We start from the raw sequence: 288,358 nt of genomic DNA, 5'->3' as shown, positions 1-288,358 counted from the left end.
ACTCATTTTCTCTCCTTTCCCTTTATCCCCTTTCACTAATTTTTATATTCCCCAAATAAATGAGACCATAAAATGTTTGTCCTTTTTCGATCACAGGTCAATCTTTGGTTCACTTTTAGGCAAGACCAGGACTCAGTCTGTGACTACACGTCTTGGGTAAAATAATGCTAAAAAAATAGTTCTTTAAATGATTTTTTTCTTAATATCTAAGTATCCAATAGTTAGCTTGTTTACCAAATGATCCAACCCAGTTTTCATGATATTGGAAAGGGCAAACTTTCCACCTTCCAGTTCACTTTCTTATCTAGATATTCATGGGATAGCAAGCATTTTTTTTAAATGATGAAGCAAGATGGAGGGAAATGTCAACTCCCAGCCCCTGAATTCTAGAATCTTCTAATGATTATTTCTATCCAGTAAATAAACCTAGGAGTAAATGAAATGTGGTTTACTGCTTATGCTTCCTGGAATTTCTTATGGTTAACTCAGAGTTGGACGAAATTCTTCATACAACCACACTGAATTTTTTTCCTGTTGGTCTGCACCAGATTTGTAAAGATTGGTGACTAATGGGCTAAGACTTTGGGGAGTCCTGTGGCAAAGGTAAAAGCTCACTTCAAAGGAAGTTGAGAGGCTCAGCTGGCTTTTTTGAAGACGGATTCATTTTCATGGAAAATACTCTGAAAACATTCTGATGGGAACAGAGAGAGCAGAGAAGGCCGGTCTCCCCCTATCATTTGGCTACAAATGGAGTCATAGTGCCAGGGATGACTTTCCAAGAAAAAGAAAACACCAATTTATTTTATTTTATTATCAATTAATTAACATATAGTGTATTATTAGTCTCATTGGATTTGCTCCTTACATGAAGTGCCCTCCTTTGTCATATTTGTTAAGGGACAGTGTATGAGCGTGCCCACCGCAGCTGACTTCAGACCAGGGTGTCATGGCTGAGAACCCAATCGGGAGATTCCCACAGTAGGGGTTCTAGGAGGACAGGAGAAAGCCTCAGCATTCCACTATCCTCATGCCAAAGCCAGTACTTCCTGGACCTCCCCTGAACCCTCAGCTGGCATTCAGCTCAATTGCCTGCACCAGTGTGGAGCCGGGCCCTAGGCCGTTCTGTCAGCCACATCTCCTCTCTTCCCTCCTGCCAGCTCTTCCTCCTCCCGACCATCTCTTATCATTAGAGGCCATCAGCTCTCCTCTCCTTGGGGAGCCTGCTGCCCTGCTCTCCCTACTTTCTCCACCCTGGGTGATCTCACCCAGCCCCACAGCTTTAAATATCACCCAAAGGCTGTTAACTCCCACATTTTTATCTCCAGCCCAGACCTTTCTTCTGAGCTCCAGGCTTGCACATCCAACTGCCTACTCAGATATCTCACACTTAACTTGTCCAAAATTGAACTCGGGATCTTCCTCCTCCCATCTTCCTTATCTCAATAAATGGAACTACCATCTGTTCATTTACTGAAGTCACAAACCCAGGAGTCATCTTTGCAAACTTCCTCCTCTTTGCTCATCAGAGCTAACCCGTTACCAAATGCCACCGCTTCCACTTTGCTCGCACCCCACAGACCCATCCGTGGCTCTCTGACTCCATGTCCCTACCACTTCCTCACTGGAATGCTGCAATATATTCTCCTCTTGCCCCTTCCTCCTGTACTCCCCACAGTGGCCAAGGAGGTCTTCTAAACATAGTGTAAAACCATCACTGGCTTCTCCTTGCATTTAATGGAAAATAAAACATCCTTAAAAGGCCTAGCCTGATCAGATTTCAATTTAATTCTTTAACCTCATTTCTTCCCACGATCCTCTTGATGGTCTATGCTCTGGCCACACAAGCTGTTTTAGGTTCTTAACACAGAAACTCTTGCGTGTTCTTGTCTCAGATCCTTGTCATTCCAAGTATCAATCTGATTGTTTATTTCCTGTCTGTCTTTCCCCATAAGTGCCGGGACCAGTCCCCAGTGCTCATCTTACACCCAAGGTCTTGCCTATGGTCAGTACTCAGTATTTGCCCAAAAAAATAATAAGTTGGGACGCCTAGGTGGCTCAGTGGTTGAGCTTTTGCCTTTGGCTCAGGTCTTGATCCCGGGGTCCTGGGATCGAATCCCTCACGGGCTCCCCGCAAGGAGCCTGCTTCTTCCTCTGCCTGTGTCTCTGCTTCTCTCTCTCTGTCTTTCATGAATAAATAAAATAAATAAAATCTTTTAAAAAATAAAAAAGAAGTAGTAAATCAATGAATGAATGAAACCTCAGATTTTCAGGTAAACCTCTTTGGGTGATATATTTGGATGTGGATAAAGGGAACATTAGAATAGCCATTGACGTGAAGCTTCCAGAATATTGTGACAATGGGATAGAAATTCACAGTTGCCCTGAGGATGGCCCTCTCAGAGCAATGTCAAGTTGGAATAGAGAAGATGGAAAATAACCAGGGAAAGGATGAACTTCCCTGTGTGTGACTAAAATTCAAAACAAAACAAAAAATATAAATAAAAATAAAATTAAAAACAAATGACCAAGCAATACAGTGACCAAGTGGCATTGTTTCTATGCAGACAGGTGCTGAAAGAGGGGATCTAGTGTTGAGCCTAGACTGGCTGCTCCGCCATCGGAGTGGATCCTGCCACTTTGCTGCTGTGGGAACTGGGTCCACCTCCCAGCCTCTCTGCCATCGTGGGCAACACAGGGACGCTCGCAGAGTACTTGTGAGCTGATGGATGGACACACATTCCACCCCCAAATCTGCTCTATCTCTAATTTTCTTAATTTCTCAAAGCCCCAGTACTCTCCTTTGTGAAACAATGGGTTTCTACTTAACTTCTTTCAAGATCCTTTTGGTGTAAAGACTCCGTGTAACACTAAATAACTTTGGTGCTCTAAGGCCATCATCTGTACCCTCAGTGGATGGATGTGTGGAGGAAGGACACTGGCTGGGAGGGTCCCGGAGGGCGTGCCAGGGGGAACAGGCTGTATCCGGATGCCCCCTGTGACGGACTGTCTGGCTTTCCCCCACCCAGTCACCACATTCCAGAATCAGCTTTAAATTAATGTTTTCAAAGTAGTTATGGGCTTTTCTCCTTCTTTTCCAGAGTAATACATACTAGGAAATATGCTCCATTAGGATAGGCTATAGCTATCTCTCTTGTTCCCTTTTCTAAGTGTATTCATTCATTTTGTTTTGTTTTACTTTTTTAAAAGGTTTATTTATTTATTTGAGAGAGAGAGAGCATGAGCAGGGGAAGCAGCGGATGGTGAAGGAGAAGCAGACTCCTTGAGGAGCAAGGAGCCTAATGAGGGGCTTGATCTCAGAACCCTGGGATCATGATCTGAGCCAAAGGCAGATGCTTAATGGACTGAACCATCCAGACATTCCCGTTCATTCCTTTTAATGAACTTTATTTTCTGCAGTAGTTTCAGGTTCATAGCAAAATTGAGCAAAAGGTACAGATTTCTCCGGGTTCTCCCTTAGAGCATATGACCCTTGATCTCAGGTCAGGGTCTTGAGTTCAAGGCCTCCGTTGGGCATGCAGACTACTTTTTAAAATTAAATAAGTAAGGGGCACCTGGGTGGCTCAGTCAGTTGAGTAACTGACTCTTGGTTTCAGCTCAGGTCATGATCTTAAAGTTGTGAGATTGAGCCCGGTGTGGGACTCTGCACTCAGTGGGGAGTCTGAGCGCAGAGTGTCTGTTTGAGATTCTTCTCTCCCTCTGCCCCCTGCCCCACATACACTCTCTCTCAAAATAATAAATACATTTTTTGAAAAATTAAATATGTAAATAAATAAATAATAAAACTTAAACAAAAGGAAAAAGGTACACAGATTCTCCATATGCCCCCTGCACCCACACACACAGCCTCCCCCACCATCAACTGCTCCCACCAGACTGGGACACTTATTACAAGTGACAAACCTACACAGGCAAATCATTATCACCCCAGGTCCACAGTTTACATTAGGGTTCACTCCTGGTGGTGTAGATTTCATGGGTTTTGACAAATATGTAATGACCTGTATCCACCATGATATTATCACACGGACTAGTCTTCCTGCCCTCGAAGCCCTCTGTGCCCCTCCCCCAGGCCTGGCTGCCACCGATCTTCCACTGTCTTCATAGTTTGCCTTTTCTAAAATGTCACCTAGTTGGAATCATAGTGTAAGTAGCCTTTTCAGATTGGCGTCTTTCACTTCGTAATGTGCATTTCAGGTTCCTCCATGTCTTTTCATGGCTTCATTTATTTTTAGCACTAAATAATAGCCCATTGTCTGGATGGCCCACAGTTTATTTATCCATTCAAGACCAAGAAGGACATCTTGGTTGCTTCCAGTTTGGGAACACAAGAATAAAACTCCAATACACATCTGTGCGCACATTTTTGTGTGGACACATGTTCTCAACTCTTCTGGGTAAATATCAGGGAGCATGATTGTTACATCATACAGTAAGAGCATGTTTAATTTTGGAGGACATTGCCAAATGTCCTGAAAAGTAGCTGGGCCATTTTGCATCCCCACCAGCAATGAATGAGACATCTTGTCCACATCCTCGCCAGCGTTCGACATCATCAGTGGTCTGGATTTGGGCCATTCTAATATGGGTGTAGCAGAATCATTGTTTTAATTTGCATTTTTCTGATGATATAGGATATGGAACATCTTTTAATCTACTTATTTGCCATATGGATATCACCTTCAGTGAGATGTCTATGAAGGGCTTTGGCCTATTTAATTCAATTGTTCATTTCCTTATTGTTAAGTATTAACCTTTTTCACTTTTCCCCCTTTTTCTCCCCCCCCCCCCTTTTTTTGTGACTCCATCAGGGCTCAAACCTGGAACTCACATTCACTGTTATCCAAATGATGCTTGCATGTAATTTTTTAAATGCCCAAGTGCTTTATAAGAATTGTTATGAAAATAAGCATTTTTCTGAATCCACCTTTGTTTCCTATGCCTTAGTGATGTCACTTTCAATTGATTCTTCTAGCAATTACTTCCATATTTCTAAAAAGGAAACTTGTCTTGCTACTTTATAATTTGTCAGTTTCAGTTCTTTGCCATTAACTCCCCTCCTGGGAGGACAAGGACATGGTATTTTATCCCCATCCCAGTCCTCCACCTACATCCCATACCCATTTCCTCCTCAGTCCTCATTCTACAATGTAGTTAAAACGAAATTTTGGTTAAATATTGTGTTTATGCTATTTTGACTACGATTAAAAGCTAAACCATGTAGTATGCTATGGTGACTATCTTTCCTGATCATTTTATTTTCCATGGGATTAATAATAGTCTTGTTTGATTTTAAAAATTCATTCCCCTTTTTTTATGCACTTATAACGAATCATCTCCAAATTCTTCCTTAGTTGTGCAGAGTTCTCGATAGAGGCAATCACATTGGGTCCTCCATTAATTTCATCTTCATGAAGAAGCTTTTCCTGGAAACTCCTGACCTGCTTCCATCTGGATTGGCTGCTCTGTAAACTGTCATCTCTGGCTCTTCCTTTTCCATGTTCTGGAGGATTCTGTGAGCTTCCTCCAAGTTGGACTTTCTGTTTTAGTGATCCCCTGTCTTTCTCTTTGGGTTTATTTTCCTTTTTGGTGAAGAAAAATTGGGGAGTGCTTACATGTCTGAAAATATCTTTAGCCTACCTTCACACGTAACTGAGAATGTGTCTGGGTATAAAATTCTAGGATTAGATTATTTTCCCTCAGAATTTCAAAGACATTGTTCCATTGTGTTCTGACTTCCATTGAGAAGGGGATGCTACTCTGATTCCTGATTCTTTGTGTATTAACTTATTTTCCTCTCGTGGAGTCTTTTCCTTGTTTCCAGTCTTCTGAGATTTTGTGTGGCTGTACCGTGGTGTGAGTCCACCTCCCTTTGACGTTGTAGGCACTCAGTGGGATCTTCTTATTTGCCTTATGTTCTGGAAAACCAACTGGATGTTTCTTTCTTTTTAATTTTTTTCTAATAGTATCCTGGTCTTATTTCATGGGTTTGAAATCTTCCCTTATCACTCTGAGGATACTAATTACAGTTTTTCTTTTGAATTATTCTTCTCCTTTCATCTCTATTTCATCAAAATTCCTTTTCCTGTTTATTCGTTTTCTGTTTTCATGTTAGAGGTTTTCCTCAAATGTCTGGGGACTTCTGGATGTCCACTTATATGTAAGAAAAATGTGCTAAGAAACAGATAGGAATCTGTATGTATGTATGTATGTATGTATGTGTGGAGCTTGCAAATGGTGGGTCTCACTGCAGACACATAGCCAGGCCTTGTCATTAGAAGACACACCCCTCCCCCACCCATATCAGTGTCATTAAATCTTTTCTCAAGGGCTGGACAGATTCTCCAGAAAATACTTTCAGTTTTCTGCTTGGATGGAAGGTCTAAGCAGCTGCCACCAGACTAGGAGCTGATGAATGGAAGAGGTGATACATGGACCAGCATTCAGTGAGCAAAATTTTACTCAGTATCTCTGCTTTTAGTGTGGTACCTCCATCCTGAACCATGTCTGGTGTTCCTTAGTCCAGAAAATATGTTCTTGGACAGGAGAGATAATAGGGACATCTAACCACCTTTTAACAACAGCTTTATTAAAATATAATTCACATACCACCCATTTAAAGTGTACTATTCAAGGGCACTTGGGTGGCTGTTAGTTAAGCATCCAACTCTTGGTTTTGACTCAGGTCATGACCTCAGGGTCCTGAGATGGAGCCCCACATCGCATCAGACTCCCTGCTCAGCAAGGAGTCTGCTCCTTCCCTCCCTGAGTCTGTCCCCACCGCCCCCCACAAATTGTCTGTCTCTCTCAAATGAATAAATAAATAAATAAATAAATAAATCTTTAAAAAAAGAAACAAGAGAAAAAAAAGAAACAAGAGGAGATTATTTTAATCTGATTTTATCAAATAAACAGAAGTAGTATAAAATTACCGATATCATAAAGCAATTACAAACAGTTCACTTTAAAAAATATGTGTACAACAAGCTATAAATAATACATAGTGCAGGTCTGGTTTTCTTTTTAGGCAAATATGGCTGATGGCAATATCCGTGCCCTGATCCCCCCTGACTTTTCCATTTCCTGATCACCCACTGATCCTTTCCTGTGTCCCACAGTGCCTTCCACACCCTCCTCTACCAGGAAGTCTTCCTGGGTGTCAGGAAGCATTTTATACTAATTGCAGAGATCTCTCAGCTTCTCTGTCTACCACCTGCTCCCTGGAGTACACTCTTCAGCGCACCCTCTGCTTTCAGCCAAGCATATTCCCACTCTCCTCCTGAATGGTGCTATATACAATGGAGACAGAGAGATCTGCTCACCTCCTGGATCCAGTAAAAATGACTTTGGCATCTGCCCTCTTCCTGAGGACAGTGTTTTTTTAGTTAGAGCAGGTGATCTTGCAGATGACACAGACCATGTCCCTAGGGCGACATTCCATCTCAGATCATATGTCATACATCACCTGCTGAAGAACAAGACACAGGGACTAACAGGATCGATTACTGAAAACAGCTCCCCACAATCCAATAACCACTGATTCTGTTATGTCCTATGTCTCGTTCTTATGGATGTGACACATAACACATGACATGTCCCCATAACATATCTTATGTTTGTCGTTTGCTGAGCAAATCTCACAGCTGAGATTAGGTGGAATGTTACCTGTGTTCTGTCTGAATCATAACATGTCCTAAATTAGAATAATCCAGGATAAAACAACTTTGTGACCACTCTGTCCCAGCCAGCAAGCATTATTTCACCCTGGTGTCCATCACTGTGAGGATTCGCCACCTGGGGTCTCATCTACCTGGGGCTGTGGGCTCAGTGTCTTAGGAAACTTTCCTTAGGACACCAGGCTTACAGTCCCAGGGAGGATGTGGGAATTCCAAGTTCCAATCCAGACTCTTCTTCCAGCTTACTGTGTGGCCTCCCACGAGTCAATTTCCCATTCACGCTGTCATCTCTTCATTTCAACATGGAAGTCATGTCTGCTAGGTTCTCAAGGGCATCGTGAGAAAGGGGCAAGCGCTGGTCAAGAAGAAAATGATCCAAAAGTACCAAGATCTCCTCGGTAGCACTGACCTGCCTGGAGACACGAAAACAGGCAGTACCAGAAAACCCAGCGTGTACACAGCCAAAACCAAAGGCGTGTTGTTGTTACAAAGAGAAAGGAACAATGTCTGATTTTAACATTCACACATTCCAAACCACAGTCTTCCAAGCCTGTGTCCTGCAGCCAAGCCACTTGGTAGGAGCCAGGTCTAAAGGAAAGTTTCCAGAAAGCAGATTTTGGCAGAGGTTGCCTTTAAACCTGCAGAGAATACAGTTCAGTTTTGTTGTGTGTGTGTGTGTGTTTCTTAAGAACATTTTCATTCCTTTTTGTCACAGAATTTCATGGGCTGTGTTTATTTTTCCTTTTCAGGTTACAGTGTATGGATTTTTCAAAGTCCGGATGAGAGGAACAGACACATTTCTTTCCTTCCTTACAAAATTCTTCCAACTTGTAGGTGGAGCCAGAGTCAAAGATGATATTTTAGATAATTTTTTCTTATGTTATCATTAAATTGCTTCAGGGGAAAAAATGAGGTACTAAAATCTACTTTTCAACTGCTTTGAAAAGAGGTAAACACAGTGGAGTAAAAAGAATGATTATTAATTTTAATTTATAGTCCTTGGAAAAATGGCCAAAGTGGCCCAGAGTCCTGGCACCCAGAGAGGGCAGTGGGCCCTGGGTCTGTTTCAGATAGCTTTGTAAACTGAAAACAACCACTGCAAGTGCACTGGTTTTAGAGGAATGTCCAAGAAAATTGCCCTCCTTCTACTCATAACGTGTCATTACAGAAAAATAGAAGCCCATACATTCCAATCTGATTTTCATTTAACTCTGGAAGCCTGTAAATTTTGCCATGAGGTAAGTGGCTGATTCAGAGCTCCACAATCTTTTTGGTGCCATAGACACTATTTTAAAATGGATATTCCTTTGGGTTTCTCAATGTTATTCCAGCAGGGGCATGAAATAAATGGGGCTCTGTCTAATGAGAACGCTCAGTCCTGGTAAACAAGAACTGAGGTGCCTTGTGGCCAAAGTAGCAGCCTCGGATTTTGAAGGTTAGGAGTTCAAGTCTCAAAGGTTTGCACTTGAGTTAAAGTATGCAGGTATGGGGATGCCTGGATGGCTCAGTGGTTGAGCATCTGCCTTTGGCTCAGGTCGTGAACCCAGGGTTCTAGGATTGAGTCCTGCATCAGGATCCTTGTGAGGATCCCACTTCTCCCTCCGCCTGTGTCTCTGCCTCTGTGTGTGTGTGTGTGTGTGTGTGTGTGTGTGTGTATCTTTCATGAATAAATAAATAAAATCTTAAAAAACTAAAAAACGCAAGTATGGTTGGAGAAACAGTAACATTGCACAGTGAAATCTGGCCTACCCACACCTGAGTTCTGGTTACAATTAATTAAACAAATACTTCCTATGGAGTTCTTTACATTGTAGATCCTGAACAAAGGATCCACATTCCAGAAAGTGCAGAAAGCTTTATTTTCCACACTTCCTACCCTGTACAGTAGATAGACACTTGAATTCCACCACACAGACTAGAGTTCATACTGGACACAGTCAAAATTTTTTGATATGTTTGTAGCCCCAGGCCTTCCTTCCTCTCTTTAATTTCTTTTCTCCTGATTTTCCAGGAAGATAATAATTTACAGATTTAAAGACATACTCTTGGCACTGATGACCAATTGGAAATAGATGCATTGGGAAAAAATATAACCCTGTACTAGGGTGTCAGGGCCTATCATTTTATTGGTCCAACCTTCATAATATTTTGTTTTTCTATAGAATTTTATCTGTTTATAAAGCACTCTACATATATAATTTCCTTGTATCCTCATAGCCATGGGTTACTGTAAATATTGTGCCCGTTTTACAAACCCAAAAAATTGAGACCTACTCCAATCCTGACTCTTGACCTTTGCAGCACTAGGTGTCTTTATCACCACAGTGGAAGGGCCTCTACTAGTCAAAAATTGCTAGAGAATCACATTCATATTCCAGATTTTGTCGCTGGCCCTACCATATTGAGCTATGCTCGGTAATGCCACTGCCATCGCATAAAGAAATATATACCAAAGTTCTCTGCAGATGCTGAAAATTTTTCAAAAAATTTTTAAATATTTATTTGTTTATTTGAGAGAGAGAGCAGGGAGGGACAAAGGGAGAGGGAGAGTCTTACCCCAACTCCACGCTCACCCCAGAGCCTGACGTGGGGCTCCATCCCACAACCCTCAGATCACCACCTGAGCTGAAACCAAGAGTCGGATGTTTAACCAACTGCACCACCAAAGCACCTCCAGATGCTGAATGTTTAAACAGTAGCAACAGTTGAACTGATTTAATTAAATCATCTGCTATCTCATTCCCTCCTGTACATCCACAAATAAAGAGAAATAATTTCAGAATGCCTGAAATTAGATTTACCCCAGTACTGGGACCTGAAGTTGCCTCCACAGGATGTTCTGTTTTTTAAATTCAGACTCCAGTCACTTTCTTTCAGGTAGCTCTTACTGCCAATAAGGCTCTGGGAAAATAATCCCCAGGAAAGCAATCTGTAAGTATATATGGGATAAAGACAATAATGACACCTGTTCCTTACCTACCTGGCACAAGTGTTGGGAAACAACCAGATAAGGTCTATTATGTACTTTGAATGCCTAGAAAGAAGATAAGGTTTACATGCAAAGGTGTAATTATACTGAGACAGCACAACATTATCGTCTATGTTTTACATGCGAGATTGTTGCCTAAGACACTGAGGAGCAGAATGTGGCTCTCACATTTGATGTTCTAAGGACATGATGATGTTACAATAAATTTGCAGAAGAGCCAAAGTTGAGAAGGTAAGACATCCTCTTCTCTTAAAAATTCCTGTATGACTGACATTTATTTTAGGCTATCTTCCCCAGCTGATCTCACAATGGGGACAGCCCTCAAGCACACCTTCCATTTCTTCATCGGTCACATGATTCCACTCCTAGGTAGGGTCAGGATGCCGTGACGAGGGGTGACCCGGAGAGGAGAGAACACATGTCCATTTCTACCCGGGGAGTACCAAAATTTGGAAGCCCAAATGTTGGATTTCTATGGCTTCTGGAAAGTCTCTGCCCCATGAGGTCTGTCCCCCAGAAAGCATCCTGCCCCCCACCTAGCAGGACCACACCAGATGACCTTTGAATCTGTTTAAAAGAATAATGCCAACCATCTGTACAGCTTCCTATTGCTGCAACAACCAATGACCACATACTTGGTGGCTTAAAACAACAGAAATCTATTCTTTCACATTTCTGGAGACCAGGAGTCTGAAGTCGATTGCACAAAGTTGAAATGAAGGCATTGGCCGGCCAGCACTCCCTCCTGAGGCTTTGGAGAGAATGGGTTGCTTTCTTCTTCTTCCAGCTCCTGGAAGCTACAGGCATCCATTGGCTTATGGCAACATTCACTCTAATCTCTGCTTCCCTGGTTGCACTGCCTTCTCCTCTTCTGTCTGCTTTGCCTGTGTCTTGTGCGGATGCTCAGGATCACATCTAGGGGCCACTTGGGCCATCTCTCTATCTCAAGATCCTTACCTTGATCACATCAGTGAGGTCCCCTTTTGCCACACAAGGTAATCTATTCGCAGGTTCTAGGAATGAGGACATGGTTATCTTTTGGGGAGGGTGGGGGCGGGAAGGGCAGTCAGTTGATCATACCACCCCTGTCTGAATCCCTGGGTTTCCAAGCATGAGCTCAATTAACATCTCGATTGAGTTTCTCTTTACCTTCCTTCAAAATAGCAGAGTAACTACTCTCTTCTTTCTTTAGGAGAGAGAAAAATGGGCAAAATGATGGAAGAAAACTTTTGCTGAGCCCCTACCATGTGCTCACTAATTTACAGACACTCTTCATGATAAGAAAAGCTCTTGTCACCATTTTACAGATGAGACACAGAGGCTCATAGAGGCCAAGTAACTTTCCATGGCCTCCCAGCAAGTAAGTTGTAGAGACAGAGTGGGAACATGGATCTATCTGGTCTCAAAGCCCATGTCCTGTCTACCCACCAATGTTCCTCAAATTCCATTAATACTGACAACTTATAAAGGAAAGGCAATTCTCACGGAACCCCATTGGAAAAACAACAGACTTAAAAAGACTATAAGTCTTAGTCCATGAAAACATGAATTTACGCATTCTCAAATTCTCCCCAAATCCCAGGGACACATGTGTGAGAAGCTCTAGGAGAACCATGGCATCCCCCATCTTGAGAACTCCACTTGTGTTCGCTTCGGCAGCACATATACTAAAATCGGAACGATACAGAGAAGATTAGCATGGCCCCTGCGCAAGGAGAACTCCACTATAAGGATCCTAATATTAAGAAGACCCAGGACAGCTGCATTTCAACCATGTCACTTTGCTGCTTAGGAAAGTCTTTAACGAAACAAAGCATTTACTACTGATAAGATGTTAACCCTAGCAGTCTCTTGGTATTATGGGTGTTAATTATTTCCACCACAGAGACGCTTGTGGAATTTCAGTCACAAGGAAGTAAGTGGCTGTGGCATATCCTGAGCTTAACCTAAATGAAAGTTTACCTAGATGTCCCATGGAAGCTTTGTAGATTGGAAATGTCACCCTTGTTTTGGCACACGCTAACAGCTATGGTAACATTGAAGCCTACTGCTTATCACACTATTATTGATTACAATTCCTCGTGTGCCAGGCACTGCTCTAAGCACTTCACATGAATTAACAAGTTTAATACTCATGAAAATCTTGTGGGGCAGGTCATATTCTTCTTGTCCTTTTACAAATGGTAAAACTAAAACACAGAAAGGTTAGGTAATTTCTTTTTTCTTTTTTTTTTCTTTTTTTAGATTTTATTTATTTATTCATGAGAGACACACACACAGAGAGAGAAAGAGAGAGACAGGCAGAGACACAGGCAGAGGCAGAAGCAGGGTCCATGCAGGGAGCCCAACAAGGGACTCAATCCCCGGTCTTCAGGATCAGGCCCTGGACCAAAGGGGGTGCTAAACCGCTGAGCCACTGGGGCTCCCCAGGTTAGGTAATTTCTTAAAGTCATTCTGCAAGTAAATGGTACAGAAGAGGATGAAACACAAGTCATCTAATTATAGATGCAATCTTTTTCTTTTTTTAAAGATTTTATTTATTTTTGAGAGAGAGAGAAAAAGCATGAGCTAAGGAGGGGGTAGAGGGAGAGGGAGAAGCACACTCCTCGTGCAGCAGGGAGGCCGACGCAGAGCTGGATACCAAGACCCTGAGATCACCACCTGAATGGAAGGCGATGCTTAACCAACTGAGCTACCCAGGCACCCTAGATGCCATCTTTTAAAATAACTGAGAACTAAGATGCTCACTGTGCCTAATTTCCTGGGCCCTGGCCCGAGCCATGGAGTGTTACACGGAGCATAAGCAGAAGCACTGCCCCTGTCCCCATCCTCCCTCATCCATGGCAGTTTTACCTTTTCAGGCTCTTCCTTGAGATCTTCTGCTCACTGTTCACTGTCCATCCAGTCCCCCAAGGACACAGCCTAAGGTGAAAGGACATTATCTTTGCATTGGCCACTAGAAATTCCAATCCACCTTACCAAACACCTGTTCCGAACAGCTTCTAAGGTAAAGGGAAAAGGGGAACATCACCTTCTCCCACACTGTCTCCATTTTGTCCCTCAGGCTACTCTTCTGGGACCTTTTTCCTGGAGAAATATTGAGGTTAGAGAAGAGGCATCACGTGACTGGTCTGGATTTTCCCAGGAACGGATGGACCTCCAGTTCCAAGAGACCCCTGGAGTTCTTAAACATTTATTCACTTTTCATGACCCATTATGTGTTCTTACAACTGATCATTAAATCTTGTGTATGGCAGTGGGATCCAGTTCCAGGTGAAAGACTACCTACCTGCACGTAACCACACTGTCTAAGTTATGGTACTTTCTCACACTCCTAAAGATCTCATCTTCTCTTTCTAAAATTCAGTCCTAGGGAGGAGAGTCAAATCCCACTTCCAAATGTGCCAGAACTCATTCTACCCAAAGAAATGAACTTGGTTTGTTTTCTTCTTTGTGTTTCTGGGAGGGATAGGCTGGTTCCCCATCTGACTAAAGAGTCTGATCACGCGAGGTTGGAAATGCTTTCACTGGGAAGATATGACAGTCCTCAAAAGGTCCCATCAACAGCAGAAGCTGTACAAGTGTCTTGATACTTGAGAAGCAAAAGAGAAGCAACATACTGTGGAAAATTAGAATAATATAGACATTCTCCATAAAGTAACTTTCTAAGGTTCTCAAACTATACCTCATTTACTCCGAGGTGAGCATATCCATATCGGTTCCAAAACAAAGGAATATTTATCGTTTTTTTAATCACTGATTTCCAGTTACAGTCTTGAGACTGCAAACTTGGCCATGATCAAGCCCGTCTAAGAATTCTAACAGCAGCCACAGCCATGTTGACTCTGTCCCTAGACCTCATCTTTTGGTCTTTGGACTCAACCTCAACATTTGGACTCCTGCAAGCAGAAAGAGATATTCCCAAATGAGGAAGTCAACAAAAGATCCATGTTCACATTATCCACTCCTTTCCCATTCCTACATTTGTAGGGCCTTTCTCTGAGATCCTATCAACCTATTTAATCAGCTTCTCTAAACTGTAAGTTCTTCAGAGGAAATAAAAATCAGTCTTTCCAATGCTTTGTTATTTTTTATTTCTCTGGGTCAGTGCCTTTGGACAATCCACATGGCTGACCAACAGAGCCTTGAGTTTGATAGGAATTCTAAATTTGCCTCCTGGTTCCTTTGGAAAATGCTAATTCTTATTTTATTACTTAGTGTGGCTTTTGTTGAGAGGTCAGGTCTTCTTGAGGGGCAAATGATCAAGAAATCTGGTGGAAGCTTTCCCATCTTAGGAATCTAGGTGAAAGAAAACCGTGTATCATACAGCTCCAGGGGGGTGTTTCTCCTGTGATCATGGCTGGTCTCAGTTTGCCCTGTCTCTCCAAGATCCTAGCAGCCTTTTTGCAGAATACCTAAGTGTTATGCATGTTTGTCATTCTGGCTACCCAGCTTTTATTTTTTTTATTTTTTTAAAATATTTTTTAATTTTTTTTATTTATGATAGTTACAGAGAGAGAGAGAGAGAGGCAGAGACACAGGCAGAGGGAGAAGCAGGCTCCATGCACTGGGAGCCTGATGTGGGATTCGATCCCGGGTCTCCAGGATCGCGCCCTGGGCCAAAGGCAGGCGCCAAACTGCTGCGCCACCCAGGGATCCCTACCCAGCTTTTAAATGACCTTCCCATTTTGGGGAGCCCCAGAACAGAGAGAAGGCAGGACTCTTCTCCCTACTTTAGAAGCCAAAGAAGGGTGCCTGGGTAGCTCAGTTGGCTAAGCACCTTCAGCTCAGGTCATGATCTCAGTGTCCTGGGATTGAGTGCCATGTCAGGCTCCTTGCTCAGTGAGGAGTCCACTTTTTTCTCTTCTGTGCTTCCCCCTAACTTGTGCTCTCTCTCTCTCTAATTAATAAATTTTTTAAAAAAAAGAAGAAGCCAAAGAGGTAGAATTTGTTCCAGCAACTAGGAAACTATCATATCTTCTGGGCTCAACCAGTCAGAGGCCCCATCTAGGACATGATGTGGTGGATCTGAGTGCCTAGCAGCATGGCAGTCAGTGTCTGAGGCAGCATAGCCCGGCAGCACTGTGACAAGTGTCCAGCAGTGACAGCACCAGTGGCAGATCCTAAGCTGATCATCCTATGTGAAGATCTTGGCTATGCCTTGCCTCCTGTGATTTTATTCATTTCCAATCACCTGGTTCTCTAGCCCTCCCACCAATTCTGCAAGCTGTACAGTACTCTTCCAATAAATTCATCTTCCACCCAGGTCAACTAGAAGAGATTTTTCTAGATTGCAACCAAGAATTTTGACTGGTAGGCCAGCATTTCCTTCGTGGACATGTGATCCAGTAACAACTGAGGATGGCGGGCTGGATTGGGCCAATTCCTGCACTAGAGTTGACCCTCTCACTGTGTGTAAACTGCTTAATTTTCTCTCAAATCTGAAGGAGCTCGTATACTCCAAGGACAGACCCCAGAACCTTAACAGGCAAGTGGTAGGGGACCCCAAGAACACTGGGACAAATGACTGGTGTGGGAGGAGACATCCAGTGGTTTCTCTGCAGAGAGTTGGATATGTTCATTAAGAACAAGTGAAAAGAGGGGATCCCTGGGTGGCTCAGCGGCTTAGCGCCTGCCTTCGGCCCAGGGCATGATCCTGGAGTCCCGGGATTGAGTCCCATGTCCGGCTCCCTGCATGGAGCCTGCTTCTCCCTCTGCCTGTGTCTCTGCCTCTCCCTCTCTCTCTCTCTCTCTCTCTGTGTCTCTCATGAATAAATAAATAAAATCTTAAAAAAAAAAAAAAAGACAAGTGAAAAGAATCTTAGATATTGATTCTTCTTTAAAAAATAGTTTCTCACCCCAGATATAGAAATAATTCATGTTCATTTTGAAAGATATGGGGAAAATAAACATAGAAGAAACTGAATTGCCTGTCATTCTACCAGCCACCAATAGCTACAAGTGAAATTTTGGCGTGTTTCTTTGTAATATTTCTTCTATGGAAACTTCTCCATAGTTATACTCACCTTGTCCATTGCCTGCTTGAATTCTGAAAAGAGCAGAAACATTTCCATTACATGCTGATGCCTATCTCTTTCTATATCCCCAGGCACTAAGTATAAGACCGTAAACTCTAGCTTTTGGTGAAGGGAACATTTCTCAAAGTGTGTCCCATGGAATACTTACTCCTTCATTTGTCATCAGCTCCTGTAGATAGAATATAAAAGGAGTTTTCCTTAATCAGAAAAATTGGGGAAATACTGAGATACTGAAATACTGAGAAAAAGTGTTTCTTTGTGGCATGAATTTCCAGAGGTCTGAACACATCAGACTCTCAAAGACAGCAGCATTTTTTGAGCATATTGGGCCACAGAAATCCCCTTTGAAAATACTTTTCTCTGGACCAGTGTTCTAGGGAATGCTGACCCAGAAAACTTAGAACTTCGTATCGTTTTACCTTCTTCCCACTTCATTAGTGAAGACCCAGTTCAGAGTCAGTAGGGGAAAAGGAGATTATATTTCAAATATATATAAATGAAATTTGGAAACTAGGAATGGGACCTAGCAAGTAATTTCCTTTGCTGATTTATTTACCTGTAGAACACACCCAAAGGAGTGAGGTTTACAGATAAACATCAGATGTTTGTCTGTAAACCTCAAGATTCATGCCTGAGAGAACTAAGACCAGAGCAATGCTAAACTCTAAGGGAAATTTTACTATCTGGGGAAATTTCACTGCATAATGGCTTGAGCCACGTTTAGGTAAAAATCCAATGAACTTACTAGAAGGCTGCATTGCCAGACTAAGGAGATTAACTTCATGTTACTGGAATAAAGTGTGGTAGACACAAGAAGCTTTGGCCAGATGTCCTGTTCTTGCCCCATCACTTTCCCCAGCTATATACTGTCTGGCCAGACTCCACGTGGAATCTGCTAGGGAATCTGGGGCTTCGGCCTCAGAATAAGAATGAAAAACTGCTTCCTCCATTAAGCCAACAAGTCTGAATGCCCATTTGACAGATGCAGAAACTGAGCTTTAAGGAAATTTTTAAAAGCCTTGAAAGTGGGTGGTGGCACACTTTACCTGCCTCCTTGGGGTCTGCTCTGTGAACCTGCACCAAAACCCAGCTGCAAGACTCCCGCAACACTCCCGAGCTTGGTGTCTGTCATTTTTGTCATTTTCCTAAACTAAGTGTTTAGGAAAGTCTGGGAATTACCAGAGTTCGAAAGTACCTTCTTTCTGTGAAGGAGCCTACAGGATATTCTAAGGCAACTTCCTGATTCTCTGCCTGAGACGTTTGTCGAGCTTCTGTTCGGTGAGCTGTTTGGTCAGCAGACCCCCATCGCTGAGTAGGACAGCAAGAGTTCCGGGTGACCCTCCAGAGGAAAGCAGAATCTGAGAATGTCAGAGCTGGAAAGGACCTTAGTGATCATTCCCGCAGCCCAGCCCCCTCTATTTACAGCTCCAAAACCACGAAGCCTGAAACCCACCCAGAATCCTGAGACTGAATGTCCTTTCCCCTTCTTCTATGTGTGTGCAATTTTCCCATGGCATCCGGCCAGAGCATCTACATCAGGAACGTCTAGAGGATTTACGAGGCCACGCGATCCTCTGGCTTTCTATGCAGACCTAAACAGGAAACCCACACAAGGAAATGCTCTTTCTATTTGCAGGCCGAATTCCCAGGATGCTTTCACCAGAGTGCCCTGGCTGGAACAAAACAAGTCCCTGGCCTTAGATCTGGAGGCAGAGGTGCCCTCGCGACCCCCTCCTCCGGGCCTGCGCTAGCTGATTTCATGAGAACAAGACTTACTTCTCTCAGACCTTGACTTCAGGTTGCTCCATTGGTCTAGATACCAAATAGGGGTGAGTCCAGAGACACCCATCCCTCCAATCTCTGAGTTCAAGACTTGGCTTCTTCGCACCTGTGTGACATCAATTAACCTGGGGAAGGTAGGCGCCCGGCTCACCCCCTCCCATCTTCCTGCCCAATGCACTTGGCCTCCAGAAAATGCCTCAGGGCTGAAAAACTATGCACATTTCCCAGCCCAGGGTCCACCAGATGCTCCTGGGTCCCTCTGAGTCATCCTGGCCCCTGACGGTGGCCACTCCATCTGACCCAACTCTGCTCTCCTTTGCTGCAGCCCCAATCTGGTGTTCTATCAAACCTCCTCTCACCAGGTCATCAGTCCATCTGCCCTCATGTCCAGCCATTCCGGCCCAGGATGGCATTTGTCATTCTTTTCAACTCTCTGTGGAAGATCTGGAACTTCCGAGGCTGCTGCTCAGGGGTGGACAGGAAGGAAGTGTGGCTGGCTGGCAGAGAACAGCACATGGGTGACCCTGCTCCCCCTCCCCAGGCGTCCTCGGGCTGACACTAAAAATAGACTCCGTTCTCCTTGGTTGCCCCTTTATCCCCAGAGGAGAGGAGACACAGGCTTCTGGTGAGCCTGAGGGCGGACTGTCTTTCAGGAATTACCAGATGTTGGGGAAGGATAATGTGTCACTTCCTCTAACAAATAGTCTGGGCATCTGTGCATTTCCTTCTGAGCCAGCTCTTTAGGGGAATGTGATGCAGTGATGCTGAAGTACAGACCACTCTGGCCTCCACTCTCAGGGGTACTGGGGAAGGTGCTCTCCAAACCCTTTGGTTCCAATCTTCCATTAAGAAACTGTTTCTGGGGGGGGGGGGTGCCTAGGAGGCTCCCTCAGTGAAGCATCTACCTTCAGCTCAGCTGATGATCTCAGGGTCTTGGGATCAAGCCACACGTGGGGCTCTGTGCTCCATGTGGTGTCTGGTTGTTTGTCTCTGCCCCTTTCCCTATTTGCATACTCTCTCGTTCTCTCTGTCTCTCAAATAAACAAATCTTTACTGAAAAAAAAAATGCAAGGGCTCTGGAAACAAGATAAAGGCACTAAGGGAAAAAGACAAGTAGCCAAGAACCCTAGGAGTAGACTTGGAGTCATCAGATTGTCCATCTGTTCCCCCAAACCAGTGGTCTCAGTGGGACTGGCATGAGCCACCTCATGGGAGAGCTTGCCCCACCACCCCAGCGAGTCCGATTGAATCTGAAACTCTGGGGATGAAGCTCAGCACCTTCGTTTGAGCCTTTCAGATGGTTCTGATGGGACATTGAGTTTGAGAATCTCTGACCCTGGATAGATGCACATTAGGGATTTCTCAGAAGCCAAGAGAAAAAGAGATAGTTACCCAAGAAAATGCTTTAGCAACCCCGCAGAGGTGGGACTTACAGGGGAGGCTATCTTGGCAAGAGAAAGGTCCTAGAAATAGAAATGAAGTGACATCAAAGGAAACAAAGATGCGGCAATATCTTTCTTTGCTTATACTGCGCTAATTTGTAGCACTTCCAGAAGATGGTTTAATCACTAAGAGTATATTCATAGAACATTCTTCAGATTAAATAGTGTACAATGTGAACCCAATTATGTAAAATGTATGTGTGTATCAGTCGATATATGGGAAAGATATTGGAAAATTATGTATGAAAATGTTAACAGCGATCATTCCCCAGTGATGGATAGATACTTTTTCTTCCATCCCTTAAGTTTATCTATGTACCCCCCAACTTTTCCAAAATAAAAGGGCATTTTTATGACCATTTTTTTTTTGTCAACAAAGTAAGGAACTTGTTGGGTCAAAACAGCCCTTTAAACAAATTTGTATGGCCCTCTGCAGAGGCTAGCTCTCCAAGAATTTATGTCACATGCATAATTAGCACCACCTGTTACCCTTGTGCTAAAATGGGGCTTGAAGAGCCACACACGGAGGGGGGTACTGTGAAACTCATGGGCTCCAGTTCGGACCCACACAGCAGGGAGATACCTCCCTCCCCGCCCCTGCAGCACCTGCTGCCTTGGCTGTCCAGCACCCAGAAGCACAGTACTGGGGTGCTGGGTCTGGGTGCTGGGCCTAGGGTGCTGTGCTGGGTACTGGGCCTGGAGTGCTGGGTCTAGGGTGCTGGGTCTGGGGTGCTGGGTCATGGTGCTGGGTCCTGGGCCTGGGGTGCTGGGCCTGGGGTGCTGGGCCTGGGATGCTGGGTCTGGGATGCTGGGTACTGGGTCTAGGGTGCTGGGTCTGGGTGCTCGGCCTGGAGTGCTAGGTCTCAGGTGCTGGGCGTCCTTAACATCTGCAGGGCCACTGTCCCTCCCATAGGGCCTCTCAGTTTTTACATGGTTTTCACACCCCGATTTCCAGTCAGCCAGGGATAAGCTGGAGGCAAACACAAAGCAAAAACAAAAACACTGAAAGAGCCCTTAAAAGCCTAGAAAGGAAGAAAGGACAATGGAACGTGATGTAAGAGCCGCTGAACAGCCAGTGACTCAGCGCTTCTGCATCAACACCAGCTGCAGCCCACGGTGGCGGTGGCAGCGGCGGTGGCGGCTTACAGAGCAGCCACACACACACACCCACACACACACACACACACATTCACACACACACACACGCTGTGCAAACAGCCCACCGCTTGGAGCGAGCAAGAATGCCAGCCCTTGCAGAGCGCGGCAGACAGGACCCAAAGAGCTCTGCAGCTGCCACCCTGGCAGGATGTCGGAGGGTGTCTGTTGCCCGTTAATTCGGCCTTCTGTTAGCATCTTTTATCCAGACTCCATCCCTAAGCAGCTGGATGCATGTCCCTGGGGGCAGAGTCAGCAAACTGGAATCAGTACCTGCCGGCAAGCACGGCTTGTCTCCTGCCTTGGACCCATCCCAGGGTGAATTTGGTCAGTGTGGTCTGTCCCAGGGCTGCCTTCTGCCGGAGGCCGGGCTGGGAGGTGGGGGGGCCAGAGGGGGGGTGCGTCTTCATTCCCCACCCTTTGAGTCAGGCAGACTACATACAGATGGGAGTGGGAATGTGTCCCATGGAATTTTGACTCAGGCAGTGACTCCATCTGCAAACGTATCATCTTATTAAAAGTTGCATTTTTATACTCGGCCTTTACCACAATTGGGAGTCGGTTGAAGGAGCCCCTCCCACGGAGGCGGTTGGGCTGCCCTGCTCCTCCCAGATGGCTCCGCTGCCACAGGGCCCGCCCGAGGAACACTGCCCGGAGGCCCGCGGTCCCGGAGGCCGGCGCTCCCAGCCAGCCCAGACCCACGGTGCGCCAGCACCACTCTCCAGATTCCATCCAAAAGCAGCTTTATTTTTTGTCACCCATGCTCCCTCAAAATTTATTCCACAGGGAAAGCTCTCTCTTGCCATTCAGTTAAGAACCCCATGAACTCCAGAATTTTTCTGCTGCTCTGAGGTATGAGATCATTGTATGGATGGACGTTCAGATCACAAAACACAGTCTTGTTGCAGGAATTGGGTGTCTGGGCCAAATATCCAGCATATCGACATTGTAATATTCATTCTGAGGTGGGGCTTCACAGCATTTCCTGTGCCTGCACGGTGGGTAGGAGCAGGGGTCAGGGGATGGCTTGGACCTTATCAGGCTCTCTAGGGACATGGCAATAGTCGGATGACTCTTTCCTGGGTCTGCTTGTTTGTTTTTAGTTTCATTTAGGCACCTGATGCCATCCTCAGGTTTGGGTTGTCGGCTGCTCCCCCTGCACAGATTCTCCTCATCCTCCCACCTCTCAGGTTAAGTCTTCTTTTTTTTTTTTTTTTTTAAGATTTTATTTATTTATTTGACACAGAGAGAGAGAGAGAAAAAAAGAGAGAGAGAGGAAGAGAACAAGCAGGAGGAGCAGCAGAGGCAGAAGGAGAAGCAGACTCACTGCTGAGCAGGGAGCCCGATACAGGACTTGATCCCAGGACCCCAGGATCAGGACCTGAGCTGAAGGCAGATGCTCAACCACTGAGCCACCGAGGTGCCCCTCTCAGGCCAACTCTTGGATCAAATTTAGAATGTCGGCTAGCCTGCTCCCTTCATCCTGAGGCCCACATAAGTGGGTCCCTGCTCTCTGCGGGGTGTAGCTCTGGCTCAAACGAAGCCCTGCCCTCCCTTTTCTCCACCTCTTCCCACTCTCAAGGCTACTGCCAGAGCTTGTTTTTTTTTCCTCTCTCTCTCTTCCTCCTGATTTATTTATGTATTTATTTATTTATTTAGTATATTTTTTTCATTGGAGTTCAATTTGCCAACATATAGCATGACACCCTGTGCTCATCCCATCAAGTGCCCCCCTCAGTGTCCGTCTCCCAGTCACCCCATCCCCCTGCCCACCTCCCTTTCCACTACCCCTTGTTCGTTTCCCAGATTAGTTTTCTGAGCTATTCCCCAAACGCAGGTCTCAGAGAGGATGTTCTCTTGCAAGACTTGAGGGGAAGGAGGTAACAGCCCCGGCCCCACCTTGCTTAGGGAGGCCAGTGAAGACAGGACTTTCCTGATAAATCCCTCTCTCCTTTCTCTTGATCCTCCTACATCCTTTCATGGGTGACGGTTTCTAAGGGCCATGAAAATCAATTTCTGGACATTTCCTTCAAAAATCTGTGTGTGGAGGTGCCTAGGGGGCTCAGGCGGTGAAGTGTCTGCTTTCATCTCAGGTCATGATCTCAGGATCCTGGGATCCAGTCCCATATCAGCTCTTTACTCAGTGGGAGCCTGCTTCCCTCTCCATCTGTTTCTCCTCCTACTTGTGCTCTCTCTGTGTGTCAAATAAATAAATAAAATCTAAAAAAAAAGAAAATCTACATGTGGTCTGTGTGACAAATACACATGCCTCAAATGAATATACTATTCAGCCAGCCACCTGTGTGGGGCACATAAGAGTCACCATCTCTAAAATAGGAGTAAACTATCCACCCCCAGGAAGCCTCCAAGGATGCCAGTCTGAGTACATGGCCCTTACGTGAAAGCAGTGTTCACCTTCACCTACTAATGGTGTTATGAACCCTCTTTGCTTTCAGCTTCTTATAATGTTAAGATCAGAAACCTTTGTCATATCCCATAGAGGATAGAAAACCTCCCCATATTTTTTAATTTCCATTTTTTAATATAAGCTACAGTTTGTAATTCTTAATATTCAACAGCAAGTATCATGACACCATAAAAAAAAATACTATTGACCTCCTCATCTCCTAAATGTGTCAAGTTTTGGACAAGACTAGAGGAGAAGCTCTGGTGACAAGCATATCTGTCAGTGGTGTGCGGGAGTCTGTATCTGTTCCCAGCTCCCAAGTTTTGGAATCTCATTTTGGTAGCTTGAAATCGGCTGTGGTGAGAATATTTCCACCATGGAATTGAGCAAATGCTGCAAGTTAGAGCTTTACCCCCTTCCCCACCCAAAGCTGATTATTAAACACTCACCAACATACCACTACATGCGATTATAATGCAATAAATTTTACTGCTATATACAGTCTGTATCTGGAGGCTACACATGTCATGGCTGGAAGATAAGGCTCCGGGTAGAGCTGTGATAAAGAAGAGAGCAGAAGAAGGAAGGCTTCCCTTCACAGAGGAATAGCCCTGGGAGTGGCCCCAGAGATGTGCCCAAGGGCAGCACAATAGGATTCTCAGGGCCTGAGGAAGCACCTGCTTTCTGGGAAGAGTAATTTCCTACAGTTGGGGGAGCAGGGGGGGGGGGTGTCCTCGGAGTGAGAACACGGGCTGGGATGGCTGGAGTGGCCCCTGTAGGTGGGCGGTCTTGGATTTTGCTCATCTGGCTTGACATCTTACCCTGGGGGGGTGAGGATGGGCCAGACTTGGAGCACAAGGCCAGGGCTGGTGAGTGCTCCAGGCTCAGTATGTGGAAGGCCAGGTCCTGAGAGTCCCTGGAGGGGCCGCAGGTACAGAGGAAAGCCTGTCACTGAACAGCAACATGGCCTACGACAGTGACCCAGTGAATGAGCAGTTTGGCAGTGCTGGGGGTTCCTAAAGGAGCATTAACATGCTGGAGGGAGGGGGAGGGAGGGTGGATCAGAGCCCTTCAGGCCTACACCCGCAGGGCCCATCGGAGAATCCATCTGTTGCCCTGGTTCTACACAGTAGAAAATACACAGCAGATCTGCTCCCTTTTCTCTATTTCTGCAGATTTGGGTTTCTCCTTGGACGTACTATCTTTACAGAAACTAGGTCTGATTGGATTTTTTTATGTCATTTGATGTCATAACTTTCTAATACTGTTTGAGAGTCTCCATTACATGAGAAATTAAGCCAAACTCGCCTTTCTTCAAAATGTTTAAATCTCCACGTAGGTCCCCTTGGCCTGATTTTCTTTTGCCCTCTGGGGCACAGGATTGCTGACAATGACACGGTCTCCCTTGTGGCAGAGACGGGAAGACAGGAATGTCACAGGACCATGGATCTAATCCTGAGGAGGGTCACACATCAGGCGGGGGGGAGAAGTTGCCCAATGCTAGCCTCGTTTGCTTTTTCAGTCTCAGCTAAGGAGAGCAGAGACAGAGGGAAGGGGAGAGTCCCTTCTAATGGAAAGATAAGCGTTTGTACTTGAATGTTGGGTACACAGCCGCTCCAGCAGGGAGTAGTGATAAATTATACATTTTGACATCTGAATCTTAAAAAGAAGTGAAGCCCAAAGCTGTTCTGAGGACAGAATGGGCAGAACAGAGCAACACCTCCAACCCATCCGAGCATCGTTCGGCTTTAACGGGTAATCACTCCAGATCTGGAGGTAACAGGGCTTCCAGCAACCACTAGAATGTTCATAGCCTCAGTGCCTCCTCTGACTTCCCCTGGAGTCTCACTCAGAGGTCCCGGGCCCCAATCTGCTCTGCTGGGGCTGGCGAGGACCTGATGATTCTACTAGACAGCCTTACATCCCTCTGAGCTTAGTTAAAGTGGGTGGGCACGCCTGGGGGGCTCGGGTGGTTGCGTGTTTGCGGTCTCTTGATTTCAGCTCAACCCATGATCTCAGGGTCCTGGGATCGAGCCCCACGTCCAGCTCCCCACTCAACAGGGAGATTGCTTGAGATTCTCTCTCTCTCTCTCTCTCTCCCCCTCGGCCCCTCCTCCCACTCGCACACACACACTCTCTCTCAAATAAATAAACCTTAGAATATTAAAATAAAATGGGTGAAGACACCCCAGATTGTCATGTGTGTTGCTATACTGCCATCTAATGGTGAGGTGCATTAAGACACAAATGTCACCCAGTCCAGGGACCACGGACTACTCCCAAATGTTTTTCCATGGCAAATAGTTATAATGTATCTCTCCATCTCCCCAGACAAGTCACCAAATGGCCCCCAGAGGTCACAGAAAAGAAAGTAATGAAGTCTCTAGTTGCACCATCTGAGAAAAGGTAGTGTGAGCATCAGTGAGGACAGAAAGATTTCTAAAACATTCCCGAAGTGTGCAAGGTAAGAAAGGACTGCTCTTTTAAGAAAGGTGTTGTTGAAACTTTCCTCTATATGAGACTCTAGGAACAACAGGAGGATCTTCCCAGTACAGTATGTGTATAATGAATTATTATCTTATAGAACGGAGGATAAAAATTTCAACCATAGGCCCAAACAGAAACTCACTGCTCTAAAAATAAAGTCCTACTGCACAAATCAAGTTCCATTGCTATATAAGAAAACAATAACATATAACTGACCCTTTGCCCTCTGCTCCAGCTAGTCAAGATTTTAGATTATTCGTTTTCCTCCCAGTGCTAAATGTTGGAAGCCGAGCTTGTTTGGGGGAAATTTACTGAGCAATGAAAACAGAGACTGCCCCCACCTTCCCCGCACTCTCCTCTGTTTCCAAACACACAGGACACACATATCAGGGATTTTTCCACTTACTGAGCCATTCCATTAGTGTCACTGATAACTCAACTCTAAATCACATCAGAAGTTAGCTGGAACCCCAAGAACTCCAGGATGCTGCAGAACACCCAGGACTCCATGGGGCGGGGGGGGAGTTGGCATAGATTGTTGACAACCTGACACTCAATAAGCTTGAGTGGAACCAAGTGCCATGGGAACAGAAAGCATGATGGGTAGGTAGAATTAGGATCCCCTGAAACATGCTTCGAACACCAATTATGCTGTGCACTGTTGAGAAATACCGTTAGCAAACTTACAATGTAGAAATGCAAATTGCAAGTTGACTGCCAGGCAGGGAAGTGGGTCACCATTAGACCAGAGAAAATACCTTTGGTTTGAGATCCACATTGATGTGTCCCTTCCCAAACAGTGCCACTCCCCAGCTGTTGGAGCACAGAGCCCCAGAAAGGTGTGCTGCTCTGTGGGCCTAGGTTATAAGCATACCTAGAAGCACAGAACTGTGCAAAAGTACCCACATCTTCTCTCCTGCCTTTCTTTCACCCTAGCACACAGATAGGATAAAACTACCAGACCTATCTTCTAAATCACTGGTTTTCTTTTTCTTTTAGGATTTATTTATTTATTTGAGAGAGAGAGAACAGGTACAAGTGTACATGAGCAGGAGGGGCAGAGGGAGAGGGAGAGAATCTCAAGCAGACCCCTCGCTGAGCGAGGAGCTCAATGTGGGGCTGCATCTCACAGCCCTGAGATAATGACTTGAGCTGAAACCAAGAGTCAGTTGCTTAATCGACTGTACCACCCAGGCACTCCTAAATCTGTCATTTTCTAAATGTTGATCCCAACAAGCAGCAGCAGCAGCAGCAACTTTACCTAGGAACTTACTAGAAATGCAAATTCTGCGGCCTGACACTCTTCCTACTGAATACACAACTCTGGCAGGTGGGTAGAGAAGTCAATGTTTTAACAAATATTCCAGGTGATTCTGATGCAGATGTGAGCTTGAGAACCAGCGCATGAAGGATGCAGTTTGCTGGTTACCAGATGGCAGACGAGGTTGTGACCAAGTCTGGTGAGAACCTGAAGCTCTAGAATCAACACCTCGGCCCTGTGCTCCCAGCTCCCTCTGTGTCAAGCAACGTGTCATCCCGGCCCGGCCCGAGCACCCCAGCAGCTCTGGGCTGGTCTGTCCCCCTCCTGAGCCTGCTTTGTTCTTGCTGCGAACCGGTGCAAAGCTACCGGAGCCGCTCTAAGTAATCCACAGTGGAGTACAGCAGAGAGGTCCCTGGGGATGCCCTATCTCCTTATTTTGTTTCTTAATCTTCAGCATCAGTGGTTCACTTCCAGGTCCAGCAAGAATGGTTGGCAAGCACGGTTGTTAGGTGGGAGAACCGGCCCGGAACACGGAGATCTCGCTGTGCTCAGAGCAAACAGCTCGGACCCACTCACCGCTGGGGTGCGGAGACAGCAACAGGCCCAGCACCACCCGGGAAGAGGACCGAAAGGGACTGATTTGAGGGGTTTGTGTTTTTTTCCAATGAAGTTCCAGAAATGTCTAAATGATCTGTAAAACCCTGCATTCTCACCAACTAGAATGAACAACTGTTAACACTGTGCCAGATGAAAAGGCTGATCTGCGGGGCTGTAAAGTGACTGCAGGCAGTCTGGGAGAACACAGAGCAGCTGGAACAGGGCAAAGCAAGGAAGTTTTTCCAAAAAATCATTTTTAACAAAGGACGTCCTCATTCTTTTATCAGAAAACATCTCCGACTATGAGGTTTCCACACAGCTACTAATAATAACTTGTGAATTTGCCTAGCTGGAGGCTGGAGAGTTGGGGTTTATGAATACCAAAGGGCAGAGAAAGAGCTGAAGAGGAAGCCAGCTCTTTTCCTTGGGAATAAACACAACATGCTTTTGAACAACCCTCCCCTTCCCTCCAGAGAGAGCAGGAAAGAGATCAGGCTAGGCAGAGAAAAATCAGGCTATAGATCATGAAAGTGGAATGCTTTTCCATCCCCGTTTATGGAGTCAGAGCGGATGCAGGAAGCCCCAACAGGAGAGAACCACCACCAAGGACATTCCCCTCCCTGGCTGACCTTGAACTATGTTTGGCGCCACCCATCAAAGCCCGGAGGCAGTAAGAATATGGGCTGAAGTCACTAGTGCTGGCTCCCGGGGTGGGGAAGGGGTGGGGGGGTCAAGGCCAGAGGGCTGGTTACCAAAGAGGACAAAGCCCAGCAGGGCAGGGCCGGCCGGCAGAGGAGCAGGTAGGAGGGGCTGTCACCCTTGCTCTGACTCAGTTTCCCAGCAACATTTAGAACCCCCAAAATGAAATCATATGTAGCACTGAGGACCTGCCTTCTGTTCTTGGATAAATTCAATCCTCCTCAAAGGAAAAAATAAATGCGTAATAAAATATTCATCTTCCACTTAACCTCGCCTGAGAACCTCATCCTTGCTGAGAGAATCCCATTTCCCCTGCAGGTAGAACAAAGACGGTGCGAGGCAAGGGAGGCCTTCGGTCTGTGCAAGAAGGTGGGGGTGCCTAGACCACATACCCACTCAGTGCCTCCCTTTTGTGTCCCTTTTGGTAAAATGAATATATTCATTGGTGAATTTATTTTTTTAAAGATTTTATTTATTTATTCATGAGAGACACAGAGTGAGAGGCGGAGACATAGGCAGAGGGAGAAGCAGGCTCCCTACAGGAAGCCCAATGTGGGACTCGATCCCCAGACTCGGGATCACGCCCTGAGCCAAAGGCAGACGCTCAACCACTGAACCACCCAGCCATCCCTCATTGGCAAATTTAATAAAGTTAAGCATGCAGCTCAGCTGGGCAGCCTCAGCAAGCCTTCCTGCACCCAACATCCTCCCCCAGCAGGTGCACAGCTGTTTCTATCAGCCGGCACCCCACTTCTCAGAGAAACACTACATGCTGTCATGGTCACGGACTTTATGATGACCACCAGCTCCACCACTCACCACACACACGCTGGTTGTGCTCCTTCCCGGATCCCTCAGAACCTCCTTAGAGGCAGTGGAAACCTGTTCACTGCTGCCAGAGCACAGTGCCGAGGAAGCCTGCAGAAGTATTCAGGCCCATTAAAAACCAATAACAAGAAATGGGTTTTTCACCTGGTTTCCCATGGAAAAAAATAATCTGGGGGAGGGGAGAGGAGCGCTTAGAATACACGTGTGGGTGGATGTGCGAGAGTTGTTCTCATGCCGATTAGAAATTCTTTCAGCCAATAAACCTTCTTGGTACCTACTGCGTGCACAGCTCTGTGCTTTCCGATGACAAATGTGAGTGAGACACAAGTCCCTGACTTCCAGGAGCTCACAATCTAGAAGAGAAAAATCACACATAAAAACTAGAAAATCGGGCAACCCCGATGGCCCAGCGGTTTGGCGTCACCTTCAGGCCGGGGTATGATCCTGGAGACCTAGAGTCGAGTCCCATGTCAGGCTCCCTGCATGGGGCCTGCTTCTCCCTCTGCCTGTGTCTCTGCCTCTGTGTGTGTGTGTGTGTGTGTGTGTGTGTGTGTCTGTCATGAATAAATAAATAAAATCTTTAAAAAAATAAAAACTAGAAAATCATATGCTAAGTTGTATAATAAAGGCTCATTCATCTATTCAACAAAGATTTATTGTGTACGATGTGCCAGCCTTAAGTATGAACAAATAATTTTGAGAACACAGGGGCCAAATGTAACTACCATTCCTCTTTCGAACGGGAAAGATGCAACAGGAGAGCCGCCACACACGCTCTTTGAGGATAGGGTCCTTCTTTTTGCACAACCATCTCACCTGGTGTGTGCCCGCAAACATCCAATAAATACTGCTCTTCAAGGTTGGATTTCCTGTCCTCCTATTCACTAGACAATTTCCACCCGATCTTTCTTTGCCACTCATTCATCTATTCGATAAACACTTAGTGAGCACCTATGGCATGCTGTGAACAGGGGAGGGGAGCTCAGTGTGGGGAGCAAGCAATTCACTGAACACCGTGTGGCCGATTCTAGAACACGGAATCCCTGTGAAGGCTGCAGAGGGAAGTCCATCACCAGCCTGAGGCTGGATGGAAGGCTTTCTGGAGGGAAGTCTGAACTGAGTCTCAGAGGACGTGTGAAAATAAAATCAAGTTGCGTGTGTCTGAAGGACAGCTGGGGAAAGACCAGAGAGATGCAGCGTGCGCATGGAGACCACCACCCGATCCAGCATCTTAAGCCTGGTGATTCCAAAATCTTGACCTTGTCGCTGTTGTTTGGAGTCCAGTGAGCTTCCAGGAGCCAACCCCATTCTTGAGAGGATGGTGTAGCAGCTAGAATGCCAGCTTCTTAAGTCAGAGTGGCTGGTGGGCCATGTGGCTTTGGAATCCGGGCATATGCAGAGGGATGCTGAGTGAGCGTGAAATTGGAGCGAGTTGCAAAGCCAGTGATCTTGTCATCAACTTAGGGCAGCTGCAGGCTCTGTCTGGCTCCCACCTCTCTCCCCTCCTTGCAGAGCCAAGCTCTGAGCCCTCAGCATCCATAGCCCGCAGTCCACCCTAGTCTGGATGCCACCCCACCCTCCCTGCACCTACCTCCGCAGAGGCCACCAGTCCCCCTGGTTCCTGGCATCTCTGCAGCCTCTGACCGTAGACCTGCTCTCCAGCTTCTGTGTCCGTTCACCGCTCCTTCCTGCTTTCCCTCCTATGAATCTGGCAGCTACGGCCCACGTCTCTCTGCATCCTCCTTTTTCTCTGCCAATCCCACATCTAATTAATCGCTCCCCTCTCCCAGTTCTCTCTCCAGGTGAGATCACAGATTCAGATGCCATTGATGTGCTCTAAAAATTCCCGAATCCCCATCCATGGCTCAAATGGCCTCTTCTTTTTTCAATGTGGTAAAATACATTTTAACATAAATTTACCCTCAGAATCCTTTTGGGTCTTCTTTTAAGCGTACAGCTCAGTGGCACAAAGCACATTCACACTGTTGTGGAACCATCCCCACATCTATCTCCAGAACTCATTTGTCTCACAAACCTGAAACTCTGTAACTGTTGAACATTTCCCCATCGCTGCCCTCCCAGCCCCTGGCAACCGCTGTTCTCCTTTCTGTCTCTGTAAGTTGGCAGGCTCTAGACACCTCATATAAGTGGAATCACAGTGTTTGTCCTCTTGTGACTTGTTTATCTCACTCAGCATGATGTCAAGATTCACGTATGTTGTAACAGGTGTCAGATCTCCTTCCTGTATCTTTTCTTTAAAAATTTTATTTATTTATTCATGAGACCCACAGAGAGAGGCAGAGACATAGACAGAGGGAGAACCAGGCTCCCCACAAGGAGCCTGATGCAGGACTCCATCCCAGGACCCCAGGATCACGACGTGAGCACTGGCAGACGCTCAACCACTGAGCCACCCAGGCACCCCAGATTTCCTTCCTTTTTAAGGATGAATTGTATACATATACAAATAGACTTACTACGTTTGGTTGATCTGTTCATCTGCCAATGGATATTTGTGTTCCTTCAACTCCTTGGCTATTTGAATAATCCACTAACATGGGTGTACAAATATCTTTTTGAGACCCTGTTTTCAATTCCTTGAAATATATACCCACAAGTGGAACCACTGGATCGTATAATAATTCCATTTTTAATTTTTGGAGAAACTGCCATACTGTCCTCCACCATTTTACATTCCCAACAACAGCACACAAGGAACTCAACCTCTCCCCATCCTTGCCAAAACTTGTGGTTATCTGTTTTTTTGATATTAGCCATCCTCATGGGTGCAAGATTCCAATGGCTCATGTCAACGCTAGACTCACATAGCCAGCTGCCTAGTGGACATTTCCATCTGAATATCCCAAGGAAACTTGAACTTGACTTGTTCAAAATTAATCTTTTCCCCCCACACCTGACCCCCTCTGGAGTTCCCTGTGGGAGGAAACCACCACTGTCCCTCCAGATGCCAGAGCCACGTGCTAGACAGCACGCTTGTCAGTTCCAGCAATCCTAGCTCCTTGATACATCCTGAACCTTCCCTCTTCTCCCCCCTTGATCCTGAGGCTTTCACCTGAGTTCAGTTCAGGGTCACCTCACATGGGAATGCCCACACAAGTCTCTGCCTTCGTCCCGCTCCCTCTGACTTATTCTTTCCACTCCAGCCCGACTTATCTCTTTAAAATGCCAATTTGATCCCATCTTCCCTGTTTAAAATCTATGGGGCTCCCCAGTGTCTTTAGGATCAAGCCCAGACTGGTTAGAATGACGCCTGCAGGGTGGCCCTTTCAGATCTGGACAAACCTTATCTCTTACCACTCCCCAGCTCTGTCCTCTCGAGTGCATGTTGAATAGCCAGGAGTGGCCCGAATGTGCTACAACTGCAATTCCTTTCACCAGGAATCCTATCTGGAACATTCTCCCCTGCTCCAGCTTCCTCTTGCTCCTAATGCTGTTGAAGTGTTACTTGCTCAGCCGGGCTGAGCACTCTGTCACAGCCCTCACCGCACTGCCCCGACCCCCAGATGGAGAGCACTTTGAAGTCCTATGCTCTATTTATCTTTGGGTCCCTGTGACTAGCATAGAGCTTGGCACCTGCGAAACACCATCTGGGCAGCCAAAGCAGGCTTCTTGGAGGAGATGACAACTAACCTGAGCCCTAACAAATGGTGAAAAATTGGCCAGATGAAAACAGGTCAGGGAACATCTCAGCTTAGGTAGAGGCAACAAGCAAAAAAGGATGCAGGCGAATGGTTCAGACCAATGCATCAGAGAAATGCACGTCGTGCAAGGTGGCTGGAGAACATGTCACCCAGGTCGGGCATATTTGCTGATGGACTCACAGTGGAAACACTCTCAGGCCGTCCTGGCCAGGGCTCCAGGGTGTGGAGCTATTATATACAACCAGTTAAGGGACGCCTGGGTGGCTCAGTAGTTGAATGTCTGCCTTTGGCTCAGGTCATGATCCTGGGGGCCTGGGATCGAGTCCTGCTTCAGACCTTCCACAGGGAGCCTGCTTCTCCCTCTGCCTATGTCTCTGCCTCTCTCTGTGTGTCTCTCATGAATAAATTAAATCTTAAAAAAAAAAAAAAAGACCAGTTAGGGAGGACCCCAGAGCACCGACATTCAACATAAGGCGCTGCTAACAGATAAAAGCATTAATTATCCTTTCAGAAGTATGTAAACTTGAATAAGTGGTGGATTGGCCCTTCCCCAGGTGGATCTTCAGGATGCCCTGTGTTGAACTGAACCAACAAAAGATTAACATTATATTAACAAAAGCATTATATTAATATTATATATTTATATAATAATAATAATTTATATATATATATCAATAATAATAATGAAATGTCTTACGTGCCCTAAAGTATAATCAGATAGTATTAATGAAGTTATGAAACGAAATTTTGGTGCTTTGGGAAATCAGTCGGAGGCTGAGGGAGATACAGTCTGGAGATACCGAGGCCCCTGAAATTGGGAAGCACTAGTTCTTCCCAGTCTCTGAAGATGAAGGGGTTGGAAGAGGTAAGGATGGAAGCAGCAGGGGTGGGAACAAGGGAGGAAAAGGTGTCACCTGGTGAGCCCCAGCGGGGCTGGGGAATCTTGCTGCACCTGCCACACAGAGGAGCCCTCCATGCTGTGTTCCGTCAGCCCAAGGGCTCTGAAGGACGGTGCACAGGTGGCCGCAGACCTTTCCACGCGTCTATAGAAAGCAGTCCCCAGCATCGGGTCAGATGGTTCTGGATTCTGACCCGGGTTCCTCCTGGGGTGCAGGGGGGTGGGAGCACCTGGCTCAGGGGTTCCAGACCGACCGAGTTCAGACGCTCCCCACGGACAGAATCAAAGGCAGAGAGTGAGTGATGGTGACACAGGAAAGGAGTTTATTCCAGGGAGGCCCAGACCCTTCAGACAGTGAACTAGACTCAGAGGGTCTCCGAAGTGCTGAAAGTACATCCAGGGTTATACATGGAAAATGTGGGACAAAGGGCGGTGGGCCCGTGCAGGTGGGCGGTGGAAGTGGGGTCTACCGCCCATCTTGGGGTGCTCAGTGGGGACTCCCGAGCCTCGGTAAAGCCAGGGCAGCTGATAATAAAGAGGCGCTGGCCTCATGGGCTCCACGGAGGCAGCTCAGAAAGGCTGGGGAAAGAGGTCTTTTCTGGGAATTGAGAATGGGGGGGCGGCCAAAAGCCAAGGGTGGGGGGGGCGGGACAAAGCCAAGGCTGCAGGAAACAAAGTGGGGGCTGGGAGCTGGGAGCTGGGGGCTGGGGGGGGGGGGGGCGGGGTGGAAGCATGACCGACCAGCGTGCGTCTGCTGCCACCTCCCGGGGGACCTCAGAGCTGCAGGGCCCCCTCCCGGGACGAGCCGCACCGGGTCTGCGCTGTGCGCCCGACGTGGGCTGCGCAGACGAGCTCCCCGACCCTGCTGACGCTGGGCTCCGGGTGGGACAGGCCAGCGACCGAGCGGAGCGTCCCGGGGCCGCTCGCCACCCCCGCCCGGCGATCCGTCCAAGTCATCGATTCCAAGCCCCAAATACTCCCCAGGTCCAAATACTCCTCCGCGCTTCCACTTCCCCTTCTCTTGGTCCACATCTCCCTTTTGCCTTCCCTCCTCCCTAAATATTGTCTTTCTTTGCCTCCATCACGCACAGCAGGCGGCTGAAAATCACCCGGTACCTCGTGATTGCGCTTAGGCTGGAGACCAGGGCCGCTGCGGGGGGCGGCTCCGGTGCCCCTCCTCCTCACCTCCATCAGCTCCTCCTTGCCTTCCGGGTCCTGCCTGACTGTCGCTGCCATCAAGCATTCTCTCCCTTCCCTCCTCCGTCTGTGTAATTCTGTCCCCGTCCCCCCCCCCCCCCCCCCCCCCCCAGGGCAGCTTGAACATCACCTCTTTGGAGAAACCTTCCCGGACCTGCATGCAGAGACTACACCAGAACGTAGGGGTCCCTCTTGGCAAATATGACTTAATTACATACACGCCCTTCAGTGGACCTCTGTGTCCTCCCCCCAAGCCTGCAAATGCAACAAATGTATCACCAGGGCTTCCCATGGTGGCTGCCATTTAGTAAATGCTGAATAAATCTGTATGGCATGAATCTGAATGGACCTGTGGACCTCTTATGTGGGAGAAGGGAACAGTTTGGCTTGCCGAGTGAGCATAGAGGTATATTCCCCAGAGCAGGAGTAGAGCAGGGCCAGGATTCCCCTTGCCACTTGGTGGGATGCTTTAATTGTGGTGGTGCCTCCTGTAAGACTCAACATTGTTCCATCCTGAATGGAGAGTCCCCAGAATGGGTCACTGGTGGAGGGAGGGGGAGACTAATGATGCAGGGGGTGAGTATAGGGAAAAGTAGTGGAGAGAGACCATTAAAAACAGAAGGCCTCTGGATTCATTACCTCTAAAGCATCTCAGAGTGGATGATGTGTATACACTGTGGGGACAGAGTTCTGATCACCTACTTGACATCATACCCCAGGGCTCTGGCTGGTTGGATTCATTCATTCTGCAACCTTTAGGGAATTCCCCTCATGACCAAGAGATCATACCCACCCAGGGCCCTTGGAGGGCACCCTGGATCCTGCAGTCAGGGGCTGACCAACTTCCAGGGTCACTGGGCCCAAATGTGAAAGCTGCTGAAGTCAAAGCAATCTGATTATGGAGCAGGCTGGGTGGGGGAGTGTAGGAGAGTGAATGTCTATTCTGTGAGCTGAGATTCCTTGAACAAACGTCTCCTTTTGTTGGGTTAGCTAAAGTTGGTTTTGTTGCTTGCAACCAAGGAGCCATGACACCTTATCATCTGGTTTGTAACTCCCAGTTGGCCATCCATGGATGACAGAAGCCAACCTAGCAAAAAACAGATACACTCAGATTCTGAGTAGCTCAGAGAGCAGCTGGAAGGATGGGAAGGGATGCATGTGTAATAGACAGGAATAGAAAGGAAGGCCCAGGCCCCTGCAGGGGGAGGGGAGGGGAGGACTCTGCTGAGGCTCCCACTGCCACCCCAGGGATGCTGGAGTGGGTGTGGCTGTCACCTTGTCACAACGGAAAGACCCTTGCTTCTCCATTTCATTAACTCCAAATTCTGACTCGAGGGTGTGCTTCAGGTGGGCTGAGTCTAAAAAAGAAAAAGAAAGAGGGCACTTGGGTGGCTCAGTGGTTGAGTGTCTGCCTTTAGCTCACGGTCCTGGGATGGAGTCCCACATAGGGCTCCCCCCACAGGAAACCTGCTTCTCCTTCTGCCTGTGTCTCTGTGTCTCTCATGAATAAATAAATAAAATCATTCTTAAAAATTAAAAAGATAAAGAAAGGAAGAAAAAAGAAGAAAGGAATCCAGTATAACTCCCTTCTACCTCCATAAATGCTAATTCTTCGCTTTCCTTTTATTGTCTGAATTCTTCCATGCACATGCCTCAGAGAAGAAATCTTGGCTGCCCCTCTGCTCTAGAGGCTACAGTGCCCTCCCAGGCCCTCCTCCCAGCTGCCCAGGGCCAGCAGCTAACAGCCCACAGCGGCCCCAACACCTCCACTGGCTGGGGGAGCTGCTGGTGATGCCTGGGATGGGGAGCCCCAGACAGAGTGACTGGGACCCAGGTACAAACGCTGGCCCCTGGCCTCGGGCAGGTTATGTCCCAGAGTATCCTCCCTCTATCAGCCTTTACCCGAGACCATGCCTGTCACCTGAGTTAGAACTTCTCTGGAACCCCATCTTCACCTGAGTTAGGCCTTCCCTGAGACCCCAACTGCATTTGAGTTAGTCCTTCTCTGGGTCCCCATCTTTACCTGAGTTAGACCTTCCCTGAGACCCCAACTACACCTGACTTAGACATTACCTAAGATTGCATACTTCACCTAAGTTAGTCCTTACCTGAGATTTCATATTCACCTAAATTAGACCTGACCAGACCACACCCTTCACCTGACTTAGACTTTACCTAAGATCACATTCTTCACCTGAGTTAGACTACCTAAGATCATATCTTCACCCAAGTTAGACTTTACCTAAGATCACATTCTTTACCTAACTTAGGTTAGGTAAAATCTCATTCTTAACCTGAGTTAGACCTTCCCTGAGACCACCTCCTTGCTTGGTGCTCCCTTTCCCGTACCTATCTGGTTTTCCTTCATCGCTTACAGGTTTTTCCTGAGAATAGCCCCAAGGTAAATCATAAGCACCTGAGTTAGACCACTACCTGTCTTGGGCTCTGCTTCCCCAGCTGGCCTCGGACACCCCTTTGCCAGGGTCACCTGTCCCCTCCCTCCCTCGGAGCTCTGCAATCTAAGAGTCTCCCTTCTGCTCCTACCCAGGAGTCACAGGAACAAGCCAGGCAGGAGGGAGGAGCTGGGTCCCAGGGGGAGAGCGGTACTAACCCAGGGATCACAACCCAATAAGCCTGGTACAGGAAGGGCAAGGGCACATGCCCCATGAGAGGATCCCATGGGTGGAAGGGCAGGGCCAGCCTCCCTGAGGAAGCCAGATGGGGCATCCCAGGCAGAGGGGCCTGCACAAGGCTCTGTGGCCGGAGGGAATGAGGGGACAAGAACCACACCTGAGGGCACCAGCTGAGACTCACGGACACAGACCTGAGCAGGCTACTTGGCATTTGAAGGAATTGGTCTTCATCCTAGAACAAAAGGGAGCCCTGAAAAGTTTCCTGCTCCTGGAAGAGTGACAGCGTCTGCCTGCCTTCTGGAGGCTCTCTCTGGCTGCAATGTTAGGAATGCATTTGGAAAGGTTTGGAAAGGGCCCGTCAGGTAGGTGGGGAGGGGCTGTCCAGAGCCCAGAGGAAAGAAGGGACGGCTCTGTGGGCACATGAGTGGCTAGGGAGCCAGGCGGGCAGATTTGGGAGAACTTTCAGTGTGACATTGGCAAGGTTTGGTGAAGGACACTATGGGGAGGGGAGGGAAGAGAAGGAGGTGTCAAGGATGACATCTGCATTTCTAGATTTAATAACTGGGGGGAGCGGATAGGAAATGCAGGCAGGCAGGAGGGCAGGCTCCCCCACAGATCTCTGCATTCCTCGAGGGTGAAGAGAGCCAGTTCCAGAATACTGTCATCCACACACGATCACTCAGTATGTGTGGCTGGTCATCCAACATGGACGCGGAACTTACCACCCATTGTCTTGGGTGACAAATGGCTTCCCTTGCATTCAGATGAGTTCCTCTCTGGGATCCTTATGTTCTTTCCTACCAGTAGACCTCAGCTGGAACCTCCCCAGTTCATCAGAGGACTCAAAATAGAAGTAGGATTGAGGTCCCCATTCCTTCCTTCTTGAGGGTCCATGCCCTGACCTCATGGTAGCCACAGAAGCAGTTCTCCAGACACAGGGCTTTTCTCCTAATTCACGCAGGGTTCCTCATTATTCTGAAGTGATTTCTTTCTTTCCTTAATTTCTCATTGTGCTTTGCCTGAAATGATGTGTAAGAACTTGATTTTAACGTTGGGAGATTTTGCAAGGGACCAAGTGGGGTGGCCAAAGGTTTGCCAGGGGTTTGAGCAATAAATAGTGATGGTGACTTTGATGATCTCTTACCAAATTGTTTGAAAGCCTTATTGAGAGAAAAATCAAACTCCAGCTTCTCCTGATTAAAACAAAACAAAACAAACAAGCAAAAAAAAACAACTAGGGATCCCTGGGTGGCGCAGCGGTTTAGCGCCTGCCTTTGGCCCAGGGCGCGATCCTGGAGACCCGGGATCGAATCCCACGTCGGGCTCCCGTTGCATGGAGCCTGCTTCTCCCTCTGCCTGTGTCTCTGCGCCTCTCTCTCTCTCTCTGTGTGACTATCATAAATAAATAAAAATTAAAAAAAAAAACTATGACAAGCCCTATTCATATCAATAATTCCCAAGACCTGGAAATTTCTGTCTGCATTTGTGTTCATGAAATTTGTCTCAATTCTCAATTTATAACTTTAGAGCTCTCTACCTTTCCTCCATAGATATTTAGACAAAAATCTTTGGAGACCTACCTCCGGCATTTTGTACAAGTTCTTTCATGATGTTATAGTCTTTTAGAGCTGGACATGTAACAAGAAGCATTTGTATGAGGACAAATATTAATTATTCACAGCGCATATAGTAATTGTTTCCTTGTTGTTTTAATTGCTTTTCCACCAAAATTGGTCTTTTGAATGTACATAGTTATTCTTTTTTTTTTTTTAGTTATTCTTTTTTTAAAGATTTATTTTTTTAGAGAGAGAGAGCACAAATGGGAGAGGGAGAGAAAATCTTAAGCAGATGCCCCACTGAGGACAGAGCCTAATGTGGGGCTTAATCACATAAGCCTGAGATCATGCCTTAAGCAGAAACCAAGAGTTGGGGGCTTAATCAACTGTGCTACCCAGGTGCCCCATATTTATTCTTTAAAATAAGTGCACTCACCGCAAAATATTCAAAAGTTACAAAAACTTAGAACACTTGCTCTTCAGCATCCTTGGTGTGGGGGTGTTTACTAGGGAAAAAGCAAACAGCCTTAGAACATGTAACACTGTGTTCTATGTCATTATCACTTAAATCTTGGTATTTGCCCAGATATTTTTGTGAAAATGAGCCCTTGGATTTGGGAGTCTTTGAAAGGGCCAGTCAGCTGAGAAACATTAGGGGACAGCAAATGGAGAAAGAAGACTGGAGAGCCAAAGACCAAGGACATCTCAGCGTGCTAGTGATGAGCTGGGAACCTCCACTGGTCATCAAGGACAGGGCTGATAGTCAGACGCCTGATCCTCGGGGGCATCTGTGTTCCACCAGGTATCCAGCTCCTTGTCCCATGCATTGCAGAAGTAGATGAGACTTTTTCCTCGTGAAGACCTGTCTCTTCCCAACTGAAACTCCAATCATTCTTTAATTCAACAAGTATTGAGCACCAAATGTGCGCCAGAAAGTACACTAAGTGCAAACAAGCACCCTGAGCTCATGGAAGTTACATTCCAGCGGGGAAGACAGACAATAAACAGGTAAACAAACAAACAAAAACAAGATAATTACATATCTGAAGTGCACTGAGGAAATATTCAGGTGATGAGATATGTGAGGGGGAACAGGAGCACTTTAGAAAGAGCCTTCAGCAAAGTTGTCTCCAATTAGGTGTTATCTGAGCTCTCTACCTGATGGTGAAGATGAGGTCACAGACACAGAAGGTCTGGCCTCACAAAATTCCTGGAGGAGAGCATCCCATGCAGAACACACGCCAAAAAAAAAAAAAAAAAAAAAAAAAAAGGAGAAGAAATGCGTAAGGCCCAGGAGACAGGGAAGAGCTTCCTAGTAATGAACATCAGGCTGGAGCAGCTGAGGAACAGTGACTGAGGAGGAGGGCTGCGTGAGGTATGACTGGTAAATTTGGAGGACGCTGATCACATGGGACCCTATGTTGCTCAGGGTCTAGTCAGGAAAGAAATCACACCAATTTTTTAATTTTATTTTTTGTTAAGATGTTTTATTTACTCATGAGAGACACACAGAGAGAGGCAGAGACACTGGCAGAGGGAGAAGCAGGCTCCCCGTTGCAGGACTCAATCCCAGGTCCCCAGGATCACACTCTGAGCCAAAGGCAGATGCTCAACCACTGAGCCACCCAGGCTCCCCTCACACCAATTGTTTTAACAGGGAGCATTTGGTGTACAGAATCATTGATGAGGTAATTAAAGAGGCAAAACCGTACAGTAAGGTATCACGAAAGTAGCAAGCTGAGGAAGCAGCTAACACCCCTAGAGCTGAGGGACAAAGGGAGGAGGTTGGTATCATTAACATATGTGAGTCTGGAAGAGGACCCCACTGGACTGATACTCAGACTTCCAAGAAGGGGGCACAGCTGGGCTCATGTCGATGTCCCTAAGCTCAGAAGGGGGACCCCCTTCTGCCTAGACTCGAAACTCTGAGGGGGTAAGAGCCAACTGGTCCTGGTATTTCTGTAGGTCATGATGAGGCTGGTACTGGATGAATTGGAAACACTGCAAATGAGACCCAACTATTGCTATGGGAAGAAGCTATCACGGACAGAATTGAGTGATGTTCTCAGAACTCTTGTACCCTACTGGGCATTAAAACACACACATACACACACACACACCAAAACAAAACAAAAAGCAAAGTACTGCCCAGTTCAGAAATATAGTTCTTAAAAATCCCAAGCCTAGCAAAACAAAGTTAGAAAAGAAGGATGGGTTTGGAGCTAAGAGCCAAATAAACCAGCACAGACCATGTATGCCACAAAAATGGAAACTTCTGTTTTGTTTTAAAAGCAATGGGAAATCACTGGTTGGTTTTATGTAGGAACTTGATATAATCAGATTTCCCTTTTGAGAATATCACCCTGACTACTGTGTAAAAATGAGAGTAGAGAAGGGCAGAGGCTCCAGCAGTGACTCTCAGGAGACATGGTCGTGGGTTGAGTTGTGGATGAAGAGACATGGCCGGATTGAGATGTGAAATGGAAGATCTCACCTACAGCTTGGATGTCGAGTGGGCAGAGATGGCAGAAATGATTAATACACCTGGCTTTCCAGAAGAATTGGATACCAATGTCATTTACAGAAACAACAAGAAGGCTTGGAGAAATGAATGAAGACAGGGAAATCCAGGATACCATTTTGGATCACATCACATTTTCACATTTCCATCAGACAAGCACGTGGGGAGCTCAAGCAGGTAGTTTGATGTGAGTTGGATTTTGGAGCTAAGGGGAAATGGCTGGACACTACAATGGGTGTGGGGCAGGAGAGGTCCTGGGACTCAGATCTGGTGACAATATCTGATCCAGGCAGAGCACTGAGAGAAGCTCCTGCTTTGTGGAATATTTTTGTTATAAAATTTCATGTGTTATACAGGTTCTTTCAGTTGAAGGTAACAGAGGTTTGCTCAGATTAACTTAGATAATCAAGGATTAGTCTCATCATACCTGTGGAAATAAAGATGAGGACTTTAGCCCAGAGCTGACCTTATGGTAACCCAGGGACACACAGAGAGCCATATTATTTTAAAATAGTTTTAAGGAGGTTAGGAGGAGCTAAGATGATAGAGTAGCAGGAGGACTCCAGACTTCCCTTGAACACAGCTAGATAAATATCACATCATTCTAAATACCCAAGAAATCAATCTGAGGACTAATAGAACAAACTGCATGACTAGAGGGAGAGAAGACAACACACTGTGGAAGGTAGAAGGTGTGGACATGAGATTAGGGGAGAAACAGATCACAGATGCTGTGGAGGAGAGGGACCTCTAGTCATGGAGAGAGAGAGAGAGAGAGAGAGAGAGATGAGAAAGTGAGAGAGACAGGAGTGTAAAAGGATATGCAGACGGAAAATACTTCCCCAAAGCCATTGACTGGGGAAAATGAGAGGGGCTGATTATCATGAGTTTTTACAACCAGTAGGGCTCAAAGACTGGAGTCATGGAGGTCCACAGTGTAGTTGGTGTGGAGCCCAGTGGGCACTGTAGTGCTCCTGTGGAGAAGGAGGGTGGAAGCCCAGGAGAGGGTGACAAGACCTGAGAATCCCCTGGGATGCAATGGGAGAGACAGTTCTCCCTTCTTGAATTGCATCTGGGAGAGGCAGCATTGCCTCTCAGGGGACAGAAGAGCCAGTGGGCATCATTGCACTCCCTGCCCCTTGGCATAGGCACAGAGACAACTGCTGAGGGCGGGTAACCCAAATGCCAGCCTTTTGCTGCGCTTTACTCCAAACCCCACACTAATGTGCTCTGGTGTGCCTCCCCTTCTGAGACAAACCTGCATCAGTCCCAGCTTGGCAAGACCCTCCCCCAGAGGACCAGCAGGGGTCTCCACCATGCCAGGTCCCTAGAGTTTGGAGTTTTAAAATCTTCGCTGGCCTGGATGGGATAGAACACAGGTGCACTGCTCTGGCAGGCAGGCAAACAGCCCAGAAACAGACAGGATGAAGGTAGGGAACTGAGGGATGCCTGGGACACACAAGGGGAGATTGTTCCCTCCTCTGTGAGACTTCCCAGGCAGTGGCAGGCAAAAACTCCCTTTGGCTGGGATGAGGGAGAGGGCTGGTGCCACTTTCCTCCCCCTGTCATCATAAACTAGCTTCAGTAAGCAGCACAGTGCCAACAGTGGCAGCCTAAACCTCTTACACCAAATCCCAGCCCTCTGCACTCAGCAGGTACTGCTTTTTTCAGTGGGTAAGTGCACCTGAGAACCAGAGCAGCAGGCCCCTCCCCCAGAAAACAAGTACAACACTCCCCACACACACACATATACCTCCTCTACTGACCATTCAGTGTTGCAAAGCTTCAGCTCCAGTGGAAATAGCATCAGGTCTCTTAACAAGCAGACCAGAGCGCACCTAGTTAAAACTCACCACACTCTGGCAAAGGTCCAAACAGTGCCCACTGCAGGCAAGGAGAAACTCTGCAGAGGACTGACCTGAGGGAATGAGCAGCCAAAACACAGCAGCACAGTACACGCAACACACACCAGGCCCTAGATGGTTTATAACTTCCTCTTAATAAAGCCACTACTCTCAGGAGCCGGAAACATAACAGGCTTTCCAAACCCACAGAAGAAGACAGAGACTTAGACAAAATGACAAGAAGGAGAAATTCATCTAAAAAAAAAAGAAGAAGAAGAAAAGGTCATGGCCAGGGATCGAATTGAAACAGATAGAAGTAATATGCCTAAGCCAGAATTTAAAGCAACAATTATAAGGATACTAGCTGGGTTTGAGAAAAGCACAGTAGACACCAGGAAGTCCCTTATTCCAGAGATACACCACACGACCTAAAAACTGAAATAAAAAATGCTATAACCAAGATTCAAAACTGACTAGGTGTAATGACCACAAGGACAGAAGAAGCAGAGGAATGAGATGTAGAAGATAAAAGTATGGAAAATAATGAAGTTGAAAAGAACAGGAAAAGAAAAATATTGGATTATGAATGTTGATGTAGGGAACTTAGTGACATCATAAAGCATAATGACATTCATATCATTGGAGTCTCAGAAGAAGAGAAGGAAAGGGGTGCAGAAGGTTTATTTGAGGAAATTGTAACTGAAAACTTTCCTAATCTGGGGAAGGAAACAGATATCCAAATCCAGGAGGAAAAGAGAAGTCCCATCAAAATCAACGAAAGCAGGCCAATGCCAAAACATGTTATAGTTAAATTTGCAAAATATAAAGAAAATGTTCTGAAAGCAGGCAAGGGGGAAAAAGTCCCTAACTTACAAGGAAAGACATACATAGCAGGTTGGTAGCAGATCTTGCCACAGAAACTTGACAGGCCAGAAGAGAAGGACACGATATGTTCAAGATGCTGAATGGGAAAAATAGGCAGCCAAGAATATTCTATCCAGCAAGACTGTCTTTCAGAACAGGAGGAGAGATAAAGAGTCTCCCAGATGAAGAGAGTTTGTGACCATGAAACCAGAGCTGCAAGAAATATTGAAGGGGACCTTTTCAGTGGGAAAGAAATACCAAAAGCAACAAAGACTAGAAAGGAATAGAAAAACTCTGAAAACATGACAGTCCAAAACCCTTGGGATACAGCAAAAGCAGTCATAAGAAGAAAGTATATAGCAATACAGGCCTATCTCAAATATGCAACCTATCCTTATACCTAAAGGAGTTAGAGAAAGAACAAATGAGCCAGCAGAAGGAGGGAAATAATAAAGATTAGAGCTGACATAAATTATTTATAAACAAAACAAAACTCAAAATTGTTGATGAAACCAGGAGCTGGTTCTTTGAAAGAATTAAGAAAAGTGATAACCCCCCAGCCAGACTTACCAAAAAGAAACAACAAAGGATCCAAATAAATAAAATCATGAATGAGAGAGGCAGAGAGGCAGATCACAACCAACATGACAGAAATGAAAATAATTGTAAGAAAATATTATGAAAAACTATATGCCAACAAATTGCGCAACCTAGAAGAAATGATTAATTCTGAGAAACAAATAAAATTACCAAAACTGAAACAAAAAGAAATAGAAAATTGCACAGACTGATAACTAGCAAAGAAATCAAATCCTTAATGAAAAAGCTCCCAACAAACAAAAGTCCAAGACCAGATGTCTTCACAGGTGAATTCTACCAAACACTTAAGGAAGTGATACCTATTCTTCTCAAACTGCTCCAAAAAAATAGAAATGGAAGGAAAGCTTCCTGACTCATTCTACAAAGCCAGCATTACTTTGATTCCAAAACCAGAGAAAGATCCCACTAAAAAGGAATATTGCAGGCCAAAATCTCTGATGAACATGGATGCAAAAATTCTCAACAAGAGACTAGCAAATCAAACTCAACAATACATTTAAAAAGTCATTCACCAAGATCAAGTGGGATTTATTCCTAGGCTGCGGGGTGGTTCAATATTCACAAGTCAATCAACATGATATGCCACATTAATACAAGAAAGGATAAGAACCATATGATCCTCTCTATAGATGCAGAAAAGGCATTTGACAAAATACAGCATCCATTCTTGACAAAAACCCTGAACAAAGTAGTGATAGATGCAACATCATAGGGCCATATATGAAAGACCCACAGTTAATATCATCCTCAATGGGGAAAAATTAGAGCTTTTCCTCTACAATCAGGAAAAGACAGGAATGTCCACTCTCACCACTGTTACTTAACATAGTACTGGAAGTCTTAGTTACAGCAGTCAGACAACAAAAAAGAAGTGAAAGCATCCAAATTGGCAAGGAAGAAGTCAAACTTTCACTATTTGCAGATGACATGATACTCTATGTAGAAAATCTGAAAGACTCCACCAAAATATTGCTAGAATTGATGCATGAATGCAGTAAAGTTGCAGGATACAAAATCAATAAACAGAAACCTGTTGCATTTCTATACACCAATAATGAAGCAACAGAAAAAGAAATCAAGGAATTGACCTATTTACAATTGCACCAGAAACCAGAGGATACCTAGGAATGAGCCTAACCAAAGAGGTAAAAGATCTGTACTCTGAAAACTATAGAATACTTATGAAAGAAATTGAAGAGGACACAGAGAAATGGAAAAATATTCCATGTTCATGGATCGGAAGAACAAATATTGTTAAAATGTTTATATTCTCAAAGCAATCTACACATTTAATGCAATCCTTATGAAAAATACCACCATCATTTTTCACAGAACTAGAATAAATAATTCTAAAGTTTGTATGGAACCACAAAAGATCCCAAATAGCCAAAGCAATTCTGAAAAAGAAAAGTAAAGCTGGAGACATCACAATTCCAGACTTCAAGTACTATTACAAAGCTGTGATCATCAAGACAGTATGGTACTGGCACAAAAACAGACACATAAAAAAAAAAAAAACAGACACATAGATCAATGGAACAGAATAGAAAAGCCAAAAGTGGGGACGCCTGGGTGGCTCAATGGTTGAGCATCTGCCTTCAGCTCAGGACATGATCCTGGGGTCCTGGGATCTAGTCCCGCATCGGGCTCCTGAGAGAAGCCTGCTTCTCCCTCTGCCTGTGTCTCTGCCTCTCTCTGTGTGTCTCTCATGAATAAATAAAAAAATAATCTTAAAAAAAAAGAAAGAAAGAAAATGGAAAAGTGGGCCCATAACTATGTGTCCAAGTAGTCTTTGACAAAGCAGGAAAGAGCATCCAATGGGAAAAAAGACCGTCTCTTCAACAAATGGCATTGGGAAAACTGGACAGCAACATGTAAAATAATGAAACTGGACCACTTTCTTACACCATACACAAAAATAAACTCAAAATGAATGAAAACTTAAATGTGAAACAGGAAACCGTCAAAATCCTTTGAGGAGAACATGGGTAGCAACCTCTGACATAGGCCATAGTGACTTCTTACTAGATATGTCTCCAGAGGCAAGGAAAACAAAAGCAAAAATAAATTATTGGGACTACATCAAAATAAAAATCTTCTGCACAGCGAAGGAAACAATCAACAAAACGAAAAGACCACCTTTGGAATGGGAGAAGATATTTGCAAATGACATATCTAATAAAGTGTTAATATCCAAAATCCATAAAGAACTTATCAAACTCTACACCCCCAAAACAAATAATCCAGTTAAGAAATGGACAGTAGATTGAATAGACATTTTTCCCATGAAGACATACAGATGTCCAGCGGACACATGAAAGGATGCTCAACATCATTCATCACCAGGGAAATAAATACAAATCAAAACCACAATGAGATACTACCTCACACCTGTCAGAATGGCTAAAATCAACAACATAGGAAACAACAGATGCTGGCAAGGATGTGGAGAAAGGGAAGCCCTCTTACTTAGTTGGTGGGAATGCAAACTGTTGCAGCCACTCTGGAAAACAGTATGGAGGTTTCTCAAAAAGCTAAAAATAGAACTACCCTACAATCCAGCAATTGCACACTAGGTATTTACCCAAGGATACAAAAATACAGATTCGAAGGGACACATGCCTACTGATGTTTATAGCAGCATTATTAACAATAGCCAAATTACAGAAAGAGCACAGATGTCCACTGACTGATGAATGGATAAAGGAGTTGTCGTGTGTCGTGTGTCGATAACACAATGGAATGTTATCCATAAAAAAGAATGAAATCCTGCCATTTGCAATGATGTGGATGGAGCTAGAGTGTATTATACTAAGCGAAATAAGTCAGTCAGAGGAAGACAAATACCCTATGATTTCCCTCTTATGTGGAATTTAAGAAACGAAACAGATGGGGGCGCCTACGTGGCGCAGTTCGTTAAAGTGTTGGACTCAGTTTCAGTTTAGGTTGTGATCTCAGAGTCCTGATGAGATTGAGCCCCACATTGGACTCTGCCCTCAGTGTGGAGTCTGCTTGAGAGTCTCTCTCTCTCTCGCTCTGCCCCTCCTGCTCATACTCTCTTTCTCAAATAAATAAATAAAGAAAGAAATAAATCCTTAAAAAAAAAAAAAAAAAGAAACAAAACAGATGAACATGGTGGGGGTAAGTGAGAGGCAAACCATAAAATAGACTCTTAATAATAGGGAACAAACTGAGGGCTACTGGGTAGGAGGTGGGTGGGGGGATGGGCTAAATGGGTGATAGGTATTAAGGAGGGCATTGTTATGATGAACATTAGCTGTTATATGTAAGTGATGAATCACTAAATTCTACTCCTGAAACTAATATTACACTATATGTGAATTAATTGGAATTTAAATAAAAACTTGAAACACGGGCAGCACCGGTGGTACAGTAATTTAGCGCCGCCTGCAGCCCAGGGCGTGATCCTGGAGACCCGGGATCAAGTCCCATGTCAGGCTCCCTGCATGGAGCCTGCTTCTCCCTCTGCCTGTGTCTCTGCCTCTCTCTCTCTCTCTCTCTGTGTCGCTCATAAATAAATAAATAAAATCTTAAAAAAAAATTGACACACAAAACAACAAAAATATAGTTTTGAGGAAATTTCAGTGGGTTTATGTTCCATGCAACCCAATGACCCTAACTAAACCATGATTGTCTCCTACAACACAGAACACAGGGCTAGCACATAAGTCACCACGAAAAGACAAAACTGTGAGCTCTAGGCATGTCTGGTGTACTTGAGAGTCTGGTGTACTTGAGACAATTGTAGATTGAGTAGGGAACTGAACTGACTACATATATTTGAGTCCATCACTCACAAATACTATCTTGCAACCACACTTTTGACATGTGGTCTTGGAGTTTATACTCCCAAGTAGTAACTGAAGTGCCTAGCAGATAGTAATTGTTCCGAATGTAGTTTTATTTTTATTTTTTAAAGATGTATTTATTTATTTTAGAGAGAGAGAGCACACAAGTGGCAGTGGAGGGGCAGAGGGAGAGGGAGAAGCAGAGTCCCCACTGAGCAAGTACATATTTTTAGAAAGAATGAGAATATTTTATGTTGTTGATTAGAACATATCCAGATGCTTTATTTTATTTTAATTTCTTTTTTATGAGGGGGGCAGAGGGAGAGAACCCCAAGCAGGCTCTACACCAGCCCAGAGTCAGTTGTCAGGCCCAGTCTCACAACCCCAATATCATGACCTGAGCCGAAATCCAGAGTCTGACGCTTAATTGATTGACCCACCCAGGCAAGCCTTCACCATACTTTTTTTTTTTTTTAATTTATTTATTCGTCACACGGAGAGAGAGAGAGAGAGAGAGAGAGAGAGGCAGAGACACAGGCAGAGGGAGAAGCAGGCTCCACGCACCGGGAGCCCGACGTGGGATTCGATCCCGGGTCTCCAGGATCGCGCCCCGGGCCAAAGGCAGGCGCCAAACCGCTGCGCCACCCAGGGATCCCTGCCTTCACCATACTTTAATCAAAGGCCACTTGACTGACCAAAAGTCTAATGCACAAAGAAAGGCCAAAGGAATGTTTGTGGGCAAAGCTATTTTTACACGTTATTTTATAGAGTAGTTTTGAATCCATTCCAGTACAGGTCAAATGGGTAATTAAAGTCCAAACTTCTATGCCGTGAAATATCACCATGATAACTTTTGCTCAGAATTTTTTTTTACATGAGGATTAACAAATGTCCCAAATAACCATTACGAAGTCTCAATAAAATAGCTGTAGAATGTCTAGTGCCAAGAATATCAATTGGTTCTCTGTATCTGGATGACTTTCTAGACTCTATTTCCTTGGTCTGTGTATCTTATGTACCATATATAATATACCACACTGTCTGCATGAGTATAGCTTTGCAGTAAACACTAAAGCCCAGTAGTGTAAGTTATCCAAATTATTTCTTCTTTTTCAACTTTCAATTATTCTAGAGCTTTGGATTTCCTCACAGATTTTGGTATCAGCTTGTCTGTTGGAATTTTTATCAGGATTCCACTGAATATCTAGAGTCATGTGGGGAGAAGTGACATCTCAACAACATTGAATCTTCCAACTCAGAACCAAATTCTCCCTCTCCATTTATTTAGGTCTCCTTTAACTTCTCCCAGCACAACTTTTTGACCTTGGCCACAGAAACTTCTTGCAAGACATGTCTATAAAGGCAAGAGAAACAAAAGCAATAAAGAACTATTGGGACTTCATCAAGATAAAAGGTTCTGCACAGCAAAAGAAACAGTCAACAAAACTAAAAAGCAACCTACAGAATGGGAGAAGATATTTGCAAATGATGTATCAGATTAAAGGCTAGTATCCAAGATCTATAAAGAACATACCAAACTCAAAACACCCAAAAAACAAACAATCCAGTCAAGAAATGAGCAGAAGACATGAATAGATATTCCTCCAAAGAAGACGTACACATGACCTACAGGCACATGAAAAAAATGCTCCACATCACTTGCCATCAGGGAAATACAAATCAAAACCACAATAAGATACCACTTTATACCAGTGAGAATGGCTAAAATTAATGAGACAGGAAACAAATATTGGAGAGGATGCAGAGAAAGGGGAACCCTCTTGCATTGTTGGTGGGAATGCAAGCTGGTACAGCCACTTTGGAAAATAGTGTGGAGGTTCCTCAAGAAGTTAATAATAGAGCTACCCTATGACCCAGCAATTGCACTACTGGGTATGTACTCCAAAGATACAGATGGGACAAAGATACAACAATTGGGAACACCTGCACCCCAATCAGTGTTCATAACAGCAATGTCCACAATAGCCAAACTGTGGAAGGAGCTGAGATGTCCTTCAACAGATGAATAGATAAAGAAGATGTGATATGTATATATATATACACACACACACACACACACAATGGAATATTACTCAGACATCAGAAAGGATGAATACCTACCATTTAAATTGACGTGGACAGAACTGGAGGGTATTATGCTGAGTGAAATAAGTCAGTCAGAGAAAGATGATTATCATATGGTTTCAGTCATATGTGGAATATAAGAAATAGTGAAAGGGACCATAAAGGCAGGGAGGAAACTGCGTGGAAAAAAATTAGAGAGAAAGACAAACCATGAGAGACTCTTTAAATCTGGGAAACAAACAAAGAGTTACAGAAGGGGAGGTGAGTGGGAGGATGAAGTAACTGGGTGACTGGCACTAAGGAGGGCACATGATGAGATGAGCCCTGGGTGTTATATGTTGGCAAATTGAATTTAAATAAAAAAAAGAAACTTCTCCTAGCAATGTTTTGTTATGGAGGTCATCCCATATTTTGTTACATTTATGCTGGTGAAGCAACTTTTGGGGGGTGTCATAAAGCCCCAATTTGTTCTGTGCCAATTTCTGTGTGTAAAATAGCCACACCATGATCAGTTTAGATCTATCAATGTGATGTCTCTAAGTGGTTCAGAAGAGATGAGAGAATATGCTCATTTCCTACATATGCTGGATACACCCCTAAATATTTCACAGGCTTTGATGCTATTTTAAATTCCTGACATTTAAGTGTGATCCTGTTGAGTGATGGGATTTTATAGTGTCCCTTTACAGAGTATTACAGTCTGTTTTCTTGAGCACTTAATTGCAGATGGGGTTGATCTTTGTTAATTTGTTTGTTTTAGGTCTTTGCTATTGGGCTAACTCAGTCCTCCTACAAGGCAGTGACCCTTCTGGAGTCTTTACTCAAGACCCCAGGTATTCAACGGGGTGCTCCACTCTGGAGGGCAGGGACTCAGTTTCCCAGGCCTGCCTGACCTTTGGGAATTGTCAGCCTATAGAATCCCCATCCATTGTTCTTTCTCGGGCCTAGGGTGTTTCACCCTATATATGCCCAGACTGGTCTCCACACAGTCTCAAGGAGCACTTTCTTTACATAGCTTATTTCTCTTCAATCTTTTGCCCAGAAAACTGCAAATCACCTTAGTGCCACCCTCCCTACCTCAATCTTTATCTCTTCAATTCAGCAAGGTTTCTTATGTTCTGCTTGGGTTCCCATTCCCTGCCCAGCAGTATAAAAATTGCCTTAGGCAGCAAGCTGGGGTGATTTAGGGCTCACCTAATTTGTTTCCCTTGCCTCAGGGACCACGTGCCACACAGTCTAGTGTCCCAGTATCTGAGCAGTCATTTCATATATTTTGACCAGTCTTCTAGTTGTTTATGCCAAAAGGGCAAGTTCCACTTCAATGACTCCTTTGAGGCCAGAACAGAAGTTTTTGGTTTGCTTTCTAGTCTGAGTCAACACATATTTAATCTAAAACATCTGTGTTCAAAGGGTTGTTTTGTGTGCTAAGGGCCCTGACAGTAAAAAAAAACCTCTCCAGAGTTATGGGAGAACCAGAGTACATCCTCTGAGTGAGGGGAGAGATGGGGGAAGGCTTTCAGGAGAAGACGCTGGAGTGATAAAATATCCCAAACTTTCCAAGTCCAACTCAAAATTCCTGATCTACCACCCAAAACCTGCTCATCCAAGTCTTCCTTATCTTAACGAATGGCAGCTCCATCCTTAGGGCTGCTCATACCAAAAGCCTTGACCCCATTCTTGTTACCTTTTTTCTTTTGTATCCCACATCCAACCCTTTGGCAAATCACATCAGACTCACCTTCACACTATACCCAGAGTCCAGCCAGCCTCACCACCCCTGCCACTACTGCCCTGGTCCATGCCACTTCCATCCCTATCTCACCACCCAACAGCAAGTGTGATTCTTGCAACTTGTAATCCCTCTGTTCAACCTGCCAGTGGTTCCTTATCTCACGGGGAGCAAAGCTTTGCAACATTTTTTACAAGGTCTCCTTGTCTCTCACCCTGACTTTTGCTGTTCTCCCCCTTACTCGTTCTGCTCAGGCCACGCTGGCTTCCTTCCAGTCCCTCCCACATATGAGGCATGCCCCTGATTCAGGGGCTTTGGCCTTGCTCTTCACTTTTCCCTGAATGATTTACCCAGACACTCACTCAGTTTGCTCCTTCACTTCCTTGTCTTTGTCAAATATCCCTTCTCAGTGAGGCCCTCCCTGAACACTCTATTGAAAACTGGAATGACTCCCACATCCATTGGGGCACTCCCCATACTGCTTCCCTGCTTTGTTTCTGTCCATGGCACCCCACCCCTTCTAGTTTGTTTTATGCATTGTTCAATGTCTGCCCCTTCCCACCATCATCACCACAACTAGGAGGTAAATCCTAAGTGTCAGGAAGTTCTATCTGTGCTGTTCACTGATGCCCAGTACCTGAAATAGTACCTGGCCATGATAAGCATCAGTAAATCTTCCACAAATAGGTGAATGTTGAAGCACAGGTAGAGGTCATTAGTGGGCATCAGCCATTTGGGGAGGAGGAAATGGCATGGACAAGCACCCTAGGGGACAATTGTGTGATGTGATTAGGAAACAAATTGGGGGGATGTAGCTGGAGTAAAGGGCGTGTGGGAATGGGGCCAAGCATCAGGGCAGCTTGCCATACTGATGTGTTTGAACTTCAGCCTGACGCAGGGAGGTTCTAAGCTGGGATTGAGTCCCACATCAGGCTCCCTATGGAGAGTCTGCTTCTTCCTCTGCCTCTCTCTGTGTGTCTTTCATGAATAAATAAATAAACCCTTAAAAAAAGAAGACAGTGGCTTAGAGGCAGTGAAGTCTAGACACAAGGAGACAAGGTTCTAAATCAGGTGATGAATGATGAGGACCTGGATTAAATCAGTGGCAGAGCTGGGAGTTTTCAGGGAAGATAGAGGTGGAGTAGGAGACCCCTAGGCTGGCCTCGTCCTATGAATACAATGAAATACTATCAATTCATCCCAAATACCCCCAAAATTGGTCTGAACACTGACAGAACAAATTCCACAACTAAAGGTAGAGAAAAGGCCACATCGAAGAAGGTAGGAAGTATGGACACATAGTTTGGGAGAGAATTGGATCATGGCTGCTGTAGTGGGGAAGGAGCCATGGTCTTGGAGAAGAGCAAGAGACAAACTAGAATGTAGGGGAGCTCACATGGAAAACAAACAACCATAGCAATTGGTTTGGAAAGTGGAGGGGCTGAATTTCATGAGTTCTTGTTACCAGTGGGGCTTAAAGCCTAGAGTTTTAAAGGTCAGCATGCTTGGATCTGGGAGAGCTCAGAGAACATTGTGGACACTCTTGGGGAGAAGGCAGGCATATAGACATACAATATAGAAACAGCAATCTGAAGAGAACCTGGGACAACAATGGGGTGATTAGTTGCTCATCTCAGAGTATGTCCCAGAGAAGCAGCATTCATAGAGAGACCTCCTCTGGAACAAAGGAGCTGTCCAGAGCCATTTCCCTTCCCTGCATCTCAGCATAAGCCTAAGGCCAGCTGTGGGAAGCAGTGTAGCGCCAACACTCATTACTTACCAAGCCCTGTTCCCCCAACACTCTGGTGGAGCCACCATTCCCAGTCATGTTTGCCTGAGTCCCAATGTGGCAGGCTCCCTCCCCCAGAAGAGTGGCCCAGATCCCTAATGACACTACATCTTCTTACCCAGGAGTTTTGCAAGGCCTCAGTTCTGGTGGCAGTGGTGGCAGGTCTCATTTCACAAGCAGAACAGAGCACACCTAGTGCGACCAGGACACAACAGCAGAGTGCACATAGCACACACAGAAGGCACTCCCAAAATGCCAGGACCTAGAGAGCAGGGGAAACTACATGGAAGGGCACTACACAACCTCTTCTTCATAAGGCCATTACCCTCAGGAACACAAAATGTAGCTGACTTTCCTAACACAGAGAAATAGACAAATTTAGACAAAATGAGAAGACAGAAGAATTTCCTAAATGAAAGAATAGGACAAGGTCATGGCCAGAGATCTAATCAAAACAGATATAAGTAATATGCTGATGGAGAAATTTTTAAAAGAATTTATTTATGTATTTATTTATTTATGAGAAAGAATGTGGTGGGGGGTGCAGGGGAAGAGGGAAAGAATCCCAAGCAGATTCCCCATTAAGTGAAGATCCCAGCGTGGGGCTCAATCTCATAACCCTGAGATCATGACCTAAGCTGAAACCAAGACTCGGGTGCTTAACTGACTGAGCCACCCAGGTACCCCCACATAATGGAGAATTTAAAGCAATGATCCTAAGGAAATTCACTGGATTTGAGAAAAGAGTGGAAGACCTGAGCGAGACTCTCAACATGGAAATAAAGAACAACATAGCAGAGATAAAGGACACAATAAGCAAAATGAGAAATATACTTGATGCAATGAACAGCAGGCTGGAAGAAGCAGAGGAATGAATTAATGATCTAGAAGACAGAGTAATGGAAGGTAATCAGCTGAATTAAAAAGAAAAAAAAGAATTATGCAAAATGAGAATAGACTTAGAGAACTCAGTGACTCCATCAAATATGATAACATTTGTTATAGGAGTCCCAGAAGAATAAGAAAGAGTAAAGGGAGCAGAAAAATTATTTGAAGAAATAATAGCTGAAAACTCCACTAATTTGGGGAAGGAAACAGACATATAGATCTAGGAGGCACAGAGAGCCTAAAAAATAATAAATAAAAGCAGATCCACTTATTTATTTATTTATTTATTTATTTATTTATTTATTTATTTAAGAGAGATAATGGGAGTGTGTATGAGTGGGGAAATGGGCAGAAGGCAGAGGGGAAAGGAGAGGGACAAGCAGACTCCCAGCTGAGTGTGGAGCCCAAGATGAGGTTCAATCAGGCAGCTGAAACCAAGACTGAGCCACTTAACTGGCTGAGCCACCCAGGAGCCCCAATACCAAGACATGTTGTAATTAAAGTGATAAAATATAGTGGTAAAGAAAAAATACTAAAAGCAGCAAGACAAAAGAAGACGGTTACCTACAAAGCAAACGCCATTAGGCTATTAGTGGGTTTTCAAGAGAAACATTCCAAGCCAGAAGGGACTGGTATGATATATTCAAAATGCTGTATGGGAAAACCTACAGCCAATAACACTCTATCCAACAAGGTTCTCATTCAGAATAAAAGGAGAGATTGTTTCCCAGGCAAATAAAAACTAAAGATATTCATGACCACTAAACCAGTCCTACAAGAAATATTAAAGAGGACTCTTTTAGTGGAAAGGAAAGACCAAGAATGATCGTCTGAAGGTAGGAAACACAGTGGTAAAAATGAATATTTTTACTGTAAGTCAGTAAAAAAAAAATATCAGTCAAGGAGCTCACAAAATAAAAGGATATAAAATATGACACCATATACCTAAAACGTGGGGAGGAGAGGAGTAAAGAGTGGGTTCAAACTTAAACCATCAACTTAATATAGATGCTATTTGCAGAAGAGGTTATATACGCACCTACTGATAACCATATATCAAAACAACTAATAAATATGCAAGTAATAAAGAGAAATAAATCCAAATATATTACTAAAGAAAACCAGCAAACCATGAAAGAGAGGAAGAAATGATCAGAATCTTTAGAAACAAACAAAAAAAGTAATAAGATGGTAATAAATACATATCTATCAATAATTACTTTGAGGTGATGAATCACTAAATTCTACTAGTGAAATCAATATTGCACTATATGTTAACTAACTAGAATTTAAATAAAAATTTGAAAAAAAAAAAGTATTATTTTGAGGGACACCTGACTGGCTCAGTCAGGATTAAACATTCCAATCAAAAGACAGGGTGTCAGAACAGATTAAAAAACAAGACCCTTCTATATGCTGCCTACAAGGGACTCATTTCAGACCTAAAGACTCCTGCAGATTGAAAGTGAGGGAATGGAGAAACATTTTATCATGCAAATGAATGTTGAAAAAAGCTGGAAGTGTGGCTGGGTGGCTCAGTTAGTTAAATGTCTGACTCTTGGTTTTGGCTCAAGTCATGATCTCAGTGATGTGAGATCGAGCCCTGTGTCAGGCTCTGCTCTGGGTGCGGAGCCTACTTAAGATTCTTCCCCCTTCCTCTATCTGCTCCTCTTGTCCTCCCCCCACTCAAGTGTGTACTCATTCTCTCTCTCTCTCAAATAAATAAATACATACAATCTTAAAATGAAAAGAAAGCAGGAGTAGCAATATTTGTATTAGAAAACTAGACTTTAAAACAAAGACTAGGGATCCCTGGGTGGCGCAGCGGTTTAGTGCCTGCCTTTGGCCTGGGGCGTGATCCTGGAAACCCGGGATCGAATCCCACATCGGGCTCCCAGTGCATGGAGCCTGCTTCTCCCTCTGCCTGTGCCTCTGCCTCTCTCTCTCTCTCTCTCTCTTTCTGTGTGACTATATAAATAAATAAAAATTAAAAAAAAAAAGAAAATTAAAAAAATAAAACAAAGACTATAACAAGAGACAAAGAAGGACACTATATAACCATAGAGGGGACAATTAAATAAGAAGATAGAACAATTGTAAATATTTATGCACCCAACATGGGAACACCCAAATACATAAAACAGTTAATAACAAAAATAAAGGAACTCAATGATAATAATACTGTAATAGTAGGGGACTTTAACAGTCATCAATGGACAGACCTCTAAACAGAAAATCAACAAGGAAACATTGGCTTTGAATGACACAGTGGAACAGATGAACTTAATGTATTCAGAACTTTCCATCCTAAAACAGCAGAATACTCATTTTTTACAAGTGCACATGGGACATTCTCCAGGATAGATCACACATGAGTCCATTGAACAAGCCTCGATAAATTCAAGAAGATGAAAATCATACCATGCTCCTTTTCTGACCACATGATGAAATTATGGGGTCAACCACCAGAAAAAATGATGAAATTATGGGGTCAACCACCAGAAAAAATCTGGAAAGAACATATATACATAGAGTTTAAATAACATGTTACTAAACAATGAACGGGTCAACCAGGAAATAAAGGCAAAATAAACAAGCATATGAGAACAAATGCAGGGCACCTGGGTGGCTCAGTGGTTGAGTGTCTGCCTTAGGCTCAGGTCATGGTCATGGGGTCTCAGGACTGAGTCCCACATTGGGCTCCCTTGTTTCTGCCTTTGTCTATGCCTTTCTCTCTGTGTCTCTCATGAATAAATAAAATTTAAAAAGAAAAGAAACACAAATGAAAACACAAAAGTCCAAAACCTTTGGGATGCAGCCAAAGCTGTTCTAAGAGGGGAATTTATAGCAATACAGGCCTATGTCCAGAAGTAAATCAGCAGCAGAGGTACTGAAAGAAAGAGATAGATTTCAATGATATTTAAGAAGTGAGGCCTGGGGCGCCTGGGTGGCTCAGTTGGTTAAGTGTCTGCCTTTGGCTCAGGCCATGATCCCAGGGTCTTGGGTTTGAGCCCCAAGTTGGATTTGCTACTCAGTGGGGAGCCTGCTTCTCCCTCTCCCTCTGCCTGCTGCTTCACCTGCTTGTTCTCTCTCTCTCTCTCTCTCTCTCTCTCATTCTCTGTCAAATAAATAAAATCTTTTTTAAAAAGTGAGGCCTTAAGGGCTTGGTAAATAAACTGATGTGAAATGGGGCAGAGGTGGAGTTTAGGAGGACCACCAGATTTCCAACTTGGGTCACCTGAGGGATGTTGGTGTCATCTGCCCATATAGATGTAAAGCAATCACACAGCATCATCGACTGTCCTCCTGCTACTGGGTCACCAGGACCTGTGACACCAAGCTGGTGGCAGGAATTCTGACCTAGCACCATTAGTCACAGTCTCCCTTTCATTATGAAAGACTAAGCCCACGATATAAATATTGCTTTAATTTGTTAGTCAGGGTTTTGTGGTTTCTTGCCTCACCCCAACTGCCCTCTGAAGTAACTGGAGAAGGAAATTATACCTGGGTTTCCCTAAGGAGAAGTTTAGATTTGTCTAAGGTGGCAAAGGTACACAGGAGGGAGTCATTATACCAAAATCTGCTGTGACAACAAATATTTATGCAAAGCACAGTACCAACACTAAACTAAGCTCATATGCCCTTGAGGTACTATTTTATTTCTTTGCCTTCTGGTGAAGATCTTTCCATTAATCAAGTGGTGGGGAGAGTGGTAAAGCAGAGCTTTTGTAACCAGCCTGGTCAACCTTGAAGTCAATGGTCACAGTGGTCAACTCACCTTCACCAAGCCTGAGCTGTCTGAATATCCCTCCCAGGCTGGGACTGGCTGTCCTTCCTAGACTGCAGGACAAAGAGCACAGGACCAGCACCCAAGAAAAGAGTGCGAAGCATCTTTCATCTAGCAAAGAGACCAGGCCAATAGGTTTGAAGAAAAGGGACTCTAAGTAGAGTTTGTAGGGAGGCAATGAGTTGACAGGAGAGTAGAAAGGAAACATCCTGGAAAGATACCCTGAGGGTCTGGAAAAGAGAAGCAGAACTTACCAGTGAGTATGGAGAGAGCTGTTTAAAACAACTCACTTGAACACAGCAGCTTATACAGCTATGACCCTACATTTTATGGAATGAAAGTGGTGGAGAGTGGCAATGTGGAGGTTAGGATATAAAGACATGAAGGTAGTGTATTTGTATTCATGTATTTAAAAATATTTTATTAAGTATCTCCATGCACATAAAACAATAGGTGGCAACACAGGACTGCCATATTAATGGGATAAGTAGATTAGAGGCTGGTGCCTTTTAGCACATGTGTAACTTCTAATGAAAAGTTGTGCCTAATTAGAAGAATGTATGTAATTTCTTTTCTAATGATACTGTCAAAGATGGCAATCTTGAGTTAAGTATATATTCTGTAAGAGTTTTATCCCACGGTGTTGAGGTAGTTAACTTTTCTTGAACATTAACTGACCCTAAGATAAGTTTCAATAAGTGAATCAAGCCAAGAGGTGCACCTTCATGATGTTTTTAAATGATAAATGAAATAAAAACATTTGCACTCTGGGGCACTTAGGTGGTGCATTTGGTTGGCGGCCAACCCTTGGTTTTGGTGCAGGTCATGATCTCAGGGTCTTGAGATGGAGCCCTTCATCAGCCTCCATGTTCAGCATAGGGTCTGCTGGAGATTCTCTCTCCCTGTCCTTCTGCCCCTCCCACTCCTACTCTCACTCTCCCTCAAATACATAAATCTTTTAAAAATTTTAAAAAAACATTTGTGCTCAAAAGATCTTCATGGATCCTTTGCTTTTACAGCAACTTATACTGTTTATAGGTTTGGAGGAGCATTAGCTTCCTTGCACTATTGAGAATTGGCCTGAATTAGTGGACAGACATGAAGACAAGAGCTTGTCCAGCATGGCCAAGCAGTTCTTGTATAGCCTTCATACTCCAGATGGAAATAAATTGTACTCTGGGAAAAAAAAATAAAAATAAATAAATTGTACTCTGGGGCTTTTATATATATGGAAACATGGGTGTTATTTCATGTTACTGCACTCACCAACCTGTCTTTGCTTTTACATGTATGACAAATAGCATTAAAGAAAGTAGCAAGCAAAAAATTCTATCAATAGCTAGAGAGAGAGACTGATTGATCTTTTACAAAACAGTAATCATACCACCTACTTTCACACAGCAAAATGCATCTGGGTCACTGAGAAATTTCAGGGTGGTAATGTTGTTCTCTCTAAATATATTAGTGTTTCAGATAAAACCACTGTTCCCTTTTTGCTGATGTGTTTACAATTTCTTTGAGCAGAAAAGAGGAAGTATTACAATATGATCATGTTTCCTTAAATAATGACACGGCAAAATGTGTTGACTATGCTAGGAAAAGTAAACAATTATGAATTCTTCACGAAATTTCTCCAACTAGCATTCTGATGGAAGAAAGAGCAACTTTTTCCAAACCAGACTTCCGGATGCAGCTTGCTTTGTTTCAAAGAGCACATTTGTGAAATATATAATCTGATATACTTACAAGGATTGGCTTGAGGTGAAACTATTTATTTCATGAGGACAGGAACCTACCAAAAATATCTAACCCTAGCTGTGAAAACTAATACAGTTGTCATAGAGTTAACAAGTTAGAAACACCTGAAGGCACCTACTGTGTGCTAAGCAATGCTCCCAAGGACACAGCAGTGCTCTCAGGAGCTTATATTCCAGATAGATAGCAGAAAAGAGCTGAGTTTGGAAAAGCTAAAAGTGCTATGTAAATACAGGGGATTGTCACTTTAGTTTCAGGGGACTGAAACAAATCTTGAAAAAAAAATCTTTTATACAAAAGAAAATGGATTTGGTGGTGGCTGGGTGGCTCAGTTGGTGAAGTATCTGCCTTCTGGTCATGATCTCGGGGTCTTGAGATCAAGCTTCCCACTGAGCGGGGAGCCTGCTTCTCCCTCTGTCCTCTGCTCCCCCTGCTTGTACTCTCTCATGCTCTTGCTCTCTCTCTCTCAAATAAATAAATAAAATCTTAAAAAAAAAAATAGAACGAAAATGGGTTTGAATTAAAATGAAACCATTTCTGTTCTTTGTAGATGTTTGGCAAACTAAGTGACAGGAGGAGCAATGCTGAACAGATTGACAATTTTAGAGTATATTTATTTTTTAAAAGATTTTATTTATTTATTCATGAGAGACACAGAGAGAGAGGCAGAGACACAGGCAGAGGGAGAAGCAGGCTCCATGCAGGGAGCCCAACGTGGGACTCCATCCTGGCTCTCCAAAATCACACCCTGGGCCAAAGGCAGCACTAAACCGCTGAGCCCCCCGGGCTGCCCAATTTTGGAGTTTAGAGTATTTCAAACACAAAGGTAAAAAAGGGGTTCTGCTCCTAATTAAATTACATATGCGCATTTTGTCACATCATATTGCTGGTTTTGACATTCTCGGTTATTATCCTTCTAACTCTTTAATAAGCAAGAAACCCACATCACAAGAGAGATGGTGAGGCCCACAGAGGTCATCTGATCCAGGTTCCGTGTTCTGACAGATGATCTCACCGGTGACCCTTGCAGAGGGATTTGCTTGGAACTTAAGTCTCTAAATACACTTGGTTTTTCCATGCAGAAGCCCCATTCCAAAGTCTTGCCATCAGATAAGACTGCCAGAATTTTGTGTTACCTTGATCTATGTTCTTCATCTTACATTATGTGAATTTTTCTGACCGTCCTATGATTGCTGAACTGGTCGGGCAACCTCAGTGTGACGATTGCCAGTCTGGAGATTGGTCTTAGGCCACCAGGAGGGTGTGTGTGTGGAGGGGGGGTGTCTTCTTTTGCAATCTGGGCTGAATGTAAGCAAAGCTGAGCCTTAGATCATCTTGGAGCCTTTCCCCTGGAACAGCAGACAGACATGGTGTGTATCTGCCTTTGGGTTCAAGCTGATGGGCAATGTGGTTGGGAGTGTGCACCAGTCTCGGGGGATTTTATTCTTCCTGTTGTAACAGTTGCTAGCTCTATTGGCTCTCAGGGAAATTCAGGACAAACTCCTTTTGTGACTTCAGGGTTAGCCTGACTGGCAGGAGGGTCTGTCCAGCTGAGCACAAATTGAAGGTATTTGTTTATTCATGGGCTAGGATCCCTGTGTCCAGGAACAGTTGTTCTAATGGTGGCAAAACAGGGGACATCAGAATTTATGATAATGTTGAATGGCTATCCTCTTGCAGATACTTATGGTCTTAGCAAAGTCTGATGTGCCACACTTTGCCTGACTTTCTTTGCTACTGAGGATATACTGCAGTTTTCTTAAAATAAACAATCAGCTTCTAGATTCAAATTTACAACTTTCATGACCTTCCAGAATTCATGAATGAATGGAACAATAGTTAGCAATGTCACATTAACCTGTTAAAATCTACTGGAATCTGCCAGTGTTCTCATGGTCCTCTCCAAAGGAGGCCTCACATTGGTGAGCAGGATAAGGAAACATTTAGTACAGTAGAACAAAGCCAGTACTGAACCAGGATTCTAGGAATGTGACAAAACCTGGTTATTTGGAACTGCAGAGAATTGAGTGGTATGTGCCCCTTCTAGTATGGCCCAGGCCAGGCCAGATCCTTTTCTTAGGTTTTCTTCAGCATGGCTAAAAAAGGTAATACTTTTCCAAAAGAAATTACATAATAATGTTGGGGGATGGGGAGGAGAAAGGAGAACAGATGAATCACACATAGAGAATGAAAAAAACTGACATCTTTCATTCAATCATTCATTTCAAAAATATTCAGTGAGCATCTAGTAGATAGAGGAGACACAAACAGTAGATAAAACTTTAGAGAAAGCTTGAGTGCCCACCACCAGCCCTCTAAAGCTTGTAGTTTTAAATACCCTTTGCTGATTAAAAAGACAAAAACTGTGTTCAAAATATGGGGAGATGCATGAAAAAATATTTTTTTACAATCACCTGTGCAAAGTATAGGGGACACGAGAGAACATTCGATAAATATTACCAGTGGTCCCACTTTCCCCACACAAAGGACCCGCCTCATGGAAGCTGGTTTTGCAGATCACTTGGATTCCTCCAGCTAAGGACTGGCACTTCTCCGAGGCCGGCTGGAGACTTGCCTCTTGATTTTACTTTCTGGTCCAGGAGCCTGGATTAGTTTTCTAGGGCTATTGTAACAATGACCACAAGCTGAAACTTGCTCTCATGCTGCTGTGGAGGTTAGAAGTCCAAAATCACGGTGTCAACAGGGTCATGCTTCTTCCAAAGCTTTCAAGGAAGATCTTCCCTTGTCTCTTCTGGCTTCTGGTGGCCACCGGTATTCCTTGCTGACGGCTGCATCAGTCCAATCACTGCCTCCACAGGTACACTTTCCCGCTGTGTCTGTGTCTCTTCTCTTCTCAAAGGACATCAGTCACATCCATTCTACTCCAGTATGACAACAGACCTAGTCATATCTGCAATGACCCTATTTCCAAATGAGGTCACATTCTGAGGTACTGGGGTTAAGGCTTCACCATAGCTTTATTTCTTTTATTATTATTTACGTGTAGTTGACATACAATGTTATATTGGTTTTTGCACAACAAAAACCAATGTGACTCAACAATTCTATACATTACTCAGTGCTCACACAATAAATACAGGCACCTTCAGTCATTGTCTGACATTATTGCAATGTTATTATCTTCCCTGTGCTGTGCTTTTCACCTCCCTGACTTACTTATTTTATAATTGGAAGTTTGTAGCTTTTAATCCCCTTTACCCATTTCGCCCAGCAACCCCCAACCCCTGTCCCCTGGTGGCCACCAGTTTGTTCTCTGTATTTATGGGTCTGTTTCTCTTTTTTGTTTATTTGCTCATTTGTTTTGTTTTTTAGATTCCACATATAAGTGAAAGCATATGGTTTGTCTTTCTCTGATAGACTTATTTCACTTAGCATCATACCCTTTAGGTCCATCCATGTTGTTGCAAGTGGCAAGATCTCATTCTTTCTTATGGCTGAGTAATATTTGTGCATGTGTGTGTATGTACCACATCTTTATCCATTCATTTATCAATGGACACTTGAGTTGCTTCCAAATCTTGGCTATTATAAATATAGATAATGCTTCAATAAACATAGAGGCGCATTTATCTTTTCAAATTAAAGTTTTCATTTTCTTTGGGTAAATACTCAGTAGTGGAATTGTTGGATCATATATGGTATTTCTATTCTTAATTTTTTTAAAGATTTTATTTATTTATTCATGAGAGACACACAGAGAGAGGCAGAGACATAGGCAGAGGGAGAAGCAGGCTCCCTGCAGAGAGCCCGATGCAGGACTTGATTCCAGGATCCCGGGATCATGACCTGAGCCAAAGGCAGACACTGAGCCACCCAGGTGCCCCTTCTATCCTTAATTTTTAAAGAATCCTCCATACTTTTATCCACAGGGGCTGCACCGATATACATTTTCACCTGCACTGCATGGGAGTTCCTTTTTATCCACATCCTCATCAATATTTGTCAGTTTTGTCTTTTTGATACTTGCCATTCTGACAGCTATGAGATGGTATCTCATCATGGTTTTGATTTGCATTTCCCTGAAGATGAGTGATGCTGAGCACTTTTTCATGTATCTGTTGGCCATCTTGATGTCTTCTTTGGAAAAATGTCTCCTCGTGTATTCTGCACATTTTAAAATCAGATTATTTGTTTTCTTTGTGTGGAGTTATATCAGTTCTTTATTTGTTTTAAATATTAACCCCTTAAAATAAATATTAACCCCTTATCAGATAAGTCATTTGCAAATATCCGCTCTCTCCTATTCAATATATTGCCTATTTGTCTTCTTGATGGTTTCCTTTTTTGTGCAAAAACACTTTACTTTGGTGTAGCCTTCACAGTTTGTTTTTGCTTTTGTCTCTCTTGCCCAAGGACATATATCCTAAATATGTTGCTAAGGCTGATGTCTAAGAGATTATGTCCATTCTGTTTCAGGAGTCTTGTGGTCTCAGGTCTTACAGTTAGGTGTTCAATCAATCTTGAGTTTGTTGTTGTGTGTAGGGTAAGAAAGCAGTCCAGTTTCATTCTTCGGCATGTGGCTGTCCACATTTACAAGGACTATTTATTGAAGAGACTGTCTTTTCCCCTTTTTATATTCCTGCCTCGTTTATCATTCATTAATTGACCATATACGCATGGGTTTATGTCTGGGCTCTCTACCCTGTTCCGTTGATCTGTGTCAACATATTTTTGGGGGAGGACACAATTCAACCTAAAACACAGGCCAAGCATCCAGGCAAAGATTTCCCAAACAAGTGACTGGGCCTGGAGTGATTGACATCATGGCTAAATGAGCACATACCCTGAGAATTTCTTAGAACCTCCATAGGAGGCTGACTACATGACATTTTAATTGTGTGATAAGCACAATATTCCTGCAATATGAATAACACCATTCTGTCCTAGGATAATGATTAATGTCAAACTCTTGGTTTCTTAATATATATATGTTGATTAGTAGTAAACAAGTGAATGTGGATTTGAAGAAACTAGAGGCACCTGATTAACTTTCTTAAATGTATAGTGATCATAGGGATAACTAATACTTGTTAGGTGCCAAGTACAGTTGACCTTGAACAATGTGTGGATTAGGAGCACAGTTGAGAATCCACACATAACTTTTTCTCTCCCAAACTACAAATAGATTACTATTGACTGGAAGTCTTACCAATGACACAAATCATCAATCAACACATATTTTGTATATGTATTTTATACTGTAGTCTAACAATAAATCTAGAGAAAAGCAAATGTTATTAAGAAAATCATAAGAAAGGGGAACCTGGGTGGCTCAGTCAATTAAGCATTGGACTCTTGGTTTCAGCTCATGTTGTGATCTCAGGATCTTGGGATCGAACCCTGACTTGGGTTCTGTGCTGAGTGTGGAGCCTACTTGAGATTCTCTCTCTCCCTCCCTCTGCCACTCTCCCTGTGCATGTGCTCTCTCTCTCTCTCAAATAAATCTTAAAGAAAGTCATAAGAAAGAGAAAATACATTTATAGTAATGCACTATATTTATTTTTAAAATCTGCACGTAAGTGGATGCATGTAGTTGAAATCCACGTTCAAAGGTGAACTGTACCATTCCTAAGTGTTTAATACAACTTAAGACATTTAATTTTCACAATGACATAATAAGATAAAACTACTATCTTTTTGCATTTTTCAAATGAGGACACTGAGGCATGGAACATTAAGTAATGCCCAAAGACACTCAGTTAGGAAGTTACAGAGCTGTGTGGGACAATAAAATGTTGATGGCTTCTGTAAATCCCTGTAATTTTTACCTGCATCTGTACTAGAAGCATTATTTTAAAAGGATTGTGTACAATCACAATGGTAGCACATCTGAATCTCTTTGGTAATTACTTTTAAATCATTCAAGAGTCCATCTTAGTTACACATTCAAACATTGTCCTTGATTGTAAGCAAACACCAATTTTGTCTTTCTCCTAGATGATCACAAATAATAAAATTAAGCAAAAGCAGGAGGCGACTAGATAAAAGTGGTCAGCAAAGAGCCTTTCACATTGCGTTACATCAACAGCACATTGGTTCCTTTGGCTTCCAGTAACTGAAACCTGGTCTGTGACTTTAGTACAAAAACTTTTTTTTTTTTTAATGGAGAACATGGACACTTAAAACTAAAATACAAATGCTATCTCTTCTTGTGGCATGAGATGAAGAAACATTCATGTGATAATTTTTTAAAGATTTTACTTATTTATTCACAAAAGACACACAGAGAGAGGCAGAGACACAGGCAGAGGTAGAAGCAGGCTCCCTATAGGGAGCCTGATGAGGGACTTGATCCCAGGACCCTGGGATCACAACGTGAGCCAAAGGCAGATGCTCAACTGCTGAGCCACCAGGTGCCACTCAGGTGATAAATTTTAAAGCTGAATTGCTTCCATTCCCTATACATTTCTCTCATAAGATGTACCATCTATAAACTTATATTAAGGGACACCTGGGTGGTTCAGTCGGTTGGGCATCCAACTCCTGATTTGGGCTCAGGTCATGATCTCAGGGTCATGAGATCAAGCCCCAAGATGGGCTCTGCCCCCAGCGCAGAGTCAGCTTGGGATTCTCTCCCTCTCCTCCTGCCCCTTTCCCTCTGCTCTCTCTCTGTCTGAAAAGAAAAAAAAAAAAAAAGAGAAACACACACATACACAATTGTTACTATATACTGATGGTTATGTTATATAGGAGAGCAGTAATTAGTCTTTGCCATTACTTTGCAATGTGGAAAAGGTATTAGCAGTCATGCTGACCACACACCCAGTAAGAAGGCAGGCAGAGGAGGTGGGAAGGATCAGTCACTCTGGGGACATGTAAGAATAAGGACATTCAGCTCAGTTAGAAAGGAGAGAGCTCTGTAGGAGACATGTGTCTCATGCAACACGACGGTATTGAGCCATAGTTCAAGTTCATGTGCTTCTTCTAGCATTAAATTATAAAAAACACCACGATATGCTATTTCTATTTTCATTCTTACCAGCGGGGTCCTTCTACTTTGTTCCTAGCTTTATTTTATGTATGTATGTATGTATGTATGTATGTATGTATGTTCTGGAGTTGCTGTTCCTTCTTGAAAACTTTTGCATATGGTTGTTTCCCTGAATATTATGCTACCATTCTTGGAAGTATCCTCAAAGCCAGTCAAAATGAAGGGAGAGAACTAGCATTTATTGGGCCCCTACTATATGTTTGGCACTATCCTGGGGGTTTTACATAGGCTGTGTACTTTAGGTCTGAATGACCACTCTATGTAGGGGCACTATTATCACCCCAGTGTCCACATGAGGGAGTAGATGCTGAGAGAAGCATGCAAGGGACTGCAGAGTCCCGGGGAGCATGGCAGGTGTAAGTAAACCCTCAGCCTCCTGCTTTTCTTCCCTTCTGTGAGCCTGTTGCTGGGTTACACTCACTAGAAAACCTCTCTGTCAGTGCTAAACTATGCAACAATAACAACAAAATAACAAAACAGACAACTATGCATTGTACTCCTGGCATGTATCATGTGTCATCATTAATTTTATCCCTGTAATAGGAGTTCTACTTAGTTGGTATTATTTCCCAATTTTATTGCTAAGGAGCCAGGGCCAGAAGGTAAATCAATGTACTGCATTCTTCATTGAGAAAGTTTCTCTGGGGAAGCACCCGGGTGGCTCAATGGTTGAGTATCTGCCTTTGGCTCAGGTCGTGATCCCAGGGTCCTAGGATTGAGTCCCGCATTAGGCTCCCCACAGGGAGTTTGCTTCTCCCTCTGCCTATGTCTCTGCCTCTCTCTGTGTGTCTCTCATGAATAAATAAATAAAATTTATTTTAAAAAAGAGAAATTTTCTCTGGGAAGAAAGTCAATGTGCTTAGTGAATGATTTCACATTCTGGTACCAGCATCTTAATTCCTCGAAGACCTATCTAGACTGTTTGAAGACCTCACTTGGAGTAGCGCTGGCTTAAAAGGTCGGGTAAATCACTCAGGGTCTCACAGAGAATGAGTGATATGATTGACCAGGATTCCAACCCAGGTCAGACTGTGCTCTCTCCTCATGCTCCCAGCACCACTCAGTCTTCCCAGTATTCACAGAATGAGGTGATGGCTTCAGCAAACAACCCTGTAAAAATGCGCTGCCTCTGCAGTAGTTTCTCTCTCCCATTCCCTGCCATGATTTGACTGTAAATAGGTTACAGTAGGAAGAACAAGGGCTTTTATAAGTGATCTATTAGAATTATAGAAGGGTATGGGGCCCCTGGGTGGCATAGTCGGTTGAGCTTCTGACTCTTGGTTTTGCCTCAGGTCATGATTTCAGGGTCCTGGGATCCAGCCCCACATTGGGCTTCATGCTCAGTGTGGAGTCTGTTTGAGATTCTTTCTCCCCGCCTCTGCCCCTACTCCCACCTCTGCTCTCTTTCTCTCTCAAGTAAATAAACAGATCTTGAAAAAAAAAAAAAAGGAAGACCGCAATATTGGTCTGTAGTAATGCATAGAAGTGAGAACCAGGTATCCCCTAAGAAAATAAGGGAAATCAAATTGTCCTTTGAATAACAAACAAATGAAATTCACACATATCATGGATAGACTTGACCAGCAGTGGGAGAGAATTAAGAGACCAGATGAATACATGTGGGTCAAGAACTGTGAAAACACCCATATATCACTCACAGAGCCCTGGAAGCAATCTTGAGGGGCCAGCTTGGTGATTTCACCAGCAAAACCCCAATGCATCATACTGGGCCATGTCTGGACTGACCTTGCACTCAGATTGGCAGCAGTGAACCTTTTCTCCCTGGGAAAGGAAGTCAGGGACCAGGAGCTGGCAGTGTTTATTCAGCACAGACTGTCCTCTGTTGTGAAGCAATTGTGAGTCATTGGACTTCTTGGGCCTGGATGAAATCTCTCTCAAAACAATTCCCTCCCCCAAAAATGGAAAAAAAAAAAAAAACAATTCCCCCCTTCAAATTTTGATTTCATGTTCATCAAGCAATCTTTTGATTATTCCACTTCCCAGATACCTCACCATCAGAAAAGGGGGTGCTATAGAGAGAAGTTATGGGGATCCTAGTGAAAGCAAGGAAATCTCCACTACTGTAAGTTAACACATTAGAGTTTGAGTTTATATAAACTTCTTATGACTGTGATTCCTACAAGTCAGTCTCCCTGAGACAGACAAGCTCCAGGAGTCCTGGCATGGCCCAGTTCTGGACCTCCACAGCCAAGACTGCAGCCAGGTTCATGGTGCTGTCACTCCAGGAAGGTGTGAGGGGCTCCCAGCCAGATGCCCTTGCTCTCAATGCCATTCCTTCCAACTTTCAAGGACAAGCACAACAGTTAGCTAGAACAATGCCAGGAAACTAGGAAAAGCCCAAGATTAGCAAACTTTTCAGAAGGCTAAAAGGGAATCAGATGGCACAGGCATAGAGCGTTTACTAGGAACCAGGTAATTCAGAAAGGTAGCAAAAGGAAAGAAAAAGCTTTGGAGGAGAATGAAAGTAAAAGCATGTTGTAGGAAATAGATGGAAAATGTTGCGGTGTCCACAGGAGACTGTCACGCAGCGGTATGGTACGTAGGCCTAGGAAACGTCGGGAAGCACTCAGGTGGTCAGGTGCTCAGTGGTGGGGTGGGGGCGAGGGGGTAGGGAGATGGGGTCAGGAGAGCCACAGGGCTTGAAAGCAGGGGACTGAGGATGATGCCTGGACTGGTAGGTGGGAAGGGTTTGCCATTTCCACTGCTCACTTGTAGGGGAAAGAAAATGAGCTAAAACAAAAACGAACAATTGAAAACATCTGTATTTATGGAACTATGGCTTAGCTTTAGATTTCCCTCATCTTGTGATCACCTCAAGCTTCTCAGAGCACTAAGAACTCAAAACAGGAATAGTGGAAGACTTCCCTACTTGAGATAAGTCTTCATTCCAAAACAGTGGAGCGTCGCCATACAACCTGCACCCACAGAGTGCCTCAGTGTGGACTGTGAGCTGCCCTAAAAGAGCCCAGCAGAGGCTGTGCTTCAAGCAAGAGGCTGATGGCAGGTGCATCCTCCCTGGCCCACCCAACCAATGTGGCTGTGTCCACGTGAGCTGCAAATTAAAAGCACATCTCTCCCCGCATCTAATTCTCATTGACGGTAAAGGGAGAGTTTCCCCATGTTTGTTTTTATGGACAGATATCTCTATCTTTTTTTCTTTCTTGCTCTCCAAATCCAAGAAAGAAAAGAAAACGTATTCATTCATTTCTTAAAAAAAAAAAAAAAGAAAAAAAAAAGTGAATGCCTACTAGATGGTAGGTTCTTTGAGGAGTGTTGTGGAAAAAGTGACAGAGCCCTTGCCTCTGTGCTAACAAAGCTCTCAGTGTGGTCAGGAAGATGATTAATAAAAAGTAATCAGAAAGTGTCAGAGATGCTATAATGCATCCCTGAACGCTCTTTGTCCTGTGTCAAGACACCCAGCTTGTCAACCAGTGCAAATAGCAACATCGGTTTGTCCTGAGTATCCCTTCTGTTAACTTGCTGCCAGCACACCAATAGTAGGAGCAATTATGGAGATTTTTTTTCTTTTTTTTTTAAAGATGTATTTATTTATTCATTCAGAGAGAGCGAGAGAGAGGCAGAGACACAGGGAGAGGGAGAAGCAGGCCCCATGCAGGAAGCCCGATGCGGGACTCGATCCCGGGTCTCCAGGATACACCCCAGGCTGCAGGCGGCACTAAACCGCTGAGCCACCAGGGCTGCCCGAGATTTTTTTTTCATTCTAGTTCATTAAGCCAAAAATGCTTTGTTTCTCTTTCATATCTCAACTGTGTTTTGTTGCTTGTCTAATTACCCTTGTTGATGTTTGAAAGTGGGCAGGAGAATAGATTTTATTTATTTTGTTTGCGTAACCCCGTGGGTTGTCTTGTTTAGGCTTGCTGAAATTAAACATGACTTCAAGCAAAAATCCCATTGAGACAGGCTGGACTAGGTAATTTCAAAGGGTCCTCTCGCTCTGGTGACCTATGATTAATATGTGAAATTATATATTGAATGGGTTAACATTAAAAATCAATGACTAGCAGCCTAGAAGAAAAATCTAAATAGAGTGACGGACCATAGCCTGATATTCATGAAGAACAATTCATCTGAAACATCAGAGAAACATGTTCCGTATCGTCACACATTGTTCTTTAAATAAGTCATCTGATGTCAGGCAAAGTGTCAGCTACAGCAAATAGTTGGTAGAAGCTCAAAGTTAACTGCATGTTTTTACACATAATCCTCATAACAGACAAAGACATGGAGCCTTGGACAGCTTAAGGTCTTTCTTCACGGTTACAGGTAGCAAAGGTAGCATTGGTCATCGGGATGGACATCTGCTCCCTGCGAAGTTGATGCTTTTGTGTGTGTGTGTGTGTGTGTTTAAGATTTTATGTATTTATTCATGAGAGACACAGAGAGAGAAGCAGAGGCATAGGCAGAGGGAGAAGCAGGCTCCTTGCAGGGAGCCTGTTGCAGGACTTGATCCCAGGACCCTGGGATCATGACCTAAGCTGAAGGCAGAATCTCAACCACTGAGCCATCCAGGTGCCCCAGTGCTTTTGTGTTTTAACACACTACTCCCCAAAGTGTTTCACATTTCAAGAATATTCTCAGGAGAATGCTCCTTTCAACTACGTGCTAGAGACCCTGCCCCCATTGTGTTTGAATTGATGCTGGTCTAGAGCAGGATGTGCCCAGGCTGTGCTGGCCTGTGGGCCTGATAGTCTGGGGGGATGCAAAGGCTGACATTAAGTTGGGAGCCACAGTTTCAGATCTCCTCTTCTCCAGGAGGCTGACAATACACAGGTTTGAAGTGTGCCAGCAAAAATAGGCAAAGGAAAGAAATGACTAAATATCATCAACAAAGTCACTGGGTTCTTAAGGACCCACCTACAACTGTCATCGAATGATTTATGGAGATTTATTGTACAGAACAAATAGTTTGCAAATCAGCTGGAATCATACCCAAGTCCACCAGTTCGTTTTCACACATCACTTTGTCCTTTCATGGTTCTGCCCCATGAGTCCCCCCAAGTCTTTTTTTTTTTTTAAGATTTTAATTATTTATTCATGAGAGACACACAGAGAGGCAGAGACACAGGCAGAGGGAGAAGCAGGCTCCACACAGGGAGCCGGACATTGGACTCAATCCCAGGTCTCCAGGATCATGCCCTGGGCTGAAGGCGGCGCTAAACCACTGAGCCACCCGGGCTGCCCCCACCCAAGTCTTATAGTATCAGTGGGAGTATATTTTATTCTTTGAAATCTTCATGATCTTTATTTTTTAATTATTTTTTTAGATTTTATTTATTTATTCTAGAGATCGAGCTAAAGTGGGAGGAGGGACAGAGGAGGGGAGAGAGAGAATCTCAAACAGACCCTCCATGGAGTTCTGAGTCTGATGTGGGGCTTGATCTCATGACGGAGATTATGACCTGAGCAGAAATGAAGAGTTGGACTCTCAACTGACTGGGCCACCCAGGCACCCCCTTCATGATCTGCATTTTTATTTTTATTTTGGGGGTGGGGGAGAAATCTTCATGATCTTTAAACCAAGACACTCTTGATCTTCTTTTCTAATCTTTGAACTCTAACTCAAAGAGACAGGGATTCTTCCACTATGGCTCTGCTGTGTCACTCCTCACCCTCTTCTTATAAGGAAGTTAAAGCTTCCACTCTACCCTGCTGAGGAGATAGCTCCCCAGCCTTATTTACTAAAGATTTATCAAGTGTCTTTTTCAAAAGCTGGAATGCAACATATATTTGTCTGAGATGGGATTAAAAGATCGCATGAGTGGCTGTAGCAATAGCCCAGAGAATATAAAAACCTCCCAACTATACAAAAACATAAACGCTGTGGGAACAATGTATAGCAAAAAGGAGCTTTGTTACTCATACTTTAATCAAAGCATTGGATTATATTTAATACCTGAAATTTGCCCAGTATATTACACTTTCATGTCCACAATCTGTGGCAAAGGTAACGAATGATAGTTATCCAACTTTAAAATTAGGCCCTTTAAGGGGCTCCTGGGTGGCTCAGTCAGTTGGGCGTCCAACTCTTGATCTCAACTCAGGTCTTGATCTCAGAGTCATGAGTTCAAGCCCTGCATTGGGCTCCATGCTGGGTGTGGAGCCTACTTAAAAAATGAATAAATAAAACTAGATTCTTTAAATAAGAGAATGTAGAATTATACAAACAAAAGAAATCTGGAATTATAGACCTGCCTTTCAAAAACACACCAAACATGAAAGTGGCAGGCCTTCCTTAAAAGTGCCTCTTGTCAGGGATCCCTGGGTGGCGCAGCGGTTTGGCGCCTGCCTTTGGCCCAGGGCGCGATCCTGGAGACCCGGGATCGAATCCCACATCGGGCTCCCTGCATGGAGCCTGCTTCTCCCTCTGCCTATGTCTCTGCCTCTCTCTCTCTCTCTGTGTGACTATCATGAATAAATAAATAAAATCTTTAAAAAAAAAAAAAAAAAGTGCCTCTTGTCCAACTGATGGAAAATGGGTCTGTGACCCGACCAAATCTATTGAATACATGACTTGACCAAAACCAGGATGTGAAGGTAAAATATACCTATGACTAACTAGGACACTGAGTATTCATTAAACTATCAACAAGATATTTAAGAGTCATAACTTTTCTTTTATTTGAAATGAGGGTTTAGGTGGCTCAGTTGGTTAAGCATCCAACTATTGATTTCGGCTAGGTTGTGATCTCAGGGTCTTGGGATTAAGCTCTGTGTTGGACTCTGGCCTCAGTAAGCAGTCTGCTTGGGATTCTTTCTCTCCCTCTGTCCCTTCTCCTGTTTGTCCACACATGTGCACCCTCTCATAAATAAATAAATAAATAAATAAATAAATAAATAAATAAATAAAAATTTTAAATGAGATTTTATTAAAAATATTTATTTTTTTTAAAGATTTTATTTATTTATTCATGAGAAATACAGAGAGAAAGCCAGAGACTATAGGCAGAGGGAGACATGTGAGACTTGATCCCAGGACCTTGGGATCATGACCTGAGCTGAAGGCAGATGCTCAACCACTGAGTCACCCAGATGCCCCTAAAAAATATTTCAAACGAAAGGTAATTTTTCTTTTCATTATGTTGTCCTCATTGCACTGCTGAAGGACACAGATACTGGTCTTAACAAGCTTTGTATCCACAGTGCCTTGAGTAACCACCAGCCTACTACAAACTTTCAATAAGTATTTGATGGACAGACGAATGAATGAATGACAGGGAACTGAAACAAAACTATACTGAACAATACTACTTGAGAGTTCTGATTTAGAATCTTAAGGATGTAATTTTGATTTTATTTAAGTTCTGTATCGTTTTCTCTACCAACCAGGAATTCTGTGGCCTGCTAATAAATAATTCACTTCTAAACCCTACAGGTCTTCTATATTTAAACTTATTTTCAGAAGAATGCTCTAGGGTATGCTGAACTTTATCCTGGACATTCCATTGCCAGCTCTCCACTTAGGGCATCCTAGTGAACATCTTGTTTTGATTTTCACAGACATTTCATGGTAAAAAATGGATACTACGTCACCTACGCCCTTTTCTAATCAAATCCAACAAATCTTCTTGAAGTTTATTAAAAAACCGTACAGAATACCCAAGAAGGAGCAAAGATCAGAAAAGGCAAATGAGGAAAAAATCTACAGTTTATAATCTAAACCATGTAGAACTATTTTTTTTTAAGATTTAATTTATTTATTCATGAGAGACATAGAGCAAGGGAGAGACACAATCAGAGGGAGAAGTAGGCTCCCTGCAGGGAGCCTGATGTGGGACTTGATCCCAGGATCCCGGGTTCAGGACCTGAGCCAAAGGCAGACGCTCAACCACTGAGTCACCCAGGTGCCCCGAGCTATTGTTTTGACTAGCAATTTAAAACACTTTGAAAATTAAAGCACTATGTAAACGTCACAGTTCCTATAGGACCTGCAAGCTCGATGGGGTGAAAATAAGTTCATGAGAAAAAGTAAGGCTGAGAAGCCAATAAAGTAGGCACAAAGCAACTGTTAAAATGGGTGACCTATCCCCTCAATGGAATATCAGACTTGGCTGTGCTTGGTCCGTCACTTCTCAACTCTGTAGAGCCCACTAGCTGGGTTTCTTTAGAGGCAGGAGTTGGGACAAGTGAGACATTTGTGACTTATGAGCAATACTTGCAACACCACTGGTTAAAAGAAGCCTGTAGCTGTTACATGCCCTCTGGAATCTGGTATAACAATCCTATAAGGCAATCGTGAATCTCGAAAAACCAAAGGTTGAAAAAAAAGCTCACATGATAGTGAGCGTGTGGTAGAATTTCAAGATCCATTATTAATGGTGTTTTCTGGGGATTAAGGAACAGAGAATTCAGAAGCTTGATAGTTTCAGGGAAAATATATACAGATTTTGGGGGCACCAGGGTGGCTCAGTTGGTGAAGACTCTGCCTTTGGCTCAGGTAGGTCATGATCCCGGGGATCCTGGGATCCAGCCAGTATCTGGAAGCATAGTGGGGAACAAGAAAGATAGGACTCTTCACTCACTAAGCTAATTGTCAATTGGGAAAGTCAAAGGTGAGGCAACATTCGTTCTAACCAATAATCTCTACAATAATAATGAAAATGTAACTGTTAAGGACAGAGGATTGCCTCTTATGGAGACAGAAAAGCTCCCTTTGTTGTTGTTGGAGTAGGAAAGTCCCCCACCCCCACCGATTTCTTTGTAAAACAAACAAGATCTAAATCGAGCACTTCAATGAGATTCTAAGATCTCTGAAATCACATGGTTGCCTGTTGCTCCCAGGATGTGCTGAGGTCTTGAAATACTACCTCTTAAAACATTCCAAATGGAAATATGAGGGAGGGTCCACACTAGACATTACCATTTTGTAGGCTTTTTTTTTTTTCCCCACCCCCAAACCTATTGACTATATAGATAGAAAGGGAATGAAGTTCTGAGCTGGGCACATGCTTCTCTTCAATCTCTGTAAGAGCCCTACAGGGGAAGGAAGTAACATTCTCCTTTCTTCCCAGATGAGAGAACAGGTTCAAAGATGAAAGTAATTCAGTTAAAGTCAGGTTGCCATAAAGCAGAGAAAAAGATTAAAACCCAAGTTCAAGTTCTGACTCCAAATTACTAGATTGTTGTCAGGACAGAGTGCTTCCTCCAGGAAGGGAAAGCTTTGAAGCCAGGGTTACCAAGGTCCATTCTGGGGAACACCCATGAGGCCAGATGATCTAAGAATATAAATGGAGTTCACTGTCATGTAACTTTGGGGAAATGTCAAGCCTATTAAAGGTTGTGAAGTATATATAAGAGAAATGTTTGATTTTATTCAATCAGCTTTTCCCAAACTCATTTGATTACCAGACTCAGATTTTCCCCCCATTTAATAATTATTAACGTCTCTTGAAGCTAACAAATCAATTTGCCATCTGCTTAAATGACTGAAAAAGACAAAAAAGGGTTGAAGGGAGCTTTAAAGTGAAGATTCAGTTTTCAAAAGGAATTTAAATAAGCAACTAGCAGTTATGAGGGTAACATTAAAAAGTGTGACATACAGTCTGCTCTCAGGATGATGGGAGTTGTGGGGGGAGGGAGGGAGTCGGAGGCAAACAGGGAAACAGACATAAAATCATGCAGTTAGCATACTTTTCAGTGCAAGTTCTTAGTAATGAATGTGGGCTAAAGCTGAAGGGAAGATTTGGGAGAGAAAAGAGGCTTGAGCTGTACCCGGAGGGATGCTGAGATTTAGATTAGGGGAGAGGCTGGGAGACACTGAAAGGCGGGAATATGTTTGGAGGATAGCTGATGTGAGATCATCAAGTGCAACGGTCAAGGAAGAATTCTCGGGACGTTTTTGGTGCAAAAGGTGTTTTTATTATAGCATGGGGACAGGAGTCATGGGCAGAAAGAACTGCATTCTGATCACACGGGGTTTTCTTTCCTGTGGAGGTGAAGGTGACGTTAGGGATCCAGGAGATGGAGTCTATAGGTTCCTGGAAGTCTGTTATTAAAATTTTGTTTTTCTTGTAAATTATTAAGATGGTTACATAGTATAGTGGAGTTTCAGATCCTCTATGACTATGATCTTTACCAGCAGACCATTGTTTTCCCTTAGCCTTGTGCTGGTTCTTAGGCAGTTACTACTGCCTGAGGAATATCTTATATATACATATATATATAATGGGGGTTGTGGGGCGTCAGCTTACGTTTTGCCCTCAGTTTGCCTTTTGCTCTCTCATCTGAGTAAAGAAAAGGATCCTTAGGGGATCCCTGGGTGGCTCAGTGGTTTAGCGCCGCCTTCAGTCCAAGGTGTGATCCTGGAGTCCAGGGATCGAGTCCCACATCAGGCTCCCTGCATGGAGCCTGCTTCTCCCTCTGCCTGTGTCTGTGCCTCTCTGTCTCTGTGTTTCTCATAAATAAATAATTAAAATCTTAAAGAAAGAAAAGGATCCTTAGAATTATGAGGAAAATAAAATAGGACAGGTAGGATGGGTCCTACCTGTATGGTATGACCCAACCATTCTGTATGGTTATAGGTAACCATACAGAAACCATTCTGCTGGTGATGATGGAAGGAAAAGATTACAATCTAATCTAGGGGGCACCTGGGTGGCTGGGTCTGCGAAACATCTGCCTTCGGCTCAAGTCACCATCTCCGGGTTCTCGGATGGAGCCCCACCTCAGGCTCCCTGCCCAGCGCAGAGTCTGCTTCTCCTTCCCCCTCTCCTGCTCCCCCTGCTTGTGCTCTCTCTCTCTAATAGATTTTTTAAAATAAAATAAAATCTGATTTAGAAAGTCAATTAATCTGTATAAGTATGAGGAAATAGTCTTCTGAATTTTACAACTGGTGAGCCCTTAGAGAAAAGTTAATAGAGGTCTGTCTGACGAATCAATCCTCTAAATCCAGTAACTCTACAGGTTTGCTCTACAGGTAACTGAAGCCCAGAGAGATCACTTGATTTTCCTGAGGTCTCAGAGTTGAGAACTCATGTCTACAACTACCTAGAAGTTCAGTACTCATGGATGGAGCACAAAGTGGTGCCAGAGAAGGACGTATAGGATGGGGCGCAAGGCCACCACATAAATCAGCACATTTGCCAGACCAGTGATGTGTTTGAAAAGGTCTATTTAAAATAATGAAGACAGGGGCAGCCCGGGCGCCTCAGCGGTTTAGGGCCTGCCTTTGGTGCAGGGGGTGACCCTAGAGACCCGGGATCGAGACCTGTATCGGGCTCCCTGCGTGGAGCCTGCTTCTCCCTCTCCCTCTGCCTCTCTCTCTGTGCTTCTCATGAATACATACATAAAAAGTCTTTAAAAAATAAAATAATTAAGACAGGGAGCATCCGGGTGGCTGAGTCCAGCACCCGCTCCCTGCATGGAGCCTGCTTCTCCCTCTGCCTGGGTCTCTGCCTCTTTCTGCATCTCTCGCGAATAAGTAAATAAAACCTTTTTAAAAGTAAGACAACCAAAAACCCCTTTTAATTCTGGCCTTCCAGATTAGCCCAGCACCTCTGCAAATCTGTTGCTGCGTGTAGACGCTGCTGTCAACAAAGAAACACACATTACAATAAGAGAGAAGGACAAACTTTCCTGGTAAGAGAAGCGGTGTTTACAACCAGGGACAGGATCGGCATCGATTTGTTTGAAACGCGTTTGGGGCTGGGACTAGCCCCAAAGACATTAGCAGCAAATTAAAGACATTCCACAGTGAATCCCCTGGCGACCAAAACGCTGAGACAGATTTGGGGTAAAACTAGGAAAAAGATAAGAGAAGGCGGCGTGACACCTGCGGCCACGAAAGCGAGCGCGGGCACTCATACGCGTTTCCCGTCCGCCCACGTCGGGCACCACGAGTCGGAGCACCGGGAAGACAAGCCCCCAGCGCAGACGCGCCAGCCACGGGGGCAGAGACCACCCCCCACGCCGCCAGCGAGATGGGCCACACGCTAACGTGGCGGCCGCTCTCCCGCCACAGGAGCCCCCGCCCCGCCCACACGGGCGGGACCGCGGGCAGAGACTACCACTCCCAGCTCCGCGCGCGTACGCGCACCCGGCCGCCGCAGCGGGATGGCGCGCAAGGCATCGCGGGACTTGTAGTTTCACCCCCCCCCACGCCTTCCAGCCGCTCTTTGGAGGCGGGGAAGACAGTTCTATGTAAATGACCAGCCCGGGCCCGGCAGGCTTCTCTTCCCTTCCTTTCCCTACCCCCACCTCCTCCTCCTGCGAGAGTTTGAAAATTCCCGCGGAGCCGGCGCCGAGGCCGGAACACTCGCGAGAACTCAGCTCTCCGCGCCGCGAACTCCTTTCCGCCCGCTGCCCTCCCCTCCGCGCCCCGCCCCGCCCCGCCCCACCCCTCCCGGGGTTATAAGGCTCGGTCGGTGCGCCCGGGGTAATGCTTAGAGCAGGGCCGGAGCCGGCGGGCCGCGGGAAGCAGAGTCGCGGGGAGGAGGACCCGGAACCGCGGCGCGGGCGGCGGCGGCGGGGTCTCCGATCTGCGGGCGGGCCTGCAGCCGGCGGAGGCGCCCCCGGGGCTGTGCGTCTGCGGCGGCCGGCGAGGTCGCGGGCGGAGGCTGGAGGGGCGGCGGCGGCGGCGTGCGCGCCCTGCCTTTGGCGGCCGTGTCTCCTGGGAGATGCTGTGACGGACCCGCGCGGGAGGAGCTCGCGCGCGGCCTCGCGGCGCCTGCACTCGGCGGCCGGGCTATCGGGCCGCCCGCCCTGCGCAGGTAGGGGAAGGGCGGGGGGCCGGGCCGGCGCGCGAGGGCGGGTCCGCGCGGCCTGGGCCTCAGGGCCGCGGGCCTCCCCGCGCGGGGCCGGGGCCGGGGCCGGGGGGGGGGCGGGGCGCGGGGGCGGGGAGCCGGGCTGGCGGGGCAGGGCGGACGGCGGGCGCGGTTGGCGGGGGGCGGGGGGCGGGGGGGGCGGCGCGCCCAGGGGGCCCCCGGGGCAGCGGGTTACATAACCACCGAGCGGCGGCACATGGCGGCGGAGCGGCGTTGCGGGGTCCACCTTCCGCGCCGGGCCCGCGGCGTGCCCTGGGCGGTGGAGACCTTGGCCGGCCTGGCCCCGGGCGAGCCCTCCGGGCCTCGGGGCGGCTTGCTGGTCGCCGTGTGCTCCGCATGCTCCTGGGCCTGGCTCGGGTAGGTGGGCGCCGCGGGAGGGGCCGAGCTGGGGCTCGGGCTGGGGCGGTGCGCCGAGCGGCCGGCCGGCCTTGGAGCGGCTGCGGTTCGCCGTCCCGCTCCCCCAGCCCTCCCCGCCCCAAACTCGAGGACGATTACTCTGGTTACTAGTTGACCCCGGGCTGGGGGTGGGGGTGGGGGTGTGCGTGGTTTGTTCGCAGCGCCCCCGAAGCCCATGCGGGGTCCCCACTCGCGGTTACGCCCTTTCACATCGGCCGTTTGAGAAGTGTTTGGAAGAACCTGGGCCCTTGAGGAGGAAACCTAGGCCTCTTGGAAACTCCAAACTTCGCTTTATTCTCGAAATATCCTAAAGAGCCGGTAGTTCTGACCGACGGGGTCAGAGGCCAGGGGATGACCAGCCCGCGCGTCCAGCTAATGCTGGAGGGATGCTCCAGGGAAGGCTGTGTACGTTCTCGCCAAACTGTAATTATTGATCGTGTTTTTCAGTAACCTGCTGCCAAGGTGTCACCAGTTCTCAAAACAACTCAGATGATTTGAAAGAAAATTTTTAGAACACTGTTCTATAGCAGTCTGGAAATAGACACATCTTCTTGATTTAAGAGGAAACAGAACATTGTTTCTTTCTCTCCTGACCGTGAGAATTTTCAGCGCCTCCTAATCTTTCTTCAGGACGAAGCCTGACTTTGCTAGGCTAGGTCAGCAGTCTCCGCAATGCCTGTTCTGCTGTCCAGGCTCTACTACCCACAGATTGATGCTTCACCTGTTCCAGAATCCTCCCCATGCCTCGTCCCATTTTCTTGAAGATGTACTTTCGTGTTCCTTTGCATGTGACCTTCAGCCTGGAGCGCTATCCCTGCTTTATTCAAGTTCTGAAATTTCAAATTCTCAGCTTCAATGCCATGTTTTCTAGTCATTCTTTCATTTTCCTTTATCCCCCATCGTGTATACCACATTTGTACCATGTATTGTCAGATATTCCAAGGGTTGATTATGTATCTCCTTCTAGAAAGTAAACTCTGAGGTCAGGAAGTGGGTCATCTTTGTGCCCTTGCGTTCCTGCACAGCACAGCGATGTTTTAAAAGTACTTGGAGATTAATAAAAGTTTGAATTAGGTTTGAAAGAGCAGCTACTGAAAGGCTGGAAGTTTTTGAGTCCACTGGCAGCTTACAGATACATTATAATTCTGTCTTTTGAGAGTCCCAGAAGAAGTAAAAATGCATACAAAATGTTCTGTAGAAATGTTTATTCAATATATGTTACAATATAATTATTGAACCTCTAGGTGAGGTTTTATTTGCCTGTGGTGGCATTCAGCTGCTTTCAAGGATATGTGTATTTCCCACAACTGATCTGTGGCATTCTGTGTTATGAAATTTTTCCTAGTAATTTCGTGAATTTTGTTTCACTTCTTAGTACTGAGACAATATATATTTATTTTATTTATTTAATATTTTATTTATTCATGAGAGACACAGAGAGGCAGAGACAACAGGCAGAGAGAGAAGCAGGCCCCATGCAGGGAGCCCAATGTGGGACTTCATACCGGGTCTCCAGGATCATGCCCTGGGCAGAAGGTAGATGCTCAATTGCTGAGCCACCCAGGAGTCCCAAGACAATATATATTTAAAAATAAATTGGACCCCATACTGACCAATGTTGATATATTTCTTTCTTCTTCTTCTGTTTTTTTTTTTTTTTTTTTTTTTTTTAGATTATTTATGTATTTTACAGAGGGGGCACAAGCAGGGAGTAGTGGCAGAGAGAGAGGGAGAAGCGGACTTCCCATTGAGCAGGGAATCTTGATTCCCGGCTCAATCCATTCCAGGACCCTGGCTGAGCTGAAGGCAGACTGAGCCACCCCGAAAAATCGACTTTATTTTTTAGAGTCATTTTAGGTTCAGAGCAGAGCTGAGTGGTAGGTACAGAGAGCTCTAGTATATACATTTTCCTTGCTCCCACTCATGTATAGCCTCCCCCCGCCCCGCCCCATTATCAACATCCCCCACTAGAGTAGAACATTTGTTACAATAGTTGAACCCACATGGGCACATTGTTATCACCGAAATCCATAGTTTGCATTAGGGTTCACTCTTGGTGTATATTCCATGGGTTTGGACAGATGTATAGTGATATGTATCTACTATTACAGTATCATTCAGAGTATTTCCAGTGTCCGAGAAATCCTCTGTCCTGCCTAGTCATCCCTCCACCACTGCTAACCCCTGGCAACTATTGATCTTTTTACTGTCTGTGTAGTTTTGCCTTTTCCAGAATGTCACATAGTTGGAATCATGCAGTATGTAGCCTATTCAGATTGGCTTTTTTCATTTAATAATAATTTTCTAATTCCTCCATGTTCTTTGATGGCTTGATAGTTCATTTCTTCTATAAAGCTTTTTTTTTTTTTTTTTTTTTTTAATTTTAAGTACTCTCTATGCCCAGTGTCGTGTCAAGACCCAGAGATCAAGAGTTACCTGCTCAACCTACTGAGTCAGCCAGGTGCCCCTTGCTCATTTCTTTTTAGCAGTACATTGTCTAGATGTTCTACCTTTTATTTAGCTGTTCACCTACAGAAGGACATGTCAATTGTTTACAAGTTTCAACAGTTAGGAGGAAAAGCTCTGACGACATCTGTGTGCAGTTTTTTTGTGTGTGGATGCAAGTTTCCAACTCCTTTGAGTAAATAACTAAGAAGTAGGATTGTTGGATCATATGGTGAGAATATGTTTGGTTCTGAAAGAAACTGCCAAACTATCTTCCACAGTGGCTGTACCATTTTGGATTCCCACCAGTGAAGGCGAGTTCCTGTTGCTCCACATCCTCACCAGCATTTGGTGGTGTCAGTGTTCCGGATTTTGGCCATTCTAAAAGGTGTGCAGTGGTGTCTCATTGCTTTGATATGAATTTCTGTGTTGATATATGAAATGGAGCTTCTTATGTGCTTATTTGTTATCTGTGTATCTTGTTTAGTGAGTGTTTGCTAAGGTCTTTGGCCATTTTTTAATTGGGTTGTTTTCTTGCTGGATTTTAAGAATATTGAGTTTTTAAAAATTGATCTTATTTGTTTAACGTGTTTATTTCTGTTCCCTGCTAGTATCTTTGCTGTCCGAATTTACTATGTTTTAGATCTATTAGTTGCAAGGCATTGTGATTCTCTGGAATTCACAGGGACAAGATACGATTTTTGCCTTAAGGAATTCATATTATAGGGGGGAATTACAGGCAAACACAAGGAACAAGTTTCAAAAATAATATTTATGATTGCTAACCTAAAGGTGGAAAGGAGTGAGCTCAGAGATAAGATTAAATGGGAAAGAATGGGTCTACCCAGATTGCCCTGGGAAGTTAGTCTTTGATGGATGGGATTTTGGCAGATAGAGATGGAAGGGGGATAAGCATAAAAGAATGAACGTCCTAGGCAGTAGCAAACTGATGATGGTTTTGGAGGATAGTACTGTAAAGCTAGTCTGGAGATGCCAGATTTGTGGAGGACCTTCTTCATTGCCCATGGCTGAGGATGTTGGTTTTTATGAGCAGTAGGGAATCATTGAAGGGTTTTCAGAAGGGAGTGACATAATCTATCTTTATCAAGCTTTATCTGCTTTATCAAGAAGATGAACAAATTTTTTATTTCATTGGCAGCCAGCACAGTGTCCTGCTCTGCTTACCTAGACTTTGAGAAGGAATTGAAACTTTCAGAGGTTGCTGTTGCTGACATGTCATAAAGGCTGGAACTCTACTTAATATTGTACAATACTGAGCATAGCTGCTTAATGTATATCTGTGAACATACATGTCTATATGAGATGTTGTAATAGTATCATTTTTAAAAGTTCTTTTTGATGTGCTTAAAATGTTAAAATTCATACTGTAAATTTGTGATTTGAAAGGTCTTGAAGCCAATTTTTGCCCTATTGATTCAAAGGCTAATGTGGGAATTTGAAAAAGTTTCTCTTTCATTCTCTGAACACTTTTTTGAATTCTTTTGTGCCAGGCACCATGATAAGCTAAGAAAGAGTTGGAGAGCTAGGTATTCACATTTTCTTAGAAGCTTAGATGTGACGCGAAGACAAAGTATAGAAGTTCAACATTACGTGTACTAGTTAGTGGCAGAACCTGGACTTAAAGCCATTTTAACTCAAAGTTCGTGTCTTTTCTAGTACTCTGGATGGAACCTGCGGTTATTGTTTGACTTCTTGTTTCTCAGATACTAAGAGCTTTGAGAAATTATTTTTCCTCTTGAAACAGGCATCAGTGTTATGGAAGTTAGAGAAACACTGCTCTAATTCTGGTGGAACTAAAGGGTAAATTCCTTTAGTTATGTAGAAACTGAGTCTAAACTTGCAGGACCAAGAAGTGAATTATAATTGTTATCCTAATCCTAAGAAACAATTGAATAAAGAGGGAAGTGGGGGAGATGAAGATAGAGGAGCACTTAGGAGGAATCTATGGTTTCAGCATTTCATTTTTGTACATCCAGTATTTTAGCATACAATAAGCATTTAGTATTGGTTGAATGAATTAAAAAATAGACTCAGTTGAAAAACTGATTATCCACTGAATGTGGGAAGTTAAACAGGACCACTAAGGAAATTAGCAGCCTCAAAGATTCAATGTTTTAGAGTCTTTAATTTCTAAATTTCTAAGGATAGCACTAAATGTTATAATATTAACCTTTTGTGGAAATACCTGGCCACAGGACAGATCTTGGTACCTGGTGACAGGACAGTGTACTTGTGGTTGCTATATTGGGTGTACTTGGATGCATGGTATTGAAGTGGCTGCAAACCATCTTGTTACCGGCCTGAGGTGGAAGGCATCAGCTAGAGCAGAAGTGGCATCTCCAAAGTGGAGCTTTGGAGATGTATGGCTGTACCCTGGATGTACCTGTACAGAAGTCTATCTGTGTTATAGACTTGTGACTGGGCCTAGCAGAGAGAAGATCATGGATCAACTTAGGACAAGTACTTTTACAGAAAAGTTGAGCTGCAAATGTGCTTGAGAACCAGATAGTGAGCTCCCACGCCAGCCAAGCAAGCATATATCACATCTGCTGACTATTGAGTGTTGCAAAGCTTCAGCTCCAGTGGAAATAGCATCGGGTCTCTTAACAAGCAGACCAGAGCACACCTAGTTAAAACTCGCCACACTCTGGCCAAGGTCCAAACAGTGCCCACTGCAGGCAAGGAGAAACTCTGCAGAGGACTGACTTAAGGGAACGAGCAGCCAAAACACCAGCAGCACAGTACCTACAGGACACACCAGGACACTTCCTGAAGTGTCAGGCCCTAGATGGTATATGACTTCTTCTTAATAAAGTCCTTACTCTCAGGAGCAGGAAACAGGAGCTTTCTTAACACACTGAAGACAGAGGCTTAGACAGAATGCCAAGATGGAGGAATTCGTCCACCAAAAAAGAAGAAAAGGTCGTGGCCAGGGAGCTATTGAAGCAGATAGAAGTAATATGCCTGAGCCAGAATTTAAAGCAACATTCATAAGGATACTAGTTGGGCTTGAGAGAGGCATAGAAGACACCAGGAAGTCCCTCACTATAGAAATAAAAGACCTAAAAACTACTCAGGCTGAAATGAGATGCTATAACTGAGATTCAAACCTGATTGGATATGATGACAAAGATGGAAGAAACAGAGGAACGAATAAGTGACATAGAAGATAAAATTATGAAAAAGAAGCTGAAAAGAACAGAGAAAGAAAAACATTGGATCATGAAGATAGACATAGGGAACTCAGTGACTCCATAAAGCATGATAACATTCATATCATAGGAGTCTCAGAAGAAGAGGAGAGGGCAGAGGGGGGCAGAAGGTTTATTGAGAAAATTATATCTGAAAACTTTCCTAATTCGGAGAAGGAAACAGACCTCCAAATCCAGGAGGAAAAGAGAAGTCGTATCAAAATCAATGAAATTGCTTTCGCAGTTTGGCACACCAATGCCAAAACACGTTGTAGTTAAATTTGCAAAATATAAAGAAGAAGTCCTGAAAGCAGCAAGGGAAAAAAGTCCCTAATTTAATAAGGCAAGATCTACAAGATTGACAGTAGATCTAATCAGAGAAACTTGGCAGGCCAGAAGAGGGGCACGATATGTTCAAGGTGCTGAATGGGAAAAATAGGCAGCCAAGAATACTCTATCCAACAAGACTGTCTTTCAGATCAGGAGGAGAGATAGTTTCCCAGATGAAAAACTAAAGTTTGTGACCACGAAACCAGCCCTACAAGAAATATTGAAGGGAATTCTTTGAGCAGCAAAGACTAGAAAGGAACAGAAAATCTCCAGTTACAGATTAAGAAGTAATACAATGGCACTAAATTTACATCTGTCAATACTTATTCTGAATGTAAATGGGCTAAATCCTCCAATCAAAGGACATAGGGTGTCAGAATGGAGTAAAAAAAAAAACATCTATATGCTGCCTATAAGAGACTCATCTTAGACCTAAAGACACCTGCAGATTGAAAGCAAGTATGGAGAACCATTTATCATTGCTAATGGACATCAAAAGAAAGCCAAAGTAGCCATCCTTATATCAGTCTTTTAAACTAAAGACTGTAACAAGAGGTGAAGAAGAGCACCATATCATAATAAAGGGGTCTATCCAGCAAGAAGAACTAACAATTATAAATCTTTATGCCCCCAACTTGGGAGCACCCAGATATTTAAGACAAGTCTTAACAAACATAAAGGAACTCAGTGATAAAAATGCAATAATGGTAGGGGTCTTTAATGCCCCACTTACAGCAATCTAAGCAGAAAATCAAGGAGAAATAGTGGCTGTGAATGACACACTGGACTAGATGGACCTAACTGATCTATTAAGAACATTTCATCCTAAAGGAGCAGAATATGCTTTCTTTTCAAGCGCACATGGGGCATTCCCCAGAATAAATCACATGCTAGGTTACAAACCAGACCTCAACAAGTACAAAAAGATTGAGATCAGCGGTGCCTGGCTGGCTCAGTCGGTTAAGCATCCGACTTTTGATCTCAGCTTAGGTCTTGATCTCAGGGTTGTGAGATCAAGCCCTGCGCTGGGCATGGAGCCTGCTTAAGATTCTCTCTCTCTCTCTCTCTCTCTCCTGCCCCTACATCCCAACTCCTGCACTCTTTCCCTCTCTCTCTCTCTTTCTTTTTTTAAAAAAGATGATTGAGATCATACCATGGGTATTGTCCATCACAACGCTGTCTTTTTTTTTTTTTTTTTTTTTTTTTTTAAGTAGGCTCCACACCCAACATGGGGTTTAAACTCACGACCCTGAGATCAAGAGTCACACCAACTGAGCCAGCCAGGTGCTCTTCCAGTCACAGCGCTAAGAAACTTGAAGACAATCACAAGAAAAACACTGGAGAGACCACAAATCCGTGGAGGTTAAAGAACATCTTACTAAAGAATGAATGGGTCAACCAGAAATTTAAAGAAGAAATTAAAAAAAAAATACATGGATACAATGTACTTGGAAGCTCTTAACCCCTGAAAGCATAAAAGGGTGTTTTAGCCTATAGTCTACACGGCTCTGGGCTCTGTTTCTGATGGGTTAATGCAATAGATACTCATTTGTTGAATTTATTTTGATGTAAAGTAACAGAAGAGTAATAAAAATTACCCACTGGTAAATTCAGGATTAAATTGTTACAAAAATTCTACTTCCTTTTATTTTATTTTAGGAGGTTCTACCCCCAACATGGGGCTAGAACCCCAGGATGAAGAGTTGCATGTTCTACTGGCTGAGACAGCCAGGCGCTCATACTTCCTTTTATTTTAGATTAGTGGTGGATTTATATAAATTTTACCTTTAAGGTTTTCCTCACATTAGGCTGTTCTTTTACAATTTAAAATTTTTGGAATTTATATTTGGAATTTAGTGATTATGTCAAATGACTCTGTGCACGCTCTGAGATCATGATTCTTGTCCCTTGAGTTTTCTTTTTGAGATGATTGTGTACCCCCTGCTCTGAAAGTTTTAATTTTCATATCAATTTTTACCTTCAACATTCTTTTTTGGGGTTAGCCACTGAAGCAGTTTTTTTTCCTCAAAAAGCAGTGTTATATGCTGTGCTTCTCAGAATGGTGGGACCAGTGATACAGAGATGAGACAGGGTGCCTGAAACCATAGGACAGACATGGCATCAATTTTACCTGAAGATTTAAAAGTCTGGTTAATGCCCAGAACATAAAAGTTGCTTCATAGATTATAGCCTCCTCTCCCTCACCACTCTTTGGGGTAGGGGGTTGCCTTCAGATCTTTTATCCATGTATAATTTCCCATTTCTGTATCATACTGAGGAGGAGCTTTTACGGTTTTTTGTGTTTTGTTTTGTTTTCCTGCCCAGCAGGGATGGCTAAATTATCTCAGGATATTATTAAAAATTTATTTTCCATCCGGTATAATTTTCACAGCAATTTGAAATGTCATTTTTGTTGTAAGTGGAATAGTTCAGTCTCTGGTCTCTTGGCTTTCATTCATTTATTATTCTATGTTGATTTTTTTTTTTTTTAAGCTCCAAGAACCAGCTTTTGATTTCACCAATTTTTTTTTTTTTAACTACGATTTTTCTGTTTTATTAGCTTCAGCTTTTATTCCTTCCTTCTGATGCTTCTGGGTTTGATTTGTTCCTTTTCTAGTTTCTTAAGTTGGAAGCTTAGGTTACTGATAGGAGATCTTATAGACATTTAGTGTTATGAATTTCCCTATAAGCATTGCTTTAGGCTGCATCACAAATTTTATTTTTTTTTTATTTTTTTTTTTTTTGCATCACAAATTTTAGTATGTCATATTTTCATTTTCATTCAGTTCAAAATACCCTTCTTCCTGAAGGAATTTCTTTAACATTCCCTTAGTCCATATCTGCTGGTGACCATCTTTTTAACACTCATATGTTTGAAATGTCTTTGTTTTGCCTTCATTTTTAAGGGATATTTTCACTGGGTCTAGAATTCTAGGTTGACAGCCTTTTTTTTTTTTTTTTTCCTTTCCAAACTTAAAATACATTGTTCACCAGTTTGACTTGCATCGTTTTCCATGAGAAGTCTCTTGGTCGTTCTTGTTCCTCTTGGCAGTGTGATACTTTTATGATTTTCTCTTTGTCCCTTGACTATATGTATTTTGATGACATTTCTTCAGTTTCTTGTGCTTGAGATTTATTGACCCCCTAAATGCTTTAGTTTCATCAAATTTGGCCATTAGTTTTTAAATATTTCTGTCCTCGGGGATCCCTGGGTGGCTCAGTGGTTTAGCGCCTGCCTTTGGCCCAGGGCGCGATCCTGGAGTCCCAGGATCAAGTCCCACGTCAGGCTTCCAGCATGGAGCCTGCTTCTCCCTCCTCCTGTGTCTCTGCCTCTCTCTCTCTCTGTGTGTGTGTCTATCATAAACAAATAAATAAATAAATCTTTAAAAAAATTAATATTTCTGTCCTTTTTTTGGAGATTGCGGTTTTATATTGGGGCACTTGATATGGTGCCATAGCTCATTGATGATCTCTTCTTTTCCTTTTTGCCCCAGTCTTTTTTCTCTTTGTGCTTCATTTTAGACTGTTTCTACCGTGGATGTTTAAGCCCAGTGGCGCTTTCTGTGTCTATGAATCCCATTTAGTATTTAGTATTTCTCCTTTCTAGATGTTTGATGTGGTCTTTTTTTTTTTTTTTGGTCTTAACATGCTTATGCTTTTTTCCCCTATTATCTTGGACATAGGGATTATACCTAAACTAATTCACTTAATGTTCTCATCTACTGATTCTAACTTCTGTCATTTCTAGGTCTGTTTCTATTGGTTGGGTTTTTTTTTTTTTATTATTATGGGGCATATATATTTTGCTTATTTTGCATGCCTGACAATTTTTGATTGGATGCCAATGCACTGTGAATTTCACTTTCATATTCTTGAGCCTCCTTCTGGGGTGCAGCTAAGTCATTTGGAAACAGTTTTATTCTTTAGAAGCTTTTTCGGATGAACCAGAATGGCCTTTAGACAGAGTTAATTTTTCCCCCCACTGCTGAAGCAGTCAATACCTTTCTGAGTACTCAACTGAGTGCCTCATGTATTATGAGGGTTGTTTTTCTTTTTTTCCCCATTCTGGAGCTACTCCTGGCCTCGTGTGAGCTTTGGGGATTGTTTCTCCTGTGACTCATTCCTTGGCCTCTGGTAGTTTCCTTCCACCCTTACACGGATCATAGGAAGGTTGAGGGGACCCCACTGTGGATACCTGGAGCTCTTTTTGTATTTTAGACCTCTGTCTGATCTCTATTGTACCTGACGCCTTCTATCTATCATCCTTTAAAACGCCCTTTAAGGGAGAGTTTATTTGTGGTAAACTCTGTTTCTGTTTTTTCTAAAAATGTATTTCACATTTAAGGATAATTTCAGTGATACGTAATTATGTGTTGACAGCTATTTTTGCGTAGAATTTTGAGATATTCCAGACTTCTGGCTTCTGCTGTTGTCAAATGTCAATGTCTGCTGCATTTTTACTTATTCTACCTAGGGATTAACTGGTCTTTCTGATTTCTGAGAATTTGCGTGTCTACAGATCTGGGAAATATCTTAGACTATTGCTCCTTCTTTACTATTTAGTATTATTCTTTGAGAGATTCTGAGTAAACATGTAAGATCTTCTCCCTTTCTTACCTATACATTTTTTTTTTAAGATTTTATTTTTAAGTAATCTCTAAACCCATCATGAGGCTTGAACTCACAACCCTGAGATTAAGAGTCTGATGCTCCACTGACTGAGTCAGCCAGGCGCCCCTCTTCTTTTGCTATAACTTTCAAATACTTAAATTTCTTTGTCTCTCTGTCCTACATTCTGAAAAAGTTTTGAGGCTCTCTAGTAAGCTATATTACTTTTTTTTTTAGTTTGTTTTTGTTGACTTTAGGTACAAGAGAACTGTTTGTTGAGTGGAGACAAAAGAATATTTGTAAGTTATAAAGAATCACAATGCAGTGAATACCTACCTGTTTTTTCACCATCAAGTTTTGTATGCCTCTCCGTTCCAGCCCCTTTCCCTCCTCTCCAAGTAACTACTATTACGATTTTCATGTTTGTTTCCTTGTTTCATTCAAGTTTTGCTATAAATGTTTGTATTCTTAGATATTATTTTGCTTAGTTTTCATAGCCTTTTAAACTTTATGTAAATGTAATCATTCTGCAGAGGTTTTTTGCTCCTTATATTGTTTATTATTATATTCTGACATTTGTCCATATTGTTGCATGTGCTGTAATTCTTATTATTCATTGAGGGTTTTTTCTTGTTGAGTTCTAAATTTTACTTAATTTTTCATTATGCAAGTTCTGCTATTTTTTCAAATCTACTTGACCATTTTAAGGTTTCTTCCTCATTAACAATTTAGATCTTTATTATTTTTTACCGTATAAAACATATTTTCTGTTCTCTGGTCATTTTCAATATCTGAAAACTTTGATAAATTGATTCTGCTGTCTGTTGATCATAGTATCCTTGCTATAATAGTTTGTTATTTTGACTGTGAGTCATTTTCTTTGGCATTTCATCTTTGAGAACCCTTTGAGGTTCCAGAGAATATTTAGTGGTGTCTGTGGGTTGTGTGGAGCATTACGAACCTGAGAATAATTTATAAAAAATTCTTCCCTGAGTGTTTTCAGATAACATAACTTGAATTCTGGCCACCAGTTTGTATGAAGGGAAATTTTCTGACTAGGCATGGTTGAAATGGGCAGCATTATTGCTCCTATCCTGCACAGTGTGTGCTTCTCTCACTGATTTTTATGCTGATGGTATAGCCTTATGGAGTTCAATGGGGTGGGGAGGAGACTCTTAGCTTGCCTTGGCTCTCTTAGTCCTTAGCTTTATCTCCTGCCTCTCTGCATCTCAGGAGTCTCAAAACAAAATCAGAGTCCCCACACTAGATTTAATAACCAACCCTTGAGGCCCAAGCCAGCTAGAGCCTCCCAAAATTCCTATGGTCTTCACATTTGGCTTTACCAACTCATTCAAAAAGAATTTTAACCATCATTTTTGGTTGTTTACAATAGATGGGTCATTCCAGGAATCTAATCTTATGTATATTGGAAGTAAAAGATAAATTTCTATTTTTCTTCTTCTGTCTAGTTAAAGACATGTCCCAGACTCAATTCATGAGGTTACTGTGTATTTGGACATTTTTATGGACTTTCTCCCCTTTTACTGTAGGAGTAATTTTTCCAGAATGGCTGTTTTTCCTGTTTATGTGTGAAGTGTTCTTTGAGAGTAGGTCAGGCAGTAAGATTAATTACATTATACCAGTTTTCAAATAATCTAGGGAATCACGTATATCCTTAGAACATCTGGCTTAATAAATCCTCACTCTCCTAAGGCAGTTGGGAAATACTTTCTTAGGAGGGAGTACCTCAGACCCAGAAGCACATAAAATGTGTTTTATGATCAGTTTTTAGATTTAGCTTACTTACTTTTGTGTGGTGGCTTTTTTTTTTTCTGGCTAGAGATAATCAAGTATATTATAGTATAAATATATCGTAATAATGTTATCTTTTAAAAATACTTACAGTGAAAGTATGCGAGGCTTAACAGCAAAAGTGACTAGTGGTCTTCTGCCCTTGCCAGAAGTGAGTCTTCAGGCCCTCGAAGATGAAGTAACAGTGGAATCTGTGCTTCATGGAAAGATTGCTGCAGGTATAATAATGTTGCTGAAAATTTACTGATTTGATTGATTTGTAAGATAATAGCATGTATTGTGATTTAATGTGGGAGGAAAAGAAAGCAATACTTGGTTATGGTGGTCTTATATAAATATAAAACCTCTATAGCTGCATAAGTAAGAACACTTGTATACTCTAGAATACATTTTCAGTGAATTTTGGCATAGTTATAGTTCATTTTTCTTAATTAAAAATACTGTAGACTTTGTATCTTTTAGTATTGGATATTTATATTTAGAAAGTAAAAATAATACACAGCTGGTTTTTTTTTTTCTTTTTTTCTTTTAAGAATGCGTGCTTGTATGCACCAGCCTGGGGTGGGGGAGGGAGGGAGGAACAGAGAGAGGGCGGGAAAGAATCTCAGGCAGGCTCCACACCCAGTGCAGAGCCTGATGCAGGGCTCCATCTCACGACCCTGAGGTCATACTGAGCCGAAATCAAGAGTCGGACACTCAACCAACTGAGCCACCCAGGTGCTCCTGTTATTTCTTTATAATCAGTAAGTTCTTTGGTGTTGAGTTTGGAGTAGAATCTAGTCATTATGAATAGAAGAATCTGATTGTAGGGCCCTAGGTAGTAACAAAATACTCAGAACGTCTTGTTTCTTAATTCTACTTATCTGAACAAGATCTTAATGTATAGTTTGATTATGTAATGCAGCAGTAAACTATACCAGAGTATCCATTAAATTATGGATTTTAGTTTAGTGAGAGGTCTTGTAAAAGACTTTTCTGAAAACGAATTTCACACCATCTATCCTAGAAGGTAGACAGCAAAACATGTCATTTAGCTAGTTACAGTACTGCCCTGTTGAATGTTAAAAGTAGTAACAGTGCTTACTATATGCAAGGCACTGTAACAACTTTTCATTGAGGTATTCGACTCCGAATTCTAAGTAGGCCCTTACTGTTTTGTGCAGCTAAGAATCAAATATCCCAGTTATACAGATAGCAAATGGTGAAAGTGGTCTTTGTGCTTTTGAGGTCTCCATTGTGCCATGCTATTTCCTTAAACTATGTAGCCTCCCTTAGCTGTAACATAGTATGACTAGCTGTGTATTGGATGTACTGGAGACATTACAAATTGAAAAGTTAACCATCTTAGCTGCTCAAGGGAAAATTTGAGTCTGTTCTTGATTATTTCCCTCCCCATATCTATATTCTGTCAATAAGCAGATCCTTGTAGTCTTCTAAGATGAATCTCTAGTCAATCCACTTCTGTTTATTCATGGTCACTGAGGAAGGTATTCTCTTCCTGCTTGGACCCTGTGCTCCCCCTCATTGTCCATTTCCTGGTTAGCAGCTGGAATAAGTTAAAAATATAAATCAGATTGCTTAAAAATCTCCAGTTATTTACATTGTGTACTTAAAAATCCAGATATGACTAGTAAGGGGTGAAGAAGGGCTTCTGGTATTTATTTTTGTATTAGTTTTCTAAATTAGAGTTTGAATTTTTCAGGAATAGGATCATGTGTTCCATTTCATGAGCCCCAGAGCACCTGGTTTAATTGTTGAGGTATGACACAGTGAAAGTGTGAATTTTGGAGTTAGACTAGTGATGCGCTTATGGCTCTGGTATTTGTAGCCATACATGCTTTTTTGTTTTTTAAGATTATATTTATTTATTAGAAAGAGCATGATCAGGATAGGTGGCAGAGAGGGAGAAGCCTGACTCCAGGCTCGATTCCAGGACCCTGAGATCATGACCTGAGCTGAAGGCAGACACTTAACGGACTTAGCCACCCAGGTGCCCTTGTAGCCATACATCACTAAACAAGTTATTTAACTGTATGAAAGTTTAGCTAAAATTATCTTTGTATTAAAGTGTGACAAGGAATAAATGAGATCTGTTTTTTATAGTGTATATGAAGGTACCATGTAGCATGGTACCTTTACTGAGTGGTTACTTTATTATTGAGGTAATAGTTCTTTAATGTATTTTACTAGTTTGGACCACTCTTTTCTATAAATGCTTAGATTTCACTTTGGAGATAATACATAAAATTATATATAATGAGCTATGTATTAAGTATGTAAAAGATCTAACTTCTATTTATTTGTGTGGTGTACATACGGTATTAAAATAAGGACAATTTTTTGCCTTCTTTTTTTTTTTTTCCTTTCCTTTAGGGAGAAGAGGACTTGCTTGCCTGGCTTGTGGTCAACATCTTGAGGTAGTACACTCTCTAACAGGAGAGCGGTTGTCTGCATATAGATTCAGTGGAGTGAATCAACAGCCTCCTATAATCCTAGCTATGAAGGAATTCTCTTGGCAGAAGAGAGTTGGATTGTTAATTGGATTGGAAGAAGCAGAGGGGAGTGTTCTCTGTCTTTACGACCTTGGTGTATCCAGAGTGGTTAAAGCAGTTGTTCTTCCTGGGAGGGTAGGTATTGTCTAAGATATGTGAACATGCTACTTTTCATACCTGAACCCCTGCTAATCACACAGGTGTGTTCACTTTATAAATGTATAGCTCGGTGACTTTTCACAGTTTACTTTTATGGCATTGTGTTATTTTTCATTAAAAGTTCAAAATAAGAAGTTAAAGATAGCATGTTATCAAAATAATGTTTAAAATAGAACTTTCTTATTCTTCGTTAGAAAATTGCAAAGTAAAGGTAGGTGTTAATAATGTCAAGTGTTCTAATACTCTTTTAGATGAAAAGTATCGTGAGTCTTATCTTCAGGTGTGCTTTTTGAGGACACTGAAAGTTTGTATTAAAATATTATTATACTCATTAGTATGGCATTTTTTGTTTTTTCTTTTTTGAGACTGTAGCCTTGAGACAACACGGAAAATATGTCTTCAGTGTTTTTTAAGATTTGAATAATATTTAAATAGATTCATTTATAATCACCATTTATTAATTCTAATATATGTATGCTTTCCATATAGCAAACATCTTAACCAGTAGTAAGTATAGAAGGACTTTTAATTCAGGTTGTTTCTCCAGCAGGTTTATTCCTGCTCTTCCATTCATGTTAAGAAAAAATTATGTACTTAACAAATACATACACACACATAAATACAAAATGATGTAAGAATAGAATTCTCTCTGTACATAGTGTGGGGAAAAAAGTAACAAGTATACTATGAACAATATACAATATAGACTAAGCAATATACAAATAATATATATAGCATACAAACAAGGACATATGCATGCATATAAATGTATTTTGTGGTCATAGACTAATTTTTAAAGTTAAAGGGAGGTAAATGTCAAAATACTATATTTTTGCAGTTTGAGGAAGCTGACTCAGAGATATGTAGGGGTCAAAGTGGTTTATAGCCTGGTATCTTAATTGTACTTGCCAGTGCAGATTTTAAAGGCAGAATTAATTTAGTGGTTTATTGAGTGCTTACTATAGATCAAGCTATGTGCTAAATTTTGGAGATAAGTAGATAAATAGGACTTGGTCCATGCTATTGAAAAAGCTGGTAATCTAGGGAGCGAAGACAGGTAATAAGTTTACAGCGTATATATAGTATTTTGATTAACTCAGCAATGAAACATGGAAACACCTGGATAATTTCTACTCAGGAGGTTGGACAGCTTAGGAAGAGAGACCAGCATATAAGAAGTCACAGTATATGGAACATTAGGAAACTGGGCTTATTTGGAATGGCTTTGGAGAGGGAAAGGCAGAGGTGGGGTCTGGAAATACTGAGGATTGAGATAGTAAATGGCCCTGTTTGCAGTTAGTGGCCTCCTGCCTGAAGTCTGGTAAAGTCATTTTAAGTTTAAAGCAGAACTCTAGTGTAAAAATTTTGTTGGATTGGAGTAGTTTGGGCAGATAATGGTGGTGAGCTGAACCAGGAAAATGACCCTAGAAACGGAGAGGATGGGACAGATTCAGAATATATTCAGGAGGTGACATGGACAGGACCTGTTGATCATTTGGTTAAGAGTAATTGAGAAGGAACAAGAGTTTAGATAAGTTGATTGCTCAGTTGCATGGATGATTGGTATCACATGGAAGAGGGATTATAGAAGGGAAGGATTGGGAGACTAGTGATAGATACCTTCCATAGAAGTTTAGTTAACTAGTTGTTTTTTTGGCTTAGGCACAGTATTCCCTCTTAAATTTGCTTTTTACTGCCTATTTTAAAATTAACCAAGGTATCATTATCAATTAATTCATAGAGTATTTGTATGAGGGCTGCAAACTGAGATAGATTTCTGAACCCCTGTCTTAGGGAATTGGAGAGACTGTGCTCTAGTATTTATAGACATTATTGCATTATTTAGAAAAGGTAGGCAGTCCATGAAATTACAGCTTTCAGAATTAGAAACACTGTAGAATATCTTGTGTACCAATGAAGTATAGACAGAGCCAGACTTTTGTCTGTGGTAATAAATTAAGCCTGAAACAAACTTTACTCATATTAACACATAAGCCATTGATAATAAATTTCCTCTTTACTTTTTTTTTTTTTTTTGTTTGTTTGTTTTTTCCTCTTTACTTTTTTTTTTTTTTTTTTTCCTCTTTACTTTTTAGGACACTCATCAGTATTTTTTTTTTTTTTTTTTAATTTTTATTTTATTTATTTATGATAAGCACACAGTGAGAGAGAGAGAGAGGCAGAGACACAGGCAGAGGGAGAAGCAGGCTCCATGCACCGGGAGCCCGATGTGGGACTCGATCCCGGGTCTCCAGGATCGCGCCCCGGGCCAAAGACAGGCGCTAAACCGCTGCGCCACCCAGGGATCCCTCATCAGTATTATAGTAGAAGTCACTACTTACTATCATATATCATACCTAATTCTTGTGAATTAGGGGAAATAGAAGGAAAGCTGAGTATAAAATACAGATTATTATAATATATGATTATATTATTTTAAATGTACAGACATTTAAAATTTGACTTATGAGAGAAAGGGATAAAAACATAACTCCATAATTAGCTACAGTACCAATTTTTTTTTTTTTTTTTTTTTTTAATTTAAGTTCTTGGTAAATGTCTGTGATCCAGGCATGGCCAAAGCCTGAAGTCCATTATAAAGAAGGTTAGACCTCTTCAGTCTTTAAGGCATAAACAGGACTTTTATTTTTAAAGAGTAAACAGTAAATTTTTCTTGAATGATTTATTTTTACTCTTCTTTAGGAGAAGAGGCTATCTGATCATGGAATAGCTGGTTGAGAGCTTTGAAGAGAAAAATCTAGGTTTGAGTTTTACACTTAATGTCTGTGTGACTTGAATAACCCCAGCTAAAATTGCTAAGCTTCAGGGTGGTTTCATCTTTGCATAGATAGAATTATATATGATCCAATATCCAGGGTTATCATGAACATCACAGGAACCAATTAGCACAAGGCCTGGCATATAGTAAGCTTTCAGTAAACATCAGTTATTCCAACTGCATGATTTGTTATGTATTGAAATAATGGTGTCATTTCTATTTTATCTGAAGATTTCATTATGTTATTCAGATTTACAGGTATCAGATGCAAATTTATATTAGAAAATGTTTTAAATCCATGATAACTAATAACCTTTAACCTTCAAATTTGTTGTGTTTTTTAATTGTATTTTCTCACTTTGTATAAGAAGAACAAATGCTATATTCTGCTTTCTAGGTGACAGCAATTGAACCTATAGTTAGTCATGGAGGAGCCAGTGCAAGCACACAGCATTTGCACCCAAGCCTGCGGTGGCTTTTTGGTGTGGCAGCAGTGGTGACCGATATTGGACAGATCCTTCTTATTGACCTGTGTTTGGATGACATGTCATGCAGTCAGAATGAATTAGAGGCATCAGGTAATTGTTTAAAACCCAAAACTGAGCACCTGAATATTCTGGTATAATGGATTTGTTTGATTTTTAAATACTGAAAATTTTTTATATAGAAGCTGTATGTCTTTGTTTCTTTTATTGTTGGGACCTATTATTGTTTTGGGCATTGTGGATACTTTTCGCATGAGTTATTCTATTTTATTGACGAGGTGTTCATATATTTAAAGTAAGTCTTGAAAGAGAGATTTTGATTTCTTTTTTTAGATACACTTGAAAAATAGTTGTTATTAAGTATATGCTAGAAGGGCTGAAGGTATTAGAAAACCTTTATCTTTATTGGTCAGTATAAAATTATCCAGTTGTGTGGCATCTAACGTAGTGTTTTTGGCATGCTGATTATGTGGTTACAGTAAGACAAGTTAGAAATAAAGTAATGTAATAGGAAATAACACAGTAATCAAAGGTTTTATTTCACAAAATAACATCCCAAGGTCCTGAGATCAAGTCCTACATCAGGCTCCCTGCTCAATGAGGAGCCTGCTGCTTCTTCCTCTGCCTGTGTCTCTGCCTCTTTCTGTGTGTCTCTCCTGAATAAATACATAAAATCTTTTTTAAAAGTATGCATTATGAAGTTTCAGGAAAGGACCATTTGATCTTGAGGACCTTCTTGATATTTGAAGCAGTCCTGTAATATTAGGGTAGAATATGTTTCTCAATGGATCAGCTAAGAAACAGATGATCATTATTTTATCCCAATTTATAATGAGCATAACTAATAAAAATTGTTAGTGCGTAGAACTGCTTAAAACTGCAAGTAGTAAAAATTGAATTTAACCAGAAATTTAAGAACCAAATTAGATTTCTGAACAAAATTTTAAATCTGTAAAATATGCCTTGAGAAAATTTGATTTGGCAAAAGTTAAGGCCACATGGACACTTAAGGAAAAGAAAAATCCAGTGATAAAAACTGTCTTAAAATTTGTTATGTACAAAGATCTGACTGATTAACCTTGGGTAAAATTTAAATGAAAAGACTTGACTAGCAGAAATAACAACTAAAAATGAACTTAGTGGATATTAGATATGCTTAAACTACTCTTCATAGAAAATTGGTAGAGGAATTAAATAGTTTTGATGCAATTTTATAGAAGATCTTTTTAGTACTACTGACTTGCTTAAGAAATTAGTTTATCTGAGAGACTGCCCCACATTTTGGAATTTTTAGGGTGGTTTTATGTGGTATCGTTTACATTTTGTATTTTCTGCAAATGCAAGTTAGCTTTGATTAGATTCAGATGTGACATTTGGCAAGGGCACTTCCGGAAGTGGTGGACATGGTGTATTGTATCACATCAGGAGGCACATGGTGTCTTGTTTCATCTTTAGTGATCAGTGGATTCAGATGATGACACCATGATCCTTCCTTGTTAACATTTCCCATCAACGTCTGTACCAGTGATTCTCAACCAGGGGATCTTTCTTAATGTCTTGGAGACCCTTTTGGTTGTTGCTCCTGGAAGGTGATGGTGCTACTGGCATCTAGTAGACAGAGGCCAGGGATGCAGTTGATTATCTTGTGATGCAGAGGGCCATTCCCCTCAGCAAAGATTTATCTGACCCAAAGTGTCAGTAGAGCCAAGGTTGAACCAACCCTATTTAAATTAAATGTTTCATCTATCGAGATCGTTACCTAAATCTCTTAATTCATTAGGGGACACAAAAATGATGATTTTAAAATTCTGTTACTCTAAAGAAGAATTTTCTCAGTAACTAAGGCTATTTGCTTACCCTGAAATAATAGGCTGTACAGACAGGGCAGGATAAATGCTTACTATTTCTTCAAGTACTCATTTTCAGAGTAAGGAGGTAGTACCCAGTTACTTAAAATGGTTTAGTAAGGTCTTTTGTAGGTGAAGAGGACAGGAATTCAGGAGGCTTTGCATATTTAATTAATGTCTTTCATTCATTTACTTTACTTATTGTTTATTGACGTTCAAGAGAAAAAAAATTTTTAAACTAATGAGAGCTCCTTCATGTAGTCTGACAGATGCTCCTTAGGCTTCCTAGGTTTCTGGCACAAGATATACTAGGCTTATCCTGCGTATTTTCTGCCCCAGACCTGGAACTGGCCATTTCTCCAAGGGGAACATTTAGGTTCTTAGTTCTAAATTTGAATAAGGAAACCCATCAGCTTTGTTTGTGATTAAGGAAATTGCTTGATCCTTTTTTAAAAATGTGATTCAGATAATATTTGTGATGTGCTTGAGGGTTTCAAAAATTACATAATTAAATGTATTTTGAAAATTAGATTATTTAACTGGATATTGGTGGCTATTTTATAGTTCATCATGCTTTGTTAGCATTAATCTGATTTTAATTGACCACAGCTTGAATAGTGGGTGACACATTTGCTCTTGTGGTTGTTAGCATCTGTTAATCTTGTTTTTCTAGACCTTGAAGTTGTGTCTGGCATCCCGGCTGAAGTGCCACACATCAGGGAGACGGTGATGCGTGAGGGACGCCACCTGTGTTTCCAGTTGGTGAGCCCATCGGGTACCCCTGTGTCAGCTCTCCGCTATATCAGCAGGACGAACCAGCTCGCCGTGGGCTTCTCTGATGGTTATCTAGCTCTTTGGAATATGAAAAGCATGAAAAGAGAGTAAGTACAACTTTTTTCTCTTACTTGATTATTGGTAGTTTCTTTCTAAATATAACATACTCAGTTATTACTATTTTGAAATTATCACGAGAAAAGAGAAAAAGGTATGATAGATTAATGATTGAATGAGTCAATATGAAGAAATTGTTCATTGCATGAAATCATAACTTTATGCAAGAAAGGAATGACTTAGCATGTGAATTTAGGTTGACTCAGTATATATTTAAAAGGCATTTCAGTTACTAGTAAAACATGACTCTAAACTATATTTGTGCAGTATGGATTCTTTCAGGAATACTTTTCCTTATAACCATGAGTGTAAAGTAGTGGCCAATAGGATTAGTTCTCAGCTGCCAGAAAAGCTTTTTTTTTTTTTTTTAATTTTTATTTATTTATGATAGTCACACAGAGAGAGAGAGAGAGAGGCAGAGACATAGGCAGAGGGAGAAGCAGGCTCCATGCACCGGGAGCCCGACGTGGGATTCGATCCCGGGTCTCCAGGATCGCGCCCTGGGCCAAAGGCAGGCGCCAAACAGCTGCGCCACCCAAGGATCCCGCTTTTTTTTTTTTTTTTTTTTTTTAATCAAAGTTGAAAGTCACCGTGTTTTACAATTTTTATGCTGTCTAAACTTTCCCCAGTGTTACTGATAACTTTTTTTTTTTTTTCTCTCTTCATGATTTTACTTAATTTTACAGAGAGGGCCAGGGGGAGAAGGGGTGGGGGGCAGAGCTGCCAAGCAGACTCTATGCTGATGAGCGTGGTGCTTGATGGGATCAATCCCATGACCCTGAGGTCACAACCTGAGACAGAACCAAGGGTCAGACACTTAAACAGGTACACCCCCCAGGTGCCCCTGACACCTCTTAAATGAATATTTATGGTGTTAAAACTGCTGAGGGGGGCACCTGGCTGGCTTAGTCGGAAGAGTGTGACTCTTGATCTTGGGATCATGAGTTCGATCCCCACATGGGATGTGGAGATGACTTAAAAATACATTCTTTTTTAAACTTTATTTTATTTAAGTCATGAAGTTGGCAGTGCTATTACCTACTAGCTCCCTAGGGTAAGCCCACCTCAACTGTCTTTGCTTGAGAATCTTTCACCAGCTTTTGTCTTTGAATTGCTCCTACATGAATGCCTGGAGAACTTGGCTTCTACAGTCTTTCCCCAGCTCTGTCATTCTTGGCTAATTATGCTTTTTAAGTGGTTTATGGGAAATCTTCAGATTCTCACTTGTTGGGGTATCGTGATGGGGAAACTGACTACATGCAAGCAGCTGAGATTGAGGGTTGTGTCCATGTTCATCTCTTCTTGAGTACCTCTCACTGGAGCAATACACACTGGTGCACGCTCCCCTGACAGGAAGGTCTAGTTCCTATCTGCGTGCATGTGCGTGTTCATGGTTTTGGCCCTTCCGTGCTGTCTGTGTCCGTTGTCTTGCTGTCCTCTACCCTGTGTGTTCTGGAAGATAAGATGATCCTGTGAACGGTAGTTGCCCTAACCCAGATCCTCACATGAGAACCCTTTATTGGCTCTGCATGCAATTATAATTTAAAAGTAGGAACCGTTGTACTTTCTGTGCCTGTTACAGGTACTACACACAGCTGGAAGGTGGGAGAGTCCCCGTGTATGCAGTCACTTTTCAAGAACCTGAGAATGATCCTCGTAATTGCTGTTACCTATGGGCGGTTCAGTCAACACAAGATAGGTAAGCATGACACGTGTGGTTTTTAAAAATACTTGTCAAAGATGAGGCAGCAGTTAATTTCTTTTGGCAAGCTTTATGTATAGTGTCTCTTTTTGGATAATTCAGTGAATTAGTAAGTGGTAGTTGAAATGATTTTGAAAGTTAAAGGATTGTTTCTATGTGGTTGAGTAAATTCTGAGATATCAGTAAGAAATTGTGCTTGTTTGATGTGTTTGAATGCTATTTCCAATAGTAAGCCAGTACAGGTGGGTGGGCAGCCTTATTGCCTTAAGACAGTTTTTGTGGCCTTCTGTATTCTTTCACAAGAACATTCTTACACTTTTAAAAATCTCATTTCTCGTTTTCTCTTTGTTGAGTATGCCTCTCTCATTTTTATTTACCCTTACTCTGCTCCCTGGTCCTCCTGTTTGCCTTTTTTAGTATATTCCTTCATTAACTTGGTTAATTTTTCTCTGTCATAAGATCTAATTTTGTCCCAGTTAAAGCTAATGAGAAATCTTTCCTTTCAACTGATCAAACTAGTTAAGTTTGTTCAGTTAGAATAGTACGTTGATGTTCTGTTTTTCTTTCGTTTTGTTCTTTCTTGAATGATTAGGGAAACAGTTGATCTTGTGATATAAATGCTGTGGTGGTGGTGGTGGTGGTAATGCATGGTTCCTAGTACTTTCTCTCCCCAAGTCCATTCTGCCTTGGGCTCTAGGGACCTGAATCGTGATCAGTTTGGATTTTTGTGTTAGATGTCCCCACTTGGTTTGGTCTTGCCTTCCTCTGTAGTAAGTCAGGAAAAGAAGAATTGATTTGCCACTTTGAACTTTGTCAATCCTGGAAAAATATCAAAATGAAAATATGGAGACTGCTCTTGGGCTACCCCTCATTGAGTGAAACCCATTTCTGTTCATCTGAGTGTAGTGTGGGCAACAGTTGGAGGGATGTGCCCTGTGAGGGCTCTCAATGGTGGGGAATGCAAGGGGACTTTTATCTAAACAATTGTATTCTGTTTATTTTTCCTCCTAGAACTGTCTTCTTAGTATAAGTTCTATTAATTTTTTATTCTTTATGTGGGTTTTTGTATTTTATAACCTCTGAATTTCTCACACTAAACTCTGGAGTGTTTTTCTCTTATTTTGGAACTTGGTGAATAAGTCTGCATTCTTTTTTTTTTTTTTTTTTTTTTTTACCATACCACTCTTGATTCTTTTAGTTATTATCTGTAAGTGGTGCCTACTCTGTTCTTACAATCATAAAGGTATCTGAATATTCTGTTTCTGACTTTCTTTTGTAAATTCTTGTGAACTGTATGCACTTCTCTTTGTCCTTTTTGAAATAGTTTTCAGAGCTGTCTACAGCACATTCTTGAACAGTGTGGGAGAGGGACTCTGACCCCCTTGTGCCATTAGAAATCCACATACAACTTTTGACCTCCCCCACCACACCCCCAAAATTTAGCTACTCATAGCCTACTGTTGACCAGAAGCCAAATGAATAAATATCAACAGCACATATTTTGTGTGTTAAATGTGTTATATACTATATTCTTAAAATAATGCCTAAGGTTTTGCTTAATTTTTTTTTTTTAAAGATTTTATTTATTTATTCATGAGAGACACAGAGAGAGAGAGAAAGAGAGAGGCAGAGACATAGGCAGAGGGAGGAGCAGGCTCCACGCAGGGAGCCTGATGTGGGACTTGATCCTGGGACCCCAGGATCATGCCCTGGGCCAAAGGCAGGCACTAAATCACTGAGCCACCCAGGCGTCCCGGTTTTGCTTAATTTTTTGAGTATATCTATGCTGTGCGATTCATCTGCAGGTTTTTTCAAATTGTCACAAATCTCCCCAAAATTTCCAGTTGTATTTATTGAAAAAAAAAAAAAAAACTGCATACAGATAGCCCCAACAGTTCAAGGGTCAACTGTATTTGCATTTGAAGCACAAATGAATCCCAGTCTAAACTATGGGCAGAATATACTGTTTCTGTTTCTCTTACAGTGATGCCCTGTGTTTACTTATCTTTATTATCCACAACACACCAAATAAATAACCCAAGGGAACAATTCTGTAGTGACTTTTAAACCACTTCCTAGTATTCTGTATATCCTTTTAATAGGACAGGGTTAATTTAATTGATAAGTTGGATTATTTATTCCTACATGATTTACTTTGCATTTGTTGGTATTATTGATGTGAAATATTTTTGAGAGGGGTATTTTTGTGCACTTCTAGTCTTTGATTTGGGCCCTTAAATTAGTAGATCATGGACCTCTTTGAGAATTTTTTTTTTTTTTTTTTTTCTCTTTGAGAATTTGATGAAGGCTGTGATATATATTGGTGTATGTATGTAATGTGATTTTTTTTTTTTTTAAGATTTTATTTATTCATGAGAGACACAGGCAGAGGGAGAAGTGGGCTCCCTGTGCCTGATGTGGGACTCGATCCTAGGACCCTGGGATCATGCCCTGAGCTGAAGGCAGATGCTCAACCACTGAGCCACCCAGGTGTCCCATGTAATATGATTTAAAGCAGAGTTCCTGACATGTGGTCTGTGGGTAGACATAGAGCAGTCTGTAAGCTCCTGGATATTACATATAAGATTATTTACATTTGCTTATGTATATATGTGAACAATACAAAATAAAAATACATATGTACACATATACAAATAATATGTATACACATGTATAAATAATAGTCATAGACATATGCAAATAGTACTTACACACATAACTAATGCTTATACACATGTTGGTATGTATAAGTAGATGGCATTAGTATTATAAGTGGATGAAAATAATATGAAGTATAAGTCTCAATTAGAAAGACAGGTGATATGGTCCTTCCTTTTCTCCATCAGAATGATTATATAAACAGAATAAAAAAGGAAAACCAAAAGAATCACTTGTAAAGTGATCATACCATCACGGAATTACATGAGTATCGATTTTAAATTGTTGCCATGGTGCTCATCAATTAGAATAAAAGCCATGTTAATTTTGTAATCTGGAAAGGGGAATGAAAAAACTGTTGTTCCCTTTATTTTTTTTTATTTTTTATTTTTTTTTCTGTTGTTCCCTTTAATGTTGGTTGTATACAGTTTATCTTTAGTATTTGGTCTTTTAGAGATTATTTGTTTTTGTTTCATGTCCATATGTTTATTCATTCCACAAAATCATTAAGTGATTATATGTGCTAGTGACTGTTGTAGAAAATGTAGTGATGCATAACACCAATAAGTTTCTGTACTTCTAGATGTTATATTTCGGTGACTACATTTCATAAATATACTAGTGCATATATTTCATATAATTTCGAGTATTGATGTTAAATACAGAAAAATAAAACTGGGAGAGGAGATCTAGAATATGGTGTAGGGAACTGTTCTTTTAGATAGTATAGTTGGGGAGATTTGAAAGAAGTTGGGGCATGTCGGTAGGAGAGCCATGGAGGTAATCTGGGGAAAAGAATGCAAAGGCCTTAGAAAAATGTCTCAAGGCACACAGCAAGAAGAGTAGTAAAGGGTAGAATGTATATATAGGTCACAGATGAGGTCAGAAGAGTAGAACTAATTTATATAGGGAGGATAAAGTAAGTGTTTGAATTTGGTCTGGCTAGATCAGACCAATTAAATCAATTTCTGGTGATTGGGTTTAAGCATAAGTATTTTTTCAAAGCTCCTCTGGTGATTCTAATAATAAGCAAACAAGATAGAGAACCACCAGCCCAGAGTGAGAACAGAGAAGGGAGCTAGAAACCTTTCTGCACTTGAAGATAATTGATGGTGGAGAAGCCTCAGAGGGTAGAACAGCCAGCAGAGGACTAAGGGTAGTGTAGTGTAAGGAACATGAAGATTGTGTGACATCCTGGAGGCCAAGTAGAATATGTGTTTTAAGAAGGATCAGCCAAAAAGAATAAGAATTCAAATTCAGACAATATGGAAATCAGTGGTCTTAATACTTACTGCATACTGTACTTGAGCAGTGAAGAGTTGATTTGGTATCTTTGCCTTCTATTCATATTCTGGAGCCCTCATTCTGTGGTTCAGGGCAGCAACTTACTTCTTCATTTGAGGTAGAAGCCTAGCAAGGTGGAGGAAGAGACCAGGAAGAAGAAGCAAAGGACAGGCAGTCCTCTAAAGAGGGTTTTCTGTAGTTGCCATGGGATAATTCTGTTTATATCCTGTTGGCCAGAACGTGGGCCTGCTGCATCCATCTTAAAGGAAGCTGGGAAATGTTTCAGATAGCCATGTGCCTAACTAGAGCACACCTGTTAAAGATGGGGAGAAGGAATGTTGGGTAAACGCTTATGATCTCTGCCACAGAAGGGGTCACCTGAAATGTGCAAATAACATCAGCTTAAGTTAATTGGAATCTGTTACAGATAAAAATTAGTTATTGTTTCAGAGGAGTGCATTTTGTGAAAACGACCAAATAAAGGTAAGTTCTTCACATTGACCTTCAATTTGTCATGTGCGCTCAATATTGTCTACTGGACAGAAAGAGATACTCAATGTGTTAAAAGGATCTTTAGTGTTTCTTCTCAGCTCGTTTCTGTTTCTTTCAGTGAAGGGGATGTTTTGAGTTTACATCTACTTCAGCTGGCCTTTGGTGATAGAAAGTGTTTGGCATCAGGGCAAGTCTTGTATGAGGTAAATGTACTGGGAATACGGGTTCATTATGACCATTTTTATCATTGTTTGCCTATTTTAGTCTTGAAGATAATAACATATTGAAAAGTTATTCTTCTATTCAAGTTAATGCTGTATTCACAGTGTAATGAAGAAAAGTGTTAGATTAGGGATCAGAAGACTAGCTGTTTTACCAAGGTAGCCCTCTTAACTCACCCACCTACCATTTTCATCTGAAATGAAGGGATTGAGCAAGACTCATCTTGTGACCTAATTGATACTCAGGAAAAAGAGGTCCACTTTGTTGCTCTAATATATCAAGCAGTAAGCCATGGGGTGACTTTATAAACAGTTGTGGGGCACTTGGCTGGCTCAGTCGGTGGAGCATGCAACTCTTGATCTCAGGGTTGTGAGTTGGAGCCCCACGCTGGGTGTAGAGATTACTTAAAATCTTTTTTTGTTGTGTTTTTGAAAGAGAGAGTGCAAGTGAGGTAGGGAGCAGAGGGAGAGAGAGAATCTTTAGCAGGGTCCACATTTAGCATGGAGCCCAATGCAGGGCTCAATCTCACAATCCCAAGATCATGACCTGAGCTGAAATCAAGAGTCAGATGCTCAACTGACTAAGCCACCCAGGCACCCCATTTAAAAATAAAAATCTAAAAAAAAAAAAATCTAAAAAAAAATAAAAATAAAAATCTTTATAAAAGTAAATACAATTTCTTAAATTAAAAAAAATGGTCTTTCCACTTCTAAAAAAGGATAAGTACATTAGCCTTTCAGGTGACTGTTTTTCTAGCTGAATTCTTCAAGAAAAAGTGGCATGCTGCTAATAGCCATGTTGCCCCTACATTACTTTGTATAGAATAGGGTTTCTTAACCTAGTGTTTGAGGTTATGTGGATGGGCTTTAAAGAATCCATGAATTATATGTAACATTTTTATGATTATGCATTTTTCTGGGAAAAGTTTCATAGCTTTTGTTAGATTGTTTTTCCCCCTAAAGATGTATCTATTTGAGAGAGAGCACATGCATGTGCATGGTGGGTAGGAGGGGTAGGTAGAGGGAGAGAGAGAGAATCCTAAGCAGACTCTAAACTGAGCGTGGAACCCAAAGAGGGTCTCGATTCCACAACCATGAAACCACGACCTGAACCAAAACCAAGACTCATGCACTCAACTGACTATGCCACGCGGGTGCCTCAGCTTTTGTTAGATTCTTAAAGAGATTGATGAGCAAAAAAAATTTACGAGCTGCTATTCTAGAGCAAGAATTTCACTGAGAACACAGGAAGAGGTTTGCTGGCCTGAGTATATTTGTACATAATTGTGATGGTTAGTCCAGTTTACACTCTAGCTGAAAATACATGAAGGTTTTCGTGTTTGATAACTGCCTTAGAAGGTTTGTTGGTTACTATTTTTAAGAGACTGAGTTTAGCCTTTTGTTTGTGTTTAAGCCATATAAAATTTCAGAGCCTTTTTCTGTGATTTGTTCTCTTTATTCTTTAAGTTTGTGTTTTCTTTGTATTGTATGAAAAATTTTTAAATTCAGAGAACATTTAATTTTTTAATGTCTTCTGGCTTAGAATTCTATTAAGATAGAGATTTGTGTACATTTTATGTTTCAGGGATTAGAGTACTGTGAAGAGAGATACACACTGGACCTCACAGGTGGCATGTTTCCTTTGAGGGGACAGACTAGTAATACCAAACTTTTGGGGTGCCAGAGTATAGAGAAATATCGATATCATGGCGACAGAGAGGAAGGTATGAATGAAGGTTGGTTAAAAGCAGTCTTATATGTCTTGTGGAATGCTTGATTTTAATATTTATCTTGATTTAAGATTTATGACAGATATTGCTTTTTAGCAATATTTCATACTCCTGGCAGTTAAAAAAAATTGGAATACTGATTATAGAATTGCTTTAGGGGTCTGTATGAGATACTTGGTATTTCTTACTTTCCAGTTTGCTGTGCAGAACCCAAGTAGAGTAGATCAAAGGACCCTTAAATGAGGGACCATTGTATTTTTTGGGGGGGGAGGACCATTGTATTTTAATCCAGCTCTCTAAACATACAAGAATGGTCTCTAGTTTTGACTAGTATGAATAGTCAAAATAATGGTTCCTTGTGTATTTTTTGACACAAATGGCAAACATGACTTGGTTGTCTTTAGTTTTTCTCTTTCGTTTAGTATCCTCCCTTTTTCCTGCTAAACAACCCTTGCACAGTAAAAATGCCATAGATTTTGGAATCTAATGTAGCTTCAGATGTCAGCTCTGTCACTAGTTGTAACCCTTGACAAATTATTTAACATTTCTGAGCCTCCCTTTACCCACCTATGAGTGGAATAATACAGTTGTACTTTTTGCAAAGGGTGGCTGTGAGAAAGAAATATGGTCCTGGGGTAGGTTCATTCAGCTCTGGGCATGTTCCCTAGAGTAGAGTCCTGTTTGTGTGTGTTTAAATTGGGATTCACTCTCATGGGTAGCTCCTCCATCCTGGGTACATCCTCTGTGCCTCTCCTACGTCTGTGTTTGTGGTCCAGTCTTCACATCCAGCTAAAAGTGCCCAGAATACCACTCTTCAGACTCTACCTCTTATTCCCTACTCCTCTCTGCTTTTATGTTTTCCATTAGTTGTGTCTCAGATGTTTGCTTTTTTCTCTCTTGTTGATGCCTCTTACTTGTTGATGCCTCCTACTTGTTCTTGTCTTTCTGTTCCCCACAACCACTGTCCAGGTGCTTGTCTCTATCCCCTCACTCCCCTTCCCATAGAGTTGGAGCAGCCCTTCTCCACTAGAAAGCTGGGTGCCTCACAGCTTCCATTTTCGGTATTGACAATCTCTGGTACTGGCTGTGTGCCCTTGTTAGGAGAAGGATAATTGTCTGCTTTTCCCTCTAGTACCTCAAAGTTGCCAAAATGTTAAACGAAAACAAACCAGGAATAACTTTGCTGGTTAGTACTTTTTAATGAAATCTTCTTGAAATGGAGAAACAGTAAAGATATAAGATATATCTTTACAAGATCTAAAGATACAACTTACAGAATGAGTGATAGAAATGTGCTTTGACATATCAAGTATGATTAAAACTTCATAATTTATGAGAAAATGTTGCTAAAATTTTATTTGAGATCATTTTACTTTGTGATTACTCAATGTATAAAAATTATATTCTTTCTTTTAGCTCTGTCTCCTGACACTAGTGTTTCAGTCTTTACCTGGCAGGTGAATATATATGGACAAGGAAAGCCCTCTATGTATTTAGGGCTTTTTGACATAAATCGTTGGTATCATGCACAAATGCCAGATTCATTAAGGTATGATTTCTCCCTCTCTTTTTTTGTATTTGTATGTGTGGCAGCTCAGTGATTTGATAATTTTGTAAAATTTTCTTTTAGATCAGGAGAGTATCTGCATAATTGCTCTTATTTTGCATTGTGGTCACTGGAGTCTGTTGTGAATAAGACTTACCCACATTACATCTTGGATGTACTAGTAAATGAGAGAAGCTTAAGTCGAGGAATCCCTCCTTCATATCCACCTCCTGAGCAGTTTTTTAACGCAAATATTTACAATTTTGGTATGTATTTCCTTAACATTACCTTTTGAGAAAAATAATACACACAAGGATGTCTGTGTGTAATATATATATATATGTATAGTGTGTGTGTGTGCGTACATAAATGGGCAATACATAGTGTGTAGTATACGTGGGTGTGTGTATGCGTGTATGTGTGTGTATATATATGTACGTATGTATGTATGTATATAGTTACCTGGTCATATCTCATTACCGTTAGTTAATACATGGGTATGCTTAGGAAATTAATTTGATATGTACATGAGAATTTTAATACTTGGATGTTTTATGAAAAAATTACCACTATTGATTTGCTAGAAAAGATAACTATTATTTATGTTGAAGTTTGGTATCTTATCAGGATAGAAATATCTGGAAAAATTATTTTAAAATTTATTGTATGTAATAATTTTGATATCTTGCCTAGCAGTCTCTTGTTAGGATAAATGTTGTTTTATTAATGCCATCTAAAATATAATATGTAAACAGATTTTTTTTTTTTTACATCTTTGTTTTAGATGCGACTTGTTTGTTAAACTCAGGAATTGTTCATGTAACTTGTAATGGCTTTCAAAAGGAGGTAGGTAACAACTATGTAGATAGAGTGTATCTTACTGAACTAAAGTCAGATTACAGATTTAAACTTTATTTAGTGTTAATTATATAAACTGTTGTTTCAGCTTAAATGGTAGCTTCTGCTAGGTTTGTGATATGAGCAACTAGTAGCATCAGTTACTGATGGCAACCTCCCAGAAGAAGTATTGGGGTTGTGTGGATGTTAGCTACTTGAACCTTAAGGAAAAGAGCAAAGTAGGTCAGTGCCTTAACAATATATATCCCTTTTTATTCTTACTCTTAATTCTCCTCTTTCATCTCAGGAAGTTTATGAATAAGTGGAGTAACTCAAAGAAGGTGCCTAGCACAGTGCCTGCCATGGAGTGGGTAATTTCGACTATAGATCGAAAAAGACTTTTCCAGGAAAACACAAAGTGGCAGATTTCGAGGTTGATAATCTGCTAGATGTGCATGAATGCCATATCTATACTTCATATTAACTCTTTTACATTAGATCAGGAGGAATAAACTGCAGGGCTGTGTGTGGGGTGCGGGGGGTGTTCGTTCATTAAGATCTGTTGTCACTGAGTGTCAGCTTTAGAAGTGATAGGCTTACCCATCATAAAAACAAAGCCACCCAAAGTACCCTTATCAGTGATTTATTCATAACTAGCATGTATTGGTTTAGCTCAACCCATAAACCTTTTTCCTTGCAAGAAGTGAGAGTCTTTTACAATTTCCAATCAGTATCAAAATATTAAGTATAAAGTAGAGTGATGAGTTTATTAACTTCTTAAATTTGATTATTTCAGATTGTGTGTTGATTGGTATTTATTCATCAATTTTCACAGACATTGAGGTTTTTGAAGAAGTCAGGAGCATCTCTGAGTGAATTCATACCTGATGGCTATAATCGGTGTCTTATGGCTGGCCTTCTGTCACCAAGACTTAATGATACTCACCCATCCAGTTTAAGTCAGGTGAGATGATGTCGAATGCTCTTGTTCCTTCTGAGTCACATTATTAGCTTTCTATCATAATTAAAATCTGCTAGATAATTTCTGCAAAAGTAGATTAAGTAGTGTAATGCTCACTCTGTGTGATCAGTAGCTGTGGTCTTATGTTTGGCTTAAAATACGTAATCCCAGGACTCGGTAGGCCATAACTTGGCACCAGATTCACTTAGCTGTACAGAAGGCCATAGGACAGGAGGCCCATCATGGCAGCCTCAGGCACGTCATGAATAGAAGTTGTTATAAGAGGCCGGGAGCCATTTTCCAGCTCCTGTGAGAACTGCACAGGTGCAAGGGAACAAGACCACATGAGTGAAAATCGTCTTGGATTTACTAGTAAATCTCATGGTATAGAACAAAAGTATGTGATCACTGGGAGCTTGTTCTTGGTTTTTATCATTGGAGTATTGAGTCAGAAATTCAGGAGTAGAGCCCAGCACTCAGTGTTTTAAGAAGCCTTTGATGTGGGGGCACCATGGCGCAGTTAGTTAAGCGTCCAACTCTTGATTTTGGCTCAGGTCATGATCTCAGGGTCCTGGGATCAAGCCCTGCCTGGGCTCCTTGCTCAGTGGGGAATCTACTTCTCTCCCTCTGTCCCTCCCCCTGCTCGCTGGCACTGTCTTGGTCTCTCTCAAATAAATAAATATCTTTTTAAAAAGAAATGCCTGGGTGGTTCAATGATTGAGCGTCTGCCTTTGGTTCCGGGTGAGACCCTCAGGTGCCAGGATTGAGTCCCACATTGGGCTCCCGATAAGGAGCCTGTTTCTCCTCCTTTAAGATTTTATTTATTTACCCATGAGAGACAGAGAGAGGCAGAGATAATAGGCAGAGGGAGAAGCAGGGTCCCCAAGGCGAGCCCAAATGGGACTCGATCCCAGGACTGCAGGACCATGCCCTGGGTCAAAGGCAGACGCTCAATTGCTGAGCCACCCAGGCGCCCTCTTGATGTGATTCTGATGCAGTGTTTTGAGAATCACTGCTTTATTTGAATCCAGTATCTTCTGAAAGCCTGTGAGAAGGTTCCAAGTTTCTGTAAAATGAGGGTATGTGAGTGGCTATTTTGTAGACTGTCTACCTGTTGCCTGCTTCCAGCCCTATGTCTGACCACCCTTGCCCCCAATTTCTCTGTGTGTGGTCTCTCCAATAACTTAGGCTGACTGCTTGGAGAGCTACCCCAACTCTGTTCTCACACCACTCCCCTCTGTGAGGACCTGAGGACACAGTTTCCATCACATCGCTGGGTCCATCACCTTTCCTTATTACTACTGTTCACAGATTTGGGTGACCTGTCTTGCCCCATGGTGTCTTCCTCTTTTCTTTGCCCTCGATTGATACCTTCCTCTGCTCTTTTAACAATCATTCATTGGGATCTGGTGATGATACAGAGGCAGAAAGTAAATGGCTGTGTTCCATCGTTATCCATAGATAGCAAGATCTTTTTTCAGAAAGGCTACAGCAGTTGGAGGTTTCTTTATTTCATCATGAGTTGTATGGTCTTTTTAACCCATCTACCAGGTGAGAGTTACAGAAGAATTGCTAGTATGTTGTGCAGAAGAGATATATTTGTTCTTTCTGTCTAATGGCCCAAGAATACGTTGAGGGTTGTTGTTGATAAAACAGCACAATCCAACTATGAGGCTGCTGATTTCCAGCCATACACATTCAGGCTAGTAGGTGTCCATTTCCCTGCCCTCAAGAAGACAAGTAGAAAAAGCACGAGACTCAAGATAGCTTTATGCAGCTCTGACTTGGGTTCATTAAAAGACCTTAGGTAACTCTGGCACTGGTGGCCCTACTGTCCTTCTGTCAGGGACTGGACTGCCTTTCCCTGCCCGGTGCTCCAGCTGGGTGATGGCAGAGGACTTACTGTTCATGGTCTTCAGGGACTTGAGCACTTGAAGTGCTCCATTTAACTTTCTCGTTTTAGGGAACTTACTGATACAGATTTTTTTTTTCTAATTACATATTGGCAAGTTTAGTTAAAGCAATAATATCTTAAAAATTTGAAATGAGAAAAAAATTACTTATAGTTCAGCCATGTGAATAAAACAGCATTTCATGTTTTCTGTGATTAAATCTGGTGTTCCAGTGCATTTTGGGTTTTTTTCCAATTATGTATAAATAATACATGAATAATTTGAATTTAGAAAATTGGCTAAAGTGTGTGGAGGCATGAAACTGTTGATATTTTGTTGACCATTCTTCATTGTATCTTTTTTTTTTTTAACTTCATTCCTAGAACAGACCAAATTAACTATATTTTTTAGAGATGCACATGTAGAGGTAAAGCAAAAAAGAAAAGCAAGAAAATGATGGCTTCAGAAGGCAGGGGAGAGATTGTGGTTGTCACGGTGGACGGGAGGGTTGGGTGGCAGCAGACACAGGGCTTCCACATTACTGCCAAATACTCTGAATCTAAACCTGAGTGGTAGTCTTGTCAGTGTCCACTTTGTAATCATTTGTTAGTTTAAATATATAGTGCATGGGTTTTATGTCTACTTTTCTTTCATGCATCTCTTTATCCCTTCTTCATGTACACAAAAAGGAAGATATAAGTGCAATTTATATTTTTATTGGCTGGTCAGTATTCTGTTAATTTCATATTTTAGGTCTTATCCTTTTTTTACTGGGTTGGCTATGGAAATCTATGATACATATTTATCATCTTTGTTGTCAGTCTTCTAGATATCCCCCTACTGTTTTCCTTGTGATTTGTTTTATGGTATCTTTTGCTACATACAAGTTGATATTTTTGTAGTCAAATATATATATATCCCTCCCTGTAGGGAGCCTGCTCCTCCCTCTGCCTATGTCTCTGCCTGTTTCTCATGAATAAATAAATAAAATCTTAAAAAAAAAAGTAAGATTTAAATGTTTCTTTAACATTTAAGGCTTCAGTTTATCTTTGTGTGTCGCATCAAAGGTTGATTGTTCTTTCTCCCAGATGATGAAGAGTCCAGCTGTGCTATACATACACTTATAGCTTAGAATGCAGAATATCCTTTTATCCTTCTACTGACTGACATACCACATTTATTTAATTTCCTGTGTCTGTCTGTACCGCGTTGTTTCTGGGTTTTTATTTCATCCCTTTAATCTCATCTAATTCTATGCCATTTTAAGATACTGCTTTAATATTTGCTAATATGGCCCCTTTTTTTCCATAGTTTTCAATTTATAGGCATTTATTCTTTTGTATTAATTATAAGATGATTTTATCCAGCACTCCCATTGGAACTCTTTTTTTTTTTTAAGATTTTATTTATTCATGAGAGACACAGAGAGAGAGAGAGAAAGAGGCAGAGAGACACACAGGCAGAGGGAGAAGTAGGCTCCATGCAGGGAGTCTGACATGGGACTCAATCCCGGGACTCAGGATCACGCCCTGGGCTGAAGGCGGCACTAAACCACTGAGCCACCTGGGCTGCCCGAAACTCTCTTTGGAAAAGTGTTATATTCACATTGATTTTGGAGAGTATTGATATTTTTATCATCATTTTGTCCAAGTGTAAATGTTATATGTTCCCATTTATTCAGGGTTGGTTTTCTATCAGCAAGAGTTTATAGTTCTAACAAATCTCATTCTGATTTTTATCCCTAAATGTTCCATAGTTTTGCTCTTTTTAGTAGAACATTTTTCATGTATTCATTTCTGGATGGTTATTGCCAGTACAAAAAAATGCAATTGATTTTTGTATATTCACTTAATATATATTTAACCACATTAGAATTTCTTAGATTTTCAAGATGTGCAGTCATCAGCAAATACAGGCTTCTATTTTCTTTTTCCATTTTTTGTCATCTTCTCACAGCATTTGGTAGAACCTCTTCAAACTGTGTAAAGATAATGGTACCAGCAGACATTCTTATTTTGTCCCTGATGTCAATGTAAATTGCTTTACCGGAGTCCAATTTGGGGTCATGCCTTTCTTCATTTTAGGGGAACCTTTATCATATTGTAGCCCCTCTATTCCTGTTTGACTCCTCTTTTTTCATTTAAAAAAGTTTGAATAAAAATAAAATAAAGTTTGCTACTTGAATGAATGGAATTCAGATTTCTTGGATATTCAGTGTGATTTGTAATGATTTTAAGTAACAGACTAAGACACAGCTATATCTTATAGTCACTTGCTTAAAATGTGTAATTCCATAGTTTTTAATAAATCTCTGGGGGATGCCTGGGTGGCTCAGCAGTTAAGCGTCTGCCTTCAGCTTGGAGCATGAGCCTGGAGTCCCGGGATTGAGTCCCACGTTGGGCTCCCTACATGGAGCCTGCTTCTCCCTCTGCCTGTGTTTCTGCCTCTCTCTTTGTCTCTCTCATAAATAAATAAAGAAAATCTTTAAAAATAATAATAATAATCCATGGAATTGTACACCTATCCCTACATTCAGTTTTAGAACACTTATTGCCCCCACAAAACCCCCATATTCTTTCCTCCCTCCTCCTCACCCCTGGCTTTTGATAACCATTCATCTGTTTTCTGTCTTCATAGTCTTCCTTGTTATTTATACGAATTCATCTGTGTTGTAGCATGTGTCAGCCCTTTGTCTTGTTTAACGTCTGTGTCCTGTAATGTCTGTAAGGAATGTACGTACTGCAGTTCATTTATTCGTTCTTTAGTTGATGGGCATTTGACTTGTTTCCAGTTTGGGACTATGATGAATAATGTTGCTTCATGAACAGTTTTGGTGTGGGCACGTGTTTTCATTTCTCTTGAGTGTGGAGTTGCTGGGTCATGAGGTGATGCAGTATTAAAGGCAGTTTACCAAAGTGGCTTTACCATCTTGCATCCTTACCATCGGTGTATGGAGATTCCAGGTATTCTGTATTACCACCAATAATTGTTACTGTCTGGCTTTTTGTTTATAGCCACCTAGTGAGTCATGATTTTATAAGCCTTTAAATGTAGGTGTTCTTTTTTTTTTTTTTTTTAAGATTTATTTATTTTAGAGAGCATGCATGCAGGGGGGCAGGAGGCAGGGGAAGAAGGGAGAGAGAAAATCTCTAGCAGTCTCCCCAGCTGAGCATGGAGCCCAAAGTGCGGCTCAATCCCAAGATCCAGAGATCATGACCTGAGATGAAACCAAGTATCAGATGCTTAACCAACTGAGCCACCCAGGTGCCCCTAAACGTTTGTATTCTTACAGAACTTGCTATCTTTGAGTCTGTAATCAGATATCCTTTATCTTCATTTCTTACTATTTTTCCCCCCTTTTTTTAATGTATGATTCAGGAAGAACAGTTAGAAGCTATATTGTCAGCAGCGATCCACACAAGTTGCCTGGGACTCTTGACTGGATGTATCAAAAAGTGGACAAAAGAAGGTAAGATGCTAGTTTGTTTTTTTTAAAAGACTTTATTTATTATTCATGAAAGACACGCAGAGAGAGGCAGAGACACAAGCAGAGAGAGAAGCAGGGTTCATGCAGGGAGCATGTAGGACTCCATCCGGGAACCGCGGGATCACACCCTGGGCCAAAGGCAGGCACTTAACCACTGAGCACCCCCAGGCGTCCCAAGATGATAATTTTTAACAAAAAAGTACTTTTGTATTTAAAATTTTCTAAATTATTAATTCCTTTGGAGAGTTTAGTTAAACTTTGAGATAATTATAGTCATCTTGCTATTTTAAGACGTTATGTAGAGGGATCCTATATACCCTTTTATCACCCTCCCCCTGCAGATCTGGTAAGCCTCTGGTACAATGTCTCAGGACCCCCACATTGTCCCCCACACCTGCCTCCCCCCACCGCTAAGCCCCAGGAGCTACCAGTCTGTTCTATACTTCTGTAATTTTGTCATTTCCAAAATGTTCAAAAATGAATTTATATAGTAGATATATAACTTTTGGGCTTGACTCTTGAGCAAAATTCTCTGGAATTCATCCCCATTGTTGTGTATCCTCTTTAAAAACACTCTACACACATTTTTGCTGAGTCATTTGAGAATAAGTTGAGGACATCACGTTCCTTGACTTGTATTTCAGTTTTTTTCCCAAGAACAAGAGCATTCATTACAAAACCACTTTGTACTTTAAAAAAAACAGGAAAACCTTGATACATGCTATTATCTGATTTCCAGATCTGATTGGAATCTTACTAATCATGCCAGTAAGGTCCTCAGTAGCATTTATAGGGATAGGGAGTCCAGAATGTAACCCACAATATGCTTTACATTTAGTGTTTATGTTCTTTTAATCTCTCTTACTCTGATGCAATTCCTAGGCTTTTTATCTTTCAAGAAATTGGCATGTTTAAAGAATATAAGCCTATAATTTTCCAGCCTTTCAATGTGTTTGTTAATTTTTCCTCATAATTAGATGGAGATTTTACATTTTTCACAGCCGCACTACATGAAGTGATGTTCTCCTTGCTGTATCTCTTGGGCTTGGTACCAGTTTGTGTCTCTTGTCAGTGTTGATGATGGCATTGCTCAGTGTGGTCTCTGTCAGGTTTCCCCACTGGAGTTACTAATTTTTTTGTTTGTAATTATTCTCCCTCCCTCCCCATTGATATTTACAAATAAGAGCAACCAAATTCTGCTGCTAATCTGCGTTTTGTTCTTGAATGGACATGGAATAAAGTGGTTTTTACAAAAGAGGAATTTGACAGACTATGTAAGTATTACATTAAAAAATTAACCTTGGTTTATGTTTTAAGTACATGACGATAATAACTTACTCACTTTGGAACTTGTAAACCATTTTTTTTTTAAGGATTTTATTTATTTGAGAAAGAGAGAGTTAGCACAAGCAAGAGGAGCAGCAGAGGCAGAGGGAGAAGCAGCCTCCCCACCAGGCAGGGAGCCCCACACAGGACTCAATCCCAGGACCCTGGGATCATGACCCAAGCAGAAGGCAGACATCTACCCAAGCTCCTGAAAACCATTTCTTTTAAAGATTTTATTTTTAAGTAATTTCTATACCCAGTGTTGGGCTCAAACTTATAATCTCAAGATCAGGAGTCCCAAGCTCTACCACTGAGCCAATCAGGCACCCTGACAAATTTATTTTTTTGAGCAAGATTTTGCAACAGATTGTTAAACTGGCAACATGTTAGTATGTCTGCAATACTGAGTTTCAGAGTTAAACCTTATCTTTGATCTTAGTAGATGAATTTATGAAGGATGCTGAAGATAGAGTTAGGAGAATGTGCCAGGTAACCTCAGAAGCTCCTCTGCTTACTCACTTTCTACTTAAAATATTTATGACTATAAAACAACTGAATAGGAGGGCAAAAAAAACCTCCATCTTCTAACAGATGTCATCAGTCATTTGAAGTAATCTTTCTTCTTGACAGTCTTACTCGTCTGTCATACACTTTGAGTTTTGAGGTGTCCTATAAATATCAAAAACCCATTTTGTGCAAAAATGATGTTCAGGGTATATGATTGCCCTGTACATAAAAGTAAGATTTAAGTTCATTTAGAAGTATTTGTTTTTGCTATTTCTATCATGTGTCAATGATGAATGAGTAAGTGTACTGTATAAATAAGTTACCCATAGTAGAGAATCTGCTGCCGTGTTACTAGGAAGACATGGGGTTCTATGGTATTTTAGGCCATATTTATGAAACTTTTAAACATGAAATAATTTTAAGTATTTCAGTAATCGGTTAAAGTGAGGAACAAACACCTGGTATTTCAGAGTCAGGGTTAAAAAAATGTATTTTTTTTTAGAGGAAAATGTCTTTAGGACTGGTTATGTAATTCATGTAAAAAAATTCAGATCCATTCATAAATTATATGCCTTTGTTATACTTTGAGCATAATGTGTGGTACTTCAGGTTTGAACCTGGTAACTCAGCCATTACTGCTGCCTTGAGCTTCATTACTGGTTAATGGAGTTTTTTTGTTTTTAATTATTAATTCATTCATGAGAGACATCGAGAGAGGCAGAGATATAGGCAGAGGGAGAAGCAGGTTCCTCAAGGGGAGCCTGATGTGAGACTTGAACCCAGGAACCCGGGATCATGCCCCGAGCTGAAGGCAGACGCTCAACCGCTGAGCCACCCAGGTGTCCCAAATGGAGTTGTTTTTTTTTTTTTGATCTAAATATAATTAAAATACAAAGTGTAGCATATTAAATGTATTGGAAGAAAAAAATAAATGTATTGGAAGTAAAGGAAATCATTTGATTTGAAGAAGGAAGCTTTGCACAGTGGCAGTATCGTAGCCAATGAGGTTTATCCGAGGCGTGATTATTGCTAATTGATTTGAGGAAGGATTTCTAATTAACATCTGTTTTCTGGTTTCCAATTACCCATTAAATATTAATGTAATTAAATCTTACCTAAAAGATGTAGCCAGTAGCAACTAAAATACCCATTTTTTTTCCCAAAAAATGAATTTGTAAACTCATTGTTGAGTTTAAAATGAAAGGATAATCAAGTCTACAATGACTTGTAACAAGCATGCGATTTTATTTTAATAAGTCTTTGAGTCTTAATCACTTTTGAAGACTGGAGGTGGAAAAAGTGCTTATAAAATCATCACAAAAACATCATGGGACATAAAAGATCTGATATGAAAGATTTCTTCGAGGGAGAAGCATTTAATGATTAGAACTAATTTCTAGTCAATCTCCCGTTGACTCTCCATCCCCTTCTTCTGATCCCATTGTTCATTCTGTGTCTTAAAAAACTAGGAATTTGTATTTGTCTCTTCTGGGTTTCTTGAGATCATTTGCCATTTCAACCTTGTTTTTGTAAATCTAATGTGTAGTCTAATTCTGTAATTAATAGGAGTTTGAGAAATCTTGTTTGTGATTTTAAGTAACTCAGATGTATTGTGTCAGAACCAATCTTGTATTTTATCCCACAAGGTACACCACTATTTGATGGTTCGTGTCGATTCATAGACCCACAGACCATACAGTCTCTCCAACAGTGCCACCTGCTTCTCAGCAACCTTAATTCCGTCTTAAACTGTTTTACCACAGAGGCCCAAGAGATCACCGAGAGAGGTGTGCTGTTTATCTTACATGAATGAGTTAATTTAGATTTTACTCCAAGAAAGAATAGATGTCTTAGATGCATCATTGTGCAAAGTGCAAAGAGGCCTTTTTAATTTATTTTTACTTACTTATTTTTAAATGGAAACCACAGAACATTATTAGATGTGCCATGAGCCCATGCTTATACAAGTTGGGAAATTTGACGGTTAAACTTCCTGTTAAGGTAGCGTGTATGAACTTCCAGTAGAGTTTTGAATTCTTATATATAAATTTTATTCACAGAAATCCTTGTAAATGTTTGTCTCTGTTTTGCCATTTAACCAAGATTGCTAATTTTACTTAAAAGCCTGGTTTGAACAACCTACATTGTTATTACTGTACTAGTTTACATTAATGTCTACATTTGACTTCTGAAACTAGGTAAATGGAAATGTAGCTAAGGTGGAAGCAGGTTCACCTTAATTGCCTAGTCATTAAGTTACTTAGTTCAGCATTTTGGAGGTTATTTTTTCAAGCTAAGTGTGTTTAAAAACCCATGTATGCTATTAAAGGTCACCAGATAATTCGTTTTTGAGAACTGTCCAGTGTCTTGATTTGTCGTTTGTGGCTGATAAATTGAACATTACACAACTGGTGTTCCACTCTTCACAGGTCTCATGGACTTACACAAAAAGTGCCTGGTTACCCGGCTCATCTGCCAGTACACGCAAGTGGTGCTTTGGTTCTGTCATTCTGGGCTTTTACCAGAGGGCTTAGGTAAAACATTTATTGAATCTGTAGATGCTAATGGAAACGTTCTTTAGTCTCTATCATTTGGTTGTTGTACTTTTCAGATTTCCTTTCTTCTGCCACCTCTCTTACATTTTCTTCTAGTCTTAGTTTGTATCTCAAGTGCCTTGCCCCATGCTTGATAAACAGGCTTTCCATACATGTTTATTGTGCCAAATGACATGAAAGAATATTTGACAAAACGTAGCTTCTAAAAAAGGGCTCAGTGATATCATCAGCTATAATTTAGATCCATTCAACTGTGGGTTTTATACTCTGATCTTTTTCTCCTTAAGTGTTCTCTTAATATGCTTATTGATCAAGATGATTTGCCATCAAGCAATATAATTTCATCTGTTCTCTTTTCATCTAATAATTCATGCCAATACCAAGAATCAGAGAATTTGACTTTTGCTGTGTTTGTTTAGAACACATTTTTTTTTTTTTTTTTTATGATTTTACTTATTAGCATGAGCAGGGAAGGGGTGGGGACGGCCAGAGGCAGAGGGAGAAGGAGAAGCAGTCTCTCCCCTGAGCAGGGAGCCAGATGTGAGGCTCAATTCTAGGACCCTGAGATCATGAATGGGCCAAAGACAGATGCTTCACCCACTTAGCCCCCCAGGCACCCCTGTTGAGACTTCTCAAGCCTCTAACTTCTTACATTTCCAGGGCACATGTTAGATTCTATTTAGAAGTGCTTCTGTCCCTGTTGATCTTATTCTTTCATTATTTTCTTTGGTTTTTACTTAAATAGTAAATACTGCTTGCTTTTAGATTATCATTTGAAATTAAGGGAATGATTAAGGATTAGGGGAGTGGAATCATTTCTGCAATAGATTCTCCAGAATTTTAAGCCAGCATCCTTGTTTTTTTATGGACCGTCATGAGAGACTTTTTTCATTTATGTATCTGTTAATAAAGGGCCGTATATTACTTAAATTTGGGAAGCCTGCAGACTAAACATCGTGCAATTATAGTAAAATATTAATGTGGGTAACTTTAGATATTGTTGGGATATTTTAGAAATATTACTGACTTTTTTCCCAACTCTTAAAAAAAATCTAGATGATGCTGTGCAGTTGTCCAGGTTGTACTACAACTACCCTGTAATTCAGAACTACTACACCAGTCGTCGACAGAAGTGTGAGCGTCTAGCAAGGTACCTTCCAGAACTTTCTAAAACCTATAGAAGTTGCTTTTGTAAGAAGTGATTGCTTTATCAGAACAGAATTCATCATGCTACAGAAAGAAAAAATGTGTGGAATTCTTAAGTGACAGAATTTGTTACCAGCATTATTTTAATTGTAATGTTTGCCTCTTTGCTTTGACCTAATGGTTATACCTTTATTTGATAACTTGAGTATGGCTACTCAGTATTTCCTAATTAAAGTAGTTACCACAATTGATTAGAGGAGATTCTATCACTTAAGCAAGTATTTTTCCGAGGATTCTTACTCTGAAAAGAACTAATAGCTCCAGTACATCAAAAACCATGAAGCATACCACCAGTTAGGCATTTTACATTCTTTATGTTAACAGTTGCATTTCAGTGCTTCAGCCACTGTTTTCTTTGACTTATTTTGTTTCTCTTTTTTAAAGTATATGAGTATCAGCCTCATTGGTTCCTTTGGAATAAAGAAGCAGAAGTAATAGAAGAAAGAGCAGGGTTCTGTCTCTGGAATTAGATAGCCTTCTTCCTCAAGTGGGAGTGATACTTGTAGAATAGCCTGCAATGTTGAGAGCAGTGGTTCACGAATGCGGAAACCAGGAGTGTTGTCAGAATCACCCAGAAATCAGTACTTAAAAGGCTGTGCTAGGTATAATTTGGTGTGTGGCAAGTTTGGTGCTTTAGAAGAAATAATCTTGGAGACAGAGCACCGATTTGAGAAATTTATGAGACATTATTTTTACAGATTTTCTTTATTTGAAAGGGAAAATGTATGCAAGTTGGGGGGAGGGCAGAGGGAAGAAGAGAGACTCTCAAGCAAACCCCCAGCTGAACATGGAGCCTGACAGGGGGCTTGATCTCACAACCCTGAGATCATGACCTGAGCCAAAATCAAGAGTTGGACCCTTAACTGACTGAGCCATCTAGGCAGGTGCCCCTATTAGGCATATTTTAAAATTCTAGATCTGTTAGTTCCTGAGTGTGTGTCTCTGAATGAGTTTGCTATGCTTTCTAATCCTGCTTGTCACATAAGTTGCACAGTCAGTATAAAGAAAGATTAAGTAGTGGATGCAGTGCTTGACTTGCCCAGGAAGCATAGGAAGTAGGAACTGCTGCCACCCTGGTTGTTATTAGATGAGGAGGCAGGGACAGTATCTGCCGACCACCTTGTGGGCACTCAGTGATAAATTTTTTGAAGGAATCACTAGGCTCAGAAGATTCTCAAGTAGTAAAATGGAAATCATAGCCCTTTGACTTTGAACTGCAGCATGTTTATGCTCAACCAGCTGCCATGCTCTTGTGCAGTTTGCTGTGGATGGTAAAACTTAGCATAGTCTTGGGCATCTGGCAGCAGGATCATGCTGTCCCCGGGACCTGACCTTTGCTCATGGGTTTATTGATGACCAAGCCTGAGGCTTTAGCAGGGTTCATCTGATTCTTAGTGACTGGACTTCATGTGATACTAAATGGGTTCCTGTTCTCAATTCTCTTCTTTTGATTGTGGGGATCGCTGAGGGTTTACTGCTTATCGTTCTGATAGTAGGAATTGACACAAATATTGAATAATCCTAAATGTTGCCCTTTTTGCAGAGGGAAGTGGAACCCGGATTGCTTGATGATTGACGAAATGGTCTCTCAGTTAGGAGATGGTGTAGAGAGGTTGTGGAAGCGGGATGAAGGCGGCACGGGAAAGTACCCTCCCTCTAGTCTGCATGTACGTTCTCCACAACACGGGCCCACGTGAGGACCACAGGGCTGCCCAGGGGCCGCGGGGGATGTGCTTAGCTACATTTTTCACACCTGGCACTAGGCCTGGGAAAAACAGTGTTAGTGAATTAATATATAAAACACACTGAATTTTTTATCCCTTGTATAGGCACTGCTTGACATATATCTACTGGACGACGTTACTGAAACAAGCAAACATGCTGTTGTATCCTTTAAAACACTGTCAAATGATTCATGTATTACCCAAATCAAAATTTGAGAATAGTAGGAACCTTGCACATCTAGTCTAATCTTAGTTTCACATTTGCAATTTTTTTAAAGGAATATTAACCCAGGGTCTGTTGGTTGGGTTTAGATGGTCTATGGCAGACCTGAAACTGTGCACCAAAGTTACCAACAGTGGCTCTGAAACATTGCTGGCCAAATGATCTTTCTTAATGAGGTTAACTTACGTGTTCCCTGCAAATACACGATAAGTTAGCTTAATGTTCCCTTTCTCATTGAGTCTGAGCCCAGTGGTCTTTGCGGTATTTTTGTACTGATGTCTGTTTCTTAATGTAAAAATGTGTCATATCTGTCATTCATAATTTATAAGACAATACATTATGTGTTTGCTTAAGCTGCTGGGTTCTGTGTACCTGGAGTTTTGTCTGTAGCTCTCTCTTTAGTTTGCTAGTAAGTTACTGACTTGAGGAATGAAGAAAGTGGACTTTAGTTCATGTCCTTTGCGGTGGTACTTACTGTTGAGAATGAGTGAAGTGGTTGTAGGATTGGCTGGTTTAATAACACTGCTATACTTGGATATCTGTTGTTGAATCCTAAAAGTGGTCTCTTCCAGCCTCTTGCTGCTGTAGTCTGTTCCTGCCTCATTTAAATAGATACATAGGATGTTTTCTTCTTGTTATTGTCCTTAATTCTCTTTTTGAAAGACCATTTATTTGTTGCTTGATATTATGTATTCCTTTCCAAACAAAACAGATTCTTGCATTGAATCATTTCCCACTGCCTTTGCCATTCCTTGGGGCCAGGTGAAACTTATTCAAGGGTTTTGGCTGATAGATCATAATGACTATGGGGTAAGTCTGCTCACTTAGAGTAAACTTTCATAAAACATTAGCATTTCAGAAGGAGTACATAGCTGTGGATTAAATGTGACATTCCAGATATGATACAGTCTGCTTCTGCAATAATTTACAGTGGACTCAGCTCAGCCAGTACCTTTACCAAGCATGATTATAGGCAGCGAGTATACAGAGATGGAACAGTTCAGAATCCCAGGTCCTATATTGCCTAAAGAAGGAAATAAATAATAAAAAATTACTAATAGTGCAAATACAGTGATTGCTCTGTTAGAGACACAATTGCTGTAGAACACAGGACTTGGCATTGATATATGAAGTTGAAGGCAGAAGGATTTTTACATAATAGCTTAATGAGGCCTCAAAAGAACAGGGCTTTTGATAAGGCTTTTATTTAAAATAAAACATATTGTGGGTTAAAGTAAAGTAGATCCTTACAGGTTATATTTAATGTGTTGCTTGTGACTTTAGGATTGCCTGTCTTTTTAAAGGATAGCTACTTTGTCTAAATGCAGCACGTTATATCTGCATTTATCACTTTTTGTGTCATTTTTGCAGAGCGGCTTGGATCTTCTGTTTCACCCAGCTACCGTGAAACCTGTGTCATGGCAACATTCAAAAATTATTCAAGCCTTCATGAGTCAGGGTGAGCACAGACAAGCACTCAGATATATTCAGACAATGAAGCCTACAGTGTCCAGTGGTGATGATGTTACCCTTCATCTCACCGTTTTGCTTTCTAATAAGTAAGTACATAAGTAAGTACATATTTTGAAAATACTGTCAAATTCTTGATCACATATGTTTAACAAAGTGGAATTGATGAAATGGTAGCAATATATAATATCTTGCTTTGGTTGCATTGTATAATATTCTTAGGATTCTTTATCTTTCAGCATTAACAAAAATACAGAAAACCTTTTATCCTAGAATAGGATGAAGAAAGAGTACCCTTGAGTAAAAGGGGAAACCAAACTGAGATTTGGAATTATATCTGTTGCTAATTGGCAGTGTTGGATAGTCCCATGTGGGTGGTTCAGGGTTAAGTGTGCTGAAGAGAAGCAAGAGATATAGAAGAAGGATGAAGTGCTATTGAGTTGTAAAATCAGATTTTGTATCTTAAATTGAACTGGATTTGAGCACATCCTATCTTTGCATTGCTTCTTTTCTTCCCTTTGCCATATTTTAATGTTCTCTAATCAGTATGATATGTTTGCCATTTATATTATAGCAGTATATATTATATGTTACTACAGTTATTTTATTTGTCATATATGACAAATTAAATGGCATGATTGGAAATACAGCAATCTGGGGTGCCTGGGTGGTTCAGTCAGTGAAGCATCTGCCTTTAGCTCAGGTCATGATATCGGGTCCTGGGATCGAGTCCACTTTGGGGCTCCCTGTGCAGTGGGGAGTCTCCTTCTCCCTCTGCCCTTTCCCCTACTTATGCGCACTCGCTGTCTCTCGCTCTGTCTCTCTGTCATATAAATAGTCTTTTTTTTTTTTTAATGTAAATACAGCATTCTGATTATTGAGTTTTCTTGTTAACCAGATTAGTTGGGGAAATTACTTGGAGTTAATACTTCTTAGTAAGATTGGAACTGTTTATACAACTCAGTTTTTTGTTTGTTTGTTTTTTGTTGTTTTTTTTTTTTTTTTTTGGTAAGTTCTGCTAGTCATTTTTATATTTTTAGAAATTGGTTACTTTACTCATCTGAGATTGTCGTTTATGAACCAAACACACCAGTCAGTTTCAGCACTCTGGAAATAAGTTTTCTTTATTCTCTTGGGTTAAACAGAATGTATTTCTGAGAGGAGAGGGTTGAACCTCTAAAAATTTCAGATAGAAGAGTTCTGTAACGTAATAATGAGTTGGCTAGATAGGTAGAAACAGCCAGTGTCCTCAAAAGTAATGAAGTAGGAAGTACTTGTTGAAATGAAATAACTTGGATTAGCCATATGTCTTTGGCTAGCTGAATAAATCTGGAATGAACAGAAGAGCAAAAAGAAATTTAAAGAAGCTAGCCGGTGATAAAGGTTTAACAAATGGGGTTAGAGTCCCAGTACTGGGTAGTCAGGCAGCATGTAAGTTATTTTCAGTTGCATATAAGCTGCTTGCTCTACTGACTTGAAAGAGGTGGTACTTGATCACTAATGTTTACCTCAAAAAAACATGTTGGAACCTCAGGAAAACATATTTGAAAGGTTGCTTGGTTTTCCTCTGTGATCCTGTTGTCCTTTGATTCATTCACAACGTTTCTCTGATTTGCTAGATCCTCATTCCCTTTTAGCCACAGCAAACATTGCATGTTAATGTTTATGATAATGGGAACATGTGTAATTTCTAAACCTTATTTCTAAGTAAAGGCTCAGTTATCTAGTCTTAAGAAAAATAGCACCATAAAGTGTCCCGTAGAGGAGTTGCAGAAGTAAAACCATAGAACCACCTAAATAGCATTTGTTGAGATTGCATGGGTTCTGATTCCGTACAGGCATATCTCAAGAGATGCTACAGGTGCTGCTCCAGACTGCTGCAGTGAAGCAAGTCAAGGAATTTGTCTTGTTGCCTCGAGTGTATGAAAGTTATGCGTTGGTAGTGTGTTTATGTTTACGTAGGAGTGTGTGTCAATCTGTCTTTTCTGGTGTATTACCAAGAACAACCGCCGTGCGTTCCTTAATGAAATGACTTTCTAGCCTTTTATCAGTTGAAATAATTTTATTTTTTCCCACAATCGTGGTTTTTTTTTTAACTATAGGAAGCAGGAGAGTAGTAGGAATTTGGGGGCTTTCTTATTTTTAAAATTTATGTCAGTGTTGGCAGTGGAGTAGCCTTCATCTTCTCAGCGATTCTGAAGAATTTACCCTTCACGATGACAAGCTGTTAGGGAGCTTTCTCTTCCCCAAAAGTCCGTAGTAGTGATCACAGCACATCAGTGATAGAAGCAGCTCCAGGCTTGTTTTGGGCAGCATTTACCTTTTAGCACCCCCCCCCCCCCGCACCCCCACACACATAGACTTTTAAAGTCCAAACAGCACACTCTATGTCTTTCTGCAGTATACATTTTTCATCTATTTAATTTGGGCTTTATTTCATAATAGCACAAAAAGAGCTTCCTTATTCTTGACTGTCACATGGTAGTTCCTTGTGATGTACAGTATTTATTTAACCCGCTACCTTGAGTGAACATTTTAGGTGTTTTCCAGCCTTTGCCAGTTTAACCACTGCCTTAGGAAACCACACATTTTGCACAGGTGCAGATTTAGTTTGTAAGATGCAAAATCCTAGAAGTGGAATTACTGGGTGAAAGGATATTTGCATTTGTCATTTTGGGTAGCTAATGGCATGCTGCCCTTGTGAGGGTCAGGCAACTTTAACCCTATCACCCCTTGGCTGTGCCCTTCAGTTGATACTTATTCATCTGACGGGTGAAAGTAGTAATAGTAATAGGTTTCGTTTCACCATAATTATAAGAGAACACGCCCTTTCATAAAGATGCTATTTCCTGCTTGTGATTTGCCCATTGTATTTTTGTGTGTGTTGTTGGGATTATTCTTCCTAACTTGTTAGAGCTCTTTATGTATTAGGTATATTAATCCTGAGATTTTTCTTTTTCCTCTTGTTTGTCATTTGTCTTTTTTACTTTGTTTTATGATGGATTTTGTTATGCTGAAAATTATGAAGTCAGAGTTACCAGTATTTTCATTTGGCTTTTGTGTTTTTTTTTTTTCACTTCAGTGTCATTATTTTCTAGTTCTCTCATGGTATCTACTACCACTTTTACGGTTTTTGTCTTACCATTTAGGTATTGATTGATCTGAAATTGATTTTGGTACAAGCATTTCTAAAAGAAGATTTCAGTGTATACAAAAATAGAATAGTATAGTATGGTAAAGGTGGTATACACCTGTCCTAAATCAGATTCAACAAATAGCAAGATTGTGTCATATCTACTTCATCTATGCTGGGTTTTAAAAAACTGATGGTGATAGGTTCATTTATCCTTCTTACATATTTTTTTATCTACAAACTGTTATGCTCATTTTAATACTCTCATATTTTTATATAGGAAAAAAATTACCCACCCTGCCTAAGATACTCAGGTTTATAACAACCATACTCTCCTGCTTGTCCTGGTGCACGGAGAAGTACAAGGCAAAAAAAGAGAGAAGTACAAGGCAGTTTTAGATTTTTAGGCAATACCAGTAAATGTGTTACTTATCTGGATTATTGACCTTTTCTAAGTCCTGCAGAATATGTAAAAACATTCTAGTCCCAAAATAATAGAATTAACAGCTGGCCCTGGCCTGTCAGCAGAGGGAGCCCTTTTCTTCCCTGAGGAGCTTTGTATCCACAAGAAATCTGGGAAGATGCTGCCAGAATTTCCTTCCATGCGCTTTCATGCTGAATATTAATTGGTATGACTATGTTTACATATTCTGTGTTTCTTTTACGTGTTATTTATTAAGAAGTCTTTGTGTTGGTATTTGTGACTTTCATAACTATAGCTAAAGCTTTTTTATGAAGATATCCATTGAAATAAAAATTACCTGTTGACTTTGAATTAGGTAAATGATTTTTTTTTTTTTTTAAGATTTTACTTATTTATTCATGAGAGAGGCAGAGACATAGGCAGAGGGAGAAGCAGGTTCCATGCTGGGAACCTGATGCAGGACTCGATCCTGGGACTCCAGGATCACGCCCTGGGCCGAAGGCAGGCGCTAAACCCCTGAGCCTCCCAGGCATCCCTAAATTTTTTTTTTTTTAAAGACAACTCCTGCCCTGATACTCCTGTGTACTTCTTGTTTTTATTCTAGCACCCACTTCAGCCCTGAAAGTTATCTAGTGTCTCCAAAAGTTCTGACAATTTTAGTTTATCTCTTTCAAGACCTTTTGTTACCTAACTAAATAAGTACGTAAACATCTACAGGCTTTGTTTATTGTTTAATTTTTTTTAATACTTAACAGTGTCATGAGAAGCACTGCTTTGTTTGATGTCTTGCTGCCCACGTAGTTTGTAAAACTACTGAATTTAACCCATGTTCTCTGATCAGATCTTGGTTACAGATCAGTCACAATATTCTTTTACTGAGCTATGCCTGTCACCGTCCCATAAACACACTGTTGCGTCTGTAAGTCTTTGCCAGCTTCCTGTCCCTCTGCTCTCAGGCTGGGTTCTGTTTCCATAAGAGCCGGCTTTTCTCTGTCGCACCACACTCTTTGTCTTCCATCCAGACCATATTAGGTTGTGTCTTCTAATTCCTGGGTACTTACTTTGCTTTCCTGTTTCACACTTAAAGGATAAAGAACAGCATCACATGAAGTCTTCTCGTTGAGATCAGCAAACTTCACCACACAATGATTAGCGTTTACTATCAGCTCAGAGAATACTTTGCGTTACAAAAATGAGGTGTCGCTGAGATTCTGTAGGTGGATCACCTGTTTTGAACACTTCAAACAGCTTTTCTAACACTAACCTGTGCTAAACGCTGGTTTCAGGTACATGGTTGAGGCCTGGACTTTCTTGCGACAGCACTCCACCAGTGTGAATGTAGAGGCGCTCCTGACACACACGTATAAAGTCTGCCAGGAAACGGGCCTAATGGAGGACTTGCTGAAGCTGCCTTTCACAGACCTCGAGCAGGTAATGACTCCTCGGTATCACCTCATCAGAAATGCAGAAGTTGGTAGCTTACAAGTGCTTTTATTTCTTCCTAGGACTGCTTGGTGAGATTTTTGCAGTCCAGCACCAATGTTCGGAATCACGAATTCCTTCTGGTTCACTATCTGCAGCGTGCCAATTATGTCTCTGCTCTGAGGCTGAACCAAACTCTGAAGACAAATTTTTCGGTATAGTGAAACTTGTTTTGTTGTGGGGGACAAGAGGAAAGGAAAAGTGGTTAACTTTGTTGTGTTAGAGTTTGTCGTTCGGTGACCACTGGCTTCTCTATATCCTTGAGCTTGGAGAATCCTCCTCTTACCTTCTCTAGCACGTGGGAAAGAGGGCATTATTATTTACCTAATCCTCTTACACATGCCATTTCTACTTTAGATAACTGCCCACAGTCTTGCCAGACTAATCACTCAGGGGGGATGAGAGGAAGAGGTGGAGGAGCAGTGAAGGTTACATAGTATGAAAAGCATGGCCTTCGAGGGTCAGACGGATTCTTTTTTGCACTCTGTGCTTGGAACACATTCTCTGAGCCTTGATTCCTCATCTGTAAAGTGACAGTCTCTGTTTGTGGGGATGTGCAGAGGTGTGTCTGAGCTGACCTGTTGCCTGACATATGTAAATGATTGATAAATGATAACCTCTGTTTTTATGTGGTGAAGACTCGAGGCTTGGGGGTGGAGTGGTGGGGAGGGCCTTACGGATGGGTGAGGACTGATAGTGCACTCAGATGCGTGTAAGAGGTTCTTGGTTTGAAAGAATGGATACAGAGAGGAGGAAAACATTCTTAGGTTTTCAGAACTATGTTTTAGATGGTAAATACATAAACATGGCGCTTTTGAAGATTAAATTTTTACTGATTATGTCGTTCAATAGAATGATCGTGATCCTCGTTTGCGGGAAAGATCGGAGGTTCGAAATGCTATAGTCGAGCAATATGGGAAAGTCCTTCCTAAAATCCAGCGAAGATTAGCCATTGAACAAGCTAAGCCTTACCATCTGTCCACATCACCAGTTCTTCGAGAAGGTAAGATCTAATAGAAGACTCTCATGAAGTACTAGGTGAGAAAGGACATTGAGTGGTTACCTTCTGAAACCATTGTTACCTTGTATTTAGCTCATTTTTGCTTTCATTCCAGTGGTGCTTTTATATTGGCCACTCTACTCCTTCTCCTTCCAGATACAAAGTTTTCTTGAAAGTTCTTATAGTTGATTTTCAGCATAGTATAGAATAAAAACCCTCATTTTATTTCGCTTGGACACTTCCATCCAATTTTTAGAGAATATGGACAATAATTTCAACACTCCTAAAAACCCAGGTTGTTAATTTTTGCATAGAAATGTTGCTGAACTAAGTATAACCTGTAACTGTTGCTGATCTTGTGAGTCCTGCGTCCCAAGTCACTCTTTCATACTCCTAGTAAAATCCTGGTGTTAGAGAAGAAATTGAACCCTGCAGTCTTTGTTTTACAGTTTCTAGACCCCAACCATTATCCACTATTACAAAGCAAGCTGCAACAGGGACTGTGTTAACAAGATCTGCTTTCATCAGTAATGTGTTATCTAAAATTGGAGAGATTTGGGCATGCACTGGACCTAAAGGTGGCAGCTCAGCCTACAAGAGGTATGTTTTCCTCACTCCTGTTATGGTCTTGCCGCTTGTTCATCTTTCCTTGATATCAGAAGCAGTCATCAGCCGTCCAGCCTTAGAGTTTATTAGTCTTTGTAAAAAAGGAAAAACTCCTATGTTGCCTGTTTTTATTGTAAGAACATTTTGTTTTTAATTTAAAAGCAATTGTGTTTATTATTTGTAAATAAGCAGAAATATACAAAGTAAAAAGTGAAAGCCCTCCTCCTACCTGATCCCACCTTCTTAAAGCATATTTTAATACTCTCTGTAGTATATACTCAGAAGTTCCATTTTTATTTTCTTTGCAGTCCTAGAAGAGAACCATCTCCTCTCCCCCATCCACAAGTGCCTGAGGCATTTGTTGGAACACCAATTTTAAAAGCATCACAAAAAATTTCTAGGTAAGACTTATTAGTTAAATCATTTTAAAGTCACAATGCTAGAAATCACAATGCTAGAAAATGATTACACTGTCATTTTTAATTATTTTTAAAATTTTATAGTATTTTAAATTTTTGTGAAAGAAAATTTTTTTGAATGAGTTTCTACTGCTTTTGATTTTTTAAAAAATAATTTGTAAAGTAGTACAGTAATTTTAGGAAATTTCACACCAGCTCCTAGCCTACTTAGAATTTTGGCTTAGAGAAAAGAAGGAAACTTTTTTTCATTAAAAATCATGAGCAAAAAGTAAATTGTTAACTTAAGTTCTTTAATATCACTTCCTTGTTGATTGATCCCTGAATGAAGGTTATTTTTATAATTCATAACTAATCTTGGTCAATTCATTTAAACTCTCCTGTACAACAGGGTCCACTGACATGTGTTCCATGGCTTCAGATGCAGTAATACTTGGACACCTTAAACTGTGATAATAGAAACATAGTCAAGTCAAAGTTTTGCATCCAGTATGCAATTGTGATTATGTTTTGTTTTAAGAATATTGGATAGTTGCAAAAGATGTTGGTGTCCTCAGTAGCCGAGAAAACAATGTCTTAGTGTTTGATTCTTTGTCTTTAACATCAGGCTCCTGATTGTTGTAAATTTGATTGTTGACATTTTATCAGGAACAAAATCACATTATTATTTTGGGAATAAAATGATCTGAATTTATAATAGAATGGACTAAGGTACTCAGAATAGATTAATAATTTACAAATGGTTGGCACCAAAGTTGCTTAGAGTGAGCGTATTTTTTTCAAAGCTTAAAACGGGGTTTTCTCTTTGGGGGAGGGGAGTGGTTAGATTTAATTAGGTTGAGATTGTTTTCCTTTAATTACCAGGAAGATTATTTCAAATGAAAGTCATTATTACTGTCATTCTGTTTTCCTAGTTAATAGTTCCATTTTTTTTCCCCCCGACAAGTCCCTTTTTCTCAGTCCCTTTGTGCTTTGATAGATCGGGAATTCAGGAAGGGAGTAATAATAAAAGTTTTCAGAAGCATGACTAATGGCCTAAGGACCTAAAGAAAAGTATTTTGAGAATCCTCCAAAGCTATGGTGAGCTCAGATTGAAGAAAGTCAATTGAGGTGTGAATATTTATTTTTATAGAAATCATTCCATTCCCTAATTCCGCTTTGCATTAGTGGGTAATAAGTAAACTTAATGGATTGTGACTAGAATCTTTAGCAGAGGTGATATCAGTGGGCACTGCACATAGTAAGGCTACATGCTGTTTTGTGCAATTTATGTTTTGTGTACATGTATGATCTGAAATGGATTACTAATGTGTGTCATGCTCAAAGATTTGTGGAAATCCTAAAACCTAATGCATGCATGCAATGATAATTGTTTTAGTGTAATTTAAATATATTAAGTCTCATTAGTAGAAGGATTTTGTTTTAACTCAGTAGGTACCTTTGCTGGACGGGCCCTGCTTTTGAAAAGCAATCGTTATAAATGAACACTTTGGAGATAAATATTAGCACAGTGCAAGGCACTTAACAAAATACCTACATGGGCTAATTCAGTATAAAAGTGAGCAGATGGTTTATAAATACAAATGAGATAGAGAAGGAAAAGAATTAGAACCAACAATAGAGAGAAATGTCTAATGGCCCGATTGGGTTTTTTTTTTTTAAGATTTTATTTATTCATGAGAGAGACAGAGAGAGAGGCAGAGACACAGGCAGAGGGAGAAGCAGGCTCCATGCAGGGAACCTGACATGGGACTCGATCCCGGGTCTCCAGGATCACGCCCTGGGCTGAAGGCCCTAAAGCGCTAAGCCACCAGGGCTGCCCCCAATTGGATATTTTTGATTTGGTGGAAGTCTCAAAGCTGTGCCTAGTATAGAATAACAAGCAGTTAAGGATTAAGGAAATGGTTTCTGTAAATATTTCCCACTGGGAACAGGTTGGGTCTTAAAGCACACATCTGTGATCTGCGTTCATCTGCTATCCCAGGTGTGAAATCTTATTTGAATGTAGAGGACAAAAGGACAAGAAAGGCACAGCAGTGGGGACCAGAACATGCTGTACCTTTCTGGCTATTCTCACCTGGGCCAGAGAGTCATTTTGAGGAAGTAAAAATATATTGTTTTTATTATAGAGAATATAACCATAAAATAGACTATTTATTAGGAAATTGGGAAAGGAGTGACCTATGCAAATGATCCATCAAAAATTATAACCTGAAAATTTCACCTTTGAATTTAAATTCCTTATCTGTTAAGTTTTTAAACTATTGGGACTATGCATGCTTAATATAATTTATCAATGAGATTAGTTTCATCATTTGTATAAACTACATCTAGGACATTACAGAAAACCATTCAGAATGTGTAGGCTCCATTTTGTCATTGACCTCATTAGTTTCAAAAACTTCTGTGTGTTGGAGTTCAGTCTTCTATTTCAATAGAAACCATAAAGGTAAAGCAAACCACATTCATTATGTACTTCACATGTAGATAAAAGGAATTTTTACATGTTCGTAAAAATGAGCTATAGCAAATGACTTTATCAGTGAATATTGGTAGAAGGGAAGGTGGAGGACTACAGCATTTGTTGTTGCCTAGAATTCCTAATTTTCATTAATATCCTTGACTGAATTTACAATTTCATGTGGTTACCATATTTACCAGCGGATATAGAAGTCAAATTACATGGCATAATGAGTTTTTTGGTTTTTTTTTTTTTACCATGCCTCAGTAAATTAGTTACCCAGATCTCTCTTTGTCCTGTGATTACAGACCACTGGATTTGGTCGTTCATCCTGTGCACCAGCCTTGTCAGCGTTTGGGATTTATTCAGCAAACGCCCAAAAGATCTCCTTTATACCTAGCATCCAGTTCATTGTTCAAAGGATCACCTCACAGTCCCTCCAGTACGCTAGAATTACGTGTACTTGAAACTCCTTTTGTAGTGAAGGTGAGTATTTCATACCTTGCATTCATAGTGAAGCTAGGGGATTGAAAAGTCAAGCAGCAAGGCAAAATAAGCTAGCTCTAACTAATGTCTCTGGGGAGTTGACAGCTTTAGGCCTTCTTTGGAGGTGTTACCTTTCCAAAATATTGATTGTATTTTTACATCTTCTTAAGTAGGACTTTATTACTAAGTTTACCTGTAGTGCTAACCTGAGGTTGTACTCAAGGTTAACAATTATCTTGTGTTCTGAGAGTAACCCAGATCTCTGGTTATTACTGGTTGAAACCTTAAATTAAAACCTCTGAAAAAAGCATTCACGTTCTTGAGTTGCTCCACCACCATCACACACGCACCACCACCACCACCAATTTCTTCTCCCATGCTGCTGTTTCTTCCTTCTTATGTCAGATGCTTTTAGTTCTCAGATTTCTTTTTATTTATTCTCTCCTTTGATGAAACTGCACTGTTACTCCTTCTTCCTAGCAGTCTATCTGTCTTAAATTCCTTTTCCTTCACCATCTCTGATAAACTATTAAATGGGAAACCACAAAACTAGACTTGTGGTGGCAGGGAGTGGGCACCTTTTCCCCATCCTGTTGTCAGAATGGTTTCAATCTGTTGTGTGCTGGCAACTTATCCAGTGTTCTGGATGGAGTTCTGGAAGCACTCCACCTTCATTTCTTTCCATTGTTTCTGGATAGTCAGTGTGGAGACTGAAGCCAGGGGATTCTTACTTTTCAAAGTGATTAAAAGATAGTTCAACAAATGTCAGTCCTAAAATAATTACTAAAAGAAGGTTGAGGAGCTTATTAAAATACCTGATATTTACTCTCCAGGGCTGTGATTCCTGTTTTCATCCTTTTAAAAAAATCACATTTTATATTCTCTAAATCAAGGAGTAATTTTGTGCCTGCCACCAGAAACAATCTAGAAAAAACATGAGTATAATATTGAAATATATCTAGTGGGTTACAGCCATCTGCTTTAGGGGAGAAGTGAAGTGAAGGAATGGTTGCTGCTGAACAGTGTCTATGCTGATTATTTTTATTAATTGATAAATCCTCAGGATTCTCATAAGTAATCAGTTATTGTTGGATTCCTGTGATGAGATGATATTTTTTATGACATTCTTAAAGTCAGGCTCATCATTTTGTATTAACTTGCTCTAATTAAGCTCAATTCTTTTCTATACGCACTGTCCTATCTCTTCACCTGACTTAAGTTTTATAGGCATCCACTCAATAATTTCTCTCTGTACTCTCTTTTTCCTCTTTTTTAAGTTGAACTTAAACTGAGAATAAGCAAGACCTTTATTTATTTATTTTTTTTAAGCAAGACCTTTAGAATGGACATAGTTTTAGGTTTTGTAACCTTAGGTATAGAAATGTCTGAGTAGAATTTTGTATTTTCTTTCCAGTAATTGGTAATGAAACTTTATGTTGGTATGTTTATTGGAGATGAGTATACAGGTAGCCTTGTGACTCAGTTTACTCCATCTATCCTCACGTAAGCGGTGTTTACAAACACTGGTGGTGGCCTTCATTATTTGTTGCAGAGAGCTAAGACTTTGGCCATGTCGGTTACTTCCTCTGGATTTGCCGAGTTCACTCCTCAGTCCATCTTAAGGTCTGGTCTCCGAACACCGCCTTTACCATCTCCCTCTCTGTCACCTGGAAGGTCTGTCACCCCTCCATTACGGCTTAAGGAAACTAGAATTTCATTCATGGAAGAAGACATGGCCTCCAAACAGACTGCTGGAGTAAGTTTGATAATAGTTGAAACAAATGAAGACTGTATTAGTTTTTACAAGTAAAAGGTAAGATAAATAAATCTTTTTTTGAGAGGAGGATGAGCAGGAAGAGGGGCAGAAGGAGAAGAACCAGACTCCCCACTGAGCAGGGAGCCTGACATGGAGCTTGATCCCAGGACTCTGAGATCATGACCTTAGCCGAAGGCTGATGCTTCACTGACTGAACCACCCAGGAGCCCCAGATAAATCAATTCAAATAAGATGACTATAGATTTTTTTATATAATTTCATTGATAGGCATGAAATGGGGGGGTGGGAACGCACAACACAAAAATAAAAATCGGAAAATATTATTAGTTCAGAAAGAATCTCATGGCATTGACTGGCTGAGCCAAACCCATCATTTACAAGTGAACCTTTAAAAGAGGACCCAGAAGCACCAAGTAAATTGCCTATAATCAAATGGCTATTTGGTCAAGACCTTGTAATTCCTTAGTCCATGTTCTTTACCTTATGTTGTAGCGGCTTTCTTACTAAAGTTCCTTATTGGGTGTCTATTGAGATGGTATTTCATCAAAGCTCTATTGTGGGTTATTAGGAATCCATGTGGTGGGAGTGGGTCATCTTGCCTATTCTGTTTTTAGTCTTTTGGAAATCCTGTTCTATTCCCAATCAAGGACACAGTAACAACCATTAACTTTCAACCATGTATCTGGAGAGAATGGATTTAGAATAAGTGAGTTTTGAGTGACTGTCTAGAGAAATACCAAACATAGGACAGGTGGGAATGATCAGATGGAGAGCTTAGACTTAGCTGATTTCTCCTGGTGAATTTTTTTCAAAACCTTTTACTTGACTAGGGTGCGGATGACAGCAAAACGAGACTCTCTGTTACTACACCTCTCCAGAAATGTGGAGTTCCAGCAAAAAGTGAATGGCTGAAGAGCAAAGCCAAGACAACAGACTTTTCCCTGAATAGTCCTGAAAAGGACCATCAGGAAGCAGAAGTGAGGTCACAGGACACTCCTTCTCAGATTTTGGAGAAACTGGATATGAGCAGAGAAAGTAGCGGAGCTTCAACCAAGTCAGACCAGACCACCTTGGAGTATCAGGATGCACCATCACCAGGAGACCTGGAAGGTATTTTCGTGGCCTCCAAGCCAGTGAGCTCTTCTGTGGAGCTAATCATTAACGTAGCTGAACCAACAAAGAAGGACAGTGATAAAGATGTGCTTGAGTCAGAAGGGGCTTCTCCAGACCTGGAGAAACAGGCAGGTAAGAACTCCTTTCCTGGACTTCATTCATAAGATGTGTTCTAGAATTCTTTCCACTGAAAAAAAGCATCAGGATCCAAGAATGACGTGATTACAGTGTCCTAGGTTCTAGACACAATGCACATGCCTAAGGCCCTCTTAGAGCTCTGAGAAGTAATAATACTAACTCTCTATAGCCTAGGTTGTTCCTACAGTTTCTAACTTGTCCAGAAGCCTCAGCTTTCTCGAAAGCTGCTCAGAAACCAGGTCCAGCAGTACCATCCCTAGCTCCAAAATAATCACCGGGCAATCAGAACAAGTATCTAGAGGCCCACAAACTTAAAGAGTCTTTATGTTTCCTTCTGTCTGTGGAACAGGTGGGCTCCCGCATGTGTGTGGTCCATGTTGAGGATCAGACAGTGCATACAGCAGACATGGCACCTGCCCGCCTGTCATTTAGAGCCTGGTGGACTATATATAAATGAACAAGCACTTGGAGTGTAGTTAGGAAAGTGCTTCTACAGGAGGCATGGAAGAGGCCAAGGAAACACCAGAGAGAGGGGAGAGATGTGGCTTAGAATTGGATCAGAATTTAGTCTGTTTTTTTCTGTCTTGTGCCCCCACACAGTTTTAACAAACATACGTAAAGGTCATTCCTAACTTTAAATCTGTAAAGGTAAATACTTTGATAAAAATCTGTGTCATACTAGTTTCTTTGGGGCTATGATGTCTCTAATGTAATAAACACAAGCATTATTAATTGGTCTAAGAGCTTAGGACTGTCCTCGTGAATGGCATCTGTCTCCAAGTATACATCAGTCTGGACATGCTCTGTTCCGCTAAAATATTTAAATCATGAAACAGATGAGGATGTTTATGACAGTATCTTCATTAGTTATTCCTAAAAAGATTAGGCAGTCTCAAATAGAATATTAATGTTTTAACGTTTCGTGGGGGGGGGGATTATATAGCACAGACTATTGGGTGAAAAAGGCCAGATTTGAATCACAGCTATTACTAGGCCTGGGATAAGCAGTAACTTTATGCTTCTGTTTCCTCATCTGTAAAATGGGAGTAATAATTCTACCACTTTGATTATTAAGGACTGAGCCAATCCATGTATGACGCAGGTTAAGCCACAAGTGAAAGAAGTGGTAGGTTAGGGGGTTCTTAGACTGGGTTCAGACTATTAGAAGAATCTGTTGGCATTCTGAGGCCAAGGGAGAAAACCTAAAAGTACAAAAAAGCAGATCCAGCAAGCTTGTTAATAAGTAATCACCCGAGAAAGATCCTGAGTGCTTGCTAAACATTAGGCATAAGTTATCGTAAATATTCTTCATGCATGATTTGTAGGCACCGTAGACGATGCAGAGACAAAGAACCTCTTGGTTGCAGAGGAGGTACTTTCAGACTTAAATCACTTACACCGCATTCCAGGAGTGGAAGCTTCCCTCTGTGTACCACCAGCTCATGAACGGTAAGTTAGTAGGGAAAGCTCCAACTGTTAATAACAGTGTGATGAAGTGGTGAACTGATAGCTTCACAGTCTGTGCATAGAGTAGCTTTTATTTCGACCTTGGGCATTCCCACTTTGGTAATGGTTCCTGTTATGCAGGACGTTCATTTGTACAAGTGTGTGTTATGTAGTAGTTGTCGTTAAAGTCTTAGAATGATATTAGACATTTCCTGAATATACAAAGTCATGGTGAATGGAGGCAGCTCTCCTTTTATATTCTTTGGTGATTGTGTTTTTGTTGAAGATCAGAAGTTTCACTTACAGCCATGCATTCCTCCATGCCCTGGTTTCCATGGTTTCAGGTTGGTGGGATGGGTTTCCTGCAGAACCAAGATACGGAGGACAAGGGACATGGCTCAGAGGCATTTTGTTCCCTACATTTGGTAAATATAAGACTCCAGCAGTTTTTTGGTTTTAATGACTGCTTGAACTGTTACGTTCCTGGTTAGTTTTATTTAATGTTTATGCATGCAGGAATTACTCTAGATCACATAGGTCAGTGCTGCTCAGTGTGGTCTAACAACCTAATGCCAGGTCCCAAACAGTTTATGGCCTGCAACAAGACAAGCAGCTTGTATTGGAATATAAACCAGCACACAACTTCCTTTCCTGAAAAGTCAGCTGAACTAATCAATGAAGTGATTGATTAGCCATCTGGCAAAACCTCCCCCTGTCATTGTAAGGCTGGACACCTTGCATGTCATGACTTAGAGCAGCTCTGTTCTTAGAGGATAGAGAAAAGTTGCAGCTTTGCTTATCACGAAGTAGTAAGAGTGATTTACTAAGATTGATTTACATAAAACATGGTCATTTAAGATACCGTAAAGAGTTCATTGCTTTGTAAGAACTAAGGGAGTTCACGCACCACCCATGAATATCAGTATCGTAATAGTCACCCCTCGTACGTTGAACTCGATCGTGTCCTTCACTTAGGAGATGAGAGAAACCCTAATTAGCTGGAATTTTTGCCAGGCCTCTATAGAAAACATGGGAAGAAACAATATAAAAGGATTATCTGGATTGTTTTATTATTTAATTCTAATGTTTCTTGAATTTTAATGAAAATACTATTTATTGCAATGAGTTTGACAGAGAATTTCAACAATTACAAAGCAGGAGGAATCACCTGACAAACTTTGTGGTCACCAGTTATCTGGGCGAATAGTCACCATCGTGACAAGCCTATGTCCTTTTTAAATATAAATTTATTAGTTGTTGGTTCTTAGTTATCCTAACGTTGTGACACAGAGATAAGTCTTAATAATACACTATAAGGGTGCTTGGGGCGGCTCAGTCAGTTAAAGGTCTGCTTTCAGCTCAGGTCATGATCTCAGGGTCTTGGGATCCAGCCCTGCATTGGGCTCCTTGCTCAGGTAGAGGGAATCTGCTCCCTCTACCTGTCCCCACACCCCTGCTCATGCTCTCTCTGAGATAAAATCTTAAAAAAAATAAATAAATAAATAAATAAATAAATAAATAAATAAATAAATAAATAAATAAATAAAACATATAAAATAAATGTATACAGGGCAGCCCCGGTGGCTCAGCGATTTAGCGCCACCTTCAGCCTAGGGCCTGATCCTGGAGACCTGAGGTCAAATCCCACTTCGGGCTCCCTGCATGAGGCCTGCTTCTCCCTCTGCCTGTGTCTCTCTCTGTGTGTCTCTCATGAATAAATAAGTAAAGTCTTTAAAAAAAAAAAAAAAAGAATGTACTTACAGCTAGTTAAAAACTGGCATAAGTGTAATTTATGTCGACCAGCATTTTAAAATAATTTTATGGGCAGCCCGGGTGGCTCATCGGTTTAGCGCCGCCTTTGGCTCGCGGTGTGATCCTGGGGACCCGGGATAGACTCCCACATCAGGCTCCCTGCATGGAGCCTGCTTCTCCCACTGCCTGTGTCTCTGGCCCTCTCTCTGCATCTCTGTGAATAAATAAATCTTAAAAAAAAAAAAAAGATTAAAATAATTTTATTTGTAGTGTAAGGCCATGCCACTGTTGCCAACAAAGTAAAATATTAGAAAATGGGAATACCAAATGTACCATTACTTGGTATATTGACTTATAAATTTTATAGTGTTATTCAAAATGAACATGGGTGATATTAAGTTCTCTGAACCTCACGTTTCATTACCAAAATAACACATAGCAGAAAGAGCAGGGTTAGAGGAGGGAGGAGCAGCTGAGACCTTCTTACACGCTAACGCATATATTTCTGTTTCTAAAGGAAAATCCTTACCCTGAAATCCCAGGTGCCAGTCTTAGACGAAGGACTAATATCTGTTGAGACCTGCACCTCTGCATTTAGAGCAGGTAACAATCAATGTGTATGTTACTTTGACTTTAGAATTATTCCATTTTAGGAATGCTTCTCAGTCAGTTGAGCCCGCCTGACTCTTGATTTCCACTCAGGTCATGATCTCAGGGTTGTTAAGCTCCCACCCTGTGTTGGGCTTCACCCTGGGCATGGAGCTTACTTTAAAACAAACAAGCAAACAAAACCCCTTTTAGTTTCTTAAACACTAAAGGGTTTTTTATTTTAATGACGTTAGATTCCCCTCCCTTCCTCCACCCCAAAATGTGTTGGGTTTCCTTCAAATGACATAAAATTATGAGTGCTAATGACAGAAAACTTTGGCAAAGAGGAAGGTAAAAAAGGGTTTTGTTTTAATGAGCTGTTGCCCTCTCGTTTTTTTAAGTGGTAGAGTATATTTGTGGCCATTTGGATGCTTTCTGCCAAAGGAGAGAGATCTTGTCCCTTTCACAGCAAGATAAAGTCCAGAGGCAGGTTCCTCTTGTCATTCCATCCTGCTCAGCAGGAAGAGCTGGTTGTCACTCATCCCCCTAGAAACACGATTTCCAGGCCAACAAAACAGGAAGCGGACATCTGGGCTCCTCAGAGCAGTTGTCCTGAAACGGAATTTTCACATTAAGGGCAGGAATTACACCTGAGTTGAAAAAAAAAAGCAAGCAACAAACCCCAATGTTGTCATTTTTAAACATTAAATTTATCTTAGTGTTTGTAGAAAAGCAAATACATATTGTTTAAACTGTTAATACCAAACCCTCACAGGCCTTTCCCCTTTGAGAAGTGAGAGACTATTGGGCATTAAGGACAGTTGAAGGAAATATTCTCAAGTACAATACACCTTTGCCTTTCTGTTGCTTCCCAGATAGTGTGTATGTCTTTTTGTTTTTGTTGTAGCTGTGGCCCATGGGCCCGATGACAGTGGAGACTCTGGGCTTGCTGTCTCTGCAAGTCCTGTTATCTCAGAACATAAGCCTGACCAGGAAGGAATCTTGAACTTACAAGAAGATCACAAAGTAGGACCCGATGTCCTGAAACCAAGTGTCGACTTTCCAGAAGCACAGCCTCCCGTTCCTGATGATTCTCCTGATCCTCAAGAAATTCATGTAAAAAATTAATTTTTTATTTAGTGGTTAGCTTTGGTTTAGTGGGGTTCAAGCCATAGTTTAAACCTAATGCATTCATTTATTTGACTACTGTGTAAAAACCTCTTTATAATAGTGTATATTAGAGAAAGCATGTAAATATCTTGTGGAATATAAAAGAACAAATCCTTTAAGTGAGAAATTGTTTTTCATGAAAACCAAAAAGCCTATGTTAAAGAAGTCAGAATTTTAACAATTTAATGTTTGCTGAGTATCTGGTTCAAATGGAAGTTCTTTTAGCCATGAGAAAACAGATACTGAGACAAATATGACAGCAAAAATATTCGGAGCATTTGAAAATAATTGAATACCGTTAGACAGGATTTTCCCCCCATGCATACTTGTAGGAGAGTGATCATCACCTGGCTGGTGTTTAACTTTCGTAACATGAGAAAGGATTTCTTTTCTTTTCTTTTTTCTTTTCTTTTTTCTCTTCCTTTCTTTTTTCTTTTTTTTTTTTTTTTTGTACTTAATATGACTTGATGGTTTCTAAAAATTCCATGTTTCTTTTAATATCAATAGGCAACTTTATATGATAAATGAATGTAAGATAAAAAACACGTCTTCTAATATTTATAGAAATGTGATTGTGTGGTATTTGGGAAGTTTCTTAACTCATAAAAGTGTCACGGTTGTCCATATTCATTTTCATGAGTATTCTCACTGTAAAATGGATGGATAAAGTCCCCATTCCTTCAGCTGGGAAGCTAATAAAAATTGTGGGCATGGCATGAGTGAGAATCCTCATTTCTGGGTATTTCCCGTCTTCATCTCACTGGATGTTTGGGGAGTGGGAATGTCGTTGTCTAGGTGGGTGGTAATGTTCTACCTTCTTGGTCAGGAGATCTCTGTTACTTTCTGCCTCCTCCTTTTTCTCCCCCTCCCTTACCAAAAGGTAAATGCAAGGACCATTCCTTCTTCCACCAAACCCTTGCAGGAGAGGTACTGAACTTGAAAGCCTTAGGAATTTCATGGTTTATGCAGCCCCAGCAAAGGGAAGAGGATTGAGTCTAGCCCAAGGGAGCTTATGTAGGTGAATTCTTCTTCAACCTTATGGGGATCATGCTGTTTAGAAAAAAAAGTGTGGTTAGTTAGGTAATTTGGGGATTACCATTAAATAAAACACAATTTGGGGGTTGTTTCTTTTTCTCCAGTTAATATTTTTTCTCGGGTGAGAACAGAATAAGTCCTTAAATTAGCATCATAATAATTTTCAAAGTTTTGTAAAGACTGTCTTTTTTAGCTTGGGAAATGTGGAGTTTCTATTTTAATTCCATTCAGAATCTCAGAATCTTTTTCTGCCTAGTTATTTTGACTGAGTAATAATGTCTGATTGCTTAAATGGATATTTTAGAAAGTAAACCCATAAGTATATGCCATATCAAATGTAGTTTATGTTTAACAATTCATATACCAAGGGTGAGGTGATTGTTAAAAAAAAACGTTATGCTTTAGGTTAAAGTAAATGTACACATTAAAATTCTTTAACCAGTCTCTTATCTTTAATTCGTTTTAGGTGACTGAACATGAAGAGCTCAGAGTTCAAGATTCAGGACACGAGGCTAGGAGTCTTTCATTTAGTGAGTTGTACCCCGCAGGGACTCTTAAGCTCCAATATAATTTTGATACCATTGAGCAACAGTTTTGTGACTTACCTGATAATAAAGACTCTGCTGAGTGTGACGTTGCCGAAGTAGAAGGGGAACTTTTTGGGGCTCAGAGCAACTTTACCTTGATACTGGAAGGTGAAGAAGGAGAATTGGAAGCAGGGGATTCTGCAGCATCTAATGTGTTAGCTCCGGCAGCAAACGCAGCAGCCGAGGAAAAACCTGTATGCAGCGAGGAAAATAGTGGCCCTGGATGCGTGGCAGAGCTGCCACCGGTCAGAACTAGCGATCGGGAGTCCCAAAAGGTAGAGACCTTACCATATGTGCCTGAACCAATTAAAGTAGCAATTGCAGAAAACTTATTAGATGTAATTAAAGACACAAGAAGTAAAGAAATTACTTCAGATTCAGTGGAACAGCAGTCCATTCACGAAAACATACCTTTAATAAGCCAAAGGGTTGTCAGCAAGGTAGTCAAATCTACGTTGAAGACTGTTAAGGAAACAAGTACAGTGACTATAAACATGAGCCAGCTTGATGACACGATTTCCTCCAGAACTCGCAGGAGAGGACGTGTCCAGAACCTGGGTGTCAGATCAGCAGGACAGGAAGATTCCACAGCTGTCACAGCTCCTGACACACCAGGACTTTCAGATATTAGGAGGACTCGGAAAAGGAAAGAAATTTCTGAGGCTTCTGAAGGTGCCTGTTCTGAAGCACCTTCTGTCAAAGTTGTATCTCAGAACCAGCAAATACCTCAAAATTTTGTGACTCCTAGGAGAGGAAGGAAAAGAAGAGAAGACCAAGACACGTTAGAAAGTGATCCTCCTCTGGAACAGGGCTTAGCAGTTACTCCAGATAGCAAACTAAGGAGGGTAAAATCCTCTCAGCTGCTGGAAACAGCAGCTGAAAAAATGAAGCTTTCATCTGTTACAAAAAAGACTCCTAAAGGAATTAAAAAATCTGTAGAATATCAGGAAACTGTTGAAATGGTAGATTTAGATCTGAAAGTTAGTAAAGTAGCTCGTCGCATCAGCGGAAGTACCAGAAAATTGAGAAGTGCCACTCTAGAAGCTTCTAAGAAGACACCACATAAACCAGATAGAGAAACTAACCTTTCATCTGTTACCAAAAAAAAGACTTCTAAAGGAATTAAAAAATCCATAGACTATCTGGAAGGTGTTGAAATGGTAGATCTAGATCTGAAAGTTAGTAAAGTAGACCGTCCCAGCGGAAGTACCAGAAAATTGAGGAGTGCTAATCTAGAAGCTTCTGTAAGTAAAGAACTTAAGCCAGATGAAAAGTCCATGGACCAGCCCCTGCCTGTTGAGCCTGACAGAGGTTCTACAAAGAGGGAAAGTAGCATGCTAGATGTCCCAGAAGAGTCCAGGTTCGATGCATCCCAGCCATGTCTTCAGGCAGAGTTTGGTAGACCTAGGAAACGTGGTAGGCCAAGAAAACTTAATCCACCTGAAGATGCCGGATCTAAGGCTGTTAAGGAAGTGAGAAGTCCCAAGAGGAGGTCAGGAACTCTCAGCAGCCAGAGGAGGTCGACCCGAAACACCCCAGCTAAAAGAAAGACTGATGTTGCAAAAGCAGCTTTAGAAAAATCCGCATTAGTGCCAACTGCAGACTTTGCTGTGGGCTCTAGGAAGAAGCTTACAGAAAAGGTGGAAGATCCCAGCCACACGGGCACGTTTCATGGCATAGATGAAGAGACGGCCACCATGGAAAGGGATAACCCGGAAGAAAAGGCCCTTGCCGCAGCTGCTCCGCCTAAATCTTCCCGCCGCACGAGGACTCGGTCCAGCAAGGCTGTCTCATTTCCTGACCTTTCTGAACCAAAAAATGAGTTTGTGTTCTCGACTCCTGTGTCAAAGGTTCCAAGGAAAGAGAAAGGTACTTCTTTTATATTCTAAGCACAATTTGCATCTCGTTCAGTCTTCAGCTTAAAATTCTGTTGTTCAAAGCGTAATTTGATTCCTTTTAAGACCGGAATTATTTCTCCTAAAAATGATTAGGAATTACAGGGAATTCCTCCCTCACCCACCCGCCCCCCAAAAGAAAATACTCGCTTAGAATTAAATAGTAAAATTTAAAGATTTTATATTTCACAGTGTACCTTTAGATTCAGGAGTTTTTTGGATCGCTCTCTTTAAGCCCTAAGTCACTTGACACTAATCTTCTGGAATAATACCATTTCTCTTCATTCTGCCCTGACATAGGTGACTCAGTTTCTCCTCAAATAGAATCAGCATTTTTAATCTAAGTGCTGCTGTGTTTGGCTCATGTCACAGCGGATATCTGCAACCTCAGATTGTTTTGAAGAGAAGGAGTAATAGAATTTTCTTGATTAGGATACAGAAATTATTTAAATGCCTCCTCCCTGCTGCCAGTAAATTGGCACGGCTGCATGTCTGGCCTCCCTCATTGATACTGATGAGCTCGCGTTTGTATCCTTGGGTTGTTATAGTGCATACCTCCCCACAGAGCTGACATGACTCCCCCAAGGGTGAAGTTATCTTAGTCTTTATCTGTGCTATTAGGATTTGTGGAAGGGGGGGGTCTTTCAGGGAATCAAGCAGTAAGAGAGTCTAAAGGTGATGATGAAGGAAATGTTGACACTGGTGTAGCTGAACAGAACCTATTAGGGTTGGTCGTTCTTTGTAGATGTGCTAAAAATGACTAGGTAAACAAAATGTAGTTGTTTGCTTAAGGTTGAACATTTGAATTTCAGCAAGCAGCTCAGGGACTTTATAAGAAAAGTTAGGTGACTTTGTTGTATTGACTTAAGCCTTTCAAAACTATTGCATGTACCTTTTTTTTTTTTTTTCTTTGTTCATGAGAGACACAGAGGGAAAAGCACTATAGGACTGTGTAGGACTCGATCCTGGAATTGCAGGACCACGCCCTGAGCCAAAGGCAGACACTCAACCACTGAGCCACCCAGGCATCCCTAAAAAAATTTTTTTAAATCTTTTATTTGAGAGAGAAGGAGCAGGAGCAGAGGGAGAGGGAGAAGCAGACTCCCTGCTGAGCAGGCAGCCTGACTTGGGGCTCGATCCCAGGACCCTGAGATCATGACCGGAGCCAAAGGCAGATGCTTCAGCCACTGAGCCCCCAGGAGACCCTATTATGTGTACTTTTAAATGCATCAGTGAACATCCTGTAGAGTTATTTGCCTGTGACTTGAGGGCCATAAGAAAAGCTGCAAGAAAATCTGCAAACTGAAAATGTTCTGTATTCAGCATTCACTCTGCAAACACCTTTTTAAGTGTGTTACTTATGCAGTCATTCGTTTCAGTTACATAGCCCAGGAAAGGAGGGGTCATCAAATTGATCATTTGTTTTACAAAAATAATTAGTAGTTGCAGGAGGTCCATCTCCCCCTCCCCACCCCTCCATCCTGGTTTTTTAAAAAATAGATCTGTGATGTGGTATTTGGTGGTGCTGTATGATTCAGCTTTTCACAATGTGAGGAAAGGGAGGTCATGCCCATATTTGGAGCAGAACGCAGTGATGGAAATGCGGAAATGCATGCGATTTTAGCTCACTTGACTAAGCTGTTAGATCAGATATATTTTAAATCAAATGCAGCACAGGTAGCAGAAGGTCATTGACACAGTTCTTTTATATTCTCCTCGTGACTTAGAAAGTATAGCAAACACAGAAATTGTGTGTTATTTCGGAGTAGATAGCAAACGTTTTAGTAATTCTGATCTTTGTCATCTTGACATACTTGTGACCTCTGTGCCCGTGAACTACTGCTCGTTTCTGTAATAAAACACATGCTTGCCATAGAAAATTTGAAATTCAGTGTATATCTAGTCAGCTGAAGGACCCATAAGCAGTACTCACAGATTTGTTCCATTTGCATGTGTAGTTTTTTTAAAAATCCAACAAACCAGTTTGTGAATCAGTAGATACCTATTCTGCTGTGTCTCCCCCCTCCATGAGCATTTTCAGATACTCTTAAATCCTCTTCAAAAACCAGGTGTTTATGATTTTGTTTGGTTACTTACCCACAGATAGGGTTCTTGGGTGGCAGTGCATCTGGCTGATGGGCCACAGCTGCTCATACGTTCTTCTGTTAGCTATTTGGATTGTTTGCAGATTTTCTAGTATTAAAAACAGGTATCTTCTCCCATCAGAAGGGATGAGGATGAGAAATTGGGGACTGAGATCTCTCATTTCTGCCACTTAGTAGCTGGGCAGCAAGTCATTTAACTTTTCTGAATCTGGTGTTCTCATTTTTAGGATGAAGGGGACAAGGCCTGTCCTGCAGCATTCTCATAACAAAGTGGTCACCACCATACCCAGCCTTCTCTGTTCTTTCACCCACTGGTTACAGCTTCCACACTCTTCCTGTGCCTCTGGCCCATGTGCCCATTTAAGTTGTATTCTTAAAGTTCTTTTGGCAGGGGGTGGAGGGCTTGGGGGGCTTGGCAGGGTTGTCAGAAGTACAGAGAAAGGGGCACAGAGATACCGTATGACCAGAAGGCAGCCAAACATCCATCTTAGAGTTTAGTTAGAGGTGTTTTCCTGGTCAAGAGAATGTCACACTTGACATATCCCTGGATCTCATCTAATTTCCGTCACTATAGCAGCAGGTATTTAAGAAGGCTATGCTGTGCCTGAGGCTAAACTGGGGTGGATGTTAAGTCAGCAGTGAGGTGTGGGTACTCTTCTATAGTGAGGGGAGGTAGCAGTTCCTGAGCACTCATGCCACCCAGCACGAGTGGGTGAGCCCACCTGCTGGCTGCTGAGTCCGGCTCTTCACAAATTCATCCCTGTTTTTTTTTATTTTTAATTTTTTAGATTTTTATTTATTTACCTATGAGAGACAGAGAGAGGCAGAGACACAGGCAGAGGGAGAAGCAGGCTCCATTGCAGGGAGCCTGACGTGGGACTTGATTCCGGGCTGAAGGTGGCGCTAAACCGCTGAACCATCCGGGCTGCCCACATCCCCCGTTTTGAAGCTAGTGCTTTGGAACTCTGGAAGCCTAGCCATCAAAAATTACCCTCAGGTGACGTAGAGAGGAGGATGGGGAATTAACCTGCCAAGAAGTATCCTAAAGTCTTACCTGTCTCAGTGAAGCCAGTGGAAGAAACAGTGGAGGCCGAGCATGTTTGCACTGATAGTGGGTGTTTTTATTTCCTTATTTATTTTTTTTGATATGTAGGGGAAACTGTAGGTGAACATGGGCTGGTCTTTGAAAAGCCAGAGCAGCTGTTGCTCTAGGTCACCTAGAAAGAGGAAAAACAATGTTTTAATTTCCCAGAGAGAACCTAGATACATTTCTTTATGACACTAAAAGGGGAAGATTTCCACCAGCACCCCCAACTATTTCTGTGTCTGCCCCTTATCAACTGGCAGCAGAGATGAGTTTTAGATCTGACCTCACCTCGAGTGTTTCTTAAGAATCCTATGCTTTAAAAGCAGAATTTGATGTCTCACAGAAGTTTTGACTGTCCTGGTGGGTGAAATAACAGCTCAACTAGACTGAGAATTTATTTCATGACTGTAAATTCTTAAAATAGTAACCTCATAACAAATGCAGACATCTATAAAACGCTTACTGTGTGTCACCCAATGCTGTTCAGATCCTCTGATCTTCATGGTAACTCTATAGGTACTGTTATTAATCCCACTTTATAGAAACTGAGGCACAGAGGGGTTTAAATAATTTGCCCAATCCAAAAGCTGGGATTTAACCTGTGGTGGACGGTTTCAGCTGCCACTGTCATAAGTACATTGCTACTTGCTGTTAGTATGGAGACCCCATGGCGAAAACAAACTCTGAGATAAAACCTGTGTATGTTTTGAATCAGTTCTTTTTTTTTTTTTTTAATTTTTTATTTATTTATGATAGTCACACAGAGAGAGAGAGAGAGGCAGAGACACAGGCAGAGGGAGAAGCAGGCTCCATGCACCGGGAGCCCGACGTGGGATTCGATCCCGGGTCTCCAGGATCACGCCCTGGGCCAAAGGCAGGCGCCAAACCGCTGCGCCACCCAGGGATCCCTGAATCAGTTCTTAATTAAGCCATTTTTATTTATCTATGGGATATTCTCCTGTCAGCCTGTTCTTCTATGCTAATTACTTTTTCTGCTTGCTTTTTTCCCTTTATGACGTGAACTTTTCTGTTGTTCTTTGACCCGAATAACTAGCTCAGAATGAGCTGGAAGGAAAAAACTTGAGTCTTCTTTGAAAATAATTTTGTAAATAAAAACCTTGCTTCTGGAACAGGAGGGATTATGAAGCAAACTAGCTCAGCTTCTATATATAAGATTGATGCTTTCCTTCCCGAGAGTGTTTGAAGAGCAGTAAAGATTAAAACTAGTGAGATGATAAAATTCTGAGTTCCCTTTTTGTATTTTATTTATATAATGTAGCACTGTTTAGTCTGGAGCATTAAATGTTCCTGGACATTGGGTTTGCCATGTGGTTACTCTCACCCTGGCATGGCTGCCACAGGATGCCAGTGTCTCCCCATGTCTTCCTGACATGTGTCATTTGTTCCAAACTTTTCAAAAAAAAAAAGATACTGAGGTGTATATAGATGAACATGGATACAGTGTGTGCTATTTTATTTTTCTCCCTGCCTTTCTTTAGGGAAAAAAATAGAGACTCCAGCCCAGCTGCAAGAATTAGTTTCAGATTTATCTTCTCGGTTTGTCTTCTCACCTCCTGCTTTAAGGACCAGGCGGAAAACCACATCTAACACATCCAGAGCTGGAGATGAACTGGTAAGAAATGGATTTTATCTGCATGCTTATTTAAACATGTTCTTTGTTTTGGCAGTGTTTCCTAAGTAAATCTATTTTTGAAGTGCAGACATTTATACCAAAAGCCCCTGATCCCCTTGTCTGTGCTTCTAGGGACCCTCCCCTTTGGACATATCTGCGATATGTCACTGATGGTGTGTTCCTGGAAGTTGCAGTTTCGATTACCCAAAGGGGAAAGGCTTTTAACCTTTAGTGTCTCATCAGAATGGTCTAAAACAGATCTATGGAAAACAGAGGTTCCTGACTCTCCAGGATGTCACATACAGACTGTATCACCTGATTGCACACAACCTTAAAATAAAAACAGTTCAGGGATTGAGAAGAAGACCCTGGTTTTTAACAAGATTCATTCATAAGATTTCTTAAAGTGTCTGCTGTGCGCTGGTTACTCTGCAGGGGCAAAGAGATGACTTGGTCAGATACTTTGCCTTTCAGGAGCTCAATTTAATTGAAAAACTGGAAACACCTAATTACTTCACAGTATGAAAAGAATCAGTTATGCACAAATAACCCTATAGACAGAAGATAAAGCAAACAGGCATCCCTGGAAGAGAAGACAGTGGGTTGCAGAGGCCAGAGGCCCGCAGTGGGTGGGGGTAGGGTGGAGGTTGCTTACACACCGGTAAACAGCCATGTGCACATTCAAGGAAGTACAAAATAAATTGTAGGGAGGAAAACTAGTCTCTGGTGGTCTTGATGAAAGATGAAGAGAACCTGGATTTGGACAGAAGCAAGGACAAATTACACGTGAAAAATACATGCCTTGGAGATGAACTGGGTGTGTGGAGACAGGGATAGAGAGCACCCCTAAAATGACTGGAGTCTCTGCTAAAGATGAAAGGGACCTGTTAGGTCTGAGTTCAGTAGCCCTGTTTGGCTGTATTCCTTGACTTGGGATAGAACTAATTCTACTTAGGTTTCAAGTATTCCCTTATAATTTATCTTTTAAATTTTTTAACCCATAGGAAGATGATGCTCCATCAGTAGAAAGTGTGGGAAGACCAAAAGTGAAAGCAACCAGGACTGCAAAGACGAGACAGGCAAGCAAGTACGCCCTTTTTTATGCCGTAATCTTTGTCCATTTTGTTTCATAGATTGGATTTGAGAAGAGTCTTAGAGAAATTAAGCTCTTTAGAAAAAGGTGATTCTTAGGGGCATTTATGCACAGTGGTTCCTGGAGATGGCTGGATCTCACCACAGAAGGCAGGTCTCTCCACACAGCAGTGAAAGCCCATCCATCCTTTTTAAGGAAGGGCCGTGGGGGTACTTCTGTGCGCAGTGGGTTAGGGGGAGGGCAGTGAGATGTTTCACCCTCTGCTTAATAAAGGTAGATAACTATTAATAAAAATAAATATAAACTTAAAATCTTATATTTATTCATGGGGAAATTTCTCTAGGTATATTCTTAGCCGTGGTTGAATTTCATAAAAAGTACAAAGTAAATCCATTTGAGCTTACTTTAAAAACTGAATGAGACTTTGGTCTGTAATTAACAACACTGTTTCTATGGCATTTGGCTTTATTTATATGTAGGAAACTTTAATATCATGAAAGTAGACACACTCACTGATCACTAGTGTGTGAGTTGCTGTTTCTCACACACGTCACAGGCCTGCTGGCTCTCTTGGCACCAATGTCATGTGAAGACTTTATTCAGCTTCCAGTTAGCTTATATGACAGAAAACAATGATAAAACCAAAGCACCAGGAGAGGCTGCTGCTCCTAAATGGCCTTTTTCTTAATTTAATTGCGAAGTGGATTCTAGTTTATATCATAATATGTTTATTCTTACTCGAATTGTTTTTGTTTTGTTTTGTTTTGTTTTTTTGTTTTCAGAATCAAAGAAGAAGATAACTGGTCACCTCCTCCTGTGAAAATCCGGCTGATTTCTCCCTTGCCAAGCCCGATTGACGAAGTCCAGAGCAAGCCTAAAAGAGCAACAGCAGCACCAGGAAGAGCTCCAGGAAGGGGCAAGAAGAAGCTGTCCTCCTTTCCAAAGCAAGTTTTACGCAGAAAAATGCTCTAATTTTTTTCAACTTTTTAATGAACACCAATTTGTAAAATCATCAGAATTGTGTGGATTATTAAAAATCGTTAATTTGGAAGAAAATAATTTGTATAAATTACTGTAAATTTTTGTAAACAAAAGGTCTTCAATAAGTAAAATAACTCCATAAGGAGTGTGATTCTTTTAGTCTGGGCAGTTTTTCTATTTTATATTAAGACTTCATACATTTATATAATATGTAAATATGGCTTACTACTGGAATGTTAAATAAAGTGTATACTTCACAGTAGTTTGTGTCTGTTAGCTTTTTGAGAAGGGATTTCTGTTTTAATAATGATTTTATAATGCAAGTAGGCATTGGTCCCATTTTCTTTCGCTATAGTTAAAGGTATTCAGCCTTAAAATGAGGATGACTGAAGAACTGTTGATGTTTTTTTTTTAATTGCTATTTTATAATTTATGCACTTTGCTCCTATGATTGAGATTTCTAATCATAAAATGTATATATATATATATTTTTGCCTGTTACTATGTTGAAATCAAATTATGGGCATGTAATTCTGCCGCTTTTTTTAGTTTTAACAGATTTTGTATATTCTACCTCAAATGAGTAATTTTCCAAGTAATGCATTGGTTAAATACAATGTTGGCATTTCTTATTCAGCAAGCTTAAAGGCTCTTTACCTTTAAAGTCTCTGAGTTCCTCAGAGACTAATCATCCAGGTTAGATTGACCGGTTCACTGCTCACTAGCCATTTCTTTAGGAAGATCTAAGAAGGTAGGGAAATGTCAAACAAATCTGCGTCATGGCTACTAGGTGCACCTTGTGCGTGCCTCGTAACCATAGAATGAGAAATCTGAACAAATTTTATAATATTCTTGCTGTAAAAGAGCTTCCTGTTAAACCTCAGAAATCCTTAATATTCAGGTTTGAAAACTGACACATTTTCATAAGACCTCAGGCACAGACTACTGAGGATGGGGGAAGCGTATGAGGCAGGGAAGGAAAAGAAAAATAAGACATTGTTGTGTGGAGATGGTGCAGTTAAGTGATGCTTGATGACAGCCTGTAAAACTCATCAATAAGTAAGTGTTGTAAAATAATTTATAACCAGTAATGGATAGTGTGTAATGAATGGACCATTAATAATTGATTGTCTCAAAACAAACTGCTTGTGTTGGCTAAGCTTGTAATGTTTTCGAGTGAAGCAGAAGCACTGTGCTTTCCACCTTATTTTTCTACCAAATAAACACCACAAGTGATGGGAAATGCCGACGACGCCCCTGCCAGGTATCGACACTGTGAGAGTAGCGGTACGGGTGCGGCCGTTCAGTCAGGTCAGTGATGGTGAAAGCTCCACCACCTTGTTGGAACTTTGACCAGGACTTGCATTTTCTTCATTTTCCAATGATAGTTACCAAACGTGTATTCAAGCTGCTTGTCACTGATGGAATTATTGAACTTATTTAAATGAACTTGTTAAACGAGTAACTTAAAGATCTCTGCATAATTAGTAAACACGTAACCTCATTCCTTTGCACAAGTAGCTCAATAAAAACATTGATGAGAGAAGCGTACTGTCAAGTTAATAATTTCTTAAACCAGTGCGGGTTGATGAATGGAGATACGTACTATTTTTAAGAAGTGTACTTGCACTCCCAACTACTCATTCAACTGTGTTGCTACAACACCATAGGATAAAATAGAGATTACGCTTGTTCTGGAACCTTGTAGTAATCTCTGATTATCCGTGCATTAGTTAAAATTTTAAGATAGTTCTGAACAATTGACCCAGTCAGCAAACTTCCGACTGCTATGCATCAAACACTGTGCTGCAGATAGGTTACAAAGCAGCTATCAGTCTTATCATGTAAGTAAGTGGTGGCAGCACGTACCACAGTGGTAAGGCAAGTAGTCTGGGCCCCCAGAGATGGATCAGTTCTAGTCAATTCTACCTAGCTAGGTCGTGAAGACTCTGCAGAGGGAGGCATTTCAGATGACCCAAGGGGCAAGTAAGGTTTGGACAAAAATATGCTAGATAGAACAATGTCCAAGGGCATACTGGTCAGTGACCAGTGTTGAGTGGCATACGATGAACGTAATGGGGACCACGTATCAGGTCTGGTTTCCCACTTGGAGATTGTTCAACCTGATGCTTTTTCTCCATCGGTTTTTAAGATTATGTTGCATGTTTTCAGTTGGTGTCAGTGATTTCCTGTGCCCTGGCATTTATCTGCATGGCAGGAAATGCTTCAGCAGCCCAGCAGGTATAGTACTGGATAGCTTTATGCGCATAACCAGACAACCTCAAGTGTCGCAGCTCATCAGGGCTTAGGCTCCTGAACAAACCAGGAGCCCAAGAACTGTGAGGAGTTTAATGTTTCAACCAAGAAAAAGGAAATAAAACAATTTTGTAATCAAACATGTCAATACGCTGAAAGTACTTGTTCCAGGGGTATTTTTCACTGGCCTTTACTACTGTGGCAGCAACTATAAGTTTTACAGTATGGGGGGAGCAAGTAGGCACTCAGTTAATTACATGGCTTTTAGGTCCCCTCATCAAAAAGATTGCATTTGATTGTATTCCACCCACACCGTTGGCTTGCCTGTAGCTAGGAGGAGAGCAGACCTGAGGGTGAACAGTTAGGGATCACCCCTGGACAACTGGAGCACCTCCAGGTGGCCTGGACTCTTAATCTCTGACTTCCTAGCTTTATCCTCATTGTGAGGTCGGAGCACCAACTTGGTGAGACTCTGATAAGAGGAAGCACTTTCTCAGGAGCCTTTGAAGCACAATCTGAGGTCAGATGAACTTGGGTTTCTCACTCACCCACTGTGTGACCCTGAAGAAGGTGCTAAACTCTCTGAGCCTTGGTTTCCTTACGTGCAAAGTGGAGATGTTGAACTCCGCAGGCTTACCGGTTCTAAAACCTAGGTGAAATAACGTGCAAATCAACACACTGCCTTGATGAATAAGGAGTCTTGATGGTAGCCACTATAATTTTTCCTTGAGAGAGAGAGAGACCATATGTGGGGGGAGAAGGGGCTGGTGGCAAAGAGAATCACACAGACTACAGTGAGTGCAGAGCTTGATCTCACAACAGCAAGATCACGACCTGAGCCAAAACCAAGAGTCGGGTGCCCAACCGAGCCACCCAGGTGCCCCTGCTATAATTTTTTGTGAATGGTTTTATTGAGATAGTTCACATACTATATAGTTCCCTCGCTTAAAGTATACCATCCAATACTTTTTAGTAGATTCACAGATTCGTGCCATTTTCACCAATTTCAGAACTAAAATTTTCATCACCTCAAGAATCTGCCAGTTAGCTTGACCATCCTTATCCCTTTAGTTCTAAGCAACTGGTACTCTAACCTTAGTCTGTACATATTTGCCTGTTCTGTACAGGTCGGGTGAATGGGGTTCGTCTTGTGACTTAGCATAATGGTTTCAAGGTCTGTCCATGTTGTAACATGGATCAAAATTTCATTTCTTTGTGGACTGGATCATACCCCATTGTGTGGACATGCACATTTTGTTTAATCCATTCTTCAGTGGATGTTTGAGTTGTGTTGGCTTTCTCCACAGCCTTATTTTGGTTTCTGCAGGAAATAATGCTGCTATAAACATTCACGTGTAAGTTTTTGTGTGGATGCATGTTTTTATTTCTTTTGGTTTTATACCCAGGCATGGAATTGCTGAGTCACGGAGTAGTAATTTCAGGAACTGACAGATTTTCCAAAGCCAGCTGTACCAGGGGTATACCCCACCAACCCGTGTATGAGGATTCCACTTTCTTCAGTCCAACCCAGTTACCAGTCTGTATTATAGCCATTCTGGGTGTGAAGTGATGTCCTGTGGTTTTGAATTGCAGTTCCCTGATGATGAAGAATGTCAAATATCTTCATATTATTGTCCATTAGTGTATCCTCTTTGAATGTCTATCTAGATCTCTTACTCATTTTTAAGTGGGTTATCTTTTTACATTGAGCTCTTCTGGATAGATTCAATTCCTTATTAGATAACATGCAAATTTTCTCATTCTGTGGGTATTTTCTTGATGGTGTCTTTTAAAGCATAAAGTTTTTAATTTTGATGAAGTCTTTTAAATTTTAACTCGTGCTTTGGTGTCCTTAGACTCTTTTGCCCAATCCAAGGTCACAAATATTTACTTCTATGTTTTCTTTTGTACTAATAGCTCTTACGTTTAGGTCTTTGGTCCATTTTGTGTTAATTTTTGTGTATAAAATGAAGTAAGCCTCCAAGTTCAATTTTTTTGCATGTAGCTGTCGAGTTTTCCCAGGACCACTTCTTTCCCCATTTTCATAGCCTTGTTGAAAATCAGTTGGCCGCAGAGGCCTAGGATGATTTCTAGACTTTCAATTTCATTATATTAATCTGTATGTCTGTTGTGCCAGTATTACACTACTGCCTTAGTCACTGTTTGGTTAGTACTAAGTTGAGAAATTGGGAATTGTGAATCCTGCTTTGTTCTTTTTCAAGACTGTTTTGGCTGTTCTGGGTGTCTTCCAGTTCCATTTAATTTTACAATTAACTTATCAATTTCTACACAGAATCAGGTGGGGTTCTGATAGAGATTTCACTGAATCTGTACATCAATTTGGAGAGTGTTATCATCTTAGCAATGCTAAGTCTGATCTATGAGCATAGGGTGTTTTCCCAATTTTTAAATCATCTTTAGTTTCATTCAACAATGTCTTGTAGTATTCGGAAGGTATGTTTTGTACTTCTTTTATTAACTATTCCTAAGTGTTTTGTTCCTTTTGATACTATTAAACATGGAACTTTTCCATTTCATTTTCAGATTGTTCCTTTCAAGTGTATGTAATTGATTTTCGTGTGTGGTTCTTATGTTTTACAAGCTTACTGAACTCCTTTATTAGTTCTAATAGTTTTTTTAGAGAATTCCTTAGGATTTTCTATAAATCCTGTCCTCTGCAAAGAGATAATTTTATTTCTTCCTTTCCTATGCAGATACCTTTAATTTCTTTTTTCCTGCCTATTTGCCCTAGATCCTCCAATACAATATTGAATAGAAGTGTTAAAGTAGAAATCCTTGTCTTCTACTTGATCTTAGCATATAACATTCAGTCTTGACCATTAATTATTTGGATACCGATGGTGGGTCTTTCATAGATGCTCTTTATCTGAAGAATTCCATTTCTTAATTCCTTGAGTGTTTTTTATCATGAAAGGGTGTTAGATTTTGCTAAATGCATTTTCTACATCTATTGAGATGGTACGTGATTTTTGGTTTTCATTCTATTGATCTATTTCATGAAGTCATTACCTTAAAGTTGCCAGAGATTTGCTTTAATCAAGTATAGTAAGGTGACAGACATAGAAACAACTGCCTTAAAATTCTCAAGAAAATGGAGCATGCCACACAGAGGAAGTATCAAGGTCAGGCAAATGACAGAAGGAGCATATCCCACAGCCTTATTTTGGTTTCTGCAGGAAGGAATGGGCAGGCATAATGGGGAAATTTGAGCAAGTTTAGGATTATATAGTTTGAGTAATTTCAATGGACTCTGGGCTAGAGTCCATAGAGAGGTGGTCTCTAGGCAGGTACCTGGCCCTGGGGTGATTTAGGGCATGGGAAATACTGGCTTGATGTGTGAGAGTTTGGTAAAGGAGGTGTTTGGGATATGGACTTTGGATTGGTTGGTTTACATGAAAGGCAAGTTGCTTACTATCTCTAGGAATCTATTAGCCCTGGAGGGGCAGTCTTTTTAGGCCCCAGGATGTCAATGCATTATCAAATATAGAAAATAAAAAACATGATTAATACAATAATTTTCAGATGTTAAATCAACCTTACAACCTTGGATAAATCACATTTGGCCATGACATATAATTCTTTTTACATGTTGCTGGATTTGGTTTGCTAATAATTTATTGAGGATTCTTGCATTGATACTCATGAGGGAAATTGATCTGTATTTCCATTTTCTTGTAATGTCTTTGCCTGGATTTGGTATAGAGGTAACATTGCCTTCATAAAAGTAGGTTTGGGAAGTATTCCCTCTTCTATTTTTTGGAAGAGTTTATGAAGAATTGATATTCTAAAGTTTTGGTAGGAATTCAAACCAGCATTCAAACCATCTAGGCTTTTTTTCTTTTTCTTTCTACTTCAATCTCTTGTTATAGGTGTATTCAGATTGTCTGTTTCTGGAGTCAGTTTCAGGAGTTCTGTGTTTAAGAATTTGCCCATTTAAATTATCTAACTTGTTGGTACCCAGTGGTTCATAGTATCCATTATAATCCTTTATTTCTTTAATCATGGTTTCCTTCAGTTCCTTATGTTTATAATGCTTCCTATAAGGACACTGCTGAGAAGTCTGGCATCTGGTCACTCACTGGTCACTGTCATTTTCCCAGTGAATAGGGAAATTCCTTTCCTGTTTCTTTGCAGCCTCCTCATTTTTCAACAGAAACTAGACACTTTAGGTAATACAGTATAGCAAATCTGGAAACTGATTCGCCCACCCCTGTGTAGTTTATTATTGTTACTTGGTTATTTGTTTAGTGACTGGTTGGATTATTGCAGTGAAGTCCATCCCCCCACCTCTGGAGGGCACAGCTTTGGGTATGCCCCGTCACCCTGAGTAACACTGGTTTGGATAGGGCTCATTCCTCTTTTGACCACGCCAAGCTGTTCAACTCTGCTGATTGATGACTGACTGCTCTGTTTTCAACAATGTCCTAGAGGCATAAATTACTCTTAACTAATGTGATCATATTCCGGTTCCTTTAAAAGGAACCGTCTCAGTGATTGATATTTTTTTTTCTCCAGGTGGGTTTGTCCCTGCTGTGTTATTTCCCAGCACCTGCTCCCCCTCCTCTGCCCCACAACCTCTGCAAACTAGAGAGACTGTAATTTAATCTAACAACAACCCTCCTCCCAGTTGCCTTTCATCACAATTTCTGTTCTTGAGTGTGCCCTTAGGATCAAGCTTCTCTGAAAGAGCAAATGATATCAGTTTCCTGGAGAAGACATTAGTTGCTATCCCCCCCAGACAGGTTGTCTAAACCTGATCTCTGGATTTGGGAGTGGAGACAATGGCAAGCTGCTCCCTGTTTTAGAAGCCCAGCACTTGAATGTGAAACAGCAGTTGGAGATCCTCCCAGCTTACCTGTCCTGGCGTGGACTCCCCAGCTCGGAGGTGGGGGCAAGGACAGCCAGCACCCTAGTATTCTCAGCATGATGTGTCCAAAGTAGAGCCTCCATTGCATGCATGGGCATTGGTTAGAAGAAGGAATGCTACCTCTCACCAAGTCTCTCCCAGGACTTAGCCTTGGCAACAAGTAGATGAGAGTGGGATGTGAAATCTGATATCCTGCCCCTGCCAAGAAAAAAAAAACCCTCCAGCTGGAATATCTGGGGATATTCCTTGTGGCATTGGCTCCAGGAGTCTGGGGTAGAGTCTCCACCTAGCTGAGCTGTCAGGGGAGACAAAGGGAATGGTCTTGCTTCAAATACCAGATGCAACTTTCTTAATAATTGTGGTATGTTTCCTTGAATAGATATTTTGTCATCGGTTGTCTGCCCTGAGGACCATTTCCAGTGTCTTGAAATGGCTGCTTTTCCATATCTTTTTTTCATGAATAATTGTCACCAGTTTCACTGGGGATAAAAAGGGGAAGCTCTTGGTTGCTATAGTTATTATTATTAGCATAGCTGCGTGTTAGGCTATTTTCAGAAAATTATTATCACTAGAGACAAGCCTTTCAGAAATTCTGAGGAAGTTTAAGAGCTGCTGCTTATCATAATAGCTGCTAAGAATAACAGAGAATAAAATGAATAAATGGTGAGTGCCTGGCTCAATTTCTTATGTATAAAGACTTGCAAAAACAATTCGAATGACAAAACTACAATGACTGACTGTGAATTTATAATTTGACTATAGAGAGAGAAGAATTCTGGGAGCAAATGTGTGATTTCCATGCATTCCAGGACTACCACCACCATACAAGACCCTAAGAATCCAGAACACAGGAAGACATTTACTTTTGACCTGGCATATTGGTCTCACGATGGATTTCAGAAGGATAAAGATGGCGTGTTTATTTCAGCTGATCCTAGCAGTCAATTTGCAAGCCAGGTAAATTGCTTTAAAGCACAACTTCAAAGGAAGGTGGTTGGGTTTTTTTGTTTTTTAATGAAATGTAACAGTAGAACAGTGTAATTTTTTTAATGCAAGCATGCTATGATATATAGTTCCATTTGAGAGTTTGATTTTAAATTTATTCCTTTTTCATGTTAAACATGAGGTCCAAAAGGACAGCTATTGTGTAAATAATTTTTAGAAACTCAAATCAATTGATTTCCCAATGTATTGACATAGTTTGAAAAAGAAGCGTCAGTTTAGTCAATTATATTTTGCCTGTTTGAAATAAGCAAAATTTGTGATGTGCTCAGCATTTGAGAAGTCTTGTTTTATTAAGTATTTATCATGTGCCATGTATTATTCCATCTTAAAGTTGCCCACAAATTGGTACAGAGTGACAGGCAAATAAGTTCATTCAGAAATGTTACATGTTCTGGGATAAGAATATGGGATACAATGGGGTACAAATGGAGAGGAGGTCATTTCAATCTGGACAAAGCTCACTGAGTTTCTTGGATCTGGGTGTGTGTATAGTTTTGATCAAATTTGAAAAAATTTCAACTATCATTTTTTTCAAACATCTTCCCTCACCACCAATCAATTGTGGGGAAATAATAATGTTTTATAGTGGATAGCTTTTGCATGTATTTTGTTAGATTTATTCTTAAAGTATTTCATTTTTTGGGGGGGTGGGCAAACAGATAACAAACTCCACACACTGAGTACAGAGCCCAATGTGAGGCTCTTTCCCACAACCCTGAGATCATGACTCAAGCCAAAATCAAGAGTCAGAGACTCAACTGACCGAGCCACCCAGGTGCCCTGATAGCCAAAATTATTTTGAAAGACCCTGAAACCTGAAGAACTTAAAACCCACTAGAGAGCTTCAGTAGTCAAGACAGAGTGGTATTGGCTAAAAGACAGAAATATAGATCAATGGAATAGAATAAAGTATTCAGAAATAGATCCTCATATATTGTCATTCTTTTTGTGATGGTGCTGTAATGGGTTGAATAGTGTTTCCCCAAAATCTGTATCTACTCAATACCTTAGAATGTAACCTTAAGTGGAAATAAGATATTGGCAGAAGTGATTAGGTAAGAATTAGGCCATACTAGATTAGAGTGGGCTCAAAATCTAATTTTGGGGGGCAGCCCGGGTGGCTCAGCAGTTTAGCACCTGCCTTCAACCCAGGGCCTGATCCTGGAGACCCAGGATCAAGTCCCACATTGGGATCCCTGCATGGAGCCTGCTTCTCCCTCTGCCTCTCCCTGTGTCTCTCATGAATAAATAAATAAAATCTTTTTTAAAAAATCTAATTTTTGTAAGATGAGGGAAATCTGGACATACACACAGAGAGAATGCCATGTGATTATGAAGGTAGAGATTGGAATTATATGGTAATGAGCCAAGGAATGCCAAGGAATGCTGGGAGTCACCAGAAGCTGGGAATAGTTAAGGAAGGATTCTTCCCTAGATCCTTCAGACAGCATGGCCTTGCCAGCACCTTGATTTCGGACTTTCAGGCTTCGGAATCAAGAAAATAATTTTCTTTTGTTTTTAGTCACCCATTTTGTGGCAATTTGCTATGGCAACCCTAGCAAACTAATAGAGGTGACATTGTTCTTCAAAATTAAAGCCTTTCAACAAATGATATTAGACATCCATGTGGAAAAGTATGACCTTTCATCTTTTCCTCATACCATATAAAAATGGACTCAGAATGAAACATAGACCTAATAGAGCTAAAATTATAAAACCTCTAAAAGAAAGGAGAAAATTTCTGTGGTATCAGATTTGAAAGATATCTTAGGTAGGACACAAACCTTAAAAAAATATTTATGTTTTAAGTTCAATTGTAATAAAAGAAAATAATAAATTAGACTGGTGAAAAAACAAACTTTTGCTCTTTACAGCATCCCAACAATAGCATGAAAAGGCTAGCCACAAAGAAAGAAAATATTTATAAAACAGATAAATTACCAAAATATTTAATGAATTCTTACAACTTAATATTAAAAAAGAAAAACAAGTCAGGGGCACCTGGGTGGCTCAGTGGTTGAGTGTCTGTCTTAGGCTCAGGGTGTGATCCTGGGGTCCTAGATGGAGTCCCACATTGGGCTCCCCCCACAGGGAGCCTGCTTCTCCCTCTGTGTTTCTGCCTCTATCTCTCTATGTCTCTCACTAATAAATACTTTAAAAAAAAAAAAAAAGAAAAGTGAATTTTTTTAAGGGAAAAGATTTGATCAGAGACTTCATTAAAGTATATGTGAGGGATCCCTGGGTGGCGCAGCGGTTTGGCGCCTGCCTTTGGCCCAGGGCGCGATCCTGGAGACCCGGGATCGAATCCCACGTCAGGCTCCCGGTGCATGGAGCTTGCTTCTCCCTCTGCCTGTGTCTCTGCCTCTCTCTCTCTCTCTCTGTGTGACTGTCATAAATAAATAAAAAAAATATTAAAAATAAAAAAAACACACATAAAGTATATGTGAAAAAACAATGAAAAAGTATCAGACTTTTTCAGTTAGGGAAATGCAAGTTAACACCAAAATGAAATACTACTACACGTCAATAAGAATGACAAAAATTAAAAATTGACAATATGAAGTATTACTATACACGTGGACCAATTGGAACTCTAATATAGTACTTAGGACATTGTAAAAATGTTGAGTTATCTTGGAAAATAAGCATGTTCTTCAAAAGTTATGCATACACTTAACCATATAATCCAGCAATTCTGAGAGAAACAAACATATGCCCTAACAAACAACCATCTGCAAGTGTCTTTCGCAACTTTATATATAATAGTCCCAAACTAGAAACTCACACTGAGAAAGAGGGGCAGAGGCACATTGGGGAAACAAGCCTCGGGTACAGAAACCCTCAGATAAGAAGGATATCACAGGTACAGAAGTTCTCCCCAATGATTGAAAGGATGGAGTTCCACAGTGGGCATCCCTAGCCCTGGAGACCTGAATGGCAAGAATGAGCCCCCATAACACCTGGCTTTGAAAATCAGCAGGCCTTAACTCTGGGAGAGCCTGAGGGTTATAAGAAACTGAGGCTCCCCTCTTAAAGATCCAGCACACCATAGAACACAATTTGAGACCCTGCACAGAAGCAGTAGTTTGAAAAGCACTATATGTGAAGGTTTATTGACTAGTTTTAGATGATGTGTTAGAGGGTCAGGGATCTGTAGGAATGTTATCCAACAGCCATCCCTAGACCACCTGGTTCTGCCAACCACGGGAGATTGTGCTACTGGGCCCTGCAGGACATCCTATACATAAAGCCACTATTTTCAAGACCAGGTGACATAACTGACTACGTAATAAACAAAAAGGAACACAAAGGGTAAGACAAATGGGGACATACATATATATGTTTCAAATGAAAGAATGAGATAAAACCTCAGGAAAAAACTGAAATACACCTGATAAAGAGCTCAACGTATTGTTCCTCAGATGCTCACCAAACTCAGGAGAATGGATGAACACAGGGAGAATGTCAAAAAAGAGAAAATATCTTTTAAAACCAATTATAGCTGAAGAGAAGAATACAATAGCAAATGAAAAAGATACTGGGAGGGATCAACAGCAGATCAGAGGATGCAGAAGATCCTTTCCACCACCCAGTTGAACAGCAATTATGAAAAAGAAAAAGAATTTTAAATATGAGCATAGGTTGTGAGACCTCTGGGACAACATTCAGCATACTAACATTTGCATTATTGGGATCCCAGAAAAAGAAGAGAGGGAGGAAGGGGCAAAAAAGTTATTTGAAGAAATAATAGCTAAAAACTTCCCTAACCCCTGGGAAGAAAACAGACATCCAGGTCTAGGAAGCATAGAGAGTCCCAAACAAGATGAACCCAAGGAGGCTCATACCAAGGCATTTAATAATTAAAATATAAAAAATTAATGATAATCTAAAGAAGAGCAAGAAGAAAGCAAAATGTTTTATACAAAGGAAACCCCAAAATGCTATCAGTTTATTTTTCAGCAGAAACTGCAAGCCAGAAGTGAGTGGCATGATGATGCCAGAAAGGAAAAACCCTACAACCAAGAATTTTATACCTGGCAAGATTATTATTTAGAACTGGAGAGAGAGTTTTCCAGACAAAAATTAAAAATGAAAAAGTTGATCAGCACTTAACCAGCCTTATAAGAAATGTTAAAAGGATTCTTTAAGTGGAAAAGAAAACACCATAAATAGAAGACATTAATAAAGGGAAAATTTTCACTGGCAAAGGCAAATATATAATAAATGTAGTAGATCAATTACTTATAATAAAACCAGTATAAAAGTTAAAAAATAAAAATAGGGCACCTGGTGGCTCAGTTGGTTAAGCACCTGCTTTCAGCTCAGGTCACAATTCCAGGGTCTTGGGATCAAGTCCTGTGTTGAGCTCCCTGCTCTGTGGAGGGGTCTGCTGCTACCTCTCCCTCTACCCCTCCCCCTGATTGTACTCTCTCTCTCTCTCTCTCTCAGATAAATAAATAAATAATCAATCTTTAAAAAGGTAAAAAAAAAAGTAGTAAAGTAATTTATATTTTAAGAAATGAGTTAAGGGAAACACAAAACTTAAAAAATGTGAAATATGGGGATGCCTGGGTGGCTCAGTGGTTGAGCGTCTACCTTTGGCTCAGGGCGTAAGTCCCCAAGTCCCATGATCAAATCCCACAACGGGCTTCCTGCATGGAGCCTACTTCTCCCTCTGCCTATGTCTCTGCCATTCTCTCTCTCTCTCTCTCTCTCTCTCTCTCTGTCTCTCTCTCTGTGTCTTTCATGAATAAATAAATAAAACTTTTTAAAAATATGAAATAGGATGTCATGTACATAAAACATGGAGAGGGAGTAAAATTGAGAGCTTTCAGAATGTGCTTAAACATAAGCAATCATCTCTTTAATATAGACTGCTATATACATCAAATATTACATGTCATTCTCATGTAACCACAAACCCAAATCCTATGATAGATACACAAAAAATAAAGAGAAAGGAATCCAAGCACAATGCTAAAGGAAGTTATCAAATCACAAGAAAAGAAGAACAAGAAAGGAACAGAGAATTAGAAAACAATGTCTGAATAACAAGAAGTACATACCAATCAATAATTAGTTTAAATGTAAATGGACTAAATACTCCAATCAAAAGACACATGGTGTAACTAGATGGGTGAAAAAAACAAGACCCATGTATATGCTGCCTACAAGGGACTCCACTGTAGATCCAAAGACACCTATAGATGGAAAGCACAAAGATGGAAAAAATATTCTAAGTGAATGGAAGTGGGGGGGAAATAAAGCTAGAGTAACAGTAGTTCTATCAAACAAAATAGACTTTATTTTTTCTTAAGATTTATTTATTTGAGAGAGAGAGAGAACATGCAAGCAGGGAAGGAGCAGAGGGAGAGAGAAAATCCTCAAGCAGACTCCCCACTGAGCACAGAGCCCTACTTGGTGTTCCATCCCAGCACTCTGAGATTATGACCTGAGCTGAAATCAAGAGTCAGATGCTCAACTGACTGAGCCACCCAGGCACCCCAGACAAAATAAACTTTAAAACAAATACTGTAAGAAGAGACAAAGAAGGCACTATATAATGATAAAGCAAACAGTCCAACAAGAGGATATAACAATTGTAAATCTCTATGCACCCAATATAGGAGCATCTAACTATATAAAGCCAATATTAAGAGACATAAAGGGAGAAACTGAAAGTAATGCAATTATAGAAGGGGACGTTAACACCCCAATTATGTCAGTAGACAGATCATTCAGACAGAAAATCAACAAGGAAAGTGTGGCTTTGAATGACACATAACAAGAGGGACTTAACAGCTATATTCAGAACATTTCATCCTAAAGAAGCAGAATACGCATTCTTCTCAAGCATACATGGGACCTTCTCCAGGATAGATTTCATGTTAGCCCACAAAACAAACCTCAAGAAACTTAAGAAATTTGAAATCATATCAAGCATCTTTTCTGACCACAATGGTATGAAACCAGAAATCAATTACAAGAATAAAACTGGAAAAAACATAAACAGGTGGATGCTAAACAACATGTTACTAAACAGCCAATGGACTAACATCAGAGAGGAAATAAAAAAATACATGGAGACAAATGAAAATGGAAACACAAAGGCTCAAAATCTTTGGGATGCGGCAAAAGCAGTTCTAAGAGGGAATATTATAGTGACACAGGCCTAAGTCAAGGAACAAGAAAAATATTAAATAAACAACCTAACCTTACTTCTAAAGGAACTAGAAAAAGAACAAAAGCCAAATTTAGTAGAAGGAAGGAAATAATAAAGATCAGAGGCAAAATAAATGAAATAAAGACTTAAAAAATAAGTCTGCAACTAAGAGCTGGTTCTTTGAAAAGATAGACAAATTAATAGATCTTTAGCCAGACTCATCAGGAGGGAGAGAGCTCAAATATGTAAAATCAGAAAGACGGAAGTTACAACAGACATCAGAGAAATACAAAGAATTACAGGAGACTAGTACGAGAAATTGCAAGCCAACAAATTGGACAACCTATAAGAAATGAATATATCTGTAGAAACACAACCTTCCAGACTGAATCAGAAAGAAAAAATCGGAACAGACTGACCACTGGTAACAAAAGTGAATTGGTAATTAAAGAACTCCCAACAAGGAAAAGTACACAACCAAATGGCTTCCCAGGTGAATTCTACCAAATATTTAAAGAAGTGTTAATATCCATTCTTCTCAAATTATAAATACACAAAGATCAAAAGCACAGAGTATAGAGCCGGAAATAAACCCACGCTTAAATGGTCAGTTCATCTATGACAAAGGAGGCAAGACTATACAATAGGGGAAAACACAATCTCTTCAGTAAATGGCACTGAGAAACTGATAATTACATGAAAAAGAATGAAAGTGAACCATTTTCTTACACTATACAGAAAAATTAAGTTGAAATGGGTTACAGACCTAAAAGTGATAACTGAATCTATAGAAATCCTAAAAGAAAACATAGGCAGTAAACTCTGAGATAATGGTCTTAGCAATATTTTTATGGATTTGTGGCCTCAGACAAGGGAAACCAAGGCAAAAACAATTAGAACTACATCAAACTAAAAAGCTTTTGCATAGCAAAGGAAATAATCAAGAACATAGAAAGGCAACCTGCCTAGATCAGTGGAACAGAATAGGGAGCCCAGAAATAAACCTATGTGTATATGGTCAATAATCTATGACAAAGGAGCCACAAATAGGCAATGGGGAAAGGATCATGTTTTCAGTAAATGGTGTTGGGGAAACTGATCAACCACATGAAATGTGACAAATGAAACTGGACCCCAACCTCAACCACTCACAAAAATTAACGTGAAATGTATTAAAAACCTGAACATAATGGCTGAAACCATAGAAGTTCTAGAAACAAACAAAGGTGGTAAGCTTCCACATATCGGTCTCAATAATGATGTTTTGGATTTGACACCAAAACCAAAAGTAAATAAGTAGGACTATATAAAAACAAAAAACTTCTGCACATAAAGGAAATCATCAACAAAATGAAATGGAAACATATGAAATAGAGAATGTTTGCACATCATGTATCTCGTAAGGGGTTAATATCTAAAATAGATGAAGAACTCATACAAGTCAATAGCAAACAAACAAACAAAAGCAAAAAATCAAAAACCAAACCCAAGTGCAGCCTGGATGGCTCAGCGGTTTAGCCCTACCTTCAGCCCAAGGCGTGATCCTGGGGTCCTGGGATTGAGTCCCACATCAGACTCCCTGCTTGGAGCCTACTTCTCCCTCTGCCTTTGTCTCTGCCTCTCTCTCTCTCTCTGTCATGAATAAATAAATAAAATCTTAAAAAAAAAACCCAAAGCACACACACACACAAAAATCCAATGAGCCAATGGGCAGAGGAACTGAATAGGCAGTTTTTCCAAAGATATGCAAATAGCCAACAGGTATATGTAAAGGCACTCAACATCAGTCATCACCAGTGAAATGCAAACCAAAACCACAATGAGACATCCCCTCACACAAGTTAGAATGACTTTTATCAAAAAGACTAATTCTGGTGATCATTTCACAATATACAAATATCAAATCATTATGTTTTTCACCTGAACCTAATATAATATTATATGCCAATTACATTTCAATTTTTAAAAAAGATTTATCTATTTTAGAGAGACAGCTTGAGCATGCATGCATGAGTGGGGGGAGGGGCAGAGGGAGAGAATCTCAAGCAGACTCCCCACTGAGCATGGAGGTCCATGACCCGTGAGCTCATGACCTGAGCTGAAACCAAGAGCCAAAACTTTAACCAACTGAGCCATCCAGATGCCCCACATCCCAATTATTTAAAAGATAGTTTTAACACACAGCAAGAGGGAATTTTTCTGGGATTAGTATGGTCCCAATGTTTTCAGAAACTACTGGTCAAACTACATTTTTGGCCTAAAGCTCCCCTAACCCTTGTAAGTGTAATAATTTTTATTCCTTTCTTATGAGAAATGAACTGTATGAGAATATTGTTTACTGTCTGAAATCATACTATGTTAGTATGTGCATCTTTCCCAGGAGTAAAAATTATATAAATTATACAAATGTATCTATTACCAGGGCCGCTGGGTGACTTGATCAGTTAAGTGTCTGCCTTCAGCTCAGGTCATGATCTCAGGGTCCTGAGATTGAGCCCCATGACCCTGCTTCTCATTCTCCCTCTGCTGCTCCTCCTGCTTGTGCTCTCTCTCTCTTTCAAATAAGTAAATAAAATCTTTTTTAAAATGTTCACATTGCAACGGAGGGATCGTGTAAAGCTTACTTACTATTTTATTGGTATTAGGGATCAGAGAAGAATGTACTCAGATAAGAGAATATTGCTGGCTGTGGCCATGGCCCAGATTCTAAAACAGCCAGATGTGGATCCCTTCTTTCAAGCAGTTGTGGGCACAGGCATCTGTGTCTCCTACTTAAAAAGGCAGAGGTGGAGGTGAACATGTATGTGTGCCTGTTGTAGAAATGCTCCAGAACCATTGGGTCTTGTGGCTGGAAAAAAAACAAAACAAAACAGTTTACCAGCAGAGGACTACAACTACTGTGGGCATTTTGTGATGTTATTGCTTGGAGTCAAGAACAATGAGAAAGTAGAAGACGCTTTGACTGGTCTCTATCCCCTGGCACCTTGGAATTTTTGTCTAATTGCTGAATTTTAAGACCTAGCCAGGCTAGGTTTGAGCAAGGCTGCAAGGTATCCAGATTTGCTATTGGATACCAGCTACTTAAAGATCCATGCTGATCGTGGTGATTTGGTTTTCCAAATTGCCAAATCCCTTTTTGGTCTCCAACTTTATTCCATTGGTTTTAAGACAGCATCAGAGTTTTATATCAAATAGGTTGTATTGTATTAATTAAGCAATTCATCAAAACCAGAATATTTATTTGTGAAAACCCTGTGCTGAAGGTGGTGCCTGTGATCTTCTTTCCAGAAAGATATTTTCCACGATCTCGGTAGGGGAATTCTGGACAGCGCTTGGCAAGGTTATAATGCCACCCTCTTAGCCTATGGCCAGACTGGCTCTGGAAAAAGCTATTCCATGGTTGGGTTTGGTGCAAACAAGGGTATCATTCCAAATGTGTGTGAAGAGCTCTTTCAAGCAATTGAGAAGCAGGAGGGAAATCAAGAATACCAGGTATGTGATATCCTAAAATCCCTTCTTTAAGGAATTTCTTGTTTGGAAATTTCCAGCTCCAAATTATCAGCATCTCTCTTTCAGGATAATGTTAATTTTCCACACCAAAATCTCGGGATTGCAAAATCAAGTTGTAGCTAACTAGAATGTGAATATTTTTGTTCTATGGAGGCAAACCCAAGGAAATATTTTTAAAAGGTACTCTGAGTACCCTAGAAGCAGATGACTTAAAAGTTAATACAAGGGATTGTTGTTGAGGCTGATCCAACAAGACCCTCATTGATCCCCCCTCTTCTACCAAGGCTAAGGATGTGTCCTCATTTTTCTTTCTTTCTTTCTTTCTTTCTTTCTTTCTTTCTTTCTTTCTTTCTTTCTTTCTTTCTTTTTCTTTCTTTCTTTCCTTTTCTTTCTTTAAAAATTTTTTCAATAATAAATTTATTTTTTATTGGTGTTCAATTTGCCAACATACAGAATAACACCCAGTGCTCATCCTGTCAAGTGCCCCCCTCAGTGCTCATCACCCATTCACCCTCACCCCCGCCCTCCTCCCCTTCCACCACCCCTAGTTCGTTTCCCAGAGTTAGGAATCTCTCATCTTTCTTTCTTTCTTTCTTTCTTTCTTTCTTTCTTTCTTTCTTTCTTTCTTTCTTTCTTTCTTTTTCTTTCTTTTCTTTCTTTCTTTCTTTTTTTTCTTTCTTTTCTTTCTTTCTCTCTCTCTTTCTCTTTCTTTCTTCTCTCTCTCTCTCTCTCTCTCTCTCTCTCTCTCTCGTAGGCTCCATGCCCATGGAGCCCAGTGCAGGGCTCAAATCTGAGATCAAGACCTGAGCTGAGATCAAGAGTTGGATGCTTAACCTACTGAGTCACCCAGGTGCCCCATGACATCCTGTTTTTTCATGAATAGCATTCTATCTCTCTCTGAAGCTATGAACAGAGGACTTAAAAGAACATTTTCTTCTACCCCATACATTGTCTGCTTTTTTGGAGTTCCTTTTTTCTACTGTTTGTTTAATTTCTCATATTGGTGGCTTTCTTGTCTGCTAATCCTAGGCCATTTGTTTAAAACATGTAACACTCAAGCTTATTGGAAGCTCTTGGGACATGAGATGTGACTGGCAAAACCCACCACAGGGCGATGAATTGCATAAGCCCACCTTCTCATGGGTGGGGGTGGCAAATATCAGTATCTTAGGACCTTTCCCTATGCTACATCCATTCAGATTCCTCCAGTCTATGCTTATGGGATATCAGCTTGTCCAGAAATATTCCAAAAACACAGTAGGGTAAAGACCAGTCTTTTTTTTTTTCTACATATGTTCATATTAGGGGTGAGCGATAAAGACTAATCTTTTTCTGTTGCCAATTGAGACCAAAATACACAGAGTTGCGTATGTTTTTAATTTACTTTAGGAACTTCCATCATATCATTAAAATTATGTGAGAATCATTTATTGCATGTGAAATAGAGCATCACCATATTTAACATTAACTTCTCCCTCTGTTGGAAATTTATGTTGCTCCTATATTACTTTTCTCCCCAGAGATGAGGTTCCAGAGAATATTTACTTTATGTTCTTTTCTACACAGGTTACATTCAGTATGCTGGAAATTTACAATGAACAGGTAACCGATTCTTTTTTTTTTTTTTAATTTTATGTATTTATTCATGAGAGACACAGAGAGAGTAGAGACACAGGCAGAGGGAGAAGCAGGCAGGCTCCCTATGGGGAGCCTGATGTGGAACTCGTTCCCAGGACCCCTGGGATCATGACCTGAGCCAAAGGCAGATGCTCAACCGCTGAGCCACCCAGGTGCCCCCCTGTAACAGTGATTCTAACCCTCTGACACATACATCTAAGGGACTCTGCAGCTTATTAACCACCAGGGCTACCCCCGACCCACCTATAGATAGAGTCAAAACTCTGTAGCCTGGCATTGACTACAGCCCTAATCTGTCTCTCCGGCTCCCTTCCTTGTTTCTTTATTTTTATTTATTTTATTTTATTTTATTTTATTTTATTTATTTATTTATTTTCCTTGTCCCTTTATCTCCATACTATCCTTCAGCCCCAGAAACTCCTTCCTTTCCAGAACATGTCATTCTTTCCCACATCTACCCTTCTCTGCCCTTGCAAGGGCAGCTCCAGGGTCAGCTACCCTATCCATCTTGAGGCAGTTGACCTTGGTCTGCCAGTAGAGTAGAGGAGGTGGCCAACTTTATTTTTAAAGGGCCAGATGGTTTCTTTCTTTTTTAAAGATTTTATTTTATTTATTCATTCATGAGAGATACAGAGAGAGAGGCAGAGACATAGGCAGAGAGAGAAGCAGGCTCTCCGTGGGGAGCCTGATGTGGGACTTGATCCTACAACCCCGGGATCACAACCTGAGCAGAAGACAGATGCTTAACCACTGAGCCACCCAGGCATCCCATGGCCAGATGGTTTCTGCTGCAACTATTCACTTCTGCCCTCATGGCACAAATGATGCATGAGTGATGGATGTGGTGGTGCACCAGTGAAACTCTACTAGGACACTGAAACTTCAATTTCACATCATTTTTGACATGGGACCAGGGGGTTAGGGACAGTGTAGGTATCTAAGGAATTGGTGCCTGTTAGAAATAAGGCCTTCAGGACCTTGGAGGGCTGGCTGGCTATTGTCAAGGTTGCTTTTGGTCTCTAATGAAACATCACCAGTAAGGTGGCCATGGTTCCCTGGGGATTGCCACACTCTGCATGCCTCAGGGTTTATCAGTGGGTTTCAAGTTGTCAGGAAATTTAATTTCAGCTGCATTTCTCTTCCCTTATTCTTCTTATCCATTTTCCCATGTCACAAAATATTCTTCTTTTTGATTTTTTGCAGTCATTTAAAAATGTGGAGAATGTTCTTATGTCAAGGATCATACAAAAACAGGGGGCTGCCTGAACTGAGCACTCATGCCACAATTTGCCTGTCCTTGTGAACACATTTCTATAGGAAATACCCTCTCAATACTCAACACACTTGTAGGTTTAGAATAGGTGCTCCCGAATATTCACTGAGTGTATGAATTAACAAAGGTATCTAAAACCGTGAATTTCTTATAAGAGACATATCCTGAAAGTTTTTGTGTAAACCCAAACACTATCCAAACCCTTGCACTTAATCATTCCTCTTTTTTAAAAAAGATTTTATTTATTTATTTATTCATGAGAGACACACAGAGAGAGGCAGAGATATAGGCAGAGGGAGAAGCAGGCTCCCTACAGGGAGCCCGATGCAGGACTGGATCCCAGGACCCAAGCATCACAACCTGAGCCAAAGGCAGACGCTCAACCAGTGAGCCACCCAGGCATTCTGTGCTTAATCATTCTTAAATAAATATTATTAAAGGAATAAATCTGTCAGTGTTTTTCTCTTTATATCAAGGAAATAAAATATCCATTTTGAAAAAAATATCCATTTTGTTTCTTACGTTCTTTCATGTGTCATTTATTACCATTGTAGGTTGATAGTAAATTCAAATTTTTTAAGTTTTTATTTAAATTCCAATTAGTTACCATATAGTGTTATATTAGCTTCAGGTGTATAATATAGTGATTTAACCCTTCCCTACATCACCCAGTGCTCATTACAACAGGTGCACTCCTTAATCCCTCTTTCCTCCATCCCCCCACCCACCTCCCCTCTGGTGACCAGCAGAGTGTTCCTAGAGTTAAGAGTCTGTTTTCTTGATTTCTCTCTTTATTTTTGCTTTGCTCTTTTGTTTGTTTCTTAAGTTCAACATATGAGTGAAATCGTATGGTATTTGTCTTTCTCTGAATGGCTTATTTCGCTTGGCATAATACTTTCTAGCTCTATCCACACCATTGCAAATGGCAAGTAAATGCCATTTTATGACTGAGTAATATTCCATTGTGTATACATACTACATCCTCTTTACCCATTCATCAGTTGATGGAAACTTGCACTGCTTCCCTAATTTGGCTGTTGCAGATAATACTGCAATAAACATCAGGGTGCATGTATCCCTTTGAATTAGTGTTGTCATATTCTTTGGGTGAATATCCCATAGTGTGATTGCTGGGTCATAGGGTAGCTCTATTTTTAACTTTTGAGGAACCTCCCTACTGTTCTCCAGAGTGGCTGCACCAGTTTGCCTTCCCACCAACAGGTTCAGAGGGCTCCCCTTCCTCCACATCCTCATCAACACTTGTTATTTTTTGTGTTTTGGATGTTAGCCATTCTGACAGTTATGAGGCAGTATCTCATTGTGGTTTTGATTTGCATTTCTCTGATGATGAGTGAAGTTGAGCATCTTTCCATGTGTCTGTTGGCTATCTGCATATCTTCTTTGGAGAAATGTCTTTTCATGTCTTCTGTCCCTTTAAAAATTGGATTATTTGTTTTTGAGTTGTTGAGTTTTATAAGTTCTTTATATATTTTGGATACTAACCCTCCGATATGTCATTTGTAAATATCTTCTCCCATTCTGTAGGTTGCTTTTTAATTTTGTTTCCTTTGACATACAGAAGCTTTTTATTTTGATGAAGTCCCAGTCATTTATTTTTGCTTTTGTTTCCCTTGCCTCGGGAGACATATCTAGAAAGAAGTTGCTATGGCCTGTGTCAAAGAGGTTATTGCCTGTGTTCTCCTCTAGGATTTTGATGCCTTCCTTTATCACACTTATTTCTTTAATCCATCTTGAATTTATTTTTGAGTATCATGTAAGAAAGTGGTCCAGTTTCATTCTTCTGCATGCTGCTGTCCAATTTTCCCAACACTAATTGTTGAAGAGACTGTCTTTTTCCGACTGGATATTCTTTCCTGCTTTGTTGAAGATTAATTGACCATATAGTTGTGAGTTCCAAATGAGTTCTTATGCTAAGGTCACTGATTAAGTTTCTATTTCTTTCAAGTTGCTAAAGGTCAGAAGACAATATGGCTCCTTTATCTCATACCAATAACTTTACAAGGACAATTTAATTTCCTTTGTTACCAAGTTCTGGTGGACATCTCAGTGTGGTCCTCCTACTCATATCTGTTTATGATGATACTCTGTCTGAACTCTGTTTCTTCATCTCTAAAATAAGAACATCTGACATTCTAAGAAACTTTCCATTTCTCATATTCCTTGAGTCTCTGGTATTTTCTCAGTAAGTATTTCAACAGTCAACTGAAGTGTAGTTTATCAGGTATTTATAATGTTTTAGACATCATACCAGACTCTGAGAATGGGTTAATCCCAAGACTTAATTCCTACCATGGAGGAGTCTTGTGGGCACTACAACACCCTCTCCAGACAGTGATGTATTACATGTGTGGCATGAATGGTGAAGAGCAAGGGAGAGAAGGGAATCCATGACTACCTGGAATGTTGGGCCACATTGGTCAATGCTGGACTTAGACTGGACCTCAAGAAATATATATGAGTTTGGTGAGGCAGCAAGAGGGCTGGAGGCACACCTAGGGGCACTTTGGGCAGGATTCATTTTGACCAGTCCAAAAGTACAGGAAAGTGCATGGCATTTAAAGCAATAGTCAGTATGCTGTGTAGCCAGAGTTGTATACATGGCAGGGATGTCAGGAGATGAAGCTCAAGATAAGTTCTACCAAAAAGTAACAGACCTTTGTCCTGGAGGCAGTGGAGAATCAGTGGAGGGTTTTACAGGGAAATCAGATAATCAGATTGGGATTCTAGAAGAGTTCTCTAGCAGCAGAGTGAAGTTGGATTTGAGGGTGTACCAAATAGAGGCAGAGTTAGGGGATTCTCAGCAAAGCCCTAGTGAGTGAAGAAAGTCTTGTGACAGTCACAAATTTTGATCTCCAGGCACAACCTGGAGGGTCCTGGCACCAGGATCCAACCTTGTCTCTGGGCCCCCACACTTCTACTCTATCCCAATAAATCTACTTACCTTTTTTCTGATAAGCCATATCCAGTCCCATCTTCAGCCTTAGGTGCCCCCTCCCACACTCTCTACATTAGAGGAAAGGCTTCCTATTTATGTCAAAAGTTGTCTCTGTTTTGATGTCTCCTTATCTCTGGCACCGTCTGTCCACTGTCTTAGTTTGGCTTGACCGAGTTTCAATCTGTGATCTTGCCTTGGCTCTAGGATGTAAGGCCATAGAATACCAGAGCTGGGGGAAGTCTCAGAGATAATTGAATCCATCCCCTCCTATTATGAGCACTGGAAAAGTAAGAGATTTTCCAAAGCACTCCCAGGTTAGAGGCAGAACCAGGACTAAGAATCCAGGTTTTCAGGTTCCCAGTCTAGATATCTCTGCACCATATAACACCAACCGCCCCTCTGGGGTCTATGACTCTACAGAATCCCACAGTAGGATCTACTTGGCCTTATCAGAAGTAGCTTTTCTTGGGTGAGAGGCAACATGGGCTTTCACCCAAAGCCAAGGTCTAGGTGGGACATCTCACAAATCTCTGATAATGAGATCCAAAGAATCACCCATATTCTCTTGTTAGGTTTGACTATAGCAAATACTGTTTGGATTGAATCAGTTTCCCTTGGAAGTAGAGTTCAAAATGGTGGCATTTATGGGAGCATGATCTCATCTAGGCAGATCATGCCTTCTGCTTATATTAGGTACTTAGAATGTTACTATCTAATATTTATTTTTATTTTCATTTATCACTGTTTTCAGTAAAATAAGACTTCATTTATAATGAAGTTATAATTTGTTATAACTTGTTGAATTTGTTATAATTTGTTGAATTTGTTATAATTCAGAGAGGGGCTAGGATAATGTATTTTTATAATATCCACAAAGGAATTGGTAATCAAATAAAATGGTTAGCAAGATTCCTAGGCAAATGTTTATGTCAAGAAGAGAATAAGGGGGCAGCCCGGGTGGCTCGGCGGTTTAGTGCTGCCTTTGGCCTGGGGCGTGATCCTGGAGACCCGGGATCGAGTCCCATGTTGGGCTCCCTGCATGGAGCCTGCTTCTCCCTCTGCCTGTGTCTCTGTCTCTCTCTCTCTCCTCTCTGTGTATTCTCATGAATGAATAAATAAAGTATTTTTTTAAAAAAGAAGAGAATAAGGGTTTCAAGCACAAATGTTTTAGAAGCACCTTTTGAAAGCCAGACACCTATACATACCTATTCCAATATTTTATCATGCTGCAGAAGCAGCTCTGCAGCATCCTACATGCAACATACTAAACATTATTTGTTAGCCTAGCTCTGGTTACACTGTCCTGTCAAAAATCATTCACTGAGTGCCTCTTCTATGTCAGGAACTATGTCAGGATTCACTAGTAAAAAGCCCTGGTCCCACCCAAAGGGAGTTCACAGGCTGATTAGAGTGCTCCAGATACTAGAAAATACTAGAACTGAATTTTTTAAAATTATGCTTACATCACTAATTACAACAGGTTTCCCTCTTGTCATTCCCCTATTTCTTTTTTTAAAGATTTTATTTATTTATTTATTTATTTATTTGAGAAAAACAGAGAGAGCATGAGCAGGGAGAGGGGCAGAGGGAGAGGAAGAGGCAGACTTCCCGCTGAGCAGGGAACCCATCGTGGGGCTCCATCCCAGGACCCTGGGATCATGACCTGAGCCACCCAAGTGCCCTTCCCTCATTTATTACCTAAATTATGGGCTTGTCTAATACCTACAGATAATTAACATTTATTCATTCATCTAATAAGTTTTTATTGAGCATTTAACATATTCTAGGTAGAGATCTAACAGTGAAATAAAAAGAAATCCCTGCCTTTCTGAAGTTTACATTATTTATTCTTTTTTCCATAGATAAGAGACTTGCTATCTAGAACCAAGAAACCTGAGAGACTAAAAGTGAGAGAAGATCAACAGCTGGGCTTTTATGTGGACGGCCTGAAGTCAGTGCCCTGTGAGAACTATGCACAGATTGAAAGGCTGATGGAACAAGGGACAAAGATAAGGACTACAGCATCGACCAACATGAATGCCAGCAGCAGTCGGTCTCATATGGTCATTACCATTCAGTTCAAGCAGGTGAGACTCAAGGGAAGGCCACTGTCTCAGTTTCCCACCAAGCGTGGTCCATGGGAAGGGTTCCCAGTGGCATGATGAGTTGGTGAATACTATGGAATCCTTTCAGATTTGACCTACAGGTTAAGGTGGCTACTTCCAACCATGGGCTATGGAGTCAGAAACAGGAGAAAGTGAGGTACTTGCTCTTTTCCTACCTCCCCACATCCCTGCTCCACCCAGGCTCCCCAGGATGATGATGATCAGCTTTCAGATCCACGAGCCTAGAGAACCACCAGATACTGAACTACCTTTCTGATACTTGGAAGTAGCAAGATAAAGTCTTTGAAACTAGCTAATCCATATAACTCTCCATTAACTAGATTTTTTTCACAAAACTGAGCACATTTTTCTCCTCCATACTTCTTGGTAGATATCAGTAAACTAGTAAACTATAGATCATCACCAGTTTGATTCAGAAAAAGGTATTTACAAAGCCTGAGTAAATAGTACAGTTAACTATGATTTCACCATCGGGCAGCCCTGGTGGTGCAGCGATTTTGCGCCACCTGCAGCCGAGGGCGTGATCTGGAGACCCTGGATGGAGTCCCATGTTGAGCTCTCTGCATGGAGCCTGCTTGTGTCTCTGCCTCTCTTTCTCCCTGCATCTCTATGAATAAATAAATAAAATCTTAAAAAAAAACTATGATTTCACCATCTCTGTTCCCAAAGCCACAGCCCTAGTAATAGGTAAAATGGTAATAAATGAAGATTACCCTGCTCTAACCAGGAATAATGGGAAAACACTGAACTCTACCTGACTCTTTGTTTACCAGCTTTGGAACTTTGGGAAATAACTTATTCATCCTTAGTCTCAGCATCCTAGTCTGTAAAATAAGACAAATGGCAATCCTGCAAGAATGCCAGGAAGCTTAGAGAAGAACCTACATTTTAAAGAACTTTGGAGGATGACTGAGAAGATGGCAGAGAGGGCTCTGAGCTCACCTCCTTCCACCGACACACAGAGGCAACAATTACACATGATCCAACTCATTCTGGAGACTGAAAGAACAGCTCTTCCACAACTAAAGACAGAAAAGAGTAGGAGGGGCAGAGAGCTAGCTGGAAATCAAACCACAGGCACAGTGACCCTCAAAGCCTGAAGGATATCACAGGTACCAAGGTATTTCTTGAGTAAGGATATCAAGCTTTACATCAGGCACCCCCTGCCCTGGAGACTGTGCACCAGGAAGACAAGCCCTACCACGTCGGGCTTTGAAAATTAGTCGACTCAACTCTGGGAGAGATGAAGAGCTATAAGAAACTGAGAGTCCCTCAAAGGGTCAACATACTACATGCTCCTACATACACTATGAGACCCAGGAGAAAAGCAGTAGTTTAAAAAGTGCCTAGGTTATACATGAAGAAGATTTATTGACTAATTTTAGGGCATGTGCCAGAGGATCAGAGATCTATAGGAACTTTCTCAAGGAATAAGAGTGCTGGCAGGTGCTATTTTTCTTGATCTCCTTCAGCCTTACCAGTCAGTCCTTGCAGGAGCCAGTTCTGACACTTTACATCCATCTTTTTAACACTGTTTGCCCTGCCTTAGTGTTTCTCTGTGGATAAACCCACCCACCCCTAGAAGCACCCCTCCAAAGAGACTCCTGTCCCAAGGAGGAGAGGAGCCAGTCTTGACCACCAGCACACCTGTAGCAGCTACAGTCAGGTCTCTCAGCAAGCTGTTCTGGGAGCCAGCTCTACCCACCACTATACCTGCAATGGTCATAGCAGTTACACAGGAGGTGCACACAGCTCACACAACAGACATCCCTGAAGTGCCTGGTTGTGCTGACTGGGTGGGGGGGTTGTGTTGCTGGACCCACATAATGCCTTCTACACAAGGCCACTACTGTCAGGACCAGGAGACATAGTTAACCTACTTAGTACATAGAAACAAAGAGTCAGACAAAATGAGGAGACAAAAAAATACATTCCAAACAAAAAAATGAGACAAAACATCAGGAAAAGAACTAAATAAAATGGAGATTAGTAATCTGCTTGATAAAGAGTTCAAATGATAGGGTGCTCTGCAGACTAGAGAGAAGAGTGGATGAGCTCAGTGAGAATTCCAACAAAGAGAAATATAAAAAGAACCAATCATAGCTGAGTAGTTCAATAACTGAAATGAAAAATCAGACACTAGGAGGAATCAACAGCAGATTGGAGGACACAGAACAACAGATCAGCAATCTGGAAAACAGGGTGGTGGAAAGTACCCAGCTGAAGAGCAATTTAAAAAAACAAGAATTTTAAAATGAGCATAGGTTGTGAGACTTTTGGGTCAACATCCAACATAATAACATTTGCATTCTTTGGGTCCCAGAAAGAGAGGAGAGAGAGAAAGGCGTAAAAAACTTTTTTTGAAGAAATAATAGCTAAAAACTTCCCTAACCCTTGGGAAGAAAACAGACATCCAGGTCCAGGAATCACAGAGAGCCCCAAACAAAAAGAACTCAAGGAGGTCTACACCAAGACACTTAATAATTAAAATGTCAAAAATTAATAATAAGGGATCCCTGGGTGGCACAGTGGTTTGGCGCCTGCCTTTGGCCCAGGGCGCGATCCTGGCGACCCGGGATCGAATCCCACGTCGGGCTCCCTGCATGGAGCCTGCTTCTCCCTCTGCCTGTGTCTCTGCCTCTCTCTCTCTCTCTGTGTGTGACTATCATAAATAAATAAATAAAAATTTAAAAAAATTAATAATAAAAGGAACATCTAAAGGGCAGCGAAAGAAAAGCAAATAGGATTAGAAGAGACTACCAGAAAAGATTATACACCAACAAATTGGACAATCTAGAAGAAATAGATAAACTCCTAGAAACAATCTTCCAAGTCTGAATCAGGAAGAAATAGAAAATCTGATCAGAATAATTACTAGTAACAAAAGTGAATTCATAATCAAAGAACTCCCAACAAACAAAAGTACAGGACCAGATAGCTTCACAGATGAATTATACCAAACATTTATTTTATTTATTTTTTTAAAGATTTATTTATTTATTTTAGAGAGAGAGATTGAGATTGAGAGAGAGAGAGAGAGAGAGAGCTCATGTGTGAGAATGAACATGATTGGGAAGGGGGGAGAGGGAGAGAATCTCAAGCATACTGTCTACTGAGCATGGAGCCTGATATGGGGCTTCAACTCACAACTGTGAGATCATGACCTGAATGGAAATGGAGAATCAAACACTCAACCAACTGAGTCACGCAGGTGTCCCTCTACCAAACATTTAAAGAAGTGTTAATATCCTTTCAAACTATTCCAAAATATGGGAGAGGAAAGAAAACTTCCAAATTCACATTATGAGACTAGAAATATGCTGATGAAAAAAGAAAATTACAGATCAATATCCCTGATGAATATAGATGCAAAAATCTTCAAGAAACCAAATTCAGCAATACATTAAAAGTATCCTCCCCCATATATCAATTGGGATTTATTGCAGGGATGTAAAGAGGGGTCAATATTTGCAAATCAATCAAATGTGATGCACCACATTAACAAAATGAAGGATAAAAAGTCATATCATTATCCTAACAGATGCAGATAAAAGCATTTGACAAAACATGTGTTCACGGTGAAAACTCTCAACAAAGTAGATTTAAGGGGAACATCTCAATGTGTCTAAAAAAATCCACATGTGCCAAACTCACAGCCAGCATCATACTCGATAGTGAAAAACTAACAGCTTTTCTTCCAAGATGAGGAAAAAGGCAAGGATGTGCATTCTTGCCACTTTTATCCAACACAATACTGGAAGTCCTAACCAAAGCAATGAGGTGATCAGACATGGAAAAGGCATCCAAATAAGTGAAGAAGAAGTAAAAATTTCATTATTTGCAGTAAAATGATACTATACACAGAATACTCTAAAGACTACCAAAAAAAAAACTATTAGAACTAATAAATGAAATCAGTAAAGTTTCAGGATATAAAATTAATACACAATAATCTGTATATTTCTATTTCTATGCATTAATAATGAACTAGCAGAAAGAGAAATTAATTCCATTTACAATTCTTTTAGAAAGAATAAAATACACAGGAATAAATTTAACCAAGGTAGTAAAAGAAATATCCTCTGAAAACCATGACATTGATAAAAGAAACTGAAGAAGAAACAAATAAATGGAGAGACATTCCATGCTCGTAGGTTGGAAGAACAAATATTGTTAAAATGTCTATAGTACCCAAGGTGAGCCACAGATTCAATGCAACCCCCATCAAAATATCAATAGTACTTTTTTTTTGTAAAACAAATAATCCTAGAATTTGTATGGAACCACAAAAGACTCCAAATAGCCAAGGCAACCTTGAGAAAGAGGAATAAAACTGGAGGAATTGTAATCCCAGATTTCAAACTATACTACAAAGCTATAGTAAACAAGTATGGTACTGGCACAGAAACAGACATGTAGATGAATGGAACAGAATAGAGAGCCCAGAAGTAAACCCATGCTTTTATGGTCAATTAATCTACAACAAAGGAAATAATATACAATGGGAGAAAAGACAGTCTCTTCAATAAATGGTGTTGGGAAAGCTGGCCAGCTATGTGCAAAATAATGAAACTAGAACACTTTTTAACACCATACACAACAATAAATGCAAAATTGATTAAAGATCTAAAAGTGATAACCGAATCTATGTTTTAAAAAAAAGAAAACATAGGCAGTAAATACTCAGATAACAGTCTTAGCAATATTTTTCTGGATCTATCTCCTCAGACAAGGGAAGCAAAACCAAAAATAAATAGCTGGGACTACATCAAAATAAAAAGCTTTTGCACAGCAAAGGACCCCATCCACATAATGGAAAGGCAGCCTACAGAATGGGAGAAGATATTTGCAAATGACATATCCAGTAAGGGGTTAGTATCCAAGATACATAAAGAATTTATGAACATCAAAAAAAAAAAAAAAAGAAAAGGAAAAAGAATTTATGAACATCAAAAAAACAAAATAAAAAACAATTTGACTTAAAAATTGGACAAAGAATCTGAATGGACATTGTCCCAAAGAAGACATACAGACACATGAAAAGATGCCCAACATCACTCATCATCAGGGAAATGCAAATCAAAATCATAAGATACCACCTCCCACCTGTCAGAGTGGCTAAAATCCAAACACAAGAAATAACGAGTGTTGGCTAGGATGTAGAGAAAGGGAAATCCTTGTGCACTGTTGATGGGAATGAAAATTGGTGCAGCCACCATGGAAAACAGTGTGGAGGCTCTTCAAAAAATTAAAAATAGAAATACCATGATGATCCAGTAATTCCACTGCTGAATTACTTACTCAAATGATAGATAGAAAATGATAACACTAAATCAAAAAGATATATGCACCTCTATTTATTTACCATAGCCAAGATATAGAAACAACCTAAGTGGAGCACCTGAGTAGCTCAGTCCATTTAACATCTGCCTTTGGCTCAAGCTGTGATCCCAGGGTCCTGGGATCAAGTCCCACATCAGGCTCCCTGCTCTGTGGGGAGCCAGCTTCTCTTTCTGTCTCAGCCACCCCACCTCTCTCTCTCTCTCATAAATAAATAAAATCTAAAAAAGAAAGAAAGAAGAAAAAAGAAACAATCTAAGTGTCTAATAATACCATATGGTATATATACCCAATGAAATATTACTTAGCTTTAAAAAAGAATGAAATATTGCCTTTCAGTACAATATGGAAGGGCCTATAGGGTATTATGCTAAGTGAAATAAATCAGAGAAAGAAAAATACCACATTACTTCACTTGTATGTGGAATCTTAAAACATAAGACAAAGAACAAACTCACACAAATAGAAACAGACTCATAGATACAGAGAACTGGTGGTTGCCAGTAGGGAGAGTTTGGAAAGATGGGTGAAACAGGTGAAGGCAAGTAAGATGTACAAACCTTTAGTTAACAAAATAAGTCACAGGGATGAAAAGTACAGCATAGGGAATACAGTCAGTAATATTGTAATGACATTGTATGGTGACAGATGATAACTCCACTCATCATGGTGAGCATTTTGTAAATTATATAATTGCCAAATCACTATGTTGCACACCTGAAACTAATGTAATGTTTTATGTAAACTGCCCTTTGATTAAAAGTAAAAATATAAGGGCACCCAGGTGGCCCAGTTAGTTAAGCACCTGATTGTTGGTTTCAGCTCAGGACATGATTTCAGGGTCATGAGATTGAGCCCCATGTGCAGCTCCACACTCGTGGATAGTCTGCTTAAGATTCTCTCTCTCTCTCTCTCTCTCTCTCTCTCTCTCTCCCTCTTACCCTCCCTTTGCTTGTTCACTCTCTCTGCCCCCCAACCCTGCTTGTATATGCACGTGTGCTCTCCCATAAATAAATAAATAAATAAATAAATAAATAAATAAATAAATAAATAAATAAATAAATGATTTAAGTAAAAAAATAAAGAATTTATTAACTTTAAGTACTACTCAGATGATTTTACAATGTTAGTAACACTCATAAAACTTGTATATGGTTTGCCTTGCTATTTTTATAACTTAATGTTTTAGAGGCAAGGGAAGAAATCCACTGGAAAAATGTGTGTAGAGATCTAGTGTCACACTGTGCTTCCTGCTATCAGTAATAATATTAATATCTGTTACTGTATGCCAACCATGGTTGGAACCATGACTTCTCTTATCTGTTACCCTCCTAACACTCCAATAATATGCTATGATCCCTGTTTTCCAACCGAAATAGTTGAAATTCTACAAAGAATTATGGTTATGTAACCAGTGAGGGGGTCTGTCACATTCTAAAATCCACATTCTTTTCCCTTCCCTGCATGACCACACTGTCCTGAACAGTTACTTATTTTGCAGATTTCCCAGTATTTTCTATTTAAAATGTTTGATCACAGAAATACTAGAGAATTAATTGGTATCTAATATACCACTGGAAATAGCTTTGCAAAATTGAGAAGGAGCAACTAAGACATTTGGGCCTGGCGATGTATTATTGTGAAATGTCATTGTAAAGAAGATGGCCTTTTTTTATGTATATATATATATATATATAGAGAGAGAGAGAGAGAGAGAAGAGAGTGAGCAGGGGGAGGGAGGCAGTACAGAAGTAGAGAGAGAGAATCTTAAGCTGGCTCCATGCCCAGCACATAGTCTGACAAGGGACTTGATCTCACGATCCTGAGATCATGACTTGAACCAAAATCAAGAGTTGGACACTTGGGGCATCTGGGTGGTTCAGTCAGTTAAGTGCCTGCCTTTGGCTCAGGTTGTGATCCCAGGGTCCTGGTCCTAGGGTCCTGGGATTGAGCCCCACATCCGGCTCTGTGCTCAGCAGGGAGCCTGCTTCTCCCTCTCCCTCTGCCTGCCACTCTGCCTACTTGTGCTCTCTCTCTGTCAAATAAATAAATACTATCTTTTAAAAAAAGAAGAGTCAGATACCTAACTGACTGAGCCACCCAGGCACCCCCAAGGTAGCCTTTTAATTTGTAAGTTTTATTATATATTTTTGAATGTAAAGTACAATTAGAAAAAATATTTTAAAGTGTGAACTGGATTAACTTTATAGGTAGCCTACTACCACTCTAATAACATGATTTATGGCACTTTTCTACAGGTTTTCCTAGACAGAGACCTCACCAAGCAATCCAGTATTAATTTAGTGGATTTAGCAGGAAGTGAAAGACAAAAATCTTCAGGATCTGAAGGAGATAGACTGAGGGAAGGATCACGAGTTAACTTAAGTTTAACCAATTTAGGAATTGTTATCAGGTAAATAATTGGTGCATGGGTATTTATTTCCACCATAAAAATAATTTCAGAAATACAAAATCAGATTGATCATAAACCCTTGGTTCAAGACCCACTGTCATCATTGGTTCATGCCTGGTCCTCCTATATGTTTTAAACTTACTAGTTTTTAATAAAACTAAAAACACTAGTAAAGTCACCACCCAACCCAAGAAACAGTTGGTATTTCTCTGCTATGCTTCCCTTGGAGGCAACCGCCATCTTGAATTTTGCTTATTGTCCCTCTGTCCCTCACTTCCTTTCTTCTCTTACCCTTGCTTTATCACTTGTGAATATTATTAGTTAGTGGCATTCATTTTTGAAAATGTACAAAAAGGGTAAATATTATACTGTCTTTTGGATCTTGTTCTTTTTTAAGTGATCAAAGTATAAATTACGTGAAGTACACAAATCTTAAATGTTCAGCTCAGTGAATTTTTATATGCATATATCTATGTAATTACTACCCAGTTCAAGATAACAAAACATTTCCAAAATCCAGAAAGCTCCCTCGTACCCTCCTCCTAGCTTTTATTCCCACCAAAAGAAATTGATCTTTGCCACTAATAATTGATTTTGCCTAACTATATTGATTTTCATCTAAATGTGACCATTTATAAAGAGGTCACTATCTTTTGCATTTGGCTTCATTCACTAAGGACTGTGTCTGTGAGACTAAACCGTGTTTCTTATGTAGTGTATTAGTTCTTTCTCATTGCTGTATAAGATTCCATTGTAGGAATTTACCACAATTCATTTATCCATTTATTTATTTATTTATTTATTTATTTATTTATTTATTTATTTATTTATTTATGGGAGACACAGAGAGAGAGGCAGAGACACAGGCAGAGGGAGAAGCAGGCCCCATGCACAGACCCCGACGTGGGACTTGATCCCGAGTCCCCAGGATCACACCCTGGCGGGAAGGTGGTGCTAAACCGCTGAGCCACCCAGGCTGCCTCTCCATTCTCTTATTGATGGATATTTCATTTGTATCCAGGTTTTGACTATTATGAATAGTGTTACTATGAACACTCTTGTATATATTGATTTTTAGGTGTCCTTTACATATTTTTTATTAGTCTTTCTCAGGTATGTAGTAATATCTTCTCCCAAAAGGTAGCTTGTTTTTTCACTTTAAGGTGTTTACTGATGAGCAGAAATCATGATAATGATTTTTGTTTTGCATTTTTTATGGCTTGTTTAAGAAAAGTAGAATCCAAAAGCTGTCTCCTCACTGAGGGGGGCACTTGACAGGATGAGCACTGGGTGTTACGCTATATGTTGGCATACAGAACTCCAATTAAAAAATATATACAAAAAAAAAAAAAAGCTGTCTCCCTACATTTTGCTTAATTTCTTATCCATCCGGAGTTGACTTCGGTGTGTAGTGTAAGGTAGGCATCATTTTCCTTATTTTTTTTCCTTACAGATTACCACTTTTTCCAGTTAGACTTGTTGAATAGTGCCTCCGTTCCCCAGCGGATTTTCTATGCTACCTCTGTCATAGACCAAAATCCAGTATATTTTATTATTTAGCTTTTTAATCTGTTCAACTGGTCAAAGTCTAGTTAGTAATAAAGGCTTTATCCTCTTCCTGAATAATACAAGGATTTCCATCCTATATTTGTGATTGTTGATGTGTATGTTAATTCTATTCTTCTCTAATCCTAAAAGACATTATTATTTCTATTTTACACAATTTTCATTTTTTAATTTATTTGCTCCTTCTTAAACCTCAGAGTTGCTAAAATCGGTCTCCTCTTGGTGGAAGTAGATTCTGTAGAATTTCCTTCAGTGATCACCTGCTGATGGCAATTTCTGTTTTTTGGTTGAAATTTTTTTATTTCACCTCATTCTCAGAAGGCAGTTTGGCTGGGTTTAAAGTTATAGATGTGCAGTATTTTCTTCAGCTCATTAAGGTTACAGTCTCCTGCTTTCTCCTGGTGGTTTAATTGCTATTTTCTTGAAGATAGTTTATCTTGCCCTCCTCCAGCTGCTTTTAAGCTCTTTTGTTTTTAAACTTTATTTATTCATGAGAGACACAGAGAGGCAGAGACATAGGTAGAGGGAGAAGCAGGCTCCCTGTAGGGAGCCTGATGTGGAACTCAATCCCAGAACTCTGGGATCACTCCCTGAGCTGAAGGTAGGCACTCAACTCCTGAGCCACCCAGGCATCCCCTAAGCTCTTTTGTTTTGATGTTCTCCAGTTTCATTATGTTGCATTTGAGTGTGAATTTATTAATTCTGCTTGGAATTCCCTGTCCTCCATAGTTCTATATATATAGATTAAAGATTTTTATCAGTATTGGGAAATTCTCACCCATTACATCTCATATACTGTCTGTGCCCATTTTCCCTCTTCTTTTCTGGAATTTCAACTAGACCATTTAAATCTTCTCACACTATCCTCCGTGACTCAACCTTCCTTGCTTGCTTCCCATCTCCGTGTCTCCAGGCTGCAATCTTGTTGATCTCTTTTGAACCATCTAGTTCACTAATTCCAGGGTTGGGTTTTTTCTTTTTTTTTTAAGATTTTATTTATTTATTCGAGAGAGAGGCAGAGACAACAGAGGGAGAAGCAGGCTCCGTGCAGGGAGCCTGACGCGGGACTCGATCCCAGGACTCCAGGATCATGCCATGAGCCAAAGGCAGGCACCAAACTGCTGAGCCACCCAGGGATCACTCACTAATTCCAATTATAAGTGTCTAACTTGCTGTTAAACGTGTCCATTGTGGGGATCCCTGGGTGTCGCAGTGGTTTGGCGCCTGCCTTTGGCCCAGGGGGCGATCCTGGAGTCCCCAGATCGAGTCCCACGTCGGGCTCCCGGCAAGGAGCCTGCTTCTCTCTCCTCCTGTGTCTCTGCCTCTCTCTCTCTCTCTCTCTCTCTATGTGTCTATCATAAATAAATAAATAAATAAATAAATAAATAAATAAATAAATCTTAAAAATAAAAACCTGTCCATTGTATTTTTCATTTCAATTACTGTATTTCTTTCTAGAAGATCATTTTGTTTCTTTTACAAATCTGCTAAAATAACTTTATAGATTTCTTGTCACTGTTGGTAATTATAATTTCCCACAGATGGGATTGCTTCCCTCTTCCTTCCCACTTTCATCAGTCTCTCATCAATGACAACACCACTGTCTTTGCAGTGGCTGGAGTGGGGTGGGGACTGACACAGTTATTCATGCTTTCTCTGGTGTGTTGTCATACAGGGTCCTAAGTTTATGTGCTCTTCTGAAGGCAGTGTGAGAGAAAAGCAAGAAGAGGACTTCAACCCAGTCTCCATTCTGGCCTTTACGCTGCTAGCTGGCCACCCTCTTCTTTCCAGAAACTCCTCTAATACACAGATTTACAGTAGCCTGCAGGCTCTTTGGGTCTCCTCACAAAGTTTAGTGTGTTCCTTCTTCAGATCAGCTTCCCACTATCTGTCATGGTCTCTTTCCAGGGCTGAGTTCAGAGACTGAGCCAGTGGCTCATGTGGTTAGCTGTCTTGCTTTGGCATCTTTGTACAGAAGGTGTCTCAATTGGTTAATATTCTTTAGAGCCATGTCTTAGGTTTATGGGGCCAAAGAGGGGATGGGGGTGTTTCTGGCTTATTCCCAGGGAGGCAAATTTCTTCTCAACATATATTTTTTTAATCTCTTGTTTTGTATTTTCTTTTTCATCCAGTGCTCTAGCTGATGCAGCCATGGGGAAGAAAGTCTTGCACATTCCCTACAGAGATTCTGTTCTGACCAAACTGCTGCAGCCAGCTCTGGGCGGCAACAGCAGAACTACTTTGGTAAAGTGACTTTCTTACAACATGTGAGACTGATTCCGCTGTTGCTGCTGTTGTCATTGTTATTATTGTTATGCTTGGTGTACTACAGTGCCGCATTTTACATTTAGCAGCACATTCCTACATGTCTCGTGACTCCTGGAACTCTTTCTCCTACGATGTTCAAATATTGCTCATTTTAATAATTTAATTATTCTTTTCTGCAGTTTTTAGGTTCTCAACAAGGAACATATGTTACTATTATTATCAGAGAAAAACATACAGCTTTTCAAATAACACTGATAATGTTGTACTATTCTAAATCAGTGGTCATTTCACGGCAAGACTAGAAATCAGTTTGACTATGTGTGAGTCATGAGGCAGGTATTTAATTACAGAGGAGATGAACTGTGTCATCTTAGCAAAGACTTGAGACTTACTATTGAATGTTTGCCAAGTGGGTCCAATGTAGAATGTGTTAAAATTCTCGGCTCTTCACTGCAGGTGTGAGAAGGAACAAAACCAGGTAAACTCGTCCTGCCTCCAATCTGCTGTCCCCATTGGGAGAGAAATGCTCACTTCAGGGCTTGTTCTATGCACTGTCTCCCAAATTCACAGCATAAGATGTCCTTACTTTCTATCACTGAATCTTGCCTAAGCCTTTACAAATATTTTCAATTTTTTCTGGTTGTCTGTCAGGGCCTGTGGGTCTCAGTGGGACATCCCCCAAGAACCTGGAAAAAAAGTGCCCATAAGATGCTCAGAATGTTAGACTACAAAGTCAAGTAACGGGTCTGAGCAGGTCTGTGCAAATGCCTGAAGAGGGCCGGACTTCCAGGTCTGCAGGATAAGGTCCCAACTCGGGCACTACAACACTTTGACAGAAAAAGATGTAGTTGAGAAGAGGTTGGGGGTGACTCAAAAGAGAATCTGAAAAGCCAACATCCAAGCACTAGATCCTCTGTGGCTCCAATCCCATTTCCAGTACAATTATCCTAACACCTCCTGTGCTTTATTTCTAAAGACAAGATGCTAACAGTATTCCCTTGAAAATGTTGCTGTTCAAAGGACAAAAACGAATGAGCCTTAAAAGCCACAGGGCTAAACCAAGGGGAAGGGTTATTCCCCGGGCCCTCGTGCTCTGGATTGTGATCTCCAGTTCCATAGATTACGCACTGCCACTAGGGCAGCTGTGTTCCCTCTAGTGCACCTCAGCTTGCTTTCTCATTTGAATTCTGGAACAATTAACCCTGTCAGGGTTGGTTCCAGGCTCAGGTCTTCCCATGGTCCTGTGGGTGACCTCAAGCATGTGATTTTTCTTTGAGCCTCAGGGTGTGTGTGTGTGTATGTGTGTGTGTGTATGGGGAGGAGGGGAGGAGTATAGGCTGTAAAGGTGTGTTGTATGTGTTTTCAGAGTTGAAAATCTTGAACGATACTGTAAATCACAAGATACTCTATGAACGTCAGCTGTATAATATCTACAACAATAAACCCCTATAAAATCACACAACCCAGAAGGAATGTTTTTCTTTACAGATAGCAGCCATAAGTCCTGCTGACATCTGCTATGAAGAAACGTTGTCCACGTTAAGATATGCTGAAAGGTACGGTTATGAATATTTACTATCCCTAGTGGCTCTCAGTTGTAAACATGTCAGCTTCTTCCAGGACTCTTGTACCCAATGGGTTGGTGGTTGGGGAAGAGGTCCAGGAGAAGGCTGAACAGAATGATTTCTGGGGACGTGGTGCCCTCCTGGCCTATCACTCGGTCATTCCAGCTCTGCATGGGAGAGGCACCATGGACTCAGATCAATGAAGGAGAATTGATCCCAATCCTGATGTGATTGGCATCAGTCTCCCTGTGTTTCCAAATAGCATGGCCTTTCACATATCTCTCCCTTTGTTACACGGCCCACGGGTATTGTGTAGTAGCAGGCAAGGGACTTTTATGCTAATGATAGGAGAAGGTGAGTATGTGCGAGGCGACTCCCGGGCTGGCACCCACCCTCCAGCTCTGCAGGTGCGGCTTTCCCTGAGCTCATTCTCACTTCTCCAGGCCTCCACACAGACAGATTATACTCTTCAGAGTAGGCTTGACAGTCACTGGTATCTCTCTTCCCAGGGAGGGTCCACCCTCACCAGGTTCCTTCTATCCAATGGGGCCAGGGAAGCAAGTCCACACACTTAGTCCTGGCAGGAGGCAGGCATCTGGATCCTGCTTCTCCTGACCCTTTTGAAAAAGATGAGGGTCCAAGGCAAGGGAACTTCTAAGCAGGGCAGAAGCCACACGCCACCACCACTCCTCCCTCCCTTTCACACAGCAGACACTGAGAATCCACCACAGAGACTCATCTGTCAGGTTCAGATGGGAGCTTGGAATTCTCAGGCCCGCGTTCCAGGAAGCTGGAGCTGCAAGTGAAATGAAACTCCTTCGCCTGCTGTAATGTGTCACTCGTCAGCCTATGGGCTTGCATGTCAGTCAGGATCTGGCCCTACCAGCCATGTAAACTCAGGCAAGACACTCTCCCTCCCCAACCCTTGGCCACATCCCATATCGAGAGAGGCGACTTCTCATCAGAGTTAAGGTGAAGAACACAGGAGATCAGCACAAACTGCCTGACACATGGTGGATGCTCAAAACCACAGCTGTTTCTGTGCTACTAAGTAGTGACTACTTCCCTCTGGCCCCGACTCAGGGAGGGAGCTCTTGCATTTCAGGGACACATACTAGCGTCTTCCTACACTGTACAGCCTCAAGATGTGTTACACCAGCAGATGTCTGGCAGCATCTGGACCACAAGATCAGATCTTTAGGTCAATTTTATCTCTCTGCTTATCAGATACAAATCTGTGGCCAGGAGATTTCATGTGAGAGACTACGTGATGCACATGAAGGAGCACACAGAGTCCTGGGCTCTGATCCCAAATCTGCCACAGGCTGTATGACGTGGGAGCAAGGCTTGGAAACCCTCTCTTCCTCAGGGAAAGGAGGAAGGTGGTCAGAGATAGTAAACAACAACACAGGGTTCCCTGTTAAATTCTGATTTCAGAGGCAGAGCAAGTCAGTAATGTGTGTGAACGTGAGTTCGTCCCATGCAATATTTGGGGGTGTCCCACATCTCCTGCGGGGTACTAGAGGCAGTGTAAGAGTTAACCATCAAGACCCTGCTCACTTGAGGCACATGCAGAGCAGCAAGGGGCACCTCCAGGGCTGGGTTAGAACCATGCGTTCAGGGCCCAGGACACATCAGTGTGGGGCTGTGGGTCCAGAGGAGCTGCTCATGTTTATCTGAGCCATGGATGCCCCTTAAGTCCCTTTTGGCCTTAATGGTTCACTGGAACCCGACATAGTGGAGCCTGAAATCACCCCAGCTGAAAGGCTCCCACTCTGCGGGTTTCTGGCCAGTGCTCTGCAAGGGGTCCAGGGCCTGATCATGTGTTCCTCTTTGAACATGGAAGGGCTAAAAAGATCCAGAACAAAGCTGTGGTCAACACCTCAATGCTGATGAGAGAGGCAGAGGCGGAGAACAACAAAGTTCTGCTTGCACGCGGAAATTCCAGAATGGCAGGTAAACTGAGTCTGGAGTCAGTGCCTGGACCAGGCCAGCAGTGGGATGGAGGGAAGGATCAACTGCAGGCTCAGCCTGGGGCTTGAGGGGAAAACACCTGCTTAAAGTCACTGGAGCCTTAGTCCAGCCCAGGGCAGCCTCTGGGAACATTTGGGCCCTGGCCTTGGGGAAAAACACTTTATTTTGGAGGCAAATGCAGATTCACGTGCTGTTGTAATAATGGCCCTGCTCTTTCTAGAAGGTCACTTTAGTCTCATTTTTATTGCCATTTTTATCCCGAAGCCATTGTTTCTGCCAAGACTACTCTTGAGGATCTTCCCGGAATTGCATGGTGGCTGTCTGACATTTGTTCTACTGATGGCCTGATGCAGTTCAATGATGTTTGCATCTCCAGAAGCCTTAGTGGCCCACCCCTACCTGCATGGTAGCGTCACCTGGTGAGCATCACCAGGCCCATTAAACCACAAGGCCAGCAGTAGAGCTCAAGGTGTCCCACTGTGCTTTGAATTAAGGCCTCAGATTTCCGGGGGCAGCACGGAGGCATATATAAATATGCTTATTAATCACTTAAAATGGGATGGACCCTCCCCCCCCAAAAAAAGGCAAATTATAAAACTGGGGAAATAAAATTGGTGAAAGTGTTTAGCATGAAAACAGCAATATCAGATGGTCCAAACCCTTGGTGTTTAATGCTTGTTAAGGGAGTATGAGCTCCAGCCACCATGCACCCTGGCACCCAGCCCTGCCAGCAGGGCTCCCTTGCTCCGGAGCAGCTCGAAGGTAGCGGCAGCCGTTTCTGACTCCAGCACTTCTGTGCACATGCATGCACGCGCACACCGGGCTGCCTGGGGGCAGGGCGGGTGGTGCTCCACCTGGCATATGTCCAGACTCCCACGTCCTGACACACAGAGACTTCCCAGCAAAGCGCTTCCTACATTAGAGGCAGTGCCTACGGCTGCTACACGCCTGATTCTGCTTAGTCCCAAATCTTTGCGTCATCATGAACTGGACGTGCCAGATAATGACCTGAACATAGCATCAAATGCCCACTGTTCATAAGCACAGACACAAAATATGCAGGAAGCCACCTGAGTCTGATTCCCCCTGAGTGCCCTGGCCTTACAGGAATTCCCTGTAAAAATGGTCTATGGGGGAGGACGTGCCTCCCCCCAGTCACATGCCTACGCAAATGAAAAATAGAATATTGAGCTTCCTGCGTCTTCCAATACAAGGCCTTCTTGCTCTAGGACCCTATGAACTAAGATGATAGCACTCTTTGTAGAAATGGCCAAGGGATTTCTTCTTCACAGGTAAGCACAGCACAATTTCCCACTCTGCTCAGTCCCCAGTTTGGGCTGAGGAAGGAGTCAAGTCTTATTATAGTTATTCTGCTCCTCACCCTTGATACTGCAGACCCGTCGCTTAAGTACCTCCCCCCTTTCAGAGCTGCCGGCCTGCCTCCTGGCAGATCAGAGCCTCGGACAGCAGACCGGCCAGGTGACCTGGGCACACCAGCTGGAGCAGGCTCGGGAGGAGTGGCAGCAGCAGTACCTGGCCATTGCCCAGGTGAGCTTCACTGCCTCCACCTGCAGAGGCCGACACCTGGCGGGAGCCTCACCCCGTTCCCAGACACACACGGCTGCCTGGACTGCTTTTTCCAGTGAATGTGTGTAGTATGTGAGATGTGGCGTGTAATATGTGACAAATGACTCCCATCACTGCTGTTGACAGGGACGAGAAGGAAGGAAGCCAAGAGGGTTGATGAGTAAGGCTGAAGGTAGATCCAAGGCTGTTGATAATTACAGTTTGGGGAGAATTTGAGGACTGTCTTCTGGGGACCGTGTGGTGTGCCCCTGAACCATGGTATCTCCTTGGCATTTGCTGCCGGGATCGGATTGTGTGAATCGGATCGATGTGAATTTCGTAGGTGGGTTAGGGAGATACCCTCTTGGCCCCCATCCACAGCCCACTCCCGCCATGACCCGACCCCCTGCAGCCACAGGTTCTGCACAAACTTCAAGTCATGGGCCAGACTCAGAGCACTTTGGGAGCAGTGGCAGAGGTCCAGGCTGGCTCCTGAAAGGCTTATGAAGCCTGGAATGGAGGTGAGCCTCAGACTGGGGGAGTGCAGTGGGGTCAGGTCTGCAGCCCCAGGAGGCTAGGTTGAGTTAGGGCCCAAAGATTCTAGAAGTGTAGACAGTAACAACGGAAAAGATTCTTACCCTCCTTACCCTTTAGCGGAATTTCAAGATTTAAAGGCTTTCCATGTGCATGCTCAGTGTAGTCTAGTTCTAATTGACTGCGAATCCTCTATAAGCCCAATACTAATCAATACTGTACTCAGGGAGGAGACGCAGTCAGGTGACCAGGAGAGAGTACTACATGCCACATTTTGTCCTCTGTGCCTGATTACCAGTGAGCTCACCAGCAGGATGTGGGAAGCATGAGATGTAGGGTAGCAGGTTTAGTGGAGGCCCAAGGCAGAACGAGCCAGATTAGGCACCTCCCTGGGGCATCGGAATGACTGGGGATATGGGGACCTGCAGAAAATAGTGGGGTAGAATTCAGGGTAGAAGGGGATGAGACAGGGCAGCCAGGAAGGGGGAGCAGAGTCAGGGAAACCAGCTACACTGGGCAGCATTCCTATCCCAGTGAACTCAGGCCCCAACGGCCGACCTGCCAAGGCTCTCACCTCTGCAGAGCCCCTGCCCTACCCGGCCTTCCTCATCCAGGTTCGCCTCTCTGGGCGATTTGACAGGATGCATAGACAAAGGGCTTTGGCACAAAGTGGACAGGACAGGAACACTGCTGTCCCGAACCCACGGGCCCTGGGACCTCTCCGTGTCTCCTCCAGGAGCGGCAGATGATGGAGACCTTCCCACACCTTCTCAACGTCAACGAGGACCCGCAGCTCACGGGAGTCCTCAAGTACTTCATTCAGGCTGGTACTCCCCCGTCTTGACTCACTCGGCACCTGCTCCTGTGTCTTGCTTTCAGGAGCACATTTCTCTTTTGAATCTCTCTTTTCATGGTAAATATATGTAACGTAGAGGTCAGCACGCTGATGATTTTTCAGTATGTAGTTCAGGGGCATTAGAATAATCACCTCGATCCAACTCCAGAACCTGTCCCCTCCCAAACCGGAACTCTGTCCACATTCAGCAACAACTCCACGTGCCCCTACGCCAGCCCCTGGCAACCGCCAACTATTCTAGATACTCCGTATAATTGGAATCATGCGGTATCTGTCCTTCCGTGACTAGCATGATTCAGCCGGGATAATGCCCTCAAGGTTCACTGATGTAGCAGGTTATACAGATCTCCTCCCTTCCTTTTTAAGGCCGAATCATATTCCATTATATGTATAGACCACATTTTTTAATCTATTCAAATTTTGGAAAATAGCCTCAATATTGTAGCAACAGCTGACTTTCCGCATGCGAGTGCTATACAGGCCCCCAACGGGAGAAGGCTCATGCGGGATGGAGGTGGGGCCCGGGAGCTGGGCAGCCCCCAGGAGGGCCGGAGGGTGCTCTGGGCCATGTCCAGGGTATCAGTGACAGGACAGAAACAGCTTCACAGATTAGGACCTTGTCCGGGCCAGGCTTCCACGCATCTCCCAAGGCCCCGGCTCAACAGTTTCTCCCTCCAGGATTCCCACTGATCAGGTAGAATTTGAAAAAAGTCAAGAATCCCACAAAAAGGGCAGAAAGTAAAATAATCACCCCTAAGGCAGGGTGATGTCCAAGCACTTGTGACTAAAAAGTCCAGGTGGCAAAATCCCTGCACCCCATCATCCTCAAGACGAAATGGCACGGCCTGAACATGAGACACGTTCCCTTGTCAAGGTCAAATTCTGACAATTTTGAAAATAAATTATCTTCATTCTTTTCAAGGCTCCTGTGATGCTGGTCGGGCTGCTTCAAATGCCATCCCTCTTCTAGGTTTGGGGTAAGTGTGCGTACGCCATTTGTGTCCCGCGTGCGAGAGCCATGACCTCAGCTCACACGGCCTGGTCTGCGAAGCTCCACATTTGTCTGGTCACTGCCCAGTCAGGCCACAGACCCTGCTGGATGACCCAGAACCAAAGAGTCCCAGCCTGTCCCCAGAGCCCCATGTCAGTGCTGGGCGGGAGGAGGCCCCTGTAAGTCCTTGTAGGCTCTCACCGCAGACCTCCTCCTCCAGACATCACCTTGTCTCCTTGGTCTCATGTGGGGCCAGAGGGGAAGGCCATGTGCTAGACGCTGTTTGATAATTCTGTACAAGGGGACAAAGCAGACGAGGCCAGGGAGTGAAAAGGGAGCCAGCCACAAGTGGCCTGCGTCTTCTGGGGTCTTAACCACCAAAGCAATGGCATCCTCAGATCTCTGTGCTCAGAGCCCTCACCAGCTGGACCAAGAGGAAGCCCAGCCTCTGAAGTGATACCCTCTGCAAGGGGAGGCCCCGAGGTGCCCTGTGGTGGTCCCCATGAACCCTGACTGTCCTGTACATCTATGGCCTCCCTACTGCTCCTTCCCATTCCAGAGTTTCCTGGCTGCCCACGGATTCCCAGCCAGGAAGCCCAGGTGGCTCTTACAGAGGCCTGACTGACCCGTCCCCCTGACATACCTCAGCCCTCCTGAGCCAACATGCAGGGAGAAGAGAGGAGGAGGCCTGTGCTGACCCTGCCCCACCAGCTTCCAGCTCCCTTCTCCTGACTCATCCTGGGGATCCCTCTCATCTCCCTTTCCAGACCACTCCCTGTGGGCACCCTACACAGATCTGTACATGGCTGAACTCCAGATGAGTTGAGGTTAAAACCTTTCCCACAGCATCCCTGAGCCCCAAGCAAACAGGGATATGCATGGACACATGTCTCAGCACCCAGAACAGTCCATGACAACCAAGGAGTCTAGGAACATTCTAGAACAGTTAAGCTGGTCATTCAGGCACACAGATAATGTCCAGGGGGCAGCCACTCTGACACCTCTGACATCTATCCCCAGATCCTTAGCATATAAAGTCTGGATTCGTATTATAAGACCTAGAAACGGATTTAAACTTCTCTGTGGTGTGTACGTTATTATTAATCACATGCCCCAGCATCCCTCCTGAAACATCTTTGCTTTGTTTCCATTTCCCCACCACTCGCTCCTGCTGGCCTGGGAGTTTCTGAAGGACCACTGGAACTGTTCGCTAACTGTTCATTATCTTGGCTACTTAGACAAACTCTTGTCTTTTTAGAATTTCAGATAAACACGCTTCCTTCACAAATCTGGACGGGAAAGTGACAGTCACTCCACACAGCAAATGCAACGTTGTTGTCAATGGGGTGCCCATCACGACCACGACAAAGCTGCAGCATCTGGTAGCATTTCCTGCCTGAAATTCCCTAAGTCCTACCCAAGAGCTGGGAGAGGGGGTTCTCAGGAGGTACCCCCAACATCTGCGCTGTGGCGAGGGCTGGGCAGGGCTGGGTGCTAACCACCCCGTTTCCTTCTGGAACAGTGTCATGATGGACATGGTCACAGCCTGGGGCTGGGAGACCTGATAGTAGCACACTATGTGTTCTTGGGCAGGTCACTTCACTTCTCTGGACTTCATCTCTGGACCTCACCAAGACCCTTTCCAGCTCTAACACTTTATGAGAAACAAAACTACAGCCCCTTGCAGACACCGGGCTCTCCATCTCCTCCCCACACCCCAGCCAGAGCCCCCAGCACCAAAGGGGCCCCCCTCAGCCTCCCTGTGGCCCAATCCCCTCTTCAACCCATTCCCCACACCGTAGCCACAGGGAGCCTATTGGACAAGCTGCTGGGATTAGACCACACCCTTCTGGAAATTCTCAGTGACCAACCTGTTAGGACACCCGTGTGAGCTGCCCCTCTCTCCACTGCTTCCAACCTCACTGCTCCGCATGAACGTTGCACTGACCTCCTGATTGTTGGGAACATTCCAGGCTCTGTCTGGCAGCAGACTTCTCAGCGTTGCTAAAACTCCCCACCCCTGAAGTCTTAGCTTAAATAGTGCACCTTGGGAGAGGACCACTCTGGTCCTCAGTGCAAATCAGGCCCCCTCCTCCCTTCTGCAGAAGTGCCCCCTTTCATTCAAGCATCTCTCTCGGGCTATTACACCGTTGGTCTGTAAAGTCCTAGATGGGAGGGCCCAGGTCTGTTTGGTCCCCACTGGGGTTCCCAGTGTCCCATGCAGTCGGAGCTCAGTGTGGGATGCAGAGGAAACAGATGAAAGCACGCACACAAAAGCAAGATGCCAACCTCTTCCTCCCCGTTCACAAGTCTCTTCCCTGTCCGGGGAACTCATGGAGGTCTTGTGATTTATCCCAGCTGGTGGGCCTGGGGCCTTGGCTTCCCCTGGGGCAGGCTGACCCCACAGCGCCCTTCCCCTGAGTCACCCGTCTCCTCCCTAGGACCGCGTTATCTTGGGATCCAGCAGCGCCTACCTCTACATTGGGTTTCCTTCAGAGCGAGGCAGCGAAGACTTGAACAGGTTTGACTATGACTTTTTCCAGCTGGAGAGAGCAGCTGTGGAGGGAGTGAGCATGGACAAGCTTGGTGAGCAGCCCAGGGCCCTGCCTTTCCGGCATCTTCTGCACGCTGGTCCGCTAATCCGAAAGCAACTGCTTTCACTGTGTGCTCTCCCACTTCACTTAAGGAAATAATCTTTTAAAAGTGCAACATTTAGGAAGTTAACATGATTTCCATGTAAATGAAGAATGAGGGCATGTCAAAGATTAAATTCATTAATCTGTTACTTTAATAAACAGTAGAGAAGAGAGTGGTAATCCAGTTGACTCTTGAACAACACGAGTTTGAACTGCTCTGATCCACTTACATGTGGACTTTTTTTTACATGTAGATTTTTTGTTAAATAAATGCAGCATAGCTCTGAAAATGTATTTTCTCTTATGACTTTCTTCTCTGTAGCATACCTTATTGTAAGAACACAGTATATAATACATAGAACAGACAAAATGTGTGTTAATCAACTGTTTACTGGTGAGTCTTCAGGACAACAATAGGCTGTTAGTGGGTAAATTTGGGGGGACTCAAAAGTTAAGTGGATTTTTGACTCTACGGGGGTTTGGAGCTCTAACCCCCATGGTGTTCAAGATTCGACTATATAACCAACGAGAGAAGAATACTCAAATAAGGCTCTGAGTTAGACAAAGCTGATTAATGGCCTTCGGGGTGATAATCTTCTACTGGACAAAAGTCCTTGTAATTTGCCAATCTTCTACAAATTCCATCTCACAGCTCAGAGTGCAGGCTCCAGTCAACAGTTTAGTGAGTGTATGCTGGTCCACCCCCCAGGGGATCAGAATCCCTACACAAGGCTCTGCTAGGACATTTAAAGGACAGTCATCCCTTTTGCCTTATTTCCATGTTTGGGAGGTTTTTTGAGACAGCTTCCCCTGTGCTGCACAGTCACCGAGTGGCTCTCTCAGACACGGGGCCCCCTGCGTCGTGGCCAGCAATCCCACAGTGGCCAGTCAGTTGGTCTTCACCTGCCTGGACACACTCCACCCTTGTTCCCTGGAGCCTCTTGCCGTGACAGGGAAGCATTTTGTGCACAGTTCTCAATTTTGTGTTTTTTTTTTAATAATAAATTTATTTTTTATTGGTGTTCAATTTGCCAACATACAGAATAACACCCAGTGCTCATCCTGTCAAGTGCCCCCCTAGTTCTCAATTTTGAAGCAATTTCTTGAGATGCACAGCAAAGTTTCAAGAGCAGTACATAGGATTTTCATACACACTTAAGTTCCTGTTTCAACATTTAGTACACTTGCTTTATTATATATCTGCATATGTGTGTGTATATAAGTATGGGTATATATCATCTTTAAATATATTTTTTTTCTGAATCATTTGAGAATAAGTTGCAGTATGGATTTTATGCATATTTAACTAATTGTTAATATCAATAGCATCCTTTATAATAAAAACAAATTCAAGCCCAACATCCAAGTAAGGACCACATATGTCTCTTTGGTCTCCTTAAACCTGGAATGATCACCAGTCTTTGCCTTTCATAACCTTTCATGACCTTGGCATTCTTAAAGTGTAAAGGCCAGTTGTTTTGTTCAACTTTCTTTATTTTGTCTTTTTGGTGGCTGTCAGATTTGTCTCCTGTACAGTTACTAATTCCATCTTTTGATCAATAAATACTTTATGAGGAGAGTCTTTTGATATGTGGATACCCTACCTACACTTTGCCATAGTTTCATCCACTAGTTTTTTCATCCTTTCATTTTTGCTTGGATTAATTATGCTGGGGATTTTGCCAAATGGTGCATCTCTGGCTCTACCATTTCTTCTACATTTATTTGGGAAAAGAAATCTACTGTAAGGAAGAAATAATCTCTCCTGTTTGTTTATTCACTTATTTATGTCAATACTCATAGAATCCAATTTTACACAGTAGGTTTGAATCTGTTGCTTTCGGGGTTGACTTTGACCTGCACACTGTCCCAGATATGGCCAGAAAGAGCCTCTTCAAGCTGATTTTCATGTCTTTCTGGCTCATCCCCATAGGTCTTTGAATACCAGCTTACTTTTTGGTATAAGAACACATTCTAGGTTCCATTCTAGGTTCATTTGCAGACTCTCACTCCCAGCTCTGCAGTCGGGCATTTCTCAAGCATCCTGACTCCTTTTGGTCGAGAACAGCATTTATAAGTCAAGATCTGGAGCTAGGTGTGCAGACCACAGTATTGATATATTGATACATCTCTATGGACAGACAGACGCACATATGCCACGCACATATGTATAACTTTGTCAATATCCACAAAACCATGAGTTCACAGTGATACCTCCAATTCCAGCTCAATACCCCAGGGATTAGTCTAGTTTTCCCTTGGTGGGGAAACCTTATAATATTTATGTCCCATTTTTCTCCATCTATCCTCTGGATTCCATACCCTGTCACCTTCTTTTTTTAAAAGACTTTATTTATTTATTTGAGAGATGGAGTGAAAGAGAGAGAAAGAGAGAGTGAATGAGCATGAGTAGGGGGAGGAGTAGAGGGAGGCAGAGGGACGGAGGGAGCAGCAGACCTTTGGTGAGCAGGGAGCCCCACTTGGGGCTCGATCCCACCCTGAGATCATGTTCTGTGGTGAAGGCAGAGGCTCACCGACTGAGCCACCGAGGTGCTCCTGGTTTTTTATTTTGTTTTAATTACATGCTTGTAATTTTAAAATGCAAACATTTGATGGACAGCTAAACAAATGAGCAAGCGTATGAATTCCCTTGTGGCTGGTCAGTATCCCAGGACAGGTGGCCGATGCTCATGGGCTCTCTGCGTCTTCCCAGGGGCCGTGAGCCACGGGGATGGAATGGCAGACCCCAGCGTGCTGGCTGTGTTCCAGGACTATGTCAAACTGATGCCACTGGTGGCAGAAGCGAATCAAATGGGCGAAGAGCTGGAGAAGGTGGGAGCCAGGAGACAGTACGGCCGGGTCCAGAAAGGGCCTTGGGGAACAGGGTCCACGGACCCTCACACCACTCCCCCCAGCCAGCTTCGTGATGTGGATGGGGACAGGGGGACCTGGGGAGGTCGGGACCCAGGGCCCCCACTGGGAGCCATGACAGACCCCAGGTCAACACCCAGGCCTCACCAGTCCCAGCGCCACCTCTGGCCTCCACGGCCACCCAGGACCCCGGACCAGGACTTGCTTGCACACACCCCATCCCAGATCATCCTTCGGAGCGACTTTTCTGGGCCCAGCACCCCAAGGCCCTCTATGCCTGAGTGGGGGTCGGCCCCCTGGTGCCCTGGGGTGCCAATCCTCAGGACACCCGGGGAGCATCAGAGAAAGAGGGGGACATGGCGGGGATGGTGTGACTGATACCACAGGGTGACCTGGTGCAACGTGCTTCTCTTACCAGGGACTCAGAATGGAACTGAAGGTGAAGAATCTAGCATCATCCGACTCCAGAGGTTACGACCTACAGAAAGAGGTCATGGTGAAGGTGACAAACCAGAGGACTCAGGAGGTGAGCGCAACTTTGGGGACAGACAGAGCTTCTGCGGTGCTCTCCCAGAGATAGGGTTGGTGCAGCCCTGACAGCCTGCCGATGCTCAGTGAAGGGACACGGTGTGTTCCAAGTGGGGCTGGGACCCTGGGGACACAAGACCCCTTCATCTGTGTCCTCCTGGGCCTCTCCCCACACAGCACCGAGCCCCAGGATCCTTCCCCACCACCTGCGCTGACCATTCCTGTCTGTTTTTAACATGACTTGAAGGCTTGAGTCCAGAAGGGAGCCTGAGAGTTTATCCAGCAGACGGTGGTGTCTGTGACAGAGAGACAGAGAGACAGACAGTGAGACAGAGAGACAAAGAGAGACAGAGAGACCTGCCAATGTGGAGCAATGAGAAGATCTGCGCTCTTGTTAAGATTCCAGAAAATGGGGCAGCCCGGGTGGCTCAGTGGTTTAGTGCCACCTTCAGCCCAGGGCGTGACCCTGGAGACCTGGGATCAAGTCCCACGTCGGACTCCCTGCATGGAGCCTGCTTATGTCTCTGCCTCTCTCTGTGTGTCTCTCATGAATAAATAAAATCTATAAAAAAAAAAAAAAAAAGAAGAAGAAGTAGAAGATTCCAGAAAAGGCCTTTGTCGATCCATAACCACGTTGACCCATTCCCAGGCTCACTGTCAGGAACATCCCCTTGGGAATCTAAAACCCCTTTCTTTTCCCAACAGGAAAGACTGGGGCTCTCTTCTGGCATCCCCCCCCATATTTTTGCCTTCGGAGCCACACTCAGCCCTCTGGCCCCGACCTGAAGCTCACTCCTTAGCCTGTCCTCTGAGAGCCCCTACTTCTCAGGTGGCCTCGGGGTGTGCTGCTGCCTCCCCAGTCCACAGCTGAAGGGGACCGCATGTCCCTGGGTGATCTGCTCTACCGAGTGACACAGCAACACTTGTCTGAGCATCACACTTCTGCTCATTCCCCCAAAGTCACCAACATCTTCTTAAAATTGTGAAAGAACTAGAACTAGATGGAAGAACTAGAAATGGCAAGGTCCACACTCAGCCTCGGTGCATTGGCTTTCTGCCTGGTGCTGGGACCCCAAGGTCATGGCTCAAGTTTAACTGGTCTCTAGGCTGCAAGGCCTCAGGAGCAACCCTGAGTGAGGCTAGTTGGGGGCCCCAACTTCTGAGACAGTTTCCTGTTCCTTTCTGTGTCTTTCCCTGGCCAGTCCCTTCATGTCACATAGCCTGGGGGCCTCAAACAACAGCTCTGTACTTGTCACAGCTCTGGAGGCCGGCAGCCTGAGACCACCAGGTAGATGTGTCTGGTGAGGGCTGGCTGTGCGGGCCACAGTGGACACCTTCTCACTGAGTCCTCACGTGACCTTAGGGGCCTCAGAAGGGCACTAACTCCATTCCGGGGCCTCCACCCACATGACCCACTCACCTCCCATAGGCCCTGCCTCCTCCACCATCGCACTGGGGGACAGAACACTCAGCCCAGAGCAACGGGCCTGATGCCAGCTCACCATACACCCCAGTGCAGCTGTCAGGGCTCTCGGGGTGAGACCCCCACCCTGGGAGTCAACCTGGACATCTGTGCCATGTCCCATGAGGCCTTCAGACAAGCTGAAGCCTCAAGGTGTCTGTGATTGTGACATTGTGTTTGTGTTTTCTGGAAGATTCCATGAGGACAGACAACTTTGGTGATCCCATGTTCCACATGCCTCTCTGGAGCCATGCACTCCCGCCCTGAGTTTGGCTTAGCAGTTTCCTACTGTCTTGCCAGACCTTGTTTTAAGGAGATCTTTAATTTTTAAAAACTGTTTTCCATGTGATTCTGTGTTTCCCTATTGACTGTTTATCATGGTTTAAGGGGACTTAGATTTTATTCAGCCTTTTCTAAGATCAGCAGGAAGGTTCCCTCAACCACACAGGCTGCCACGGCCAGTGTTTTCACTTCTGATGGTTAAGCAAGTCCTGTGGGACAGCTTGGCCTGCTCCTGAGCAAACCGCGCCGGGCTCTCCTACAAGGGACTCTGCGCTGATTTTACAGTGATTCTGTTCCTATTTCTCATTTCTCCTCAGAGGTAAATCTTACTGATCTGTCATCTTCGAGGCTGTCCATTTTTCCCTTTTAAAAGTTTCAGTGACCTTTCCCCAGAAGAAGCTTCCCTGGGAGCTGCTCGCCGTGCTGGCCGTAACCGGCCCATTCTGGGAACACTGGCGTGGTCTGAGGGCCTGCCAGCAGCCTGGGGCAGGGCGGCAGCGCGTGTAGACACACTCAGCACCTTTTTGGTGGTTGGTCTTACAAACGTTGACTGCAGACTGTGTAGACTGTGAATGTCACCGGGAGAGGATGGGACCCACAGGCTGCTTCGTGTGACCATCATCACACGTCACTGACAATTTGGGAGCCAGCCAGGTCCCTGGGAGGACAGGGAGCTTTTCTACACTGGAAATGCCACCCATACTGACTTTTCAGGAGCATCTGTGCAAAAGCTTCTAGCCAGGGAGTCTGTGCCTGGCCCCGCAGGCCCCCCTGGGGTGAAGGGTCAGTACAGGGGCCCCTGCCTGTCTCTGCCTGGGGGAGGGGGGTCAGCACAGGCCCCCCACCGGCCCGCAGAGCCCGGCTGCCCTGTCCCGGGGCCCGCGTCCGCTCTCTGTGGGGAAGGATGCATGGGGCTGATGATCTGGCTGCCCACAATCCTGGCCCCACGGCCTAAAGGTCTTTGAAAGGCCCACTCCCTCGCCAGCCGTAGCATTGCCACAGCCAGGCTCGCGTGGACTCTCGGAGGACCGTGCTGCACTTCGCTGTCCTGGAGGCAGCAAAGGGAAGAAAGAAGTCTTTTTAGTCTGGAGGATGTTCCTTTTTCTGAGGACACAGAACACTCACAGAGAGAATGACGTATCTGTTGGTTTCTGGTGTCGTTTGAGGCTGTTCAGAGAAGGAGTTACTCATTCTACATGGTAACCACTTCGGATATGACGTTTATGGTCTAGAACTTTCCATCTCACTTGTATTCTCCCCCCCACACACACAGCTTATGCTTCTGTTCTCTAGCTCAGCAGCCTCAGGGAGGGGACAGCCCGTGGCAGGCTCTGGGGGGCAGGGGGGCAAGGGGTGGGGGGAGCTCACATGTCCATCACCTCACAGCTCTGCCGCCTACAGGCCCAGCCCAGGCCTCCCTGCACCAAAAGCAAGGGCCCCACAGAACCATTTCGCTTTCCGGAGGCTTGAGGGCCCATCTGCTTCCCAGGCTCTTTCCCCGCTTTCCCGGGCTCACGGCCATCACACGCCATCTCCCAAGTCAGCCACCGGGCATCTCCCGGACGGGCTTTGGCCACTGTCTCCCCGACCTCGTCCGCCGCCTCCTCTTCCTCGTGATTACTCTGGGCCCCGGGGTTAACCTCAGCAAACCTCCCTGCTTCATCAGCTCATTAGCAAACGAGGCGGCCGCCACCTCAGTGCGTGCCAGGTGCCGCAGAGCGGGCGGCCGACACGGCGGGCTGGTGCCGTGGACCGCGGGCCTCGCCTGCGCTGCCGAGGGCCCCCTGGGCCGCCGTGGCCGTGTGCCCGGGTGCTGCGCCAGGCGGCGGGCCAAGAGCGAATGTGGACGGAGACGGGGGTCAGACCCTGCTGACCCGCCTTTGTGTTTCCAGGTGTGGATTTGGTCAAAAGCCAAGTTTATCAACAGGAAGTTCCTGATGGAGGAACTGTACCAGCGCTTTCTAGAAGGGGAGGACAGCCACGTGGCCCAGGAAGACGACCCTTTCTGGGACCCCGTCGAGGCCGTGCACCTGGGCTCGGCTCACGTCTGGCTCCAGCCGCTGGCCCACTGCATGAAACTCGAGGAGCAGGTGGAGTTCCTGAGCTGCGACGGGACGGAGGAGGCCACGCTGCACGTCCACGTGACGCCCTGCTCCCCGGCGGGACAGTGGGTGTCCCCTTCTCCTCTGGCCTGGTCCGGGGCTCATAGGGTGCCTGAGTTCCCCCGGAGGAGGTGGTCAGCTGGTCATTCAGTAACCATTTGGCTTCATCAAATGATTTTTGCCACGGCGACCAAGCCGGCCAACCTGGAATCTTCCAGAGCCTTGTGAAGAGGCCCTGGAGCCAGAAGCAGAAAGCTCATTTCCCAGTTCATCCTTTCTCCATCCTGGGTATAGGCTTCGGTCATTTTTTTGGTTCCTTTTCTGAAGTAAGACACTGAGGTGCCTTTGTTCCAGACCCGGCCTCATTCTCTGTGCTTATCTGACCTTCTGTGGGGACGGGCTTTGCTTTATCTCTGCAGTGTTGCCTCTCAACCTCCTTCCAGGGAGCCTCTTCTGTTTCTCTTTTCAGGCCGTAGGCAGTTCGGGCAGTTTCCACAAAAGCCCAAATCTCTTAGCAATACGAAGCGAAGAGGCAGGTGGCAGGGGCTCTGGTCTGGAGGCTCAGTTCCCTCAGGCGCCCACGGATGCCATTTTGTCTTTCTGAAGAAGCAACAGGCACAGGAAGGGGGCAAGGGGACTGCGAGGTCCTGAGCCCCAGGGACCAAGCTGACCATTGACCCGCCATCTTGGTGGGAATTCCACGAAGCCTTCTGATCACTGGGCCACCTCGGGCTTCTGGGCTGTGAGTGGTTGATCTCTCGCTGCCACTTAATCAGGTGGCATCCTGGTTTGTAGGCTTTGTGGGAGCTTGATGTGAGGTTGGTGTGAGATGGCCGCTGTTGGAAAATGCTCCAAATTGGTTTGCGAACTTGTAGACCTGGAGTTGACTCTGGACTGTGAAGAGGTCGCCAAGGAAGTTGGCGGCCAGCTGGCTCTCCCTGGGTGACAGCCCCTCTCTCCCACTGGGCACCTACCTGGGTCTCCAATGCTAGCCCATTTATTATACAAAGTGGTTATATCATTCTCTCCTTCTCGAGAGGGTTATGAGCTCCTTGAATGTTTCTTGAATGAATGAATTCTGCAGCTGGTAACACCCCCTGTCTTTCCTTCAGGGAGGGTGGCCACCTCTTGAGGAGGTTTCAATAACCGCCTATGACAACACAATGCTAACTCCCTCAGGCCCAGGCTAACCCAGGGCCCATGTTCTCCTCTGTTTGCAGAGCGTGCAGTGAGGAGGATGTGGTTATTGACACTGCGGAGTTGCTGGGCAAGAGGATGGATTTCCAGATTGGCCTTGTGCGGTGCCTTGGCATCAAGTGGCTCAAGGAAGGCGCGGAGCGGGGCGTTCAGATGGGGTACCAGCCTGCCCCACTGAGCTGTGTGCACGCACCCACCCCCTGGGCCCTGGTGGGAGGAAGTCTTTCCTCAACTATCAAAAACGAGCCTATTATGAAATTTTCTTAATTTTCCCTCCTTGCTCAACCCCGAAATGAGTATTTCCCCTTCTGTTTAACGGAGGTCCCACATCCCTGTGGGTTGCTGGGCTGTAAGCCGTGTGTGCTGATCTTAGAAGAGTGGTTGATGCAGTAATCAGAAAGTTTAATGACCTGATGGAATATTCAGTAAAGCTTATTATCTAAATGGAATAGGTTTTTCTGAGTTTGAAACAAAGGGACTGTATCACAGTATGGCAAAAGCACCGGATAGGCTTAATTGGGCTAAAGAGATTTGAAGACTAAATCGATAAAAGGAAGCTTTGAAGGCCAGAAGTCAAACCACCACCTCACGTGGAAAATTGACAGTTTTAGATTATGGAAGTAGAAAGTATCTATCAAAGCCCATCTCCTTTTTGTTAGACATGTAATACTGTCCACATAGTGATGCTACTTGTGGGCCGTGGCTGAGATGCTGGGGCGGTGCTCACGAGAAGCAATTACAGGTCATCCTGCATCAACAGACCAACGCCGGCCATCCTTCTCTGGCTCATCTGATCCTTTTCCTCATAAATGTGTCCCTTCTGGTTTTAAATCGTGTTTTATGTCCTTTTCTCAGTTACAGAATGTATGATCTTTCAAGCACTTTCTATACCAAGCCTGTGTGGAAAATTGTGAATCCCCAAATAGAAGAAACAGTCCAATTTACAGCCTTAAATGCATCTCAGGACTTTCTGAATTATTTACAAACAAATGCTCTCATTGTCGATTTATGGGGTCTTCAAGGTACCGTGGTTACTTCCCCTTTTGTACAATGCACTCCACTTGGCTAGCATGTCACGGTATCTAGGGCTGCTGAGGGAGGGAGGAAGTGGGAGGGGTCGGGGGTCCTAACAGCCATGAGCCATCTTCCCAGGTCCCTGGGCTCTTGTCCACAGGTGACTATAGGGTTTACATCTCTTCACACCACAATGGGGCCAGATAGTGATGAGGTTCTTTCCTTGATGATGTCTCCCTCACATTGCAGAAGGCTGCGCCCAACTGAGCTGCTCTCAGCCAGACCTCATGGTCACAAGTGAAGGCCATGTCATGGTGGACACCAAGAAAATTTCTGCATTGGTGGATACAGGCCAGGTGTGCACATTTATATAGCCTTCAAATAGACATGGCAAAGGACCAAGAAATCCCAGGTGATAGCCGCTTAGGGATCATTGATGTGCCTTCCCTAAACAAGCGTTTTCTTGATTTTCTCCCGTGTTCCTGGAGGAGCTTACACCCTGCTCACCTCCCCACCCCCCATCTAGTTGTCTCCCAGTAGTAAAAATTGCCAGTCCCAAAGGGTATGCAAATAATCCAGCAAAAGGCTAAACGGACATGTGTTTTGTAGACCACTTCAGATCAGACTTCAGAACTTTATATGAAGTTGCTCAAGTTAGAACAGGAGACGGAACAGCTCCGGAACGTGAACAGAGCCTTGAGAGAGGAGAATGTGCTTCTCAGACAAGCACTTGAGAAAGTTGGTTCTCCCCAACAAGGTGAGAGGCAGCCCACGTCTTGGTGGTTTACTTTTTCTTTAAACTCCTACATCTGAGATGTGTGTCTGTATTTCTGAGAAACTTCCTTTTTAATGAGTTGATCTAGATCTCGTTTCATAAAAAAAAAAAAAAAAAAAAATCAGGGGCACCTGGATGGCTCAGTGGTTGAGTGTCTGCCTTCAGCTCAGGGCATGATCCCGGGGTCTAGGGATCGAGTCCCGCATCAGTCTCTCCGCAGGGAGCCTGCTTCTCCCTCCGCCTGTGTCTCTGCCTCTCTCTGTGTGTCTCTCATGAATAAATAAATAAAATCTTAAAAAAAAAAATGGAGACTTTTTTTCTCCCCCTTCTGCCTGGTAAGATTTCTTTTGGAGGCATCTCAATGGGTGCTTGATAAATGCTGATGTAGAATACCGCCAAAATAAACACATAGATGCTTGGAGGAGCAGAGGATTAAATACATATTATCTTTTCTCACTACCGCAGCACATGAGCCTTCAGATGCCCTGAAGGTAACTCAGAGGACAGCACACCTGTTGGCAGCCAGAGCCGAGAATGACAGGCCGGCTCCGCCTGCAGCCAGCTCCGACAGGGAGTTAGCCAATGCTCTCAAGGTCTTCTACCAAAGCATGAACACGGCAAGAGGACGGTTTCTCAGACTGAGACATTATAAACCTCCTGTAAGTAATCAAAATCTTGCAAGCAAAAGGAATCTCTCTCCATTAAACTTAGGCATTTGAGGGACCTGCATCTCTTGAGCTTGGGGAAGTGTGTGTGTTTCAGCAAAAGAGCGGGCGGAGGCCTGAGCCATGTGTCCCCTGCTCTTGCGCATCCGTCTTTGCTTTTGCTTTTTTAGTCAAATAACCATCTGGCTGGTTCCCGATATGGCCATTCATTTACTTTGTGATTTACAGAGTATCCCAGAAATGCAAAATTGGTTTATTGTTATAAACCAAGTAAGATACTTCAGATTCAGAAAACGTGTGTGATAAAATTCAGCATCTATTTTTTTTAAATATTTTATTTGAGAGAAAGAGATCACAAGTGAGGGGAAGGGCAGAGAGAGAAGCATACTCCTCGCTGAGCAGGAAGTCCGACACGGGACCAGATCCCAACACCCGGGGATCATGACGTGAGCCGAAGGCAGACACCAACTAAACCACCCAGGCACACCAAAATTCAGCATCTTACCATGATAAAGACTCTTAGCATATTAGGAATACAATGTGCATTCCTTACTTTGATAAAGGCAATCTTAAACTCAGAGTAAGCACGATGCTTCATGGCAAATCACCGAATGCTTTTCCTTTCCGTCAGGAAAAAGTGAGAGATGCCAGCAAATTTTATTCCTGTTTGCCATTGTCCTTGAGGCTCTAGCCAGTTCAGCAAGGCAAAAAATACAAAGTATAAAGATTGAAAAGGGGAGAAACATCCCAGTAGCAATAGCACATATTTATACAGTATTTATTGAACGCTTTACCGTTACTAACTCAATTCTACAACAACCCGATGCAGTAGGAACTATTAGCCTTATCTTGCAGTTCATGGCCTAAGGCACAAGGGGGGTAAGTAACCTGTGTGAGGACACATGCCTGGTTAAGCAGCAGGCCCAACCTCCAAACCCAGCAAGGTCACTCCACAGTCTATACCACTCCATGCTGCCTCTGTTTTTATTCCCAGAGGACATGTTAATGCAAATTAAAAATTCAGAAGAATCTATAAAAGAATCACAAAGTTGCTGAAAAATCAGCACTTAAAAATTAACTGTATTTGAATATAACAGTATCAAATAGAACTGCTTCGTATAAAAGATGCCATTTATATCAAATAAAGTACTTAGGCCTACAACTACCATAAAACTATGGACTTCTATGGAGGGAATTTAAAAACTTGCCTGAGGGATGTTGAAGAAGATATAAATAAAGAGCAACCCATGCCATGTCTCCCTGGTTTGGAAGATTAGCTCTTATAAATCTTGTCAAGTCTCTCTGAGATTCAGTGTAATCCCAAAGAAATGTAATGGGATTTTGTTTTTCCCCTTTTCAATCTTTATACTTTGTATTTCTTGCCTTGCTGAACTGGCTAGAGCCTCATGGACAATGGCAAACAGAAATAAAATTTGCTGGCATCTCTCACTTTTCCCTGATGGTCTGAAGCAACAGAAACAAGCTCATGCTCTGCTGGAAAGAGTGGAAGTTGGAACCACCACTTGAAACATTTTTTTGCCATTTACCTAATAAAGGTAGAAGATGTGCCTACTCCTGAAGCCTGCACCCTCCTCCAGAGAGTCAGCTGATTCTGCAGAGGATTCAGCCCTTCACGCCCTGAAGCAGAGGTTGTCAAAGTGTGGTCCCCGGCCAGCAGCCTCAGAATCATCAGTGGTTTTAGAAATACAAACCCTCCTAAACCAGACCTGTGGTGTGAGGCCCATTAATCTGTCCCCTAACAAGCCCCCCAGGTGGACTCTGCCTTAAATTGAAGTTTGAGAACCACCTTGTTAGGGATTCAATGTATATAATGGATTCATTTCTCTCCTATGTGTCTAGAATAGCCCTTGTTATATACCATTCTTGAAAGAATTGAGAAATAGTCACTCAGATAATTTCCTGTCCTGTGGTTCAATGAGGAAGGGGCTGAAAAACTGCAGAAACCCATGCCTATATATGCAGTGGCTGCTGCTCTTAACACCCTCTTTAGTACCCCAAACTGGAAATGTCCCAGTGCACACCCACCCCCATACTGTTGTGCCCAAGATCGCGAATCTGAGAAACCACTGAGGAGCCGACACCGATGAAAACACACGAGGGTTTATTTACAAGCTCGAGCTTGGGTCCAAGTATACCCGACACAGCGGAGCAGGGACTTGGACCCCAAGACTAAGAGGCGTAGCAGCTTTACAGGGGCCAGTGGCCAATGAAGTACACAGAAAGTTGCATAGTCATGTCGGTCCACACGCAGGTGGCCACTTGAATTACATTTTACCCTATAGTATCCATTTGAACTGGCCTATTAATTTGGTCAGTTTTGGCGGGCATAAGGCAGAGTTACATTGTTATGAGCCGATTTCCGATTAGGGCGTGCCCAGCGGCTTGACTAGGGTGGGGCAGCGCCTTAAGCAATAAGCAGGTCATGTGGGGGGTCATACAGGAGGTTGCGGGTGCAGCACAAAATGGAGTTAGTCCTGCTCTGCTTGTCCAGGGGTAGGGGATTTTTGTTAAATTTCCTGGGTCCCACAATACTGAGGAACACCATAGTGCTGTGAAAACGAACCCTAGCCACGTGCAACACGGTGAGTCTCAGCACGGACCGTGCTGACTTGCAAGTCACAGCAGATACCATCCAATGGGACTCCATAAATGGTCAAGAAACAGGCAGGAGACTGTCTAGGGCTGCATTCCAGGTGGCAAGGCAATGATTATCCCATGAGTCAGGCCTCCCCGCGGGGGGAGAGAGAGAAGGAGTGACCACGAGGGGCTGGAGACGCAGAGCTCTTTCTGGAGGTGTATTCACTCTAACACATTACAAGTACTGGTTTGTGTGTTTATGTCACAACAAAAGAAAAACTGGTTAGGCGAAAGACACTATAAACAAAGCTCAAAATAAGCCACAGCCTGTTTGTATTATTTATCATCAATACTACGTCAAAGAGTAGTATTTAGAATATATAAGCAATGCTTTTAAGAGAAAGACATAGAAAACGAATTGGGAAAAAAAGGACCAGGGTACCTGAGTGGCCATTTGGTTAGTGATGCAGATACGCCAGGCCCCGCAGGGAGGGACAGGCTGGGTGCTGGCCGTCACCCTCGAAACTTGCTCCCCTGGGGCAGGGGGCACAGCAGTCCCCCTGCCCTACCCATGGAGTATCCCCACCCAACCCAGTCCGTGCCAGACCTCAGAACTTCAACAGTGGGGGGGAATGTAGGTCATCCCAAGCCAAAAAGCCCACATTTGCTCCTGTGTCTCCCTGACAGCAACCTGCACACTTTTCACTCCACTGATGGGAGGCGATGGGCGCTTTCTCCCTTTGCTTTATTTTCAGGAAGATGACAGGATGCTCCGACCGTTTGTATACCAACAGTCACAGAGGCTGAGGGATGTTGGGGAGCTGCTCGATCGCAGCTTGCAGAGACTGAGAAGCGATGTTGCTCGTATAGCAAAGGAGAAGAGAGCGTGCCTGCTGCATCCCCAGCAGCATCGATGGGCCAAGGGGTCGCCCCAGGTTTGCGAGGAGCGCACATAGCTCTGAGCTTGATGAACTTGGCCACCAGCCGAGCCGTGCGTACCACGCACCCAGCCCATTCCTCACATTGTTTCTGTTCTGCAATTTGGTTTAAAGTCTTGTGAAAATGAATTCACATCCGGAGTGAAGGTGAGCCTGGAAGTGGGAGGCCAGCCCTCCGGGCGTTGAGACCTGTCTGTCTGGGGCTAAATATCTAATCGGTCACTCCCCACCTGCAGTTTGAGGCAAATGCCTTCCCCTTGCTAACCCCCCATTCATTATTATAGGGACATGAGAATAGTACCAAGTACAGATGGTGAGTGAATATAAACCTTAGAACAGAGCCTGGCACTGAAGTCACTGACAAGCATTGATATTCAACAGTTTGAAAGTTCAAATAAAGCTGTTTTGAAAAATTTGCTGTCAGACCTAGAGACAAATGGTTATTTTACCCCTCATTTTGTATCCTTGTTCCACAAATTGGATCTTTTACCTCTACTTCCTCTGCTTTCCTAAGCTTATCTGGAAACCATGGGGGGCGGGGGAGCAGCGGCAGTGGGGCCTGTGCGGTGCGGGCCACGTGGCAGAGGCGGAGGCTGCCAGTGCAATCTGCTGGCAATTGGGCTTGGGTGATCCAGGTTCCAGGGAGAACGGATGGGTCTCTGCTGAGGGCAGACGGGCACTGGGTGCTCGGGGGAAAGGCTGTGGGGAGCCTGCCAGTGACGGCAGGGGCCCCACGAGCACATCTGTGAGCTGGGCTCTAGACTACGTAGCTCATTCATGACAATTCTCTGAGTCTGGCACAATCATCTCCCCCATTTTGAGGCTTTAAACATTAAATAAACAAGGCCTGTCCAGGCATCTGTGAGCGAGCATTGGGCTGACTGAAGGTGCCATTCCTGATGGTAACAGCTGCTGCAGAACGGCCCCAGGCAGAGGCATAAGAACCCAGGAAGGAGGAAAAAGAGGTAACAACCCCAATCCTTGTTCCCTGGAGTATGAAGTTAGGGAGATCAAGCAGGAAAAACCTGAAACTCTGCTGGCAGGACAGTCTAGCAATGGCTTCCAAAAGGAGTCTCCCTAGGAAGGCGGGAATCTGGGCTGGTCATTTCTGCAAAATAACAGGACCCAAGGCTTCTCAGAGAGGCTTCGGTTCTATCTGCAGCTCAGGTTCAGGACTAGTGTACATGCAACTAAAGAATAACTCGAAAGCTTACAGCCTACAGGTGGAGCTCCATGCGGTGATGGCAACAGGAACCAGGGTCTGGAAAGCCTGTCAGTGAGGCAAAGCAGCTGTGAGGTCACAGGAAGACGGGAAGGCTTCTTCTACCTCCTGGGCTGAGCCTCAAAGTTCTTTAACCATCTGCAGAAATAACTGCAGAAGTAATATACTTTCTGCAAAAAAGCAGCTTGAGGAGCCCTGGGGGTTAAAAAGAAATCTGGATGAGACACACCTGTATCTCAAGCTGGAGGAAGGTCACACAGGTTCTATGTACATCAGTGTCCATGTCAGAGCCGGACACAACACACGCCACCAAGCTGGGAAGAACACAACCGGCAGCCTCACCCAGAGGCTCCCAGTGCACATCTGAACCACAGATTCCTCAGCTCCAACCTGCAGACCTCCCGCCCGCAAGCTGCGGGGGCCACTGGGGAGCCCACTGTCGTGTCAGGATTCTGTCCCGGGGCTGGTCATGGCCTCTGTTGCTCCTGAACACCTTCCTGATTTTAGAGAGGATAAAAACTTTTCTACCAGCCCACCAATTAGGACCCAACCCAGGCCAGGGCAGAGGATAGAGGGTACACCATAAATCTCCCTCTTCAAGTTAGACAGCCTCTGCTGATAGCCTCAGGCAGCACAGGAGGCTCCCTCCAGACAAATCATGTTCTTATCTGTGCCACGCTTCTCAATGCAGAGTAGAAATTTCATAGAGGCAGTGGCTGCGTCCTCTTTATGTAGCAAATGGCACAGAACACTATGTATGTGTTTATCATATGCTTATTACAAAGGAAAAAGTCCTTTGCCTTATTTTAGGGCTTCAGGGGAAAACCTAGTTAAAATACAAAAAATAAATTAAAGAAATTCACTTCTGGTCAGGCAATGAAAAGAACAGAAACTTACCAGCTCTATCTTTGAAACCAATCACAGGTACAGAACCAGAGAAAACAAATGACAGGCCCAGTTATGAGCAGTACACAGGTCAGACCCCTACCTCAAATACCTAGGGCAGGTCCAAACACAAAGCCATTGTTCAACTGACAATCCTTTATTATTCAACTTAGGTAACAGTCAAAAAATCAGTGTAGATGGGTGGAAAACTAAGCTAAAATAAAAATTAAAAATGTAGTTTCACTTGGCAAAGGCCCAAACAGTATGTAGAGAAATTCATCTGAAGGTAAGATCCTGTTCAACATCTAGGCAAGGGGAGCAGCAGTCCTGCCTCCATGAACACCAGCCTGCGGGCCTTGTCTGCAGCCTGTCGGCAGCACGGAGAGAGGCACCCACCCCACCTCTGGTCTGTCAGTTCACTTAGAGGAACTGAGCATGAATTCTCCAATGAAAAAGTCAATATTAGTTCTCTCACAGCAATAAAATCACAAAGCCAGCTAAGATTTGAAATTTAGGGTAAGTGAGCACAATTTCCTGCTTTTAATGTGTATATATTTTAGATTTGACAATCTTTTTTACATACAGACAGGATATAGAAGAATTTCAAATTTTACATTAAAAAAAAGCCGTTAATTCATGCATTCTATGCCTTCAGTTAATTCTTTAAATGTTTAGACTTCAGAGCTGCTAATGACACTAAATTCAATGCCACGTTGGTTGAGTCTGTCAATCAACTTTGTTCTGCAGAAGGCTGCTCCAGGTGTGAAGACCCCGCCCCTGTAAGACAAGAACAAGATAAAAACAGTGCACAAAGCCATCTCTGGCCCTCTTCTGTTGTAGTGTCATTAGCTGGAGGCCTAGCCATCGAGCCATCAGCACTCATGAAAACCTTCACTCCACCATAAACTAGTTTGGGTTCCATTCTTAAACTCAGCCAAATGAGCAAGGCGCCATAACTCAGGAAGAAACCAGCAGCCCAGCAAACTATCTCGATGGGTTCCACTTCTAGTGAGACTGCCCCCATGATACTGCTGTGTGTTTGAGGGGACACAAGGGTCATTGATGCTGCTGTTGATAAAGTCAGTGCTCAGACTTGAGAGGATAAAAAAGGACCTGGGTGAAATCATCTTTGGCAACAGATTATTATAAGAGCATAAAGAAGACTTAAACTGGATGAAAAAGAAGTTTCTTTAAACAGAATGACTAAAAAAAATTTAAAAATAAACAGAATGACTGACATTTTATAAAATGCTAAATGCTTTCAAATGGTACAGTTGACTCTTGAACAACATGGGATTGAACTGCGTGGGTCCACTTACATGTGATTTTTTACCATACAGCACTATAAATGTATTTTCTCTCACGATTTTAACATTTTCTTCTTCCTAGTTTACTTTGTTACAAGATTATAGTATATAATATATATGTCAACAACATATGTGGGTTTTTGATTATGTAGGGGGTCAACTGTAGAATTATTTGAAAAACTTTAATTAGGATTCACTTGATACCATTTTTATGTTTATTAACTTCATACTGTTCTAGATCCTATCTATATTTATTTGTTCCTAAGCCTGCAGGTCCAAGACTCATTTGTAAAGTTGGCCTACTTTTACAGTAGCGGCTACATGCTCCAGTAACAGAGTCTACTTGATAAACATCTAGCCAAGACGCCATGAATCAATTCACACTTGCTCTCTGGGCTCCCCACTGCCAGCAGGGCATCATCAGGACTGACCAGAGGCTCCAGATAATACCGTTTGACAACACAGACCTTTTCTGAGCAGCTGACTCCAGCCCTGAGCTATTTTTATGAGGAACTAAAGTCAACCTACCTAAGTCTCAAATCTCTGTTGTCTCCTCTTGTTTATCTCTGTGCTGTCCTCGGAGGCCAGTAAGAAACTGTCCCTCTTACAAGTTTAATTTACCTGTATCTTTGGATCAAAGGTACTGTAAATGCTTATGTGTAGACCCAATGCCTGAAAACTGAATCAAAATAAGCTAAAATATGACGTAGATAAAAACAAGGAAAACCACAAGGAAAATAGACTCACGTGTTAGGAAGATCAGAGGTATCGTTTAGAAGTGTCATGGCTGCCTGGACCATGGCTATGGGGGTAGCCACGTAGCCAGCCTCTGCAGAACATAGTTGATCAAAGAAAACTCTTAATGAAGTAGGCATTCAACAACACTCAAAAATCAAATGTAGATTTTATCTCTAACTCTAGGTATACAGAATTGTCTTAATAAATACTCTGTCCACTTAAAACTAATAATTAACTAGTACTTTACTAAGTTAGGATGTGTTAGTAAGTGCTTTAATTTTATTATCCTCACTTAATTTTCCTAACAATTACATGAAGTTAGTCCTATTTTTATCCCCACTTTCCAGATGAAGACAATTGAGGCACAGGCTGGAAGCCAGGCACACACGGGGAGTGGCACTGCCTCTGACAACGTCCAAAGCCAATGATCCTCACTTGTTTCTCCAGTAACACACCAGGCTCCACTTAAAAAAAAAAGGTTCCATTTCTTTAAAAGAACTGAGTAACTTTAAACGAAGTCTAACTTTAAGAAGAAGTAGCTTTAAATGAAGTCTATAAACAAGTGGAACTTTAGCGTTTACAATTCTGCCAAATAATACAAATACAGTGAAATTATCTTAAAAAGCCTGGCAGGGAGTTCGAAAAGAAGGGAAGGCACAAAGATACCTTTGCCATCTGGCTTGACTAAAACTGCAAAGCAGACACTCTCTCATCTCTCAGAGGTGATGGTAACTAAACTGATAATTATACTAGAATTCACAAGTAGGGCTGTCTCTCTAGGATTCTATGAAATGTACGCCAAAAGTTCTTGAACTTTTTTTGGGTGACAGATCCTTTCAACCACCCATCAAAAGCTTTACCCTCCCCAGAAAAATGCGCATGGGCACAGACATTTTACAAACAATGTTAGGGTGTTTACAGACTCCAAAGAAACCTTGGCCCACAGCTTTATAACTACACTGCTTTAAAGTGACTATTGAGGGACACCCAGGTGGTTCAGTCAGTGAAGTGTCTGCCTTCAGCTTGGGTCATGATCCTGGGGTCCTGGGATCGAGCCCCACATTGGGCTCCCTGCACAGCGGAGCGTCTGTTTCTCCCTTTCCCTCTGCTCTCTCCCCTCCCCACTGCTTGTGCTCTCTCTCTCACAAATAAATAAAATATTTTTTTTAAATTTTATTTATTTATTTATTATAGTCACACAGAGAGAGAGAGAGAGGCAGAGACACAGGCAGAGGGAGAAGCAGGCTCCATGCACCGGGAGCCCGATGTGGGATTCGATCCCGGGTCTCCAGGATCGCGCCCTGGGCCAAAGGCAGGTGCTAAACCGCTGCGCCACCCAGGGATCCCCTCAAATAAATAAAATCTTAAAAAAAAAAAGTGATCCATGAGTATGAGAATAAATAGCAATCAGCCTTTTCTTACTCATGTTAAAATATGCCACAGAATTATGAAATCATACTAAAAAAAACAGGAGGATTATGCTAATAAAATTAAATTATAACAATTTCAATCCTTCCCTTAACAGAATAATTTATATTATTAAATAATTTGTGCAAATTTATTTCTAAAATTATTAAGCTTTAAGGAAAAAACATCGTAATACTGCTTTATACCTTAAGACAATGTAAAACTCCCCAGGATTCTTAAGTCCTATGTGAAATACCTGGTCCTTTCACCTGAGTACAAATTCTCATATTTGGTTTGTTCTTCTCCGGACCAAAGCCTTGACTGTATCCTTGACCAAAGAATGTCATTGTAAACGAGGCGGCATCCATCTGAGAAAAAAGCAAGCAAAAGCTTTACTTAATAAATATGTCATTTCCTCCCCGAACACAGTAAAACCTACTATGCTATCTCAATAGGAGACATTTTCAATAGATGAAAACATTAACATTCTGCCAGAATGCTCTATCATCCTTTAAGCACGAGGCAAAAATCAATTATTTGAAGACGCAAGTTTTGATGAAGGGGAGGAAGGTGGTGAGGAAGAGGGATGTGGTGTAGACGGTTCTTAGCCTGGGGACTACGTGAGGACAGCACCACAAGAACAAAGTTTCAGAGGAAAAGCTGGAGGTAGTTTTTATTTTAGTTTGGTGGCAGTGGTCGAATGTGGTAATCTGGTTTCAGATATCTCTTGGAGGAGACCAGACAAAAACAGCCAACAAGCAATGGAAATATAGGTGATACAGAATTGTTCCACTTGGAGATGTAAAAACGGGACTCAAAAAATTAAATTCTAGAAGTCATCTTTCACAATCATTAAATTTAGAAATAAGGTAATGAAGAATTCAGTTGTGGTCAACAAATTTTTATTACTGAGACATCATTAAAATATGGCTCCTATCTTTTCTGGAACTGACAGTTCAGTAGGGGATACATGTGTGTATATATACATATAGATGTAATAACAACACATGACATGAATGAAAAGATGTAAGACTTGTTCAAAGGAGGGTATTATTAAATCTGTTGGGGAGGACAGGGCGGGGTTTGAAGTGTGTACACACAGACACTCTAACAGAAGTGTACTACACAGGACAGTGGGGTGGGCACCAGAAAGGAGAAACCACCATTTAAAGGCAAGAAGGTACACAGCATCACGGTGGAACAGGGTGGCGCTCATCTGTTAAAGGTACAGACAAGGTCTGACACAGGCCAGCACTTGTCTCCTTCCCTCCCTGAGCACAATCCTCTCAGGATGGGCATATATGTTCAGCTTCAGAACAATTTTCAATAGTCTCCAGGCTGTTACTACCGATTAATCAGGGTTGGCATGAAAAATGAAACCTATCTGCCAGCCAGGACTAGATGATCAAGGACCTTACTTCTCCAGAGATGAACTGAATCAAAATCACCCAAACCTGACTTGGAACCCATCTACCTCCACACTAGAGACCACAACCTTGGCAGCACATTAACATAATTGGCTTTTTAAAAAAGCCCAATGTTCAGGCCACATTCCCAACCAATCACACTCAAATCTCTGTCATTGGTTTTGGGCTCTTTGTTAAAGTTGAGAACCACTGTTCTATACTTCCAGGCCCTATTCCACACCTACTGCATCAGAAGATCCAGACGTAGGGTCAGGACATGTATTTGGGAAAGCTCCCGGGGACATTCTGTTACATACAATCCCAGGTAAGAATCATTGCCCATGCAGTGGTCAGGGAAGTAGGTCAGATCTGTCTTTGATCTTAGACAGCAGTGAGAAGACTGATAAGGGATTCATATCCATATATGGATAACTCCTAAAACTCAACAATAAAAACACAAACAACCAATTCAAAAATGGGCAAAGAATTTGAATGGACATTCTCTAAAGAAGACCTACAAATGGCCAATAAGCACATGAAAAGATGCTCAACACCAACCACTAATGATGGGGAAGTACAGATCAAAACCACGATAGATACCACCTCTCACCTGTGAGAATAACAGGGGGCACTGGGCTGGCTCAGCTGATGAAGTGTGTGACTCTTGATCTCGGGGCTGTGGGTTTGACCCCACCCTAGGTATAGGGATTACTAAAAATAAACTTTAAAATAAACCCAGGAAACAAGTGTTGGCAAGGATGTGAAACAATGGGCACACTCGTGCACTGCTGATGGGAATGTAACATGGTGTGGAGCCCTGGAGAGGATGTGGAGAAAGGGGAAACCTCCTGCACTGTTGGTGGGATTGTGAATTGGTGCAGCCACTCTGGAAAACTGTGTGGAGGTTCCTCAAAGAGTTAAAAATAGACCTGCCTTACGACCCAGCAATTGCACTGCTGGGGATTTACCCCAAAGATACAGATGCAGTGCAACACCAGGACACCTGCACCCCGATGTTTATAGCAGCAATGGCCACAATAGCCAAACTGTGGAAGGAGCCTCGGTGTCCATCGAAAGATGAATGGATAAAGAAGCTGTGGTTTATGTATACAATGGAATATTACTCAGCCATTAGAAACGACAAATACCCACCATTTGCTTCGACGTGGATGGAACTGGAGGGTATTATGCTGAGTGAAATAAGCCAATCGGAGAAGGACAAACGTTATATGTTCTCATTCATTTGGGGAATATAAAAAATAGTGACAGGGAATAAAGGGGAAAGGAGTGGGAAATATCAGAAAGGGATACAAAACATGAGACTCCTAACTCTGGGAAACAAACTACGGGTGGTGGAAGGGGAGGTGGGCGGGGAGTGGGGGTGACTGGGTGACGGGCACTGAGGGGGGCACTTGATGGGATGAGCACTAGGTGTTATTCTATATGTTGGCAAATTGAACACCAATAAAAAATAAATTTACAAAAAAAATAAAAAATAAAAAAAGAATTACCACAGGATCCGGCAATTGCATGTCAGGATATTTATCCCAATGAACTGAAAGGAGGATCCTAAAGATATATTTGCACACCCATGTTCAAAGCAGCATTATTCAAAATATTCAAATGGTGGAAGTAACCCAAGTGTCCATGGATGGATAAATGGAAATGGGGTACATATATATGGTATGTGTGTGTGTGTCTATAGGAGGGATGTCTATGTGTGTGTGTGGGGGTCTGTGTCTGTGTGTTTGAGGGGTGTCTGTGTGTGTGTGGTGTGTGTATGTAAGTGTGTGAAAATGAACCTTAAAAAGGAATGAAGTCTGGCACCTGCTACCATGAGGATGGACCTTGAGGACATCATTCTCAGTGAAATAAGCCAGTCACAGAAGGACAAATACTGTGTGACCACTTGTATGAGGCACCCAGAGTGGTCATATTCAAAGAGAGAGTAGAACAGTGGTTGCCAAGAGCAGGGGGAAGAGAGGAAAGGCAAGTTATTGTTTAGTGGGGACAAGGTTTCAGTTCTGGGAGAGGAAAAAGTTCTGGAATGGACAGTGGGGATGGTTGCACAATAATACAAATGTGCTGCATAACAACTTGGATTTGCATAATATGAGTATTTTGAATACGGTATTGATATCACTGCACTTAAAAATGGTTAAGATGGTAAATTTTATGTTCTGTGTACTTTACCACAACTGTGGATGAGAGGGAAAAGAAAACAAGAGAGAGGGTAGCCCGGGTGGCTCAGTGGGGTAGCCCAGGTGGCTCAGCGGTTTAGTGCTGCCTTCAGTCCAGGGTGTGATCCCGGGGACCTGGGATTGAGCCCTGGGTCGGGCTCCCTGCATGGAGCCTGCTTCTCCCTCTGCCTGTGTCTCTGCCTCTTTCTCTCTCTTTCTCTCTCTGTCTCTATGAATAAATAAAATATAAAAAAAAAAAAACAAGAGAGAGCTAAGAGCTAAGAGCCTCAGCTAAGGTGGGTATGATGAGTTTGGAGAAAAATCTAGAATTATGCCTATGTTTGTGATGGTGCAAATGACTGTGCCCCCAACAGAGATGGGAAGTAAAAGAAGAGTGTTTGGGGGAAAGAAGTTCAGATCTTGACACGTTCAATTCAAGTACCTGAGACACATCCAAGTGATCTACAGATCTAAGCAGATTTGCTGAGAACACAGCTCAGATGACTCAGGGACAGTGAGTGGGCTGAGGGTGGAATCTGGGGGGAGGTCAACACATAAGGAGTAGTCCCCTCAGAAGTGAGGGTACAGCAGAGGAGGAGAGGAACAGAGTGGACCCTTGGAAGAGCGATGTTCTCAGAAGCCAAGGGAAGTGAGTATTTCAAGAAAGACAACAATATCAGAGATCACAGCACTCAAAACACTCAGCAGTATGAAGACCAATGTCAACTCTAGCAAGGGGACAGTAGAGGGTAAGGGAAGGCCAAGGACTCCTTTCTGGGTTGGCATGAGCATAGGATGAGGAGAGGCTGTGAAAGATCAACTGAGGAAGTGAGCAGTGAAGACTCAGGCTGGAGTGATTCTCAGGGCTGCCACATTCTAGCTGTAGGAACTTGGCAGGAACACCCGCTCTGATTACGTCCTCGGCTATACAAAGTGGCTATTACCTCTACCTACGTGGTCATGGTGTAAAGCACTTGGCTCTGTGCCTGCCACAAGCACAAGAAGTGCTTGATTTTTAAAGTGCCCAGGGAGTGGATTTGTCTCATACAGAATCCTTTCCTGAGAGGAACAGAGAAGGTAAAGATGAGAGCAGTGGTGTGAGTCTGAGAGCAGGAAGCCGAGGGGCACACGACCCACGCTCTCAACTCCATCAGTGAAGCAGGAGTTGAAACTGCAGACACAGGGGGTCTGGGGCGAGGGGGAATGCTGAGAAAACCCTGGGACAGGAGATGAACAGATGGCTAATTATAAGTGATAGGATCAGCCAATGGTGCTACCGTTCCAGCGGGAGGGGGAAGAAGCATTGGCCTCATGCCCATCCTCTCAGTGAGGGCACCTCCCCAGTGGTGCCTGGTGCCAGCAGACCGGGCTCCTGACTGGGGTCTGCCTTGGGGTCCGTGAACCATGACAGGAATGAGCCTGGCGTGCACAGAAGAGGAAGGAGAAGGGAAATACTGGGAAGGAGGAGGTGTGGAGGAGAAAAATGAAGACTAAACATTTCTGAGGCCTCTAGGAAGAGAGTAAGACTCTAGAGCCAGATGACTGGGATCCCACCCTGGCTTGGCCATGGCCTCATTCGCTGTAGGACCCTGGGCAAGTTTCCTAGCTTTTGTGCCTCAGGCTTCTCATCTGTAAAGTGGAGAGGAGGGGCAAGATGGCGGAAGAGTAGGGTCTCATCTGTAAAGTGGAGAGAATACCCACTCTAAGGGTGTTTTAAGAGACTAAGCCACCTAATTTATGTGACGAACATAAAAGCATACTGAAACACAGTTAAGTGCTCAAGTCTTACCTGTTGTAGTAAACGCACTGAGGAAAAATAAAAAAATAAAGAAAATTATTAAAGAGTTGTATACAAAAGGAAGGGTTACCTGTTTTTGTGTTGGACCTTGTTTTGAAAAATAACCAAAGGAGAAGAGCCATGGAAACTAAAGGAAAAAACAAAACAAAACAAAACCCTCAGTGATATATTTTTTTAAACTCATGGAAAATATTTCTAAAGACCTAATTTCATAAAAGTATCACTTACTTTTATGAGAAGCTGTCTGCCAATGCCACACTTCACAAAGAATAAAAAGAAAAGTCCTGCAAACATCAGCTTAATAACGGAGGTGATGCCTCCCACAGTCACATAAGCGGCATACTGAACCTGGATAATGATGCGAGGTCAGAAGGTTACTCCCTACTTTTGTAGACTGAGGAAATCAATAATGTTAGCTATTTATAACTTACTCCATAGTCATCAACACTGAGCAAAAGCAGTTTCCACTTTATGAACATGTTATGCTTTAAAAGCTTGTTTAGAAACCAGACACTGGAAGCATATTGTTTATAGTAGAAATTGTTGCAAATGATAATTAGCTTCCTCTACCTGAACACAAAAGTCCCCATGATCCATACATAAAAAGACCACATGAACATATCTAAATTTAGTGATTACCTATTATAAAATACAGATTCTACTTACAACTTCTTCTTTGAGAAAATAATCTTTTAAATTGAGAAAATAATCTTTTAAACAGAGAATATAATTTTTAAATAAAAGATTTAAAGAATCTTTTAAATAGAGAAAATAATCTTCTTTGAGAAAATAATCTTTTAAATTGAGATATGGTTTCCTCTTCAAGTCTCAGAAATGGGGGCAATCACTTCCCTCACCAAAAGGAATGTCACTCCAAAGGTTGGAGGTTGAAAGACCTAAGAATTCAGACATCTCCACAAGCAACAGAGTATCCTTGAAGCTAAAACCCTCAAGTGGGTTGCTGGGTGTTCATGACACCAGCATTTCCTGGACGAAATTTGCTGCTGTTGTTTCATTAACAAGGTACGCAGATGGCCAGACTTGAATTATGGGGGAGGCTATATCTGCCCCCATAAAATGCAAAATACTTTATACACTACTGATTCTCACACTTCCAGAAACCAAAACCTGCATTAATTTAGCCTTCTTTTTTTTGCTTTGTAAACATAAAAATCCTAAACAGGTAGGAGGAGCAATAATGAATAGAATACTCTTCATTAAAAATTAAATCGTGGAAAAAAAAAATTAAATTGTGGGATGCCTGGGTGGCTCAGTAGTTGAGGGTCTGTCTTCAGCTCAGTTTGTGATTCCAGGGTTCTGGGATTAAGTTTTGCACTGGGCTCCCTGTAGGGAGAGCCTGCTTCTCCCTCTGCCTATGTCTCTGCCTCTCTCATGAATAAATAAATAAAATCTTAAAAAAAAAAACCCAAAAATAAAAAAAAATTTTAAATTAAATTGTATGCACTTACAGGCGATTGCTCCAAATTCTCATGCAAGTAACGCTGAGTCCGCCTCACAACAGAGACATCCGCTCCCAAGAAAGGAATAGAATAGCTATTCAGTTCTCTGCAGTAAGAAATTGGCCACCTGTAAGACAGACCCATGAAGAGTATGATGCATTTTCTCTACTCACAGTTAACTTGGCAAATTTCTGAATAAAAAATAGAGATTTTCTCAGGGCAGTAATGACAACAAAGATGGCAGGTCTGCTCTTCACTTGATCTTAGCCAAAAGGCCAAGAAGCGATGGCAGGTCTACTCTTAATTAAAATTTCTCTTAGTATCTATCCTGTGTTCTCTACACCTGCACCAAACCAGTGACGAGTGGACAGAGCAGTATTCTTCATACCAAGGGCACAGGACAAATATATTTTACCCCATCAATCTCCTTAGACAGTACTGATAAAAAGAATGTTCAACAGCCAAACCCTAGTATGAATTTAGAGTTCTCACATAAAAAGTTTTCACAATCACATTTTAAAATGGCAGTTTTACTGCATAAAATTTAACTGGTATTTGATTTTGAAAATGATAGTGAAAAAAGGCACAAAAATCCATTTTCTTCCAGAATACAAATATATTATTACATATGAAGTACTTAAGCTTAGGATAATACATTAATTATATTTTATTTAGCTAGGAAGATAATCCTGAACTCACTACAACAGTCTCAGGCTTTTCTAAGTGGCATACTTTATTAATAACCACACCAACAGCAATATACTTAGACTCGATATACTAAAGAAGAGATTTTGAGTTAACATACCTTCTTTTCAATTTTGGACCAACAATTGGGACAGGTTTCAGATTTGACTCGTTTCGCAGTTTTTTCAAATTACTCTGATCTCCAAAACCATAAACTGCAGACTTCCAGGTACCATCATGAATGCACAACCCCTAATAAAAATTCAAAAGGTAAAAAAACACGACTTAGGGGATAATTACTGAACTATAAAACCAAGGAATTTAGAATGGTTACAGAGAACATTTTGCCTCTATTTGAGGAAGCCATAATCTTTTATTTAACAATCTTGAGAGGAATTTTCAGGCAGGACTAACACACACTAACTTGATCACATTTGATATTTATACCCACGTATACTCTTCTTCCTTCCCACCATCACTTATGCTCCTTTCAGTATGGCACTGAGTTGCACCTCTGCATTTTCACTCAACTGACCATACTCCTTCAAAACTAACCTAATTCCTATCCCTGTGATGATTCCCCCAAATTTCAAGATGTGTTCATGTGCATATTTACGCACACATACATAATGTACACACCTATTCCAGCCCTGTCGTCCTTGGTGCCCCACCAACCCCAACACCCCTTACTATAACCCCAAGCTATATAAATATCTTCCACATAAGTCTTGTTAAAATACTTTCTTTTTTCATTTTAAGGCTTACTAATATGATTTATATTTTAATTTCTTTCACTTCAATTTCTTTCTGAAACTGTAGCCAGAATAGACCTTGCTTATCTTACCCAGACTCATTCATTCACTTATTTCCCACCTTTCAGTGCTTCCCATTTTTCTAACATAATTACCCTTCCACCACCCTCACCTCCAATGTCCATTAGAAGCAAGGGACAGAAAGGAGAGTACAGGCAAGGATCTAACCTGGGGACTCATTAGTGCCCAAGCTTCTTTACCTAATTTCTATGTGAGCCTTTTAATTCTCTGTTATGTAAATATCTTATGCTTCATTTATAACTTTAAGTCCTGCCTTACATGTAGTTTAACTTGTTTGAATGAACAGTTATTAGAAATATTAAAAACCAATTTGGTCACAAGATTTTGAAGGAGGAGTATCATCAGTAAAGCTCATGTGAAGATACTGTTGCTTGTTAATAAGCAGGACAAGAGAAACAATAAAAGCATCAGAAGATTCAGGTGTTTATATCAGAACTTTGATGACAATGGAAGGCAGAGAGACACCAAACTTAGCTTCCATTTTGATAAAGATTAGTATCTTCTGTTGTGTTAAAACAAACAGGGTTGGAAGTCTGAGATGTTCTATGTGAAACTACTCTAAATCTGGGTTTAGTCAATGTGATTTGCAAATACAGAGATTCCCAGGGGCACCTCACTGGCTTGGTTGTTGGAGCATGTGACCCTTGTAGAGATTACTTAAAAACAAAATCTTTAAATAAAAATTAAAAAATAAAAGACTTGCAAATACCAGAAGAAAACAGCTTGTTGAAAACCTAAGAATATCCTCTTATACAAATAAGCCATCAAAAAGGACAAATTACATTCCAGTTTTAAAAACTGTTTATCTTGGCAGCCCAGGTGGCTCAGCAATTTAGCGCCGCCTTCGGCCCAGGGCCTGATCCTGGAGACCCGGGATCGAGTCCCATGTCAGGTTCCCTGCATGGAGCCTGCTTCTCCCTCTACCTGTGTCTCTGCCTCTCTCTCTGTGTGTCTCTCATGAATAAATAAATAAAATCTTAAAAAAAAAAAGCCTGTTTATCTTACTGAAAAACAAAGTACACAAAACATAAATATACAATTAAATGAAATTATGAAACAAACAACCCTGTAGCTCAGAAGGTCCTCCTGTCCCACTTTCATAGTAATAAAGACAAATACTTGCTTTTCCTTAGAGTTTTACCACCTAAGTATTTATTTCTAAACAGTACAGTGAATTTTGCCTGTTTGTAAACTTTACAGAAATGGAAGCACACAGCCTATATTTCTTTGAATTTGGCCTTTTATACCCAAAACTGTGATGTTAAAATTCATCATGTGTTAGAAATAACTCCTACTCTGGAAATAAAAATTACATGGAAACAAATGAAAATGAAAATATGACAGTCCAAAACCTCTGGGATACAGCAAAAGCAGTTCTAAAAAGGATGTTTATAGCCGTACAGGCCTACCTCAAGAAGAATGAAAAATCTCAAATACACAGCCTAATCTCACTCCTAAAGGAGCTAGAAAAACAACAACAAACAAAACTCAAAACTAGCAGAAGGAAGGAAATAAAAATTAGAGCAGAAATATATGATACAGAAAACTAAAAAGCAATAGAAGCAATCAAAACCAGGAGATGGTTCTTTGAAAAGATCAACAAAATTGATAAATCTCTAACCAGAATCAGAGAGAGAGAGAGAGAGAGAGAGAGAGAGAGAATTTAAAATCACAAAAGAAAGAGGAGAAATAATAACCAACACTACAGAAATACAATTTTTAGAGAATATTATGAAAAACTATATGCCAACAAATTGGACAACCTAGATGAAATGGATAAATTCCTAGAAACATATGACCTAACAAAACTGAGGCAGGAAGAAACAGAAGATTTGAACAGACTGATTACCAGCAATGAAATTGATCAGTTATAAAAAAAAACTCCCAATAAACAAAGTCCAGGACCAGACAGCTTCACAGGTGAATTCTACCAAACACCTATTCTTCTCAAACTATTTCAAAAAGTGGAAAAGGAAGGAAAACTTCCAAATTCATTCTATGAGGCCAGCATTACCCTGATACCAAAGCCAGATAAAGATACTACCCCCAAAAAAAGAACTACAGGCCAATATCTCTGATAAACATAGCTACAAAAATCCTCAACAAAATACTAGCTAACTGAATCCAATAATACATTAAAAAAGTCATTCACTACAATCAAGTGGGATTTATTCCCAGGATGCAAGGATGGTTCAGTATTCCACACATCAACCATGATACATCACATCAATGAGAGAAAGGATAAAAACCATATGATCATTTCAACAGATGCAGAAAAAGCACGATAAAGTACAACATCCATTACAAAGTACATTTAGAGTGAACATACCTCAGCATAATAAAGACCATCTAGAAAAACCCACAGCTAACACCATCTGTAAATGGGGAAAATTTGAGAGTTTTTTCCCTAAGATCTGGAATAAGGCAAGAGTGTCCAATCTCACCACTTTTATTCAACATAGTACTAGAAGTCCTAGCCACAGCAATCAGACAACAAAAATAAGTAAGAAGCATCCCAACTGGTAAGGAAGAAGTAAAACACTTAACTATTTACAGATGACATGATACTCTATGTAGAAAACCCAAGACTCCACCAAAAAACTGCTGGAGCTGATAAAAAAAAAAAAATTCAGTTAAGGGGCACCTGGCTGGCTCAGTCAGGTAAGCAGTTGGCTCTTGATTTCAGCTCAGGTCATGGTCTCAGGGTCCTGGGATCAAGTCCCACACCAGGCTCTGCAGAGTCTGAAAGAGGATTTGAGCTCTTCCTCTGCCCCTACCCCCACTCACCCATGCATGCACTCTCTAATTAAAAAGAAAAAAATTCAGTTAAAGTCACAGGACCCAAAATCAATGCAAAGAAATCTGTTGCATTTCTATACACCAGTAATGAAGAAGAGAAATCAAGGAATCAATCCTATTTATAATTGTACAAAAATAATAAAATACCTAGGAACAAGCTTAACCAAAGAGTATTAAAGACCTGTACTCTGAAAACTATAAACACCAAGGAAAGAAACTGAAGATGATACCTAGAAATGGAAAGACATTCATTCCATGCTAATGGGTTCAAAGAACAAATATTGTTAAAATGTCTATATTATCTAAAACAATCTACAGATTTAATGTAATCCCTATCAAAATACCAGTAGCATTCTTCAGAGAACAATCCTAAAATTTGTATGGAATCTCTGAGGCACCTGGGTGGCTAATTGGTTAAGCAGTCAACTCTTGGTTTCAGCTCAGATCATGATCTCAGGGTTGTGGGATCTAGCCCCATGCTGGGCTCCACACTGAGTACAGAGTCCGCTTGAGATTCTCTCTCCCTCTCTCCCTCTCTTCCTTCCTGCTCATGCATACTCTCTCAAAAGAAAACCTTAAAGTTGGGGATCCCTGGGTGGCTCAGTGGTTTGGCATCTGCCTTTGGCCCAGAGTGCGGTCCTGGAGTCCCGGGATCGAGTCCCACGTCGGGTTCCCGGCAGGGAGCCTGCTTCTCCCTCTGCCTGTGTCTCTGCCTCTCTATGTCTATCATGAATAAATACATTTTAAAAAATCTAAAAAAATTTTTTTAAAAAAGAAAACCTTAAAGTTAAAATTAAAAAATAAAATTTGTATGGAATCTCTAAAGACCCTGAATAGCCAAAGCAATCTTGAAAAAGAAAAACAAAACCAGAAGTATCACAATTCCAGACTTCAAGTTATATAAACAAAGCTATTGTAATCAAAACAGTACGGCACAAAAAATAGACACAGATCAGTGGAATAAAACAGAAAACTCAGAAATAAACCCACAATTATATGGACAATTAGTCTTTGACAAACCAGAACAGTATCCAGTGGAGAAAGTCTCTTGAACAAATGGTGCTGGGAAAACTGGACAACTACATGTAAAGGAATGAAACTGGACCACTTTCTTATACCATACACAAAAAGAAAACCTCAAAATGGATTAAAGACCTAAATGTGAGACATGAAACCACAAAACCCCTAAAAGAGAGCACAGGGAATGTCTCTGACATTGGTTGTAGCAGTGTTTTTCTAGATATGTGGCAAGGGAAATAAATGCAAAATTAAACTGTTGGGTCTACATCAAAATAAAAAGTTTCTGTACAACAAAGGAAACAATCAACAAAACTAAAAGACAACCTACTGAATGGGAGAAGATATTTGCAAATGACATATATCATAGGAGTTAGTATCCAAAATACACACACACAAAAAACTGACACAATACCCAAAAACCCCCCAAATAATGCAATTAAAAAATGGTCAGAAGGGGATCCCTGGGTGGCGTAGTGGTTTGGCGCCTGCCTTTAGCCCAGGGCGCAATCCTGGAGACCTGGGATCGAATCCCACATCGGGCTCCCGGTGCATGGAGCCTGCTTCTCCCTCTGCCTTATGTCTCTGCCTCTCTCTCTCTCTCTCTCTCTGTGGCTATCATAAATAAATAAAAAAATATTTTTAAAAAAATGGTCAGAAGACATGAACACACATTTCTCCAAAGACATACAGATGGCCAACAGACAGACTCATAAAAAGACTAATTATCAGGAAAATGCAAATCAAAACTATAATGAAATATCATTTCACACCTGGGAGAATGGCCAAAATCAACAACACAAGAAGCCATAGGTGTTGGCAAGGATGCAGAGAAAAAGGAACCCTTGTGCTCTGTTGATGGGAATGCAAACTGGTGCAGCCACTTGGAAAACAGTACGGAGGTTCTTCAAAAATAGAGGGGATCTCTGGGTGTCTCAGCAGTTTAGTGCCTGCCTTTGGCCCAGGGCGTGATCCTGGAGTCCCAGGATCGAGTCCCACATTGGGCTCCCTGCATGGAGCCTGCTTCTCCCTCTGCCTGTGTCTGCCTCTCTATCTGTGTGTCTTTCATAAATAAATAAATAAAATCTTTTTTAAAAAGTTAAAAATAGAACTTCCCTATGATCCAGCAATCACACTAGTGGGTATTTACACAAAGAATACAAAAACATGAATTCAAAGGGATACATGCACCCGATGTTTATTGCAGCATCATCTACAATAGCCAAAAACTGGAAGCAACCCAAGTGTCCACTGATAGATGAGTAGATAAAGAGGATATACTCATACACTTTAGCCAAAAAAAAAAAAAAAAAAAAAAAAAAACTCTTGCCATTTCCAACAATATGGATGGAGCTAGAGAGTATTATGCTAAGCGAAATAAGTCAGTCAGAGAAAGACAAATAGCAAATGATTTCACTCACAGGTGGAATTTAAGAAAGAAAACAAGTGAAGGGAAAAAAGAGGCAGAGAGGAACTAAGAAACAGACTCTTAACTCTAGAGAACACATTGCTGGTCACCAGAGGCGGGCAGGTAGGGGATGAGTGAAACAGATGATGGGGATTAAAGAGTGCACCTGTCATGTTGAGCAGCAGGTAATGTATGGAAGTGTGGAATCACTATGTCATACACCTGAAATTAATATAATACTGTATGTTAACTACACTGAAATTAAAATTAAAAACTTAATTTTCTAAATGGTATCTTTTTATAAACAGATATTCTCAATTTTAAATGTACACAAATTTATCACTTTTTCTTTATATCTAATGCCTTTTGTGTCTCTTTTACAAACCATTCAATACAGCCTGGTGACAATAGTTAATACTATATTGCATATGTGAAAGTTGCTAAGAGAGAAGCTTAAAAATTTTCATCACAAGGGGGTGCTTGGGTGGCTCAGATGGTTAAGCATCAGGTTCTTGGTCTCAGCCCCAGGGCTTGATTTCAGGGTTGTGAGTTCAAACCCTGTGTTGCACTCAAAACTGGGCATGGTAGGCCTACTAAAAAAAAAAAAAAAAAAAAAAAAAAAAAAAAAAAAAAAATTCCTCACAAGAAAAACAAATTTCCAAGTATATATGGAGATAGATGTTAACTAGATTTATTGTGGTAATCGTTTCACAATATACTGCAGTATACATAAATATCAAATCATTCTGTTGTACACCTCAAACTAATTAAATATTATATGTCAATTATACCTCATTAAAAAACAATAAAATATATGTATGTGTGAGAGGAAAAAAGTAATTCCTAACCCAGAGGCCATGAAATACATGTCATCTTCTAGAAGCTTCACTGTGTTGCCTTTTGCACGTAGGTGGGTAATTCACCTAAACATGATTTTTGTACATAGTGCAAAGCATGAATTCAATTTCATTTCTCTCCACTTGGATATTGAGTGGTCCCAGCATCATCTCCTAAAAAGCCCCATTCCCATAAATCAAGTGCTCACACATGCATGAACTACACTGAGCTCTCTCCTCTGTTCCAGGCCTGATGTCCCACTGCTAATTAAGTAAGTCTTGATATCCAAGAGCATCTTTCTACCTTTTTCGCCTTCAAGAATGTCTCAGTTATTCTCAGCCCTCTGCGTTTCCATAAATATTTTAGAATTAGCTTGTCAAGTTGCACACCATAACAAAGCAAAACAAACAAACAAAAACCTGTTTCAGCTTTTGATTGGAATTACATGGGATTATAAAACAATTTGAGGAAAACTGACACTGTAACAAAATTGAGTCCCCCTAATCAAGATTATAGTGGATCCTTCCACTTACTTGTTTTCCTTAAGGTCTCCAATCATGTGTTATAGTTTTATCCACAGAAATATTGCACATTTTTCTATTACCAGTCTTAGGTACTTAATTTTTTCTATGCTAATAAGAATGGTCATTTTTTAAAAATTTCATTTCCTAACTGTAGCTGGTATATAGAAATGCAACTGATTTTTGTATTAATTCTGTGTCTAGCAATAATAAAGACTAGAATGTAAATAAATGAAACAATAGAAAAAATAGCGAAAATCAATGAAATCAAATTTCTTTGAAGAAATCAACCAAATTGACAAACTTGGTGCCAGACTGACAAAGCACTCAAATTACTAAAATCTGGAATGAAAGAAAGAACATTACTACCAACCTTACAGAAACAAAAAGGGGTATGAGAGAATACTATGAATACCCACAAATAAGACAACCTGGATGAAATGGACAAACTCCTAGAAAGATACTGTTACAGACTTAACTTTGTCTCCCCAAATTCAAAGGCTGAAGTCCTAACTGCTAATACCTTAAAATGTGGCCTTATTTGAAAATAGGGTTGTTGTAGATGTAATTAGGTAAGGTGAGGTCATACTACAGTAGGTAAGTCCCCAATCCAGAATGGCTGGTGTCCTTAATAAAGGTGAAATGTGGACACAGGCATGCACACAGGGAGCCACGCCACGTGAAGATGGAACAGAGATCAGAGTGCAGCATCTACATGCCCAGAATGCCCAGGACAGCCAGCAAACCACCAGAAGCCAGGAGAGAAATATGAAGCATATTTTGCCTCAAAGCCTCTGAAGGAACCAACCTTACCAATACCTTGATCTCCAACTTCTAGCCTCTGGGACTGTTAGAATATCAAGTTTCTGTTTATTAAGCAATCCAGTGTGTGGTAGTTCGTTATGGCAGGCCTAGAAAACTAATGCAGATGCAAACCACCAAAACTGACTTAAGAGGAAATAGAATATCCAAATAAACCGATAAGAAGAGATTGAATAATCAAAAACTTCCCACAAAGAAAAGCTTAGGCACAGATGATCTCATTGATGAATTCTACCATGTAAAGAAGATTTAACACCAATTCTTGACAAACTCTTCCTAAAAGGTCAGTACTAATTACTCTGATACCAAAACCAGAGAGACATCACCAGAAAACTATAGACAATGTTCCTGACGAATATGGATGCAAAAATCATCAACAAAACACTAGCAAACTAAATCAGCAATATACAAAAAACAAAAACCACACGACTGTCTCAAGAGTTGCAGAAAAAGCATTTGATAAAATATAACACCCTTCATGTTAACAACACTCAACAAACTAGGAATAGAAGGAAATTTCCTCAACCTGATAAAGAGCACCTATAAAAAGCCACAGCCAGATAAGGATGTCTACTTTTGCCACTTCAGCTCCCCACTGTACCGGAGGGTCTAGCCAAGGAAATCAGGTAAGAAAAAGAATTTTTTCCAGCAATTTATGAAACTCATTTATTAATTCTAATAATATTGCCTATAGATTTCTTTGGAATTTCCTACATTCAAAATTATATCATCTGCTGAAAATACCTTTGTTTCTTTTCCAATCTACATACAGTTTCTCTCTTTTCCTGTATTACTGCTCTGCCTACAATCTGGCTGACGTAATGACAGTGGGCACCCAGGTCTTATTCCTGAGCTCAGAGCAAAAGTTTTCAGTGTTAAACACTGGGTATCATCTTTGTTATAACTTTTTTAAAAAAGATAATCTTTCCTTCTACTTCTGGCTTGCTCTAAGTATTAATCATGAAGAGATAGTACACTTTGTCAAACATCTTTTCTCTGTTGAAATTATCATAGAACTATCCCCATTTAACCTGTTAGTGAGGTAGACTATGGGAATTATATAATACAAACCCTCCTATTCCTCTCTAAAACTTAGTCAAAATGTATCCTTTTCATGTATTACTGCTTTTAATTTGCTAATATTTTATTTAGGATTTTTACATCTATGTTCCTTCTGCACTCTGGAATTGTTCTTGGAGGTTTTTAGAATTAAAGTTAAGTGAGCTTTGTCTGTTCAAGTTAGCCAATAAACACTGAGCTCGTGCTAGGTGACCAGCCCTGTTCTGGGTGCTTGGTGAATTAAACAAAGATCCTTCTATTCGTGGTGCTCACATTCCAGACAGGGTGACAAACTCAATAGAAAATACAATACATAGAATTTAGAAGGTGAGAAGCACTATAGGAAAAAGGACAAAGAGTACATGTGATGAACTGAAAATGATGGGCAAAGGAATTAAGTTTGCAATTTTATTATTATTATTTTTTTAAGTTTGCAATTTTAAATGGAACTATCCAGGTAGACTTCATCAGAAAGGTGACATTTGAGAAAAGACTTGAAGGAGAAGATGAGGGTGTCAGTCATGCAAACGTCTCTGAGATGGATTTCAGGGAAAAGGCGATAGCTAACATAAAAGCACTCTGGCGGAAGTGTGCTGGAGTGTTTGCAAGAGGACGCAGAAGTCAGTGTAAATGAGGGAGTATGAACAGGGTGAACGGGAGGTTGGAGAGGGAACAGGGGCCAGATCACTTATAATCTTGCATGCTACTGGAAGGACACAATCCAAGTTGTGTCTGAACAGGATCATCCTGGCTGTAGAGGAACAGATGGTAGCAAGCATAGGGTGGTAGAAAGAGAAAGGTGAAGAGTGATCAGATTCTGATGTATTGTGACGGCAGAATCAACAGGATTTCCTGACAGATAGGATTTGGGTTTCAGAGAACAGACACAGCAATGACCCCACCATCTGACCTGAACTTGTGGCAGGACACATCACTGCCAACTGAAATTGGTACAAATAAGCTGAGGTTGGAGCACATTTGGACAAGACAGAGTTTGGGAGCTCTAACAAGTGTTCAATTAGGTCACTGGAGGTTTTAAGTTTGGAGCTTAGGAAAAAGATCTGGGTTGATGACCTAAATTTAAAATACATTTCATAATACCCAAATATACAGAGATTTTCATGTTATCTCTTCACTGATTTCTACTATAATTGCACGGTAGTCTAAAACCTGCTCTAGGGTAGGTGTTGGCAAACGGTCTCAGAAAGATCTGACCCTTAGGTTTTACAGGCCACATATGGTTTCTACTACATATTCTTCTTTATATTTCTACCATGGCCCTTTAAAAAGGTAAAAATCATCCTTAGCTTGTGCGCATATAAAAAAGGCCATGGGCTGAGGTGCCTGGGTGGCTCAGTCAGTTAAGCATCTGACTCTTGGTTTCAGCTCAGGTTGTCATCTCAGGATCCAGAGATGGAGCCCCTCTTCGAGTTCCGTGCTCATTGCAGAGCCTGTTTCAGATTCTCTCTCTTTCTCTCTCCCTCTGCCCCTCCCCAACTGTGTGCTCACTTGCTCTCTCTAATAAATCTTCAAAAAACTAAATAAATAAAAGGCCATGGGGTGACCTGCCTAGAGCTACAACAGTCAATACATAAGCCACTACACAGCACACATACATTTCCATCATTGTGGGAAGACCTACTAGACGGGCCTGTTTCACAGTATATGATTTTGATCCTCTGAAATTCTGTGAGTCTTGCTTGATAACCAAGCATATGGTCTATGGTACAATTTTTTATGTAAAATAAAAAATCTCCAGGGGAAGAGAAAGATAAGGAGGGGCAGGAGAACAATTCAGTGACTAGGGATACACAGAATCTGTCCCATTCTTGTAAAATTCAGGCTGTGTATCTTGCTTTAAGAGGAATGAGAGAGGGAACTGCACTGGTGTGGATGCTTCAACTCTCTTCTCCTGAACTAAGCCCCAACTTAAAGCTCAAATAATACTAATAAAAATAATATTTAAAACATTTACTGAGCAATTTGCTAACTGCCAACTACTGTTCTGATTTATATTCACTGACTAATTTAGTCCTCACAGTCTCAGAGAGACCATATGAAGTAGATACTATTACCATCTCCTTTTATGGATGAAGGAAATGAGGTGCCCTGAAGATAAGTGTAGCATACTTGCCCACAGTCACATCACTGATAAGTGACAGAGCCAGAATTCAAGCCCCGGCAGTCCAGCTTCAAAATCTGTACTCACAAAAACTCTAGGAAGGCTTCCTGGCAAAAACCATTCACTCAATGGCTTTTTCATCCCTCTAGTAAAGGGAAGACACCTTTGTTATATCACCTCATCTTTCCAATTGCATCTCCTGCTGCTTCTTCAAAAGAAGCCTCTTTTCTATTCTACCAATTTTCTCACGATCTCCCTGTTGTGGACATCTGTGTTTTGTCAGTCCTGTGCCAATTCCCTGCAATCCTCTACTGCAACTTCTGCTTATAAAACACTCTTTCCTATCTGGAACTAGTTCCATGTTGGACACAGGCCTGACTCTCTGCCCCCCCTTGCCCCCAGAGGCCTATAACCCAGGCCTAGGCAACCTGACTACTCCCATCACACCAGGTCATACTGCAGGGCTCAAGAATAGCCACAGGACCCAATACTTAACTGATCTTTCCTGTCATTTGATACAACTCTGCTAGCTGTTCCCAGGAAATTGGGAACATAAGGACAATGTATACCTGGGACTGCCAGCACCTTCCCTGCTGTGCTGAGCCTACACAGAGGAGCCCGAAAGAAATGAAAGAGGAGCTTTTCGCAACGGGTTTGCCGCCAGAACACAGGTGTCGTGAAAACCACCACTAAACCTAAACCAAAATGGGAAAGGAAAACACTCACATCAACATCGTCATTGGACACGTAGATTCGGGCAAGTCTACCACTACTGGCCATTTGATCTACAAATGTGGTGGGATCGACAAAAGAACTATCGAAAAATTTGAGAAGGAGGCTGCTGAGATGGGAAAAGTCTCCTTCAAGTATGCCTGGGTCTTGGATAAACTGAAAGCTGAACGTGAACGTGGTATCACCATTGATAGCTCCCTGTGGAAATTCGAGACCAGCAAGTATTATGTGACCATCATTGAAGCCCCAGGACACAGAGACTTTATCAAAAACATGATTACAGGCACATCTCAGGCTGACTGTGCTGTCCTGATTGTTGCTGCTGGTGTTGGTGAATTTGAAGCAGGTATCTCCAAGAATGGGCAGACCCGTGAGCATGCCCTTCTGGCTTACACACTGGGTGTAAAACAACTAATTGTTGGTGTTAACAAAATGGATTCCACTGAACCACCCTACAGCCAGAAGAGATACGAGGAAATCGTTAAGGAAGTCAGCACCTACATTAAGAAAATTAGCTACAACCCCGACACAGTAGCATTTGTGCCAATTTCTGGTTGGAATGGTGACAACATGCTGGAGCCAAGTGCTAACATGCCTTGGTTCAAGGGGTGGAAAGTCACCCGTAAAGATGGGAATGCCAGCGGAACCACACTGCTTGAAGCCCTGGATTGCATTCTGCCACCAACTCGTCCAACTGATAAGCCCTTGTGTCTGCCTCTCCAAGACGTCTACAAAATTGGTGGTATTGGTACTGTCCCAGTGGGTCGAGTGGAGACTGATGTTCTTAAGCCTGATATGGTGGTCACCTTTGCTCCAGTCAATGTTACAACTGAAGTAAAGTCTGTTGAAATGCACCATGAAGCTTTGAGTGAGGCTCTTCCTGAGGACAATGTGGGCGTCAATGTCAAGAACGTATCTGTCAAAGATGTTCGTCGTGGCAACATGGCTGGTGACAGAAAAAATGACCCACCAATGGAAGCAGCTGGCTTCACAGCTCAGGTGATTATCCTGAACCATCCAGGCCAAATCAGTGCTGGATATGCACCTGTGCCGGATTGTCACACAGCTCACATTGCTTGCAAGTTTGCTGAGCTGAAGGAAAAGATAGATCGTCGTTCTGGAAAGAAGCTGGAAGATGGTCCCAAGTTCTTGAAATCTGGGGATGCTGCCATTGTTGATATGGTTCCTGGCAAACCTATGTGTGTTGAGAGCTTCTCTGACTATCCTCCTCTGGGCCATTTTGCTGTTCGTGACATGAGACAGACAGTTGCTGTGGGTGTCATCAAAGCAGTGGACAAGAAGGCAGCTGGAGCTGGCAAAGTCACCAAGTCTGCCCAGAAAGCTCAGAAGGCTAAATGAATATTATCCCCAATACCTGACACCCCAATCTTAATCAGTGGTGGAAGAAAGGTCTCAGAACTGTTTGTGTCAATTGGCCATTTAAGTTTAATAGTAAAAGACTGGTTAATGATAACAATGCATCGTAAAACCTTCAGAATGAAAGGAGAATGTTTTGTGGACCATTTTTTTGTGTGTGTGCGTGTGTGGCAGTTTTAAGTTATTAGTTTTTAAAATCAGTACTTTTTAATGGAAACAACTTGACCAAAAATCTGTCACAGAATTTTGAGACCCATTAAAACAAAAGTTTAATGAGAAAAAAAAAAAAAAGAAAGAAAGAAATGAAAGAGGAAACAACAGGGAAAAAAGCTCTGATAATACCATTGGAACATCCAAATCCAGCCACATTATTTATTCACCTGGAGACATTTGGTTATTCAAATCAGTAAATTCCTCTGCATGTTGCTGGTTTAAACTGGGTGGAGCTAGGTATTTATGCATGCTCCCCCGATGTCCAAGCATATCTCTCATTCTTGCTTCTGAGCCTCTGCTGAGGTGATTGCCTCTGATCTTCCAAATGCTCTTCCCTTCTCAGGGCTAAACTCAGCAAGGCTTCTAGGAGACATTCCCAAATTACTGAGGCCAACTATCAGTTCCTTTAATTCTCATACTCCAGTGGACACTCTCTGTAATCACGAATTTTACCATGTTTTATATAGTTCTTTATTAACCTGAAACCACAACCTAGATGACCAGAACCATTACTCTTACCCAAACATGCCATATAACATCCAACAGCTACATCCTGATCATACTCCTCCCTCTTCTGTTCCCAAGCTCCATGGCACCAACCTCTGACACTCAGTCCATGTGACAGCTTCTCCTGACAGCTCTTACCTCTGGCCTTCCAACTGGATTAACTCTCCATTCTCTGATTCCTACAGTATTTCACCCTATCTCTTTAAAATCTCTATTTCCTGCCAAGCTACATTAGTATCTCTTTGACGACAGGTTTGCATCTTCTTCATTTCTGTGTCACACTACCTTGTTGGATGAATGTATTTTAAGGAGAACAAATACATGCGGAGGCTCACATGTAGACCTAGAATTAGTTCAGATACAACTGGCAATGAAAGTCCTATTGTAAACATGGGCCTCCAGGAATGCGACCATCTCAGGTCTCATGTTCCCAAGTACACTACACATTCAGTGACTCGTCATCCATTTCTTTTACGGCCACGACAGCAACAGACAGAACACAAGTGCCCTGACTTGCACTAAGGTGACAATTGTCTTGGTGGACAACATTTATTACACAACAAGGAGAGATATTTTGGTGTTGGGATCATCTGACACAGTCAACTGTGCAGTTGTTTTTAACAAAATTCTATTTTAAGTCTGAGTAAAATTACCAGCAATCTACCATCTTTACTTTTTAAAATTAAACATAGTGACTTTCACACCTTAAAAATTACAAATATATGTGATATTTAATTCATCTTAATCTGTTTTAGGAGGCATATATCATTTCCAAAATGTTTTTTCTGTTAACTTTAAGAAATACCTGAGAAACAGAAAAACTAACCTCAGGTCCGGAATGTATAGTCAGGAAACTTTCCACAGCAGTCAGGGTACCTAAAAGAGTAAGAGAACAGTAAAAGTAAAATTAAATAAAATCTATGTAACTAAGATATGCAGTAATAAATTATTCCCATTTTTAAAAAGATTTTATCTACTTATTTGAGAGAGAGAGAGAGAGAGAGAGAGCATGAACAGGTAGGGGAAGGACAGAGGAAGGAACAGACTCCCTGTTGAGAAGGCAGGCCAATGCAGGACTTGATCCCAGGATCCTGAGATCATGACCTAAGCTGAAGGCAGATGCTTAACTGACTGAGTCACACAGGCACCTCAAATTATTGCTATTTCTTGGGACCATTTTTACCAAGCCTACAGCTGATATAGTCAGAAAAATCTATACTGGTAATAGTTTTATTACTGAAAACAGACTTATGAAATATAACTTTACCAGTTAAAGCCAGGGAAATTGTCAGAAAGAGTAGGTTAGAATAAAGTCTAAGTGCTAGTACTGGCAAAATATTTTCTAGTATTGAAACTAATACTATAGATCTCTTCTAACAAGGCAACAATTTAGCTCACTCATTCACCCTGGAAGGCCATCAGCACACAGTTCTCAAAATTACATCTGTGGGATGAATTCTGCTTTCCAGTAAAAGTGCTCTCAAGAAGGCTTAGTAGTAGTGGTTTACAATGAATGTACAGAAAACTTAGTGAGATGGTCTCTGTGATGGCTTATATACTACTTAAAATAAAGCTGTTAAAATGAAATAAAAATAAGTGTAAATAACAATAGAAAAACCAAAGCCAGAAACAGAGAAATCAACCACAAGGACTAATACACAGGCATAGTGGTTAATTAATCATGGAGTTTTTCAAGAGCAGTAAGACAAAAAAAACATGTGGGCAAATTCTCAAGATCTGATAAAATGAAGTACAGCGATCTCTTAAGAATCGGTGTTTCTAGTTTTAATTCCAAAAGATGACTAAATCATGGGGCCTTAGAAAGCTGACCCTGAGAAAGAGAATGAAGAACCACATCATCAGCAATGATGAAAACCACAATCACCTAAATGCCACTAGGTGACCACTGACAAACACCTAGATCACGACCTATAATTCCCTGAGATGATTCTGGAGTTTCTCAGAGAATGCAACCTGGATTTATGGCTCTGTGATCTAACCTAGCCACAGAAAGAACGTGGACCACCACAATAAGACGTGGGTCACTTGTACCAAACAATCAGCTGGGGCACTTGCTAACACTCACTCTTAGCATTCAGTATTTGAAAACAAAGTTTTTAAACAAGTCTTAAAGTAATATTTCTCCCTGAAAAGAAGGTGTTCAAAGTAACAGAAACTACCAAATATTTAAAAACAGTCTTAGTAAGAAATATGTAAAACCATCATAACGAAAATAGCTGAACTTTAGAAACTTAAAAGTATTTTTTGATAAATGGGGATCTACCATGCCCATGACGTGAAGACTCTGTATTTTAAAGATGTTCAGTTCGGGGGCACCTGTGTGGCTCAGTCAGTTAAGCAACTCACTCTTGGTTTCAGCTCAGGCCATTATCTCAGGGTCCTAGGATCAATCCTGAGTTGGGCTCCGCAGTTAGCGTGGAGTTTGCTTGGAACTCTCTCTCCCTCTCTCTCCACCCCTCCCACCTTGGCGTGCATGCAACTGCACATGCAAACTCTCTCTCTCAAATAAACAAACCTTAAAAAAAAAAAAAAAAAAAAAAAAAAAGGACGTTCTGGGATGCCTGGGTGGCTCAGTGGTTGAGCGTCTGCCTTTGGCTCAGGGTGTGATCCCAGGGTCCTGGGATCTATTCCCACATCGGGCTCCCCACAGGGAGCCTGCTTCTCCTCCCTCTGCCTGTGTCTCTGCCTCTCTCTCTCATAAATAAATAAATAAAATTAAAAAAAAAAAAAGATGTTCAATTCATGTTCTCTTTGGAATGGTTCTAGTGTTCCTCACTGAGTATGATATTGGCTACTGCTTTCCAGCATCTATTATGTTAATAAAGTTTTCTATTCCTAAATTCCTAAAAATCTGCAATCAGTAAATGGCATAAATTTTCAAATCATGTACTGAGATGAGCATCTAGCTTTTCATCTTCAATAGTCTGATTGATGATTATATAATTTCCTAATAAACCTTGGTCTTGATATATTATTCTTTAAAAATTCCATTGAATATTTATTAAAACTTTATTTAGCACTTTTTGACTACTAATTTCACAAAGCAAAACTCATTTGTAGCTTTCTTCTTTTTCTGGTGCTATCTGGGGCTTTACTTTGAGTTAATTTTTCAATATAAACTGAAATAGTTCCCATATTTTTAAGCTCTAGAACAGTTTATATGATACTGGAGTTACCTGTTTCATGTCATTTTCTAAATGGACCCTTTTAAAATATGCATGACATTAGTAACTTCCGCTGTTTACCATAACACTGATTTTTTTTTCCATTTTTTTAAGATAAAGGATTTTTATTTCTAAACTGGTATTATTTACATCATACAGCTTTCAAGAAGAGCATAATATCTGTTAAGACACAGAACTCTGTTCATTTTCTCAGTGGAGAGTAGAGCTGGCATTTCCAGTCAACTCCGGAAGCTTAGTAATCCTGCAAATGTCTTTCTTTTCTTTCAAATTGCATATCTATTGCTATCACCCATTATCTTCTTTTTTTTAAAAGTTTTTATTTTAATTACCTGGTACTCATCATGACAAGTACACCCCTTAATCCCCATCACCTCTTTCACCCATCTGCCTGGATCCTCCTCTGATGACCACCATCAATGTGTTCTCTGTAGTTAAGTGTCTATTTCTTGGTTTGTCTCCTTTTTCCCCTCTTTGCTTGTGTCTTAAATCTCACATGAGTGAGATCATATGGTGTGTCTTTCTCTAACTTACTTCTTAGCATAATACTCTCCAGCTCCATCCATGTTGTTGCAAATGGCAAGATCTCATGCTTTTTTACAGCTGAAGTGTGTGTATGTATGCACATATATCACTTATTTATCCATTCATCAATTGACAGACACTGGGGCTGCTTCCATATCTTGGCTGTTGTAGATAATGTTGCAGTAAATAGGGGTGGATGTATCTCTTTGATTTAGTGTTGTATTCTCTGGGTAAATATTTAGCAGTGCAATTGCTGGATGGTAGATTAGTTCTATTTTCAAATTGTTGAGGAACCTCCCTACTGTTTTCCAAGTGGCTGCACCAGTTTGCATTCTCACCAAGTGTAGATTAGAGGTCCTTTTCCTCCACATCCTTGCCAACACCCATATTTTCAAAAATATAGAATGCTTCATGAATTCAATTACTGCTTATTGATTGATAATTACCGTTCATCTTATTTTTGGTATATATTACGCCCAGATCTGCTGGAATGGAGTCAAAGCCACTGCTTCCGATGATATAAACCCCTTTTTCTGCAGCTTTCTCATGATACTTCCAATACATTAACTCCAGAAACTAAAAGATTCAGGACAAAATTCTAGATCAGAGCTACACAGAAACATTTAAATCAGCATTAAATGACAGACCTTAAAAGACAAAGCAATTACATTATGAAAATGCTAACCAATATGACTTTATAGTGAAAAAGTAACTGTGAAAATGTTTTTCACTTATTCCGTAAATATTTACTGTGTATCTACCATGTGCCAAGTAGCGTGATACACAGGCTGATCTGACTTAATGACACTATTAACTTTTTCAGAATGACTTTTATATGCAAAAGTAGTATCTATTATGAAAACCTAAATATACAAAAATATACAAAGAGAGCGAAAAAATATAACCCAAATCGTATTACTCAGAGGGAATTACAGAAGTGGGTCTCCGCACATACAGACACACACACACACACACACGGATCTTCGCACACATGCGTGCACACACACACACACACACAGAGATTTAGGATAAAGAAGTGGTAGGAAAGGGGATGTTCAAATCCACTGTCTTTACAAATTACTTTTATTTTTTTTTTAAGATTTTTATTTATTCATTAGAGACACAGAGAGAGGCAGAGACACAGGCAGAGGGAGAAGCAGGCTCCATGCAGGGAACCCAACGTGGGACCCAATCCCATGTCTCCAGGATCAGGCCTTGGGCTGAAAGTGGCGCCAAACCGCTGAGCTACCCGGGCGTCCCACAAATTACTTCTAGAACAGTTTTAGGTTCACAGAAAATTTGAGTAGTGGGGAGTGTGCATGTACTCCAACCCAGTTTCTCCTATTGTTAAAGCTCTTACATTAACATTTGTTATAATTAACGAACTAATACTGATAACGTTGTCATTAGCTAAAGTCCATAGTTTACCCAGATTTCATTAGTTTTTACCTAATGTCCTTTTTCTCCCCCAAGATCCCACATTACATTTAGCCATCATGTATACTTAGGCTCCTCTTGGTTGTGATGGTCTCTCAGACTCTCCTACTTGTTTTTGAGGACTGTGAGAATTTTGAGAACTTTTGATCAGGTATTTTGTAGCATGCTCCTCTATTGGAATTTTTCTCATGACTAGCCTGGGGTTACAGCTTTGAGGAGGGGAGACCACAGGGGTAAAGGCCATTTCATGACATTCTATCAAGGGTATGTACCATCACCATGACTTCTCAGTGTTGATGGTGGCCCTGAACACCTACCTGAGGTAGTATTTGCCAGGTTCCATCACTATAAAGCTCTCTGTTTCCCCTCCCTTCCATACTGTTCTCTCTGGGAGTAACCACGTCTGGTGCACAAACATGGTGGTGAGTCATGTTCCCCACCTCAAGGGTGGAGTTACACAAGGTCTTTGGAATTCTTTTGCACAGGACATTTGTCTCTACTCATCCCTTTGCTCATTTTTAATTGGGTTTTTTGAATTTGTACTATTCCCAAGTTAGAGTTCTTTATGTAGTCTGGATCTTTATTAGATTTTGATACCACTTTTATCGTAGTTTACAGAATATCATAGAAATGTTTCATCATTTTCTTTGCCCTGGGATTTTTTTTTTCCAAAGTAAGACAGGAACTGGTTTTGCTTTCATTCAAGTTTCCTACCTCTACTTGAACCAATTTTGGTAATTCACACTTCCTTAGCATTTTCCAGTATGCTATATTGGCACCTTGGTGATGATAAACAGCAGAGACTGCAGGGACAGAGGAGACTGTGGTTTTTGAGGAGCTGAGGTAGCTTGGAGCTTACTGAAACTCTACTTCCTGTGACCAGGCAACCTGATTCTTCTACATAGTGGTGGCAGGCCCTGGAGCTGCACGACTTAACCTTCCTCAGCTTCAATTTCCTCATCCACAAAATAGGAAAGACAATACTAACTTTATAGGGATGTGGAACATTCAGATCGCAAAAAAATGCTTTATTAGTAGAGCATCAGGCATGCAGTCAGCCCTCAAGTGTGAATACCTAAAATGTTTAAATTTGGAGGATTTTACACTGCCTTTTCTGTAATGTTGTAAAGTATGTGATTACAGAAAGGGATTTCGCTATGAAAAAGTTACAAAAGTAAGATTCTAAGAATTTATACATAGCACACCATTTTAATTCATTCCATGCACAACATGCAGCAGCTATAGAAATCAACACATTCTACATACAAAAGACCTGGAGTTAATGAGGTGCTAAGGAAGAAAAAAATTCAAGAAAACCAAAGAAAAGACCTGACCATCACACTCTCCTTCAAGCCGTCAACAGAACACCATCTCTTAACATCAGGAAGGGGTCATCAACTTCGAAAACAGGTCTGTAAGACTGCACCAAATATTTTCTACTTCAACAAGAATTTGACTTGTTAATTCCATTTTCTCTTTTTCATTTTACATACCTGAGGTTCTCCACAGATGTCAATACAGCTGGTTCCATTTTCAATACATGCTTTTATCACAGGTTCTCCATAAAACCGATACTGGGGGAATAAAGAAAACCAACAGTTTAGCAAGCTTAAAGATTTATTTATTCGAGAGAAGGAGAGAGAGAAAATGAGCACATGGCGGGGGTGGAGGTAGAACAAAAGGGAGAGAGAGAATTTCACGCTAACTGTTCACTGAGTGCAGAGCCCAATGTGGGGCTCGATCTCAGGACCCCAAGATCATGAGCTAAGCTGAAATCAAGAGTTGGACAGTGAACTGATTGAACCCCCCAGGTGCCCCTTACTTAGCAAGCTTAAACAAATGAAATGCCATTGAGTTTTGCAAGTATAGTCCTGGTTATTAAGAATCAAATATTAATAAAGTAGTCAAAAGATAAATTGAGAAAATCACATGACTGAGCCATGCCACTTCTTACGGTGTAAACAAAGACTCGGTGGAATCAGAGCAAAGTGTGCTAACCTCTAACTGAAAACCAAACAGGAAGTTTTACAGAACAGGTAATTCATTTGAGTTGAATTCTGCAGAATAAGGATCTGCCAGGAAAAGAAAAATCCAAATAAAAGAACAAGTATATGTAAAGGTGTGAAAAAGGGTAAGGATATCTGAAGCAAAGCATAGTTGAAAGAGTGACAGGAGACGGGCCTGGAAAGCAACACTGGGGCCAGGTCAGGAAGGATCATTAGCATCATGCTAGCAAGACTGAACTTTTCTGGATTACTAGGCTCCCCTAGAGAATTTTAAGTAAGACAGTGGTGTTAGGCTTATAAAAACACACATTACTCTGCCTGCCGTGCTAGAAAACGAAACCCATGGCTGGTAAGAAATGATGGGGATGGCTCTAGAGCAAGGATGAGATTATTAAAGAGGCAGAAATGACTGGGCTTGCCGATTAGACAGACAAGAGGGCCAATGGACATGGGGGCTACTGGTATTTCTAGCCAAAAAAACACAAACAAGAAGAGGAGAAAGTTTTTTGTTACTATAAATGACATCACTCTCCACAAAGTTCAAGTGAGAAACCTAGAAGCTGTTTTTGACTCCACCTACCCTGGAAGTCGCCAAGTTTTACCCAATCAGTCTCTTCCCCTCTACCCATCCAAATCTAAATTCACACCCTTACCGCCGCTCATGTGATTTACTACACATAGTAACAGGCTTCACTGCAGCCTAGGTAGCCCCATCTCTAGAGAAACGCCAAATTATTATCCTAAAATAAAAATCTGATGTCACCTTTGTTTCCATAATGTGTATACAACACACGCACAGATATCTACATCTCTCTCTCTCAGAATCCTTCACTAGTTCTGCAGTGCCTGTATTCACTACAGTATAAAGTATAAACCAAAAAAAATAATAATAATAATAATAAAGTATAAACCTCTCAGTATCTCACAAAAAAGCATCGGGTCACACCACAACCCCTTAATCCCCATATCCTGGCAGCTCTAACCTCCCAGTCGTTTCCTAAACGTGCTGTTTCTTCATCCTCCACTACGTGGAGTCCCCTCCCCTGCTTGGGGTTGCAGGGTTTGCTCCTGGCCCCTCCTGTGCCAGCTGTCTGGCCTTGGGTTAACTTCTCGTGCTCAGCTAGTAAGCTACAGCCTGATGACTACTCGTTTTTTCTAGAAGTACTGGTACACGCAGTAAAGCATTATGAGCTTTAGGAAATAACAACTCCTTCTGGAAAGAGTATACGCTTCCTTATTTGCCACAGCACTCCCATTCCCCACACTGTATTCTGTCTCAGCTGGCCTGCCTCTCCTCCGGACAACCTGAGGTTGAGGCTTCTGCACTAATGCATTAATGTCCCTATATTAGTACGTATTGGGGTTTTTTTTTTTTTTTTTCTACTTCTACTCTTGTACTTTTATGAGATAAATGGGCAAACAGTAACAATCCTTGATCTCAGAGAAGACATTTCTCCCCAGTGAAGCCAATTAGCTTATAGCTTCTAACCCAGGCGTTAGCTGTGGAAATAAATATCAGTATATTTATTTGTGTTACTTTTTATAGGAAACACAAAGAAAAAGAGAAAGTTTTATTAATAGTGAATACATGAATTGACCTCAGCATGTTCCCTGGGCCATGGGAAGTAGTCACGTGTTGAATGGAAGCTACAAAAGGGATCCTGAGGGCAGCCTAGGAGAGTCCCATACACAAAGGGGGCCCCAGTGACACTCTCATTCATTCATTTCCAGTATATTTCAATCTAATGCTTAACACATGCCTAGATAGTTTTACAGATATCATTTGGTTTTTAACTAAACAAACCTTCACAAGATGGACAAATAGTTAAGAACAAACAAAAAAGCAGGTAACGATCCTAACTGGCAAAGTGAAAATGACAATCCCAGGAGAGCCTAGGAAGGAGGTTTGGGGGCAAAAACTTAGAGACTCAGATGCCTGTGAACAACCCAAGGAGAAACATTAAGAGGGTAACTGGAGCTACCAACCTGAAGTCTAGGGGCAGTCCTCACTGGAGATAACACAGGCATCATCAGCATACAGATGGCATTTAAAGCTACGGCATTCAAAATGTTTTTTTGACCACAACCCCTGCTGAGAAATCCATTTCACATAGTAGCCAGTATACAAATATTTCTAACTGATCTATATTATGAGTAATTCAGCCTATTTTCTATTTTAGTTTCATCTGATTGTTTTCTTTTTAATATTGAGCCTCAACTCACTAAACTGATTTACACTACCGAATGTTAGTGTTGTTAAATACTGTTAAAAAACGCTGGCCCAAAATGGTAAAGTAGGAAGCACAAAGATTTCTTTAAAAAAACACAAACAAAAACAAACCTGACCCAGTTAAGAGCTTCTGTCTGGGATGATGCCAAGTTCTGAAGATAAGATAGTGAGGATTACAGGACACTCCCAATGTACCAAATGCCATCGAATTGGACACTTAGAAATGGTTAAAATGGTCATTTTGGTTATGTACACTTTATTACAATACTAATAATTTTTTTAAAAAACCAGCTTGGAGAGTGTAAACAGAGAAGAGTTTGTAAGGCTTGAGCTCTGAGCCTCTGGTACTTAGAGGAAGATGAGAAGACCCAACAGAAAGGACAGGGACAGAGCTGGTAGGCAGGTGGAAAATCAGGGAAGGGCCAGACCTCAGAAACCACATGCAGGAAGACGAGATCGAGGAGGGTAAATACCAGGAGCTTGGATCAAGGTGAGAACCAAGAGCTGGCGAGGGGCAAAGCAGACCAGGGAGGTGTGCAGAAGCCTGGCAACAGTGGTTTAGGATGGCATAGGAGCTGAGAAAGTGGACGTAGGAAGGAGAAAGAACACTTTCAAGGAGTTTTGCTAAAAATGGGGCACAGAAACAGATCAGTAAAGAGGGAGAATGTGATAAAAATGTCAACATGAGGTCCTCAGATCCTGCACCTGTGAGGAGCAGGGACAGTCTTTTCTCAAAACAGATAAGGCAGAGTCAGGGTAATACAGTATGCAGCTGGAGAAATTCTCTCTTGACAGCTTCCATTGCCAAAGTAAAAAACAAAACAAAACAAAAAAGCAAAATTATCAGATCAGTGAGGAAAGAGGAACAGGATACTGAAAACATGAAGAAAAAGAAGACACAAAGCTGCTTCAGACAGTCAGAGAAAGACAGGTCTGGGAGAGCAGGGCTGCTAGAGGTGCTGAGGCCTGAAACCACTATTCAAAGCAGGACCCGCAACAAGGGGATGCACAGATCTCCAGGGCTACTAGATTACTGGCTAATGGGGGTTCAAGTTCAGGTAAGATACACAGGGTTGGTATAACCGGAAAAACCAGTTTTGGAGATTCAAAGGGGCACCTGCAACCCACTGTTTACAGCAGCAATATCCACAATAGCCAAACTATAGAAAAAGCCCAGATGTCCAGCGACAGATGAGTGGATGAAGAGGTGGTAGATACACAATGAAATATTACTCAGCCATCAGAAAGAATGAGATCTTGCCATTTGCAATAACATGTTATGCTGCGCAAAATAAGTCAGTCAGGGGCACCTGGGTGCTCAGTGGTTGAATGTCTGCCTTTGGCACAGATCACGATCCCAGGTTTCTGGGATCGAGTCCCACATCGGGCTCCCCTCAGGGAGCCTGCTTCTCCCTCTATGTCTCTGCTCCTCTCTCTGTGTCTCTCATGAATAAGTGTCCCTCATCTTTAAAAAAATAAAAGAAAAAGAAGTCAGTCAGAGAGAGACAAATATTGTATGATCTCACCCATATGTGGAATTTAAGAAACAAAACAGATGAATACAAGGGAAGGGAAGAAAAAACAAAAGAAGAGGAAAACAGAAAGGGAGACAAACCCTAAGAGACTCTTAACTCTAAGAAACAAACTGAGAGTCGCTGCAGGGGAGGGAGTGGGGGGACGGGGTCACTGGGTGATGGGCATGAAGGAGGGCATGTGATGGAATGAGCACTGGGTGGTCTATGCAACTCATGAATCACTGACCTCTACCCCTGAAACTAAAAACAAATAAATAAATAACACCCATACACCCACCCACCCACCCACACACCAGTTTTGGATTTTTCCAGAGCACTGAGGTGGGAAGGGCAAGGAGGTTGGCCAAGGGTGGACATAAGAGAATGGTTGTAGCAAGAGAGCACAGACAGAATCAAAGCTAATTAGGAATGAGATTAATCTAAATAAACAATTTAAATACATTTTTACTTGATAATCAAAAAACAGTTCCGCTTTCATTTAAAACATTATTGTCAATCTTCTAGATGCTTAGTTTCCAAATGTTTTGACAATTGTGATGGCTTCCTCAGGTCAGTAAATGTCACCGACATTCCCCTGGGACACAGGCCAAGAGTGTGTCCCTCACATCCAGAACAAACAGCAAAAAGGAGGGGGGGGGATTCTAGCCTCAAAGCACCCTCTGTCCCCACCCCAACTGCTTCTCTCCACCTCTTCCACCCCCATCCTGTGATCAGCTTGCCTGGACCATTCCCCTGCTGGTCCCCTCTTGCCTTCTTTCTGTCAGAAGACAAGAACTACAAAACCGCCAATCAGCTCACGCTCTTTCTTTCAACCATTCAAAGACTCCGTCGCACTTACAAGAAAACTCAAACCCTCTCTCAAGAGGGCAAGAAAACATTGCCCTCTCTCACATTCGTGTCTGCTCTTCCCTGGAACATCCTGCTCCTCAAATACTCCCACACGTCAGCCTCCTCACTTCCCTCAGGGCTGTACACAAATGTGAGGTCCTCACAGAGACCTTCCCTGGCCACCCACCTCACAGAGACTGATGTGCCAATCCTTCAGTCTCCTTATCCGGTTTGATTTTTCTTCAAAGCGCTTCTCACTACCTACAACTAAACTTTATGTTTCTGTCTCCCCCACTGGATGGTAAGCTCCGTGAGGGAGTTTCAGTTTGGTTCAGCCTTCTGTCTCAGGTATCTACACCAGAGCAGTTTTACATATAATGAATATTCAATGAGTATTTAGTTTATAAATAATACAGAAATATCATTTATCAATAAATAAAAATATATCAGGGGTACATGCTCAACATTTTTTACTTAAGCATGCAGTAAGAAAAAAAAAAAAAAGCTGGCCAATGATAGCTGCCAATTAACAAACCAGGACACAATCCCTGAGATGGTGTCACAGAGAGCCTGTGTCTCTCTCAGGAGCCTCTGGTCACATCCACTGGCTCCTCACAAGCAGTGAAAACTCCCCCTCGTGGGGTTGAAGCCCTGAACCAACTCTTCTGTCCCCTGTCCTTATGTTCCTCTGGAATATCAAATACCAGATTCTGCTGGAAATGAATACATTGTTTGTTCCCACACAAAACAGGGTGGATGACTTACTGGTCCCACACAGTTGAGGACAACCGCTGCCTGTTTAGCCATTTCATCTAGTGAGGCTGGATTCGTGATATCACAAATTATTATTCCAACTTCGGACGGGAGAGTCGGTCTTCCTGGAATAAGAAATAAATCGTCTGAAGCAAATTCTGATACAGTATTAGATCTTCCAGATCTTCTTTGTATAGTAATCAGGGATGGCAGATTTACTAAATGTACAGACAAGAGCTAAAACTTGTTAAAACTAGGTTAAGGGCAGCCCAGGTGGCTCAGCGGTTTAGCACCGCCTTTAGCCCAGGGCGAGATCCTGGAGTCCCAGGATCGAGTCCCACATCGGGCTCCCTGCATGGAGCCTGCTTCTCCCTCTGCCTGTGTCTCTGCCTCTCTCTGTCTCTGCGTGTCTCTCATGAATAAATAAATAAATTTTTTTTAAAAAACAGGTTAAAGAAAGAAAAGGCTAGGAGAAAAATGGAGCTAATGCTACAGATTGCTAGAGAAAACATCAGTTGCCTTGAAAAAAAATCTAACTTAAGCAATATGCCAACAATAACCCTGCGTAAAATATTTTACAATCGTTTGGATATTGAGTAGATGACTGTCCTGATTTCCTCTCTATGGAGAATTCCATTATAAAAAGTTTCCCATCAACGACTAAGCAATTACACATGACAAAATACCAGGGTACAGCAGGGTTGTCAACGTCAACATAGGAACAAGCAAGAGCTCCAAGGTAGAAACCAGTCTAGGAAAGAACACTCATTTTAGGCTCATAATAAGTAAATCGCTGGAATTAGTGGCATGCAGGTTTTGATGGGTCAAGGTGTGTTCCCCACAAGAACTGAGTCTGGGCATTAGGAATGGCCAGGTAGGTAGGCTGCACCTGGTCAGCTGAATTTGTCGGGCAGGAAAATTAAAAAAAAATTAAAAAAAATTTAAAAAAAGGAAGAATGTATTTTAACAGTGAAATTTATTTCTTTTGAAAAAGTAAAAGAAACTAAAAGCACCAAGAAGCTCTTTGGTCACGACTGTGTGTGTTGGCGGTGGCAGCAGAGGGATCCTCTCCTCCGGGCTCAGGGTGCAGCGAGCGGCGCGACGGGGGCCCAGGAGAACGCAGGTGCCGCGGGTGTGCTGGGGGCCGTGGGGCGGGGCCCCGCGCGCCAAAGGCCGCGTCGGAAAACCAAGCGCAATGAATGATGCTGAGAGGAAGGGCGCGCAACGGCGACTCGCCAGCCAGCAAGCAAGGGAAACACGAGGGCCACAGCGTTCCGAAAACCTGCGAAGCCTCCTCGCCCACTTCCAACCCCGGGGCGAAGGGCGAGGCCGGCGGATCCCGGGGACGCCAAGGCCCTCCTCTCCCGCCCCCAGGGCTGGAGGCGCGTCCGCCCCGCGGGCCCCCGCTCGGAGGCCGACGTCCTCGCCGCCCGGCCCGCGGGGCCCGCCACGCTCGGAAGGAGGCGCCGACGGAGGGGACACGCGTCCGCGCCGGTGGGTCTGGGGGGCACCGAGCCACGACCCCCCCGCCCCCGCCCCCGCCCCCCGGCGCCGCTCGCCGCCCCGGGCCGGCCCGCACCGCCCCGGGCGCCTCCCCCGAAGGACCCACTCTCGCTGCGGGCGGCCCGACCCCGGGCCCCGGCGGGAAGCCGCCCCCCCCCCCGCCCCTTTACCCAGCTTCAGGGCGGCCCTGTCCAGCACTCGCTGCAGCTTCTCCCGGGAGCGGCCCGCCACCGCCCAGGGCAGGCGCGGGTTCTGCTCCCGGACCACCTGCTCCCGGGCCACCTCCTGGGCCACGAACTGGCCGGTGAAGCCGGAGGCGCCCAGCACCACCAGGCGGTACGGCCTCTCCTGGGTCGCCATGACGAGCCCACGGCGAGCCGAGGCCCGGAGAGGGCACAGTCCACCGCGCCTGCGCCTGCGCCTCACGCAGCGCCCCCAGTACCGGGCGCAGCAACCGCCTCCGTCGCGGCCGCCGCCGCAGCCGCCGCCACTGCCGCCTGCAAGCCGCGCTCCCGACACGCCCCGCGCGCCGCCGCTTAAGGGCCCCGCCCCGCCCCGCCCACGCGCCCACTCGCCCCGCCCACGCGCCCACTCGCCCCGCCCACGCCGCGACCTGTGGGCCCCCCCCCCCCCCCGCCCCGGGAGGGCGTTGCACCTGGAGGGAGTCAGCCGAGATTTCCTGGAGTCTGGAGCTTCCGCGCCCTCCGACAACTGTCCCACGAGCGCGATGCCCCTCGAGTGTCTGCGAAGCCAGGGCAGCTGGAGGCCAGTGCGCTCTGGGGCCCCAGTCCGCAAGCCGCGACCCCGCCACCGCCCCGGGGCCCCCCTTCGGGGTTGTCACTGCCCTGCGGCTCCCTGGGAAAACAGCTTCCAGAGCCGTCCTGCCTCGGAGCTGGGAAGCTAGGGAGAGCCTCAAAATGCAAAAGAAATAAGTTTCTTGAGCTGTTACTCATCTATCCTGAAGCGTTTTTAATATACATAAGTACATTTGTAAATGCACACGGGAGCGGAGACATCTCCTAGCAGGGAAGAAGTCCAAATAATGGCGTAGTTACTACCTCCTCCAGGAGAGGAGCTTAACGCCTCCCCCTTTGGATGTAGGAAACTGCCTAGTGACTTATGTTAACCTCAAAAATAACGCAGCTATTTCAGCGGCAAAAATGGGTTTATTCGGAAATAGCAGAAAATTGCAATCCTGGACAAATGAGCTCTGGCAAAATCAGATGCAAGTCCCCAGAACAAAGGAGGAGAGCTCTTATCTGTAGATGAAATGGGGGAGATCAGGAAGGATTTCATAAAAAGTGCTTTGGAAAAAACTGGGAGCTCAGAGTGTAGTAGCTTCTCGTAGGCTGAGCTGTGACAGTCTCTCCTCGGCTGGGCAGTTGCCAGGGCAACCTGTCTTCCTCCTGCGTGGATGGCATCTACTTTCAAGGTCCTCCTGTCCCAGTTGGGTCTGCCATTGACAAGAGTGGCAGGGAGTGAGACCTCCCCTACTGGCCTCTCCATTCTCTTCTAAAGGTGGCTTCCTTTTATTAATTTTCACACTTGTTCCAAAGAGTAGAATATGGAAAGAGGAGGGAGGGAATAGCTTTACAATAGAAAAACCTGGTAAACACTACCCCAGCCAAATGAACAAGGTTAACACCATCAATGACGAGGCATTTTTTAAAATTTTTTTATGATAGTCACACAGAGAGAGAGAGAGGCAGAGACACAGGCAGAGGGAGAAGCAGGCTCCATGCACCGGGAGCCCGATGTGGGATTCGATCCCGGGTCTCCAGGATCGCGCCCTGGGCCAAAGGCAGGCGCCAAACCGCTGCGCCACCCAGGGATCCAATGACGAGGCATGTTAATGGCACATGCTTTTACTACCATGTGATAGGGCTGATACTTCATCTCTGTGAGCTTCCCCCCCAAACCCTGTAAGTGCAGTCTGAGCATGATAAATATTCTACAAAATACCTGACCAGTACACCTCGAAACTTCTAGGGCCATCCTGCCTGAGAAGACATCACAGACTACAGGAGACTACAGGAGCCTCAAAAGACATGGTGACAAGATATAATATGGTATCCTGGCTGAGACCCTGGGACGGAAAAAGGACATCAGAGAAAAGCTAGTGGAATCTGAATAAAGTGGACCATTTAGTTAATAATAACGTACCACTACTGGTTTCTTAAATGTGATGAATGTACCAAAGTAGTGTTAGATGTGACAGTGGGGGAAAATAGTGAGGGGTTAAAGGGAACACTCTGTACCATCCTTTCAACTTTTCTGTAAATCTAAAACTATTCAAAACAACAAAAAATAATTTAACCATTTTTATGCCTTTGTATCAGACACATGGAAATATATTATTTCATGTAATGCTGTTCAGCAAGCATTTCCAGCCAACCTGCTATCTGACAAGTCTTCAAATAGACACAACAATAAATAGACAAGGTCCTTGCCCTCCCTAATTGGGAGATAAATAGTTTAATTGCAGAACATGTGGTAAATGAGGAAAGGAACTATCTCTGGGACAGAAGAAATAAGACTCTTTGTTTTAAGAGTTTATTTATTTGAGAGAGAGCAAGCACACAAGAGAGGGAGAGAGAGAGAAGCAGGCTCCCCACTGAGCAGGAAGCCTGAAGCAGGACTTGATCCCAGGACCCTGGGATCATGACCCAAGCAAAAGGCAGACATTTAACCAACTGAGCTACCCAAGTATCCTGAAGAAATAAGACTCTTGCCCTTGGTTACAGCCTATTGGTCATGCCCAACACTATGGCAGGGAACCTCGAAGAGGGAGTCTTCGAGAGGATTTTGGCCCAGACTCAAATAGTAGGGCTTTGATGTAGAAAGATTGAGAGAGACAGGTATTCATTTATTCAACGAACATTTATTGTGTGTTATATGCATCAGATGCAGAAACAAGGGCCAGGGGATCCCTGGGTGGCTTAGCAGTTTGGCGCCTACCTTCAGCCCAGGGTGTGATCCTGGAATCCCGGGATTGATTCCACATTGGGCTTCCTGGATGGGGCCTGCTTCTCCTCTGTCTGTGTCTCTGCCTCTCTCTCTCTCTCTCTCTCTCTCTCTGTGTCTCCCACGAATAAATAAATAAAATCTTAAAAAAAAAAAAAAGAAAAAGAAACAAGGGCCAGATTTTGACGTAAAGTGGTATTTTAATAAGTACCAAGAAGTCACCCAATTAGACTTAACACGCAGTCTTGATTTTCTGAACTCTCATTTAAGTAAGAGTAAATTGCTGCTTTTTAAAATTATGAAATGTATTGATCATACCAAAAGAGAGAAAACAAGTAACAAATGTGTACCTACCACACAACTTAAGAAAAATATCCCAGATAGCAAGGCTTTGAGCATCCATCCCTGAACATGTTTCTTTTCCTATGCTCAAGGTAGCCACATGCCTAAATTTGGTGTTTATCATTCCATTCCCCATGTTTCTGTTTCTGCCATACATATGTGTATTTCTAAGCATTATAGTATTGTTTTGTATACTTTGATTTTTTTTACCTCCTCCTTCTTTTGCATAACAGCTCTGGACATTGTGAAAATTTTCCTTAAATTTAGGACAGGAACACAAAACAATGTGACATAGACGTGCAGAAAGGCTGTATATTTTGGATTTTTTAATGAATGCTAATCCTTTTGCAACTTTCTTGTTTGGTAACTATGTCTTCACTTTATTCTTAAAAAAAAAAAAAAAGATTTTTATGAGAGAAACAGAGAGAGAGAGAGGCAGAAGGAGAAGCAGGCTCCCTGTGGGGGGAAGCACAATGTGGGACCCGCTCCCAGGACCCCAAAGGCAGACACTCAACCACTGAGCCACCCAGGTGTCCCTCTTCACCTTATTTTTAAGTGGTTCAGAACAAAAAATAACGTGTGGTATGCATTTGTGGAAGGTGACTAATATAATGCTACAGGCTTTTGAACAATTTTGTGCACTGCTTTTGTAGAATGCAATCATGGAATTCTTGCAACTGTCTCCTTGAGCACATGCACAAAAGTATATCTTAATATATACCTAAGAATGAAATAGTTAGATATAGAGTACACACATATTAGATGTTATCAATTTGCTTTCCAAAACAAAGTACTGACTTACACTCTCAGCAGGATATGAGGATTCTGTTGCTTCACATCCATGCCAACAGTTGGTATTTTTTTAAAGATTTTATTTATTTATTTATTTATTTATTTATTTATTTATTTATTTATTTGAGAGAGAGAGAGTAGGAGAGGAAGAAGCAGACCTCCCGATAAGGGCAGTGCCCAATGCAGGGCTCCACCACTCTAGGCGGGACATGATCCCAGGACCCTGAGATCATGACCTGAGCCGAAGTCAGATGCTCAGTCGACTCAACCATCCAGGTGCCTGGCCTACAGTTGGTATTGTCAAGCTCCTAATTTTTGTCCCTCGAATGGGTGCGCAATGGTAGGTGTCTGAGTACTTATTGAGCACCTACTATATGCTAGGCTCTAGGAATAAAATACTGGGGATATTGAAATATACAAACCAAGGCTGCTGCCCACATTAAAATTTACATTCTAATACAGTAGAAAATAAATTTTTAAAAAAGATTTTATTTACTTATTCATGAGAGATAGAGAGAGGCAGGGGGAGAAGCAGGCTCCATGCAGGGAGCCTGATGTGGGACTCGATCTGAGGACTCCAGGATCATGCCCTGGGTGAAAGGCAGGTGCTAAACCATTGAGCCACACAGGAATCCCTGAAAATCAATTTTAAAATAATCTTATAGATATGCACAAGTTTACAAAAACATTTATGCTACAATGCTTATTTCAATATTACTTGTAATAAACTAGAAATGACTAAAATATCCTTCATCAGAGGACGCTTTTTTTAAAAAGACTTTATTTATTCATTCATGAGAGATACAGAGAGAGAGGCAGAGAGAGAAGCAGGCTCCCTAAAGGGAGCCTGATGCGGGACTCAATCCTAGGACCCCAGGATCACGACCTGAGCCAACGGCAGACACTCAACCACTGAGCCACCGAGGTGCCAGAAGAATTTTTTGCAAAGATTTTATTTACTTCAGAAAGAGAGCAAGCATGAGCAGGGGGGAGGGACAAAGGGAGAGGGAGAAGCAGATACCCCATTGACCAGGGAGCCCAATACAGGGGCTCTATCCCAGGACTCTGGGATCACAATCCAAGCTGAATATAGAAGCTTAACCTACTGAGCCAACCAGGTGCCCCCAGAGGACTTGTTTAATAAAGTATGGTCCCAAATCCATTCAATACCAACTATGCAAGTGAAGAAGAATGAGGAAGACATATGTGTTGTGATCCAGAAATTGTCCAAGATACTTTGTAAGTGAAAAGAACAAGTTTACTAATAATATGAGAGCATAAATCCTTTACTTAATATGAAAAGGATATGCGTATATCCATATAAAACAATGGGAAGAATACATGACAAATCTTCATAAAGCAATCGCGGTAAAATGCTTGGGAACATGCCTTACATATAGTAACTGTTCAGTAAATGTAAGCTATTATTAGCAGTGCTGGTTATTATTACTGGGAAGTGGATTTGTATGAATTATGCGAGCAGAAAGGGACTTTTACTTTAAAATGTTTACCTTTCTATATTGTTAAAACTTGTGGTCTTTTAAAACAAGTATATGTTCCTTTTAGCATCAAAATTTTGTTTTAAAGATTTTAATTATTCATGACAGAGAGAGAGAGGCTGATACATAGGCAGAGGGAGAAGCAGGCTCCCCGAGGGGAGCCCAATGTGGGACTCAATCCTAGGACCCCAGGACCACGCCCTGAGCCAAAGGCAGATACTGAACCACTGAGCCACTGAGGCATCCTAGTGTCATAATTTTTAAAAAGGAGCAGAGGCTGGCTTTGCAGGAGGGGTAGAGGGGCAGTTGTGGGAATCATGCCTCACCACCTGTAGTCCTGCCCCCAAGACCAGGTTCCTGTTGCCCCCATGGCATGTTTTTTGATCCATTTAACACACAACAATATGTATAAATCTCACAAACTCTAATGTGAGCAGAGAAAATCTTGGAAAGAAAGAGTAAATCTGTATGTGTCCATTTATTTCAAGCCCAAAAGCAGGCCGGATCTATGGTGACGGGCGTCATGGAAAAATTTGCTTTTGCATTGAGCAGCCCCAGAAGGTCAGGCTTTTCCTGAAGTAATCCTCCACCTGAAGGATTGACAAGGGATTCCTTCTTCCCCAGGGACCAACACAGAGGATCATTTGGTTTCTCAGGGTAGCACCAAGGAGAAGGAAAGCCCCCTGGTCCAACCAGAAAAGACAAGGTTGGCTTGCAGATGAGGCTGCTGGCCACCATCTTCATGAAGTCGGAGCCTCAGCCCTCTGTGCTTTGGGACCTGAAAAGAGAAGAGAATGCCCAGAATCTCAGCTCAAATGTTTTGCTGGGTGACACAGCTTGTCTCTGTGGGCCAACTGTAGCCAGGCCCCTCTGAGTCCTCTTCTCAACTAGGCCTCAACCTTGGCCTATAAAGACTCGAACAAACACTGATAACACAGCTCAAGGCCGCCTTCCTAGGATGAGACTGGACTCCTTGGAGTGCTTGCCTGAGAAAACTCAAGACTGCCAAAAGAACGTACCGTTTGTTCTTCAACTCTGAAGAGAGGATCCCAGCTCCCCAGCCTCTGCAGGAGGGTAGTAAGCTCTAATTAGCAAGCCCTGATGACTTTCACACAGACCAACCCTTCTTCTCCACTCTTGTTCATTCTTTACTTCCTGGATACCCCCTCCCTCTTCTTTTCCAGATCACATCTTTTGGGTTCAGTTCACACTGGACTCTTTCTCTAATGCAATAATGTATTACTAATTAAAACCTGTTCTTACCACTTCATCTACTGTGTGGCTTTCTCCTTTTTTAAAAAGTAAGCTCTATGCCCAACATGGGGCTTGAACTCAAGACCCTGGGATCTTGAGTTCTAGCAATGGAGACAGCCAGGAACCCCTTGGCTTTGTTTATCTTTGCATAGAGAATCAGAAAGAAGAGAGAAATAAAGGAACACAGAGGTAGTTCTAAGGCTCTTCCAGAAGAGAACTATGCTTGCAAGGTGGGGGCTGTAGGAATCAGGGGGCTCTGGAGGCAGAAAGCAGATGTAGGTATGACCCACACTCAAGAACCAGTTTGACAGTTATGGCCAAATGTGAAGGGAAGAAGTAATGGGGAGTCACCTATACGTTGTTGTAATGGCCAGAATTACTGGTTAATCCCTAGTGGATAATGCCATGCTTCCAAATGTAAACAGAAGGCAGGCAAAGTAGCCAATACACTCAGAAAATCCTTCATAAGCTACCACATTTTAGAACACATTATGATCTTAGCACATAAGGGATTGCTAAACAGTACAACACAGGCCCATCCGATAATATCCATTGTTTCTACCAGTCTCGCCCATCATGCTAATAATGACTCTGTGAAAAGAAATTCATCTGAGTTGATCTTTTAGGAAAGTAACAGAAACTAAGTTCTTTTATTTTTAACCCATTAGATGCTATCTCTTTTTCCTTCCCTTTTACATATCACTTTCTCTTTTTCCCTAACTAAAAATTTGTTCATTAAAAGGTCTCTGTACAAATCCTCAGACATTTATACTTTATTATTTTTAATTTTTTTAAAGATTGTAGTTATTTATTTGAGAGAGAGACAGAGTGAGCATAAGGAGGGGGCTGGGCAGAGGGAGAGGGTCAAGCAGACTCCCTGCCAAGCAGTGAGCCTGACATGGGGCTTGATCCCAGGACCCTGAGATTATGACCTGAGCCAAAGGCAGACATCTAACTGGACTGAGCCACCCCGGCGCCCCTGTTTTTAATGATTTTAGTTTTAATAAACTCTATATCCACTGGTGCAATGAGGCCATTCATACTGGCTCAAGAGAGTCAACTGTTAGATTTTCAGGAATTTTACGAGACAGGTGAAGTCACATTGGTAACTTGAAATCCCCGTGGTGGGAGTATTTAGTGGGGCAGACCCTACAGGTGAAGGGATCAGCCCATGAGATGGCACCCCACTCCAGATGCCAGTCGTAAGCCTTGGGCCATCCATACTTTTGGCTATAAGCCACCTTCTCAGGTTTGATAATTTGCTATAAAGGCTCACAGAATATCAGAGAAGCACTTAAAAAGCACTTAACATCCTATTGCAGGTTTATTATCAAGGATATTATAAAGGTGGGGACGTCTAGGTGGCTCAGCGGTTGACCGGTTGACCGTCTGCCTTCGGCTTGGGGAGTGATCCCATAGTTCGGGGATCGAGTCCCACATCAGGCTCCCTGTGGGGAGCCTGCTTCTCCCTGTGCCTGTGTCTCTGCCTCTCTCTGTGTGTCTCTCATGAATAAATAAATAAAATATTTTTTAAAAAAGGATATTATAAAGGATACAAATGAACATCCAGATGACGAGGTACATGGAAGGAAGTCCCCAAGGGTCCCAAGCACAGGAGCTTCTATTCCTGTGGAGCTTGGGTGTCTCACACTCCCAACATGTGGATACATTCACCAACCAACCTGGAAGCATGATGGATAAAATCATTTGCCATTGGTGGTAGAACTAAAAATTTCAGCTCTCTGGTGACAGGGTTGTTTCCTGGGGCGGAGAGAGGCAGGGACAAGATCCCACCCAGCATCTCTCTAAGGACCTTCCAGGATTTGGCTTATTAGCATAAACTCAGGTACCCTTGAAAGGTGCTTATTATGAATAACAAAAGCTGCTCCTCTCATTTCTTTCACTCAGAAAATTATAAGACTTTTAGCATTTCTGTGCCAGGAACCAGGGATGAAGACCAACTATTATTTCTCATTATATCAAAAGATCACATGTCACAGGTACTCTTTGAAGTGCCAAGGCCAGGACTAGGGGGCATCTCCGGGCCTTAAGTGCAAAATTTAAGGAGCCATCAAAAAACTCCTCAATAATCCTGATAAATAATATTTTTTAAAAAATCAACACAGGAGTGCCTGGCTGGCTCAGTCAGTAGAACATGGGACTCCTGATCTTGGGTTGTGAGTTCAAGGCCATGTTGAGCATAGAGCTTACTTAAAAATAAATTAATTAATTAAAAATAATTTTAAAAAATAATGCAAGATATCCATAATGAGCAAAATATGAAAATTTCAAATAAAGATAGGACCAGGGCACCTAGTGGCTCAGTGGTTGAACGTCTGGGATTGAGCCCAGGGTCCTGGGATTGAGCCCTGCATTGGGCTTCCTACTCAGTAAGGAGTCTGCTTCTCCTTCTCTCTCTGCCCTTCCCCCCACTCATACTCTCTCTCTCTCTCTCTCTCTCTCAAGTAAATTTTAAAAAATCATTAAAATACCTACTCTTTCAATTGTTGCATGCTAGGGATGCCTGGGTGGCTCAGTGGTTGAGCCTCTGCCTTTGGCTCAGGTCTTGATCCCAGGGGCCTGGGCTAGAGTCCTGTATTAGGGTCCCTGCAGGGAGTCTGCTTCTCTATCTGCCTGTGTCTCTGCCTTTCTCTCTGGGTCTCCATGAATAAATAAATTTGTTAAATCTTAAAAAAAAAAAAAAAAAAAAAGAAGAAGAACATACAGAATGTTAGGTAAGTAGTGGAGGAAGAAAAGGTAGGAAGAGAGATGTAAATAGTCAGGGTGGTGCTGTGTGTGAGATTTTGGATGAAATGTCAGGGAAGACCTGACTCAGAAGGTGGCTTTGAGAGAAGCCCTGAAGGAGGCTGTGCAGATATCTGAGAGAACATTCCAGACCAAATAATGCAACAAGGGCCCTAAGGTGGGAACACCCTGGGTACATCTGAGCACCTTTGAGAAAACTAGTTTAAGTGGATGGATGAGGAGACGGTGGGAGGACACAAGGCCCCGTAGAAGGCAGGAGGGCATAGTATGCAGGAGCTTTAGGTCACAGTCAGGACCCCGACTGTCCTCTGAGTGAGACCGGGGTCTCTTTGGGGAGAAAAGTCACCCTACTTCTTTTTTTCCCCAAGACCTATTTTTAAACCCCCATGCTGACTACTTTGTGGGGAATAGATTACAGAGGGACCAAGTTCAGACTTAGGTACATATTAGGAGATTTCGCAATGATCTAGGTGAGGGGTGATGGTTTGTGTCAGGATGTGGACAGTGAAAGCGCTGGGAAGTGGTCAGCATTCAGATATCTTTGCAGGTGGAGTGAAGGGGATTTTCTGGTGGATTGGGTGGAGAAGGGAACATAAAGAGAAAGAGGGATCTAAGATGACTCTAAGACATTTGGCCTGAGCAGCTGCAAGTTTGAGTGGTTATTAACTAATGCTCGAAAAGACCACGGAGGACTCCAGGGTTTTGCTGGCTTGGGGTGGACACTGGGGGCACCATTCTGGACCCAATAAGTTTGGGATGTCCAAGACATCCAAGTAGGAAATGTCAAGTAGACAATTTGATCTTCTCTCTTGGAGCTCAGAGGTAGGATCTGGCTGCAGCTAAACCTTTGGGGCTCTTGGTATACAGGTAGTAATCACAGCCATGTGGTTGAGTAACACTACCAGGAGCATGGGTGTAGGCAGAGAAAAGAGAAGATCCAAATGTAACAGCACTCCAGCCAGTGTCAAACGTTAGCATGCTTCAGGATAACACACCCCCTGCTTGCTGATGCAAGGCCCTTAATCCATAACAGAACTAATCCCCTTTCTTTGAGATTGGCAGATCCCTGGCCTTGGGAAATGAGGGACCAGAATGTTCACATTCTGAGGCCAGAGCCTGTTTGAAGCCACCTTAGCTTTCGGATGAACCCAGCCATCTTTTAGCAAAATGTTTTTCTCTTTTAAGGCCACACAAAGGACTTTATTTGTTGTGCTCAAGATTGCGAATCCGAGAAAACCACCAAGGAGCCGACACGGTTGCAAGTACATGAGGGTTTATTAGCAAGCTCGAGCTTGGGTTCAAGTATACCCGACACAGCAGAGCAGGGACTTGGACCCTGAGGGGGGTTTTTATGGGCTAGTCTAGGGGATTTTCAGAAGGGGTGGAGGAATTTCTTAAGCTCTGTTTTCATTCCAATACGGGACTTTCTGTCTCTGTCAAGGGCGTTCTGAGCTCTGTTTTCATTCTGATATGTGACTTTCTGTCAAGGGCATTAAGCTCTGTTCTCATTCTGATATGGGACTCTCTGTCAAGGGCATTCTGCGTTTTTTCCTGTAAAGTTCAGCTCTTATTCACAGGGGCCTAAGGTGGCTGTACTTGTGCTAACGCTAAACTTGAGGTGGAATGGCCTTAATTTTCTCGGCCTCCGCAATTAACCAACCTTTGCACACCTGTAGACCTTTTCCTCCTTTACAGAAAGAACAGAATACTCTTATACCACCCCCAGGTGCCAAGGAAGCAGATCTTCTCAGACAAACCCTCTCTGAGCATTAAGAAATAAGAATTTCTTGCACAACTTCCAAGCACCAAGCTTACTCTGTAGCTGGCATCACTGAGTCTGCATGTAATCAAGAAATGACACAGACCACAACACTCCGTTAGTTGATCAATGCCCTTTAAGGGTGCCTAGGTTGTGCAGTCGGTTAAGCATCCAATTCTTGGTTTCAACTCAGATTGTGACCTCAGGGTCATGAGATCGACCCCCAGGTGGGGCTCCACACTCAGCACGAAGTCTGCTAGAGATTCTCTCCCTGCTGTCTGCTCCTCCCCTGCTCCTGCTCTCTCTCTCTCTCAAATCAATAAATATTTTTTTTAAAAAATAAAGCCCTTTACAAATGTCTGGGCCAGGCACAAACGTCAGAGTTGGGTTTGGACAAGGGTCCGCCTTCTCCCCAGGTGGCTGACCTCCTTAATAAAGTTCATATTGCTTTCCAATCAAAATTCTCTTGAGCATTGACCTTTGGAGAGCTATGGGCGCCTGAACTTGGATTTAATTAGCATAAGAACTGAGCCCAGGGACACTCCCATATCTAGAGCTGCACTGTTCAATACAATAGTCTTTGCTCACATGTGGTTATTAAAATTAAATTTTAAACTAAAGTTAAAATTCAGTTCTTCAAGTATGCTAGCCTCATTTTAAGAGGGTAACAGCGCACAGGCCGACTGATGTAGTTTTGGAATGTAGGTGAGGTTTGGTGGGGTAAGGTCCGGAGCCCACGGCCGAGATAGAATTCTTAAGACATTTATGGTACAAAAAGGTGATTTCATTAAAGCACCAGAACAGGACCTGTGGGCAGAAAGAGCTGCTGCCCGGGGTTGTAAGGGGTGTCTGATTTATATACTTGGGAGTTGGGGGTGGTAGGAAAAGAGAGGTTTTCAAGAGAACTTTCATAGGCAAAAGAGGACCTACAAGATGCTGGAGGCCTTGCCATTGTCAAATTAAGGTTGTTGCCCCGTCCCCACCCCCCACCCCCCACTCCCCAGGAAAGTATTAACATTCAGACAGTTGGGAGCTTCCTGGAGGAACATTACACTCTGTACCTACCTGTCAATGGGCTGCAGGTTATAAGGACATTTAATTGAATCTACAGTTCCCTCTGGAAGTTAGATTATTGATAAGCAATCACTAAGACATTTGTGAACTGAGAGAGACTGGTGTCTGGCAGGACTGTGATCCCTGAAAGTTAACCATTTGTTTTTCTTTTCCCTTAGCTTTAGGGCAGCCAGGGCTACCTGAGGAAGGTCACCCATGTCCCACCTGTGTGTGGGCAGGGGAGGGCTGGTGTTTCAGCTCCTGCTTTGTCCTCAGCTGCCTCCTGCTCCCTCGTCCCTACCATACTGGAGAGTGCAGACACAGAACGTCTGGATCAGTGCAGAAAGTTCTGGACCGCACTGATTTAGAGGGGAAGAAGGGGAGAGGAATCAGCAAAGGTACAGAGGAAACCAGGGGAGTGTGGTATCTTGGCAGCCAATGGAGGAAAAATATTTCTAGAAGACACTTCACAGCGCCCAATGCTGCTGGGACTGAAAATGAGCACTGGCTCCACAGTGCGGAACAGCAGGAGCAGAAATCTCACGGTGAAATCAAGCAGTTTTATTGTCCAGGGGAAAATAGGACAAGGGCAAGATCTGTGCTAGGAGTCAGTGGGACAGTTAGGGAGTCAGGGCAGGGTCTCCAACACAGAAATATGGAGTCAAGGCAGCTAAAATCAAACAGCACCGGCATCCCATTGTGCAGCTGAGACAGAACCCCATTGACATTCTGCTTTGCAGCCTTTGCAGAAATGATATCTGCAGAATGTCCTAAAATAAGACAATGAACCATGAAAGCATTTGTCAGTATCACGGGCAAGGGATAGGTAAGACCCAAGTCGCTGGATGTCATCAAAAAAAGAACCATAAGCACGTGGACATTCACCTAAGAGGTAGACAGGTACATGACCAAAGCCCCGATTGGCATGACTCAGCATACCCTGATTGCATAAGAAAGTTCCACAAAAGACCCCATAAAAACTTAGGAACTAAACTTAGGAACTCTGAGGGCAACCCACTCAGGCCCCCCTCCTTCTCTGGGAGCTTTATACTCTTGCTCAATAAACTTTGCCTTGCTGCCCTCATCATTCTTCAAAGTGGCATGACCAAGAACCATGGGCACTAAGGGGACACCAAATCCTGTAACAGCAAGGAGAAAGGAGATCCAGAGGGATATTTTTGGTTTGTTTCTTGGTTGGTTGGTTGGTTGGTTGGTTGGTTGGTTGGTTGATTGGTTTGTAGGACAATCCAGCAAAAAGAAACTGATGATGTGGGAGAGAAAGGGGAAGTGCCCGGGAATGACCTTGAATCAAAGATAGGATAGAGGCTAGTATGCCCCCGGTACTCCTGATGGCATGTCAGAGACAGCACTGGGGCATGGACGCAGGAGATGGATTGGTGTAACCAGCCTGTGAAAATCCCCATCTGATTAGGTGATTTTTATTTTTTTATTTTTTTATTTTTTTTATTTTTTTGCAGTGATGTCTGAAGCCAAGTCTCCAGCTGGGAGAGAAGCTGGAGGAAATAGAAGCAGGAACAAAGGAGGGAGGGGGTGCTCATAACCATCTGGGGTAAGACAGTGCAACCAGCCTGCGGAAGTGAATGCTCACACATTTACAACAAGCCTCATCCGGAGGCTGCCTTCGTTTCCCTCAGCCAAGTTCAGCTGCACAGGTGTGGTGTTGAGTGAGAGGAGCGCTGGATCTTGCCAGGATTATGGTTCCAGCCCAGGGATGTGACCAAGCAACAGGAGATATCTCAGGCTTCTGAGCACAAGCACGTGCTTGTCTTCTGCTTCACAAAGGGGAGGGGATGGGATGGGGTGGCTTCCCTGTGGAGAGGGCTCCTCAGAACAACACTCCTGGCCTCCTTTCCCACCTCTTTCCCAGTAGAGGAGAATGCTTATCTGATTGGTGAGTCAGGAGAAGGAAAAGGTGTTCCCTCTATCTTTTCAGACGTCTGTGTGCAGAGCTGATTCTGCTTTGCTCTCCACCATGTCTAACTGTGTCAGTGCCCAGATGACAACATCTGTCTAACTCAGGGGTGAAGGATTAGGGAGCCCACTGTGGCCACACACCCAGCACTCTTTAGAAAGCTGATATAAACTAATCCACGCCCGATTCCTCAATTAGATCCCAATTTGGGCTGAGAAGAGAAAGTTATTTATCAGGTTTCTCCATCACTAACATAAATTATCAGCCCATTACACATTCATCCAGCTGACTAAGACCAATATTACTCAATGCAATCCCTATCAAAATACAACAGCATTTTTCATGAAACTAGAACAAATAATACGAAAATTTGTATGGAACCACAAAAGACCCCAATGGGGAAGGCAATCTTGAGAAAGAAGAACAAAGCTGGAGGTATCATAATTCCAGATTTCAAGCTATACTACAAAGCTGTACTAACCAAAACAGTATGGTGCTGGCACAAAAATAGACACATAGATCAATGGCACAGAATAGAGGGCGTAGAAACAAACCCACAATGATATCATCAACCTGTGACAAAGGAGGCAAGAATATACAATGAGGAAAAAACCGTCTCTTCAGTAAATGGTGTTGGGGAAACGACAGCCACATGCAAAAGAGTGAATCTGGATCACTTTCTTACACCATACACAAAATTAAACTAAAAATGGATTAAAAACCTAAATGTGAGATCCAATAAGAAGTTACTATCCAAAATATATAAAGAAGTTAAATAACTCAAGATATATATATATATGTAATCCACATAATACTGATAGACATAGAGTTTTTTTGTTTGTTTGTTTTTTGTTTCTAAAGATTGTATTTATTCACTCATGAGAGACACACAGAGAGAGAGGCAGAGACATAGGCAGAGGGAGAAGCAGGACTCAGTCCCAGGACCCCAGATCATGACCTGAGCTGAAGGCAGATGCTCAAAGACTGAGCTGCCCAGGTGCCCCCTGATAGACACGGTTTAAGTACAGAAGCCCTCTGTAGATGTGCACGGAGAGAATTTTCATCTGTCAATTTACTATTGTAAATTATCCTGCTGTATGCATTTACATAGATAAAACTTTTCACTCTTTTGCATAATTTTGTTACAATAAATTTCCAAACCAAAGATTATGGAGTCGAAGCTCTTGATATATATTTTCTAACTGCTGTGTTTATCAAGGGTTCCTAACTGGGTGTGGTTTGAACTTGTTTACACCTGTCAGTATATAAACCTGAACTGCTTTTTATAGCCATTGCCAAGATACCTGCCCCAAAACAAAATCTTGTTAAAAAGATTCTGACTGGGATGCCTGGGTGGCTCAGCAGTTGAGCTTCTGCCTTTGGCTCAGGGCGTGATCCCGAGGTCCTGGGATCAAGTCCCACATCGGGCTCCCTGCAGGGAGCCTGCTTCTCCCTCTGCCTATGTCTCTGCTTCTCTCTCTCTCATGAATAAATAAATAAAATCTTAAATAAAAGAAAAAAGATTCTGACTCCCATTTTATGTGGCAGAGAAGGATTCCCACAGATATTTAGGCATTGTTTGAAAGTGCCTGCTCATGTGCCGTTCTTTCAATACTGTCTCACTAGTGAAAGAGCTATTTTATTTTATTTTTATTTTTTAAAGACTTAATTTATTTATTTGACAGAGAGAGAGCACAAGCAGGGAGAGCTCCAGGAAGAGGGAGCTAAAAGCAGACTCCCCACTGAGCACGGAGCCCGAGGTGGGACTTGATCCCAGGACTCTGGGATCATGACCTAAGCTGAAGGCAGACGCTTAATCAACTGAGACACTCAGGCACCCCGAAAAAGCTATTTTGTTTTATTTAATTTTTAAGAACTATTTTAAATAATATTTTGGCAAGACTATAAAAAAACATATCATTAAGATTTTTTTAAATGAGAAATTAATCCTGCTTGTTCTTCCCGTGTCGTTTTAATGTGTCTCCATGTTTCTGGGCACATGGATATTTCACTTGGTTAAGCATCTGTCTTCAGTTCAGGTCATGATCTCAGGGTCCTGGGATCAAGCCCCAAGTGTGTAGGGCTCCTCACTCAGTGGGGAGCCTTCTTCTCCCTCTGTCTCTGCCCCTTCTGCACTCGTGCTCTCTCTCTCTCTCTCTCAAATAAATAAATAAAATCTTTTAAAAATATTTTTATATTAAGTTCTTCTCCCCTCAACATTTATTTTTGAAATTGCTCAAACCTACTAAAAAATAATACAATGAACACCCATATATCTTCTTCATAAATTGTTAATACTCTGCCACTTTTTCTGTCTATCCTCATATATATATGTGTGTGTGTGTGTATTTTTGCTGAACCATTTCAAAGCAAGTTGCAGACATAATAAATTTTGCCCTTAAATTTTCCAGCATTTATTTCCAGAGAACAAAGACATTCTTCAACATGACCATACACTGTTATCACACCTAAGACATCTTATACTGTTATGGTTATGCTAGCTAATATTTGGGACATATTTAAATTTCAAATTGTTCCCAAAATGTCTCACAGGATTTTTTAAACATCGGGACCCAGCTGATAATCATGCATTGCATTTGGCTGTTGTATACTTCTTTGCTGCTACTGCAGCACCCCCAAAGGAACACAATGTCAGCTTGTCTCATTGCTGGTGATGCTGAGTTACGACTCTGTTAAGGAAATTTTTCCTTCTGGAATGAAGAGATAATCTTTCATGTAAAACTTGGAGACTGTGCCCCCAATGACTTTCTTCCTTTCACTCAACAGTGTGGTGATTCTGGCTTGGATCAATTATTACATGGATTTTTGCAAAAATAATTATTTTTTAAGATTTTTTTTTACTCTATCATTCCTTTTACATTGATTAGTTGGAATTGTCTCATAAAGAAGAGCCATGCAGGGGCACCCAGGTAGTGTAGTCAATTAAGCATTGGACTCGATTTTGGCTCAGGTTGTGATCTCAGGGTCGTGAGATCAAGCCCTGCATTGGACTCCACGCTTAGTGGAGTCTGCTTCTGTCCTCTCTTTGTCCCTCCCTTCACACACACACACACACACACACACACACACTCTCTCTCTCTCTCTCTCAAATAGAGAAATAAATAAATAAATAAATAAAAGAAGAGCCATACATTCCCTCATTTAACTTTGTTTTAGTATTACTAAAAATTTGTGGATTGCGTTTTCACTGAAAATGTAGAATCCATTAACATCTTGTTTTTAACACAAAATTGCCCCAAATAGGGTAGCTCGGGTGGCTCAGGGGTTTAGCGTCGCCTTCAGCCCAGGGCACGATCCTGGGGTCTCGGAATCGAGTCCCACGTTGGGCTCCCTGCATGGAGCCTACTTCTCCCTCTGCCTCTCTCTCCCTCTCTCTGTTTCTGCCCCTGTCTCCCCCCCCCTCTCTCTGTCTCTCATGAATAAATAAATAAATAAATAAATAAATAAATAAAACCTTTTTTAAAAATTGCCCCAAATATGACCAGTGCAAGCCTCTTGAAACTACTTCTATGCCTTCTTATTTTAATGAGGCAAATCTTATAGACAGGGAAAGGTATAAATCTTAAGTGTACAATTTGAAATCTTATTTTTTATTTTTTTATTTTTTTAAAGATTTTATTTATTTATTCATAGAGACACACACACAAAGGCAGAGACACAGACAGAAGGAGAAGCAGGCTCCACGCAGGGAGTCCGACGTGGGACTCGATCCAGGGTCTCCAGGACCACACTCTGGGCGGAAGGTGGCGCTAAACCGCTGAGCCACCCAGGCTGCCCCACAATTTGAAATATTAAAAATAAAAAAGACTTATTTAACCAGCACCTACATAAGATACAGAACATTTTTACCATCCCAGAATCATTCCTATTACCCTTTGTCAATCAATCCTTTCGTCAATAGGCGTCAATCCCCTATTCTGATTCCTACACAGAGATTAATCCTGCTTGTTCTTCCCATGTTGTTTTAATGTGTCTCCATGTTTCTGGGCATTTCCTTCCTTGCACAAGAAAAGGTTTCCGGCTCACATTATCTCTACACTAGCTCTGGAATCAGCCATTTCTCCAAGGACCCCTATTCTTTTAATGAGAAGTCGTATTTAGACTTTAGGATCTGAATGTTATCATTGTTATTGGGATATCATTGTTTCTAAGCCTTTTCCTTTTTTAAAGATTTTATTTACTTATTCATGAGAGTCACAGAGAGAGAGAGAGAGAGAGAGAGAGAGAGGCAGAGACACAGGCAGAGGAAGAAGCAGGCTCCCTGCAGGGAGCCTGAGGTGGGATTCGATTCCAGGTCTCCAGGATCAGGCCCTGGACTGAAAGTGGTGCTAAACCTCTGGGCCACCAGGGCTGCCCTTCAATGGACAGAATCAGGAAACCACACACTTAGAGAAAAGCTAGAAGAACATGACAAAACCAATCAAAAATAAGTAGCCGACCTGATACTGCGTTGCCCTGAATACACATGTATGTATATTGTATACATTATCGGTATCAGCCTGGACTTGTGCAACTTTTTTAAGATTTTATTTATTTGTTCATGAGAGACACACAGAGAGAGGCAGAGACATAGGCAGAGGGAGAACCATGATGAGGCGCTCGATCCCAGGACCTGGGGATCACAACCTGAGCAAAGGCATATGCTCAACCACTGAGCCACGCAGGTGCCCTGCATTTTTATTTTATTCAATGGCTTATAAGCTTTTACTATTATTATTTATGCTAATATTTAAATTGTTCCATATTTAGAGGTTTTCACACTGGCTCCTATATCAATAAGGAATTTTTTAAAATTTTTTTAAGATTTATTTATTTGTTTGAGAGAGAGAGAGCAGAGGGAGGGGCAGAGGGAGAGGGAAAGAACCTCAAGCGGACTCCATGCCCAGCACAGAGCCAGACAAGGGGCTCAATCCCACGACACTGAGGTCATGATCTGGCAACCCCTTTTTTAAAAAATCTTATGCCTCAGGGCACCTGGGTGGTTCAGTCAGTTAAGTGTCAGACTCTTGACCTCAGCTCAGATCTTGATCTCAGGGTCATGAGTTCAAGCCCTGAGATGGGTGGGCACGGGGCCTACTTTAAAAAAAAGTCTTAAGCCCCAAAGTCTCACCACAATTGATATTAACAATAATTCCTTAATATAATGTCATATTCAGTTCACGGTCAAGTTTCAGGATTACCTCACACTGTAAGTTCAGTTTAAATCGGCTTCCAAACAATACACATTATTTGTTTATAAACTTTGTAAGTCTCTTAATCTATAACGATGCCTTCTACCCTCATGTATTTTCATGCTATTTATTTGTTGCTGAAATCACATCTCTTGTCCTATAGAATCACCCACATTCCGGATTTGGTTGATTGCACTTCAATATGTCATTTAACATTTTCCTTTATTCCCCCAATTTCCTGTACATGAATAGGTAGACCAAGACGCTTGATTACATTCAGGGCTATTCTTTGGAAGAGAATGCTTTGTGGTTGGCACTGTGTGCTCCATATTATATCATATCATGAGGCACAGAGCATTAGACTCTCCCACTTGTAGTGATCAGTTCAGTCTTTGGGTTGAGGTGGGGTCAACTTGATTCCTCCACTACAAAACGCCACATCCACCATTTACCTGATTGGCAGGCATTGATAATTCTTATTTCACTAGTGTTTTAAAGCCATAAAGTTCGAATTCTGTTGTTCCTTCTGCAATATTATGCTGTAATTGATATATAGAGAAAAAAAAATGCCTTATCAACTATGATTACCCTGGAATATTGTTGGAAAAAAAAAGAAAGAAGAAAGAAAGAAAGAAAGAAAGAAAGAAAGAAAGAAAGAAAGAAAGAAAGAAAGAAAAGAAAGAAAGAAAGGAAGGAAGGAAGGAAGGGAGAGAGAGAGAAAGAAAGAAAGAAAGAAAGAAAGAAAGAAAGAAAGAAAGAAAGAAAGAAAGAAAGAAAGAAAGAAAGGCACCTGGGTGGCTCAGTCAGTTATGTGTCTAACTCTTGGTTTTAGCTCAGGTCCTTATATAAGGGCCCTGGGATTGAGCCCCATATTGGGATCTGCTTGTCCCTCTCCTCTCTCTCTCTCTCTCATAAATAAATAAAATCTTTTTTTAAAAATGAAAGAAATGCTTGATTCCTTCCCTTCATTAATTTTTCCGAATAGAGGCAGCTGGGTGGCTCAATGGCTGAGCATCTGCCTTCAGCTCAGGGCATGATCCCAGGGTCCTGGGATCGAGTCCCACACTGGGCTCCCTGCATGGAGCCTGCTTTTCCCTCCACCTGTGTCTCTGTCACTCTCTGTGTGTCTCTCATGAATAAATAAATAAAATCTTTAAATTTTTTTTTCAGAATAATAACAGTGACCAATGAACATTTTTAGAATTCCTATAAATTCATGGATTTTTATTTAATATGCTTCAACACATCACAGTCAAAATTGTTTTTATGTTCAAACTGTCCCATTTTTTGAACAGTAGGATTCCCTTTGAGTTAGCTTATGCATGCTTTTTCTTCTCTATTGAGGTATAAAGTAAACATAGTAAAGTCAACTTCCACTAACCTTAAATATACAGATGTTGAACTTTAACACATATATGCATCCAGTAACTACCACTCAGATCACTCAGATCAAGCTCTTGGATGTTTCCAGCACCCCAGAGGGTTCCCTGAGATCCTTTTCATTCAGTACAACCCTTTCCAGGGGGACCCTCTCTTCTGACTTCTCAAACTTCATATAAGTGAAGCCATTCAGTATATACTCTTCTGTACCTGGTTTCTTTCACAGAATATCTGTAAGACTCTTCCATGCTGCTGCATGTACCAGGAATGTATTATTTCTTATTTTTATTGCTGTGTAATAGTATATTGCATACATCAACCCAAATCTTAGTTTTTATTCTTCTGCTGATAGACCTTTAGGTCATTTCTAGTTTTACTATTAGGAATAAAGCTGCTTTAAAAAAAAAAAAAAGGAATAAAGCTGCTCTGACCTTTCTGGTACATATTTTTTACTGCTCATGTAGACTCATGTCTTGAGATATGTATCTATCAATGAAATTGCTGTATTGAAAAATTGGACTCAGGACACCTGGGTGGCTCAGTGGTTGAGTGTCTGCCTTCAGCTTGGGGCGTGATCCTGGGGTCCTGGGATAGAGTCCCACATTGGGCTCTCCACAGGGAGCCTGCTTCTCCTCTGCCTATGTCTCTGCCTCTCTCTCTGTGTCTCTCATGAATAAATAAATAAAATCTTAAAAAAAAAAGACTGGACTCTGGCCATTGTGGATATTGCTAAGCAGTTTTCGACAGTGGCTGTTTTAGCTACACTGTAGACAGTGGCTTCAGAGAGAGCTCTAGTTGAATCCTCACCAACACTTGGTATTGTCAGTCTTTTTTATGTTTAAGCCATTGCTGTTGGTATGTAGTGGTACCTCATCCTGTTTTTAATTTGTATTTACTTGTAACTAATGATACAGATTGGCTTTTCACATATTTATTGATCATTTACATGTCCTCTTTTATAAGATACCTATTAAGAATTCCCTGTCCTCCCATGGTTGTTTCTTCTTGGTGATGTTAAATTTGATCACTTGATTAAGGTGGAACCTGACATACTTCCCACACATTAAAGGCTCCTTTACCCTTTGTCCCAGTTAAGTGACCTGTGGAGAGAGACTGGGAGACCACATGAGTGTCTGGCTCGCTGACTTCACATCCACTGATGACTTTTGCTGGATAAGCAACAACAGTGGTTGTATGGTGGGCATCAGTACAGTCTCGATAGGAGTCTCTCCTGGTCTGTGCCTTGCATTTTCACTGTTCCAATAGTATCTTTTATGGAACAGAATGGCTTCATTCTAATGAAGCTCAATTTGTCACTTTTCTTCTTTTAAGGCTAGTGCCTTTTGTTTTCTGTTTAAGAAATCTTCGCATCCTGAGGGCGCCTGGGTGGCTCAGTTAGTTATGTGTCCAACTCGATTTCAGCTCATGTCATGATCTCAGAGTCATGGGATTGAGCCCTATATTGGGCTCTGCTCTGGGTCTGGAGCCTGCTTGGGATTCTCTCTCCCTCTCCTTCTGCCCCTCCACCCCATTCTCCCTCTCTAAAAAATAAATAAATAAAAGAAGAGAGAAAGAAATCTTTATGAACTCTAAATCTGTACATTATTCTAAAACGTTATTGTTTTACCTGACACATTTTCATCCATGATCCATCTTAACATTTTATTAGGGTGCCAAGATTCACTTTTTTTCCCATGCACATATCCAGTGATCCTATCAGCATTTGTTGAAATAAATAGGTATATTTTAAAATTCATAGGGGCAAAAAAAAAAAAATCGTAGGGGCATTTGGCTAGTTCAGTCTGTGGAGTGTGGGACTCCTGATCTCAGAGTCATGGGTAGGAGTCCCACATTGGACATAGAGCCCACTTGAAAAAGTAAAATAAAATAAAAATTGTGACAAATGTGACATTTGAACTAGTTGGTGAGCTGAGTGGGGGAAATTTGAACACTGAATATTTGATGATATTAAAGTGTTAATGTTATTTTTCTTTTTTTTAAGATGCAAACATTGTTTTCCTTTTTAAAAAATTTTTTTAAAGATTTATTTACTTACTTATGATAGACAGAGAGAGAGAGAGAGAGAGAGAGGCAGAGACACAGGCAGAGGGAGAAGCAGGCTCCATGCCGGGAGCCTGTCGCGGGATTCAATCCCGGGACTCCAGGATTGCGCCCTGGGCCAAAGGCAGGCGCCAAACCGCTGAGCCACCCAGGGATCCCCCTAATGTTATTTTTCTTAAATGTAATCATGGTATTATTGCTAGTTTTTTAAAATTCTTATCTTTTAGAGATATATAGATATATGTATATCTTATCTTTTTTATATATAGTGAATTTTTTACAGAAAAAATGATATGATGCCTGGGATGGCTTCAAAAGAATCTGGGATACATATCAACATAAAGAGTTAAAACATCTTTGTATTTCAACTATAATGGTTATTTCTTCTAATCTAGATAAATATGTCATAAAAATTAAAATATCCTCAAGATGAGGAAGGAAGGTTAACGTGTTACATTGAATAACATATGCTCACTTAGCTGTGCATTGACTCCAGCTAATTGCACACCCACATGTAGCTGTCGGACTCGCTCTTTTTGGTGCTGCCATCTGCTGCCCATACATGAAGGAGACACCTCCAAACATTTGACGCAGAGTCATGGGGGGGGGGGGGGCTGTGTCTGGTGGCTTGATGATGTTTCTCATCTCTGCTTTCTTTTTATTTTTTAAGATTAAAAAAAATTTTTTTAAGGATTTTATTTATTTGAGAGAGACAGCACAAGCATGAGAGAGAGCTCACATAAGTGAGGGGAGCAGCAGAGGGAGAGGGAGAAGCAGACCCCCGGCTGAGCAGGGAGCCTAACACGGGGTGGGGGTGGGGGGGGCTCAATCCCAGGACCCTGAGATAATGACCTAAGCCAAATGTAGATGCTTCACCCACCGAATCCCCCAGGCGCCCTCATCTCTGCTTTCCAGGAATGTCAGCAGACATATGAGGATCCAAGTTTGGTCTCATCCAGACCCAGGCCTGCCTTTGTTCCATGAACATACATGTAGACTGTCTAACAGTTGTGAACATTCCAGGAGATGGTGGGTTTTGCTGATTTTTAGGTCTTGCTTTGTATTATTCCTTGTATCTTTGGGCTCTCCCCCTCCTCCACTGGCATTCAAACACACACACAGGCATAAACTTCCCTTCCAGCATAGTTCTTATTAATTTTGTCTACATTTTACATTTTCTCTGAACTCGATGATGTTGTTTTGTATAAGATTTTCCCTAAATTCTGGGAAGAAAAAGCCCCCATACAATTATTGCAAACTGGAATATTTCAATTAATAAGTGTTCTGTAATCAGAAAGATGCTATAACATCAAACCAAGTGATACTTTGGCACTCTGTGTTTTCTTTTCAAGGCATTTCTTTCTCACCTTCTGTGAGAAGAGGGATCAAGATCAAGATCCCTTGCCCTAGACTTTGACCAGGCACAGGATGTGCAGGGGCCACCAGGTGCGCCCCTGTGCTCTTCTCACCCAGAGGCCGCTTGTTTTGATTGGCTTTTGTGCTCCCCTAAAAACTTCCCTGGGCATTCTCAGAGTAACCCTTTCCACCCTTTTAGCTATAAATAGCAGCTCTTGCACCCCAGTGCCCTTAGCCGAAGCCATGTTTTAATCTTCTGGGAGTCACTTGGGAGACAATCCCAATCTGTGTTTCACTCTCTTTCTGAGACCATCCTTGTACACATAAAAATGAACATTTTTAGGCTGGCAGAGATACTTACCAAATGTGAGTCTCATTAGTCTTTGTCATGTTTTAAAGCCTGCTGCCACGGAAGGAACCCTGATGACGGAATGGAGGAACACACTACAAGCATTGCTCTTATACCTGTTAATGTCATTTCATGCACATGTGGCAGGAGGGGCACAGGTGACCTGCCTTGGCCTCACTCTAGTGGGGTGGGTCTCCTGGCATCGGCACACATCATCAAAACACTTACCAATATCTAACAATAAACATTAATATGAAGGAGGTTTGTCGTCTTGGTGCTCATCTCTGAAGTATCATGGCTGGGGGCAAGTAGGGAGGTATTCTCCAGAATGGCTGGAATGAAGGAGGCCATGGGAAGTGAGGCAGGATGGGGAGAGGGAGCAGAAGAGGAGGCAGGTGCTTCAGGTGGTCTGAGCACCTGGAGAGTGGAAGGTCACCTAAGAAGAAAAGTAGAGAAGTATTTGCACCATCATCCAGCCCTTGAGTGTGTCTTTGGTCACCAGTGGGTAGGAATGAGTTCTGAGCACCTTGCCAGGAGTAGAGGAACAGTAATAGTGGGGCATGACTACCATTTTCCTTGGCTGACACAATTCTACAGACCCATTTCATTCAAATTCTTTCTCTCTCCAGCCACACTCCTCAGAACCAAGGCAGAGAAACTGATGTTAGTGGCAAGACCTAGGCAAGCCAGCATCAAAACACACCTGCTAGCTATCTTGAGACCCAAATTGTCCAAATTAGATTGTCTATATGAATTAAGTAAGAATAAAAGTAAATGAGGAAGAAGGTTAGCATCAAGATGGAGACATAGGTTGTTCATGACCTTAGTCTCCCTCACAAGAAAACCAACTAGCAACTAAACATGGACAAGACATTATCACTAAAAATCCCAGAACATGGGGTGGGAGGGTGGGTAGGGGAGGCTGAAACAGCCCCTGGAACACAGTGAAGAAGCCCCACTTGTCAGAGTGAGCACAGTCTGAGACCTCACCCAATCATGTTGGAAGCCCAATAGGAATGGTTCCATTTTGATCACATCCTTCCTTCCCCTGGCCAACACAGCAGAGCTCCAAGGGGGCACCCTGGGCCCACCATTTTCCCAGTGGGTAAAAGAGAACCAAGAGCGGACATCCAGCTCTCCAATGTTCTGGGATGCTTCTGGGGAAGCCCACTGGGTACGGCCTCATGGAGATCACCAGGGGAACCCATGGGGCTGCACCAGTGGGGATCAGAGAGAGATGGACAAGGAGGCAGGGGTTACAGCAACCAGTGCTTAGATTTTGGAGGACCACATACCTGCTGGCACCAGTATCCCGACCAGATACCAGGCAGCAGCTCTGCACATCTGCAGAGCTAAGCTGGTGGCCCCTTCTGGCCAGGGACCCTGACTGACTTGGAGTTCTGTCTGATTTTGATCCCCACTCAACTGGGCTGAACCCGATGTGGAGCACATCCTACATCCTGCCTGGGCAGGAAAGCAAATTCACCAACGCACCCAACTGCTCGGCATAGCCTCCAGTCTTGCCCCTCTGGAAAACATGGCCACAGTTGCCTGGCAGCCTTGAAAGACATTCTATGGCCCTTATCTCTCAAAAGCATGCACTTCCTCTCAAATAAATAAAATCTTAAAGAAAAAAAATTAGAAATGGAGATCTATGAACTGTCTGACAAATAATGAAGAATAATTCTCTTACAGAAGGTCAGCCGGCAGACTGCAAGAACATGCAGACACCCAAGCAAACTTAGGAAAACAATGCATGCACAAAACGAGAAACTCAGCAAAGAACTAGAAACCATTAAAAAGACACACACAAGCAGCAATCCTAGAATTGAAGAACGCAGTGACCGCAATGAAGAATTTAATAGTGAGGCTGAGCTGGAGGCTGGTTAGAAAGGGCCTTCTCTGGGTCACCTCTGTGCTCCTCAGGGTTCTTGGCAAGAGGCGTGGTGTTTGCTTGGCCAGGTCCTCACCTGCGATTCCAGGGCCAAGCTCTGCGGCCGAGCCTTCCCAGCTCCCACCCTGGGCCTGCTGCCTCCTCTCTCATTCCTGAAGGCAGTGGGGGAGGGGAGCGCGCAGGTGCTCGAGGAGCGCGCCTTCGCTGCAGATGCGCTGGGATCCACCTTTACTCATCGTGGGTGACAGCCGTCAGGGTTTGGTTCAGCCTCACACCATCAGCTCAGAAGATGAGTCCAGAGCAGGTCATCTGTTTCTCGAATAAATTCTTGGTCCGTGGATGCCATTTGGATTTTCCACAGGATTCTTCTCTGCATTCCGAGTGGGCGCAGGAAAATCCTTTCTGTTCACTCCTCAGCGTTATCTTCCTCCTGGGAGGCTGGGCACCTGCATAAAGAAGATGGCGAAAACCGACGAGGCGCTGGGACCCCAGCAGAGGTTTGCAAAACAGCGGGCCCTGCTCGCTGGGCGGGGCCCGACCGCGCCTCCTCCCTCCGCGGTGGCTCCCGGAGCTGCAGTTCCTCTTGCAGCCCAGCAGGTGGCGCGCCGAGCACCAACGCCGGAGCCCAGGCCCCCCCACCTCTTGAAAGCACCCCGCCCAGCCCCACTGGCTAGAGTTTTGATTGATTTTTCCATCTCTTGGAGCACTGACTGTTTACACACACTTTCCTTCTTTCTTTCTTTTTAAGATTTTATTTATTTATTCATGAAAGACACAGAGGCAGAGGGAGAAGCAGGCTCCACGCAGGGAGCCCGATGCGGGGCTCGATCTCACAACCCCGGAATCAAGACCTGAACTGAGATCGAGTGGGATGCCCAATGCGCCCCCAGGGATGAGTAAGCTTTTTTTTTTTTTTTTTTTTGTATGAGAGAGAGAGAGAGAGAGAGAGAGGCAGGCAGAGATACAGGCAGAGGGAGAAGCAGGCTCCATGCAGGGAACCTGCCATGGGACTCGATCCCGGGACTCCAGGATCACACCCTGGGCCAAAGGCAGGCGCTAAACCGCTGAGCCACCCAGGGATCCCCGATGAGTAGGTTTTATGAGCACTGGGAGTAGAGGGTGCTTGTGGGCTTCTCCAAGGCATAGGGTGCAATTGAAGCGAGGACAGTGGCCTGGAATGAGCTGCCCTGGGCCTCAGTGTCAAATCCTCAGGAGGCCCAGTCGGCGCCTCACCGCACTGAGTGAAGGCAGCAGCAACCAGAGCCTTGGGAGGCGTTGCTCACTGTGCCCTTCTCTGTGCCCTTCTCTGGCATCACTGGAAGTGCTGGACAGGCTGTCAGGTGTGAAGGGAGCACCTGGGACCAGGCACCCAGACCCACAGTCAAATCCCAGCTCAGCCAACTACTTATTTAATTATTTAATTTATTTATTCATGATATATATATAGAGAGAGGCAGAGACACAGGCAGAGGGAGAAGCAGGCTCCATGCAGGGAGCCCGACGTGGGACTCGATCCCTGGGTCGCCAGGACCACACCCTGGTCTGCAGGCGGTGTCAAACTGCTGAGCCACCTGGGCTTCCCTAAGGTGATGCTTTTAATCCAGGGCCTAGGGCAGGCTGGGTGCTCACAGAGCTGCACTTCTGCCAGAAAGACAGTTTAGCCATATATTGCTCACAGATGTTATGTTTGCTGGCCTTGTCTCCACAACAAAATTTTGAGCTTCATAAGGTCATGGAGCAGGTTGCCTAGCACCGGGCACACAGTAAGCAAAGAATAAACAGATCTCTGTGCCAAGTGCCAATGCCAGGATACTCAGATGTTGGCCCTTCCAACATCAGTCAATGTTCCAGAAGCCAGTATATTCAGGCTTATAAATTCTGGAACTTTTCCTTTTAAGGACTTAAACTTTATCTATGATGATGTCACATGAGATGCTCCCAGGATCACAGAGAAATTCTAC

The 288,358-nt window shown here is 42.2% G+C and overlaps 4 protein-coding genes, 1 long non-coding RNA gene and 2 pseudogenes across 13 annotated transcripts; 5 read left to right on the top strand and 2 right to left on the bottom strand.

Moving 5' to 3' along the window:
* Positions 1-12,326: 12,326 nt before the first annotated feature.
* On the top strand, positions 12,327-12,427 carry LOC112649035 (U6 spliceosomal RNA; annotated as a pseudogene).
* Positions 12,428-80,408: 67,981 nt separating this feature from the next.
* AHCTF1 (AT-hook containing transcription factor 1) lies at positions 80,409-158,039 on the top strand. 7 transcript variants are annotated; one of them, XM_049112442.1, is made up of 37 exons: positions 80,616-80,754; positions 83,931-84,037; positions 93,705-93,829; positions 95,985-96,238; positions 99,439-99,619; positions 102,047-102,254; positions 103,847-103,963; positions 108,519-108,603; positions 110,207-110,357; positions 111,768-111,900; positions 111,982-112,163; positions 112,682-112,743; positions 113,570-113,698; positions 118,966-119,056; positions 120,259-120,348; positions 122,554-122,694; positions 123,337-123,441; positions 124,519-124,612; positions 126,212-126,335; positions 126,498-126,554; positions 127,279-127,425; positions 127,987-128,174; positions 132,929-133,073; positions 133,148-133,279; positions 133,977-134,127; positions 134,574-134,724; positions 135,039-135,131; positions 137,916-138,093; positions 139,646-139,849; positions 140,701-141,115; positions 142,447-142,570; positions 144,837-144,922; positions 145,815-146,023; positions 147,579-149,568; positions 154,286-154,419; positions 155,424-155,506; positions 156,295-158,039. In XM_049112442.1, the coding sequence occupies exons 3-37, from the start codon at positions 93,712-93,714 to the stop codon at positions 156,482-156,484; spliced, it is 6,942 nt and encodes a 2,313-aa protein (XP_048968399.1). In that variant the 5' UTR covers positions 80,616-80,754; positions 83,931-84,037; positions 93,705-93,711; the 3' UTR covers positions 156,485-158,039. The 7 variants fall into 7 exon arrangements, with proteins under 7 accessions (XP_048968396.1, XP_048968398.1, XP_048968395.1 ...); XM_049112440.1 differs by lacking the exon at positions 80,616-80,754 and adding an exon at positions 81,376-81,609; XM_049112443.1 differs by lacking the exon at positions 80,616-80,754 and adding an exon at positions 82,946-83,081.
* Positions 121,880-122,098, top strand: LOC112649005 (U4 spliceosomal RNA; annotated as a pseudogene).
* LOC112648157 (kinesin-like protein KIF28P) lies at positions 157,736-216,652 on the top strand. Its single transcript, XM_049112976.1, has 24 exons — positions 157,736-157,804; positions 163,509-163,655; positions 164,400-164,594; positions 174,094-174,297; positions 175,882-175,917; positions 182,045-182,269; positions 189,907-190,061; positions 193,760-193,871; positions 195,384-195,451; positions 197,307-197,416; positions 198,861-198,982; positions 200,271-200,361; positions 201,313-201,367; positions 202,640-202,763; positions 203,823-203,967; positions 206,731-206,849; positions 207,307-207,414; positions 211,053-211,327; positions 212,483-212,617; positions 213,315-213,481; positions 213,723-213,829; positions 214,083-214,230; positions 214,714-214,907; positions 216,470-216,652. The coding sequence occupies exons 1-24, from the start codon at positions 157,736-157,738 to the stop codon at positions 216,521-216,523; spliced, it is 3,165 nt and encodes a 1,054-aa protein (XP_048968933.1). The 3' UTR covers positions 216,524-216,652.
* Positions 216,653-217,018: 366 nt separating this feature from the next.
* Positions 217,019-260,315, bottom strand: SCCPDH (saccharopine dehydrogenase (putative)). Of its 3 annotated transcripts, none has more exons than XM_025430628.3 (12): positions 259,974-260,315; positions 258,313-258,425; positions 252,442-252,522; positions 249,958-250,087; positions 246,610-246,659; positions 231,658-231,788; positions 230,862-230,979; positions 229,621-229,740; positions 229,463-229,519; positions 224,265-224,376; positions 222,611-222,692; positions 217,019-221,333 (listed from the first exon to the last, which is right to left on the bottom strand). In XM_025430628.3, exons 1-12 carry the CDS (start codon positions 260,161-260,163, stop codon positions 221,228-221,230), a joined length of 1,290 nt encoding a protein of 429 aa, XP_025286413.1. In that variant the 5' UTR covers positions 260,164-260,315; the 3' UTR covers positions 217,019-221,227. The 3 variants fall into 3 exon arrangements, with proteins under 3 accessions (XP_025286413.1, XP_048968402.1, XP_025286415.1); XM_049112445.1 differs by lacking the exon at positions 259,974-260,315 and adding an exon at positions 258,987-259,193; XM_025430630.3 differs by lacking the exon at positions 217,019-221,333 and having other exon boundaries at positions 224,215-224,376; positions 259,974-260,290.
* Positions 259,351-263,386, top strand: LOC125755431 (cuticle collagen 13-like). Its single transcript, XM_049112446.1, has 2 exons — positions 259,351-259,794; positions 261,793-263,386. Exons 1-2 carry the CDS (start codon positions 259,496-259,498, stop codon positions 261,866-261,868), a joined length of 375 nt encoding a protein of 124 aa, XP_048968403.1. The 5' UTR covers positions 259,351-259,495; the 3' UTR covers positions 261,869-263,386.
* A 2,799-nt stretch (positions 263,387-266,185) lies between these two features.
* Positions 266,186-286,960, bottom strand: LOC112648786 (uncharacterized). Its single transcript, XR_003129315.2, has 4 exons — positions 286,474-286,960; positions 284,732-284,939; positions 268,211-268,336; positions 266,186-267,263 (listed from the first exon to the last, which is right to left on the bottom strand). It is a non-coding gene; the product is annotated as an uncharacterized LOC112648786 (long non-coding RNA).
* Between the last annotated feature and the right edge of the window lie 1,398 nt (positions 286,961-288,358).

This window comes from Canis lupus, chromosome 7 (assembly GCF_003254725.2).
Source record: "Canis lupus dingo isolate Sandy chromosome 7, ASM325472v2, whole genome shotgun sequence".
Taxonomy (NCBI): domain Eukaryota; kingdom Metazoa; phylum Chordata; class Mammalia; order Carnivora; family Canidae; genus Canis; species Canis lupus.
The sequence above is the reverse complement of the archived record's forward strand: the minus strand, read 5'-3'. Positions and strand labels throughout refer to the sequence as shown.

Excerpts from the sequence above, each read along its gene's own strand:
- AHCTF1 (XM_049112438.1), top strand. The coding sequence starts at position 80,424 with ATGCTTAGAGCAGGGCCGGAGCCGGCGGGCCGCGGGAAGCAGAGTCGC. Across the intron at positions 112,744-113,569 it reads GTAATGGCTTTCAAAAGGAG|ACATTGAGGTTTTTGAAGAA; the intron begins GTAGGTAACAAC and ends CAATTTTCACAG. Across the intron at positions 142,571-144,836 it reads GTACCACCAGCTCATGAACG|GAAAATCCTTACCCTGAAAT; the intron begins GTAAGTTAGTAG and ends CTGTTTCTAAAG.
- LOC112648157 (XM_049112976.1), top strand. The coding sequence starts at position 157,736 with ATGCCGACGACGCCCCTGCCAGGTATCGACACTGTGAGAGTAGCGGTA. Across the intron at positions 190,062-193,759 it reads AATTTAGGAATTGTTATCAG|TGCTCTAGCTGATGCAGCCA; the intron begins GTAAATAATTGG and ends TTTTTCATCCAG. Across the intron at positions 213,830-214,082 it reads CATTGGTGGATACAGGCCAG|ACCACTTCAGATCAGACTTC; the intron begins GTGTGCACATTT and ends TGTGTTTTGTAG.
- LOC125755431 (XM_049112446.1), top strand. The coding sequence starts at position 259,496 with ATGAATGATGCTGAGAGGAAGGGCGCGCAACGGCGACTCGCCAGCCAG. Across the intron at positions 259,795-261,792 it reads GGGGACACGCGTCCGCGCCG|GGCCATCCTGCCTGAGAAGA; the intron begins GTGGGTCTGGGG and ends CGAAACTTCTAG.
- SCCPDH (XM_025430628.3), bottom strand. The coding sequence starts at position 260,163 with ATGGCGACCCAGGAGAGGCCGTACCGCCTGGTGGTGCTGGGCGCCTCC. Across the intron at positions 229,741-230,861 it reads AGAATTTGGAGCAATCGCCT|GTTCAGTATGCCGCTTATGT; the intron begins GTAAGTGCATAC and ends ATCATTATCCAG. Across the intron at positions 229,520-229,620 it reads GCAGACAGCTTCTCATAAAA|TTTCCATGGCTCTTCTCCTT; the intron begins GTAAGTGATACT and ends TTTTTCCTTTAG.